The sequence below is a fragment of the Chrysemys picta genome, chromosome 3, assembly GCF_011386835.1.
Source record: "Chrysemys picta bellii isolate R12L10 chromosome 3, ASM1138683v2, whole genome shotgun sequence".
Lineage (NCBI taxonomy): Eukaryota > Metazoa > Chordata > Testudines > Emydidae > Chrysemys > Chrysemys picta.
In genome coordinates, this window is record NC_088793.1 from 32,687,062 (window position 1) to 32,975,419 (window position 288,358).

At 44.4% G+C, this 288,358-nt stretch overlaps 1 protein-coding gene and 1 long non-coding RNA gene across 8 annotated transcripts; one reads left to right on the plus strand and one right to left on the minus strand.

Moving 5' to 3' along the window:
* Positions 1-34,899: 34,899 nt before the first annotated feature.
* Positions 34,900-154,154, minus strand: HPCAL1 (hippocalcin like 1). Of its 4 annotated transcripts, none has more exons than XM_065587710.1 (5): positions 154,014-154,153; positions 126,731-126,776; positions 43,889-44,291; positions 42,629-42,734; positions 34,900-36,076 (listed from the first exon to the last, which is right to left on the minus strand). In XM_065587710.1, exons 3-5 carry the CDS (start codon positions 44,264-44,266, stop codon positions 35,979-35,981), a joined length of 582 nt encoding a protein of 193 aa, XP_065443782.1. In that variant the 5' UTR covers positions 44,267-44,291; positions 126,731-126,776; positions 154,014-154,153; the 3' UTR covers positions 34,900-35,978. The 4 variants fall into 4 exon arrangements, with proteins under 4 accessions (XP_065443782.1, XP_065443783.1, XP_065443785.1 ...); XM_065587711.1 differs by lacking the exon at positions 154,014-154,153 and adding an exon at positions 153,669-153,808; XM_065587713.1 differs by lacking the exon at positions 126,731-126,776 and having other exon boundaries at positions 154,014-154,154.
* A 362-nt stretch (positions 154,155-154,516) lies between these two features.
* Positions 154,517-167,901, plus strand: LOC135982195 (uncharacterized). Of its 4 annotated transcripts, none has more exons than XR_010599437.1 (5): positions 154,517-155,148; positions 156,593-156,962; positions 157,963-158,125; positions 163,100-164,848; positions 166,379-167,901. It is a non-coding gene; the product is annotated as an uncharacterized LOC135982195 (long non-coding RNA). The 4 variants fall into 4 exon arrangements; XR_010599438.1 differs by having other exon boundaries at positions 166,384-167,901; XR_010599436.1 differs by lacking the exon at positions 166,379-167,901 and having other exon boundaries at positions 156,593-156,969; positions 163,100-166,342.
* Positions 167,902-288,358: the final 120,457 nt, after the last annotated feature.

The following is a 288,358-nucleotide window of genomic DNA, read 5'->3' on the forward strand; positions in this document are numbered from 1 at the left end:
TTTTCCCCCTACAGCCAAGAGACATGAGGCAGTACTTTGTTCCCTAAGGGATATGAACACCTATATACCCACCCACCCTCCCGATTCCCTGGTTTTGGACGCAGCCAATCAGCACAAGTGCCAGGGCTACCAAGGACCCTCCCCTAAAAACTGGGAGGCTAAAAAACAAAACCTTTTCATGAGGAAGGTCTGTTCGACCGGGGAATTGCAACTCCGCATATGAAACCAATAGGCCGTTGTGTGCAGATATTCGTACACCACCACCTGTGGCATGATGGCCAAGTTTGCGGAGCTGCTGCCGAAGGACTCCTGCCTAGAATTCTCTGTGCTGGTGGAGGAAGCGAAACTGATTGCACAGGCCTTCCTACAGGTGGTGTTGGATGGGGCAGACGCAGCCTCAGGCCCATCCTGGACCCGCGGGATCTCAACAAGTTCATGAAGAAACTAAAGTTCCACATGGTCTCTTTGGCCTTCATTATCCCTTCCTTGGATCCAGGGGACTGGTATACCGCTCTCGACTTGAAGGACGCGTACTTTCACATAGCAATAATTCTGCCCCACAGAAAATACCTCAGGTTTGTGGTGAACAACAACCACTATCAGTTCACTGTCCTCCCATTCGGCCTGACGGTGGCAACTTGGGTGTTCACCAAGTGCATGGCAGTCGTGGCGGTGTTCCTGCGCAAGCGGCAGGTACAGGTGTTCCTGTGCTTCAATGACTGGCAGACCAAGGGCCGCTCCAGGTCTCAAGTGGAGGCACAGGTCGGCTTCATAAGAATGATGATTGACAAACTGGGTCTCCTTCTAAATGAAGGGAAATCAACGCTGTCCCCTGTCCAAAGGATAGAGTTTATAGGGGCAGAGCTGGACTCGACACAAGCCAGGACATACATCCCAGAAACCAGATTTCGGTCCCTGGGCGACATCATACAAGGTCTCAGGCAGTTCCCCACCACTACAGCAAGGAATTGCCTGAAGATCTTGGGACACATGGCAGCTCCTACCTACATAGTACAGCATGCCAGACTCAGGCTTCGACCACTTCAGTCGTGGTTAATGTCAGTGTATCGGCCAGTCCAAGACAGTTTGGACAGGATTATAACCCTGCCTCGTCCAGTACTCGACTCCCTCCTGTGGTGACTTGACCCACAGGTAGTAGGTGCAGGGGTCCCCTTCACCAGCCCTCAGCCATCCCTCTCGTTAGTGACAGATGCGTCAGACCTGGGCTGGGAGGCACGTTTGGGAGATCTCAGAACACAAGGCCTCTCGTCTCAGGCGGATCTCACTCTACACATCAATGTCAGAGAGCTGAGAGTGGTGTGCCTGGCATGCCAGACTTTCAAAGCCCACCTAGCAGGGAGATGTGTATCAGTCCTGGCAGACAACACCACGGCAATATTTTATATCAACAAACAGGGGGTACACGCTCCTCTCCCCTGTGCCAGGAAGCCCTCATGCTTTGGGAACGACAAAAATCTCTGCAGATTTCCCCATATTAGGGAAAAGGGGAAATTCCGTTATTTGCCAAAATTCCTTACCAGTTTCTATAGTGCCCAGGTTTGGGAGTCATCTGGCTGTGCCTCGTGCTTCTAATCCCCCAGCAGAATGATTATACCTGGTACAAGTGTAGCGCTCCCTCTCCACCCGGTTACCTTCTTTAATGCCAATCTGCTTACAGGTTTTGATGGACAGGTCTGGGTTCTTCTGGATCCCGCCAGTCACTCAGCAGGGTGTATCTTCTTTATTTTTTCCTATGAATTTATTTGGTGGTGCCTCCACCCCACTTGCTCCTTCCTGGCAGGGTTATCAGGGCAGCTTGGGAGGAAAACTCTAACCACAGGGTAATCCCCACTTACTTGCCAGATAGTTGGAAACTTCCAAGAAATAACACAAACACATACAATATATTCAACACAATAATTATATTAAACAGGAAACAAATATACATAACAGGGTAAAACACTATTTTTAGGGTCACCGGTGCCCACACTGCTAATACCTGGGACTTTCCCCAGTCACATGACTTGAGGTAGCAAATGTAAGATTAGTGTCCCGTTGGTACGCGTACTTTGTTGGGGCCCTTGATGACCTATGACCACAAAATTCTTCTCTGCAGTGGGTTCAGTACAGCCCAAAGGACTCACAAGTGGGAGGAGGGGGTAAGTCCCTACACAGGTTTAAAACACAGCAGGCTATAAAATCATCAAACCCTACTCCCCGGCATGAGGACACAGTTCAAGGAGTAGGGGGTCCACCAAAAAATTTCCCTGACTAACTAAAAGATGGGGCACTCACAAACTCCATGAATGATCCTCAGGTTCAGAGATGACTCTGGACTTCTCAGTCACTGCAGAGGGGCTGATCTCTGCTGGCAAGGATCCTCTTCAAGCAGGAATCAGGCTGCTTCTGGTGTCAGGATTTCTAAAATCCAAACTGTAGTCTCCTAGCCCAGCGTCCAGACATACTCACAGCAGGCAGCAGCTCTGAACTAGCAGACAGAGCAGAGCTGACCACGTGGTGACTGGGTTCACCTAGGGAGCTGGAGGGCTAACTCAGCCTGGCTGGGGAAGTTTCCTAGCAAAACTCTACAAACTGGGAATCATCAGTGGAGAGGGGAAAACCCAGCTGAGGGATCTTGCTTTCAGGACCCTAGAGGCCAGTTCTCAGGGGGAACCCTGCATGCAGGCCTGGGACTCACCAGCTCCCCACAGAGCCAGTGCTGCCCTTGCCTTGACTGGCTCCAGACTGACTGAAAAATGGCTTCTCCCCTTTCCTGAGCTCCCTAGGAGGGGCATCTCATGCCCTATTGGTTGCCAGGCAGACTCTGAGTTTGCCTTGGCTCCCCCTCCCTGAGCTGCCAGCAGACAGAGCCCCAGGAATCTAGGTAATCTCCTTGGGGGGTTACACAAGCAAAGCAGATGAGCAGTTGAAAGGAGAGCCTAGCCCTGTTCAGTAGTTGCAGACTAACTAGCCAGTGCAGAGGAATGAAAGAGAAGGGGATGCTTTGAAATTAAACCCACATTTTAACTGTAAGATTACAGTATAAGTAATATGTTATTAGCTAGTAAAAATATAAGTAAGGGAATACGAGAAAAAATATGCACACCATGCTGCTTAGAAGACCGCCTGGTGCAAAATATCTCTCCCATGCAGCCAAGAAGAGGAGAATTCTGAGGAAGACCCAAACAGGACTATTATTTAATACACAGAACAAGACTGTGCAGGCCAATATTTTTTGCAGTAAATGGGTGATTCCCATTCTCTACAGAGCTCTGGCAGTCTCAAGAAGCCGTGCTTCCTCTTTGCGGTCCAGTCTGAGACTCTGCTGAGGGGTTGGCAAACTAAGCCTGATTGTGCCCCTCTTTACATCCTTCATTGTCAGCTGTTTCCTTTGGGGGTAAATCCATGGTACTTATACAGCCCTCCTTACCATGGTGACTCAGCCCCTCACAGTCTTTATGTATTTAGTCTCACAGCATCTCTGCGAGGCAGGGAAGTCAAGTAACGCTACTTCCATTCTACAAGGAAACTGAGGCCCAGAGCCTCAAAGGTAGGCCCCTATCTGCCTCTTTAGGTACCTAACTCCAATGTATAGACACCCCTGACATTGTGAAACCCATAGTTCAGCTGCCACCTACCCCCACAGGTACCTCATTACCCCTGTGGCCATGCACAAATCCCCCATAGTTTTGATGCCACCCCACAGCTAACAAGCAGCTCAGAGGCCTAGCTCAGCAGCTCCAAAGTGGGATTCTCAAACTAGGCAGGGAAATGCCTACCTCACTCAGAGCACACCAAGAACCTTATGGCTGTCAGATCCCCACGGCAGGAGGGCCAGATGCAGGTCACCCATAGGTGCATAGGGAAACATAGGGCTTCATAAGCAGCTCACCTGCTTAGACACCCAGCTCTGGGCTAGGGCTTGCAGCAGAGGATGGTGAGTGGCGGGAGGCACATGCACCAGCTCAGCCCCTTAGGCCCCTCTCTTCTCCCTGACCTTTCACTCCTGGATAGCTTAGGCAGCTTCCCACTCCACTGGCTGGCTTCTGAGAATCCCTTTCGTTGGAACCTAACTTTCCCTGTGTATTGTATGTGGAGCCTGGCTCAGGGCTGAGGATCCCACGAGGTGGCACTCGGGGATAGACATTGCAATGATGAGCAGAGCAATGACTAAGTACCTTTGAGGATCTAAGCCTAAACAAGCTGCCCAAGATCACATAGGCAGTCTGTGGTAGAACAGAGACTTGAACCCAGGCTGCCCAAGCCCCAGGGTAGCCCCTAATCACAGGCCCACCCTTCCTTTCCCTTATCGAGTTTGTGAGAACACAGAAACCAGAGAGTGAGCAAACAAATCTGAGGATAGAACCAACCTGCAAAACTGACCTTTGAGAGATTAAGGCAGCGGGAGCTGTAGTTAACCAGGGGAGACGTAGTACTATATACAACAGGGAGGAATGGAACAACACAAATAAAAAGCAGCTGTATATGTTAGATTAAGGTGAGTTTAATTTCATCTTGTAGCCTTAATAACTGTCCTAATATTACATCTTCATGTACCCAGGTACTACAATTGCCCCAGGGAAGGCATGGACCTGGGAAAGGGATGTTGAAGCGAGCTGGTCCGTGACTGAATCTCCTAAGCTGTAAATCAGAATAGGAGACAGTATGAGCACCATTGAACTGAAAAATCTGAGGCATCCCTTGCAAGAAACATTAACACCATGCGTTGCTAGATGGCAGCAGCAGCTCACACTGAAGGCAGTCTTGTTTCATCAATTCTTGCCGATGCATATTTAATCCAGAAATAGTGAATTGACATTTGCTGCCATCTGCTTCTCACAGGAAATGAGACCTTGATCGCAAAGACCTTCCTAACAATGTGGTTAATTACAAGCAAACATGACCGATGTTAACTTGAGGAAAAAAGAATCTCTTTCTCCATCAAACAAATCTACCTGCTCTCAGGGAAACAGCAGTAAAATATTGCTCAAGGGGAAAAAGTAATTCATTAGATAATGGTTCATCAGCTGTCACTAAAAGCAAAGGACAATACACATGGTCAAAGGAACTTATCATGATCTATGTTTAATATTGCTATTGCCCTAGAGACAATGGGCTGGATTCATCTGGCTGGTACAGAGTGGTGCCAATAGTAACTCCTCCTGCAAGGGAGATTCACCCCGAAGAAGGTGCAGGCATTCCTACCAGTGGGAAGGGAAGCTCTCAATGGAGCTCTATCAGGTGTTCTTCTGATGGGCACTGGCAGTGGGGAATGAGCTGAATAAATGCACCCTTCAGCTACTCTGTTCATGTTCCTCCCTGGCCAATATTGCCCATTTTGCAAGTCTCCTCCCTCTGGAGAAAAAGTTGCCGCCACCATAACCTCCCCACAGTGAACTACCAGCTCCTGAGGACCTGTGTCCCAGTTTACACTGTCAGAATCTGGCATGAAGCTCTGGTCTAGCTATTTGTTTCCTGATTCTCTTAGATTATTGTTATATGCTGAACAATTTATCATAGAAATGTAGGTCTGGAAGAGGTTATTTAAGCTATCCCCCATGCAGGTTTTCTGCACTCAGAAACATCATACACTGACGGGTAATGCATCTTTAATAAAGGTGTAGGTCATTAAAGGTAGTAATAGACGTGGCACATGGGTATTTACATCATCCTTATTGTTCAATGCATGACAGTTGTTTAGTACTTGTTCTAGCTCAACCAGACATTATGGATGTGATGCAGGAATTACTGGGTAAGGTTCTATGGTCTGTTTTATACAGAAGGTCAGAGGAGATGATCATAGTCGCCTCTTCTGGCCTTAAAATCTATTAAATACTTGGCACCATAACATGAAAGTAACAGCAGGAAAATACCTAATTGTGGTATGTACTTTCTGAAAGATAAATAGCTTGAAAATTCAAATTGGCAAGTTAGGAGACAAAGACACAAAAACATTAGCAGAGCGATTGAGACTGGAGAGCCTGGAGGGCCGAGGCGGAAGCGCAAGAGACACACCCAGTGAGAATGTTGTGAGTTAAGCTAAGATACCCCCGAGTTATACATACTTTAAGGTAGTGGTCCCCAGACTGTGGGGCGTGCCCCCTAAGAGGTCAAGTATCAGGGGGTAGCCGTGTTAGTCTGTATCTACAAAAACAACAAGGAGTCTGGTGGCACCTTAAAGACTAACAGATTTATTTGGGCATAAGCTTTCGTGAGTAAAAACCTCACTTCTTCGGATGCATAAGAGGACCTCTAAGAGGGGTTCAAAGGAACATCCAGTAGGGGTGCGGCAGACCTGGGCCAGCCCCTTTGGGGGTGGGGAGGTAGCACTACACAGCCCTGCTATGCCCCGAGTTCTGCTCGAGCCCCAGCCGCAGCTGCAGCTGGAGAAGACTGGAGGAGCACTCCAGGACGGCTCCAGCGAGAGCAGTACCAGCAGCTTCCCTCCCCCCACATCTCCGGCCTGCTCTGAGTGCTGCTTCCCCTCCCACATCCTGCCCCAGTCACCCCACCACACCCCCGGAGCACGGCTCCCTCTCCCCAAAGCCCTGGCTCCCGAGGGGGCACAGACCGGAGCTATGCTGACCTACCCCTGTTGACCTAGCTCCCATCGCTCGGGAAGGTAGTGTTCCTACAGCCTGGGCAGCAGGTGAACCGGCTGTTGGGGGAGGCTAGCCCCTAGCCCCTCCCCTTCTGCCCCTCTCCCTTGCAGCAGCCCAGGGCGCACACACCCCACAGCTCCCCGACCCCAGCCCTGGGCCACCTTAGTGCACCTCCAGCCCTGGAGCTCCAGGAGGCGTGGCTGCAGTGCCCTCAGCCCCAGATTTCCAGGCAGGTCCCCAACCTCAGTACCAGGCGGCTGGACGGTGTGGTCCCAGCACCCCGAGTGCCAGGTGGGTGGCTCAGCCCAGCCCTGGCTCCAGCCCCAGCCACCCCAAGTCCCTGCGGCACGCCAGCATGTCCTAGCCCTACAGTGTTGGAATAATCCCTACTGTCGCTGTGGACTGCACCTGTGCTACACGGTTATGCCAGCAGAGCTATAGTGCTTTAGCTATGCCGCTATCGTCCCCGCAGTGTAGCGCAGAGGTGGGCAAATTATGGCCCGCGGGCCACATCTGGCCCGTGGGACCGTCCTGCCCGGCCCTTGAGCTCCTGGCCCCACCCCTACTGTCCCCTCTCCCCTGCAGCCTCAGCTCACCATGCCGCCAGCACTGTGAGCGGTGGGGCTGCGAGCTCCTGCCGGACAGCGCGGCAGCATGGCTGGCTCCAGCCGGGTGATGCAGCTGCCAGTCCTGCTGCTCTGAGTGGCATGGTAAGGGGGCGGGAAGCAGGAGGGGTGGATAAGGGGCAAGAGGTCCCGGGGTGGGGCAGTCAGGGGACAGGGAGCTGGTGGGGTCCTGAGGGGCGGTTGGGGCGGGGGGGGTCTCGGAAGGGAGTGGTCAAGGGACAAGGAGCAGGGGGGGGTTGGATGGGTCAGGGGCTTTGAGGGGGGCAGTTGGGGGGGCTGGAAGTGGGAGGGGGGCAGATAGGGGACAGGGGACAGGCTGTTTGAGGAGACACAGCCTTCCCTACCCGACCCTCCATACAATTTCAGAACTCCGATGTGGCCCTCAGGCCAAAAAGTTTGCCCGCCCCCCGGTGTAGACATTGCCTCAGTATCAGCACTATGCCATTATATTTTCCCATACTTATTAGAGGAAACAGCTTGAATACGGAGGTTAATTGCCAATAGGTATTTAGTTATCTAAAGCGACTAGCAAGTTTTGAGGCCAACAATTGTGACTCTAATGTCCCGAACACTTTATTTTGGTGCAATGGGTAAAATTACTGAAAGTGACTAGAGGGTAGATTTAGGCACCTAAAGACTTTTTAAAAGATCTGGCCCTTAGGAGCCTAAATTTCATTGCCTTTCAGTGAGACTTTGGCTGGGCCTGGGTGGCATGTATAAAAGGCCAGGGGAGGTTAAGCCTCCCTAAAAACAGCTGACTATGCATAGGATGAAATGCCACGGATATGGCACGGGTCACCCCTCCGGAGGCGCGCTGGCCTGCCGCCGCCTTTGGAGTGCTGGATGTGAGGTTCCATAGAAATGGAGGGGATCATCGGCACGCAGATTGTGGTCCCTTCCATGCGCCGCACCACCCCCACTCTACCTCATCCCCCGAGGCCCCACCCTCAGTCTGCCTCTTCTCCCCACCCCCACTCAGCCTCGTCTCCCAAGGCCTTCCCCGCCCTCTGCCTGCTCCTTTCCTAAAACAGGAAAAAGTGATGGGGCCATGGCCCAAGGCCCCCTGATGGTCCCCCCTGTTCCGGGAAGGGAATGGAGAGGAGCGAGCGGTCAGTGGGTGGGTCCTCGGGGGAGGGGGCAGAGAGGAGTGAGCGGCAGGTGGGGGTGGGCTTAGGGGAGGGGGCAGAGAGGCACAAGTGGCGGGCGGGGGAGAGCTCACACAACCAGGGCCGCCCAGAGTTTTCAGAGGTCCCCATGAGAGTTTTCGGCGGGTCTTTGGCGGCAGGTCCCGGAGTGAGTGAAGGACCCGCCGCCAAACTGCCACCGAAGACCCGGAGCGGAAGAAGCTCCGGGTCTTCGCTCCGGGTGTGTTCGGCGGCACTGAAGGACCTACCGCCGAAGACCCACCGAAAACTCTCATGGGGACCCCTGGGGGGCCTGGGCAAATTGCCCCACTTGTCCCCCCTCCTGGCGGCCCTGCACACAACTGGGTGATTGGACAACAAAATGGCAGATGCCAGTCAATGTTGATGTGTGCAGAGTAACGCGCATTGGAAAAAATAATCCCAATAATGCATACAAAATGATGGGTTCTAAATTAGCTGTCAAGGAAGAGCTCTTGGTGGCATTGTGGCTAGCTCGCCGAAAACATCTGCTCAGTTTGCAGTGGCAGCCAAAAAAACCTAATAGCATGTTAAGAACCATTAGGAAAGGCAAAGATAGTGAGACAGAAAATATCATAATCTCACTACATTCATGGTACGCTCACATCTTGAACACTATGTGCAGTTCTGGTCACCCCCTGTGAGTCGGATAGACCAGAAGGCAGCTCTTCTCAAGGCTGTAGGCATAGCTGAGCACTGACAAATTCATAGCTGGAGACTGGACCAACTCACCTGTATGTTAGTGTTGTTCAAAATAGGGATTAGACTTGTAAGGATGTGTTTCGGACATATAAAATACTTGCAAGTTGTTGCATGCATTAATCTTACGTGTAATGGCTGTATCCTATGCTATAAGATAATATTACTCCTGAGGGCATTCTGCGCCAAAAAATTAAAAATGATGCGCACAATATTTTAAAATTCTGCAAGTTTTATTTGTCAATAAATAAATACAGAGGCTCCAACATGGCAGCGGGGAGCACAGGCCACTGGCTGCACAAAGTTGGGAGATCACCCTGCAGCCCCCTCACCCCAAGGGGGACACAGTCAGCGGTGAGGCTGCACTCAACCCTGACATAGCACAAGGCCTGGGCCTGCCCCAGAAACACCCTGGGGCCCTGCCCCTCTCCGCCAGGTGCACCAGATGTGGGGCAGGCAGGCTCAACCAGGCAGGATCCAAGTGTGGAGGGATCCAGGCACGCAGTGAGAGGATTCTGTGGGACAATCTGGGTGCAGGCAGCTCAGTGCGGGGTCTAGCTCTGGATACACAGAGGCTCATGTTGAGGGGGAGGTCCAGGGGCATGGGCAATGAGACTCTGCAGGGGTTCCAGGTGAAGGTGGTTGGGGCTCAGTAGAGGGGTCTGAGTGTATGGGGGGTCTCAGCTGGGGGGGTCTCAGTGTTGGGGGAGTGGGGCTTGGTGGGTTGTGGGGTCTGGGTGCAGCTAGTTGGAGGTCAGTGGCATGGGGTCTGGATATGGGGGCTCAGGGTGGTTCAGGGCATGCGGCATCAGAATGGGGGGGTTGAGTGGGGGGATCTGGGTGCGGGGTGGGAGGTCCAGAGGCAGGGGGTCCGGGTGTAGGGGGGCTCCAGATGCAGGGGTTGAGGTTCAGTGGGGTGGGGTTTGGGAATGGAGGGCTAGGGGGGTGCTGGATGTACCAGGTGATGCTTGGCAGGGGTGTCTGGATATGGGAGGTCCGGATGCATGGGGGTTGGGTGGATGGGGGAGCAGCTTCCTGTATAGTGACCCCTCCTGCCACAGCTGAGGAGCAATGGGAGGAGGAAGCAGGGGAGGACGCTGAGCTTCCTGCAGCTGGGGGAGCATCTGACACTCTTTGCAGGGGAAGAGGAAGTCCTGTCCTTTGCTGCCTCCAGCCCAGCCAGGACTAACAGCCAATGGGAGCTCCGGGGGTGGGGCCTGCAGGCGGGGGCAGCATGCAGAGCCGCCTGCCACGCCTCTGCCTAGGAGCAGCCGAGACAGGTCGCTGCTTTCAGGGAGCTGCCCGAGGTGAGCGCCTCCCAGATCGAGCACCCCGCACCCCCCTCCCGCACCCCAACCCCCTGCCCTGAACCCCCTCCCGCACTCAAACTCCCTCCCAGAGCCCACGCTCCGCACCCCCTCCCCCAGCCCCACACCGCCTCCAACACACTTGCCCCCCTCATGGCTGTTCCTCTGCCTAGGAGCAGTAGGGACATATCGCCGCTTCTGGGAAGCCATGCAGAGACAGATAGGGAGCTTGCCGGCCCTGGGCTGTAAACCGGACTTTCCATGAAGATTAACAATGCTGGTTTATAAAGATTTCCAGTTGGTACAGGGCCAGATAACACAGCTTTTACTATATGTTGCCTGCTTTAATCTATAAATAACCCTCTCATTTCTTTCTCCTAGTTAATAAATCCTTAGAGAGTTTACTATCAGATTGGCTACAAACATTGTCTTTGGTGTAAAATCTGAGGTACAAATTGACCTGGGGTGAATGACTGAATTTTTTGTGTAAGGCAACCAGCTATCATTCAGTCCAGCTTGCCTGAGTGACAAGATAGACTGGAATGCTCAAGCGGAGTGATTCATTTGTTACTGGGTTGGTGAAATCTAATTATAGACCATACAATTAGTTAGGGGTGTCTGCCCTGCTATTTTGACAGTCTGCCCTGAGGTTGGTATTCACAGCTGTGAACCACTCCAGACAGCATGAAAGCCCCATCTCAAAAAAGATATATTAGAATGGGGAAAGGTATAGAGAAGGGCAACAAAAATGATTAGGGATATAAGACAGCTTCCATATGAAGAGAGATTAAAAAGACTGGGGCTGTTCAGCTTAGAAAAGAGATGACTAAGCGGGGATATGATACAGGTCTATAAAATCATGAAGGGTGTGGAAAAAGTGAATAAGGAAGTGTTAGTTACTGTTTCACATAACACAAGAACCAGGGCTCACCCAATGATATTAGTAGGCAGCGGGTTTTAAACAAACATAAGGTAGAATTTTTTTCACACAACACACAGTAAACCCGTTGAACTCTGTCAGGGGAACGTTGTAAAGGCCAAAAAAGAATTAGATAAGTTCATAGAGGATAGGTCCATCAATGGCTATTAGCCAAGATAGTCAGGGACACAAGCCAGACTCCAGCTGTCCCTAAACCTCTGATTGCCAGAAGCTGGAACTGGATGACAGGGGATGGATCATTTGATGATTGCCCCATTCTGTTCATTCCCTCTGAAGCATCTGGTATGGCCATTGTCGGAAGACAAGATACTGAGCTAGATGTAACATTGGTCTGACCCAGTATGGCCATTTTTATGTTCTTAGTAACTGAAGGGTGATTGAAATCAAATTACTGAGGAGGGAACTGAATGAATAATCTTAAAAGACAGAGCTGTACTGATCCCTGATTGAAATTGAAACTTAGAAACAGTGCACAAATCATGCTCCACGATTGATCCAGAAATTGTACATCAACCTGGAGAACAATGGAAACAGAAAGAGTTGATTATTTTATGCTCTTGGTTTCATTATTAGGAAAATGCTTCTAAGTCTACTCCTGGGGGGATTCTGCACCACTGGGCATGTGCAGAATTCATGTCCCCTGCAGATTTCTTTGCTTCCCCGCAGAAAAATGACTTTCTGAAAGTGAAGCAAAGGGAAGCCATAAGAGCAGTCATGCACCATTCCCCAGGGTCATGGGTGCATTGTTTTAGGCACCCGGAGCAGCCAATGGAGTGGTAAATCACTGGAAAGGGGGGTTGGGGACACCCAGGCCAGTGGTTCCTACCCTGTGCCAGGCTCAGCTACTAGTCCTGGCTGGGCTGGGGAGGACAGGACTTCCTCTTCCCTGCAAGGAGCGACCAGGGCTGGGTCAGACCCACCCCCAGAAACCTCTCCGGCTGCAGGAAGTGCCGCACACCCCCCCTGATTTCTGCTCCCATCACTCCTCAGCTGTGTGTGGGGGGGAAAGGGTCACTATACAAGGAGCTGCTCCCCAATCCGCCCAACTCCCATGCATCCAGACCCACCTCATACCCAGATTGCCCTGCCAAGCCTCACCCCCTGCACCCAGAACCCCCCCCCCACACCCAACCCCTGAACCAGAACCCACACCCCAACCAGCCTTACCCTCTGTATCCAGAGCCCCCCTGAACCCAGACCCCATTCTGAGCCCCACCTCCCAGCATCTGGACCCCACCCCTGCACCCAGACTGCCCCCCACATTCAAAACCCCACCCCAACAAGCCCCACCACACCTGCACCTGGAACACCCTGACTAGCCCCCCACACCCAGACTCCCACCCCAGTGAACCCCACCAAGCCAGCAACTGGACCCTGCCCCCACTGAGCCCTCTACAACCAGACCTGCTGAGCCCTGATCACCTTCACCTGGATCCCCCTGTAGAGTCCCAGTGTGTCTGCACACAGAACCCCCCTGTAATCTTCCCCTCTGGTGTTGCCTGGACCGGTGAGCTGCTAAGTCACTCCAATCCTTGACTCTGGGAGCCAGCCTTACTCTGCTCTGCTGTGAGAACCCCCGCTCCTGGGCTGTTCATGCACAGCCTCTGGCATGTAAGCTACTCCTTGGATTGTGCAACCAAATGACATTAGCCAATATCTCTGGTCCCAGACACATTCCTAGAAACTTCCGTCTTGCAGTGTCCAGTTATGCACACTGGACGCTGCAAGCTTATATGAGTTCGTCAATTTAACAAAGCAATTGATATGTACCAGGCTTGTCATCCCAAGGGGAGTTTCTGACACACTTTAAATCAAACACACTGCTTCAGGTAGAATAAACAAACAGATTTATTAACTATAAAGATAGATTTTAAGTTATTATACGTCAAAACATAAGTCAGTTTTGGTCAAATGAAATAAAACCAAAATGCTTCTAAGCTGATCTTAACACTTTCAATGCCCTTACAAACTTAGAAGCTACTCACCACAGGCTGGCTGGTTGCTCTTCAGCCAGGCTCTCCCCTTTGATCAGCACTTCAGTCGCTTGCTGTGGTGTCTGTAGATGTAGGTGGAAGAGAGAGAATATGGCAAATGTCTCTCCCTTTTATCGTGTCCTTTCTTCCCTCTTGGCTTTGCCTCCCACCCCCTTCAGAGTCAGGTGAGCATTACCTCATCGCAGTTCCAAACTTACCAAAGAAAGGGGGGGTGACTCCCTCGAGTGTCTAACAGATTCTTTTATTGCTGCCTAGGCCAGCGTCCTTTGTTCCTGTGAGGCTGGGCTGGGTTTGTCCCATACCTGCCCTGATGAGGTGTGAACTGCTTCTCTGTGCTTGGAGAGTTTTTGCCTGGGCTTATTTTAAGCCTCATAACTACATACATGAAATTATAACCTATAACATTACATAACAATTACTATAACATCACTGTAACAACCAGGCTCAGTGCATCATGAGCCTTCCGAAGACACACAACATGACAAACTTTGCATTGGATACCACACAATCATCTTATAAAGATTAACATGGGGTACAGAGCATCACACCCCCCCAGTAAGCCCCTGTTCATCCAGATCTTCCTTGCACCTGGACCCCGCACCAAGCCGCCTGCACACAGATTGTCCCACACAGAACCCGATCACCCCACACCTAGATCTCCCTACACTAAGCCCCTCCACACTTGGATCCTGCTGGGCTGGGCCTGCTTGCCTACATCTAGTGTGCTTGGCACGGAGGGGCAGGCCACGGGTTGTTTCTGGGACAGTCTTGGTCCTTGCACTGGGTCAGGGTCAGGTGCAACTTTACCGCCGAGTCCTTGTTGGGGGTGGAGGGGGAGGGGAGGGTCATCTCCTACCTCTGTGCAGTCAATGGCCTGTGCTCCCCACTACCATGCTGGAGCCTCCTCATTTATTTACTGACAAATAAAATTTGCAGAATTTTAAAATACTGTGTGCAGAATTTTAATTTTTTTGGCACAGAATATCCTCTGGAGTATAAGTCTCATTGTGCAGATAGGCAGCAAACATGTGAAAGGAAATGGTCTACTTATATATCTATGCACGTCCATGCGATGCTGTGTGCCTTATCTGATATGCAGACATTTCCAAATAAGTCACCTAGTTCAGTGGCTCTGTACCTTTTTTCCTATTGCGATGCTATGTAACAACAGAAAAAAGTTTCAGGACCACCACCAGCCCATCTAGCCATAAAGAAAGAGGGTGTTTTGTTACCTGCAAATAGCATGACTTTATTTATTTACTATGATGCATAGGTGCCAACTCTGTGGGTGCTCCAGACTGGATCAGCCACGGAAAAAAAATAGTGGGTGCTCAGCACCCACCGGCAGTCCTGCTGATCAGTGCCTCCTTCCCCCAAACACCTCCCAGCCACCGCGGATCAGCTGTCTAGTGGCATGCAGAAGGCGCTGGGAGGGAGGGGGAGGAGTGAGGGTGGGGTGCACTCATGGGATTGGGGTGGAATAGGGGCGGGAAGCAGGGGCTCCAGGCATCAGCGCAGCAAGCACGTGCCTGGGGCAGCAAGCTGTGGGGGGCGGCTTGCTGGTCGCTGTGAGGGTGGCAGACAGGCAGTCTTTGGCGGCATGCCTGCGGGAGGTCTGCCAGTCCCGCGGCTTCAGCGGTGGGTACGCTGAAGGCGTGGGACTGGCAGAGCACCCGCAGAAATGCCGCCGAAGCTGCGTGACCAGCAGACCGCCCGCAGGTGTGCCGCCAAAGGCCACCTGACTGCCATGCTTGGGGCGGCAAAAAACATAGAGTCGTCCCTGGTGGGAAGAGGCAGGGTGGGAGTGGGATTTGGGGCAAGGGGTGGAGTGGGGGGCAGAGCGGGGGGTCGAGCCCCCCCCCCAGTAACTCATAAAGACAGTGCCTATGCTATGATGCACAAAATGACTAGTTCCAGGTGCTTTCACAATAGGAAAACAGTTAACAGCGAGGGCCACAAAACAGGGCATTTCATCCATCCCCCAATGACAATTAATACACCTTGTCAATTTAACTGATCTCAATTTTTAAGTGAGCAGATTAAGAAGATGAAATATGTCCTAAAGGCTGAGAGGCTTGAACGTTGGTGGACTTTAACTGGGAGTGAATTCCAGACCTGGGAGATGGCCACTGAAATCATAGAAATCATTGAATTGTAGGACTGGAAGGACCTCAAGAGCCAGGTCATCTAGTCCAGTCCACTGCACTCATGGCAGGACTAAGTATTAGCTAGACCATCCCTGACAAGTGTTTGTCCAACATGCTTTTAAAAATCTCCAATGATGGAGATTTCACAACCTCCCGAGGCAATTTATTCCAATGCTTAACCACCCTGACAGGAAGATTTTCCTAATGGCCAACCTAAACTGCCCTTGCTGCAGTTTAAGTCCATTGCTCCTTGTCCTATCCTCAGAGGCTAGGAGAACAATTTTTCTCCCTCCTCCTTGTAACAGCCTTTTATGTACTTGAAAACTGTTATCATGTCCCCCACTCAATCTTCTCTTCTCCAGACTAAATAAATCAATTTTTTTCCATTTTTCCTCACAGGTCATGTTTTCTAGAACTTTAATCATTTTTGTTTCTCCTCTCTGGGACTTTCTCCAATTTATCCACATCTTTCCTGAAATGCGGTGCCCAGAACTGGACACAATACTCCAGTTGAGGCCTTATCAGTGCTGAGTACAGTAGAAGAATTACTTCTTGTGTCTTAAGAACATAAGAATGGCCATACTGGGTCAGACCAAAGGTCCATCTAGCCCAGTATCCTGTCTTCCGACAGTGGCCAAAGCCAGAGGGAATGAACAGCAGATAATCATCAAGTGATCCATTCCCTGTCGCCCATTCCCAGCTTCTGGCAAACACAGGCTTGGGACACCATCCCTGCCCATCCTGACTAATAGCCATTGATGGACCTAGCCTCCATGAATGTATCTAGTTCTTTTTTTGAACCCTGTTATAGTCTTGCTTACAACACTCCTGCTAATACATCCCAGAATGATGTTCGCTTTTTTTGCAACAGTGATACACTGTTCACGCATATTTAGCAGTGATCCACTAGGACCTCCAGATCCGTTTGTTTCTGGGACAGTCTTGGTTCTTGCGTATGTGTGCAACTGATTGTTCCTGAGTGGAGTACTTTGCTTTTGTCCTTATTGGATTTCTTCCTATTTACTTCAGACCATGTCTCCAGTTTGTCCAGATCATTTTGAATTTTAATCCTATCCTCCACAGTACTTGCAACCCCTCCCAGCTTGATATCGTCCACAAACTTTAAAAGTGTACTCTCTATACCATTATGTAAATCATCGATGAAGATTTTGAACAGAACCGGACCCAGAACCAATCCCTATGGGACCCCACTTGATCTGCCCTTCCAGCTTGACCGTGAACCACTGATAACTACTCTTTGGGAATGTTTTTCCACCCAGTTATGCAGCCACCTTATAGTAGCTCCATCTAGGTTGTATTTCCCAAGTTTGTTTATGAGAAGGCCATGTGAGACAGTATCAAAAGCCTTACTAAAGTCAAGATATACCACATCTACCACTTTCACCCATTCACAAGGCTTGTTATCCTGTCAAAGAAAGCTATCAGGTTGGTTTGACACGGTTTGATCTTGACAAATTGATGCTGACTGTTACTTATCACCTTATTATCTTCTAGGTGTCTGCAAATTGGTTGCTTAATTATTTGCTCCATTATCTTTCCACGTAAGAAGTTAAGTTGACTGGTCTGTAATTCCCCGAGTTGTCCTTATTCCCCTTTTTATAGATGGGCACTATATTTGCCCTTTTCCACTCTTCTGGAATCTCACCCATCTTCCATGACTTTTTAAAGATCATTTTTAATGGCTCAGATATCTACTCAGTCAGCTCCTTAAGTATTCTCGGATGTATTTGTCCAGGCCCTGGTGACTTGAAAACACCTACCTTGTCTAAGTAATTGTTAACTTGTTCTTTCCCTATTTTAGCCTCTGATCCTACCTCATTTTCACTGGCCTTCACTATGTTAAAAGTCCAATTGCTACTAAACTTTTGGTGAAAACTGAAGCAAAAAAGTAATTTAGCACTGTGATGGGTTGCCCCCCTTAGGATGTCACCTGATGTGCTGAGATACCACTGAGCCTGTCTGTTATGCTAGCCTGGGCACCCTTTTAACCTGTTTTGCTGAGTTAAGCTATTAAGCCTCCTCCAGCACACACATAGGCAGGGCCACAACCCAACTGCAGAACAAAACAGACACTGAGATCAGTTCTGGGAAGGCTCAGCTTAAGGGACTTTTCCCCAGTACTCAGATATCCATCTCCCTGGGAGTGCAGACTCAAAGGTATATTATGAAATCTGCCTTCTCCCTCAATGTGGAGAAAGGTATGCACCACCTCTTCTTCCCCCTCCCCCACAATTGTGAATTATACAAACAGGGTTATATTATTGTGACGGGTTGGATCACAGAAACCCCCTTGGGAACTGCTAACTGATGTGCCAAGACTACTTCTGCCCCTGCTTTCCCTGCCCGCCTGGGACTCCAGCACCCTGTCTTGTTGAGCCAGACACGCCAGTCTGCTCCAACACAGACCCAGGGTCTGAACCACATGCCCCAAAGCTGCAGACTTAGCTGAAAACAACTTGAGAAGTGTTCCTGTCTTTAACACTCAGATGCCCGACTCCCAGTGGGGTCCAAACCCCAAATAAATCCATTTTTACCCCGTATAAAGCTTATACAGGGTAAACTCATAAATTGTCCGTCCTCTATAACACTGATAGAGAGATATGCACAGCTGTTTGCCCCCCCCCCCCAGGTATTAATGCATACTCTGGGTTAATTAATAAGTAGAAAGTGATTTTATTAAATACAGAAAGTAGGATTTAAGTGGTTCCAAGGAATAACAGACAGAACAAAGTGAATTACCAAGTAAAATAAAATAAAACACACAAGTCTGAGTCTAATACAGTAAGAAAACTGAGTACAGATAAAAACCTCACCCTTAGAGGAATTCCAGTAAGCTTCCTTTTACAGACTAGTCTCCTTCTAGTCTGGGTCCAGCAATCACTCACACCCCCTGTAGTTACTGTCCTTTGTTCCAGTTTCTTTTAGGTATCCTGGGGGATGGAGAGGCTCTCTCTTTAGCCAGCTGAAGACAAAATGGAGGGGTCTCCCAGGGGTTTAAGTAGACTTTCTCTTGTGGGTGGAGACCCCCTCCTCTCTCCTATGCAAAGTCCAGCTCCAAGATGGAGTTTTGGAGTTACATGGGCAAGTCACATGTCCATGCATGACTCAGTTTTTTAGAGGCAGCAGCCATTATAATAATATATGGAGATATACCTATCTCATAGAACTGGAAGGGACCTTGAAAGGTCATTGGTTACCTGCTACCTTGAACGTCCTCATGTAGACTTCTTATGCGGATTGGAGCCTCCCAAGATCCATTGTCCTTTAAGTGCTTCTTGATTGGGCACTTTATTTGCACATTCCTTTCTCAAGAAACTGACCAAATGCGTTACAAAGGCTACATAAAAATCAAGCCAGTTCACAGCCAATATTCATAACTTTGAATACAAAAATGATGCATGCATACAAATAGGATGAATAGATTCAGTAGATCATAACCTTTACAGAGATATGTCACATGGCATATGTAGCATAAAACATATTCCAGTTATGTATAGTCATATCTATACATTCCTAAGCATATTTCCATAAAGCCTTATGGGGTGCACCATCACAATTATAAACAAGAAATAAGTTTATTAACTACAAAAAGTGAATTTTAAGTGAATATAAGAGATAACAGACAGAACAAATCAGATTATTGAGCAAATAAAACAAAATACGCAAGCTAAACTGGGGGAGGGATAGCTCAGTGGTTTGAGCATTGGCCTGCTAAACCCAGGGTTGTGAGTTCAATCCTTGAGGGGGCCGCTTAGGGATGGGGCAAAATCAGTACTTGGTCCTGCTAGTGAAAGCAGGGGGCTGGACTCGATGACCTTTCAAGGTCCCTTCCAGTTCTAGGAGATGGGATATCTCCATTAATTTCAATTTCAATACTTAAGAATCAGGTTACAAAATATAATTTCTTACCCTAAATGTTATTTTAGGCAGGTTGCAAAGTTTCTGTGGTTTACAGTCCCAGTTATATTTCTTTTCAGACTGGACTGTCTCAGTCTGGACTCCTCTCTTGCCTTCCCTTCAGGTGGCTTTAGCAGTCTTTCTTCTTGGGCAGACAGGCCAGGGAGAGGAGGAGCCTTGTTTGCCTTCCTCCCCACCCTTATATAAGATTTACATAAGGTGGGAATCCTGTTTCCCAAACTTGACCCCCCCCCTTCCCTTTCAGTGGAGAGTTACAAGAAGTCCCAGATAATATTTAGTATCAGGTGACAAGACCACCTGACCTAGTAGTGTCACAGTTACATCCCTGGATGCCTCTCAGGAGGGAGAGAGATTAACGTCTTCATGGTCTTGTTGTTCCTTCCTGATGGCCCATCAAATCTGATGGCCTATTGTCTGGTGGATGTCTTCCCAATACACACCCAGTTGTAACTGTTACATAGTCCATATTCCTAATTTTAGATACTAGGTTAGCCAGTCTGAATCCAAATATGCTCTTCCCCTTCCTCGATAGGTGGATCCCATCTCTGCTTAGTAGTCCTTCTTCCCAGAACAGCATGCCATGGTCAAGGAAGTTGAAGCCTTCCTGGTGACACCATCCTCTCAGCCAGACATTCACCTCCAGGATGCATCTCTCTCTGCCTGCCTGAGAATACCCTTTGCCCATTCCCAGGGTTTCAACCCTGGTGACAAACAGCAGGAGCATTCCAGCTGATTGCAACTGTCATGACAGGATATAAGGGGAGAGGTGAATGTCTCAGGTCACTTAGCTGATAACCAACACCTTGAACTGCACTCAGATATCAGTGCAGAGTACGGAGCATAGGCTTGTCTACTCATGCTATCCCAACCAATTCAAAATGCAGTCAGTTGCATTGCATTCTGCACTATCTGAAACCTCCACGTGGTCCCCAGAAATCTCCATGTGCAGATGAACAATGGAAGCCTCCTGGCGAGATCCGCAAGTTTACTATTCACTACCTCTTATTCATGGACAATTTAAGGTGTAAGTAATCATGCAGAAACTATGTTGCCTGGCAGGATTGTGGATCTCCTAGAGCCAGCCTGCATGAGGCTGGTGTGTTGAAATTGCTGCCAGATGGTGAGATATCAAGAGTGGGAAAGAGTTAAAAGCAATAGCAAACTAAAAGTGTCTAAATGATTCGGCACTATTGTAATAGTTTGCCAATTTGCCTGACATTGAAGAAATGAATGAGGAGGAATGAGTTAGTTAATCTAAAATTAAAACAAAACAAAATAAAAATCAGGACCATATTGGACTGTGTCTTGCATCATCCATGTGTTACAGGATCCAAAATGGGAGACTCTGAAATGTATGACCCCCCCTTAGTGATATGGGAGTGATTTTTGCAGCAACTTGATAGAGTGTAGCAAGGTGATGAAAGAGAAAACAAATCTGTATAAATGCCAACAAATTGAATACTCCACCCTTCCATAGTGCTTTGCATCTTCAGAACACTGCACAGATATTAGCGTAGAAGCTGGTTTCCTGCATATGTTTTGCTGCAGGGACATTGGTTTGTATTGTGCTCCTTAATTTTGCTATGGCAATGCTATTTTTTTATCTTATTGCCCTTGTAGTCTCTAAGCAAAGAACGGATTAGTTAAAAGGGAAATGAAAGTATATTATTGCAGCCTGGGAACCGAGAGGGGAAACTGAGAAAGTATCAAATATAGAGAGATTCCAATTGTTTGAGCTGCTTGAAGAGCACTAATTCGGGTGGGCTAATCGGGTATTTATTAAATTGGGAGCTGCCTTTTGAGTTTCTAAGCTCCATAGGAAAGAAACTCCCAAGATCTTCAGGAGCTTGAACTCCCCCCTAGCTCATTTAAAGCTTGTGTATTGGGTAGATAGGAGTATGTCAGACAGTAAGATTTCAGGATCCTTCAGTACTCCCTGGTCCTATAGGCTGTAAATCCAAAACCACCCCACCTCATCCCATCGCTTGGTGCATATTATAATTTATGTAGACTGTGTAGCACCGAGAGGCCCCAGGGCCCCACTGGATAAACACAAAGTACAAGATTAACTATATTAGTAATAGTTACTATTTATATAGCTAGACACTTTACCGGACAAATATAAAGACACAGGGCCAGATTATCAGCTGGTGCAATGAAGCTAGGCTGGTTTATACCAGCTGAGAACCTGGCTCCCAGTCTCTGCCCTGAAGAGCCTACAGTTGTATTTGCATGACAGAGTGAAATAATCCATACTCGGGGTGTGCGAGGAATGATAATGATCACAGCAATACGATCAGGCGGTTACTCAGTGTACATCTCCCGGTAGCTGAACACCACTCTGGCTGCTCCTTTATGTACAAAAATCTTGTGGGAGATGAGAGCAGCCATATTTTCCCTTTCGGTTCCCCTTGCTATAATATTACCCATTATGTGTTTTCTATCTGTCACAGAAACCTGCTTAAACCTCTGTGGCACCCCCCTGTGGGGAAGCCTCGCTTATTTGCTGGTCTTCATTACTATGGCTGACTGTGTGCAATACAGAGATTTCACCTTCAGCACATGTAAAAAACACTGGGATAGGCCAAGGCCAGAGGTCTGTTTGCAGACCACACTGCAGGAGTGTGCAGCTGTTAGCATCTGTACTGGCAGCCACCCAGAACCCCATGGAGTTCAGTGGAACTGTGCCCAGGAACTGCCTCCAGCAGATGCTGGTGCAGGATCAAGGCCATAGGCCCTTTGCTTGACTAACCTTCTCCTATAGTCTGTGCATTTCACACTAATAGTGCAAGTCCCTGTAGCTCCTCCAAGGCAAAGTATCCCAAAGCAGTTGACATACTATCACTTTGTCCTAGCTATTAGCCAGGATGGGCAGGGATGGTGTCCCTAGCCTCTGTTTGCCAGGAGCTGGAAATGGGCGACAGGGGATGGAGCACTTGACGATTACGTATTCTATTCATTCCCTATGAAGCACCTGGCATTGGCCACTGTCGGAAGACAGGATACTGGTCTAGATGGACCTTTGGTTTGACCCACTATGGCTGTTCTCTAGGGGAAATTCTCTTTGCCTTCCCCCACTCCTCTATCAAAAAAGCCACGTCTTCTGTACAAAGGAGTTTTTCTCCCTCTCATCTGCTCTTCGTCACAAGGGTAAATGCCACTAGCCCACTTGAACTCCTGTTCAAATTTCATCAAGCAGGATATTTTGAAGCCAAGTGGTCACATGGACCAATATGTGTCCCAAAATTTAATAGAAAAGCAAAACATTGGGGGCGCAAAATTATCTGAAATGGAATGGGGATATTTTTCAAGTAAGTTTTTATTGGGGGCGGGGAGATAGAAGAGGAGAATCCTTATTTTTGCACAGCTCCTGTAGAGAGACTTCCATAGCAGCATACCCCTCCCCCCTCTTCTCCTGTCTGTACAATAGCGCCTAGATGCTCCGGTGATAAGCGCATCAGGAGTGTGTAGTGTAGACAAGACCCACTACTACTACTGTCTCTTTTCATGAGCATCCACACACTGATCATGAGAAAACAGTTTGTCTTGATTTCAGCTCACTTTCCCTCAGCAGTATTAACAACGAGCCAGGGAATGGACTACCAATTGTATTAATTACTACACTACATGTTTCTTGGATATGCAAGAATGTATATTGAAGGAAGAATGCAGCTGCTTTAAAAATAGCAATCTTCACCATCTTTTGTTCTGGTGCAACAAACACCTTCTTAGGTTTTATCTTCAATGCCAAAAATGGTGTGTTTTTAGAGCAGTGTAACTAAGGTACTTTAGCTAATCTGCTGTAAAACCCTAGTGGAGATAAGGCCCTGTACTTTTACTTGGAGTGGCTAGGCCAGATCAGCACTGTACTCCCACCCATTGGTTGACTTTGCTTAGCTACCTTACAGTAAAACTACAGGGCCTTATCTCCACTAGGATTTTATAGCAAGCTAGCAACTCCCACCTGTGCATCCCCATCCCGTCCCCGTCCCCCCTCCCTTTTTAGTAGTGAAGCCAAAAGGCACAGACACAAGTAGAGAAAGTAGGAGCTGACTTTCTGGCCTGATTTTTTGTACCAGCCTTTGGCGAATCACACAAATTCAGGCTCTGATTTGGATACAATTAAGGAGCAACTCAACTGAAGCTAATGGAATTTAACTCTAGTGGGAGTGAGATGAGAATCCGGCCCTTGGTCTTTAGGATCCATGGTGCATTTAAATAGATTCCTAAAACATTTGCAAACGAATCCCACTGTTTGACAAGGGGCTGTCTCGGGACTGGCTTGCTCATCTGTAGAACTATGATTCTGTGGCAAAGAAAAATTCCATTTTTGCAGGAAACTGCCTAATGCGATAGCGCTACCAGTGTTCCATATACTGTACTATGCGGCTGTAAATGTGAAGCCTGTTTACTGTAGGCTTTTCAAATATTAAAAATTCAGAAGCTATGTATTCCTCACAGAAATAACCTTGGGGGACACACTATTTTAAAGCAGTCTACACGAATTGAGGATTAAATCAGTCAGAATCTTTTATTGTTTCTAACAAAGGAGAATGCATTTAATATTTGTACTGAATTCATGCTTATTAACAATTAATATTAAATACATCAATTATGTTGAGCTTTTCAGGATCTGAAGAAGAGCTCTGTGTAACTCAAAAGCTTGACCAACAGAAGTTGGTCCAATAAAAGATATGACCTCCTCCCCCTTGCCTCACTAATTTTTTTAGACAGTATGTTTTGTCTTCCTATTAGAAAATTTACTGTGATTTGCTAATGATCTTATATCATTATTTTCTTCTTGATTACAGACTTGCATTTAGCAATATGGAAGCCCTTTTTTTCCTCTCAGAGGAAGCTGAAAGCCCTTTATAAAATTATGCTCTGCACACAGCTCTTGTCATCCAGCACTGAAATGAAGCCACCTTTGCAGTGAAAGGCATTCGTTGTTTAATTGTGAGCAGCAACGCTACACAACAGTTTGGCACAGAATGAGAATACCTTTGGATATGTATTTCTCAGGCACCTGTAGCTAAACATTCTACTCCAGTCAGGGGTGAAAGTAAGTTAAAGGACTTACCAGTACACCGGAGTCCTGAGCAGAGGCGGGGCCCTTAAATCAAGATTTAAAGGTCCCAGGGCTCCAGCTGCGGCTGGGAGCCCTGGGACCTTTAAATCACCCCCAGAGCAACCAGCTGCAGAGGCGTCTGGGAGCCCCGGATCTCAGGGGCGATTTAAAGGGCACGGGGTTCTGGCCGCTGCTACTGCAGCGGAGCTCTGGGCCCTTTAAATGGCCGACGGAGCCCTGCCGCTTCTACCCCAGGGCTCCGGCAGCGGGGCTCAGGAGGCGATTTAAAAGGCCCGGGGCTCCGGCCACTGCAATCGCCAGCCTGGGAAAGCCGGTCCGGACTGGTACACTGTACCAGACCGTACTAGCTTACTTTCACCTCTGACTCCAGTTGAAATTTAGTTGGGCATAATGTGATTACCTAAACTAGAATCTGGTGATACCAGAATTAACACATATCCTCTTACAAAACGTACCTTTGAATCTTGTGACTGTAAATGGTCAGGCCTTCAATTTTATACCGTATTTGAAAAACAGCACCTGCAACAGTGTAATACCACAGCATAACTCTGAGGAAGTGTCACTTACTGAATTGCTAACACCACTTTCTGCAGAAGCCAGGTTCTCAACTGTTCTAGCTTCCCCTCAGTAGCCTCACCAAATTCACATACCAAACCACCAGTGTTAAAAATATATCCCTCTAAACCAGTGGTTCCCAAACTGGGGTTCACAAAATGTTACAGGGGGTTCGCGGGAAAATAATCCCTAATGGCAGACAAAGCTGTCCATAGGGACCCCGATAGGACCAGCAGCCCAAAGCCCCTGGACTTCCAAGAGCTAAGCAGATCAAAGCAAGCATATCTATCACACTGAGATTTAAACTTCAAGACTCCTTATAAGAAATGGAAAGGGAAGTGGCTATTTTTTGCTGTTTTTAAAATTAAATAGGCAGCTAGTGTTCTTCATAATAATTTTAAAAACAATAAGTTTAAGCTTTGTTGTAACATGCGTTGTTTGCCTGGACTGCTCAAGACCTGAATGCTTGTGGAGGAGGAACTCTTCAAGTTGTCTTCTTAAATACCTTCATGCTTGTGGAAGCAGAGAAAGAACTGACAGGAAGGGGATGCAATGCATGACAGTTCATTAGCAAGAGTTAGGCTAACTGTAACCCTAAAAACGCGAGATTTGTAGAAGCGAGGAATGTGTAAGGCAAGTGGGAAAGAACTGTATGAGAAGTTGCTGCGACCTTGTGTAGATAATATGGAATGTAGACTAAGAGTCTACATTAGTGAGCAAAACAAGATATCAGAATGACCTATGTATAAACAAAATGCAACTGTTGCTCATTATTGTCTGTAACAAAAGGTATAAATGCTTGCTGTAATTGTTTACCTGTTGAGAGACCTGCTTAGCTCTCTCCCTCTGCGCAATTGTGAGAGTTAATAAAGCATCTGACTTGCTATACCTAAACAAATAGTGAGAACTCTGTTTTTCTCCGACAATTTGGGGGCTCGTCCGGGATGGCAACGCCCGCAGAGTCACCGGCAGCTGCTACGGATCGTTCCCCTTTGAACCCCATGGCGCCACAATAGAGGTAGGAGACCTTTTGAAATCTCTATTGGGGTGTCGGAGGAGGACTGTCCGTGGGGCCGTCTGTCCCTGTTGGGCTCACGCCATCCGAACTTATTGACTGTGCAGCAAGGTCAGATGCTGAGCGGCTTAGGGGAATTGTTGCCGCCCCCTGTATGCATATGCGAGGTGCATAGGTATGCACCGGTGTTGAGGGGTTGTTACCGCCTCAGGAGGGGTTTTTACCGCCTCGAGTGATGCATCGAGGTACTTGGGAATAGTACCTGGAATAAGGCCTTGGTGTGTGTGTGTGTGTGTGTGTACACCAGTGTGAATTGAGTGTTACCAGAAGACGCCCAGAGTACTCTGCGAAGCCTTTTGGCTCGTGACCAGAACTACTCTAACGCAAGCCCGGTAACTAGAGGATCTTTTAGGAGATCCGACCCACGGTGGGCTAACTCGGCCTGGCATCGTCCGGCGAGGAGGCTACCTGGGTCTAGGAGTGTGTGAACCCATCTTCCCTCCCCTTTTCCTCTCCGTGTGAGCCACTGACAGTCTGATCATCTCACTGTATGCAACAGAGTAAGCGGCGCCGTCTCTCTGAGACTAGCCGATGCTCTTTGCTGAAGGGAGGTGTAGGAGGGTCGTGGCCATCCTCGTTAGTCTCTCCTGTGTGAATACCCTGTAGGGAGAGATCCTTAGTTTATGTGCCGCTAGCGCAGACAGGGCATCCTCCTCCCTGTGTGTGTGATTGGAAAATGGGTGGGGGACAGTCTAAGGATTCCCTCTCACCCACTAAGGGTACCCCAGCTTATTTCATGTACGTACATTATGGTACTAAAACCTGCAGGTATTTAGAGAATTGTAATCATTACACGCGTGAAAATGCATCTAAACAATGCCCACTAGAAGGTACCTTCAATCTAGATAAGGTCATACATCTCAGAGGAGCTTTTAATCACAAAAAAGCCTCTGACACACAATGGGAGCAATTTATCTATTGAGGAAAGGAACGGGTTAATTTGAAATTCAGCTTGGTCCAGAGATAAAGAGAAAGTTAATCTGCGTTCAAGGTCAAGAATCAACGCAGACCAGGCTAAGTACAAAGAAAAACTGCTTTCGGCCCCAGCTGACTGTGAAAAAATATAGACATAGTCAAACCAAAGGCAATACAAGTTACAGTGCTGAGATTACATTTGCAAAGCTTAACTGTCCAGTGAGATCCAACAGTCTGCCTTTGCGACCCTGGAGCCGGCGTGGTTTGGGGACGCTGAAGAAGCCACAGGCAGCCGGCCTGGACTGGAATCACTGAAAAGACGCCCAGGAGACCTCAGGGTGTAAAAGAACTGCCCTCCCAAGAGAGGAAGCAAGTTGGAGATTGCACAGCACCTTCTCTGAACGTTATACACAGACGTGGCCAGTCTGGACGTACGTGTGTGAGTATGAAAGTGTGCCTACTTTCAGCCGCAGTAAGTCTGAGAACCGGAGAGGGATTTAGCATTCCTCTTTCCACCCCGGCTGACCGGGAAGGGTGTCAGGTGGATCTACCCCAGTCGTAGCAGGACTGGGCAATAGAGAAGTTGGAGAAAAGGGAAGAGTTGTGTACTTGATAACTAGAATTGAGCAATTAAGAGCATAGATCATGAACCAGGCAGCAACTCAAACCTACGCCCAGGGCAAGTTGCAAGCCTTGAGACAGGACTTTCAGGCAGAAAAGGAAGCACTGGCTAAGCAAGTACCGGTCCTTCAGGGACTTGTCAGAATTTAACCATTTGTGTTTGCATATGCTGTAAGAGCAGTGTGTTTGCCACAAGAGAAAATTGAATAGTTAAATGCCAATGGGTCATGCGTTTTGCCCAAGTGGCAAGCCTCACGAGGGAGGACTCGGGTAGCCTTGTGAGTAAGAATGTTTAAGAGAAGAGACAAGGAAGGGTGGGGGCTAGTTGAGAAGCCCACCCTCCTATCTAAATTGGTAGTGAAAAAGCTGGTGCCCATGGAAGGGACGGTTCAGCGAGAAAAGCAGGATCGGGCCCAAGCGGGCAGGCAATAGATAGAGAGATTGGAGAACAGGTTGGAAACTTTGAGGGCATAGTGGAAGGAAAGGAGTAAGTAATTATAAGCATGGGGATTTCAAATCCCCAGGATAATAATTGAAATGGTAAAATGTGTGTAAGACAGAGTCTTTGTACCAAGGTGCAAGGCTCTCCTTTCTTCTGCTGAATAAAGCAACTCTTCCTTATCCCTGTCTGGCTGTTATTGGCTCTCAGCTAGGTGGACCCGATATTTTGGTGACAGTTACTGGCGACTCCGGTTAATGAATTTCTGTCTTATACATTTAGGTGTTAGGTGTGTGGATGGAACTGAGCCTCTCATTTGTAATTCCTCAGAGTGGAAGCCATTGCGTGCAATGAAGCTCTGAGGTTGAATTGGGATCCTTTTGTCCCGTCCCCTGTAGCGGTCAGTATTAGTAGAAATTCCTGTAATAGGATCCTATTAGGCCATAATTCCCTCTGTTCTCTGTGTAATTCTCTGTTAGAGTGTCAGCAGGCAGATGGGTGGGTCTCTGGTAAAACCCTCTAAGGATAGCCCTTTGAATTATATGTTAAGTAAATGGCTTTTACCCAGTGTTCAGGAAAGAATAAAGATTTGAATTTGTTTTTGGGTAACAAAATAGCAGATAAAAGATCTGGTAAAAAGAGAGAGAAGGACAGTGCCCCTGGCTCTGTGTGGTCGAGCTGTCACTTTACTAGGGGTGCAGGGAGATTTTGTAAGCACAAAAGAAACAGTTACACCTTGTGTAGAAATTGATGTGGCTAGTGTTGTGGAAATTGAATTGTGGATAGGATGTGCATTTTCCCCAGAACATGTGCAGTGTATATTGTAGCAGAGGTAAAAGAAATGCAAACCTACCAATATAGGTTGTGTTGTCTCTTTTCAGATCACTGGGTGTTTGAAAGCAGGAGTTAGAAGTAAAAGGCAATCAAAAAGTCTGGGAAAGTTAATTGTGTCCCTTTTTACATAAGAATTTTTAAGCTGTGGATAGCTTTGGATCTGGAAGCAAGCCAGAAAGCATCTGTATTAATGCAATTTTCTAACTAATAAGGTAGAAGCCACTGAAACCTGGGCTGCCTATGAAACAAATACAAGGAAATATGGGGTAATTCCGACAATTTGGGGGCTCGTCCGGGATTTCACATCTGATACTCCTTGATGAAACATAGGAGCCTTGTCTTATAACAGGCTTATTCAAAATGATACAAGCTACGAAAGGAAAGTGAGATCTTGGAAGAGTGTTGCTGTTTTCATAATGTAATAAAATACTGTAATGATGAATAATAATTAATAATAGTGTGTAATAAGCATGTCATAAAAACAAATTTTATATTTCCAAGATCACTACTTTTATAATTTATACTCAGGTAAAGGAGAAAATCCCTGGATATATTCATTTTTAAGGAAGAGGTTCGTGAGACTTGACATTTTAGTGAAAGGGGTTCACAGGTTGTTAAAGTTTGGGAACCACTGCTCTAAACAATGATAGGGTTGGGGGAGAAGGGGGAATGAGGAGGTAGAGATCTTCATGTATTAATACACAATTTAATACATTTGTGAGGCACTGATGCATGAACAGGTGTAGTGATCGATAGATCTGCATCTTATCTCACAGTGGCTTCATAGGAACAGTGAGCAGGTAGAACAACAACATGAGCATCATGACATAGGCCTTATAGCCCCACCTAATTTCTATTTTATTCATCAATGCGTCAGACACATTAACTCCACTTTCAGTTCTTTGCCTCTTTTGCTGCAGAATCTCTACCAGACTTGCTGGCTCCTGCCACCCATTAATGCTCCATTTACACTAATGGGACGTCAGACCACACCTGTTTCGTTCTGGGCAGATCTAGTACAGGCCATACCTAGAAATTCTTGGTAGCAAGTTACCAACACTGAATCTATTCAGTTCCAATCTCTCCTCTCTCCCAGCTCCACACCTTCTGGGAAATGATTTTAACATCAGGCACAAAAAAGGGGATTTGGTATTTTATATCACATTTCCCCCATGCGCAAGAAGAGATTCCTGAGCGACCCTTCCCTTTGTGAATAATTTGAGACATTTTGACATAGCACATACCCATATTCAAGGTGATCTCCAGCGCTGTTACCTCACAGTACATCCGGCAGCCCTTTTTCCAATTAAACTTCTTTTCCCCAGAGGAGAGAATGACACAGTTATCAGTAATCTCAGACTTCACCAAGGCTTGTAGTCCTCAAAATGTCAGTCTTGTATTGGAAGAAGGACTCTACAAACCTACATGAAGTTTATTCTGCCCATCGGGTCATTCAACTAGCTGACTATTCTTAACCTTTTAGATATGAATAAAGGGCACCTTGCATGATGGAATGAGGTCTAACAGACTATTACACTGTCATGGAAAAGCTGAGAGACAGCGTGTAATATATACATATAAGCGTTTCTTTCCCTCTTCAACTTTATAAGAAAAGTTGCCCCCACTCAGAGGCTAGTTCCATGCATACATTGCAAGAGGCATTATCTAAAAACAACCTTTGCTCAGGCAAGAGAGAAAAATGGATGGGTTCAAAAAATCTCCATCCTTATGGCTTCTGCTAGAGCAGGGATCAGCAACCTTTCAGAAGTGGTGGGCCGAGTCTTCATTTATTCACTCTAATTTAAGGTTTTGCGTGCCAGTAATACATTTGAACATTTTTAGAAGGTCTTTCTATAAGTCTAATATATAACTAAACTATTGTTGTATGTAAAGTAAATAAGGTTTTTAAAATGTTTAAGAAACTTCATTGAAAATTAAATTAAAATGCAGAGCCCTCCGGACCGGTGGCCAGGACCCGGGCAGTGTGAGTGCCACTGAAAATCAGCATAGGTTGCCTACCCCTGTGCTAGAGCCTTGAATAGGCTACTTTACTTGCAGACTGAACCACAGAGAAACTAACAATTTGAGATTTAATGGCTTAGCTTTATATTTGTGTAATAGGCATTGCATTGTATAGAAAAAAGTCTGATCTTCTATACTAATTAGCCACAGCTTTCAGAGTTACACTGATACCCTGGTGGTGGGACTTTACATCAGCTGTTGAGAGAACAGACAGGCTGTTAAGGTTAGGTGAGACTGGACCTGTCTGTTAACCTTTTCACTAAAATGCCAGCCTAACGAGCCTAAAATAATACAGCTAAAGGATAAAATTCCAAAAGCACTTAAGACTCAGATCCTCAAAGGTACATAAGACCCAGATTTTTAAAAGGTATTTAGGTGCTGCTGTGCTCAGTGATGCAGTGCTTAATTGATTTAGGGGTCTAAATCTAATTTCAAAAGGGATTTAGGCCCTTAGGAGTTTGAATCCCATTGACTGTTGATGAAATTTATATGCCTAAATCCCTTTTTAAAATAAAATGTATGTTTCTAAATCAGTTAGGCATTGCAATGCTGTGTGCAACACCTAAATACCTTTAAAAGGCTGGGTCCTAAATACTGTTGAGGCTCTGGACTTAAGTGATTTAGGAGCCTAAGTCCCACTGGCTTTCAATAGGACTTAGGTGCTTTTGGAAGTTTTACCCCAAATTCATAGATATCTGTGGTGAACTTCTGGCTCCTATGAGAGCTTTCCAGTGACCTCAGTAGGGCCAAGATTTCACCCCGGTTTAGAATGTCATCCAGCACAATGACAATGAAGCACATTTTTGGGGGCCAGTTTAGTATAGGCACTGCTTTCCCTCATTCCCCAGCGTGTGGCAGGAGAGCAGCTCATCCCTTTGAAAACCTCCTTAGCGACCATGGCCAAGATTTTCAAAAGTGACAAATGGCCAATTTTTTAGTGCCCAACTTGAGACCTGAAGGGGGCTTGATTTTCAGAGGGTTGGGGCTCAGCACTTTAAAACACTACCTGGAGACCCCTGAAAGGGGGCTGATGTTCTGAAAGAACTAATGTCTGTACTACCCCATCGCAAGATATTTTTCTCATTTGTTTTTTTTTACAGCGCAAAAATATGAAGAATCCTAGCAAGATCACGTAATGCCAATTTGCTCAGAAAATAGCATTGACCTAATTTGTCCTGAATGTAACAATAATGATAAAAAACATGCCAAACCCATTCCTTTCTTTAATCTAATGTTTCATCAACAACTGTCAGCACTGCAGAGTTAAGGCTGAATGAGAGAATGGTCTCATATTACATATTGTATCATTTGCCAAATAATTTAGTAGCTCTCAAGGTTTTCTACAGGTCACGGTATCCAACACCCTGGAATTTCTTATGCAACCATACCTAGGTGTCGTGCAGTAATACCGTATAATAGAGTCTGCATCTGAGCTGATGAATTGTCACACGAATTATTTATAATGGGATGAGTACACTAGGTAGCACAAGACTGGGAAGCTCTGGGATTTTGAAATCCTCATAATACATTGTACTATAGTAGCTGGTGCATATAAATCAGGAAACTAGTGACAGGGGACACAGAGGGCCTGCAGAGGAGATGGGTGGAGGGGGCTGAAAAAGCATCAGGATGATGCAAGAAGGGGAGAAAATGATGCTGGGGAAGGAGAGGGAAGGTACTTCAGGGAGAGCTAGAGGGGAATAGAGAGCATGCTCAGGCAGCCAGTAAAATCTGGGAATGGGACAAAATCCCTGTTTGAATGTAGCTGGGCAGAATCCCATCAAGCCATCTTGCAAAACTTGCAGAGCTGGTGGGAAAGTCTGACATTTTGGAATTAGTTCTGAATCAAGATGGAAAGTTGAAAGATTGAAAAATTCCACTGAATGAAAAATTCTGAAAAGTTTTGAAATGAAAAATGTTTTATTTCAAAAAGTCACCTCAAATTTTCATTTTTCCAACTGAAAAAACATTTTGGAGATGGACATTTTCCACGGGAAAGATTGTGAGGCAGAAATTTTTTGACTCACTCTAGGAAGGTCTCTCTCTTTGATGATCTCTAAGGTCTGATTGGCCTTACAGAGAAGGAGAAATCTGGGAACAGAAAGGGAAGGAAATGTGCAATGGCAGAACAAAGAAAAAGACAATAAGAGGAAAGAATGGATGGGACACACACCAGTCTGATATTTGTCAGATCCTAATAAAATAATTTTGGTTACCTGATCCTTACAAAATTATTTTGTGATATTTGACTAAACACATAACCAACATATTTTAAAACTCACACAAAACAGAGGGAATTCAAAAATAGTCCTCTTCACTAGCATAATTCTGCTTAGTTACACAGTATAAATTTTTAATGTGTGCAATTTGCCTGAGCTATGGCTGCTATGAGAACTGTAACTTTGTATCTCTCAATGTTCAGTTATAATTACATGCAAAAATGTCATTAATGCAACAGTGGTTTACAATTCAAATGCTGCAGCATTCTAGTGCATGAGAACTTGACCGTGAAACAGACTAGAAACAGACTATAAAACAAGTATGAAACTGTTTAGTTATTTGTTTTTTCACTTGACTTGGACAGTTATTGCAGAGTGAAAATTACTGATAATAAACCTAATCTAAGATATGATTTGTAACATCGGTGAGAATTCTTTTTGTTAAATGATTTTAAAAAGAGAAAAATTTTAATTAAAAAACCCAAGTTCTTTCCTCTCTTACAATCTTCACTTATTAAAACTGGAAGAATTGCAAACATCGTTTTGTTCACTTGTTACCGGTCATGTGGTTTACTTTTAGCATTTCTTCCAGCGTGAACAAGGAAAAGCAGACAGATCGGTTTTAGCTAGTTTTCCTTTCAGCGTGACAGGGGAATGTTTGTTTTTCTAAGAGGTTCAAATTGAATTCTCTTAAAAAAAAAATCATGGAAACATTTCTCAGTCTCAGGTTTGGTAAAAGGTCACGTTATGCCAAATTTCATCCAGCAATATCTCTGATTGGGTATTGAAAGCGGCTCTTTCCCAATTTATTTTTACAGTGAAAGTGCATACTAACACCTAATTGCTGCTATCTTGGATCCTGCTTCCGCAAACTTTGTCTATTCAACTAAACACTTATGGACATGTTTAACTTTAGGCACACATTAAAGTCCCCATTGACTTGAAGGGGACTTAAATAGATGCTTAAGCACTTTGCTGTACTTCAGCATGTGCTTTATAAACATGGGTCTAGGAAAGCTTTGCATATTATGTCATTGATGCCAGACATTGTTTCAGTGGCACATACCTCGCTGAAAGGTACTTCTGGCTGCACAAATCCTCTGTATACTGGTAAGGAACTTGACATAGTATTTTTGGTCCAATAAAAAAGGCTGCATTACTTAGCTGCAGGATTGTTGGGGGACTGGATGGCACAGCACACTGGTAATAGGACATAGAGCCTCACACCATTATGTTAATAAACAATACTAGTAACACTAAGCACAAATACAGTGCTTTTTAGGTACAGAGAGAAGCAGGAACTCACACAGCGAGTCAATGGCAGAAGCCAGAGATAGAACCCAACTTTCCTGACTTCTAGTACCTGATGCTTTATCTACCAGCCAACTCTAAGTCCAGCCTAGGCCAGCGATGACTTGGAGCTATCAGCTCTTCAGTGGACTGTGTGAAATCACCGTGTCATAGTCTCAGTCTAGTTTCCTTTGGGGAAGGGTTCCCAAGGACCATCAACGTAGTGGACACTAAAATACTCTTGTTTGCTGGCTAATCTCAGCCAAGGATAGAAGGACAGTGGGGACTAGGTCGCCTCCCCTCCCCTAAATGAGATGTAAGGAAAGGAAGGGCAGGAAAGCTTTCAGTATTCTTGTCCTGACTGTATTCATCACATGCACAACTATGGAACAGTAACTTGTACCACTGGTTAAAATAAGACAGTTATTGACAAGAAAAGTAGTCTTTTATTTCAATGAATATTTCTTGGCATTAGGCAGATATTAAATAACACTGAATTGCACAAGACTATTAACATATTGACAGCAAAAGAATGGCGAGCATAGCAAAGTTTAGAACAACAGCGTTAGTCACATCACCTCATGTCACTCAAAAGCCAGTTAATGCTGCAACCACCACCAAGTGGGACTCCATCGAGAAATACAAAATGAGGATTATTCCTTTTATTCTTTTGTTAATACAGTAAACGCTGGAACGGTCAACAGTAAAAATGAACAAATATTTGCATACAGTAATTAAACAGAGTGAAATAGCCACAAATTGCTAGTCATGCATTTTCTTTAACAGCAATTTGCTAATGCATAAATATCTCAAAAACAATCTTCAAGATTTGAATAAATCACGGACAACAAGAAGAAATTAAGCTTGAATTCTACTTTATGCATAAATACCTGACCTACATATTAAAATTTTACTTCACTATATATATATATATGTATATATATATATTAAAAGAAAGTAGACAATTAGATAAGTGCAAGCAATTTTCCTCAAAAGCACAGACAATTTGGAACCATGCCCAGAAAAGCTTTTTCTCTTCTTCTTTCTATTCCATTCAGTTCACATTTTGCTTCAAAAATGATGACCTACCATCTGCTATGTTGGATAAAAATTCTATCTAGTATCTTCTTAGGGCTACTAGAATATCATCGTTCTTACTGACTAAAAGATGGGATCTCTCACCAGAAATTTGAACTCTTTGTATCTGCATGTAAACATACCTTTCAATTACATTAATGGTGTAGAGTGAGTGGTAACATTGGAGGGGAGGAACAGGGAGAAAAACAGAACTGCAAAAGGAACATTGCACTCATGTTAGTGAGAGGAGTGAGGCAGTCCTCACTCTGATACACGCATGTGCGCGCGCACACACACACACACACACAATCTGGCAATGGAATCTTATCCACTAGCAAGTTGAGGAATGATTGAGAAGGCATCCATTTGCGAGCAAAGCTTGAACAACAAGCCAGCAGTTTCTTTGCAAACTGTCCAGAGTTTAATTAGAATTGACTTGCACTGCTTGGATCACATTGTAACAATCGCACAATAGAGGGATCACTCTTGGCACCTTTAATAAACTCTTCCAGGGACAGTTTACCTTGAAAGGAGAAAACAAAAACAAGTCACTTGCATTGCAAGATCAAACAGAGCTTAAAAATAAAACCTTCACAGAAAGCTTAAACACACACATCCTACTGCAAGTGGATTTAGGGTGAAACTGGCTGCAGTGCAGGGGAACCAGGCACTCCCTCCCTCCTCAAACCAGGATGCACTATTTTTTCAAGTAAACGAATCTAATATTTTACTTTACATTTGACATTAAACAGGGACATTATCAAGTTAAAACAATCGTACTAATAATGCCGCCTTAGATCAACAATTTAAGCAGAGAACTGGCTTAATACAAAACTGGAGTACAAACATTCATTAAAGATACACACAAACTAGTCTAGAAATAGTGCTTCAATCAAGGGTGAGATTTTAAACCACACAGAACCCAGGATATTTGCACCATATGCACTGATAGGCGATCATGTAACAGTGTCCCTAACACTGGGCAACGTGATGTTGTTTATTCTACATTTGTTAATTATTGCTATGGTCAGTTGTGCTGTGGTACAAGAAACAGGCCTTGAGTGATGCTGAAGCAACAGGACCGGCTCCAGGCACCAGCCCAGCAAGCAGGTGCTTGGGGCAGCTTGTCCGGCTCTTCTGCAGCGGGTCCCTCACTCCCTCTGGGAGCGAAGGACCTGCCGCCCAATTGCCGCTGAAGGCTGAAGCGGCGGGGGTAGAGCAGTTCGCGATCGCGGCTTCTCCCCCACCCCCTCAAACACACACACTTTTTTTCTTTTTGCTGCTTGGGGCGGCAAAAATCCTGGAGCCGGCCCTGTGAAGCGATGCCCTGTTTGCTGAGCTGGGCAAAACCTTTGCAATCAGACCCCTACAAATTAATTTTTCAGGCTTTGTTACAAACCTGAAACTTGGGCCAACTTCAACAATTTGGGCTGATTTATGGGGTTAGGGTTGAAAACCATGAAAAAAAAAATCTGTGGCTCTGACTGGCTTCTAGAACTTGAAACTCACAAAGGTGTGAATGCCCATTAATCAAAACGACCAGAGTTTGCACCGCTTGTAATTATTTGTTAGCCACCATTGCTGAAAAGTCTAGAACTGTTCTCTTATAACAGTTTCACTCTGGGACCACACCTACAAGCCCTGGGCTGGTGGAACTTCCACTGAGCTCAGTACAAGTGCTGCCTACAGAGGCTTTCAGGGTCGCCTTCATTAACTGTAATTTGAACAACAGTATTGAAATAGAATTATATTTTTCTGATCAATATTTTGCATCTGATGCATGTGCAATGGTATTCTCTTGTATAGTATGTTACACACCCACAGATGAAGAGAAATAAGCAACAAAACATTTATGAGAAATGAAATGGCTCTTTCTAGGATGATTTCACTGGGCCCGATGATTCCCCCCTTGAGTCAATGTAACCTCGGGTGACTGAAGCATGCTGAATTCCTGAAATGCCTTCTGGCTTTTATAATCTGGAGGTTTATTACAAGCTGGGAAAGTTTAGAACAGTCCTGAATTCAATGAACCTACTTACATGTCTAAAGTTGTAGGTCTGGGATAGTTATTAGTAGATGCTAATGACCTAAATACTCTGTAAAAGAAGTTTCTTATATGTGTAATTTGTTTAATCAGCAGGTTTTATACTTTTTAATAAAAATATTTGCTACTGGGATTGTCTATTACACAAAATATTTGGTCAGTCATGTCCATTTACATTACATCTGTATGAAGTATTTCATATAATTATATACCACAACATTCCATGGCAATTCTTACCCATTTAAATTGCCCCCATTATAGAAATAACCACCACATATTTTTATTTTGCCAAGAGAAAATAAACTCTTTGGAGAACAGCGTGGCACATTTTGCATAATCTTATGTGATCACTTATACCGAAGCCCCAATCATACTGCACATGTATTAGGAAGTAGATTTTAGCTTAGATCCTCAGCTGAGATTTTAAACCCACGTACAATGAACATACTCAAACATTCCATTGTGAGAACCACCTCATCACGTTTCAGTTCCACCCCTTAGGTTATATTCTCTAACATTTAGCACTGCTTTTAGCTCATATTGCTTTTTTTGGTTTTTAATTGCTCCTTTCATGCGTTTAGTTACATACTCCAGAGTACGGTATTATTTACAATTTTTCTTCCTACAACACTCATTCCCAGAGTATCAGAGCGTCTCAATGAATTACAGATGCATCTGTTCTCACTGTTCTTACACTCTATTTTTACTGTTTTTTATTTTTTTTTTTTAAAGACTAACATACATTTTATTGTTCCAAATGGAAGCTTCCTACCACAGATTCAGATTTTGCATTTGACTTTTGCTCGTTATCCCTTTTGCTACAAGTGTAAGGCCATGGGAGGGAGCAGATGTGTTACAACATTTGTTTTTATTAAAAATATTAGAGAAAAGGCATATAGAGATGGTCTCAGCCTATTGTGGGGACAAGGACCGGATTCAATGGTCATGCACCAGCATTAGCTCACCTGACCAAGGTATGTCATGTGCCAGGAGAGCAGAGACATGCAAGGGCCCAAAGCAAGACAAGGCACTTATATACTGGGCAAGCTGTTTTTTGTTAAAACACTGGCATTTCTGAGAAGAATTTTTGCTAGTCAAAATTTTCACAAAACTTCGCACAAGTTGATTTTGTTTGTGTGCAACACTCCAGAACAAAGTACAGTACAAAGCAAAATCTGGCAGCATTGCCCCACGGCACAGCAGACAATGAGAAGCCATTCAAGTCCCATCAATGAAGCACACACACACACACACACACACACACACACACACACGGTGCTATTCTCCGCTCTCTCGTCTGATAATGCAGGAGGGACAGCTAGAGGGGTTGAAATGTAAGCATTGCTCCATTACAGCTCTCAGTATGTACATTGCTTAGCAATACATTACTTACAGGAGTGACATTTTGCTAGTTATGGAATTGCTTTAATGAAACTATATATTCCAGGTTTTGCCACATTGCCCTATCACGTATCTCTGCATGCCACATGTCATAGAAAGACTACTTTACATGTTTTAGTTTTGTATCCCTCCACACGTAGAGCCAAAGAGTGAAATCCTGGCCCCATTGAAGTCAATGGCAAAACTCCTGTGGATCTCAGCAAAGCCAGGATTTTACCCCAGGGCTCTATCTACTGTCAGTTCAACAGAACATGACTCAGAGGGAGCCATAAAAATCTCTAAGGGTATGTCTACATTACCCGCTGGATTGGCAGGCAGTGATCGATCCAGTGGGGATCGATTTATCACGTCTTATCGTGTCTAAACTAATCAACCCCCGAGCCCTCTCCTGTCGACTCCTGTACTCCAGCGCCAGGAGAGGCGCAGGCAGAGTCAACAGGGGAGTGGCAGCAGTCGACTCACCGCGGTGAAGACACCACAGTAAGTCGATCTAAGTACACTGACTTCAGCTACGTGAATAACGTAGGTGAAGTTGCGCATCTTAGATCGATTCCCCCCTAGTGTAGATCAGGGCTAAGACAGAACAGCTTTAATAATAATAAAATAATAATTAATGGAGATATCCCATCTCCTAGAACTGGAAGGGACCTTGAAAGGTCATCGAGTCCAGCCCCCTGCCTTCACTAGCAGGACCAAGTACTGATTTTGCCCCAGATCCCCAAGTGGCCCCCTCAAGGATTGAACTCACAACCCTGGGTTTAGCAGGCCAGTGCTCAAACCACTGTGCTATCCCTCCCCCTTTCTACACCAAAGAGTCATAACTTTAAAAGTCGGATATCTCAGGCCTTTTCAGGGCTAGAACCAACTGCTGGGTCCCACTGAGAAACTGAACACCTCTCCTTTTCCAATAGGCAAAAGCTCCCGTGTCTACTCCGTTGCACCCTGAAATATCAGATTTTAAACTCTTGAAGGGCATGTCTGCACAGCAAAAGCCGCAAGTGAGTGAGCCTACACGAGCCAACGTGAGTCCAGCTAGCATGAGTAACAAAAGCAATGAAGACAGTGCAGCATGGGCTTCAGCATGGGTAGCACAAGCCTGGTGGCACAGACCCTGTACGTACTTTGCTTGCCAGCTTGCTCCAAAGCCAGCACTATGCTGTCTTCACTGCTATTGTTAGCCATCCTAGCTGGATTCAAGTTAGCTTGGGTAGGCTAGCCTGTGTACTACCTTTGCTATGCAGATATACCCTAAGAGCTGTCGCAGACCCAAGACTGAAGGCTGCCCATCTTGGGCCTCTAACCAAGGTAGTTTACAGGGAAAAATTCACAACTGATGGGACAAGGTGGAAACATTTCCTTGGCAGGGTGATGGGGGAAAACAATTGATTCTATTCCCCAGTTTCAGTCTGGGGAGATGAGTTAGTGGGCAAAGGGGGTGGCTAAAGGTGTCTGGTAAATTAATTTGTCACATGGTTACACAAACTGCAATATTGGTATTGCCTCCAAACATGGTATATATTGCAATGAAGCGATCTCTTGATGTAACAAAAACAAACCTGCAGCCTGAAGCAGCTTTTGGGGCGGGGCAGTGAGAATCAGCAGCGCCAGGACCACAGAGGCAAAGGTTGCAAGTTTGATAACTCTCTGCGTTAGACACATCATCCCAACAGCATCCCCCACAGCTCCCTACTCTCACTGCCCACTGTTGTATTCCTGGGCCATCAAAGCTTTTCTATGCAAACCATAGATCTAAGTTCTGGGTTTGGATAATGCGGCATTAGAAAGTGCAGTTTAGGGCCAGATTTTCAGAGGCACAATTTTGCAAGCACAAACCCCTGCCTTCCAAAAAAATCTGGACCTACATGATCACTTCTACAGCTGAATGGAGCTAGAAAAATCTAAAGATGCATAAAGCAGGAATATAAGACTGCAGGGCTGAGAAAAGAATGGAGGTACAAAGCTGAGGCCAAATCTGGCTCTCCTCATGCATGCGAGTAGCCTCACAGGAGGGAATTGTAAGGAGAGCCAGACTTTGTCCCTAGTTTGTACCTTCCCAGTTGAAGGCACTGAAGCACGAGCTGAAGGCACTGAAACTATAGAAGTTTCAGAGGAGCCTTTTCACACAAAAAGATAACGACGCGGTGGAACAGATTGCCAGAGACAGCAGCAGGAGATGAAACTGAACAGGAAAAAAAGAGAGTGGGGGGAAGAGAGAGGCAGTAAAGTGGCTAGCAGCTTTGCCTCCCCTCTAAGTAGGCAGATGCATCTATTCAAGCTGCCACTCTCCCAACAATTACAGTGGGCCATAGTCCGAGATGCCTGGGTCACTGAATACAATTTTAAGCATAGCTCTGACTTGGTTCTACTGGCAAGGACTACTTAGATGGATGACATAAGATCGCTCTATGCAACATGCAATTAGGATGTTTGCAGAAGCAGTTACTCAGGTACTGCCCTGTAAAACACTGCATGAGATTGATTTGGGCACGGCCCTCATAGGAGCAGGGTGATTTTTGCAAAGGGAAAAATGAGGGCACTCCGGTCACGGAGCTGGCACAGGGAACAAGCTGGACAGGCATAGGAGAGGTGAGCAGGCCGCATTTGGAGACGCAGCAAGGGAGAAGAGGGTCCTCAATCTTCTCTTCGCCTCTCCTCAGGCAAGAACCCCCTCCCCCACACTACCTGCCATCCTCTCCTCTTGCAGTATACAAGCTGGGGGGGAAAGCACACTACTGGCCCGCAGCAGCCCCTTATTCTTCTCTACCAGTCCCCTCCTCATTCACTGTATTTGCCACCCTGTATTTGTGTTCTCTCTCTGGCTTCATACTCCTCCTCCCGTTTCTATTCTTTGTTCTATTTCCCTCTGCTCATTTTCTCCCTTGCTCATTCTACAATCTAGCTCCTCCCTGCCTCTGTTACCATTTTGCCATCACTCTGCCCCACTCACAGTCTGCCTTTTCTTTTGCCCTCCAGAGCGAGGCTCCCATTTGCCTTTCCTGTGCCATACCACAATTTGTTACCCATTGACAGTGCAAAGGCAAGGTGGAGAAGAAGGGCTGCTCTCAGTGTTCTACAGACAGATGGCCATGCAGCTGAGCTGCCTGGAGTCCAACAGGGTAGGGTGCCTGATTCCACGGGTGGAGGGCAGATAAGGTTTGAGAAAAGATTTCACACACAGGTGTGTATGAAGGAAGAGATCAGAGGGCAAGGCAGTGTAGCAACATTCAGCAGACCAAGCCTGGGGACAGATCTTACTTCTGATGCACATGCACTTAGCTTGCTGCCAATTTCACTAGCTTGGTTTGTCAGCAGATAGACTGTCTGAACGGGTGAGTGTTGCAAATAAGGGGCCACACCTTTTTACAAAAAAGATCAGTACAAGTCTGGAAAATAGGGACCTTGTTGGTTTCTACAAACACAAAGGCTCATTCTCCTTTATTTTATTTGGTTACAGACAACAGACACTCAGATGTTCCTGTGACTGACACCACTATGAAATGACAGACAGAACTGAAGCCTCCCTGAAAGCAATTTTTTCTTTTAATTAAAAGTTAAGTGTTATCAGTATGGTATCAGACAATGCATGTTTATTTTTAAGACCTAATTAAGGACTTCTGGTGGAAATCATACCATCATTGTTTGTGTCCATCTGTCTGAAGATTTTGTCTGTTCGTTTCTCCGGAGTGGACTCATCTTCTGGCATTTTCATTACAGATGACACCATTTTGTAGATTGCCTAAATATATAAAAAATAATAATGAAAAAAAGCTATAAAGCATCAGGACTGAGGAAAGGAATTTAAGCCTTCAGCAGACCTTGGCAGACAAGGAATTACAAACTTGATCTGCTTTTTCCAGCATTTATTTCTGATTTAGAAAATCAACACAACTGCTATGTTAGTCAATCTAGTAGCCAAGTCAGTATTTAAGTTAACACACTAAAATACAAGAGCTAAAATATATAGGAAAAAAGTTCCCACATGTAATTTTCCTTCCTTCCATTTGAGTATGGGGAGTGGTCTCATTACTTCAGGATGGCTTTTAATGCACCTGCACAGGCACTTACTGCTCTTCAATAATTATTTGTGTACAGTGGGCTGGGAGGTAGCTACATTTCCATGCTATGGAAAGGCGATGGACTGACTAAATTGAATACCTATTATCCATTGAACTCATGAGGTACAGCATGGGCAAGACAAACTCCCCTGCCAATTTAATTTCTCCCCAGTGTGTTCTAGAGGAACCATTTCTTGGGGGAGAAAAGTTGTTCACGCTCCAGCTAAATTCTGTTCCTGGCAACACTTGCTGAAGCACTCAGAGAAGTTAACTATGATGGTGGTTTGGACACCTGTCCAGTAGGACCCGGCCTGAGAGCACCAAGAGGCCTTTCACTTTAAAAGCACGGGAGGGCTCAAACCACAGAATTTGAACTTCAGAGTATATTACATTCATATCTGGAATTATGGTTCAATCCATTATAATCCTTGGGGCTGTTTCCAAAATTTGAGTCCAGATCTGGTATCGATTTTGAACACCTCAAATGGAGGGGGTGGGAGGCAGGCAAGGTGACTGGGGTTTTGGTTCAGGCCCATTTCTCCTCAGAGCCTCTACACATTTGTAATTTGTGGGTAGAATTATTTTCTGCAGTGCCATTTGGAATGGCAGTGCCATTTGGAATGACAGTGCGAAGAACTGCATCAGGAACATGCTCCAGCACCGATGCACTGGCTGCAACTCCTTTAAAGTACCAGCAGCTAGCAGAACGGCTGTTAGGGTGTACCTCTACCTAGACCTGAAGTCTCTAGCTCAGCAGGCAAGTGGTTCCAGCAATATTAATTCAAACGGTAATTTTTTCAAAAGGTAAGTTTTACAAAACGAGACCATTCCTCACCTGCACAATTTCAAGCATTTCGCCACGACTGATATATCCATTGCCATCAAGATCATACATGCTAAATGCCCATTTCAGCTTCTGTTCGAGCTTTCCCCGAGAAGTGACGCTCAGCGCAATGATAAATTCCCTAAAGTCAATCGTCCCATCGCCGTTGGTATCAAAAGTGCGGAACACGTGCTCTGCAAACTTCGATGCATCACCATAGGGGAAAAAATTTGCATATATCTTTTTGAATTCCTCAACAGTCAAATGACCCGTGGGGCAATCTTTTAGGAAGCCTTTGTACCACTCCTGAAGCTCATGGTCTGTGAATTCTGTATTCTCCCGGAGATCCTGGAGTACCTCAGGTCGCAGCTTACTGTTCTGCTTCCCCATTCTGTTCTCGGTTAGGATCTAACAGCTGTAAAACAAAAGAGCAAGCACGTCACCTTCTGTGCCACGACTGAACTCCAATTGATATGTAACGCTCATGGACTGTAAACAAGTAATGCAGTGGAAAGATGGGTATTGATATGTGGACATCCAAGAAGTACAAACATATCAACTGATGAAGCCACCCCGCAGAGAGTACTTCTGCACTGCAGAGAGCACTGGGCTGTTAAATATAAGCATCTGCATACAGCTTTAAACAAGAAAGTGCTTATCTATTTCATTAACCTTCTCTGTCAAAGAAATATCTGATTTCACTCTCTCCTCCCCTTTTTCCAAGATCTCCCAGTTGCTGATGCTGCCCGTGGGGGGGCAAGGGAGGGTTGGGGGATGGAGAAGAGAAAAAATGGGTGGTTTTGGGTGACCCTGTGCATACCTCCTTGCTCAATCATGTTCCTCTCCCCACAGCTCTACCCCAGCTTACCCTGCTACACAGCTTGGGACCCTTGAGTCCAATGTGCTTTTCCAGCCTTTGACCACACAGCCCTGCCACAGGCTGACATGCTGCTATTACTGGGTTGGGCCAGGGTCCAGCACGGGAAGCAATGGGGAGAAAACTCTTGAAAAATGTCCATATTGAAAGACTGAAAATCTTCCCGTTAGAAATCAAAGACACAAAGGGCAGTTACAGTGAGCGTTCAGTGCCTAAGTCAATAGGAGTTGAAAGCGCCTGTCTCCTCCTAGTGCCTTTGAAAATCTCCTCCTAAAGCAGTACTTTCCCCCTTTACTGCTACCATCAATCAGTATCAAAGGCTCCTGCCCTGGCTCTGCAGCAGAGACATTCAGCAGAGCTGGAGGCAAGTCAAGGCCCTTCGGAAGGCTTTGCATTGCTTGAACCCGTGTTCAAACAGCGTAAGCAGGATGGAATAACAGAGGGGGATGGGAAGGGACAAAGGACAGAAGTGCTGCAGGGAGATCGGGACTGAAAGCAGGCCCCACATTTAATGGGATCAACCCAGAAGACCTTTTCCTCCCTTCTCCCAACACAGTTGCGGCAGCATGAGCAGCCGGGTCACCGAAGGAGAAGGAAAGGCATAAGTGATTCAGCTCTTTTAAACACATTTTAATTCACAATGTTCCTAGGAACCTATACAATGAGATTTTAAAAACAAAATACTTCCTGGGTTTGCAATCTGGCTGAAGCAATTGCAATGGCCTGGCATATGCATATGATGGGAGAATGACAAGGGTCTGGCTCCATGTTGAGTCAATCAGATTGCAGCTATTATACAAGCTTATTCAATGATAGTGCTCAGTACTTCAGAATGTAACATTCCCAACCTGAGCAAAAAGGCATCTCAATAATCTCATGGTTATATCAGGTGTTCAAGAAGGGTCTGAGTGCAACAGACATCCTCAGCCCGTTAGACAGGAGGGAGCCTTGGTGCTATGATGGCTTTGGTCACTTGTTTATTTCAGTACTTTGTAGACATTTGGAGCAAGCTGAAGGTGTTCACCCATACCAGATAAGAGACCCTTGATGACATTAATGATCTGGAGGATGGGATGGATTGCACCCTCAGAAAGTTCGCAGATGACACTAAGCTGGGGGGAGAGGTAGATACGCTGGAGGGCAGGGATAGGGTACAGAGTGACCTAGACCAGAGGTTCTCAAATTGTGGTCCGCAGATCTGCGAGCTCCATTCAGGTGGTCCGTGGATAGTTCCCTCTAAGGTGCGCATGTGGGCAGCCGCACACAAGAGAATGAAGGGCCACTCACCTAATTAGAGGAGCCGCGCAAGCGTGGCTCCACTAATTACGTGGATGGACCCTGGAGAAGATGCACATCTAAGGTGAGGTGGTGGCCTTGGGGAGAATCAGGGGTAGATGGGAGGGGGCAGTGGGGTGAGCAGAATTTGGGACGTGCAGGGCTGTGGTAGCCAGAGAAAGAGGCGATTTTCCCAAGCTCCAGGGCTGTGGCTGCCGGGGAGAGACCCCCCTCCTTCCCAGTCCCAGCTCAGGGGCTGCCACGGCGGGGGAGAGAGGGGACATCCATCACATTAGAAAGGTAAGACTACTGATATTAAAATATGAGTTGTGTGCTTTTATTTGTAGAATAAAAAAAGATTATTATTAAAAGTGCTATATAAAAAAACTTATCGGAAGTGCTTTACAGTAGTTAGCTAATAGTACAAACAACATTTGGAAAGATCATTAAGTGGTCCGCCGAGACCCTCAGTAATTTTCATGTGGTCCGTGAAAAAAAAAAAGTTTGAGAACCACTGACCGAGATAAATTGGAGGATTGGGCTAGAAGAAATCTGATGAGGTTCAACAAGGAAAGTGCAGAGTCCTGCACTTAGGAAGGGAGAATCCCATGCACTGTTACAGGCTGGGGACTGACTGGCTAAGCGACAGTTCCGCAGAAAAGGATCTGAGGATTACAGTGGATGAGAAGCTGGATATTAGTCGACAGTGTGCCCTTGTTGCCAAGAAGGCTAACGGCATATTGGACTGCATTAGTAGGAGCATTGCCAGCAGACCGAGGGAAGTAATTATTCCCCTCTATTCGGCACTGGTGAGGCCACATCTGGAGTATTGCGTGGTTTTGGCCCCCTCACTACAGGAAGGATGTGGACAAATTGGAGAGAGCCCAGCAGAGGGCAACGAAAATGATTAGGAGGTTGGGGCACATGACTTATGAGGAGAGGTTGAGGGAACTGGGCTTATTTAGTCTGCAGAAAAGAAGAGTGAGGGGGGATTTGATAGCAGCCTTCAACTACCTGAAGGGGGGTTCCAAAGAGGATGGAGCCAGGGGCGGCGAGTTGTATGGGCCCGTGCTCCAGCAAAATCAGGGCCTGGGGGGCCAGGCTCCACCAATGTTCGGAGTCGGGTCTTTCCCTCGGCCCCTCCTGCCGTCCCCGTGTGCCTCCCCCGGCCCTTCCTGCCGCCCCCAGAGTGTCCCTTGGCCCCGCCTCCCACCCCCGAGTGCCTCCCCCGGAGTGTCCCTGCCTGCCCTGGGCAGTGGGCGGCTGCTCCCTGCAGCTGGCTACAAGAGAGTGGCACTGGGGCAGGCTAAGGCGGGTGCTGTGCCTGCAGAGGGAGGAGGCGCATGCCAGTGTCCCCCCCCAGCAGGCGACTCCGAGGTGGGGGGCTTATCCTGGCTAGACCTCCTGAGCAGCAGCCTGGGGGGGGGGGGCAGGGAGGGCCCCACTCCCCTGGAGCTCACTGCTGCTGGTGGGGAGAGGGCTGGGGGAAGTCGTCCTTTCTGGCTCCCCACCCCAGCCCCGGGGCAGCCTGCCTGCTGCACCCCAAACTCTTCATTCCCAGCCCAACACCCCAACTCTCTGTCCCAGCCCAGAGCCCGCACCCAGCACCCAAACCCCCTCACACACCCAGCACCCCAAGCCCCCCCATACCCCAACCCCATGTCCCAGCCCAGAGCCTGCACCCAACCTCCCTCCCAGAACCTTCACCCCTTCCACACCCGAACTCTCTCCCAGAGCCTGCATTCCAAGCCCCCTCCTGCACCCAAACTCCCGCCCAGAACCTGCACCCCACACCTCCTCCTGCACCCCAACCCCCTGCCTGAGCCCAGAGCCTGCACCCAAACTCCGTCCCAGAGCCCGCACTCCTCCTGCACCCAAGCTTCTTCCCAGAGCCTGCACCCCACACCCCCTCTGCACCCAAACTCCATCCCAGAGCCTTGAGCGGGGAAGGGTGGGACTTGGATCGGTTCTGGGCACCAGCAAAAATTATACAAACCTGCCACCCCTGCATGGAGCTAGGCTGTTCTCAATGGTGGCAGATGACAAAACAAGGAGCAATGGTCTCAAGTTGCAGTGGGAGAGGTCTAGGTTGGATATTAGGAAAAACTATTTCACTAGGAGGGTGGTGAAGCACTGGAATGGGTTACCTCGGGAGGTGGTGGAATATCTATCCTTAGGTTTTTATGGCCTGGCTTGACAAAGCCCTGGCTGGGATGAATTAGTTGGGGTTGGTCCTGCTTTGAGCAGGGTATTGGAGTAGATGACCTCCTGAGGTCTCTTCCAACCCTAATCTTTTATGATCCTCTGTTTCTTTGAAAGGTGCTCAATACACTCTTATAAAAACAGTCAGTAACATACACGTTTTCCCCTCTTACCATCCTCAGCCTCTCGGTTACCCAGCAATATCAACCACTAACTGAGAAGACAGAGGAGCTCAAGGTTAGCAAACACACACTTAGCTACATACCACGGAGACTGACTTGATACCAGACACCTCTGTGTTCCTGGGGAACCAGGGTGCAGTATCCAGCCGGACTCATGAAAGACACCCCGCCCTCCCACCCAGCCTCTTCTTAAACCAAAACCCATCAGAAGAAGAAAACTTGCAGAGAGCAGTGAAGGGCATTCGGAGACACACCTAGACCCCTCCTGACAAGGGTGACAAGATTAAGACATCTCCATTAGTATACAGAATGGAGAGCAGAGACAACTCCCCTAGCCTCATCTGCATGAAAGATGGGACAGGAAGACATCTCAATTTACATAAAGAATGGAGAACAGAGAACCACACTGAATTCTGGGACCAGAAAAAGCAGGGAAGCACTGCATCATGGGAATCTCTGCTCCAGATGCTAATGAACCTATGTCTGCACACACCCAGCTCAGCAATTATCAGACCAATTCTAGTAATGAATCCTTAATTGATATCCAAATACTGAAGCAGCCTAGTTGCATTGTGAGCTCCCTGGAAGAAAACACCACCCATAGCCAAGAGTGATCAGCTCCTATTGTCTAGTCTAAAGAAAACCCTTGAGTCATCAGCTTACCTATAAACAAATCTAGTGTTCTCCCTTGAACCACTGTAATTTCTCTACAAAAATCCCTACTCACCCTCTAGTCAGGGTTCTGATGCTTAGATCCACACTATGCATCAGTTCCACTGGAACTCCATCTCCTGACTGATCGTGCTGGGGGCTCTGCCTGTCTCCAGCATTCAGAACCCTCAGCTACCACCATCATCTGGGAACCCTGACCAGTTCAAGCCTCAAGGAGTGAGTTCAAACTTCTCTCTCTGTTTTCCTTTCTACCTTAGGTATTAACCTTTAATCATGTATGTTATGTTGGTTTAGTCCTCCTTGTGTAGTTATTACTATTATTCAATAAATAACTTCTGTGGTTAAGTTGGTTGCTTCTCTCTCTCTTGCTGAACTTTACTCGTTTGTGTTTTTAGCTTCCCCCATTCACTCTACAGCAACGCTTCTTTTACCTAAGCTAAAGATCCCTGCAACGCCCAAAATACTGTGGGGTTTGCTCATCAAGTAGGTTACTGCCAGTATAATTGTGTTGGGGGAGTGGGGATAGGGACGTGCTGAATTTGGGACGCATAAGGGTAACAGCTTGAAAATGCTGCTTGACCCAGTCCATGGAGCCCAGGGGCATATAAGGAGAGACAGCTTGAAAGTGCTGCTTCCTCCAGCCCAGTGAGTCCAGAGACATATAAGGGGGTCAGCTTGACAGTGCTGATTGACCCGGTCCGCTCAGACTTGCTCTGTTAATGTACGTGTGGGTGTTCATCTGGTTCTGGGGTGGGAGTAACCCAGCCCTAGGGACCCTAGGACCTGCAAGATAGCTCCATTGGGAGGGGACTTGCAGAAGGGAGAAGTAGAGCTCCATATGTAAACACAAGTGACACAAGCAGTACATTGACAGGATTACAGAACCCCCTTCCCCAGAGGAGTAACCCGAATAAATGAGCATACCCCAAAGTAATGGGCAAATCTGGTAACACCGTCAACCTGCTGACTAAGGGCTAGTCTACACTAGAAGCGCTGTAGCGCATCTGGTGAAGATGCTCTATGCCGACGGTCTATACCAGCGGTTCTCAAACTTTTGTAGTGATGACCCCTTTCATACAGCAAGCCTCTGAGTGCGACCCCCCTTATAAATTAAAAACATTTTTTAAATATTTAACACTATTATAAATGCTGGAGGTGAAGCGGGGTTTGGGATGGAGGCTGACAGCTCGTGAACCCAGGTCATAACCTCGCGACCCTCTGAGAGGTCCCGACCCTCAGTTTGAGAACCTCTGGTCTATACTGTGAGACGTTGTAGCTATGTCGGCAGGAGACGCTCTCCTGCCAACATAGCGCAGTCCCCACCGGCACGGAGGTCGGTGTAACTTACATCGCTCAGGGGTGTGGCTTACTCAGCCCCCTGAGCGACATATGTTATACCGACATAATCTGTACTTTAGACAAACCTTAATACTGCCAGCTCTTTATTATGACAAAGGAGGTTCTTCGTTTGCAGCATCATCAGCTTTTGCAAATCGAAGTTCTGTGCAATGTTATGCCTCATTTGTATAGACATTGGTAAGAGTTCAAGAACATGCACTAACATACAAAAACCTACCAGAATCTCTCACATTGCTACATTAAAAAGGTTTGTACACTCATGAATCAATTTACTCTTAGCTTAAATTAAGGACCTAATTCTACGTTGCTTTGTATAGTCATTTACACCACTAAGTGAGTGCAAAGTGCATGTAGTGACTACGAGCAGACCAGGTCATGCATTGTGTGTGTGTGCAGTACTGTGCCCTACCTACATTGAGAAACAAGACAAGCGGAACACCAAGACGTGACACGACAAATGCAATGAGATAAGACATCTGATAACGAGTAAGCACTTTGCAGGCAGCAAAAGCTCAGTTCATGCACCAAAACCTAAAAAATGTGAAGGGTCACCAAAAATAACTGCAATACTTCAGAGGATTATCAATAACTGAATTCAACTGCATTTTATTTGTATTCCATTTACCTTCCACACAGCCGAAGCAATATAAAATCCACATCCTGCTCTGCGGCTTACTGCTTCGAAACAAAAACCAACCAGCTGCTCATTAATAAAACACACCAGGTTCAACGGAAAACTCTGCTGATATCATTAGCTGCTTCTGTTTTGTCGGAAACCACAAACATTCCAGCCCACTAGCATTATGTCTAGTCACTCAGTCACAAAGTTTGCTCTGTTCCTTTGACGCATCCCCAACTTGCTTCCAAAATGCTGAAACTAAACTGGCAGACACTAAAGCAGCAGCCATTTAGAGACACAGGGCACCTCTCTAGCTAACTGCAAGTTTGCAGCTACCAGTACTTCCTCTCCATCTGTATTTCAAACCCACTCTGCTCCACATATTCATACTCAAATGAGTCTGTATGCACAGGGCAGGGAACACAACCATACTTTCTACTCTGCTGCATTTTAAGGGGTGGTCAGGCCGCTGCAGAGAAGGGCGGATTAGAGTGAACAAAATCAGTCCAGTTTAGGAAGCCAATTATTTTAATGTAACGCTTCTGGCCCTGTATAAACCTTTCCCCCCTTCCCTTTTCCCTTCTAGAGGCCTCATCACCTGCTAAGAGTTACTATCTCCTGGTCAAAAGCTACTGAAGTCTGTGGGAGCCTTTCCATTGAGTTCAACAAGCTCTGAATCAGATCACAGGGCAACAGCAGCAGCATCTGAGAGAGCAGCAGAGGCTGTTTAAGGGCAGAAACCAGGAATAGCCTCAGATACATGGGGGAAATGCAGGCATGATCACCATTTCTTCACTCCCCACCCCAAAAACTGGTGGCTCAAGGAGGTGGTTGGGTAGGCAGATCTCAGCATTTTCCCCTTCCTCCTGCATCCCCATCAACTCTGAGAGTGACAGGCAGCTGGCCATGGGAGGGGAGGGAAAGAAAGGGAGATCTTGTAGCCTGGGAAGCCAGGGGACCATCCCCCCACTGAATCGAATGTTGGCTACAGGGCTGGGGAAGGGGAGACTGGAGAGCTGTGTGGGAGCTCAGATAGCAGGCCATTGCATAACAGGCAATGGGAACCTTCATTTCTCTAGAGCCCCCCCAAACTTCTTGACAACTGTTAAAACATGGCATTTCCACCATCCTCCAAAGGCTGTCCAATCTTACTCTCTTCCCAGGGTTTCTTTCATTATTAACTTAAACAGTGACTGAAAACCTCAGCCTGAGCTTGGTTATTTTCCTAATGTTTTTCTCCCTGTAGATTCTCTGTTGCCTGCCCCTCATTCTCATCCATGCTACAGAGATTCAAAACCTCTCTATACATCATGGTTGGAACGTACATGACACACCTGCTCTGGCTGCCAAGGTGAGTCAGCAACACAACTCTCCACCTTTATGCAGGTGTCAAACACCTGACACCCTGTGTTTCAACAACCCTGTGTTCAGAGGTAAGTGATGTTCACTGAATTAGTTCGGCCCTACAGCATGGCATCTACTGGGTAACATGGAAGGGACCGAAACTGTGATAAACCTGTGGAGAGTGGTATCGGCAGGAAGAGGAAAGGGCACTGGTAGCATTCTCCCACCATTGACACTGTAATTGTTTCTAACCCTTCTGTGGTGAACTCTGTGCAGTGTGGACAGGGATGTGTGGCTAGCTTTAGGAGAGAGTTGACTGGGATCAGCTACTGCTCTGTGAAGAATCCTCCACCTGAAACTGACTGATCTTTGGACACAAAATTTCTTCACACATTTCTGTGAATATGAACAAAATCACTCTGTGGTTTTTATACCCCAGGGGTAGGCAACCTGCGGCACACATGCTGAAGGCGACATGCAAGCTGATTTTCAGTGGCACTCACACTGCCCGGGTCCTGGCCATCGGCCTGGGGGGCTCTGCATTTTAATTTAATTTTAAATGAAGCTTCTTAAACATTTTAAAAACCTTATTTACTTTACATACAACAATAGTTTAGTTATATATTACAGACTTATAGAAAGTGACCTTCTAAAAACCATTAAAAATGTATTACTGGCACACGAAACCTTACATTAGAGTGAATAAATGAAAACTCGGCACACCACTTCTGAAAGGTTGCCGACCCCGTTATACCCCAATGAGCAGTGCGGCAAGGAGACTGTGGAATCAGGATCCAGGCATGCAAATAACCAGAGATTTATGACTGGTCTGTGGTAATCAGAAACTCCAAAGTTATCCTCACAAGGTGACCACAAACACACTATTAGGAGGGGGATCAATTTAAGAGCTCTTTGGGGCAGGGACTGTAATTTACTACGTTTGTGTTTTGCCTAGTGCAAGGGGTCTTGACCTGGTGGATGCCTCTAGTTGCTACTGCAATATAAATGCTAAACTAATAATAAAGGCTGTGTTGATTCCATTTACTGGAATATCACCACTTCCTTATGTGAGGAGAAGAGAGATTTATTGCAATTAGAACGAAATTCATTTGATATTAACTTCAAAAGCTCTATACTCCAATAGGCCTTTGCATTCAACAAATTATAGGTTACCTTAGGGGACTTCAAACCCATCTTGTAGTTCAGATTATTTTAGAAAAGTAACATGCAATGCATTAAAATGCAATTATTCTTCTGTGTCTGAGCTTTTCAAATGGATTCTTAATGTGCCAAACCCAAATATAAACCTGCAGTTGTGTAACCAATTTGTTAAGAGTAATTAAGTAAGTGACATTAATGTTAATTTATTAAAGCACATCCAAAGAAATAGCTCTTAGATAAGACTTGTGCTTCAGGTAGCTCCTGCAAAATGAAATGCCCAAATATCTCATTAATCATGACAAGAAACCCTGCTGCTGGCATCCAACTGACATTTCATTCAATTGCTCTAAAACTCTTTCATCAAATCAGATTCCCGAGGCTCACTAGCTGTTTTAGCCTTAGAAAGGCTTGGGAGGATAGTCAGTAATGGAAATCACAGGTAGTAGGCTCTCAAAGAGGAAAGTTTAAGTCAGTCTTATGATTAGTCTCTCTTTTGCCACATGATTTATACATTTCAAATAATATACTGGCTAATATCAGAGGGGTAGCTGTGTTAGTCTGGATCTGTAAAGAGTGACAAAGAGTCCTGCGGCACCTTATAGACTAACAGACGTATTGGAGCATAAGCTTTCATGGATGAATACTCACTTCGTCAGATGCATGAAGTGGAAATTTCCAGAGGCAGGTATAAATATGGAGGCAAGAATCAGTCTAAAGATAACGAGGTTAGTTCAATCAGGAAGGATGAGGCCCTCTTCTAGCAGTTGAGGAGTGAACACCAAGGGAGGAGAAACTGCTTTTGTAGTTGGCTAGCCATTCACAGTCTTTGTTTAATCCTGAGCTGATGGTGTCAAATTTGCAAATGAACTGAAGCTCAGCAGTTTCTCTTTGAAGTCTGGTCCTGAAGTTTTTTTGCTGCAGGATGGCTACCTTTAAATCTGCTATTGTGTGGCCAGGGAGATTGAAGTGTTCTCCTACAGGTTTTTGTATATTGCCATTCCTAATATCTGATATATACAAATTTCCACTACATGCATCTGACGAAGCGAATATTCACTCACGAAAGCTTATGCTCCAATATGTCTGTTAGTCTATAAGGTGCCACAGGACTCATACTGGAGAATATACACAAGCATTGGCTAAAACACGCTGCTGATGAAAATTCTTCCAGGTTTGAGAAAGGTAATGGTGGTATGAGGAAGAAGATTAAAGACTCCTGGAGCCCTTCACCCACCTATGAGCACTGATTTCATCTTGCTATGCTTCACAGGACACACTGGTCTACAATTTTTGAGAAGTCGTCTGCTTCAGAGATAAAATGTGCTATTTATTATGTATTTTGATGTGCTGAATTCAAATATTGCATCTGAAGAAGTGAGGTTCTTACCCACGAAAGCTTATGCTCCCAGTACTTCTGTTAGTCTCAAAGGTGCCACAGGACCCTCTGTTGCTTTTTACAGATTCAGACTAACACGGCTACCCCTCTGATACTTGAATTCAAATATGACAATTAAAACAACTGATTGGCTACTGTTTCTAAAATATTTAAGTTTTTACATTTTATGTCTATATATATTGTGTAGATAGTAGAGTTTTAATCATAAATTGTAAACCTAGGTCTTTTCATGTGTTTATGGTTGCTTTACATGATAATATTTCACCTGTCCTGTTTATGTAACACTTTAAAAATCAGCAAAAGGGTTAGATAAATAAAATTTATTATGAAACAAAAAGGCAAAAAACTATTCTGTACATAGTTTAGTCCTATTCAGTGTCTACTCGGCGCTTCTTGGCTTGTCTCTTGTATTCATTAAATGGAGCATCTCTTGTCACTGTCCAGCAATAGTCTGCAAGCATTGATGGGCTCCATTTGCCATGATAGCGTTTCTCCATTGTTGCAATGCCTGGTGAAATCACTCGCCGTGCTCGTCGCTCACTGCTCCGCAGTTCGGTGGAAAAAAATCTAGATGAGAGTGCAAAAAATGTATCTTTAGTGACATGTTGCAACCAAGGCTTTTGTATGCCTTGAGGAGGTTTTCCACCAACAACCTGTAGTTGTCTGCCTTGTTGTTTCCGAGAAAATTTATTGCCACTAACTGGAAGGCTTTCCATGCCGTCTTTTCCTTGCCACGCAGTGCATGGTCAAATGCATCATCTCAAAGAAGTTCACGAATCTGAGGACCAACAAAGACACCTTCCTTTATCTTAGCTTCACTTAACCGTGGAAATTTTCCACGGAGGTACTTGAAAGCTGCTTGTGTTTTGTCAATGGCCTTGACAAAGTTCTTCATCACACCCAGCTTGATGTGTAAGGGTGGTAACAAAATCTTCCTTGATTCAACAAGTGGTGGATGCTGAACACTTTTCCTCCCAGACTCCAATGACTGTCGGAGTGGCCAATCTTTCTTGAAGAGTGGGAATCTCTTGCACGACTGTCCCATTCGCAGAGAAAACAGCAGTACTTTGTGTATCCAGTCTGCAGACCAAGCAAGAGAGCAACAACCTTCAAATCGCCACAAAGCTGCCACTGATGTTGGTCATAGTTTATGCACCTCAAAAGTTGTTTCATGTTGTCATAGGTTTCCTTCATATGGAATGCATGACCAACTGGAATTGATGGCAAAACATTGCCATTATGCAGTAAAACAGTTTTAAGACTCGTCTTGGATGAATCAATGAACAGTCTCCACTCATCTGGATTGTGAACGATGTTGAGGGCTGCCATCACACCATCGATGTTGTTGCAGGCTACAAGATCACCTTCCATGAAGAAGAATGGGACAAGATCCTTTTGACGGTCACGGAACATGGAAACCCTAACATCACCTGCCAGGAGATTCCACTGCTGTAGTCTGGAGCCCAACAGCTCTGCTTTACTCTTGGGTAGTTCCAAATCCCTGACAAGGTCATTCAGTTCACCTTGTGTTATGAGGTGTGGTTCAGAGGAGGAGGATGGGAAAAAAATGTGGGTCCTGTGACATTGATGGTTCAGGACCAGAAGTTTCATCCTCTTCCTCGTCTGACTCAAGTGAGAATGATTCTGGTGCAACAGGAACTGGCAGTCCTTCTCCATGGGGTACCGGGCGTATAGCTGATGGAATGTTTGGATAATGCACAGTCCACTTTTTCTTCTTTGACACACCTTTCCCAACTGGAGGCACCATGCAGAAGAAACAATTGCTGGTATGATCTGTTGGCTCTCTCCAAATCATTGGCACTGCAAAAGGCATAGATTTCCTTTTCCTGTTCAACCACTGGCGAAGATTTCTTGCACAAGTGTTGCAGCATATGTGTGGGGCCCACCTCTTGTCCTGATCTCCAATTTTGCAGCCAAAATAAAGGTGATAGGCTTTCTTAACCATAGTGGTTATACTGCGCTTTTGTGATGCAAAAGTCACTTCACCACAAACATAGCAGAAATTATCTGCACTGTTCACACAAGTACGAGGCATCTCTGCTCACTTTGGCTAAACAGAAATGTGTCCCTTTGCAAAATCAAACACTGACAAATAAGAGAGCACGACACTGTATGATTTCTAGAGCTGATATAGGGCAATTTGTTCAGCAGAGTGATGTAAGCTTCGTTATGATTGCATCATCCATGACTTCTAGGAATAACATGATGCAATTCATATCATGTATGATGCAATACCAGCTTCAGATTGCATCATTCATTGTTTTGCCTAAAAAGCAAGCACTGTCCAAACCCAGTCATAGATTTATTCATAGATCCAGTCAAAGATGTATTTTAGTCATTTCTGGTTTAAATTGAGATCCCTTCCCTTTATAACTCACTTATCCTCCGCCATTCCCAAGTCAAGGGTCGTATATACTGACCCAATAGCATATCTTGAAAACTAGAGCCAATCAACAATTTTAAGTATCATTTTCGTTCTCAGTGACCCAGAATTAGTAAAGTTTGACTACATTTATTTCAGAAGCATTTTGGCTGTAGAGCAGTGACATTGTACTGCTGTTCTGGTTGACTCACCCACAATTTGGGGACCTTACTTAAAAGGCATTTAGCTCTTAGCATTTGCATGTACAATGTGTTAAAAGAGGTAGATTTAGACTGATGATAGATCCTTTGCTGGCAGATCAGTTAAGAAACCATCAGTCTGTCCCTCAAAATAGATTTCTTCATCACCTCCAAACTAACCACTGAGAAAGTGGCCAACCTTCCATCCTGGCAAGGTGTAGGAGAAAAGCTGTTGGTTTAGTAACAAATGTAGTATATTGAAAAGAGATAGCAAGACAAAGCCACCAAGAACAGCAATACTCGAAAGAAATTAAAGGAGGCTTTAAAAATTTCATCAAGGGATTTGTAATGTTGTAGAGCAAATGAAAAATAGGAAAGCTCAGCTTTTGATAGAGATTTAAATCAGAGGTACAGGAAAGTAAACAGGCAGCTCCATAACGGATGGAGGAGTGAATAGGCTTGGAGATTCAACGACCTTCCCCTAATTTCTCACTCTAGAAGTAGTCACTCCATATCAGGGATGAGACATAATATAAAGGTGCTGTAAGGGAAGACAGCATGCATCATAGCCAGTCCTATGCCTATTTTGCTTGATAAACAGAGATCTTAGTTTTCAGGGTGATCACCTGCAATTTTCATAAGCATGGAATTCCTGACAGTAACAAAAGAAGAGAAAAGTAAAAAGGAATGCATTATAGATGCATAGACAAGAACTTGAAGATGTAACAGACCCTTAGGCTTTGGAATGTGCAGTTTACCAGAAAGACAAAATGTTATAGCAGATGATTCACTGTGTAGGGCCCAGGAAGGGAAAAAACAATGAAAAAGGATTTTTGTTCAAGTCTCGTGCCTGGAGTTTTGGTAAATGTTAGCTGTATATTTAATCATACTCCCCCTACCCCCTAAAACAACACCCCTGCTGTAATGAGGTCTAGAAGTATAGCCAAGTTAGAAATTAAAATGCAGAGAATAAATGGATTAAATTGTTCTAAATTTCCTTCTCATATAGAATCACCAGAATGTAGTCAATGATCCTACAACAAAATCCTAAGGAAAAGTGAATCTGGATTTTTAACCACCAAAGATGAAGACTCACTAGAAAGTAAGTGCAGGATACAATAGCGAACAACCATATCCACACATTTCAAATGGCCTGAAGTATCTAGCCAGTAGCCAGAAATACCAGTTATTGCTAAATTAGAAGACAGGGTGTTGGCATCACTAGAAAAATTTCAGGTACTAATGACAAAGTTCCATTTACTTTAGATTTTCAACTCTAAATTGAGCATTGCTTATTGCAGGTAAAATCTCTCTCCGCATGCACAACTCAGAAGCCAGGAGACTGACTACTTTCATTTCAGCCCTTTGGAAGACAAACTCTTTGAACTGAATTCCTGGTAAGATGTGTTAGTGAATCAGTTAAAAAAGCCTGGGGAAGACAAACTCCTTAGAGGGATACACTTCCTTGTGATATTTCCTTGCCTCCTTGAGTGTTGATTTAGTGTTCATAAAAAGAGGAAAATGTATAAAATACCTCCGTGTATGTGTGTGTCTACAGTATTCTTCATCAGGGAAGGACTGCACACAGAGATATGTAATAAATAATCTTTGTATATGAGAGCATTAGTTTTGCAGGGGGGAAAAAAAATCTAGCATCATTCCAATCTCACTGAGCTACAAAGAGAGTAAAATCATGTATAAAAACCATTAAGGTCTTGAAATAGGTTGCATTGTGCCTTTGGGACCCCAGCAACACTCAGCAAATGGACAACATGAGCCAGGAATATTGTTATATGAGATTTTGGAAGGCAAGAGATGCTCCTATGTCAATAGATATCTTTTTAGAAACAGTTAAAATGTCAGTCCAAGCATCTGATGCACTTCTCTTGAAACTGCAATGGTACTTTAGGTGGGCACAGGCCCGCCGACAGCAATTCCAGGCCCCAGGGCAGAACAGTTAATGGCCTCCCCTAGAAAGGAATGGCTGAGATTTATGACACTATAACACATTAGAACCCATGTGTCAGTTGTGGCGTTGTTTGATCTAGTTAACATTTTTTTCCAGTTACAGCACACGTATTAAACAAATTGTGAGCCTATATATAAGATGTAGAATGTGTTATTTTGAATTATCTATTTAAATTAAATAAACACATTATGGAATGAAATTAATTAATATATAAAACATTTAAAGAATCACAAAGTAAGAAAACACCTAAAGTATTAAGTAGGCTAATTAAACACCTAATCATGATTCATGTGTAATATAAAGACAAGGAAAAAACTGATATACAAGATGTAACTGAATATGACCAAAGTTAAAATATACAATACTTGCACTGCTGGTGCTGTAGGACATCAACTCCCAGAGCAATGAGGAGACAGCAGGCCTGGTGTGCAACATCTACTGGGAGATCTCCGAGGTGGCGGTGGCTAGGGGCAAAGACTGAGGGAAAACCTGTGCCTCATTCCCTGGCTGAGCAGTGGTGGTGGCCCCTCAGCCTGCGCTCGTGATAGTGGCTTGCCAGCCAGTGCTAGCTGCAGCGAATGGAGGGGCTAGTCCCGGCTGCCTCTCAGCAAATTTAGGGCGGCTCAATTGGGTGGCTGAACTTGCTGGCTTGTGTCTGGTGAGGAGCTGCAGCCCTGAGGGAGGAAAGTGCAGAGGGAGCTTGTTCCTTTTTAAAGTCTCCCTGTCCTCAGCCCCACAGCCGGAGAGCCAGCACGGCAGGCACGGCGGCTTCCGAGCAGCCAGAGGAGGCAGCAAGCTCCGCGGTTCCCAGGCTGCTGTTGCTTATACTCTGCCAGACCAGCAGGGTCCAGCAGCGCTTCGGCAAACTGTTACTGTCACAATGAGCGACAGCACTCTGTACAGAGCGGCAGCAGCAGGAAACCGGATTTCTATCTTAATTTTTATTAAAAACATATGTATCTATCCCATCCGCCCAGGCCCTTTTAAATCACCGGGCCCCTGAGCAAGTGACCCCTTTGCCCCCCCCGTCGGCGGGCCTGGTCGGGGAAGAGATAAGAGGACTTGACCTGCTGTGGCCTTGTGGACAGCACAGAAAGGCTGTGTTTGGGAATAATCTCAGGATTGTTGATCCTAAGGCTGGCAGAAGATGGGAGCAGCAGCAAGTTTATGCTCTCTGCCTTCACAGCATGCTTTGTTGAACCCCAGGTGGGAGAGCTTTGCAATACCTCTGTGTATTTGAGAAGAGAATGAATATAGGTAATTAGAGAAAAAGACAGAATCTCGGGCAAAATTTTACCCTCTCCATGAGAGGCTGCCACTGCATTACAATCTAGGCATGAGCAGGGACCAGCACAACTCCTTCCTACCATGTTCCTGCTGGGAAGTCTTGCTATGAGAGCACAAGACATGTCGCCTCCAAGTGAAAAAAGCCTGGCTATTTATTTCAGGCCAACAAGAGGCACCAAATAAATGAAAAGTTTTATTTTCTGTAGTTTGTTCTTTTATTTAATCCCTTATGTAAGGATTGTCCTTGGGTGAGTAACTGCTAAGAAAAAAATGGCTTTCAGCTGCTAAGTATCTGCACCAGAGGTGAAACTAACTTAAAGGACTTACCGGTACTCCGGAGTCCTTAGGAGGGGGCATGGCCTCTACCAGAAGAGGCAGGGCCTTTAAATCCCCGGGCACTTTAAATCAGGATTTAAAGGGGTCGGGGCTGGAGCTGTGGTAGCAGCAGCTGGGAGCCCCAGGCCCTTTAAATCACCCCTGGAGCTACCAGCTGCAGAGGCACCTGGGAGCCCCGGGGGTGATTTAAAGGGCCCGGGGCTCCAGCTGCTGCTACCGCAGCGGAGCCCCGGACCCTTTAAATCGTCCCGGGAGCCCTGCTGCCGGAGCTCTGGGGAGGTGGCGGCAGGTCTCCGATGTCTATTTTAAGGGCTGGGGCGGTAGCGACTGCCGCAGCCCCAGACCCTTTAAATAGCTGCTGGAGCCCTGCCACCGCTACCCCAGGGCTCCGGCAACAGGGCTCTGGCGGCAATTTAAAGGGTCCAGGGCTCCAGCCGCTGCTGGGAGCCCCAGGCCCTTTAAATTGCCACCAGGGGAAGCCGATCTGCCCTGGTATGGTGCACCGACTTTTGCCGGTACACCGTACTGTGGCGTACCGGCTTACTTTCACCTCTGATCTGCACTGTCAGGTTTTTGTAAGACATCCAGAAAACACACATCTGTTTTGTACTTTTTATACCAGAATTAATAGAAAGTTTTTTCCCCCTAAACCAAACAAACAAACAAAGCTTTGTGCGATAAATCAGTGGCCTACTACACATATATCACAGCTGTCAGCAGGAACAGAGCCTTGGATCTTTAGCACCAACAATTACCACTTATGCTCAAGGACTAACTTATCTGTCAACAGATGACAGTCTCTGTATGAACCAGCAGGTAGAGAGAGACAGGATCACACTTTATCCAGCATATTCCATTTCTACGTCATTGAATTAACAAATATACTCTAGTCTAAGGAGACTAAGCCTTGTCCCATTCTAGGCTTTGTTAGCAGCTTGCCAGGACCCAAGAACTGCACTTCATTTGCTTGAAATGGAGCAGAATGCCCTCAATACAAAATGCAGCTCAGATTTTGGCCTCCTATGATTTAATCAGGGCAGCCTTCCACTCTTCAGAGAAGAAGCAATGCAGACTGGGACCTATTGTCTCCACAGGCTGCACCTGTGTAATGGTAAGGTTGACTGAAGGCAGCCTGGTAGAATTCAATAGGCTGCATTTTGATCTTTAGACCAACAGCATTGCTGCATGATTGTAACATGCCGAACAGCTTCAGTGAGCCAAAGCCATTAACGTCAAGCATGCAAACTGGGATTACAATGACAAGTATGTGAACCACACCCCACTTGCTTTGCCCAAAGAGAGTCAGTGAGTGGGCCTACTTGTGAGAGTAAGGCAAATGAAATGTGGAAGTATACGGGTATCTGACAATAACTCTCAGGTAAAGAGCCGTTTTTGTTGTCTGTTTACTGCCAGTATCCTAAGCAACAGCCTCAAATAGGTAGGCTACAGGACATATACAAACATGTTGCTATAGAAATCTGGTCCTTCTTGGTAAGACCATGTAAACCTTGCTGCAAAGGAGCTATTTAACAGGACACTGTCAATTTACCTTTGACCCCAAATTTAAATCTGGTAGTAACTACGTTTCATAAAATTTCAGCCCAGAGCCTCAGCCCTGTCGCCCATGGTCTGACAGCCCTGGGACCCAGCCCTGCCACCCGGGTCTGACAGCTGAAGGCTCCAGGCTGTACAGTACCTGTAGTTGGGATCCAGGGACCAGGTTCATTATTAGCCAAAGGTTCGTAATAATGAAGGGCGTTACAGCACGGATGTACTGTAGTAAACAATACAACAGAATTAATGACAAATCAATTGGATTGTTAATTTTTTCACTTTTAATAATCTGTACTGTTATTAATATAAAAGTGAAGAAATGCTGACCTATAACAATTTTTAAGTTGGCAGTGTCCTTTTGAAAAGGTTATTTTTTAAAAGTGAAAGTGAAGTTAGTGGGAACCCCCCCCCCCCCCGCCACCCTCTCACCACATACAATGTTTAGGGCAGAATTTTCAAAAGAGTTCAGTCCCCTTTTAGGCACCACAATAAGTAGCAACATTTTTTTTAAACAAACCTCAGCATGCTGGATGCACGTCAGGTGCTGAACTGTTCTGAAAAACCGGCCATAAGCATCACAATGGGTGCTGAGCGCTTATAAGGGCAAGATGAGCACTATGAATATATATCCCCAAGTTCTCTTGAAAATCTGCATTTATGGACAAAGGCCTGGACCCTGCATATGACTGCATGCGGAGAGCACCCTTGCGTCTGCACAGAGCCCCTTTGATTTGGTTGAGACAACTGCAGTTGGAACTTAAGAAATTCACCTATGAGCCTTCCCATTACTGGGGGGGGGAGAGGGGGGGGCATCCTGGTCCTATTGAAGGCAGTGGGAGCTTTGCCACTGATTTCAGTGGGGTCAGGAGTTCACTTCTGATTTACTGAGCAAATCTAGCAATGGATGGCACCCACCAGCACTGCATTCATCTGAAAACCACCTCACTTTCAAATAATCTTGCTACAGGACAGAGAGAAAGCATTGACAGAATATCATCATTACTATAATATTTTCATACACATTGTGGTGATACACTGTATAACCACCTCCTACTTCAGTGTGAAATCAAATTCCATCACCATCCTAGACAGAAGTTCATGACTGAGCGTACGGTGACAAATTAATCACTGTACCAAAAAACACTACTCCAAAAAACAAACACAAAATCCCACCCATTCTTGGCTTGCTGCTAAGTGAGTCTCTCGGTCTTCCCCATGTCCCCTCATCTCCTCTGTCATTTGGGTTACGGAACCAGAAGTTACACACACAAGTCTATATAATGCTGTGCAATTCAGAGAGAAGATACTATAAGTGCAAGAGGCAAAACACTCCCAATGCAATGACAAATAAGACCAATATTCCAAGGAAGGCAAGAAGATGTGTTCATTTGGGTGGGAGCAGATTAGGCAGGGAGTGTAAGATTTTATTAAACAAACAAAACGCCCCAAAACCTAAGGGTTTTTTTAAAATGGAGTTGAGAGAAAGACAGTTGACTTTTATTCTGTCCTTCTTTAGCAGATGTCGGAAACTAACAAGGCTTAAAAATCAAGTTAGTTTATATGGTATTTCATGACAAGGGAAACCTCTCAACATTATGTTTTTAAATGTAAGGTCATTTTACAAGGTGGTTGGGCTGAACAAGAAAAAATCATGTGGGATAAGGAGTTCTTTAAATGCCTTTCACATTATATAAATTTAAGATGTTAATATAATTTAAGCATTAAAATAAATTTTCATGGCAAGTGAGCATACAGGATGGCAAATGGTACCCAATATAGACTGGAAAATAAACAGGAGAGAGCATTTAATCCTCCCAATTTCATTCCCCTTTGGAAATTATCAAACAGCCAAAAATCAGAGCAGAACAGAAATAACCATACAATAAAAAAAATAAAAATAAAAAAAAAATGAATGTGTATTTTAACTTGACTTTTTAAAATATGTAATACGAGTTATTAAATTTAGAGCATAACCATCTTTATATCCTGTCCATGCCAGATGTCCTTTAGCTGTCAGCCCAAAGCCTCTTTAAGGCTTAGCATTTGTGTGTACAGGGTCAATGAAAGAACTCTGCTCACAGTGCAAACAGCATCTAGGAGATGCCAGCAAAACAACAATTACACTGTGCATCAATAAGAAATTGTCTATGCTGTATTACACACTGAGTACTCTAGAGAGAAAACAGTCTTTTTTCCCTTTTGGTTTATCAGCCTTATTATATGTTTATACCTTTCAATTGTGTGTTCTACTCTGACAAATGACTATGTAAGAATGATAATTTCTTATTTACCAGATCTACTCCCAATGCATTGTGGAGTCATATCTGCTGATTTCAGTGACAAATATAGTTTGGGGTTGTCTTTTTTTTTTTTTTGCCTTTTATACTTCTGTCAGCTCTACAGATGATCACAGTTAAAGGAGAAAAAAAGAGCTGCATTCAACTCCTTTATGTATATCTACAGAATAAGTTACTAAATCCTAGGAACAGGACCAATCAACTTCACCTGTGCAAACCAACTGATGGCAGTAAAATTGGCATAAGAGTAAGGGAGAGACAATGGGATTACACAGATAATGACCAGATTAGATCAGGCCCTAAAATTTGGTCTGCAGAACCTTTATTGCTGGTGATGCTGCACAAGAGGAAAGAAATGCAATCTGACTGTCAAATCCAGGCTGAGTTGGGTGGGCTGTGACATCTTTTTGTTACTAAAACGGATTGATATTTTTTAAATTCACAAAACGATGTGAAGTTACTTCTGTATCATATGGTTTGAAATAGACCCAAGCTTTTGTTAAAAAAAAAATCAAATTGTGATATTTGAATACAGAAACATATAGTAAAAAGATCAAAAACATTACAATTTTTGTTTACCAACACAGCCAAGTTTTCAAATTTCAATAACAATGTAGGTTTTTTATTAAAAAATGCAGTAAACATTGATAAGAAATGCTGAAAAAGCTTCAACAAAAAAAATTAAGTTTTTCTACTAAAGTTTTCATTCCCAAGGTTGTTTTTTTTTTTTTAAATAAATAAAAACAAACAAAAAAACCCCTTTTCATTTGAAAAATTCTCAGTTTTATTTTAAACTTTTTGACTGGGCACATCCAAGACAAAAACAGTAAACCGGAAGCCCCATAAATGCAGTGTTACTTTTCACATATCACCTCAGTTTCAATAGCACAAAACCACTAAGCATTTTACACTTCCACCCACCCCCCAAAATATCCTTTAAATTAGAGCCTTAAAATTTTCTGGCTAACCCTAAAATAACTAAACAAGTGGTTTCAAACCTTTCCCTCCTATTTGAGCAAACCCCCCAAAACAAAACAAAAACCACAACCTAACACAATTGCTCTAGTACTGAAATCTACATATAAGAGCTTGTGGCAAGCTCTAGACAGCACAAATAGTAGTGGCAGCAAACACAGCAGCTGACTAGAAAAAAGCCAGGGTGAAATCCTGGCCCCACTGAAGCCATTGGGAATTTTGCTATTCATTTCAATGTGGCCAAGATTTCACTCCTGGGCATTCCTAGCTGTGCCCATCTGAGCCATTGAGACTGAAGGTTAGTCAGCATCATTATAGAGGGAGACAGGCAGTAGGGAGACCAAAAGATAGCAAACATGAGGCCAGATCCTCTGCTAGTGTAAACTTAGATAACTCCACACCAGCTGAGGTTCTGGGCCGAAGGTCTTGATACAGATGAGTGTGCCAGCCACAAATGAATGTTTCAACCTGCATATAATTGATATAAGCTCCCTTTATCATGGAGATGATACCATCAAAAGTTTAGTGGTTATTATCGACCATCTGCTGGCACGGAAGATCTTTATCTAGCACAGGGCTCGAAAGATTTACCAGACGCCTCAGACACGTGTCAATGTAAGAAACCATAGTACCATGTTTCAGTCACAACATACTTACCATACAATGTGACAGGTTTCAAAGTGGTAGCCATGTTAGTCTGTATCAGCACAAATAATGAGGAGTCCTCGTGACACGTTAGAGACTAAAATTTATATGGGCATACGCTTTCGTGGGCTAGAACCCACTTCATTAGATGCACTGTATTTTCCACTCCATGCATCTGATGAAGTGGGTCCTAGCCCACGAAAGCTTATGCCCAAATAAATCTGTTAGTCTCTAAGGTGACACAAAGACTCCTCATTGTTTTTAGCATACAATGTAAGTGTAGAGCTCCCACTCAGATGGCATTAGAGCTACCATGAACCTCTCTGTCCTCAAAACAAAACATGTTTCAGGGTAGCAGCCGTGTTAGTCTGTATCCTCAAAAAGAACAGGAGTACTTGTGGTACCTTAGAGACTAACAAATTTATTAGAGCATAAGCTTTGGTGGGCTACAACCCACTTCTTCGGATGCTATATGCTATATGCTCTAGCATCCGAAGAAGTGGGTTGTAGCCCACCAAAGCTTATGCTCTAATAAATTTGTTAGTCTCTAAGGTGCCACAAGTATTCCTGTTCTTTTTGAAAAAAAAACATGAAACCCATCTGACTGATCCACAACAAAACAAAAAATGGTTGCGGGAGGTGGCGGGATGTAGGGATACATATACAAATGCTGTCCCTGGGCCCTGATCAGAGAGCTTCAGTTTTCATATCACCACCACCAGACTGCTAAAAGGGAGGCAGGCTATATTTGGTTTCTTTGTTTTTTTTAACAGTGCATTCTAACAGGCCATGCATAAGCTTGGTGATCTGAATAATAAGCCCATTTCATAGCAAAATCGATATTAAACAATGGAAAAATTCCTTCAGGAAGCAAACAAAACAGGGTTGTTTTAGAATTCAGTTCAGCAGAATGGGACAAATGAGGGCACTATGCCATACTGAACTGTCAGTACTTGCACTTGCTGAAATGCTTTGTATTCAATTCCTAAAGAAATCAGAGTAACACATAGGCCCTGATCCTGCAAAGACCTGTGCCCACACTTAGCTTTATATGCAACGAATAGGTCCCATTAGCTTCCTGGCACTGAGCCCTTGACCACAGTGCGTGAGAGCCACAGGACCCAAGAATCTGAATAGACCAACAACTTGATGTGCTCGTATGGTTTTACCACAAATATATGCAGAAGGACAATAGGACAGCATCTATATCTGTAGAGGAGAAAGGGGGCAATTCCTACTAGAGGTGATAACTACAGGATGTCTATTCCAAGGTCACAGTGACATTTTCCAGTGGTAGAACAGCTAAAAAAAACAACCCCTTTTCTTTGCTAGCGTTTGTATGAGATACTCTGAGCCCTTAATCTGAAAGGAAAGTCATCTCTGAAGGAATCACAAAACAGCAGTTAAGACAACACTAATTTCATTGACGTATACTGATGAACTCAGCTCCATGATCCAGGCTGTATAAACAGCAGTATAATACAGAATATATTTTCCCAAGCTCCGTGGTCTGGTATGTCTGGAATGAACTCTCTAGGTGTGGTGATGGGTGGGAAGGTTGAGTCAAGTTCAACTACATTCATTTTGCATTAAAAAATCTGAGTTATCAGTGAAGTTCAGGCTCTGGTGTATTTTCCTTTTTGAAGGAGGAAATAAAAAAAACACGTTTGATCTTTCTTTTAGAAAGAGCTTTGATTTGGAACAAGTACTCAGACTTGTGTCAAATGTAAAGTGCTAACTGTACCTGCTACCACACCAACAAAGAGAGCAAACACAGCATACTTTCTATATCCTGTGTCAGTCCTATTCTAAATGCAAAACAAATGCAGAGTTCAACTGGAAACATAAAATCTGATCTCTGAAGCTCCACCATTAACAAATTTTAAGCAAAAACTATGCTCCAGCCATTCGTGATGCCAAAATGCGGTGTCACTTGCAGTAGACTGTGTTAATCCCTATGGTTTTGTCTTCACTAGAAAAAACGGTGTACTTTTAAACATGTTAAAATCCTAGTATAGACAAGGCAAACTAGTTTTAACATGTGTTATCTGATCAATGTGTTAAAACTACAACTTGTCTACACTAGGATGTTAACATAGGCTAGCTAACACGTGCTAAAAATGCACCTTTTTCCCAGTAGGGAGATGCCTTTTAATGCAAGTCCTTTCCTGAATGTTTAGTTAATGAGTGCATTCCTGATCAGTGCTGACATTTAAATTATCACTATAAATCGGAATCAACAATCCAAGGTGGATAAAAAATAATTTTTTTGAAAAAATAAATAGATAAAATAAAAGATCAGATTTGATTTAAATCAGATTTTTTTGATATTTAAATTATACAGTTTTCTTTTTAAAAGTAACCTGTTTAAAATGAAATCTGAATTTAATACAAAATATGCTAAGGCCTAAACTAATAATCTCTTAAAACATATTATAATAATTATCCACGAGCCTCTATCCAAAAATTGAGTTAAAGACCGCTTTTCTATATAAAGAGAGAATTGTGTGTGTGTGTGTTTGTTTGCGGCGGGGGGGATGGGAGGAGGGAGGAGGGAATCTACCTTTTGAGGTCAAGCTTTATAAAAAATGGCACAATAGGTCATATATTGTGTTAAGAGCTTATTTTGTTTAATAATAATAATACATATTAAATGCTGTTTTGTGTGTTTAATTAAATTCCAGTTACATCCTAATGCAGTTTGACACAAGTAATAAGCAAAAGGTTAATTATCAATAAACAAGCAATAAGCTACAACACTGTAAACAATATATCATTCACCATTTTCTAACATACTAAAATGTAAATTAATTATTAAGAATCTGAAAATATTAACTATATATGTATATAGTTACGGTGTGCCCTTCTAGGTAGCAAAAAATTGTGCCAAATCTAGTGTAAAGGTCTATTTAGTTGTAAATCAACATATTTTAATGGTTACATCAACCAATGAGAATGCACCTTTCTTTAGAAAATAACTGAAGTCTAAATGGAAAAGTTGATTAAAACCAATTATTTAAATTGAGGCTTTCCACTTGGTAATTTAAATCATGATTTAAATTGCCTTGATTTAAAATCAATCCACTCTGCAACCCACTGAAATGGGTGGGGGCAGTTCACACTTCTCTCAGATCTATTGTTTCTGGTGGTGTTTACAGACATTACCACACTGCTTTATATTTAACAAATTCCCTTTACAACCATAAAGGCTATAGAAATTTTTTAAAAAATTGCTTAACTTCTGGAATAAGAGTACTTTTCTGTGGTGGCTGCCTTACATAATAAGTATGTCTACACCACTATAGAAGGTGTGATTGTAGCACGGGTAGGCATACCTGCATACTGTGTGGTGGCACGGTCTTCAGCATGGACTAGCTGTCCTAGTATAAGCCTGCAGAGGACCCTGGGTAGGTACTCAGCTTGCTAGCCTGTGCCAGGGACCTCCCACACAGAGTAATCATGTCTAGACTTTGAGCGAATACCCCTAAAGAAACCCAACCAGAAATGATTGAGAGTGAAACTATCAGCGTCCATTAAAGACGTGTAGCACCTCCACACACACACACACACACACACACACACACACATTACACTGTGGTGTCTACGGATTCTAGGCCTTGTCTCTATTGGGAATTTGCCTCAGTGCCAGCAACTGGTGGTAGGCCACCAATGTAGCTGCACCATTGAAAGCCACAAGTCTAGACAAGGAAAGCTACAATTTTCATCGGTGTAGCTTACTGCTGCTGGAAAGGAAGGTAAATTTCACAAATGCAAATTGCAGCTCTACTGATGCAGTTACATCTACTGGAATCGAGACCCAATTCTCAATGAAGGCAAGGGCTCGGCAAATTTACTAAGAGGACAGCTACTGATCCAGTGAATTTCTTGATGTTCTTGGCCCAGATCTGTAAAGGTGTTTAGGCATTGTGACACTGAGTGCACAAACTAATTTAAGAGCCTAAATCACATTTTCAAAAGAAGTTAGGCACAAACTCCTTTTGAAAATGAGATTTAGGCTCTTAAATCAGGTAGGTCTGTGATGCTGAGTCCAGCAATGCCTCAATACCTTTACAAATTTGTGTCCTTATGTTTATGAATTAGGAATTACAGTAATCTGCATCTAGACTGATATGATTTCTACCAGTTAGTGTCTGTTCAATTATCAGAAATGATACCTTTTGTCAGTATGTGCTTTTTGTTTTTTTATTGCATAACTTAGTAACACAGGAGGCTATTTTAGATTCTTTTTAGCCTAGCTACACTGTTAAAATATTATTGCTCTTAAGACATTTTTTTTTAAACTGGAAAAGAAGACGACGACATATTGTATTTAATAAGCATTTTCTGTTGGATTTACACTTTTATCTATCATCATCTGAAGTTATACTGTTCCCCTGGATTTTAAAAATAAAACCTTGAAAGACATTTCCATGGGTTTTGTAGACTGCCCTTGAAAATGTGTGACAGTAGGGTTTTATCCCCCAACCCAAGAGCACAACAGATCAGGGGGAGGGATAGCTCAGTGGTTTGAGCATTAGCCTGCTAAACCCAGGGTTATGAGCTCAATCCTCGAGGGAGCCATTTAGGGATCGGGGCAAAAATCTGTCCTGGGGATTGATCCTGCCTTGAGCAGGTTGGACTAGATGACCTCCTGAGGTCCCTTCCAGCCCTGATATTCTAGGATTCTCTCTCACCAGACTATCATTTAAACCATATTGTCATTTATTATCTGTATTATAGAAGCAGCTAGCGGCCCCGGTCAAGGCTCAGCGTCCCACTGTGCTAGGTGCCGTTCAATGTCAACAGATAGCTCCTGCCCCAAAGAGTTTGCATGCAGACCCTTGTGTCTAAATTATGGAAAGGCACAACAGGCAGATGAGCCAAAGGCAGTGGAGGTAGGGGCAGGTGGTATAGGGGGCCTTGTGCACCAAAAGCCTTGCTGCATTCTTAGGATACGTCAACACTGCAGTTGGCAGGGTGTTTCCCAATTCAAGTAGACACGTGCTAGCTCTGCTCAAACTAGTGCACTAAAAATAGCAGTGTAGGAGCAGCAGCTTGGGCTTGCCAACCAAGTACGTGCCCAAGGGATTGGGTGGAATTGTACTCTGGCAACTAGCTCCACCACCTGTGTAACTGCAGTTACACTGCTATTTTTAGCATGCTAGCTTAACAGAGCTAACAGGGATCTGTCCACCTGTGCTGGGAAGCAGGCCCCCTGCTACTGTGTAGACACACCCTTAAGGGGACAAATGGGGGCAGATTAGTTCCATATTTAGGTTGATGGGTCTGTAAAAACTGCCTACCTTGGACACATTCAATATGTCCCCCATGATTTCTACTTTAAAAATACAATGGAACAAAAGTAAATATTTAGTTCACATTTGATCAGTGTAATATACAAAAGTTACTAGTAAACTACTGTTCAAAAGTTTTCAAGATGTTTAGTCATTTCTTCACCCACCATGCAAGTCCTTGTGTTAGCAAAGGAGTTCAAACTCTGCTATTCGTTTTTTTTTTATGTTTTACTTTTTAAACCTGCTTTTAGTCTGAATGATGACAGACACAAAAGTATGAGTCAGTAAAGCTTCTGGAAGGAAAGGCTTTCTGATCAATAGCATCTTTTATATCTCTAACCAGTAAAACTCTGCAAACAGTTTGATCATAGGCTGAGAATTTACAGCAGCTCTGATTCCAAGTGCTGCTAGGTTAAGTTTTATCGGATGATGCTTGTATTGACTTCTAAAGTCTTTCTCAAATGGGAATCAAGTTACCCTCTGGTTTAGTGATATTTTATTTTCCTGGTCCCTGAGAGGATGTTTACATTGCAATCTAAGTCCACGGTTTGAAGTCAGACTCAAGCCTAACTCCCCATTCGGACCACACTAACCCATGGTCCTAAGACCCCATGGGAGTGGAGGGTCTGAGCTGGAGTCAAGCCAGGAACCAGTGTTCAAGCCCTATTGCTCTGCAGTGTAGATGCCGACTAGACTTGTGTTCTGCCAAAAGCATTCCACAATCCCATGAGCTGACTTCATTGTCCACTAAACTTGAGTGTCCAGAGGACAAAATCAGTTTCTCCACACTGCACTACAAACAAAGTGGCCACATTTTGTGAGGGTGCTAGGAAGTCTGGGATATGGGTGGTTGGACTTGGGCCCATATAATACAGTGTAGAAGCTGGAGCCCCAGGTTCAACAATTCCTAACATGGGGTTAGCCCTGCTAACTCGAATTCTACTCACCCTGGGTTTACACAGCAGTGTAGACATGCCCTGATTTATGCTCACTTCCCCATACGTTGACATTTTCAAAGGTCCTGTCTATGTTGGGAGAATGCATCGCATTAATGCTCTTTGTAACATGTTTCAATAAGCACAACCTTAAACATGATTTTTCCCTTAGTGCGGACTAGGACAGTAGTGCTTTGAAAATGCATTTGCATGTTGTGATTAACCCGTAGGGGCAAAGCCATGTTTAACACCATACCATTAACACGTTTTCTAAGGTGACGCATTCTCTCAGCACAGACAGGGCCAGTGGGGCAGTGTTTTTCTTTGGGCATGCAATAGGGTGGGTGTTTCTCTTACCTTGAGCCTTGTTTATTTCATTTTGTTTGTAGTAAATTAAGAATCAAAGGATAGGGAACATATTACCGCAACCTAGCAGGTTATAAGACCTGGAATAAGCATAAATATTTGGAACTTTACTGGCTTCAAGGTGGAGTGCTAAGACTGAGAGCTCCTACAGATTCGTGGAAAGGAACCTTCATGCCCTCAATTCCAAGGAGTTAGATGCAGCATAGATCTTGAGAAAAAGGGCTGGAACAGGCCAGAGAGGCTGCGCAGACCAGCAGCCAATCAGCAAAAACCTGTGGAGAGCCAATCAGGGCAAAGAAAGAGGCAGCCAATCAAGGCCGGGCTGGGTCCTATATAAAGGCTGCCTAGCAAAAGAGAGGGCAATCTTTTCCTGACTAGCAAGGGAGAAGGACTGGCTCCTAAGGTAAGGAAGTAGCACCTTGGATGGAGCAGTGCTGGGCAGGCTCAGGGGAGCAGAGGAGAGCTCTGGCCCAGTTACCTGCCAGGCTGCGGCCCTGCTAAAAAGGGTCAAGAAGGTGCATGGAGCCAAAGGGAAAGTGGCCCAGGCAGACAAGAGGGGAGAGAAGGAGGGCAGAGAGAGGCTGCCGCTAGAGGGTCCCTGGGTCGGGACCCAGAGTAGCGGGTGGGCCTGGGTCCTGCCCTCCCTCCCCCCCCCCCCCTTTGCACTGCACCTGGCCATGGAGGAGTGTGGCCAAGACAGACTGTAACTTGCCCCTGAGATGAGGGGCTAGACTTTGGGGTTGTGGTTGGCCACTGAGGCAGGAGCAAGCCGAAGGACTGCAGTTAAACCCCTCCCCTCCCCCCCGGAAGGGGGTGAGAATGGAGTAGTGGGTGCTGCTGGAGGGCAGTGTCCTGAAGCAGACACAGCTGAGCGGGGAGAAGGCGGTTCCCAAATCAGCAAAGCAGACAACGGGCGAGACACCATGCGCAGAGGGTGCTCCACAGCTGACAAGAGCTAATTCCCAGAGCAACCAGCAGGAGGCGCCCGCAGTGGTGAGTCTAGACCCTGTTACAGCTATCATTTCAGCACAAGGGTTTAATAAAATCACTCCTTGGCCTTACAGATGGATGCACAGTTTCTGAACTATTCCCTCCAGTGAAAATAGGTTACCATTAGCACAGACTATTTCACAATTAAAAGATTCAGAATTGAAACAAAGAATCAGAAAATGTGATTCATGTTCTCAATGGAAACTCAATTCCTGCATTTCCTTTCCTCACTGGCAAGACTCCAAAGGGAGAAGGGACAGAGAATCAGACACTTATTGAAATAGGTCATTCCAAGATCTTCCACGACATCTGACTTTTCATTTAGGAAACATTCTATTTTAAAAAGGAACGGATACATGCTTAAGGATGAACCATTTAAACAATACCATAGCAGACTCTAGATATGATTTTGGAGTAGCTCCAAATTGGGGTGGGGTTGCAGAGAAACAGACAAAAGCGCCACTGGAATTTGGACAAAGATCTATTGGGAGGAAGCACTTCCTACTTCCTCATCTCTTCTGTGGAACACAGAGCTTTAAATAAACCTCCTCGAGTGCTGGTGAAAACCAAGTTGTTTTGATTGAAAATGAGACTTTTTGCAGGGGTTCTCAAACTGGGGGTCAGGAGGTTATTACATGGGGGGTCGCGAGCTGTCAGCCTCCACCCCAAACCCCGCTTTGCCTCCAGCATTTATAAGGGTGTTAAATATATTAGTGTTTTTAATTTATAAGGGGAGGGTGTGTCTCACTCAGAGGCTTGCTATGTGAAAGGGGTCACCAGTATAAAAGTTTGAGAACCACTGCTTTTTTGCCATGCTTCGTCTGATTTCTCTGCTCTGTTAGAGACTTACCCAATAAATATATATATTTTTAAGTGTAATTACCTCACCAATAAAAACAGGAACGTTTCATACGATTCCAATACAGCTACTGTGTTTTACAGAACACAACTCACTAGATAGATGAAGAGTCACAGTCAGCTCTCTGGATTCCCCTTAAGGAGAGGTGCACTCCTGCATAATCATTCCCTATGCTTAACTAACAATCAAAGAGGATATATAAGTAAGATCTACGATGTATATTTACTTACCTGTATAAACCATGACCTAACAAAAGAACCAAAATTTTCACTTCATATGTAAGGCTTTTCCCACCACATCAACTTTGAAGCCCACTGTGCTTTGATGCAGCCATCCATGGGCTAAGTATTATTACAAATGAAGTTTTATATTAATGGGAAAACAATACAAGACCATCCAGTTCTACTTGCTACACAGAATCACTGCTATTTTTCTCGTCAACTTGCATTTGAAGAAGCTTCTCTTGTCCAACAATTTATTCTGCAATTGCATTATACATCTTTTACTGACCCTATTCTCAGAGCAGGCACATGGAAATGAAGGCTTTTGTAGTTTATTTGCCAATCCATTGTGTGTGTGTGGGGGGGGGGGGGGGGAGGGGGTACATACTGCCACATAACACAAGAAAATAATGCATGCTCAAGGTGTCTAAATTTGCATCCCTGAGAACTTCAGTAGGATGGAAGATGTAATAAGGGAAAATGATGGAGGGAAGGAAAGAAATCACAGGTTTGGAAAAATCATGCCAGACAGAGTAAGAAGTCATGTGAAAAAAGAGTAACAATAAAAAAAAAAAGACACTGGGGGGAAAAGCACTGAATGTACACACACATTTACCATGGTCACTGCCTTGAAATTCAAAACATACAAAGCTTTTTATTTTTTTTATTTATTTTTTTTAAAGGCAGCTTCCTGGAGGAAAAAAATTAGTTCATGAATGGCTCAGCACAAAGCAATTATCCACTGGTTTGGAGCAGACATCTGTTGTGTTGACCTATTGAGATAATCATACAACTGTGCAAGCTCCAAAAATGGAAAAGACAATTTGCACCCCCTTCCGCCAGTCTTACTGGTCCCAGAGTAATAAATCACCATCACAACCGCCTGCATGGTTCTAGCAACATTCAGTGAATGACTAAATGCTAAAAATAAAGGCAATACTGCTATTTTCATAAGATTTCCAAATGACTACTATTTATCATTTATATTACTGTAGTATTTAGAGGTTTTAACTGAGATCAAGGTTCCATTGCACTTGGTGGTATACTAAGACATAGTGAGAGACATTCCCTGCCATGAAGAGTTTATAACTTAAATAGACCTCAGAGGAAGGGAGAAACAGGCACTGAGAGATGGAGTGATTTTCCCAAGGTCACACAGGTGTACAGTGGCAGAGCAATGACTAGAATGCAGGTCTCCCGATTCCTAGTCCAGGGTCTCAGGCACTAGACCATGCAGGCTCCCAGTTAATGTTTGCACAGGCATTGAAAAGGTTACCCCATTTACTATGTGAGCTAGAATAGAACAGGACAGAACAAGGGAGTACCCCTAAAACATCACCGAGATTTTAATGGGTGGTGTCTCTCAGCACTACCGTACTTACCATGAGCCTTTTAAACAGCAATGAGTCTGAATGTCTAAAAGACAAAGTGTTGTAGCTGTGTTGGTCCAGGATATCAGAGACACAAGGTGGGTGAGATAATATCTTTTGTTAGAGAAAGACAAGCTTTTGAGCTTAGACAGAGCTCTAGACTTGAATAGCTCTGTGTAGTTTGAAAGCTTGTCTCTCACACCAACAGAAGTTGGTCCAACGAAAGATATTAATTACCTCACCCACCTTGTTTCTCTAACAGACTTAAAGCACGGCAACTCCTAGTTCTATGGCAACTACAGCTAGTATTGGGGGAAAAAACCCTAGCTCTCATCATACAATGGCTTTGAATGTCACGTGTGAGTAACCACACTCTCCTTGGTGTGCACCTGTCAGCCAACGTATGTGCATCCTGAGTGGCCTTCATGCCCTATCGGGTTAAAGCCCTGTCCTGGTCGTCTCAACTTTATTGGCAAAAGTGGGCATTTGTCCCATTTGCTCTTGGGAAACTGATCAGCTGGCAAGACCAAATCGGACATATCAAATGCCCACTTTTGTCAAAAAAGTGGGGTGCAGAAGAATGTGTGGGGGGACGAGCAGTGATGCCAGCCCCACATGGGGGGGAGGGGCGGGCACTGCTCAAGCGAGCAGTGACGCCAGCCCCAGCCTTGGTGGGGGGGGGGAGGAGGGGAGCTCGGGCCACCCCACGGGGTGGGTGGGTGGGTGTGAGAGAGAGAGAGAGAGAGAGAGAGAGATGGCGCTCGGGCTAACCCCACACGGTGTCCTGTTTTCCCTTTGGGAAATATGGTCACCCTAATGATACTGCAGTGGCTAAAAAGTGAGGCCCACACATTACCCTCGATCTACAGTGGCTCTCCACTGGATAACAACGAGGGACTTGCAGAAAAATGGTGGGCAAAATACAGTCCGTGGTTAGCAATTAAAATTATGATTAGTTCTGTTGCATTCAGCACCATTCTGAGTGAAGGGATTCAGGGAACTTTTAAGCACCACTGCTATTTCTGCCCTTTGTTCATTTGCACATGCAGTTCCCTGACTTGTACATACAGTTGCTGTATTCAAACTGCCCTGTTTCAGAATGTGGTCCTTACTAATGGGTAACATCTCTTCAGCTGTACAAACTACAATTGGCAAACAGAAACAAACAACAAAGGCTTTACTGATGTGAACTTTTTATACTGCCAACATTAGAAAAGTATGGCAGCCTCTGAAAGACTTAACTGCAAAAGGGTGAGGCACAGAGGTCAACATGCATGATATTTAAAAATAAAAAGTGACGCTAATAAACTAGTAAGTGGTGTCAATTCTGAGAAATTACAGATCAGATAACTATTTTAGGTCATTTTTGGCTCACACTTGCGGGCTCAGGATTGTTTCAATTTCCCATAAGACTTTGTCCAACTTAGTCATGTGTGATTACACTGACTTCAGGGATGAATTTGTCTCAATACATTTATATTCTCAAATATTAATATTGATTCAATCCAGACAAAAAAAGTTGCTTCGTCCCAGAATCATCACATTTAGAACTTTAAGGGGACAAACTTGGTGTCAAAATTTAGATTTTGAAAACACAAGCATTTATGAGATTTCAAACTAGTCAAGTGTTTCCATGATTGCCTATTAAATTCAAATAAAAAGAGGGTTTAAAGCACACAGGTATTCCCCTGCCCTGCTTGGAATCCAAACATTGCACATTCAGAACCTGAAAGTTAAACAGACTGTAACCAAGAATTAAACTGACTTCAGTGATTTTCATGATTCAAACTCAGACACATGCCAGAAGTACAGTCTAGGTGATAGGGCGCTGGACTGGGAGTCGAGAACCTGCGTTCTATTTCCAGCACTGTCCTCAGCCTGCTTGGCAAGTCATTTCACCTTTCTGAGCCTGTTTCCTCCCCATCTTGTCTATGCAGACTGTAAGCTCTTCAGAGTAGGGATTGTCTCACTATGTGTGTGTACGGTGCCCAGCACAATGGGGCCCTGATTCCAACTGGGACATCTAGGCACTGCTGAATATAATAAATAAAAAACAACAATGAAGAGCAGGGAAAACAACAGTGGATTTTAAAAATTCTTCTGGTTATAATAATCCAAGTTGTTATTTTTTGTAACATATAGACACATGCTTGCTTATAACATATGGTCTCTATATTTTGGAAGCAGTAACGTGAAAGCCACCAGACTCTCTAGGAATTTTAAGGTTGTCAGGAGCCCCTGCACAATACCCATCTTTGGGTCTGATGCAACCAGACCCATCTCCATTTTTGTGGTCAGAACCCTTCCCATAGCACATCCACTTTAGCATGCCTATAAATGCCTTCATCAGACTACACAGTCTTTGCAAAGTATGCCCGAGACCCTGCAATCTCTCTGGAGGTTCTAAACTTTAGAACACTTAATTTTTTTTAAAATTAATTACCTAGTCTTTCCAAAAATACTCAGAGGCATTAGTTCTTACTGGGAAAGGCAGAATCAACCAAGGCCCCAATCCTACCTTGAGAACTGGGTGAAGGTATGTGTCTGAGCAGTTCTCTATGCCAGTGGTTTTCAACCAGAGTTCTGGGGCCCCTAGGGGGTCTGCCAAGCAGGGCTGGCATTAGACTTGCTGGGGCCCAGGGCAGAAATCCAAAGCCCCATCTCATGGGGCTGAAGCCTGGGGCCCTGAGCCCTGCCACCCCAGGCTGAAGCTGAAGCCTGAGCAACTTAGCTTCATGGGGCCCCCTGTGGCATGGGTCCCCGGGCAGTTGTCCTGCTTGCTTTCCCCTAACGCTGGTCCTGGCTTTTATATACAGAAAAATATTGTTGTGGCACAAGTGGGCAGTGGAGTTTTTATAGCATGTTGGGGGGGAGGAGGGCTCAGAAAGAAAGGTTGAGAACCCCTGCTCTATGCGAGCGGAGGGCCTACATACAAAGCTTCTAAGCTGACCCATTGGAGATAACACCTTTCAAAAATGTGCTAGAACAATTATGCTAATGTAATCCACACACCTTCTGGGTGTGGTGTATTGTCCCATCTAGTAGCACCGAGACCACTTACAGAGAGAGATAAAATGAGTCTGCTTTACAGCCTTAGCTATCAGCCAGTTGGCTTTTAGCTCACGTTGTAGAGGCTCATGCACTAAGCTCCAGAGGTTCGATCCTGCCCGCCGATGACTGGCGTCTGTCGGTGTTACACTAACATGAAAAATCTTTTGTATTTCAAATTCCTATCTCACAAATGCATTTGCCCAATAATCCTCAAACTTCTTTTTCTCCAACCCAGACAGTTCTCTGACAGAGGAGCACATGTCTGACCCCTTTATTGTTGTTGGACAAGTTGGCGGTAATGTGGTTGAGTTATATAAACAAAACACTCAGGCCTAAAGTGGAAAGCTAACCACAACCTGACCTATGGAGAGACCATAGTCACGCTAATATACAAGTCCTACTGAAGGACCAGTTATAACATAGTTATAGCAAGTGGAGCTTCTTGTGTATGTACATTTATATTATATGTATTTAAAAGCCTCTGTTGTGCTGTTTTTCTAAAGAGGAGAAGATCAGAGACTTGGCTGTACTGAAGGAACAGCCGCAGCAAAAAGGAAGGGCCATCTGGAGTCAACTAAGAAAATGGTAACCTCCTAAGCAAGCAAGAAAAGGATTACTAAAAATATCATTGGGAAAAAAAAATGATAGTACATGGCTCCCTAAGAATGCAACAGTGCCACAGATCACCTCTTCTGGATGCAGAATTCAGCAACCAGCGCACACACATTGTACTTATTCGGAATGGGCGAGCTGGTGATGAGAAAAAGCACACACATAGTTGGGTTTTTCTTGTGGGGGAGGGGACGGGGCTTATTGACATTCCCCTCTCTGAGCATCAACCTGCCCTGTCCCCTATAGTGTAATTGCAACAGCTCTGCTGGACCTCACAACTGCATCTCTGGTGCACTCACCTGGCTGCTCTGTTCAAAACCTAGTGTGTTCTACAGCTTCTCTGGATCACAGGGGCCCTCACCACAATTGACTGAACTGCTCAGAAGAGAGACAAACCTGCCCGGACCTTATGATGGGTATATCAATATGAGCTAGAGCTATGGGGGTTGTGGAGGGAGAAGGAAGATAAAAGGTTCAGATGGAGAAAGTTGCAAAGCACTGGAAAGATTCAGACTTGGATCATTTAAATTCAGTCAGATTTCGCTGTAACAATTCTACATGGAATTACCACAACAGGGCTCAGCAAGATGCAGCTCCACCCAGAAAGAGCTAGAAGCAAACAATCCTGTTGATCTACACACACAGCTATCCAATTGGATTTTACAAAGATGAGCATTTAAAGAAGCAGTTACTGATCTATATTTTACAAAAGCTCCCAAACAGGTATTTGGCTCCAGTGTGTTTCCTGTAAGTTTTGTGTACATGTATGCACACAACTTTATTTATCTACTTTTCCCACAGAAAATTAATTTATTGCTTGATGGAAACAGTTCTCCTTAGCTACTGGAAAGAATTAAGATTGCAAATTTCCTACAGGCTTGTATTACTAAGCCACAGGGGCTTCCACAAGTAGCAGACTTTTTTCATTGTAGGCAAATATTACAGCCCTTAACAGAATTATGCAGCAGAAGTCATTATTTATTAAAAAAATACTATATGTCCAATTTCTTGATATTACCCTCTAGTAATTATTTACTGCATCTTGAGGCTTCTGCTTTTTGTCAGTTGAAAACAAATGAAACACACATACACCATCACCATATTTTAAATCAGTAACTTTCAACAAGCATGATTACACACAGCTGCATAATATACAGCCGGTATCATCCTCTCTCATTTCTTTGCTTAAGATGCCACATCTACCTGAAAATAAAAAACCTTACTAAGCTGTAATTTCCTTCCTAGAATCTGAATGGAAAACTGATCAGTGGGTTAGAATAGCGGTCTGGGAGCAGTGCTCCTGATTCAAGTGTGCGCCTTGGAACAACTCATTCAACCTTTCAGTTTCCCTGTCCGTATTATTGTTATTCGTATTACAGTTGTACAAAGAAGCCAAAACAGAGATCAGGGACACACTGTGCTAAGTGCTGTACAAACAGATAGTAAGAGAATCCCTGCCCTATGGAATTTATAATCTAAACAGAAAGGTATTATCCCCACTTTACAGATGGGAATCAACACACAGAGATTAGGGGACTTTCCCAAGGTCACATAGGAAGCCTATGGCAGATCCAGGAATTGAACACAGGTCTCCCGAGTCCTAATCCAGTGCTTTAAGCACAAAACCATTCTTCCTTTCTCTCTGTCAAATGGTTGTATCATCTATTTCACCGTGGTCACAAGGCTTAATTAATATTTGTAAATCACTAAGACCCACTGATGAAAAATTCTACATAAATATATATTACTATTCTAAAGTCCGTAACAGCACAGAATGCGACCTTCAACCCTGCAGGATGCTCAAGCAGATGATTCCTCTGCAGGTCAATGCTCTGTAAGTGAGTTGGCAGAGATGTGTCATGCGTGTATGTGAGAAGAAAGGAGAGGGTAGGTAAATGGTGTAACCTAGCAAACAAAGGAAACACAGGTTTCCTCTGAATTCTAATTTAGCTGAAAGGTTATATAAAAAAAGAAAATGTCAATAATTTATCCCCACAAGAAATTACTGATGCGTTGTGTTTTTAAGAGCCAAATCCTGCCATCACATATACAGACAGTTAATGGGAATTTTTCCTGCTTGTATCTAGTAGTGTTTAGCATTTACTTGGTGCTGAATGTTTTTTGAAGAGTTATGCAAACACAAATTGCCTTGTGAGGTAAACAAATGCAGGACCAGACCCTAACAGACACGACTGATTTAATTATCTACGTGCTGTAACAACATACTAGGGTTACCATATTTTGAGTGTCCAAAAAGAGGACACTCCACGGGGCCCCGCCCCCAGCCCCTCCCCAACTCCGCCCCCTCCCCTGCTTCCCGCAAACATTTGATTCACGGGAAGCCTGAAGCAGGCAGCAGGTAAGCTGTGGGGGGGGGGGGGGGGGAGGAGGAGGAGACGCGGCCCAGTCTGCCTCCCCCCCCCCAACCGAGCGGCTCCCTCCGTCGGCCAGCCCCGGCCCCAGCGTCTCCAGCCTGGCTCGGCTCTGGCCCTGCCGGCAACAGGTAAGCTGGAGGGGATGGGGGGGAGGGGAGGGGGGAAGACACGGCCTAGTCTGCCTCCCCCCAACCGAGCGGCTCCCTCCGGCGGCCGGCCCCGGCCCCAGCCCAAGCCCCAGCGTCTCCAGCCTGGCTCGGCTACAGCCCAGCACCGCCGGCCCCGGCCCAGCACCACCGGCCCCGGCCCAGCACCTCCCTATTTTCCCGGACATGTTCGGCTTTTGGGGATTTCCCCCCGGACGGGGATTTGAGGCCCAAAAATCCGGACATGTCCGGGAAAATCCGGACGTATGGTAACCCTACAACATACAAGAAAAAACTATATAGTGCTTGCTTTTATAGAAATCTCCCTGAAACAGTACTCAGTTGGAAGACCATACACACAGCTAAACCAGGCCCCAATATTTGAAACGGCATTTCCTCAAAAGCTCTTTTTAAAATCTAATACTAAATTTAAAGTTGACCCTATCAATTTAAGATCCATGTTATAAACAAATGTGTTACTAGCACCCTCTTAAAGCACTAAAAGCAAAAATTTTCAAACTCAGATTTTCACTAGTTATGCTCTGCTTACTCTTTGCATTTCTCTCAACTTTGTAAATAAATAAATATAAAAATTAAAAAAAAAAAAGTCTGTTTCACTTCCAGGTTGACCGAAGCAATATCTGGGATTTCAAATGCTACTATGGTATTTTTTTTTAATTTATTAGTGATGATTTTCAATGTAATTTAATAAGATGTGGAAACATTTTCATTGTGTTTATATTTTATAAAACTTTTACAAAAATATAAATGTTGGGCCAAATGTAAATTGACTGTATCCCTTAGAATCGCAAACACATGCACACAACATAAAGCTTTCCAACCGTAATTTGATGAAACAAAAAATGCCAAAGTCCCGTTAAGAAGAGCAAGGCCTCTGATGCAATGTTATGCTTAAGTCAGTTACGTAACTAAGAAACTGTAGGGTAAAAGGGCAGGAAAAGCTCTACAGTCAGTTTCTGAGCAGCAGCTAATGTGTGAGCTTTGGAAAGCTCATAAAGAGCTTTTGCTGGAATCAGTCATCTGCAAGAATAAGCTTGAAAGTGAAGCCCTATTCACAGGGTCCTGCTGCTGGTACCTTGTGTGTAATTATCATGCACAGTGATGAGATCAGGTTGTTGCTAAATGCCGAGTCACAACCTAGGGCCTTGGCTACACTTGCGGATTCACAGCGCTGCCGCGAGAGCTCTCTCGCAGCACTGTATGTACTCCACCTCTCCGAGGGGAATAGCTTGCAGCGCTGCGAGCGAGCGTGCAGCACTGCAGGCTCTGATTACACTGGCGCTTTACAGCGCTGCACTCGCTGCGCTCAGGGGCGGTGTTTTTTCACACTCCTGAGCGCAGCAAGTGCAGCGCTGTGAATTGCCAGTGTAGCCAAGGCCTAGGTCTCTGGAATTTTCTCCCCCTCACACAACAGAGCTCATCTGTACTATCTGTCAGGGCAAAGCTCAAAATGGTTTACTTTCAAATTTTATGGTGGGTGGGTGTGAGTGAGTGAGAGTTGGAAAATGGGTTTTTCTGGTTCTCTCTCTGATTTATTTTGCCCATTGATTTTTTAGGTTTGTTCTGAAAGTGCCCAGTGACTTTTGGACACGGATATCAAACATTACAACATATTAATAGTTCATATTTCAAATGTAAATTTGACATTTCTGCTAACTTGTTTCCTGCATACAAATTTCCTTCAATGTTCTTACTGTGATGATTGCTGAAATGCACACTGGCAATCTCATTCATGAAAGTAATACTGAAAAAGATTCATCATGCAGCAACTAAAATTAATTTTTAACAGAGCTGTTCAATAACTGTTTAACATACTTTAATTAGACCAATAGCCAACAGAACTAGGAGCTATTACTTTAGTGAATCTAAAAACACTTGCCAGAAAATTTAAAGGTAACTGCTAGATTAACTAAAATCTGAACAAGAACTTTAATAAATAAAACTGCTTCAATCAATTCTATAACTTGTACAAGAACAACATGGGTCTGTGGTCTTGGCTTCATACATTGTATTCCATGTGTGAAGCAATTACAGTCTTAAAGTGCAACATTTACATTAGGTTCATTGTTCTTCACTAACTATGCTAAGCTATTTTCAATATTCCTGCATCCAATGTTTTCATAAGAGAGAAACAAGGGGATTAATAACCTACTTTTTAAAAAAAGCAATGAAATCCTTTCATCCTTTATTATATGCAATACCATGAAAGGAAAATGGTCTGCATCCATATTGCCACCTTAGACTATGATCTTGTCATCACTGGATTCACAAATGAAGCAGGACTGCATCTGGCCAGCATGTGGATGGGAGATGTCCCCCACACTCAGGGAAAGCACATAGTGCTGAAGGAAGTGATGATGGGGTTTATTACATGGCAATAAATGTGAATCAGTACCAAACCAAATGCCCCAACACAGTGTTGGCAAGCACTGTGCTTGTGCTGTTGAAAGTGCTGGGTGACATACAGGTCCCAGTGAAGTTAATGGGGCCAGGATTTCACCCACTGTCTTTTGGATGAATCAGACCTCAGCCCACTTGTGGCCACTAAGGGCCTTCTGCTGGGAAGTGGATTTCAGGCACACATTGGCAGGACTTGCAAGCTCTTACAACACTAATTTCTTTAATGTGGCCACTTACCCAAAGATGCAAGTGTCACGCTGTCTGGAGTGGGTCATGACTATGAGTGCCAACCGCAAGGCAGATTGTCAAAAAGCAGGGCAGACACCCCAAACTGATTGTATGTTTTATAATTAGATTTCACCAACCCAGTAACAAATGTGAACTCCTGAAGCGCTATAAAAACTTTACCATGCAGTCACAGACAGTACCCTTGGGCATATCCAGGCCAGCTAGACTTAGTGATGGTAGTTATACACCAAAGATCACAAAAGATTCAGGTTGTATCCAGTCCTAAGAGACCAGTCACTTACCCCAGGTCACTTTGTACCTCTGATCTCACACCAAAGACAACGCTTATAGCCAATCCTATAGTAAACTAAGGATTTATTAACTAGGGAAAAAAATGAGAGGGTTACTTACAAGGTCAAAGCAAGCAAAAAACTTATATACACAAACGAGTCTCAGTTTATGGTTTTAAAAGATGACAGAGTTGTAGTAATCTGTCAGCTCTGAATGTCTTTTAGGCTAACCCAGGTTGACACTGGGGATCTCTGCTTCTGTTTTGTAGCTCTGGCCTTGTCAGAGTCCACACAGCAAAAGAGATGAAAAAATTTCTCATCCATTATCTTTATTTCCTTCTTCCAGAATTCAAGCTGATGGGGGGCACCCTTCTGCATGTAGTTCCTCACAGTCCTCTCTGGTCCTGACTAACCTAAATAATTTTGCACCATCCGAAAATCTGCTACCTCACTACTCACCCCCTTTTCCAGATCATTAATATATTAAACACCGGACCGAGTATGGAACCTGCACGGCCCCATTAGCTTTTTGCCATGATGAAAGTTAATAATTTAATCCTACTCTGCTTTCTGTATGTTCGCCAGTTTTTGATCCATGACAATATTTTGCCTCACATTCCAGAGCTACTTAACTTCTTTAGTAGCCTATAGTATAGGACCTTATTTAAGGCCTTTGGAAAGTCTGAATAAACCACAGAGACATGGTGTGTGAGGCAATATCTTTTATTGGACTTAATTCTATTGGTGAAAGATACAAGCTTTTGACCTTACACAGAGGTCTGGGAAAGGTACCTCTGTGTCGCAGCTAAATGCAAGGCAGAACAGATTGTTTAGCATAAGGAGTTAACATGTTGTAAGAGACCATTCAAGGTGAAGTGCCAGTTAACACCTCTGCAGTCATAGGACAAAGGAGGGTTAGTGGTTACAGATTGCTTTAATAAGACATAAATCCAGTGTCTTTATTAAGTCCATGATTTTTAGTGTCTAACAAAGTTATGAATTTAAGTTCCCAGGCTCATCTTTTGAAGGTGTTGTGCAGGTTTTCTACGAGGAGGAGGACCGAAAGGTCAGATATGGAGTGAGCATTCTGTGAAGAGTGGTTGCCCATGGGTGATACGGTGTTTTTGTCTCATCGTTTTGATGTGTGAGTTCATTTAAGAGCACGGTGATTGTCTGGTTTCCCCCACATAGTTATTGGAGGCATTTAGTGCACTGGTACATCACCAACATATGGTACACCACATGTTGTGATAGGAATGTGTAGAACCCAGGGATCTTGAAAGGTTTGTTGTGGGGAGTACTGATCATCATAGCAATGGAGATATGTCTGCAGGTTTTGCATCTGTTATGCCATGATTTGGTGTTGCTTTGAGTGGGTGTGTCCTGGTCTGTGGGAAGCTTGCTTCTGAGGAGCATGAAAGCTAGAAAAGGGGGTTCAGGAAAGATTTCTTTCAGGATATGGTTCCCATTGAGTATGGGTTGCACTTGTTTAATGATACCCCATACAGTTTCCAGTGTGGGGTGGGATGTGACAACAACAGGCTGTGGTGAAGCAGGTTGTCGGGGTATTTGGTGGCCCGTTGCAGGATGTGATCTACTTCTCAGGTGGAGTGTCCTTGTTTGTTAAAGGTGGTTTTAAACATGTTAAGGGTGTGTATCCTGGACTTTCTCCTTGGAGGATATTCTGTGGAATGAGTGCCTGGCTGTAGATTACAGATTTCTTGTTGTGTTTGGGGTAGTTATTATATCTGTTAAGGTAAATGTGGTGATCAGTAGGTTTCTTCTATATAGTTGTCTATAGGGTTCCCTGGCTGAAGCTGACCGTGGTTTCCAGGAAGCTGTTGCTAATGTGTGAGTGCTCTAGAGAGAGTCTGATGGACAGGTGGTGGTTTTGAAGGAAATTTATGAGGGAGATTAGGTCTCCTGTCCAGGGGATGAAAATATCAATGTCTCTCAGGTATATCATTAGTTTTGTGGTGCATTTGTCCAGAAATTCTTCCTCGAAGTGGCCCACAAAGAGGCTGGCATATTGGGGAGCCATCCTAGTACCCATGGCTGTTCCCATGGTTTGGGCTAAGTGTTGTTGAATGTAAAATTGGCATGGGTGAGGATTAAAAGGATGAGTTTGCCGATGTGTTTGGGGTGGATCGCTGAATGTTCTTATCTTGTAAATATTTGAGGCAGGCAGCGATGCCATCATTGTGAGGGGATGTTGGTGTAAAGGGAGTGACATTCATGGTGGCAAATATGGTGTTTTGAAGGAGATTGTTAATGTTGTGGAGTTTCTGGAGGAAGTCAGTTGTGTCCTGAAGGAAGCTGGCCCCTTGTGTGGGGAGTGAGTTTGAGGATGGTTTCAGTGAGTTCCCATGGTCCTTCAGTAAGAGTGCTGTCATCAGATATGGTGGGTCTGCCTGGGTTCCCTTGTTTAATTTGAATAAATTAGATCAACTGGTTTTACTTCATCAACCATTCTATTGACATGTTCAAAGAATTCCAAGAGATTAGCGAGACATGATTTGCTGCTTAGACTATCATATCATATTCTTCCAGATATTTTGTTATTTTATTTTAATTATAGTTTTAATCCATTTACAAGGTACATCTGAGAGACTTACTGGTCTGTAAGCACTTGGATCACCCTATGGCCTTTTTGCTATCTCCAATCCTTTGGAATAGTGGCTGTTTTTAATAATATGTTACTCTTTTTTTTAAGCTGCTGAACAGCTTCATATTTAATCTCCTTCAGAACTCTTGGTTATATATAATCCGGGCCTGGTGATGTATTACATTTTAAATCATCAATTTGCCCTAGCACCTCTTCTTTTTGCATTGGGGTAGCTGCTCCACTGCAAATCCCTAATGTAGATACAATGCATGTGTGTAAACCATGACTTGGGTGCAGAAAGGTTTGCACTGGTATGGTTAATCCAGTGTAGCTACACCAGTGCAAAACAAAAAAATGGAGAAATTGACATTCGTGAAGGGACTCTCAAACACAGGGATTACACAAGAAGAAATCAGAGTAACCCTTTTGTGTATTAACCAAAACCAAATATAACTCATCCCACTGATTGTATCCAAACGCTGACTAATCAGAGTAAAGCAAAACAGAAAGGAAATGTTATTTTAACAAGACATGTGGGACTGGGTGGGGGCGGGGGAAGTGAGGTATTTGGAGCAAGTTAACAAAACAGTTCAGAAAACAGAGACCATGAATGGCCAAATTAAGCCATTTACTTATCTGATTGGTACTTTCCTGTATCAGATTAGGCTTTTATATAATGAAACCAAACTAGTGGAAAACCAAATGTGGAGGCAACTGTAGCTACCAAAGAAGGAAAGAACACAGACACGAAGGACTGATGTGATATAATGATCCAAGGCAGGAACAGAGCTTAGTTAGGCTCAAATTAATTTTTAAAAAGTGGTTAACAAAACATGGGATACAAAAAAGACCATTACAACATATAGTGAGCACACCACTCACTGGTGGATCAGAGAAACATGAAATGCAACCTCTAATTAATGAGGATTAGGAAAAAATTCTGCTCGCCGGTTATCCCATAACGGCCTATTGCAGAGTTTATGGCACCTTCCTCTGAAGAATGTGCCACTGGCCACTATAGACATGTCAATGCTGCCATTAAAAAGCTGTGGCTGGCCTGTGCCAGCTGACTTGGGCTCTCTGGGCTTGAACTAAGGGGCTGTTTAACTGCAGTGTAGACATTTGGGCTTGGGCTGGAGCCAGGATCTAGGACCCTGAGAGGTGGAAGGGTCTCCAAGCTCAGGCTGCAGCCCAAGCCCGAACATCTACACTGCAACTAACAAGCCCCTTGGCCTGAGCCCGGTGAACCCGAGTCAAGTGGCACAGGCCAGCTGTGGGTGTCTAACTGCAGTGTAGACACAGCTTATCAGAGACAGGATACTGGACTCAGGTGGAGAAATTGCAGCCTGATGTACAAGAACATATTAAATCTATATATAGCGTTTCATTGCATTTGACAGCCTGTTTTTATAATTATTACAACCATTTTATTTGTACATATTCACAATTATGTATATCTGGGAGGATTTTTTTAGCTAGCTAGCTAGATCGATAGCTCTCTAAACATGTGCACACAGGTAAAAAACCCTTGCATTTCATCTGGGTTTAGTAGGGCACAACACACTCAGGAGAGTCCAGGATAAGACTATTAACAAGGGAAACACTTTCCTGTAAACAGAGTATACTTTAATGAAAATTATCTACTGGGTGCATTTCAGCTTTGATATAGACCTCATAGAATTTAAGGCCAGAAGGGACCATTGTGATCATCTAGTTAGTCTGACCTCCTACTCATTGCAGGCCACAGAACCTCACCTGCCCTCTCCTGTAATAGACCCCTAACCTCTGGCTGGGTTCCTGCAGTCCTCAAATCACAGTTTAAAGACTTCTAGTTACAGAGAATCCACCAATTAGTCTAGTTTAAACCAGCAAGTGACTCGTGCCTTATACTGCAGAGGAAGGCGACCCCCTGCCCCCCCAACTCAGGGTCTCTGCTAATCTGACCTGGGGAAAATGCCTTCCTAACCTCAAATTTGGCGATCAGTTGAACCCTGAGTACGTCAGCAAGACCCATCAGTCAAGCTCCTCAGAAAGATTTCGCTGTAGTAACTCAGAGCCCTCCCCATCTAGTGTCCCATCTCTGGCTGTTGTGAATATTTGTTACTAGCAGTCACAGATGGGCCACATACCATTTTAGGCAATCATATAAATTTTCAGTTTAAGCTGTTCTACGTTCAATGTTATAGCTAAGAAATGCCTTACTAAATAAGACTGTACCATTATTGTACAAAAGGAGAAAAAAGGTGCTCTTTTGGTGATACATTTTACAAGATATGGGGCATTAGTACTTGTGCCCCATCCGAACTGGGTAATTACTTTCTGCCAGACTTTAGTTTCCCCTGTAGTTTCAATCAGATACAGTATGCTTCACTTCCTGTCTGACACTGCTACAGTAAAACCTCAGAGTTAGGAACACCAGAGTTACAAACTGACCAGTCAATCACACACAGAAGTATGCAATCAGGCAGCAGGAGAGACAAAAAAAAAGCAAATGCAGTACAGAACTGTGTCAAATGTAAACTACCAAAAAAATAAAGGGAAAGATTTGACAAGGTAAGGAAACTTTCTGTGCTTGTTTCGTTTAAATTAAGATGGTTAAAAGTAGCATTTTTTTCTGCACAGTAAAGTTTCAAAGCTGTATTAAGTCAATGTTCAGTTATAAGCTTTTGAAAGAACAGCCATACCATTTTGTTCAGAGTTACGAACACTTCAGAGTTACAAACAACCTCCATTCCTGAGGTGGTCACAACTCTGAGGTTCTACTGTAGGTTGTATGTCTGAATATTGGTAGGGCCTGACTTGCAAACACACACAAGTAACTTTATTTACCTAAGTCCCATTGCCCATAAGATTAATGTTACTAATGTGAATAAATATTTGCAGGACTAGGCCATTTAACACTAGCTCTGTTTCTCTATAGGAGCAGATGAATTATAGTGCTGATGAAGTAATTATATACATGTATGTCAGTGACATCCATGTGATATACATCAGTTATGTAGCTTTGATTGCCTCACCTTTACTCTACCTACTAATCCATAATTTCTTATAACATTCCAACCCTCTGAATACCTTCCAGAGGACTGTGGCTTGCTTGGTTTTTAGGCTGTAAAACCATCAACCACACAAATGATTCCTCCTTTCCTCCACAAATTTACACATGCAAGTTCCAGGAGGAGCAATATTTTTTGCCTGGACTAATGATATAAAATTCACTCATGCGTGAATGATCAGGTCCAAAAAGCCCTGTGTACTGACTCATTCTAGTATATACACACTACGTGGGATATCGATACACATATGCATAACAGTATATATGCAATGCAAATATATATGATCAATGGTGCCACAGAATAAAGGCTTTATTGGCATGAGTGACACCACTGTGTGTGTTCTGTCTGTGGTTTGTAAAGCAGTTTCGGATCTTCAGGATGATAGGTGCTACATGAAGGCAAGTATTAAAGGTTGACACAATCTCTCAACCCTATAGTTAAAGTTTTGGTAGGGCTTGCAGGGTAAAAGCCCCAAAACTCCTGCACTCGTTATTTCTAGATCTTCTTTGTTAATCTACAGTCCCTGTCTTTACCTCCTGGTTAGAGGCAGCTGAAGTAACTGTGCTAGTGAGACTGGGAAGTAAAGTAGTGTCTTCGCTGAGACCTGTCACAGTGATGGAGCTATCCCCATTCGTCCAGCTTTGGGAGGCCAGATCACAGCTGCTGATTTGCTGTGAAGGCCGGGGTGGGGCGGGGGTGGTGTGTGTAGGGGGGGCGGGGGGAAGCTACTTCCCAATCCACTCCCAGGAAAAAGCAATATGCCCTCACCATTTCCCATCTGGCACCCCCACCCAAAAGTGAGGGGGAGGGGGAATGGCTAGATGAGTCTGCCTCTTCACTGGACACCCCCATTTCCAGCCTCACAGAGCAGTGGGAGGAGGGGCAGCCTACCTCCTCATCTCTCATGGTGGTGCTTACAAAGGAGCAAGCAGAACCAGGACATGTAGGCAGCACCATCACATTCTAGGGACCAGCCTGCTTTGGAGGGGAGAATGGTAGTGGTTTAGAGGCAGATACAACCAATCATTCCCCATATTCCTGCTGGGGTTCCCCAAGCCAGGTGGGCAGAGAGAAAAAGTCACTTCTCTCCCTGGGCATGGAGTTAGAGAGATGGTTACATTAGGGGAGCAGCTGGAAGCATGCTGCAGCCAGCTCCAGTCAAACCCTACCATCAGCTGGAGCTGGATGGGGGGCAGGAGGAAAGTTCCCCTAGTTACGACAGTCTCACCACGGCTCTAGCTGAGAGGCTGTCTGCTGTGTGTCTGCTCCAGGAAGTGGAGGCAAGGGCTGGAGAGTAGCAAAAAGAGTTTTGTTTTTACTTTTCAAAGATCTAAAAATAAACTACACACAAACCCACTCATTCACTCACCCCCCGCCCCCCAACTTATACTGGTTTTTATATTTAAAGCCCTTCCAACATCTTAAGAATTGGGAGGGGTGGGGGGGTGAAGACCTACACCAAGCACTGGTAAAAAGCTGCTCAAGATCCCTGCACTGCTGAAAAATGAGCCTATCAAGCAAAGGTATGAGATGCATAGATCATTACTTGACGTAGTGTTGTGAAAACATGTCACTTGGCTTCCCTCCAGAGAAAGTAGGCTACACTGAAAATAATAAAAAAAGCAGCTGCTGTTTCTTACAGCTGAGCCATTTGCATCGGCTGTAGCATGAACTGCACAAAACAGCTATCCTGAAAGAGAAGGCATGAAAAGGAAATGTACTAGTGTACATATTTAGCAAAAATAGTGGATGCTTTAAGGCCTCAGCTCAGGTTTCCCCCGTGTCCCCCACTGAAAAAAAGACTCACAACCTATGTTAAATATAATTAAGTTTTACATTCAGTTAGAGCACTGCAAGATTGTTTTATTACACAGCTTGAATGGTGGCACTGGGTTGGACTGACGATGTATCCTCTCCCCCAGGGAGGTTAGTGATATCACACTCAAACATACCGTAGGGGAACAAGAAGAGGGAGTCTTGTTTATATGGATGCAGAGCTTGGAGGCTCCAGTCAGGATCCGATTGTCTATTGTGCAAGGTGCTGTACATACAGAGTAACAGACTGTCCTGGGCCCAAACAGTTTACAGTCTAACTAGAGACAAGACAAAATAAAAGAAGAGAAGGGAAGAGATTAATAATAATTAGATTGTATGACTATCTACAGAACAACCTGAAGGTTCCTGAAGGTACTTTTTTGTTTGTGGTTTTTTAAACACAAAGATCAGCTGTCCCCACTGATGCATGACCAAACATCTGCAGAGTTGTTGCAGGTATCAGGTGTGGGTCTTGCGGAGGGATTTGGAAGAGAAAGGGTAGATATCTTAAGGGTTAATTCAAGGAGGATGTTCCATGTATAAGGGGCAGCATGAAAGAAAGCACAGATGACTGCTCTACTTTTTTGTGAGCTTGTTCCACAAACAGGCTGGCATCAATTGCAGGACAGACAGCAGGGAGCATGGAACATAGGAATTGCCATACTAGATCAGATCTCGGGTCCAACTAGTCTGACACTGGCCAGAACCAGATGCTTTGGAAGATGGCATGAGAACCCCATGGTAAGCAGGTGTGGGATAATCTGCCCTTCACATTATTAAGTCTCATTCTGATCTCTAACGGAGATGGTTGAAATTTTCAAAGGCATGTTAAACCTATCATTAATTATAACTCTGAATATTCTTGTTACCCGTACAAATGACCAATTTTTTTTTTTTAGCTTTGCTAAATTTTTGGTGGCAATGAATGCATGTGGCAGTGAGTTCCAGATTTATGTGGGTGTCAAGTAAGAGACAAGACAGGACAAGTAGGAAGGGGCAGAGCTGTCTGAGGCTCTGAAGGGGAGGGCAAGAAGCTTGAACTTGATATGATGGAACAATGAAGACTTCCAAAGAGAGGAGGCTGTGGGGTCAGAGCAACAGGAAAAAGTAAATGATCTTAGCAGCAACATTTTCAAGGGATCAGGACAAGGTGATGTGCATCACAGAGGAGGTGGCTGCAGTAGTCAAGATGAAAGTGGAGTGCTCAAGATACATTTTTAGATGTGTGGGCAGAAAGAAAAGGTCAGATTTTGGAAACTGTACCAATCTGTTGCTCCTAGACAGACTCAGGAATCAGCTGCACGACTTGCCCGATGCGAGTGTGTGTGTTGCCTTCCTGGGAACATCTGGTATGACTTTTAAAAGTTAAAACAAAGGGAAGTCCCAAGACAGCTCAGTGCTAAGTGCCCAAGACTTCCTAAAAGTTTGTTGGTTTAGAATTTTGGCTTTTCTTTACTCCTAATGCAGCAAGATTTTTGCACTAAAATATGAAATGTTCAAGTACCAAAGTAGTTTATCTGATATGCAAATTCTGTCAACAAATGGACACAATAACTACATGTTCAGGACATGTATGATACAGACTTAAATATTCCCTTTTCAGCCACTTGTTGCAGTGAGCCCAAGTAAAATAAATCCTTTCTGCAGTAATCCAAACTGTACTAAAATTCTTTTTAAACTGAAAACCAGTGTCAGAAGAGGCCATTTATGCAGACATTATTAGAACAGGCACGAACATTTCAGATAACCTAGAAACTGTAAGTCTAATTAATCAGGACACCATCTTTATGGCAGATTATTGCAAATGCTGTAAAGTTCTGGAACAGACAGCCTTATAATATCCTACCCCTCCTCCGCCTCCTTTAATGGCTACGCTCTTTCAAGTTAGTTAAAGGTATGCATGAATACCTAAAATAATAAATACTGTATACTACTTTGGCAGCGTGGGCAAGTTAGCATTGCTGTGAGAATCATAATAAAAACACCACACCAAGACAATCCTGACTTATTAAAATTTGCAACCCTAAAATGGCATCCACATTGATTTTTTGGCATCTAGCTACTGGTTTTTGCTTTTAAAAGAATAAATTTAGCTGTGTCATTATGGAATTGTGCAAGATAAGACTGCTGATGTACATCTCTTTAAGACACACAGAAACCCTGTCTCCAGCAGTATGGAGATGGACGTCAATATGAGAACCTGTAGAAATAGAGATAGCTAGAAGCTGAAGTAGCTGGTTATCCAGGATAAAAGTCCTACTCTAGGAAAACCCTCAGGGCCTGTCTACACTAGCATAAAAGGTGTATTTTTAAAACAGGTTAGCTAACACACTTTAAAATCCTAATGTAAATAGGGTAAGCTGTATTTTAAAAATATACTAGCTGGTTGCATTGTAGCCTAAGAAGGAGCCAAGGGCTCACCTTGACCAGCTATTACATGTTAAAATACAACTTGACCCATCTACACTATGGTTAAAAATACCTTTTATCCTAGTGTGGACAGGTGCTCATATCCCAATGTAGGCAGACAACACAGTTGTTTTTCCACATTTTCATTAGATTTTTCTTGTATCTATGGAGCTGTGTAGCTTATAAACTCTATTTGTGAAGCCAAGGGGTTTGGTCATAATACAAATGAATCCTAGTAACCATTTTTACTGAGTCTACTACAAAAATGAGTATTAGCTGCAATAAAACACTGGGTTGCACAGCATTAGGTCCTCTGCTATGCTGGAGACATTCCACAAAATAGTACTACAATACAGTTTCAATTCTGACCAGTAGCCTTGTCTGTATTTTATCAGCTACTCTCCAGTGCCCATTCAACATTAGAGATGAACATCACAGACACAACTGGCACTCAATGGTAATCTCAGCAGTGAAGCCAAATACTACATGCAGGTAGAAACTGACCTTTTCATCTTTGCAGGTTCCTACCTGGAACAAAACAAGAATCCTTTCACGGTGTTCCTTCTTGGACAGAAGACCTGAATTAAAGACCTGTCAATCCAATGGCCTTTATGCATATTACACTCACTTATTGTGGGATAAGTATAAAATTAAAGAATTAACATTCTCTTAAGTTTGGTTAAGGAAATATGTATGTGTTATAAAGAAAGACCCTGACTAGCAAGTAGAAAGAAGGCCCTGAAAATAAGAAGTTCTAAGGCAGAAGGAATGAAGTAGGGAGGATGTTTGCTTTAAAGAATAACTAACGAGATGGGGAAGGTTCTAAAAAGAAGGCCTGTGCCCGACAGGGGTGACTGCAGATAGTTTTAAATTAACTAAAGAGAATCGGTCTTAAAATGAGCCCACACAGCCCTTTCCCAACCCACACACCAATGTTGAAGCCTATGTGAACTCAGGTGTAATGTGAAAACTGTTGGACAGCAAGAAGGAGGGGGAGAAAGGCCTTGGGAAGACAGGAGGTTGTAAATCTTATCTGGATTAAGACTGGAAATAAGGGTGAACTGTGTCAGATTGGTTTTTAGCTGAAGTCAGTCACTGGCAAGGACATCACTTGTTAGAGGGTATAAAAAGTAAATTGTAAAAGGGTTCGTTGCTAATACCTGCCTGACCATACTGAAGCTGATCAATACGAGTCTAAGCACCCCTGGGTTTAGCCCGTTTGATCAAATACTAAAAAAAAAGTGTTTTGTTACTGTTTCGATGTAGTAAATTCATTATTAGTTAGGCCTTTTAGGCATGTTTAGAGCAATTGTATAAATATCATTTGGCTTTTAGGGAATTTATGGTTAACTTAGTGTTTGGTGGTTTCCCATATCAATATTAATAATTCCAGCACTTGCACATCAAACAAAGCTATTCACAAAGGCATACACAACTTCTTTTTAAGGAGTATGGGAAGTACTATCTCAATCATTTCTTTGGTCAGGAAACTATTTTCCTCTTGAGCATGGCAAGTGTCTGAATCCCTGTTGATACAACCTTCAGGTTTAATTTGCTCCTTTGCCTACTCCTGTAGTCTGGGAGATCTGCTGCCTGTAACAGAGTCATCTGCTTCTCTCCTTATGAAACAAGAATCTTCAGCAGTGATCCAGTTTCCAGCTCTGCTTGCTATTTGGTCTGAGCACGATTCCTCATCACCACCTGGAATTCGTATCTCCATTAGCTGGAAGGGACGCCAGCATACAATGCGCTACCCACTCAAACCAACTTGCTTCTCTCAGGGAAGGCTTCACAGGCACCTGCAGACCCAGTGAACTAGGGTGACCAGATGTCCTGATTTTATAGGGACAGTCCCGATTTTTGGGTCTTTTTCTTATATAGGCTCCTATTACCCCCCACCCCCTGTCCCGATTGTTCACACTTGCTGTCTGGTCACCCTACAGTGAACACAGAAGAGCTCTCAAAAGAAGCACATGTAATGACAATGGATCCCTCGTTCCAGTGCTTCCAGAAGGCTATGTAGGACTTGAAGCTAACAGAGTCTTTTAACAGAAGCATCTCTCCTTCCACTAACTTCGCCAACCTAAAGCATATTTTGCAGAAATATGAAGGCAATTTGTAACAGGCTGGGAGCTAAAAATGGAAGTGATTAGTTCCCACCCCGGTTTACGTCACGTGGGAGGGAGAGGTGGAAAACATCTTCCAGCTTCATTTATTTCAGAGGTCAAAATATAACAAAATGGTACTTCTGGCACCTTAGAGACTAACAAATTTATTTGAGCATAAGCATCCGAAGAAGTAGGATGTAGCCCACGAAAGCTTATGCTCAAATACATTTGTTAGTCTCTAAGGTGCCACAAGTACTCCTATTCTTTTTGTGGATACAGACTAACACGGCTACTACTCTGAAAAATGGTACTTGTCAGCTAATCAAGACTCTGTAAATTGACAGATGGTTCCTGATGAAAATCAGAAGGAACTAAATCATAAAAAAAATTCTTATAAATTAAGTAGCTGAATGTAATTCAGTAACAGTACAGAATATTAGTACGTTTTATTGACATAGTTGTTTCCAATTTGCAGCAGCATCCCACAAGGGACTGGCCCTGCTGCAAAGGCACCAGCTTGGATTCCCTCCTGGGGCGGAGGGGCTCTAGGCAAACTAGTTTAAGAATCTTTAAAATCTTGGCTTTCAATCATATTTTAGCAGTATCAAGAGAATGAGAATTTCTGCTCCAATACTGTTTTGCTGCTTTAAAACAAACATTGAAGCAACTCTTCGACATTCCATTAGTCCACTAACAAAATGCCACAGTATGATCTAAAAATAGGAGTATGAATTTGCACTCACAAGGAGATCTGTGTTCAAATGCCAGACTACTTGAGGCAAGCCGTAGAAATGCATCTAGCATATGCCCAAAATGGACTCCCCAGGAAGACTGCCAGCTTGCCTTCTGACTAAATAAGAGCCACTTCCTGTGGAACGCTCCTGTTAATCACACATGCATGGAGATGGTGCTTATGAGAAAGCATGGAACGCACTTAGAGATTTACTGCCCAGCTACAATAGACAGACACAGTTTGTGTTTACCTAAGCGATTTACTTCCTCAGACTAAGTCTTCATCAGCCAGGGTACACCACAAGGGATGCACAAGTACGCCCTTCTGGAGGGAAGATAAGTACATCACTTTTTCTTTGAAATCTTCTACTTCAGGCTCAACATAAGGTACCCTCCCTGCAAAATTCTACAATAAACCACAGCATGTTTGTCCCCACTAGCCCATGTTCCAACACACACACACACACACACACACACACACATCTCTATCTATATAAACATAAACAGGTCTCCATTTGTGAGCTATAAATGTAACTAATTTGCACCCAGGAAGACAAGGTAAAAAGTGATCACAGAACAAACTGCAAGAGTCAAAGAAATGCCAGACTGAAATGCACATCACTGAACATAATGTCTCTTCAAGCTCTTAAACCCTACGACCAACAAATACATTTTTCCACCAACTTCCAGAGCAGAAGACCAAAAGACAAGGCATGTGTCTTGGCTCTAACCAAAGCACCTACTGAAAGAGGAGTAAAACTGTGATTCTATTTAAAAGAAGGCAATTGGAGCATCTTATTCTACGTTTACTAAAAAATGATACTCGTACTCTTTCCCCATCTTCAGGGTGCAATAATCAGACCGAGATAATATCTAAGACTATGATTTAGTCCTGGTTATTTTTAGTAAAAGTCATGGACAGGTCACGGGCAATAAACAAAATTTCACAGCCTGTGACCTCTCCATGACGTACTATAAATACCCCTGACTAAATCGGGGAGAGGGGGTAGCACTGCTGTTGGAGGGGGTACCCTGTAGGGCTGTTACTGGGGGGCGAGGCCAGCAGCACCAGCGGCGGGGGCTGCCGAGCAGTGGCTGCCCCAGGTGTGCTTCTGGGGAAGGATGGGGGGGGGGGGGAGGTGAAGGCGGGAAAAGCGGGGCCAGCGGCCCCAGCTGCCTGGGGCTGCCGAGCAGTGACTGCTCCAGCCGTCCTGGGACTGCTGCCAGCAGCCACTAAGCAGTGGCTGCTCTGCTTGCCCCAGAACCGTTACAGAGGGGGAGGGAGAAAGAACCTTGGAGCTGCTGCTCGCGGGGGTGCCCCAGGGGGCCACTGCTCAGGGCCCACTGTTGAGGGGGAGCTGGGGCCAGTGGCTCCAGCTGCCAGGGGCCGACAAGCAGCAGCTGCTCCGGCTGCCCCCAGGACCCTAGAGTCAGCTGCTTGAGCGGCCCTGGCATCAGCCACACTAGCCGCTGCAGAAGTCACAGAAAGTCATGGAATCTGTGACTTCCGCAACTTTTGTGACAGACACAGAGCCCTAGTAATATCATGTGGAATGCTGCCCTTATACTTGTAACAATTTTACACATTCCGTTTTTCTAGATCCCCCGCCCTTGGCCTCATTCAAATCACTCCTAACCACTCAGTTTTTTTTTTATCATTGTTTACAAAGTAAGGATGATTACACTTGAAAGCAAACATTTGAAGCACCACATATAGGATGCATTTCCCAGCTTAATCATAATGAATGCACTCTGACACCCAAAGTTTAAGGTTCCATGAGGGAGGGCCAGGAAGAGGATGAAGACTAGTATTGCATCTACTCCCATTAAAGAAATATTTGGATGTTTTGAATTATGGTTACAAATCAATCTACCTACCTTAGGTACTAAGCCAGCCCTGTATTGACACAGTATCAGAGCGCTTCATGATCTTTAATATATTTCTCCTCACAATGTCCCGGTGAAGTAAGAAGTGTTATCTCTATTTTACAGATGAGGAATTGAGGCACAGAGAAACCAAGTGATTTGCCCAAGGCCAGAGGAAGCCTGTGGCTAGCAGGGAATTGAAATTAGGTCGCCAAGTTGTAGGCTAGCGCCCTAACCATTGTGACATCTTCCTTTCTTCTAGACCTACCACATACAGATCTCCCACTGAGGCTAGTGGAATTCCACCTTTGCAGAGGGCTTAAAGGATCAATCCCATAGTTCAGAACTGGAATACTGAATGTGTTTCCCCCACCGACAGCTTGCGCAGTCTCCACCTGATTGGCTAGTTCCGCCAGAGTCCTCTTGGGTTTTCTCTCCTTAATTACACCCCATACTTCATACTGCTGTCACACTGCAAGGAGGAGCCAACATTCACTGCTACTGCTGGGCAGGAAATGAAAAACATTGAGATGGTGGGGATTGGGCAAGAGCAGTTTCAGTTTTCCTGCCCAAATGAGGAACCTGGAAGAGCCCAGACAGACAGCAGTGACGTGCTCCATCTCTCTTCCTTTCTTACCTGAGTATTCTTAGCGGCTGAAGGGCATGCTGTGTACCCAGATATTTATTAATTATGTCTGACTATGGTAACCAGCAACCCAACCAAGGTTCAGAGACCCAGATACAAACAATCCAATCCATGTCCTAGAGAGAACTTATGAGAGAGGATAAGGTAACAATAAAACAGAGTCAAGCAGGAAGTCATCAGACTCAGCCCAACACTTGCCTAGAATTTTTCTATTTTTGGTTTTAAAAATGTGACTTGCCACGTTACAGGCTATCGAAGAGTCCTGGTATCTGAATTGCTGAACAGGTAAAGGGAGTGCAAATCTTCCAAGCTCTTTGATTGATTTTATATATATATATATATAAAATCAATATATATATATATATAAAATCAATCAATGTGTGTGTGTGTATGTTCGTGTGTACACAATACTCTTAATGCAGCTATAAAGAGAATCCTTTGAACTCAAGTTTTTTAGACTGTATTAAAAACATTTCTGACCCAATAGGATTTGCTGGTAGCCCAAACCAGCTACAGTAGTTAGCAGATGGACTTTTGTTTATGGAAATTGGGAATTGTTGCAACAACTGCACATCATTTTATGCATCTTTAATGTAATACTTCTGAATGGTTCAGTTTATAATATTTTTTTATTTTCTACAAGAGGAGGGATGACCAACAAGGGGGCAAAATTTGTAGAAGACAAAATTATTTGGTTAACCAAGACTAGCAAAGACTGTGAGGAACTCCAGAGGGAACTAACAGCTAAATTATTTACATTGCAGCAACTAGAATCACATATTTTCTAATTAAATGCCATTTTCCCCTTTTAAAATATATTTTTCTATATAGTAAAAAAGGGAAAACATTGTTTCTTCTTTAAAATGTGGGTTTACATGGCATTTATAACAGCTAAAAATAGATAATATCTTAGAAACATGGCATTTTTTCTCTTTCAACTTCATCTTCACATTTGGACCTTCTGAAAGAATACAAAATCAATTCTAAAGGGTGCTGTGGTAAGTTACCAAATAAATGAGTAAGGTAACAGTATAGAATTCAGATATATAAAAATCTCATCACTTAGATTGTAACTAAATAGTACATCCTTGATATTTAACCAAACGTTATATTATTAAGACCTGACACTGGTCTTTTCAGAAGCACTATTGACTTGAATACTGTTGCCAAAATAAATCTCCTGCCCATTGCTTCCTAGTATGTCCATTTGGTTTTTGCATCACTTTACTGGCCCCTCATTCTGTTGCATGTGAAATTCAAACTTCTAGTCCTAGCTTTCAAGACTCTACATCATACATCCCTCGCTTCTCTCTCTCTATTCTCCTATCCTCTTTATTCTCCTTCCCTTGGCCCTATCCACTGCACCAACACAACTAGCCTCAACACCTCATTGCTTTCCCTCATGAATGTCACCACGCCTTCTTTCATGCTGCACCTTATGCTTGGAACACCTTTCAAAAGCGAATTGCCCAGCCCTTGCCTGACAAAACACATTCCTAAAAACTCACTCACTGGTGACATCATCTGCAAAACATGTTTATACTTATGAAAAACGCTGACCAATGGGACCATCAAGACTTACACCTTTATAATCAAACTTCTATAACATCCTGATTTACCCCTTTCTGCCTGATGTAGATTATAACTCATCTATCACGTGAAACACGTAGGCCACAATCCCGTAAATGCTTATGGCTGCACAGAGCGTTACATGCCTGAGTAGTCATGGTAAAGTAGTAACGTGACAATTCACAATGAATGGGGACTGTTTAGAAACATGCACTTCACTGTATGTGCCCATATTTGTAGGATCAGGGCCTCAGACTGAAAGCTTGTCAGGGTAGAGATCTCTCTTATATCTATTTCCTGTGAAGTGCTTGGGATGCTGTGGGCACTGTAAAATAATAAAGATGATGACAAAATCGCGAAGCTGGCCTCATGAGCGTCTAGTCACTCTGACAGTATAGCAGCTATAGCATAACGTGTTATGGAAAACACTAGTGAAGGAAAGGATCCTGCTTTACTGCCTAACACGCTGATGTGTTGCCTCCACTGCTTTAGTGTTTACTACATCCCAAGAACAGTTAATACAGTATCCAGGAACACCAGGCAGCAGCTGATTACAAAGGGGTAAGTAGTTTAAAATGTCATTAAATAAATGATTAGAACACAATCCGTGAAGTCAGTCAATTCACTGGAGGCCAAAATGTTGCTAAGGAAAATTACGATGCTCCCCTTGTAAATACCCTTATCTACCTGCAGCAGAGATGAACCAATAGCTTAACATTTTTGTTCAGCACACATACTGAGCCAGATTAAAATGGTCATCATTAAATAGTTAAAAGTAAACAGCAAAATTTAATAAGCTTCAACAAACCAAGTGAGCTGGTGTCAGGTTGCTCTGCCAACAATTTCATGTGCTCAGCCCTTTCCTAGATGGACTACTTTAGATGGCATGAAAGAAGTCTGCCCTTTAAGAACTGTCCAATCAACATGAATAATAGGCGGATGGTTGCTTCTGTAAACACATCTCCATCTCCTCCCCCACGCTTGTTCTGCACAAGAGGATAATATAGGTCAGAAAAGATTAACTACAGGAGAAAAGGTAAAGTGAATGCTTGGGTGTTAGAGTGAGCAGCCACCAACCAGAAAGAGTCTAGAGGAAATTAAGCATTTCAGTGAATTTATAATAGGGAAGAGAATGACTTACATCTCAGAGGCCTGCAAATTAACTTGGATGCGGGCTGGGAAGACCGCGCTATTCTTCTTTCAGAAATGTAAATATCCAGCATACATTTACAATCCAGTCGCAGGCTAAAACTGTAAGAAAACTCAGTGGAAATATGATTTACCACCTACCCTCTTAATGGAAAATTAAATACCCAGCTGTAGAAGCAGCAAATCCAACTTCATCTCCCAGCCCTAGGAGATGCTGTAAGATGTTTTCATACCATGAAAGCCCCTTTATGGACATATTTTGTTGCAAGTCCACAGCTTACACTCCAGTGGGTGCTCACTTGGTATCCTTTCCCCACCTCACGCACTCCTTCCGCACCACACTTCCCTTCCTTTCTGTGAATCTGTCTCCTCTATTTTATTTCCAACTTATCTATCCATCTTAGGTACTTATCCCCATTTTACAGATGGAAAACTCAAGCAGAGAGAGACACTAAGACCCAGATTCTCAAAGATTTCAGTGGAAGTTAGGAACCTAAATACCTTTCAGGTTCTGGGCTTAAGTGACTTACTACAATCACACAGGACGCCTATGGCAGAACAAGGTATTAACCTGGGTCTCGAGTCTCAGGCTAATGCACTAGCCACGGGATCATTTTTCGGAGCCTCCTCCCCCTTCCTTCATACAGGGGGTACACGAACATCGATCAATCTTTACATGAATCCGCTTCTCAGACCTTGAATACTTTCTTCCATGCCTCTGTCGACTAATCCACAAGGCCAATACTCTGTTAGAATTCCTTCCAAAGACCCATCTCTGCGATAATGCTTGTGTCGAAACTAGCTGATGTACAGAGGAAAGCATGCAGAGTAATTAGCCATAATTAATATGTTCAGGGGACGGACGGGGACGACTCCAAAACCCATTGTGTCAACATAATATTACCAAAATGTAGCCAATGACCATCTCAACCACTTTATATGTAGGCTGCACCTCTTCCATGTTTCCTGCCTGTTTTAGACCATGAGCTCCTTGAGGGAGGGACTATGCCTCCTTTTGTTAGGAAAACACTTAGGATGGTTTAGTACAGAAAGGAACACCACTGCCAATATAGTGGCACTGTGACTTTTTTTAAACATTTTATTCTTCTCTTAATAGGAAATGCTTCAAGCCAAATTGAAACCTTAAGTGTCTTTTAAAGTTTTCCACCCATTGTTGTTTTGCTCCAAGTGAATGAAGCTTCTTTGTATAGGATTTTCTGTGATGCTCCTCACCATTGCATCAGAGCACCTCACATACATTCATGGATGTGTCCTCAACGCCTGCCCTTCTTTTCCTTGGAAGGTAAGGAAGAATTATCACCCCCATTTTACAGACAGAAAAAAACAGAAGCACCAATACATGAAGTGATTTGCCCCAGGTGACACGGCATCTTGCAGAGAGAGAAACTGAACCAAGATCTCCCAATTCACAGTCCAGTGCCTTAACCACAAGGCCATCCTTCCCCTGTTCTTTCATTAAATGTTATATGTTGTTAGATATCTATAATAAACATCTTAAAGATGAGAATAGCACAGTGCCCCCATCTGATCCAGAGGTGATAGGGCAGCATGGATAGCACGCTCAGTGTGCCAACAACTCCAATAAAGGGGAAAGTGCCAATACACTGTGCTGGTGGTGGTCTGTTCACTTTTAGCCTTAAAAAATAAAATAAAATAAGCTAACCCTCACCTCACCAATCTTGGCCAGAGCACGCACCCAAGGCAGATTTAAGATTCAAATCTTAATTGCAATTGCAAAAAAACTATTCCAGCAACATCCACAGCCAAAATTTCACAGTACAGTTAGCTGTATGTGACCAGTAAACAAAGCAAAGTAAATAAGACTGTATGCTTACATTCAGCTTTGTGAAACTTCAGTTAACTGGTAAGGATGCAAACCTAGTCAAATATAGTAAACTTACATATTACATTACAAGAAAGTAAATGTCACATCTATTATTTTATAGTTATCTATCATTTTTATATAGCACTTTACATGTGGTAGCATTTTATATTTGCAATCCAGGTGTTCTGGACACAGACAAAACTGCAGGATGGCATTTAGTTTAGAACTTATGCTGATTCCTATAAAAAGTCATCAGCTTTGATATTAGAGGAACAGTGATGACTGACAACCATCATGTCTTCAGAAAGACAAACTACAACAACAAGATAATGGAGGAGTTTCAGAGGGCCCCAAAGAAAACTTCCATCTGTAATATTTCAAGAGAGTTTTATTGTTCAACCTTCAGTAAGAAACTGGGACTAGCTGTAATTCCAAGCAGGACTGCACTGGTCCCATTCCTCCTTTAATACATTGATCCTCAACACCTAAACCCGTGACACAAAAACTGCCACTGGTTCAGCTAAAATAAATGTTAAGTAGGTGGAAGCTGCAGTGCAGATGAGGCTCTTGTAGCCTGACCTGCTCTTTACCATTTCAATTAAAAAAGCATTTCAGAAGGTGTTACTACAGTGGTTGTAAAAATGTGGCTAGCCACTAGTGCCTTGTCTGCATGACAACTTTTTGACTGAAAATGTATTGGGACCAGGAGAAAGTTTTACTGTAATGACCCCCTGTGTAGCGCAAACAGTGCTAGAGTTTACTTCTGAACCTAGGCCTCCTGCATGACAGCAGCTTGCAATATTTATTCAACCAACTCAATGCAATTTAAAATAAATCTTTTAACCAAGTTAGCAGCTGGGTTTAAGGTTTTTTCTTTGAACTTGAAATATAAACAAATACATAAATGATAGGAAAAGTCTGACCTTTAAGCCTTCTCTTCCTCCACAAGTTACTAAGAGCATGATGTTGCCTTAGGGGGGGAAACAAAATATCATAGGCAAGGTTTGAGTTAGACTTGTACCAATTTCTTTTTAATGAGCTCTACCAGTTGGGATAGCGTGGGCATGATCGGATTTGTGGATATGTCAAGCTTCTATTCAGCTATGTATGTAGTAATTGGCTCCATGTCTGCAGTTTATTGTTAGCTGAAGTCAGTGTCTGCATCACAGAAGAATTCCCAACACACAAGGCAGCAAAACAAAATGATCACTGTGCGACTTACAAGAAAAACAAAACAAAAAAAAGAAGTGAGATATTACTGGAATAACTGTAACCAAAAGTAAACTGATTTTTAAAGACACCTATTAAGACCCAACCCTGCAAATGTGAATAACCTTATACATGCGAGTAGTCCCATTGATGGGAATGGTCCTACCCATTTGCTAAGCCAGGGGTGGCCAACCTGAGCCTGAGAAGGAGCCAAAATTTACCAACGTACATTGTCAAAGAGCCACAGTAATCGGGTTCCCATATTTCAGCAAGCAAAAAAGAGGACGGGAGGAGCCCCGCCCCCGTCCTGCCCTAGCCCCGCCCCTGCCCCTCCCACTTCCCGCCCCCCTCAGAACCCCCAACCCTCCCCCCGCTCCTTGTCCCCTGACTGCCCCCTCCTGGGACCCCTGCTCCTATCTGCCCTCCAGAACCCCACCCCCTACCTAAGCCTCCCTGTTCCTTGTCCCCTAACTGCCCCCTCCTAAGACCCCCCAAACTGCCTCCCAGGACCCTACCCCCTACCTGTACCCTGACTGCCCAAAACCTTCTCCACCCCCCCCAAAAAGCCCCCCCCCGAACTCCCGACCCCCCCACCCCGTCTCTTGACTGCCCCCTCCAAAATCTCCCTGCCCCTTCTCCTGCCCCCTGGCCCCCTTACCCCGCCGCTCAGAACATGGTGTTGGGCTCTGTGCGGAGCCGGACACGTGGCTGTGCTCCCCAGCGCAACACACAACCCGGTCCCTGCCCCTGCACAGTGCTGCCGGAGCGGGGCGCTGGGCTGCAGGGGAGAAGGAGCTGCCGAGGCTGATGCAAATGGCCCGGCAGGCCGGCCGGCTCAGAATGCAGGGAGGGAGGGAGGGAGGGAGGGAGGAGCTCTACAGCTGCTCCGGACTCCAGCCCGGCAAGCTGCGGTGGAAGGGCTCTGGCTGCCAGAGCCCCATGCGAGCGGCTGAATTTCCTGCAGCCCTCCCAGCCACGCCTCGCTCTGCATGGGGGGGAAATCCCGGACATTTTTAGTGATTTACAAATTCCCCCCCGGACGCTATTTTTAAACACAAAAAGGAGGACATGTCCGGGTAAATCTGGACGAATGGTAACCCTACACAGTAATACGTCAGCAGCCCCGCCCCATTAGCTCCCCATCCCCGCTCCCAGTGCCTCCCACCCACCGGCAGCCCCACCAATCAGCGCCTCCCCCTCCCTCCCCATCAGCTGTTCTGTGGTGTGCAGGAGGCTCTAGGTGGGAGTGGGAGGAGCGAGGACATGGCAGGCTCAGGGGAGGGGGCGGGAAGGGATGGAGTGGAGTGGAGACCGGGCCTGTGGCAGAATCAGGGGTTGAGCAGTGAGCACTCCCCAGCACATTGGAAAGCTGCTGCCAGTAGCTCCAGCCCCAGAGTCGGTGCCTATACAAGGACCCGCATATGAACTTCTGAAAAGCTGAATATGGCTCCGGAGCCACAGGTCGGCCACCTCTGTGCTAAGCATTTACAGGTTCAGGACCATAGTCTAAGGTAGCATCGCTACTCATAGGCTTAACCTCTAACTTGCAAAGCAATATTTTGAAGACATCTATGCACAGAGACATAGGTAGACAACTACTAGGAACTATGATGCATCAGCCTATAAAAGTTTCCATTCCATCAACAACACAGACAAGAGTGTTTTTCTGAGTCAACCGCATAGATATCATTTTGTACATGATATTGCACCCATTTCTGCAAAATGCTGAATATACAAGCTTACAAAAAATAAAAATTAAGTTCAGGGCCTTCTAAAAAATTAGGACCTTCAATTCTGCCTCAAGTTTTGCACACACAAGTAGTTGCATTTTATAGTTTAGTCATCTACCTAGTTATGTCTGAATATCAGACAGCTGGTTGATGAAGTCTGGAAAATTCTCCTTCAAGAGCATGAATTCAAAACTGGAAGCTATTTCTGAAAAATCAGGGCCAAAATAGGTATATTCTTTTTATACGTTATTCCAAAGAGCAGAAGAATCATTGATCAATAATTCCCCAAGTTATGTATGGTCTCTTCTTCCATCCTACCATCACTTAGCAATGAGAGCTTGATGGCCCCAACTCAACAAAAGCATTTAAGCATCCCTATTCATCAGAGCATAAACAAAGTCAACAGGACTTAAACATGCAGCTAAAACTAAACAAAACCTTGAATGCTTTTCTGAATCAGGACAGACTGTAGAACAGAAGCCTAAGACTAATTCTAAAGCAGAGTTAAAAAAAATAAGCTGGTAATTTAAGGGAATGTACATGTAGGTAGGTAACCAGGCACCTCCACTTTCATTATAGGTCAATACTTTACTGTGCTACACAAAATCATAGCAGTGAAGAACAGAATTAGGTTGGCAGAAGAAGTGACTACAACAATTCCAAGTATCTTTTTTGTCAAATGTCTCATCTTTGAGCAGATGATGTAAGCAGTATTATAACGGGCAGTGGGCTCAAAGAACCATAACACTGGCATTGTTCATGTGGCTATATTTTTACTAGCTTTTTCAGAAGGTTAATCAAAACACAAATGCCCACCTACTGACAGAAATAATTGTTTTGGGATGAGTCATTATTGCAAAATTCTGCAAAGAGCATAGACAAAGTCAGTCAAACCAAACTTAACTCTTCCCGATTCAGTTACATTTAGTCTACTCCATCACACCTCCACTATAGAAAGAACTTCAATGAGAAAAATCTCACGTAGATTAAGGTTTATTGATCACCAAGGCAACAATTCTGAGACTGTAAATCAGAGATCTCTCTCCAAGCAAAAAGGAAGAGACAGTATTTACAGAAGCAGCCTCATCTTCTAATGAGAAAGCTTCAGGGCAAAAAAGGGAAAGCATGACAGTATAGGGCATCCACCTTATAGATTATACATAACTGTTCATCCTTTTTGTTGTAGCATTTTCTTATACAACTCTCTTACTGTTCCCCCCTCTCTTATTTGGATGAATCAGGAAACACTACTACACTCTAAAAATCAATGACCGCTGTTAAGTTCACTGATGCTGTTTTATATTGTAATGATATGTAAAACCATTTTAGCTTTGCCTCTGACCACTTCTCCTGGTAGCGCCTGTATTTTTACAAATAAACTGCAGTAACACAGATGTCGCTGAGGCACTTTTCTTTCCTCTACTTGGACATTAAAAGTGAGTGAACAGTTTCCCTGGAAGGTTCAAAATGAACGAGTGATTCACTGATCACGGGAAAGAAAAGTCCCAGTAAAGGGTAAACACAAAAGCCAGGTTCACTTCAGGTCAAACACTAAGCCTAACAGAAACCATTTTTACAGAAAAAAGTGTAAGTCCCCACAGCCTTCTTGATGGACCAATCTTGCTAGAAGTAATTTACTGAGAAGTTTCCACTGTTAGCTCAGCAGCTCAGACAATTTACAGAATAAACTTATAGAATCACAGAAATGTAGGGCTGGAAGGGAACTCAAGAAGTCATCAGCCCCCTGCCCTGAGGCAGAACCAAATAAACCTACACCATCCCTGACAGGTTTGTCCAACCTGTTCTTAAAAACGTCCAGTGAGGGGGATTCCACAACCTCCTGTGGAGCCCTATTCCAGATCTTAACTACCCTTATAGTTAGAATGTTTTCCTAATCTCTCTCTCACTTGTGGCAGATCGAGCCCATTACTTTTTGTCCTACCATAAATGGACATGGAGAACAAATACCATCTGCTTTGTAACAGCACTTTACATATTTAAAGACTTTTCAGGTCCCACTCAGTCTTTTTTTTTCAAGACTAATCATATCCAGTTTTTAAACTTTTCCTCATTGAACAGGTTTTCTAACTTCTTTTTTTTTTTATATATATATAATTTTTGTTGTTCTCTGGACTTTCTCCAAGTTGTTCACATCTTTCCTAAAGTGTGGCACTTGTACTTGTATATGACACTCCTCTTAATACACCGCAGAATACTAGCCTTTTTTGTAACCACATCACATTGTTGACTCATTCAATTTGCAATCCACTATAACCACCTTGCTATTTCCCCACGGTGTAGCTGAGGCTTTTATTTTTCCTTCCTAAGTACTCTGCACTTCGGAAGGAAAAATAAATTCAATTCTTTATTGAATTTAATCTTGTTGAATTAAGACCAATTCTCCATTTTGTCAAGGCCATTTTGATTTCTAATCATATCCTCCAAAGTGCTTGCAATCCTCCTAGCTTGGTGTCATCTGCAAATTTTATAAGTGTACTCTCCACTCCATTATCCAAGTCATTAATGAAAATATTGACGAGTACCAGACCGAAGACTGACCCCTGAAAATAATACTAGATATGACCTTCCAGTTTGAAAGCAAACCTTGATAACTATTCTGAGTATGGTCTTTCAACCAGGTGTGCCCATCTTATAAATTCATCTAGACTGCATTTCCCTTGTTTACCAATAAGAATGTCATGTGAGATTGTGTCAAAAGCCTTACTAAAATAAAGATGCATCATTTCTACTGTTTTCCTCCATTAAGGCCAGTAACCCCGTCAAAAAAGGAGATTAGGTTGCTGCAATATGATTTGCTCTTGACAAATCCATCCTGGCTATTCCTTATAACCCTATTATGCTCTAGGTGCTTACAAATTGATTGCTTAATAATTTATTCCAGTCTACTTCCAGGTATCGAGGTTAGTCTGACTGGTCTATAATTCTCCAGGTCCTCTTTGTTCCCCTGTTTAAAGATGGGTACTATGTTTTCCCTTCTCCATTACTCTGGGACCTCACCCATTCTCCTTGATAATTGCTAAAGGTTTTAAGATTCCTTCAGCTAATTCCTTAAATACCCTTGGATTAATTTCAACAGGCCCTACCAACTGAAATACATCTAACTTATATACATTTTCTTTAACCCTGTCTTTCCCTATTTTGGCTTGTGTTCCTTTCCCCTGGTTGTTAATATTAATTGTGTTGAGTATCTGGTCACCATTAACCTTTTTTTCAAGTGAAGACTGAAGAAAAATAGGCATCACACACCTTAGCCTTCTTGATGTCATCAGTTATTAGCGCGCTTTCCCTGCCAAGTAGAGGACCTATGCTTTCCTTTGTCTTTGTTTTGCTCCTAATGTATTTATAGAACCTCTTCTTATTCCCTTTTATGTCCCTTGCTAGGTATAACTCATTATGTATCTTAGCCGGTCTTATTTTATCCCTACAGGCTTGTGCTTTTGTATTCCTTCTTAGCATTTGGTCCATTTTCCAGTTTCTGCAGGATTCTCTTTTGATTTTTAGGTCATTAAAGAGCACCTGATAAGAGGCCAATATGGCTCTATTATTCTTCCTTCACATCGGGGTAGTTTGCAATTGTGCTTTTTAACACTATCTCCTTGAGAAAGTGCCAGCTCTGCTGAACTCTTTTTTCCCCACTTAGATTTTCTTCTCAGGGACCTTACCTACCATTTCTCAGAGTCTGTTAAAATCTGCTTTTTTTTAAGTCCATGGTCCTTATTCTTCGGTTCTCACTCCTTCCTGTTGCTGAAGGACTTGGGTCACTTTTCCTCACGGGAAGCTAACAGTCTGCTACAGAAACAAAGAAGCCCTGCAAAGCTAATCCTCATTTCACCCTCTTCAATCTGCCTCTAATATGCCAAGAATGTAGAAAACATGAACTCTTTGGATAAACAGGCAAACTTAAAGCTGGAGGTGCTTGAAACGCATCTTCAAGTACTAGATTGCCTTCTTCAAAGGGAAAAATATTGATGGTGTTAGCACTAATATTGACAAGTGCTACACCTGCCTACAGGGGTGGGAACAAGAGGCTTTTAAAATAGTATCTCAGGGGGCTGGCTGGTCTCCTTAGAGCAGTGGTTCTCAACCTATTTACCACTGTGGGCTGCATATGTAGCTCTCAATGTGTTATGTGGGCAACCTCCACACAATATATACGCTACGATGTTACATGGGCCAGAACTGCGTGATTGGGCAGCAAGCGGCCCCCAGGATTGAGAACCACTGCCCTAGAACATGTGAGTGAGACTCTTTACCTTCTACCAGGATCCCATGCATTTTCTTGCCTCCAGATTTTTACATTAGGTAATCTAAACCTTCTACCTGGCATTGCAACAATAGATCCTGTGGACCTATCAGAAGAATTGGCAGGTGGAAAGGTGGTGCTGGAGAAACTGAATGGAGAGGGAGGAGCGATAATTGGGACAAGGCAGAAAGGAGCAGTATTCTGAATGGTTCTCCAAACTGATCTTGCACTGGTACTGCTGTGTAAACAAATTAGTGTAGCATAGTGAGCAATAATGTTGAGGGAGGATCTTAACTGAATAAATTACCAAATATATTTGTATGAGAAGGGCAATGCTGTTTGAGTGAGGAGATAAGAACAGTTAAAAGAAATCACTAGCATTGAGAAGGGAGACCGATATTCTCAAAGCACCAAGTTTTTATTTACAGAAGATAAACAGAAAAAAATATAAGTCCTGGAGATGGCCTGTCTTGGTGTGGCTTTGATAAAAGCCTCTTCATTTTGACTGTGGGCCAGTTATATTTCATTTCTGCAGCTCCACAGACCAAAAGAGCATTACAAATAATTAACAAAAACTGATTTTAGGATTAAGCCTAGCCACTTGAAGGAATCAATAAAGGCTGAGTGTGTGCATTAGAAACAAATTCTCTTTTCCGTATGTGACCAAAAAAATCCCTCACCGCCTCCTCTTTACTCAGCTTTCAGCTATTTAGCACCTAGAAAAACAGACCCTCTGGAAACCAAAGGGGCTCCTTCAAGATCTCAAAAGACATTTTAGGCACAATGTGCAAAGCACCAGTGAAGCTAACTGAGGATTCCATGAAGTTCTGTGGTAAAATAGTAAGTTCTACAGCATATTTACTGTCAGATTGCGAAGTACAAGAAACCAAAAGTTTAAAACCTCCTGCAAAATTCTAAAATTAAACTAAACTATTCTCAGTGTAACAAAAGTCAACCATCTGTTCAAACATTCAGGTTATATTTAACTTGACCCTTCTTCCTATTCTCATCTCCAGGCCCAAATACCACTCCACAATAATGGGAAAATATTACTTAAGCCACATCATTGTTACATGACCACTCTCTGGAGGCTTTTTTTCAATAGAGGACTATCTGTAAGAGGCCTGTTCTTGGTAGAAACAGGGTAAGGAAGTGAATGGTGAGCCAAAGGTATCTGAAAGAACTGTAGTGTAATACATGACTACCCTCATAATCCAAAGATCTCAGGGAAAAACTAAAGCCTTCAGATAACCAGGGCTTCAGATGAATATGGGGCACTAATGCATCAGGCTTTGACATTTGCATGAGGGCTTCATGGTACAACCTTCATGTGCTTTCAGTGGTGATTATATAAATTTCCTAGGGATTTAAAAAAAAATAAAAAAATCTGGAGCTATCTGGCTAGAGAAATGATGGTCTGTGATTAAAGCATCGTACCAGGATATAGGAAATATGGATTCAATTTCCAGCTCTGTCAGACTTGCTGTGCGATCTTTGGCTAGTCACGCACTCTCTCTCCCCCATTCCCCATCAGTTGAATCGGGCTAAAAATACTCTCCTTCTCCTACCCATTGTCTCACTTGTCTATTTAGATTGTAAGCTCTCACTATGTGTACAGTCAGTGCAGGGCCGGCTCCAGGCACCAGCTTCTCAAGCAGGTGGTTGGGGCAGCCGCTCCTGAGAGGGGCGGCACGTCCAGGTATTCGGCGGCCGGTCCCTCACTCCCGCTGGGAGCAAAGGACCTCCCGCCGAATTGACGCCGCAGTGTGTGTGTATGTTTGTGTGTGTGCGCGCGCGCGCTGCTTGGGGCGGCCACAACCCTGGAGCCAGCCCTGAGTCACTGCCTAATACAACAAGCTTCCCCTATCCCCATCTCATGCTACAATAATAATGTATTAAGACACCACCAGAATACCATATTCCCACCTCAGGAAGTTCATATGAGAGCACCTTCTCCAGGGAAGCTTAGAAGTGGAATAACAAATGAGGCAATGCTTCGGAAGTTTTCGATAACCAGTTAAGATTAAGTAGGTACACATAGTACAGCCAGCCTTTGGAATGTTGCCAATACTTATACCAACTTCCCTGCATATGTGCAAAGTGTATGTTTATAAGGCTCACAACTAAGTCAAGCCAAAGGCAGGTTTTCCTGGAGCACTCACATGCCCTTCTCCTTGAAGAAAGATAGTCCAATGGTTAGGGTGCTAATTCAGGACTTGGGAAACTCAGATTCAATTCCCTAGTCTGTCACACACTTCCTATGTGACCTCTTGTAGGATATGTCTACAGAAGCTGAGAGGTGCAATTCTCAACTTAGGTAGATGTCCATGCACTAGCTGTGTTTGTGTTAGTGTGCTAACGATAGCAGTGTGGCTGCAGGGGCATGGGCAGCAGCTTAGGCTAGCTGCCCTAGTATAACCCCATCCAAGATCCTACAAACATATATAGGGATCTAACCTGAGCTGCCAGTACCGCACTGCTATTTTTAGAGCACTAGCTCAAGTGGAGCTAGCGTGTGAACATCTGCCCAAGCTGGGAGTTACATCTCCCAACTGCAGCAGGGATGTACCTTTAGCTTTTCAGTGTCTCAGGTTCCCATCTGTAAAATGGGGATAACTGCACTCCCTGTCTCATAGGAGTCTTGTGACAATAACTGTGAGGCGCTCAGATTCTCTAGTGATATATACATAAAAACCCAAGATAGACATGACTACTTCCATGCTGAATTTCAGCACTCTACATGCAAAGTATTTCAAACTGTAGAGCTCTAATATAATTTCCTCCCCCCTCAAAAAATAAGAGTATTTTGTTCCTTCCCCCATTCTCCTCGTAATCAAAAATGCCTAAAGCAAACACCATAAAAAGCAAGCACACCCCCAAAACACCCCTTTCAGCAAGAGCCTGAAAAAGTCAGCAAAAGAGGTGAAAGCTGTGACCAGCTGACAAAAAGATTGTTAGAATGAAAAGACTTCTGCAACCTTAAATACAATTGTCACTGCTATTCCCACTAGAGTACCTGACACAAGGCAACTCTCAGAGCATTGTCAATTCTGATGGGACACGTTACAAATCTTTTCAGAGCATCACTCAGCACAGTTGATGCCACCACTTGGTGGGATTGGCTGTGCCCCTGGGAAAGGTCTTTGGCACTAGAGAAGAAGAGACATACACATCTGACCACCCAGGAGGTCTGGGAGGATGGCTCCAGGTGGGATAAGAGGCAGGTCAGATGTTGCATTGTGGACTCTGTGTTCCCAGGCTGCAGGATGGAAGTGAAATTATGACATTCAAGGGGAAAAACATGAAGCAGTTTTTAACAAACTTCAGGATCATCTTCTGTGGGGCAGAGCGGTAAAAAACCCTTAGCCCACTGCACTGAAGCACTCTATTAATATATTGGATAGTAGGGATGGAAGAAGAAAAGAAGTTATTATGTTCCAGGTTAGAAATCCACTTTGGTACAGGCATGAATATTTGGTATTGGTATCATTTCAAGAAAGTGGGATTATAATCAGTGAACTAATTTGGAAACGTTGCTGCTCATTCTTGTCTCACTAAAAACACTGCCTTAAAACCTATAGAGAGATTGGTAGTTTGACCTTTAGAAGGAATATAAAAAGCACTGCAACAGAATCACAGAGTATTTTCCAATTTGTAAAAAGCTAAGAGGCCCCTGTATAATTTGAAAAATAATAGCCTATGGAAATTATTTTATTGTAAAACTGTTTAGGTAGCTGCCATTAGTTTAAAGGCCCATTTCTGTTTAATGACTGCAGTTTCTCATTCTCCCAATACCATGTATCATAACTGTCATCACTAAGCCTGATTTTATGGAAGCCTCCAGCAGCATCATTATACTCAAGGGCCTGCTAGCATTTTCGTCATTAACCCACTTCTCTCAGATTTCAGCTTGTCTTTAGGGTAAATCTTAGGCTTTATTCAGACATTTAATTGCTGCACCTGTCTATCTTCTGCATAAGCAAATCATGCATAATAATCCCTGTATTGCACCTGGTCATTCAAGAGCCTGTCCATATCAAGCCAGGCCATTAACAGGGGCTGGGAACATGTACACTACAGTTCATGTTTTAATCATGGTGGGGACAAGTGTTGTGTCTTGTTCCAACGAAGTAGGAACTCTGCATAGGGTCCTTATTCTAATCCTCTTGCCCTTATATAAATCTATGGAACACCCACATCTTGAATACTGTGTACGGATGTGGTTTCCTCATCTCAAAAAAGATACACTGGCATTAGAAAAGGTTCAGAGAAAGGCAGCTAAAATGATTAGGGGTTTGGAACGGGTCCCATATGAAGAGAGATTAAAGAGGCTGGGACTTTTCAGCTTGGAAAAGAAGAGGCTAAGGGGGGATATGATAGAGGTATATAAAATCATGAGTGGTATGGAGAAAGTGAATAAGGAAAAGTTATTTACTTGTTCCCATAATATAAACTAGGGGCCACCAAATGAAATTAATGGGCAGCAGGTTTAAAACAAATAAAAGGAAGTTCTTCCTCACACAGCGCACAGTCAACCTATGAAACTCCTTGCCTGAGGAGGTTGTGAAGGCTAGGACCATAACAGGGTTTAAAAGAGAACTAGATAAATTCATGGAGGTTAAGTCCATTAATGGCTATTAGCCAGGATGGGTAAGGAATGGTGTCCCTAGCCTCTGTTTGTCAGAGGGTGGCGATGGACAGCAGGAGAGAGATCACTTGATCATTATCTGTTAGGTTCACTCCCTCTGGAACACCTGGCATTGGTCACTGTCAGTAGACAGGATACTGGGCTGGATGGACCTTTGGTCTGACCCAGTATGGCCATTCTTAACTTTCCAGTGCTACTGCTTCATCCTAGGTAACGCAAGGCATAAGAAAGGGGACTGGGATATCCACAATTAGAGGATTTTGTTTTTCCTTTGTAAGGTTTCCCTGTTTTGCCCATAAGTAGGAGGGGGCAGACTGGTTTTAAATATTCCACAAAACAAAACAATTTTCAAGACCCAATTAAGGCCTTGTTTATATTAGAAAGTTGCACCACTTTAACAGAGATGAAGGTAAGCCGGTCCTCCAGTGATTCCTTCACCTAGCTAAACAATTTGTCGTTATTAGGGAGTGGGATTAAAATAGGGCTTTATAAAGGAAGCTGTTTGCAACACTACTATGGAAAGTAACATTACTGCATCTTCATAATCTATTGATTTTATTATCAAGAAACGCTGTATAATGGAACCATTCTATTTCACAGACTGACCTCTGGCTCTGGAGTGCTTCAACCCCTATGACTATAATAATTTAAACTGCCTAAAGTGGAATTTGTGCTATGAAATCAAACTAAATGCAAAGCTTATCCAGATGGATACTGTCATTTAGAGTTCCTGGTTATTAAAGAGAGAGAGTTGAAAAGATTCCATTCTGATGTTTCTACTCCCACTTTAGATTATTAAGAACAGAAGACAAGAAGTAGTAATAAAAGGTAGACATTTTGAATGGCATGAGGCTTTGTAAATTCTTGCATTTACAAACAACAAATTGTGGGCCAAATTTGACCGAATCATGTTCGCTTAAAGCCATTAAACCTAGTGAACAAAATTTTCCAACTTGTATATTGAAAGTTAGGTGCCTAAATATACATTTTAGGTGCCTAAATTCAGGCATGCAAGGTTAGAAATTTTGGCCAGCAGTTCTGATGAGAGTTGAGTGGAGAAAGGGAATTCTATTTCATGGAGGATTTTAATATTTCAAAATTTGATTTCATTCTTATTTCAAACACTTCAAATTTTGGAATTCTCCAAAATGGGAAAGCCCTGGGAGTCCAGGACTCCAGGGCAGTCCACCTGGCAGGCTGCCCTGAAGTCACAAACCCTGAAAGCCCTGGGGTCCTCAATTCAGGGGCCGCCCGCATGGCAGGCTGCATCCAGAGCTGCAGACCCTGCAAGCCGTAGGAAACCAAGCTACTGAAGAGCTGCAAGAGCTCAGAAGCCCTGCTCTACATCAAGCGAGCTTTAGAGGAACCTAGGAAACTGGGAGCCTGGGCTTCCAGGCTCTTGACTCCCCAGCATGCTACCAAATGACAAGCTGGCAGGAAACTGCAGAGCATTTCAATTTAGATGAATCTGTATTCACGGATGGAAAATTTTCCACCAGCTCTAATGTTAATGGCTTTCAAGGAAATTGTTCAGTTAAATCTTTCAAACAAATGTGGCCTGATTTTCCAAAGTGTGGTCCCTCTGATGCATCTGGCATTGGCTAATCTCGGAAGACGGGATATTGGACCAGACAGGCCACTGCTGGTACTGCTATTCTTATGTTAAAGTTATATTCCAGCAGCTCCTGTTGACTTTACTGAGCCCATTTTCAAAATAAGCAACTTTTTTTTTTTAAACACACAAATAAAGGGGGGGGATTTAATTTATTTATTTTTGGTAACTAGCTTTAAATTGCCTAAATCTAAAAAACTCAGCCACAGTTCATACATAACCTCTGTCCAGGTTTCTTTAGTTTCCTTTCCTTTGCATTAATGACAACAATTGTTTTCTTTTGAAATCTGAAAGTTCTATATTGTTTCATGTGACAGGTCAGCCACATCAAGAAATTATGGAAGTCAGCGGTCAGTTCTGCCCATAGGAATATTGTCAGGTCATCAAAGTCAATCTGATATACTATTTGTAGACAGCTCTTACTGTATTTCCCCAAGCAGGATTGACCTCAGCTACCAGGTGTGGGCATGCATTTCTTTTTCTCAGGATACAAGCTATTATATAGTGATAACAGTGATGAACATGATGGAGGTTATCATCAAGAAATTTAGAACCTGATCCAAACCCACTGTAGTCAAAGGAAAGACTCCAAGGACTTCACTGTGATTTGATCTGCTCCTTAAACATGCACCTCATTTTATATTTTGACTAATCAGAGTCAAGACTTGTTTGTCTGAATTAGTCAGGCAACTCCATAAACATACAGGTGCATAAAACCTCTACTAGATACAGTTCTAGGAGTTAAATATCAGGGAGTAGCCATGTTAGTCTGTATCCACAAAAACAACAAGGAGTCCGGTGGCCCCTGAAAGACTAACAGATTTATTTGGGCATAAGCTTTCGTGGGTGTGGTTGCCCAGATAACTGGATAATACGGCCATGTATTAATATAGTCTGAATGTGTCTCATTCCATTATAGTCCTTCCTTCTCTACACATCCACATGTTTAAAAGGAAAAAAACCCCAAACAGAAACTGTTGCAGTTGATCAGTTTTAGCTGATCATCTCTACAAGGGTAATACGATTCCAAGTATGGGACCTGATGCTACCACCTTACCTCATGTGAGCAATCTACTCACACAAGTAGCCCCATTAAAATCAATGAGGTTATCTGTGAGCATTTAGTGTTGCAAGATTCCGTCCTGTGTTTCCATGCACCATCATACATAGTGATGAGAAAATGCTGTACCACAAGCCAAGTATGACTATTTTGTTCCAAAACTGGCCAATACGGTTTAGGTTGTTATGGAAAACAAAAAAGTTTAGCTACTCACTACTGAAGGAAAAAGAGTGAGCTCATGACTAATCTTTTCAGTTCTTGGTACTGACAGGATTTATACAGCCATACTGATTTTTATAAAAATAGTAAATCGTATTACCTCTATGCTGCAAGACCAAAGATGCACAATGATACCTTAATACAGATTAAATAAAAATAGCACTACCTGAGTCAATCTGAGGATGATAATGCTTTGTAATCCCACACTATTAAAGGATGAACATTTGTATAGCAGTGAATCAACATGAGATACTTGCAGTAGGATACAATTCTTTTTTTGTTTCTTATACTATACCAACATTCATGCAAAATTTGGAAGAAGGAAGGTGTGTGTAGTAGGTTCAGTATGTGGAGAAGAAAAGCACTGCTGTTAGAGAATGCCAAGCTCAGTATCTCCTTTCACTTCTGAAATATTAGTCCATAATTAATTTTTCAGCAATACTATTGATATATTTACATTTCAAGCAAGGTTGTCTCTGAATTAGTGCTGTTATCTTTTAAACACTCACTGAATAAAACTGTACATTTTTAGAGCTTTTTCAGCATTGGAAAGATCAAGAAGTTTCCAGGAGTTGATACTGCAAGTCCCTTCATCAAAGTGAAAAATATGAAGCATACCTGAGGTGTTGCACATCCATCCTAATTAAAAAAATAATTCTTGAATTATTCAAGGAAACATGCAAAAATGTGATAAATATTAAGTACAATACGGAAGAACTTCAATAGTGAAAATATTAGCAAAACTGAATTATACAATGAACATGAAGAAATGAGAAAGACAAAAAAGAGCAAGAAGAATGAAGGGAAGGAAAGAAGCTGGGTACAGGAAGAAGAGCAGAAATATGAGTAAAAATACATTCTTCATTTAGTAATATAAGACAGGAATGGTCCCAAGATTAAATTGGCCTAATTACTTTGTAATATAGCAGATGGCCAGGTCTGTTATAGTTAAGGTTTATCTATACACATTACTCTCTTACGCAATATTCTTCATTTCAATGGTAGTGTGATCCACTTGTTTATGTTACGCTTTCAGTACTTAATTTATCCATGTTGGACATCCAGCTCTTGTAGTTACTACCAAAAGGCGGCGAGAGATAAATGCCAAAATTGAAAGTCAATGGAATTCTCTTTTACAAAAATTTGTGGTATATTCTTTATCTTTTTATCAGCTGAAAGGCAAAATGTAGCACAAGCTGCATTGCCACATGGAGGAGGAGGCGGTGCCTTAGGGCATGTCTACACGTACAGCACTGCAGTGACGCAGTTGCACCGCTCTCCCATAGGCATAATAAAACCATCTCTATGAGCGGCAGATGCAATGTCAGCGGGAGCAGCTCTCCCACTGACAGCACTGTCCACATGGTGCTTATGTCGGTGTAATTTATGTCGCTCGGGGGATGGTTTATTCTCACCCCTAAGCAACATAAATTCTGCAGACATAAACTGTAGTGTAGACATAGCCTTATACACCTAAGCCAGTCATCTGGCTGACTTGAACTGGGGCCTGAGCTAAGAGAAATCAAAGGGAAAGAGACACCACAAAGTGCAACTACTGAAGAATGGAGTTTGCCAACTGTGTATCACAATGGGAAGCCCAAAATAGGGGTCCACCACCTTTTAGGGCTTTGGGAGAAAGCAGGCACAAATTAATCTAGCTGTCAGTAAACAAGGGACCATGTTAACTACTGCAGACTCAGAGGGCATGGACTGAATGGGCAAGGAACTATATTACCTTCTCATCTCCAGAAGTTCCCCACAATCCCAAATCAAGGAAGAGGAAAATTAGGAAGAATCAGAAGTTGCACTGCATAGGGTGACCAGGATTTAATCCTCAAGCTAGGGAACAATGTTTGTAGGGAATAAGAGTTCAGAAACACTCAGGAGGGTTTGGGCTGCTAAACAGGCATATTAGGGTTCAGGGCACACTCAGGGCCATGCGACTACTTGGTAGGTTAAATGGCACTCCCCTTCCTACAGGTCCCACCTTTCCCCCCACTTTATGCTTTAGCACAGTCCAAATTATTTGCTTTTCTGCTGCCTCCTCCTTTCTGATTCCATCACACTAGGGGAATATATAGTTACAGTGTGGCTGGGAGTTGAGGTACAAAGACAGATGTGAGGGAGGAGAGTGAGCAGAGACAGAGAAATAATAGGGGCTGTGCGGAGAGGGGGAACAAGTTGTACTGCAGGCCAGGAGGAGATGGGTAAAAAGACAACTTAATATAAGAGGAGCTATCCAGCAGGAGTAGCTAGATTGGCAATGGCCAGTTTTTAATGAAACTGGGTGTTGGGGTGCAAAAAAAATCCCACACAACTTCCCAAAAAAACCAGACTCAGGAGCACTGACTGCAATTCGAGATAATTCCAATACAACCAGGGTACCTGGTCACTCTACCCTACCATTTCCTGGGCTGTAGATAAAGGGTTTTATTTCCATTATTATTACTGTCAGTCCTGTGATATTTCATGGGTAAGAAGTCAACCTAATACCTCATACACCCTTCCATTTGGTAGAGTTTTCAAGATATAGGGGCATCTTTAACATCCCTTTAAGATAAAGACAGTTCAGTTTTTGATTAAAGTGTTTAGGAAAGTCGGTTTATTGCCCGGATAAATCTCTCTTGCTCTGGATTCTGCAACCACTTTTAGACTTCTAGTTCTATCATTCTGAATCCAAGAACTTGCTAGTTCTGGCTGTAGGTTTCAGTGCTGAACCGGAGATCTTTCTCCATACACTGTGGAACTGGAAAAGACTGGTTAAACCAAGCAGCCCATTTACCTGCCAGAAAAAAATTGCTTTCTGTGATGTTTGCAGTGTTTTGTCCTTTAGACCTCACAGTATTAGATCTGCCCAATACCACCTCCACAACAGTGTATGCACACCACTGCCTCATGCCCCTGTCCTCTCAGCCACTCATTCATATAGATTATAGCAATTCCTTCCTCTACCACCTCTGAGCATCACTCTCACCAAGTCTCCAGTCTATTCAGAATAACGCTGCAAATATGCTCACCAACAAGAATACACACGACCGCTTTCCCCACACCTCATCCATAGAATTTGGGAGATTTCTGTCTCCTGGATTTCAAAACCCTTCGCGGCTATGCCCCTCAATCTATACTATATCTGATCTCTGATCTCATTCTCCCAATATCTTCACTTGCTGCCACTGATCTGCCTCCTCTCAGATCCCAACCCAATCTACTCTGTTCGAGGTTGATCTTCTGCACCAGCTAGGCAGCTCACCAATCCTTAACCACCCCCCGCCCCCCCCCCCCCCAAAAAAAAACCAAAAGAGCTTGATACTCACCTTATCGACACTATCAACAGCAGCTGTTGGTTTCCCACACTGGTGGTTATCAGTTCCCTAGGCATCTCCTAGTCTATTAACCCCCCCAACCCCATCATATCTAGCGACCATTGCAATGTCTGTGCATTGTGAGACATTCGCATGAATGACATGCAAACATTATTACACCAGAATAAGCCATCACACCTTACATACACAGGTTGTAAATATAGGCAGGGCACATGACAGTCTCATTGCATTCCTGTTTATACCTGATATCGTGCCTCTGTGAAACCTCAAGTCACATGGAAAAACAGATTCTAAAAACAATTCATAAATTAAACCAGAAGGGCCCAATTTTAAAACATTAAGTGTGTCATGTTTCGAGCATCACAAATCTATTTCTGGAGGTGTATCATGCTATCATTAAGCTTCTTGCACAACACAATTAAACCTTGTGAAAACCCTGTAAGAACACCTGCAGCATCATGTAATGACAGATTGTTCACCCCATAAATGCCAATTAAATTACAGTTCTAAAACTGTCAGTTTTATTCAGAAAGCTATTCGCCAACACAAAAATTGAAATTGAAAAGAGTTTAAAGTAGGGATTGAAAAACTTCTAGCTGCAAGATTACATATGCATCATTTGGAATGTATTTTATTAACTCAGTACTCATTAACTGGATATTTACTGGTATGTCAAACCAAATTATAAGGTTACAGTTAGCAGTATGCAGATGTATTTTATTTTATTCTGAAAAAAATACAAAGGTAGAACTTAGTTAGTCAAACTTTGAACAGAGAGCGCATCAGTAAAATTCTAATACAAAGCTGCACAAATGCATGACTATTAACACTGCACAATGGAAGTCTTTAAAGTCGAGAAATACAGAAGGAAAGGTTCCTATACCAATGTTAATTGAGCTGTTCTGCTCACATAGGCCCCAATTCAGCACACATTTTAACCACATGACTAACTTTAAGTGCATAAAGAGTCCCAGTGGGACTACTCATTTGCTTAAAGACAGGCATATGGTTAAGTAGATTGGGTGCTATGGCATAGGCCCTGATTGAACAATCTGGGAAGCACATAAGCACATGATTAAGTACTTCCCTGAATTGGGACCATAATTTTTTTCCTATTGAAACATTCATCTTAAGATATTACTGTTTAGGCTATACAACATATACATTGCACACTTCAATTTGGTGAGTTACTATTGCTTTAGAACACCACCAACTCAAAATTTGAACTTTTTTCCAAATTGAATAAAGTAATTTCAGGTACTACTTAGGTCTCTGAGACCCCCACAAACTTTCGGGGGCTTACAATATATTTCACCTGCCATGTTTTTCCTATATCCTGTAGCTTGTGAAAATCCTAAATAAAGAACAGGAAAAATTAACATTTTCAAAAGCACCTCAGTGACTTAGGAGCCCAAGGGCTGGTCTATATTGAAAGCTGTACCAGTGTAATTATGTCAGTGAGGGGTGTGACTTTTTGCTGATATAGTTAGTCCAGTAAAAGCCCTAGTATGGACACAGTAATACCAGTATAAAAAGTGCTTTATACTGGTACTACAGTTCCCAAACCAGAATAAGCTATATTGGTATAAGCACTTCTATATGGATATAACTGTGCCCACATAGAGGAGTTGGGAGAAGAGGGGTTTGCTGCTTCAACTACACACATATCCATAAAGGTTATGGTGTTAGCCATAGGAGATGTCTACTTAGACTTAAGCCACAAATTCAAATCCTAGCAGGCTTGACTCAGTCCTTTGTCCTATGTAAGAAATTAGGGTGTCATGCACCATGTATGTGGGGGGATGTCTTTGTAAAAGAATTTAATTGATGTCCTGTCTGTTCTGCAGGGACAAATTTAATGGCTCTTTATTAAGAGTAGTTTTCAGGGTAGCAGCCGTGTTAGTCTGTATCCTCAAAAAGAACAGGAGTACTTGTGGCACCTTAGAGACTAACAAATTTATTAGAGCATAAGCTTTCGTGGGCTACATCCCACTTCTTCGGATGCATATAGCATTAAGAGTAGGGGTTCTTGGCAGAAATTCACCCCCTCCAACATGGGCACACAAAATATTGTGCAGCATGCTGTGCAAAAGAGGTGGCTGCATTTCAGTTGTGCTGTGTGTGGACAGTCGTGAAATACACTGGGATCTTCTGTAATGAAAAAGATATTTATTTTACAGAAGGGGAGGTGGTCCAGAAAATTAACTGAGGTTGAATGCCCCAGGCCTTTTAATCTGAACACACGATCGCTTTAATAGCTTGTATCCTGTGCACTGGGGAAATGAAACTAAAGAAACTTCCTGAGCAATTAATGTGTAATGATATAATTGTGTTAATCTTATTGGGAAAAATTTAGCATTGAAAGGGGAATGCAGTAGCAATAACTACACATTTATCCAGGAACAGTAAGAGACTACTACTGACCAGATCTGCAACTGGTAGCTACACTGATTCACACCAGTTTAAGAGCTGGCTCTTGCATGTGCACAATGTGGTCACATTAATATTTCTGTAGGAACCTTACCTTTTCCCATTTGCTGAGTATTTTAATGTTTCGTTTACCTAATTTTAACTACATAAGAGACATATGGCATACATGAGTATGCTATGAAGACCCAAGTCACATTAATCAGAGGCAAAAGTGAGTTATTCCAAACTTTAAAATTCCATTCTATTCAATTTAAATAGGTTAGTTATGTTCTCAAGAAAGTCGTCCTTTGAAATGGAAAGGAGGACTTTGCCCTCATGGGGCAGCATAGACTATTAGCTCTCAATACAATCTAATTTGTACAAATTTCCCCACTGGAGATAAATTAGCTTAAAAAGATAAAAAACTTAATTACTGAATTCTCAGGAAATTCATTCTGGTGTGAAGATAAAAGTTTTTAACATTGATGTAAAGACCAGACTTGTCCTTCAGTTCAACAATTAAAGCATCCTGACCATAAGTGTGACCCCAAATTTGACTCAATGCAGAGGATTAACACTTGCCGCAAGCCAAGTTTTGAGGCTTACATTTTCTGTTCTTTCATATCATTGGGTGCCTTGAATGGGGCAGAATATGTGGGGGAGGAGGGGAGGGAGAAACAACAACCCTTACCTCTTATCTTGAATCTCCTCAGAGCAATTCAGATGCATTCACTTGCCTGAAAGAAAAAGCATAAGACATACATAATGTACCTAGAGTTTTCCCTTAAGTTACAGTCTTCGGGACAAATCTTGTTTGTGGCCATCCTGTGGACATCTCTTGGGTCAACAGGGCTGCACAAATGTAACAGAGATCAAAATCTGGCCCTTAGTGTGAAAATTATGAGTATTATTCAGTAGTCACTCCAAATTCATACAGCAGGGGTAGGGAACCTACAGCCCGTGGGCTGGATTTGGCCCGCAGCTTCATTTCAGCCGGCCTGCAACAAGTCTCGGCGCTGTGGGCCAGAAACCCCTCACCTCGGCCCCCCCGCCCCTCACCTCTTGGGACTGGAGCCACAAGTGCCGGCTCACCCTGCTGCGGGGGACAGATGGGGTTGCCAGACTGTTAAAAATTTGGTCGGCTCAGCGCAGTTCCCAGAAGGGGCTGGCATGTACCTATGGCCCCTAGGTAGAGGGGCCATCAGGGAAGTTTTGTGCACTGCCCCCCCACTGCCCAGTGCCTGACTCTGCAGCTCCCATTGGCCAGGAAACACGGCCAATGGGAACTGTGGGGGCGGTGCCAGCGTGCACCAAGCAGAGCCCCCTGGACCCACCGCCTGGCGGCGCGGAGTCTGCCTTAGTCCCACTGCGCCACCAACCAGGAGCTACCTGAGGTAAGCGTCCCCCTGGCTGGAACCTGCACCCCAAACCCCCTGACCTAGGTCCAAACCCCCTCCCACACCCCAACTCCCTCCCAGACCCCACAACCCTAATCGCACCCAACCCCCTGCCCCAGATCGGAACTCCCCCCTGCACCCAAACACCCTCCCAAAGCCTGCACCCCGCACTCCCACCTCCTACCCCAGCCCTGAGCCCCTCCCGGAGCCCAAACCCTGCATCCCAACCCATTGCCCTAGCCCTGAGCCCGCTCCCTCACTCCAAACCCCTTGGTCCTAGCCTGGAGTCCCGTCTCACCCTGTAGCCTAGGGGAAGCCCCGAGCCACCCCCACCCCCGGAGCTGTGTGGCCCGCGACTGATGTTTTCTGTGGGTCAGTGGTCCCTGATAGAAAAAAGGTTCCCCACCCAGGCATAGAGCTATGAGACTTTACAGCCTAAATGTACATTCTATTTGTCCTGAAATACAGAAAACTGCTAGGGAATTGATCAGTATGTAGATTTCTCTTATGTGCATGAAAAACAAACACTCAATTCTACTGGCCTTCGAAGTCCACTTACACCATTCTCCCTGCTTGATACTGTTATATGTTCTTCAGAAAGAACGAGTCAATTTTAGCTTAAGAAAAATCCCAATATGCAAGCATTGGTATTGAACCTCCAAATATTATAATTTATCCAGATCTAGGAGTAGGAGAAAGGCAACTGAACTACATGGACACCAGTTTAGTTTTCTGGAGCCATTAATAATGTTATAAAAGATTAGAAATGGCTTCTCTTACAGTCCGTTATCTTACTTCAACAGAACAGAGAATACTACTACTTTGGATCTCTGCAGGGCCTGCCAGTCAAGGATCCTAAAGCTCTTTACAAACATTAATACAGAATTTTTAACCCAGAAAAAGAAGTGTCAAAAGACTCCAGGAAGTCCACTAGGAACTTTGCTATTACTATTGATTTTACATGGAAGGTGCTCAGATACTACGAGGGGTGGCGGAATAAAACCCTTAGATAATTAATTTAGCTTCAACATCGCTCTGGGAGCAAGTATTCCCATTTTTCAGATAAGAAAATTTGAGGGTCAGGTGAGTTTATAAACCAAATCCAGCCCCCACTAAACTCAACGGAATGACTTCAAGTGAGAGTTAAATCAGGCCTTAAATTACTTTCCCAAAGACACAAAGTCAGTGGCAGAGGAGGAAACCAAAACAGCTCATCTGACTTAGTCATGTGCTTTTGCCATAGAACTATCCTTCCTCCCCCACTTACTGTAACAGTGTAAGTTACAGAATACTGTATTTGATAACTTAATTAATAACTTTGAATTAAAAGCTATTTCCTCCTCCTGGATTAGAATATACACATTCATTTTTAGATGTGGGTGGGTGGGTGTGTATTTCCCCATCCCCACCCCCATTTTAAAGGGTTTTCAGGAGAAGTACTGGACATTGTTACCTAAAATCATAAGTCCTGGCTCCAATCCTAAAGAGCCTAGTTTAGCTGGGCTGGAGAAGTTAGTCTGTATATTTAGCATGAACCATTAAATCTATTGTCAATGAAAAGGGAGGTATAACTGAATTAGCAGAGGCAGCTTATGGCAGAAATTTAATTACTAGGCAGAATTAAAGGAAGATAAATCAATTTTTGGAGGCTGGACAAGGAAGGGTTGTTAGATTACTAGTCCACCATTTGACTCAATACTAGTGTCAAGTTACCAGTCTGATGGTTCTACAGAATCATTTTTAGGGTTATCCCTAATAAGAGGCCGTACTGACAGACTGAAGGAAAGAAAAAAGTAACATGATGAATGACCCCTTGATGTAGTTCCTACCACACTTTGGCCTGGTCTACACTACGACTTTAATTCGGATTTATCAGCATTAATTCGAATTTACCCTGCACCCGTCCACACGACACCATTTAATTCGAAATAAAAGGCTCTTTAAATCGATTTCTGTACTCCACCCCGACGAGCGGAGTAGCGCCAAAATCGATTTTAACATTTCGAATTAGGGATAGTGTGGCCGCAATTCGATGGTATTGGCCTCCGGGAGCTATCCCACAGTGCATCATTGTGACCACTCTGGACAGCAATCTAAACTCGGATGTACTGGCCAGGTAGACTGGAAAAGCCCCCGCGAACATTTGAATTTCATTTCCTGTTTGCCCAGCGTGGAGAGCACAGGTGTCCACAGATAGCTCATCAGCACAGGTAACCCATGCAGGCCGATAATCGAAAAAGAGCACCAGCATGGACCGTACGGGAGGTACTGGATCTGATCGCTATATGGGGAGAGGATTCAGTGCTAGCAGAACTTCGTTCTAAAGACAAAATGCCAAAACTTTTGAAAAAATCTCCAAGGGCATGATGGAGAGAGGCACAATAGGGACTCAGATCAGTGCCGCGTGAAAGTCAAGGAGCTCAGACAAGCCTATCAAAAAACAAAGGAGGCAAACGGTCGCTCCGGGTCAGAGCCGCGGACATGCCGCTTCTACGCGGAGCTGCATGCAATTCTAGGGGGGGGCCGCCACCACTACCCCACCTGTGACCGTGGATTCCGGGTCGGGGATAGTCTCATCAGCTACACCTGAGGATTCTGCGGATGGGGAAGAGGAGGAGGAAGAGGAGGACGAGCTTGCAGAGAGCACACAGCACTCCGTTCTCCCCAACGGCCAGGATCTTTTTCTCACCCTGACTGAAGTACCCTCCCAACCCAGTATCCAAGACCATGACCCCATGGAAGGGACCTCAGGTGAGTTTACCTTTTAAAATATAAAACTTGTTTTAAAAGCAAGCATTTTTAATGATTACTTTGCCCTGAGGACTTGGGATGCATTCGCGGCCAGTTCAGCTACTGGAAAAGTCTGTTAACGTGTCTGGGGATGGAGCGGAAATCCTCCAGGGACATCTCCATGAAGCTCTCCTGGAGGTACCCCAAAAGCCTTGCCACAAGGTTTCTGGGCAGTGCAGCCTTATTCCATCCTCCATGGTAGGACACTTGACCACGCCATGCTTGCAGCAAGTAATCTGGTATCATTGCCTGACAAAGCCTGGCAGCGTATGGTCCCGGTGTTTGCTGGCATTCAAGCAACATCCGTTCTTTATCTTGCTGTGTAATCCTCAGAAGAGTGATATCACTCATGGTAACCTGGTTGAAATACGGAACTTAATTAAGGGGACAGAGGTGGCCGTTCCTACTGGGCTGTTTGCCTGTGGCTGAAAATAAATCCTTCCCTGCAGTTAGCCAAGCGCAGGGGGGAAATTGGCCCTGAGCTTTTCGCGTTTGGCTAGCAGGGATCTTCCCTGTTACCAGCCACGCGGTGGGGGGAGGGGACAGTGATCATCCCAGAGAATTCATGGCGGGAGGGAGGGGGTGGGGGGGTTAGTTTGGTTCCTGCAGGGATCTTCCCTGATACCAGACACGCGGTGGGGGGAGGGATAAAGCGATCATCCAGAGAATTGGATCGGGGGGGGGGGGGGTTAGTTTGTTTTCTGCTGCTGCTGAATGTTAACAGAAAAACTGCAGCACTCAACGGGCTTTGCTTGGTATGTGGGAAAGGAGGGCGCAGAAGCCGAAAGACAATGGCTTACCATGGCCGCATGCAAGCCGAATTCTGTTGCCCGGAACTGTGATCTCTAGCAGCAAAGCCACAGGCACTCAGTATTAAGAGGCAAAATGCGACCTTGCACAGAAATCACATGTGCTATGTAATGTGAATAGTGTTGGTCACCGTGAAAGAGTATAAGCATTGTTCTGCAAAATGTATCTTTTTAAACAATTCTCTCTTTTTTCCCCTCCCTACAGCAGCTGCAAATTCTTCAAGCCTCCCTCCTCCGTCCCGAAGGCTATCACAGATAAGGCATCGGAAAAAGAAGACGCGAGACGAGATGTTTGCAGAAATTATGGAATCCACCCGCAGTGACAGAGCTCATCTGAATGAGTGGAAGGACACTGTTTCAAAGTATAGGAAAGAAACCAGTGAACGTGAGGACAGGAGGGACCAACGTGAGGACAGGAGGGACGCTCGAGATGAGAGGTGGCGGCAGGAAGATCAGAGGAGGCAGGATGCAACGCTGGGGCTGCTGCGTGAGCAAACAGACATGCTCCAGCGTCTGGTGGAGCTTCAGGAACGGCTGCAGGAAAACAGAGTGCCGCTACAGCCCCTGTACCCCCCTCCCCATGTTCCATATCCTCCTCACCCAGACGTGTAAGAACGTGGGGGGGGGGGAGGCTCCGTACACCTTCCCATTCCACCCCAGTGGACAGCCCAAGCAAAAGGCTGTCATTTTTTTAACCTTTTTTTAGTGGCCTTTTCCTTCCCACCGATCCTCTGCCCAAACCCCACCCGGGTTCCCTCCCTCTTTTTATAATCTATTAATAAAGAATAAATGATTTTTAAATGATAGTGACTTTATTTGGTTTGAAAGCAAGCTGGGGGAAGGGGGAGGGTGGGTTCCTTACAGAAAATGAGTCAATAAAGGGGGCGGGTTTTCATGAAGGAGAAACAAACAGATATTTCACACTGTAGCCTGGCCAGTCATGAAACTGGTTTTCAAAGCTTCTCTGATGCACAGCGCTTCCTGGTGTGCTCTTCTAATCGCCCTGGTGTCTGGCTGCGCGTAATCAGCAGCCAGGCGATTTGCCTCAGCCTCCCACCCCGCCATAAAGGTCTCCCCCTTACTTTCACAGAGATTGTGGAGCACGCAGCAAGCAGAAATAACAATGGGGAGATTGGTTTGGCTGAGGTCTGAGCGAGTCAATAATGAATGCCAGCGACCTTTTAAACGGCCAAATGCACATTCTACCACCATTCTGCACTTGCTCAGCCTGTAGTTGAACAGCTCCTGATTCCTGTCCAGGCTGCCTGTGTATGGCTTCATGAGCCATGGCATTAAGGGGTAGGCTGGGTCCCCAAGAATAACTATTGGCATTTCAACATCCCCAACGGTTATTTTCTGGTCCGGAAAGTAAGTCCCTTGCTGCAGCCCTTTAAACAGAGTAGTGTTCCTGAAGACGCGAGCGTCATGAACCCTTCCCGGCCAGACCACGTTGATGTTGGTGAAACGTCCCTTGTGATCCACAAGTGCTTGCAGCACCATTGAAAAGTACCCCTTGCGGTTTATGTACTGGGTACCCTGGTGCTCCGGTGCCAAGATAGGGATATGGGTTCCATCTATCGCCCCACCACAGTTAGGGAATCCCATTGCAGCAAAGCCATCCACTATGGCCTGCACATTTCCCAGAGTCACTACCTTTCGTAGCAGCACCTGAGTGATTTCTTTGGCTACTTGCATCACAGCAGCCCTCACAGTAGATTTGCCCACTCCAAATTGATTCCCGACTGACCGGTAGCTGTCTGGCGTTGCAAGCTTCCACAGGGCTATCGCCACGTGCTTCTCAACTGTGAGGGCTGCTCTCATCTTGGTATTCTGGCGTTTCAGGGCAGGGGACAGCAAGTCACAAAGTTCCATGAAAGTGCCCTTACGCATTCGAAAGTTCCGCAGCAACTGGGAATCATCCCACACCTGCAACACTATGCGGTCCCACCAGTCTGTGCTTGTTTCCCTTGCCCAGAATCGGCGTTCCATGGATAGAACCTGCCCCATTAACAACATGATCTCCAAAGCACCGGGGCCCGTGGTTTCACAGAATTCTGTGTCCGTGTCCATGTCCATGTCCTCATCATGCTTGTCGCTGCGCTGCCGCCGCCGCTGCCTCCTCGCCTCATTTTTCTGGTCCTGGCTCAGCATAAACTCCACGAGAACGCGCGAGGTGTTTACAATGTTCATGACTGCTGTCTTGAGCTGAGCGGGCTCCATGCTTGCCATGGTATGGAGTCTGCAGTGTTCACCCAGGAAAAAAGGTGTGAAATGGTTGTCTGCACTCCGTTGCTTTCATGCAGGGAGGGAGGGAGGGGGTGAGGCTGTACCCAGAACCACCTGCAACAATGTTTTTTGTCCCATCAGGCACTGGGCTCTCAACCCAGAATTCCAATGGGCGCAGGAGACTGCGGGAACTACGGGATAGCTATGGGATAGCTACCCACAGTGCAACGCTCCAGAAATCGACGCTAGCCCCAGTACTTGGACGCACACCGCCGAATTAATGTGCTTAGTGTGGCCGCATACATTCGACTTTATACAATCTGTTTCCCAACTTCGAATTATATGAATTAGGATTAATCCCGTAGTGTAGACATACCCTTTGCTATATAGAGCTGGTGGAATGCAACCAATGCATCCCAAGTCACACACATTACTCAACCTGAACATAGCCAAATGATCCCTTTAAATTCTAAAACGCTTATTAACTAGTAATCCTATCTTACACACACACACACACACACACACACAAGCAAAGACAGAATCCAAGGTCTTCAACATTAAAAGTCCAAGTCGCTACCACTTGAGCTGAAAGAGTAACTCCTTTAACTATAAAGAAATAGCAAGCTCTTATCCTCAGTCAGAGCCAACTATCAGAAGAAAACCAGAACACAAGCCGCTAGCCTGCTGCTTGTAAGTTATACAGACAGCCCTGACCTTGGGAGAGCTGTGTCCTGAATATGGACCTGATTTGAACTTAGTTTCTATATGTACCATCCATAACCCTGAACACACCATAACAGCCATGTGGGGTTTTCAGCACAGCCAGGGTTAAGCACAATGTATATTTGTACTTAACTTCCTGTATAGAGACAACAGAATTAAAGCATCCCTTTGTAAGGTACTAGGATTTGCAAGAGATTGTGCTCACTCACTCCTGTTACCTGCAGCATTTTATTATGTACTCTGAAGCTGCTCCATCCATGTGGCCATTATTCTTATAGAACATTCCTCTCAAAATGATGAAGGAGCTGGAAATGAACTCAGCTCTTTTTTCCTCATTAACAGCTACTGCTTCACCCTGCACTGCTCCAATGTCCATTCATTTCCCCTTTGCTGATAATATTCTCAAAATCAATAGGAGTAGTAGGCAGTAAGAAGACACCTACTCAGGTCTTGAAAGTTCAGCTTTAACAGTCAAACAGCATTAGGGCAAATCGGTATTGTTATTAATGCTACCTTTGCGGTCAAGTTTCTCACTACCTCATCTTTCAGAAGTGCTGTGCATGCCAGCAAGCTTTCTTCATTATAGAGCGGAGGCTGTGTCTATGTTCTCATCTAGCAGAGCTTGCTCACTTACCACTCTTATTTTGATTGGGATCTGCTGGCATCCCACATGTAGCTCTTTTTGAATGCAAACAAGTACTCTAAGCCTTGAGAACTATGCACTCCCGTCTCTATTTTTGTGGTCATGTCAGGAACACCCCAGATATCCAAGGGCTGCAACTCTCCCACCATGCGACAACCTTTTCTTTTTTTAACAGGGCGCTTTGCTTGGCCAGTTCTACAGCTCCTTTAGCCTCTCTCTCTCTCTCTCTCTCTCTCACTACTCCACTCTTGTGCACACTGCTATCCAAGCATTTACACTACACTCACGCTCCTTCCCTAGGCCAGATGACACACTGCATCTGTCCAATACATGCTGGCCAGCCACCTACTCCTTTGGATCCCTCTGCTGGCCCAACTCTCCTCTTTAAAAGAGTGTCCTTAAAATTGCTACATCCACAATCTCTCATGGACCTTTTGGGCAATATGGCCATGTGAGCATGCAGGTGTAATTCACAAGGTCAGCATCAAGCAGTCAGGAAAGAGATTCATGCTCCCTGCAATAAATGGTGACATGCTAACCCTACATGTAAAACCTCAGAGGAGCTGAGAAGCCAAAGTCTCACTCAGGGTCGTCCCCCCACCAAGTTCTACCAATCTGGGGGGGAGGGCCTGGGGGGAGAAGAGGGAGAAGCGATAAGATGTGGCCAGTTTGCCCTATCCTGCTCAAGAGCTTTCACCCAAGTCCATTTCCATTCAGAAATGTGCCCAAACCCAATGATGATGTCATAAAGAGCAGTTAATACTCCACAGCTCTTCTCCAGCCCCTCCGCCACACACACACACACACACACACACACCAGCAGAGCCAGTACTACATGGAGGGGCTGAGCAGCTGGAGCTGTTAATCCTTCCTTCCTCTGCTTTGGACAGTAACATACCACATTTTCTATCTATTGAGGCCCTGATTACCATAGTATTGGAACATCTGAGGCTTCCTAGTGTATTTATCTGCTCAGCTCCCCTGAGCAGATACTATTAGCCCACTTTACAGATGTGGAACTGAGGCACAGAGACACCAAGTGACTTGCCAAAGATCACACAGGAAGTCTGTGGTGAAGCAAGCAACTGAATCTTGGTCTCGTGAGTCCCAGGCTAATGGCCTAACCACTGGGCCACGAAAGATCTATCCGGGAGGGTCTTCGGCAGCAATTCGGCAGAGGGTCCTTCAGTCGCTGACGGTCTTCGGCGACATTTCGGCGGCGGGTACTTCTGTCTTTGGCGACAAGGTTTATTACCTGCCGCCGAAATGCCACCGAAGACCGTCAGCGACTGAAGGACCCTCTGCTGAATTGCCACTGAAGGCGGTCCCGATATTTTTAAGTTACCATCTGGTCACCCTATTCCCTATAGATTTTGTTGGTTAATTTGGAAAACCACTTACATCCACTGAATAAAAGGACAGATTCCCAGGCTACTTTGTTTTCTCACGCTTTAGAATAGTCTGTTTTCAGTTAGAACACAGATGTGTCCATCAATGGCCAACTCCTCATCTTCAGTTTTTCTCCTTCTGTCATCTGCATACGAAGCATTCCATCATTAACCTTTGCAACATGAATTGTGCCTCAGGCACCCGCCACAAGTATTACAGGCACCCGCCACCTGCTTACTAAGCAAAACGGACAGTGTTTGAGAAGCTTAATCTGCAGCGGTGAAGCTGAACGCAGGCAGGCTCATCTCCCTGCAAGTGGAAAGCCAGAGAAAAAAAGTGTGATGCTAAATCACCAGCAAAAGCAAGTTAAAAAAACAAACAAACACGAACACAGTTTTGGCACTGTAAGGTCTCACTCCAGTAAGTGAAAAGTGAAACAAGCCAGAGGCAGCAAACTACAAATTAGCAGATCCTGAAAATACGCTACTATATGCACTGGGTGCTTACACAAGCTCTCAAAACACAGCTTCCCCTTTTAGAGTCTTCTCTACATAAAGTTAGAATCCTACTCCTCTGATTTTTTTTTTAAATTGACAATGCCTAATGATTTAATGTGCAGTTGCACTTATATATTACTGCACAGGCAGAAGCCTCTTCCTTCATCCATTCCATAGAAAGATACAGGATCATACTAGTCAGACAATATCTATTAGATCATCTAGTATATCCCCAGCTCTTAAACTGGAATTTTAAAGAAATAATCCAAGATACATTGACATGGTACATTGTACCCGTGTGTGTTTTATGTCGGTTTTGTTTAGGATACAGAAATATTTTTACAGCTTATGTACATCTGACAAGCTTGACTCTAAATTGTGGATGACAACACTCAAAATGAATAGTTACTGTTCATCTCCAAACAGCCAGATTCACAGCATCACCGAAAGTTAGTTTGTTTATTGGACATTTTTTTCTCGAGGGCTTAACAGACACTACAGAAACTGCCAGAAGTCTGCCTAGTGCAATGGAGCCTTGACTGACACTACCTTAATGCATTGCCGCAATACAAACAAAACCAAAAATCAATTATCCTTGCCAAATTCACAAGAAAAAAGAGTTAGAGAACAAAGTTGGTACAAAGAATAAAAATATTCAAGACTTCTACAGAAGGGCCTAATTTGGGCCAGATTCATTTTAGTGCATGCAGATGCAACTCTATTGACTTTAATGGAGTTTTGCCCTCCTACAGCAAGGCTGAAATTGCACTTTTATGTTACATTAGGTACTTGACTTGAGTACTTCTTACTAATGGATGCTTTTTATAAATTGGTCAATAATTTCCCATTGAGGGCAAACGCACTACAATGTCCCCTTTTGCAGAAGCTTGCTGTCTAGGCATCTTCGGTGACCAATTTAGTTCCTAATGTATATTTGAAACTTCCAGCCCATTTTACACAAGCAGGGACCTTGTAAACATCCAGCATGATCTTGGGTTCTATAGAAACAATAATAGATCACGTTAAGCAGCAGTACAAATTTAAGTAAGTTTAAACAAACTATGGGTAAGACCTCTTGGAAATAGTGACCATAATACAATAGCATTCAACATCGCTGTGGTGGGAAGAACATCTCAACAGCCCAACACTGTGGCATTTAATTTCAAAAGGGGGAACTATGCAAAAATGAGGGGGTTAGTTAAACAGAAGATAAAAGGTACAGTGACTAAAGTGAAATCCCTGCAAGCTGCATGGGCGCTTTTTAAAGACACCATAATAGAGGGCCAACTTCAATGTATACCCCAAATTAAGAAACGCAGTAAAAGAACTAAAAAAGAGCCATCGTGGCTTAACAACCATGTAAAAGAAGCAGTGAGAGATAAAAAGACTTCCTTTAAAAAGTGGATGTCAAATCCTAGTGAGGCAAATAGAAAGGAGCATAAATGCTGCCAAATTAAGTGCAAGAATGTAATAAGAAAAGCCAAAGAGGAGTTTGAAGAACGGCTAGCCAAAAACTCCAAAGGTGGTAATAAAATGTTTTTTAAGTACATCAGAAGCAGGAAGCCTGCTAAACAACCAGTGGGGCCCCTTGATGATCGAGATACAAAAGGAGCGCTTAAAGACGATAGTCATTGCGGAGAAACTAAATGAATTCTTTGCTTCAGTCTTCACGGCTGAGGATGTTAGGGAGCTTCCCAAACCTGAGCTGGCTTTTGTAGGTGACAAATCTGAGGAACTGTCACGGATTGAAGTGTCACGAGAGGAGGTTTTGGAATTAATTGATAAACTTAACATTAACAAGTCACCAGGACCAGATGGCATTCACCCAAGAGTTCTGAAAGAACTGTTAACTAAGGTTTGTAACCTGTCCTTTAAATCGGCTTCTGTACCCAATGACTGGAAGTTAGCTAATGTAACTCCAATATTTAAAAAGGGCTCTAGAGGTGATCCCGGCAATTACAGATCGGTAAGTCTAACGTCTGTACCAGGCAAATTAGTCGAAACAATAGTTAAGAATAAAATTGTCCGACACATAGAAAAACAAACTGTTGAGCAACAGTCAACATGGTTTCTGTAAAGGGAAATTGTGTCTTACTAATCTATTAGAATTCTTTGAAGGGCTCAACAAACATATGGACAAGGGGGAATCCAGTGGACATAGTGTACTTAGATTTCCAGAAAGCCTTTGACAAGGTCCCTCACCAAAGGCTCTTATGTAAATTAAGCTGCCATGGGATAAAAGGGAAGGTCCTTTCATGGATTGAGAACTGGTTAAAAGATAGGGAACAAAGGGTAGGAATTAATGGTAAATTTTCAGAATGGAGAGGGGTAACTAGTGGTGTTCCCCAAGGGTCAGTCCTCGGACCGATCCTATTCAATTTATTCATAAATGATCTGGAGAAAGGGATAAACAGTGAGGTGGCAAAGTTTGCAGATGATACTAAACTGCTCAAGATAGTTAAGTCCAAAGCAGACTGTGAAGAACTTCAAAAAGATCTCACAAAACTAAGTGATTGGGCAACAAAATGGCAAATGAAATGTAATGTGGATAAATGTAAAGTAATGCACATTGGAAAAAATAACCCCAACTATACATACAATATGATGGGGGCTAATTTAGCTACAAGTCAGGAAAAAGATCTTGGAGTCATCGTGGATAGTTCTCTGAAAATGTCCACGCAGTGTGCAGAGGCGGTCAAAAAAGCAAACAGGATGTTAGGAATCATGAAAAAGGGGATAGAGAATAAGACTGAGAATATATTATTGCCCTTATATAAATCCATGGTACGCCCTCATCTCGAATACTGCATACAGATGTGGTCTCCGCATCTCAAAAAAGATATACTGGCACTAGAAAAGGTTCAGAAAAGGGCAACTAAAATGATTAAGGGTTTGGAACAGGTCCAATATGAGAGATTAAAGAGGCTAGGACTCTTCAGCTTGGAAAAGAGGAGACTAAGGGGGATATGATAGAGGTATATAAAATCATGAGTGATGTGGAGAAAGTGGATAAGGAAAAGTTATTTACTTATTCCCATAATACAAGAACTAGGGGTCATCAAATAAAATTAATAGGCAGCAGGTTTAAAACAAATACAAGGAAGTTCTTCTTCATGCAGCGCACAGTCAACTTGTGGAACTCCTTACTTGAGGAGGTTGTGAAGGCTAGGACTATAACAGAGTTTAAAAGAGAACTGGATAAATTCATGGTGGTTAAGTCCATTAATGGCTATTACCCAGGACAGGTAAGGAATGGTGTCCCTAGCCTCTGTCTGTCAGAGAGTGGAGATGGATGGCAAGAGAGAGATCACTTGATCATTGCCTGTTAGGTCCACTCCCTCTGGGGCACCTGGCATTGGCCACTGTCGGTAGACAGGATACTGGGCTAGATGGACCTTTGGTCTGATCCGCTACGGCCTTTCTTATGTTCTTATGACTTCCTCAGTACCACATCAGCAAAGAAGTGCTAAGCCAATATTCATAGATAACGCCAGGAGGAACAATTGTGACCATCTAGTGAGTCTGACCTTCTGTATAACACAGGCCACAGGACTTTCCTTAATTCATTCCTGATTGAACGTGAGCATATCTTTTAGATAAACTTCCAATTGTGATTTAAAAATAATTGCTAGTAATGGAGAAGCCACACAACCCTCAGTAAATTGTTCCAATTGTGAATTACCCTTACTGTTAAAAATTTGCTAAGCTAACTTTACTTATCTACTCCAAAAAGAATGTTAATTTCAAGTTGTAATGTGATTGATCCCAACATTTAAGCAGTAAGATCACAAACTGTACTAGACCCACACAGACTGTTTACAAGAGAAAGAAAGAAGCATGGAAAGTCTAATTCTCCACTATGACTAAGCATATTAAATCTAATTTTGCAGGCCTTCAAGTGTCATCATGAAATTAATTTATTTCACATAGCTATTTTTTTCCTTCCTGAATTGAAGAGGGGATTGACAAATGCCACATACGGTTTTGGCCTGACTGGGCACAAACTATTGGCTTAGAGTAAAAAGAGATAAAGGCAGTATGGGATGGAACAGTGCCAGTTATATTTACCCCATTTCCTCTTTTAATGCTAAACTCTTTCCAATAAGATTAACACAATTATATCATTATACGTTCATTGTTCAGGAAGTTTATCCTTCCCTTCCTCTTTTTATCCTCTTTCTGTTGCGCTTCCCTGCTTCACAGGATGCCAGCTATTAAAGCTATACACTGTGTGTTTGGCTGCACTATAAAGGCTTTTTTTGAGGAGGTGGGGGGAACGCAAGGGGTGGCATTAACTGCAGTACAATTCATCAAGTACATCCACAGGAAAAAACAAGCCCTTTGTTAGACTAGAGTTAAGGTTGTAAATATGCATCAATAAACGTACTGGGGAAAAATGTAATAGAACAAACAATATTTTGAAGAGCTTGAACTTTTGAAAGACAGGACCTAAAAATTACCAAAAAAAAAAAAAAAAAAAAAAAAAAAAAAAAAAGGGTAAAATATGGGATTGTAGAGTTAAAGTACCTCGAAAACCCTTAACTCTGCCCTCATGCCCATGCTGCCCTATATATGGAGGGGCCATTAAGAAAGCCCAGTGGATTTCCCAGCCATGGAATTTGCAACATAATTTTTCACAACAGAATCTCATCTTAAAATACAATAATAATTATATAAAATAATATAAAAGTTAATATAATAATAATCAAGAATTATGTTTCTAATCTTTATGGTTGCAGAGAAGACCTTGAAAATGGGCAATGAGTACTGATGTACTGGTGTCTGCCTGCTCTTAAACTAGAATTTTAAAGAAAAGTCTGCAGAGAGCCTGAAACAATAGCTCCAAGAGGCAGACACTGCCCCATTCACCTCAATCACGACTCTGTTAACTCTGCAATTTCATAACCATGGAAAATGAAGTCCGTCCGTCCCTCCCCCCAAGATGCCATGAATTTCAGCTTCTTGACTGGGGAATTTTGCTAATTCACTGCAGCTCTCCCCTCTTGGGATCTGCCTGCAGCTGCCTCTTGCTTCCTGCTCACCCCACAAGAAGTAATTCATTGGAGTACCATGCACACTCTTTGCATTGTTCCATGGAATCAGGCAGCAGGGATTTGGGGAACCACAGCTGGAGTCCAGTTTGCAGCCAGGGAGCAGGGGCGAGCCAGATGTGCAAACTGGCGAGCTGAGCAGCCTGGAGAACAGCACTACTGGCCGGCCTGGGGAGCCAGGGAGATGAGACACTGAAGCTAGCTACAAGCTCCCCCTTCCTCAGCATACATGGGGGAGAGGTGGAGGAGAGAGGTTTGACTTGGGTGACTAGATAACATCACATGAGCTAAAGCAGATGTGGGCAAACTACGGCCCGCGGGACCGTTCTGCCCGGCTCCGGAGCTGCCGGCCGGGGAGGCTAGTCCCCCCTGGCCCCTCCCCCCTCTCCTACTGTCCCCTCTCCCCCGCAGCCTCAGCACGACGCAATGCCAGCGCGCTGGGCGGCGTAGCTGGCTCCGGCTTGGCGGCTGTGAGCTCCTGCCACTCTGAGCGGCATGGTAAGGGAGCGGGGGTTGGATAAGGGGCAAGGGGTTCGGGGGGCAGTAAGGAGACAGGGAGCAATTGTATGGGGGGCGGTCAGGGGACGGGGAGCAGGGGCGGTTGGATAGGCGTGGGATTCCGGGGGTGTCTGTCAGGGGATGGGGGTGTGGATAGGGGTAGGGGCAGTCAGGGGACAGGGAGTGGGGGCGTTGGATAGGGGGTGGGGTCCGAGGGGGGTCAGATGGGTCAGGAATTCTGAGGGGGGCAGTCAGGGGGTGGAGGCCAGGCTGTTTGGGGAGGCACAGCCTTCCCTACCCGACCCAGCATACAGTTTCGCAACCCCAATGTGGCCCTCAGGCCAAAAAGTTTGCCCACCCCTGAGCTAAGGCCTACCAAGCCAGGCTACCTAGGGAACAGCCACAAAATTGTTTATATATTTTGCGTGCATCGTAAAAATAAAATAATTGTTAAAAATAAAGATACATGAATTTTACATCATTGAGCATTTTCAGCGGGGAGCCATTCCTTTGTCTGCGAGGGAGCTTGGGAGGGATGGGAATGTGGGGTATTTTGTGAAGAACAAACAAACGTTGTGGAATTTAGGAGCGCGTGCCACAGAATGTTGTTCCATTGTGCTGCAGAGCACACAGAGTCCTGTTTACAAGCACATTTAAGATTAAAGCGACTTCCGTCTCAATCTCTGTCTCGGAGGTTGATAAAGGGCATCAGTGACTGATTTGGGGAGTCAAGACAGTCTGAACAGCTGTTGGAGGCAAGAGGGACCAACAGCCCAGGATGAGGAAAGAATGCGAGTCTGAGGGAAGAAAGAGGATGTCGGGATTAGGCTGCTGCTCGGCCACCAGCCCTCTGCCGAGCAGAAGTGTACTTGCTCCTCTCCTGGAAGCTGCAACTGCTGTCTCCCCATCACCCCACTCCTCCCTGTGCAAGCTTCCTTCTCTGACTTATGGTCTGTGGGCAAGGCAAGGAATTAAGGGAGAGGAAACAGCCGCTGAACCAGCTGGGGAAGGAGCAAGGATGCCTTCACCACTCTTATCTAATAGAGGGTCAAGGTGTGTGCAATAGACTGATCTGACCCCTCTACAGAATTCCCATCATCTTATTTAGGCCCCTTAGCCTGCTGCCTCTCATATAGGGTTGCCACCCATCCAGGCTTTACTCTGAGCGTCTGGTTTTTGGCTTCTGTGTCCAGGAGCCATTTAGGGTTGCCAGATGCCCAGTTTTCAACCAGAAAGTCCAGTCAAAAAGGGGACCTGGCGACCCTAAATGGCACCAAACCCAAAAGTCCAGTTACCTCAGGGCTGGGGCAGGCACCGGGTCATGAACCCACACAGTCCCTGCTCAGCAGGGGATGCCTCCTACCTGCAAGGTTCCTTGAGATGATCAAGCAAGTGACAGGGGTGGAGCCTTGGGGGAATCTGGTTACCAGCAATTAGAAAGGTGGCAACCCTACTCTCATACTGCAACACTACTTCCCCTGAAGCTCAAATACTGAGCCTGCTGTCCTGAACCTTAAGGGTACGTCGACACTAGAACCAGGTGTAAATTCCAGCTCAAGGAGACATCTGTGCTACTTCAACGTGAGTTAAAAACAGTAGCACAGCCATGGCAGCACCAGCAGGGCAAGTTGTCTTGAGTTCGATCCCATCGGAGACTCCAGGTACGTATGTTGGGCAGCTGCCCCTCTTACCACTCATGTGGTCACAGCTGTGCTTCTATTTTTAGCATGCTCGCTCGATCAGAGCAAGCACAGAGCTGTAATTTACACCGACTGCTTGGTGTAGGTTTACTCTTAGAAGGAGCAGCCATGGGCGCAGAGAGTGGAAGGTGATAGAATGAGGCTGCCTTAATCCTAGAGATTCTGTATCATGACATCCTAAATGCTGCTGGAAGCACTATTTTTCTTGTACCATGGTCAATGCAGCCTCTTACTGCCTTTAAACTGGAAGCACCGGTGCTGGCTGTCAAATATTTATTGTTTAATATATATTATAACACCAAGAGGCCCCAATCAATATGGGGTTGGGGGCACTTTGCAGGGTATAGTACAAGCACATAGGAAAACATGGATCTTATAATCTATGATGTCCTATCCTGCCAACACTTAAGCACATGCTTAATTTTAAGCACAGGAGTATTCCCACTATTTCAATTGGATTATTAAGTGTTTGCAAGATCAGGGTCTAAGTGGACAAACAGAATAGAGAAACCCATGAGTGAAATGCACAGCTATATGCCTTGTAATATTTAAAAAACACCACTGGCTCATGTTTTTGGGGCACTCACCTGGCTGGGTCCTAGAAGCTACCGCAATATTGATATTAAATAATCTGGGGTTTTCATACATGCACAGTAATATCTAAGAAGAAGAATTCTAAGTTTGCTCAGGAAATGCTATTCATTTTTATAGCCCTTATATGTATGGCAGGTAAGGGCTTCTGTGATGGGCCTCTCCCCATCACAAGGCAGGAAGCTAGAACTGCCACTAGCAACCCTTAGCAGACCCGACAACAGATCAGGCACCAAGCAACTAAATACAAGCAAAAACAAAAATGGGAACAAAGCTAAATCTCAGCCAAATCACCCAAACACAGAACAAAATAAATGGACCTCATAACAAGCTTTGAAACTCCCCAGACTCAGGCTCTGGCACGCTACTATGGGTGAGCAAATTCCCATGCTAGGAAATCCTCAACTGAAGGTGTCCTGCTGCTAGCCAGAACAGTCAATCCTATGAATGAAAGTGATCTATAACCAATCAGGATGAGAGAGGGTCTCTCTGAGGATCAGCACTCAGACCATTCAGACTTCTAAAGATAACCACTAGCACCATGAATTGTCCCCAGCTGTGCATTAGTGCAAAGATCTGAATAGTGGGCACTTGTGTGAGGAGCTGACAGCAGCCGGTCTCACTCAGAAAGTGGAAAGGTGCCTTCGGACCTGTTGACCTGGATGTTAAAAGTATAAACCTAAGCAACATGCCATACTGGCCCCGCCTGGAGGGAACAAAGGCACAGATGAAAGTCAACCAGTGAAGAACAGTTACAGCCACTGCTGCTGGAGGGCAGGAAGAGCATGGATGCAATAAAACTCCCAGAAGACAAAACCACGTTGACAAAAAGTGGATGTATACCCTCAGTGACTGGTGCAGGCACTCCTTCAGCCTGCTCTTTTCGAGCATTCCCTGCATCACTTCTACCTTACCAGGCCTCAGTCCCAGCCAATCTGCTTCCATGCAGATCCCCTCTCGTGGCTGCTCAGTGAGAAAGAGAAACTCGGGAATCTGTTTTCAGTGACAGAGGCAGAGCTCTGCAATGAAGTTCACCCTGTGAATAGCAATGAGTTGATTGTGCAATCTGATCTATGAAGGCAGACCCTTACTCCTATGAATAATCCCACTGAAGTCAACTGGGCTCTGCAGGAGCACAGGGGTTCTGCCTGTACAGATCAGACTACAGAATCAGGGCCTTATTTAAGAAGAAATTGCAGCATTGGGAAAGTAAAGTGTAGGTTATATCCTAATGGAAAGGAGTCTACATTATGTACTTTTCTTTAATATGGTAAGAACAGTCTGCTCTCATTCTGTGTATTGTCAGAGGAAAAATGTCCCTTAGAAATTATGACTGATCTCTATGAAAGGCTGAAATTTACAATACTGTAACATAAACCAACATTCTCCAGAATGAGCACTATTTTCTCTCACTCACAATGTATGTTTCAGAGATCAGATCTGAGTGCAGAAAACTAAGTTATGTGAATTAGAAATCTTCTTGCATCATAGTAACGTCAACAGGTAGCTCTAAAGACTTGCTCCTATTCTCTTTCAGGCCCATCAACTCCGAAGGAAACAGGATTAGACTCTAAAACAACAATGTTTTACACAGATTTGAAAAACACCAGCCTGGGACTTGCTTTATCTTGAAGCTTTTAGAGTAGCAGCCGTGTTAGTCTGTATCCGCAAAAAGAAGAACAGGAGTACTTGTGGCACCTTAGAGACTAACAAATTTATTAGAGCATAAGCTTTCGTGGACTACAGCCCACTTCTTCGGATGCATATAGCTGTTGCTTCTAAAAGGTATTTGACATTGTGGTTAATAGGATTCTTCATGCTTGTGTGTTTGGCAGGGGGAAGGGGGGGAGAAGAGGGAAAGAGAGGTGAAACTCTTGCAGTCTATTTAGTTTAACATCCTAGGGGGAAAAAAAAACCAAAAAAAAAAAACAAAAAACCTCCCTAATCTCCTGCAAAAACAACAACAAAAAATCCAGCTACCAAGTACTTCACCGGAAGTCAATTTCCTAAAGGCAATCCAGACATTTTAAATTAAAAAAAAAAAAAAAAAAAAAAAAAAAACGAACAAAAAAACCACACCTTACACATAATACTCCTCAACTGCACAAGTGTATCTTAGGCCTTGTCTACACTAAAGGGGAAAGTCAATTTAAGCTACACAATTTGAGTTACGTGAATAGCATAACTCAAATTGACGTAGCTTAGATCTACTTACCGCAGGGTCCACACTACTCTGTGTCAACGGGAGACGCTCTCCCGTCGACTCCCCTTCCTCTTCTCGATCTGGTGGAGTACCGGAGTTGAAGTCCAAGTGATCCGGGGTCGATTTAGCGGGTCTTCATGAGACCCACTAAATTGACCTCCTGTGGATCAATTGCTGCAGTGTCAATCCCAGCTGTAATGCAGACAAGCCGTTAATTGACTTCAGTGAAGTTACTCGCAATTTACACTTATGTAAGTCAAAGGAGAATTAGGTCTGGTCTACACTTAAAAGTTAAGTCAACATAGTTTCACTGCTCAGGGGAGTAAGTGCCAAAGCTATGCCGACCTAATCCTTGGTCTAGATGCAAATAGGTCAAATCGAAGAATAGCTATGCCACTATAATCCCTGCAGTATGGACCGAGACTTTTTGGTGTCTGCAGAGAGATTTTTAAGGTCCCATCAGTGAAAAGCTGAACCATTTACTCATACTTGCTGTGCTTTACTAGTCAGTGGCACCAGTAAAAACAACATCCCACAAGGATGGGAAGGAAACATCAGCATCCTTAGCATTGGCACATGTTACAATGTTCACTTAAAAGGTTCTGACTGTATTACAGAGATTAATCACAAGGCAGCAATTTAGAAAATATCTGCATTTGAAACACTCATTTTATGTTATGGTATTCCCCGGGAGTGGGGGTGGGGTGGGAGGGGAGAAAAACTGGGTTCAGTCCGAGTACTTTCTGTGCCACCTATTGCACAAGATCATTAGTTTCTAACAAAGCCCTTAGAATCCTCCTGAAGCAAAGGAACATACATAAGCTCTGAGTGCAATAAATCCCAACCCAAAAGGAAAAAACAACCAAGTGGTGTCTAATCACCACTTGCTTTCTACTATCTATTAAACCTAATTCCATGCTTATCTCGCTTCTCCTCCCCCTTCCTCTCCACCTTCTAGAATTCACACCAAAGTTCACTGCTGCTAAGGAATCCTCTCTTTCAGTGAAAAGACAACAAGGGCTTGCAATATAATCTAATATGCTTCACAGATATTGCTATTTTCCTTAATTAAAATATTAATAAATCACAATTAGACCATTTTTTAAATTCTACAACAGTTTAATAATTAAGTGTGTGAAAATCAAGTGCCAGTGGTTATAAACCCACACATAAAAACCTACCAAACACTCAAGTTTCATAACTCAAGCTCTACTTTTTTTTAAAACAAATAATTTTGCCACCACCAGATGACCTTTGTTCTAAGAAACGCAATGCAGTAAGTTTTGGGAAAGATTATTTACTGCTGAACACCCAATCAAAGTAAGAGAAAGCAAGTGACGCCCTCCAAATGAGGATCAGACTATCGGCAGGACAACTACAAGCTTTCCTCCCCCCAATGGGCACAGAGCCAAGAATAGAGGAATTCCATTCACAATACACTTTACAGAACCGAAAAAAAATCTTGAAACTACAGAGCAACTAAGGCGTCCATTCTGTACCAATGTGCTTGTCTGCTCAGTGTTGAGGCGAATTAAAAACATGGAAAGAAAGGCTCACAATACACCCACACAGACTTGGCTTTGGGCCCCTAGAAGGCATTCTTTTTTCCTCCCCACCACCCACGCCACTGCCAGTTCTATAATGACTTAGCACAAGACACTTGCCAACTTTCAGCCAACAATAAGATACATTTCCTTAACTGAAGCCTGACCTACACCATCAATCTCTGTCAAGAGTAATGTTTGTGTTTTCAATAAATTACAACAGCCTACAACTTAATCACTAGAACTAAACACACACCAAGACATTCACAATGAAGTATTCCTGGCTTTCTTTTCGGGTAATAGATTGCATACACCAACATGCTTGTGTCTGGGAAAGAAAAAAACAAACACCTTTACAAGATGATCAGTACACTAGTTAATTTGTTACAATAGAAACAGTGTCCAAAAAAAAAACAAAAATCACAATCTGACTTCTCAACCAGCTGCATGACCTTTAGCCCTTAAAGATGGCAAACTTGTCAGGTCATCTCACACTGTCAAACTCACTTCATACTTCTAATATTCAACCTCCCTCATTAAAGTCTCCATATGTCTATACTGCACCATCTAAATGTTTTCTAATAACATTATTGGATACTTAAAAGGGACGCCATCTATTTTAAAAAGTCTTCTTTCTGAAGATGTTCATATTACTATCACGGAAATATTAGAGGCACCTTAGAGACTAACAAATTTATTTGAGCATAAGCTTTCGTGGGCTACAGCCCACTTCATCGGATGCACAGAATGGAACATACAGAAAAAATATATTTATACATACAGAGAATATGAAAGGGTGGAAGTAGCCATACCAATTGTAAGAGGCCAATCAATTGAGATGAGCTATCACCACATCAGCCACACCATCAGGGGCTCATTCACTTGCACATCTACCAACATGATATATGCCATCATGTGCCAGCAATGCCCCTCTGCCATATACATTGGCCAAACCGGACAATCTCTATGCAAAAGAATAAATGGACACAAATCTGACATCAGGAATCATAACATTCAAAAACCAGTGGGAGAACACTTCAACCTCTCTAACCACTCAGTGATAGACTTGAAAGTGCCAATTTTGCAACAAAAAAGCTTCAAAAACAGACTCCAAAGAGAGACTGCTGAACTTGAATTAATATGCAAATGAGATACAATTAACTTAGGTTTAAACAGAGACTGGGAATGGTTGGGTCATTACACTAATTGAATCTATTTTCCCATGTTAAGTATCCTCACACCTTCTATGGGTCATCTCGATTATCACTTCAAAAGTTTTTTTTCCTCCTGCTGATGATAGCTCATCTCAGTTGATTGGCCTATACTTCCACCCTTTCATGTTCTCTGTATAAATATCTTCTTTCTGTGTGTTCCATTCTATGCATCCGATGAAGTGGACTGTAGCCCACGAAAGCTTATGCTCAAATAAATTTGTTATTTTAAACAAGTACTCCTGTTCTTTCTGCGGATACAGACTAACACCGCTGTTACTCTGAAATCTGACATAGAGACAATTATTTTTCCTGGTTTGTTTACTGCATGCCCATTCAGTTACGTGACTACACCAGGGCAGTCAATCTGCTTGGCTGTCTGTACAAGTATCCTACAACAGGGGCAAGAAAACCCTTTTTAAAAATGCTATTGTAAAACCTGCAGAGGGCCTCAAAGGCAAGTGTAGTAGCTGAGGCTACATTTACTTCATGCTTTTGAGTTGACTAGTTTTCAAGTAGACTCTCTCTCAGGTAGTTTGATCCAAAAAATACCGGGGTGGGTGGGAGTCTCAGTTTTCAACTGGAATGCTTCCTGCAGGAAATGTCTGATTCAGAGCAAAACATACTTTGGCTAATGTGAACTAGTAATAAGAATTCACTGAACTACTTCGTTCCTGCTTAATCATGAAAGGATCAGACACAAAAAGGACAAGGAAGAGCTGCGTATATTAGGAAGAGAGGGAGTCACAGAGTAGCATTTGTGCTTTCTTCCAAGTTGGTAATTCAGATGCCTAAAAAACACATAGGTCTTACTAGTCACCTTATGAGTTATAAATAATACTTTTTAATAGCAATTACATCTCTCAGCCAGTGCACTCCAGAGGAATTACAGCACATCTCAGATTGTTAAATCTATTCAGCCTCAAACTCGTACCTTATAGCACCACTGAAGTACTCAAGTACAAAGGAATGCACTTTTTATTGTATATTTGAACCAACAGATCTCCTGGTTAAAAAACAACAGAATGCTGAACTTCCAGAGATCCACAAGATTTCCAGAAGAATCATTTCAGCATTTATTCTTTCAGCTGTAAATTCGGGAGGCAGACAGATATTTGACTTCAATATTTTGTTTAAGAGTACTTAGATACTTTGCTATTATACTTTGAAGCAGAACATGACAACAGGCAGAAGACCTATTGGCTGGGAGACTCAATGTGTTGGTTTAGAGGATTATCATACCACCAACAAGCTTGTGAAAGCTTTTGTTCAGCAATAGACTGGCAAAGTGAAGATAAAATAAGCTTATAGATTTGTTCAACTTCAACATGCTGCCATTCTATTGTAGCATTTGGAATTTCAGACATTTAAAGAACATTTTACGCTCATTAAGGTTAAAACTAACAGCTCTGCAAACTGAAATCCTACAGTCACAGACAACCTATTGCACAGACACCTGATGCAGCATGTTACTTCATTAACACAGTCAACATGATCTGGAGATTAATTTCTGTGGGCAAGAGGTAATTTACTTAACATGAGTTAAGCTCTGTTTCTTCTCCGTGCAGCCCAACTTCAGTATACATTTTCTGATGTAGACTACGTCCAAGAGGAACTGATCCTAGATCAAAACATTTTGTTTAATACTAGAAACTGAGGGTTGAATACAGTTTTAAAAATTGATTTCTCTTGCAGTCAAGGGAAGACAGACTTTTAGTTGTTGAACTGACCTAAAGTCAGGTTTTAAGAACCGATCAACATACTCAGAAAAGCAACATCCCCAACATCAGCACATTCTACACTCGCACAGATGTACATAGGCTGTATATCCAACGCATCACTCATCACCATAACATTAAGAAAAATCTACAACCCAGAAAGTTAAGCTTGAATTACTAGCACTTCTGCCCCACTCAAGTCCAAACAACGGATACATTATCGTTTTTTTGGAATGTTACCATTTCTAGCCAGTGGCTCATGTGGCCCCCCTGGGGGAAAAAAAACAAAACAAAAAAAACAGTCAGACCCCAACTTTAATATCATTTGGACCACAAAGTAATCTGTATTATTAATTCAGAACAATAGTACCCTGCAGTCTACCACAAGGAAAGAGCTGTTAGGATGATCAGAGGTTTCCTCATGTCTCACTAGATTGGAGCAGGTTTCAGAGTAGCAGCCGTGTTAGTCTGTATCCGCAAAAAGAACAGGAGTACTTGTGGCACCTTAGAGACCTGTTCTTTTTGCGGATACAGACTAACACGGCTGCTACTCTGAAACCTGTCATTATGCAAGGCACTGCATTCAGCCGTATGGAGTGGAAATCCATTTAAATTTGTTAGTCTCTAAGGTGCCACAAGTACTCCTGTTCTTTTTGTAGATTAGAGCAGTTCTCAAACTTCATTGCACTACGACCCCTTTCTGACAAAAAAAAAGTTACTACATGACCTGAGGAGGGGCGGGGACCAAAGTTTGAGGCCACCCAAGCCCCACCAGCTCAGGGTGAGGGGGCGGGACCCAAGCCCCAGGGTGTGGGAGCCAAAGTCCAAGGGCTTCAGACCCAGGTGGGGGGGGGGGGGGGGGCGGCGCTATAACCTGAGCCCTGCCACTCAGGGCTGAAGCCCTCTAGCTTTGACTTCAGCCTCAGGAGTGGGGCTCAGGCTTTGGCCCCAGGTGGTGGGGTTTGGGCTTTGCCTTCAGCCCCGGGCCACAGCAAGTCTAATACCAGCTCTAGCAACCCCATTAAAAAGGGCTTGCAACCCACTTTGGGATCCCGACCCAAAGTTTGAAAACCCCTGGATTAGAAGATATCTAACATTCAGTTGTTCGCATGCACCAAGGAGCCAACTGTAAGAAAAAGAACATTCAGAAGTCACAGCAATATGCTTGTGGTTCTACTCAGCTTCAGATGGTCAAAGCTGTTCCCAAAGGAGAGTAGGCAGGGCACTTCAAAGTCATAGCAGATTAATTGTTCCCATGGCTTTACTTGCCAATGACAGCAGGAAGCACTGAAGCAGTGTTGGCATGAGTATGCAAGACAGCTTTATCATGATAACGGTTTACTGAAACTCTCCATGGTCTTGCTAGAGCTGCATTTTAGGCGATAGGAGGTTTTGAGGCAGAATTACAATGAATGGCTCAGAGCCACTGGAAAATACCCTAAATATTGAGAGGAGAAAGAGGAGAGAGAGTGCATTCTCGGTCTCCATCCCCCTCTCTCCCTATTACAAGAATTACAGTCACAGGTTTTTGTTTGCAGCTAGGTATATTATACTATGATCTCATGTCAAAGTTTATCTGTAAACATTCCTGGATGTGACAAAGTCCCAATTTAAAAAAAAACAAAAACAAAACAAACATCTAGTGGTGACTAAACACCACACTGAGCATATACAGTATTTGAAGACAAAAAGGTTCCATTTCAGACACTGCATTACTTTCACTCAGGAAAGGGTTATCTGTATGGAAATCCATTGGTAAAAACATAAGTGTGCCATTTTATATATAATTTCTTGTAAATTTCAAGATTTCATAATAACCTCAAATACTCACTCTCTTTTTCTACAGATCACTAAGCAAATGACAACTCTAATGCAAATGTAAATCAACAAAGATCAGCAAAGAACCCACTAAAGTGTAAAAAGGTAACTGTTCAGATCTAGGGTCTCTCTCACCAGCCAGCCTGGCTTTTGTTTTTCTGAGCCGCCTCTTGAAGAGGCCAGTAAAGGATCATAAAGACTTTCTGGAAGGACATTCTCTAGAGTATGGCAAGTAGGAAGTTCCGTTTTAAAATAGTTTGTTTAAACACAGTGTAATGTTTATGCATTTGTAAGCCTGACTGGTAAAAGATTAACCATCATTAACGTGAGCCCTGGGGTTTCTGCATAACTTTAATCATCATATTTTTCTGCTAAATTAGACAATTCACATGCACACCCACATACCCAAACACATACACACAAATATATATACACACACCTAGGTGCGTACCTGTAGTCAGGCAGAGAAAAAAGCAGCCCTTCTCATTTCACATACCCACAGTCAGAGTAGTGGTTTAACTCTGAAATCCAAAGGGCCTGGAGAAGGAATTAAATAGTAAATCTGCACTGTACAAACGCGCTGGAGAGAAGACGACTTTCGTAGATCATAAGGAAGGGTTTTGGCGAGAAAGAATGATTCATGGTGAGTTCAACAAAATGAATCATGATCTACTAGACTTAACAAAACACCACAACATTGTTAGGAAGCGACTGGAAAGACGGGTCCCCAGAACTGCTAAGGACACAGACCAAAGGAGATGGGGACACTAACTCTGCTGCCTGGAACCCTGGAGGAAAGGGGAAAGGAGAAAGGACCCCACCTTGTAGCGGCTTCCCCGGTGGGAGAACACGGCCAAAAGATGCACGCACGCACCCCACTGACAGCTGGCACCGACTGCATCGAGTTGGAGGTTTTAAACCCAAACTTATTGGAAAATCGCCGGCCGTATGAAAGGGGAGCTCAACTGTTGCAAAACCCTGCTTGCAGCCTGGTTACATTTCCCCTATTCCCAAGACTAGGAGATGAGCCGATTAACTCCCCCCCGAGAAGGGTAACGGGGATGGGGGGGGCTCACAGTGGGAGAAGAGAAAACAAGCATCAAGCCGAAGGCGGGTCCCCCCCAGCAGCACGCCAAGGGGGCACAGCCACCGCTCACCGCCCTTACCAGGTCCTGGGGCTGGGCTGGTCTCGCCGCGCTCCGGCTGCCGGGGTGGGACGCTCCCTCGCCTGACCCGCCCGAAGTGAAGCGCTCGCTGCTGCTGCTCGGCGGCGGCCGCGGTCCCCAGAGCCGCGGCTCCGCTTCGGGCTGCGAACAGAGAAAGGCGGCGAGGAGCGAAAGAGGAAACGAGCCGCCGGCTCCTGGCAGGGGGAGGGAGCGGCAGCCGCCCTGGGACCCGCGGGGAGACTGAACTTTGCAGCCGCGGGAGGAGGGACGCTGGCCTGGCGGAGGCGGGTTGGCCAGAGCGGCGCTCTCCGCGCGGTCACTGACACTGCCCCATGCTGCGCCCCGCGCTGCCGCGGCGCAAACTCCGCGCTGGTCGCTGCCCCCGAACCCACACTAGGCGCGACGGCCTATTGGCTCCGGGAGCGGACCAACTGCGGGCAGGGGGGCGGTGCCGTCGGGCCCGCCCCGCGCACCCGCCCCTCTTTGCAGGGGAGCCGCGGGGGGCGCTGGCGGCCCGGGGAGCAGGCGGTGCCTCCTACAGCAGGAACCCGTTGGTCTCTCCCTCCCCGCCCCGCCCCGCCCCACCACACCACACCACACCACACCACGCTGTCCCCGGCAGGGCAGGAAGTACAGAGAAGTCCTGGAAAGTAGCGTGCGGCGGGTTAGTGCACACACCGCTGCCCCCAGACGCCACGAGCCCGGCCCGAGCAGCGCTGAGTCCTCAGCACACGTACTAACACCCAACCCCCTTTTCAGAGTTCTGGCCTACCACCTGGGGAACCGAAACAAAGCCACGTGACCTATACATTCAATCAAAAAGAACCACAAGTCTTAAATTTCCGATCTTTCTGAGTAGTCACAAACAGCCCATGAGCAAGAATTATTCGCAGAAAATTACTTTGTCATTGTGACCAAGTTTGAATAAAGGGCAAACGAGAAAATTGTTAACTGCTCCCAGATCATTTGCAACAGAAAAGGACGCTACGTTTTTGGAATAAGACCTTGGTTGTTAGTTATTTCCTCAGCTCTATCCTCTGTCTTCTCTGTAACATATGAGAATGGGAGCTTTGTTTTCACTGTGCATATGTTACTAGGACACTTGAATCCTGCGTCTGAATGCTAAGATCAATAGGTAAGCATGGGCATTCCCATTGTATGCACATAAGTGCCAGTTTGAGCATCCTATTACAAGATCTTATTGTCCTATTAAAGAATCTGCATTTGGAAAATTGGACCCAGTGGGTGTATTTAGCCTACTTGAACATTTTTTAAATGACATACCTGCATTAACTGCATCCTTAATACTCTCATAGAATGGTGCGGTGCAATATACACAAACCACAGTGCTTTAACTGCTTTTGTATCTCACCTTTATTTTGATTTTTCTCTTCTGCTTCTTCTTCATTTTATTTCTATAGTGGGAAGAAAGAGAAGTCGAGACTAAATTAAACTCATCTGTCTCCTTCAAACTATATATTGAATTTGATTAAGCGTCAGACAACAGAAGCAGGTTCATACAGTGTTTAAACCAAATGATTCATGCAAATTAGAGAGAGAGAGAGAGAGAGAGATGCAATGCACGGTTATTTCTACTCCAGAAACATCTACTGTAATTACCTGTACTTCAGTAACAGTATTAAGACTCCTGTTAATGAATGTGATAGCACTACCTGCCCTCCTATCTTTAGAAATGACTAACTCAGGATATTAAAGGGATATTTGCCTTTTAAATGACTCACTTTACCTTAGAGCCATTTGCCTGCCACTGGTGAGCTTTCAGTAGCACCAGGCTTGGCTGTAATTTAGCAGTGTGTGTTCATACAAACTCTGGTTTTGATTAATGGTCTTAAGCATTAATGCTTAAACAATTGCTTTTAACAATACCAGAAAAGAAAGGATGAAACTGATGGTTAGGATTAAAGTGCTTAGACCATTTCCCCTGTTTGCCTAATAAGCCCCATCACAGCTCTTGCAACTAATAGGGGGTCAGTCAGCAAGAGCCTCTTTGCCTTACTGCCTTGGAGTTTTCAGTCCCAATGACTTCAGTGGAGGTACTTCTGAGAGCCAGGAAAGCAGGATTTGGTCCTTAGTTGGTGCATTAGAAAAAAGCCCTCTGAGTCTGATCTTGCTCCCGCTGTAGTCAATGAGAATGGAAGCAACCCTTTGAACTTTAGAAAGAAGACTAATCTAAGGTCTGATCTTGTAGTCCTTAGTCAAACGGCACAATTGAGCACTATCGCACCAATCCTGCAAATTATTCTGCATAGGGAGGATGCTAGTGGCAGAGAATCTGCAATCCTGAGAGCATCCCTATGTCAGAAGCTCCCTGGTATCTAGCAGAGAGTTTCTGTTGGCCTGACCAGCTCTGTGTACCCCAACTCCCAGTTGTTATATCTGTCTCTAAAAGGTGTCATGTAATATGTCATTGGAAGACTAATAACTCAGTGATCATTAATATTCTTGCGTGATGTATGTATGGTCAATCCACAAAGATTTATATGGATATACTGGAATTATGACTAACATGTTTAAACCAGACATGTCAGGGAGAGCTGATAAGCATTTTTTTTTTCCAGACAAGAGAATGTGGTTCCGTTGACCAAAGGCAATGAAAACCACATTTGCATGCCAGGCTAAAAAAGCCATCAGGAGAGCAAGTGGGAGAAAAGTGATCACTTAACCTCAACGGGGGATGGAGACTGCACCCTAGGAAGTCTTCCTGACTCCTGAAGCAGGGTCAATGAACATTGAGAGAGAGAGTTTTCAAAGATTTACTGGACTATAAAGAGAGGGGCAGAGAACCCCTAAGTGATCTTTCACCTAAGGAGACAAGGAAAACCAGTGCCTTGGCCTCTATGGGAATCCTAACTAAGAAGTAATCAGCCACAGTTGGAAAATGAAGATTGATGAGGAAACTACCTTGAACAAAGAATGTAACTTGCTGGAGTTAAGTGTTAGTTTTAGAAGTATAATTTTACCTTTGTGTGTAACCATGTCTGTCCTATCTTTTTGACCATATAAATTTGTTTGACTTTTTATCTAAACCAAGTCATGCTGTGACTGAACAGAAGTGATTGTTCACTCCAGTCAAGATAACAAGCTGCTAATTCTGTCTCTTTAAAGGAGCAGCACACTTAATTAGGAGAAAGCTGGACACTTCAGGGAGACAGTTTTGTGGAAATTTGGGACTGGGGGATGTTGGGACAAACAGAAACTGGGCGGTGGAAGCCAGTAGGTGACCTTCATGCATGTCTGTTGGATGGCGGTGTTCAGGCTGTGAGCCACAGCAGTGTAGCATTTAAGGCATCCAGACAAACCATCACTGGTCTAGGTTGAACCACAAAAACTTTTGGAGGGAGCCACCTGCATGGAATAGCTTGTAGGATCAGAGCCTAAGTTATTTCATGTGAGGTGTGTAGGGCAGTTAGAGAAAGTAGCACTTACATAAATCAATGTATCATCTTAAAATGAACAACGTGGCAATTGAAGAAACCTTGTAATTATTTTTTTCATCCTGCTTTAATCTTGCTTTTGCAAATCTCTTGCCAAAAGTCACTTGAGGGGATTTCAAATGAATTACAGTAATAAAGTCAGAAGCATTTGTCTTTGATGGCAATGTTTTGGGAAATCTAAGGCCAGTTTGTCTACACAGGACTGTTTCCTTCCAAAAGCTGGCTGCATGTCTGTAAGTTAGCAACAAATCTGTCCTTTTGGTATCAGATGCTGATGACTGAATCTTTGCCTGTGGCACTTCAGCACCTCGGTGCTCTCATGCTCTGCAATGCCAGCCAGGGCGTAGAAAGCAAACACACCTGAGAAATGCCAGCTGCACAAGTTGCTGTCAGCTACAGTACAGACAATTCATGTCACTTCAACAGAAAGAACTAATATCTTGTTTACATTGAAACAAATGCACCTTTCTTTTTTCCAATTGTCTGCATTACAGGTCTGCAAAGTCATCTTAGTCCTCCTGCCCAAGCAAGACTGCTCCCTGCAGTATTTTCTAGTGTGCTGTCCAGTCCAGCTTTAAATGACCTAGCAGAAAGGGGTTTCTGCTACTTCCCTTCAGAGTCTCTCTCTCTCTCTAGTTTTGAATACATAGAGATCAAGTAAGTAAAATGTGCATGTGACAGATAAAATGAACTGCACCTTTTTTTAAAATGCTGTTTAATGTGCTCTTCTTTTCCCACCACCCCCATTACTTGCTATGCTTGTGACTGTACCGATAACACAAGATTGATGTTTATTGCAAAACTATAACAAGCAGTGGCAATACCTTGTCACTGCATGATTGCTCTTTTTTCTGTCTGGGTGGTGCCTCTCTCCCCCGGCAAGGAAGAGCGAATTCTAAGAGCCGTCACAATATCGTGGTGATTGGAAACAAGCCTGAAAATACCAGATGTGAATCTGCACAGCTGGACAGAGAAAAAAAATGTGCACTTCAGTTTCTATGATGTTATTAAGGTTGCCCCAGGGGTACCACAGTATCTATGTGTGACTAAGCATATGAACAGTGAAAGTCATAATGCATATTTACATATAGAAACATGTATTTTGTATCTTTTTTAGATCAATGAAAGAAAGGACTAAAGCAGCATAAAGGAAACTTGGCTGCACAAAATGATTTTTCTTAGAGAACAGAGTGATCAAGTGCATAAATACAAAAAACTAGGTCTGAATAAAGCTGACAAAGGCAAGGAAATTCTAGATTAAAAACGCACTTTTTCACTTTTAATTCCTCTGCCTGCTTATTGCATGGATCTCCAAACTGATTTTATAGAGCACATGTGCTTCAATAAATACAGTAGGCACAAAAGTTAGTTAATATTTTCAGATAAGATTTGGTATGAAGCTTTCTAGGTTTGAATATAGGAAAATCCTGTAAAAACAGATTACACCCTATTTCCCTCTGAAATGTTGTTGTGCATAGGATTAGGTTTAGTAGTTTTACAAGCCACTTATGTCACTTTGTTTGCCAGAATTTGTCATAAAACCCCCCCCAAAAAATACTAGATAGCATTTTAGCTATGCCCATAAAAAGTCCTACTAACATGAACTGGATTTGTCATGCTATACAAGGTCTGCGTACACTACCCTTAGTTACATACATCTCATTGTCACAACTCCAGTCGAGTGCCACTCACCAGTCTGCTGTGAGGGGATCTAACCCTGGATCCGGTGAGCTTTAAGCCTCTGGCATCTAAACAGAATCCATGCCCTGCTCCTCACTGGGGATCCCTAGGCACACACTAGGGGAGCACCTCCTCCTGAGAGCTGAAACCTCCCAGACCAACTGCCTAGTCCCTGGGCTAGTACTGATCCCTTCAACTCCCCATAGCTTAAACACACACTCTCCCAGAACTCCAGCCACCTGGGTGTACTGGGTCCACAAGTTAGCTGTCAGGAGATCAGGTCACAGGCAATCAGACCTAGTGCTCAGAATGGGAGTCAGGCCTAGTGCTCAAAGGCCAAATGCCAAAGGTTGAGACAGGACCAGAACCAGGAAGTAGGGACGAAGGTCAGAATCCGAGACAAAGTCTGAGTGGCAGAGCCAAGGATCAAGACAGAGTTGGAGCCAGGAATCAGAGCAGAGGATCAGAACCGGATTACCAGGAGCCAGGGAAGGCAGGAGCAGGGTTGGTTCTGAGGCAGGAGCAAGGCTGGGAGAGATATGCTTAAAGTCTTGACAGTTACGATGGATAGACAGAAGCATTCCGTGGAACAGCAATTTTCATAAGAACAGCTTCATACTATCTTCTCAAATTCACAAGATTCCCCTGAAGGTCACACTCCTCTTGCAGTTGGATCGGTACAGGTGGACCCTTACGGCTGTGCAGATTGACATGAAGGGTCTGCCCGCATGGATCTAATTGCAGTGTGCAAGCCCTAATATGTACCATCTTGGAAATTCTGCCCTGCTGTTTCCAGACCAAGTAGCAGATTTTTCAAAATACACATGTAATGCATAGCCATTCATACCCGTGAATAACTCTTGGGCCTGCAGGATGGAATGGGGAGAAAGCTGAATATCAACATGCAATAGTTGCTTTTCATTTGTGCCACGATCCCTTCTTAAATACAGATGACTTGACAATTTCAATGTATGTTCAACATACCAAGACAGATTTTGTAGAGAAGGGTTCAAAAACCTCGTGATGACCACTGATCAGGAAACAGAATTTTCATCCAGTGGAAAACCAACATTTTGAAATTTCTTTCCGTTTCAAATCACGACAGAAAATTGAAATATTTCATGGGATGAAAAATTCCAAAAAGTTTCTAAATGACCAGCACTGTTTCAAATTGACATTAGGAAACAAAACTTTTCATTCTGATTCTTTCAATCCGAAAATTGAAAATTTCTCCCCTGCAGAATTTTGACAAAAGCCACATTTGCACCTAGAAACAATTTTAGTGCAAAATATTTCAGCCAGCTCTACTTGTGATATATGGTCCATGCAATGATCTCATGCAGAGTCACTGGGCAAAGGTTCGCTTTTTGGAGAGAAGAGATGTCCTTCAGGAATCACTTCCCCTTCCCCAAGGCCATATGTCACTGACTTTCTCTTTACCTAACAGGTACAACTTTGAGTGTTATCCACAGGAATAACTCAAAATACACCCTCTTCCCATGGAATGAGCCTCTGCAAGGCTCCCCGAGACGCAGCTAGCCCAGGGAACTAGGGAAACAGACTAGATCAGGAAGACAGTGTGATCTAGTGGATAGGGCACTGAACTAGGAGGCAGCAGACTCCCAGTTGAGATTGAACATAAGGCGTACGTTTGTAATTATGAGAGTAATTACCCATTGGAACAATTTACCAAGGGTCTTCGTGGCTCCTCCATCAATGACAACTCTTAAATCAAGATTGGCTGTTTTTCTAAAAGATAGGCTCTAGGAGTTACGTTGGGGAAGTTCGATGGCCTGTGTTATGCAGGCGGTCAGACTAGATGATCACAGTGGTCCCTTCTGGCCTTGGAATCTATCAGACCTGGGTTTTATTCCCAGCTCAGCCACTGATCTGGTGAGCAACCTTGGGCAAGTAATTCAGTTGCTCTCTCTGCACCTCTTTCTGCTCCCACCATTTTCTCCTCTCTTGTCTATTTTGACTGTAAGTGCTACTAAATCAAAATAATACATCCCCACATAGACTTTGCAAGCCTTCTTATTTTTAAAAAAACATTTTGAGCAATGCAAGGATTTCCAAACAGGCCAAAGTACTTCCAAAACAGTAGTGGCAAAAGATACAAACTTGACTCAAGGAAAAAAAAGTGATCCGGGTAACTACAGGCCTGTTAGTCTAACATCTGTAGTGTGCAAGGTGTTAGAGAAAATTCTGAAAGAGAAACTAGTTGAGGACCTGGAGGGTAGTGGTAATTGCGATAAATTACAACATGGTTTTACGAAGGGCAGATCGTGCCAAACGAATCTGATCTCCTTCTTTGAGAAAGTAACGGATTTATTAGATAAGGGAAATGCGGTGGACCTAATATACCTGGATTTCAGTAAAGCGTTTGATACTGTACCCCATGAGGAATTATTGGTTAAACTGAAAAACATGGGGATCGATATGAAAATCCAGAAGTGGATAAGGAATTGGTTACTGGGGAGAATGCAGCGGGTTGTATTAAAGGGTGAACTGTCGGGTTGGAGGGAGGTTACTAGTGGAGTGCCTCAAGGTTCGGTTTTGGGACCCATTTTATTTAATCTATTTATAACTGACCTCGGAACCGATTGCAGGAGTGGGCTGATAAAATTTGCAGATGATACGAAGGTGGGAGGCGTTGTAAATTCGGAGGAGGACAGGGATATCCTACAGGGAGACTTGAATGAGCTTGTGAATTGGAGTATCAGAAATAAGATGAAATTTAATAGTGAAAAGTGTAAGGTGATGCATTTGGGGATGACTAATAACCATTTTAGTTACAAGATGGGGACGCATTGGTTAGAAGTAACGGAAGAGGAGAAGGACCTAGGGGTTCTTGTAGACCGCAGGATGACTATGAGTCGACAATGTGACGTGGCGGTGAAAAAAGCCAATGCTGTCTTGGGATGCATTAGGCGAGGTATATCTAGTAGGGATAAGGAGGTCCTGCTTCCGTTGTACAAGGCGCTGGTGAGACCTCATTTGGAGTACTGTGTGCAGTTCTGGTCTCCCATGTTTAAAAAAGATGAACTCAAACTGGAACGGGTGCAGAGAAGGGCCACTAGGATGATCAGAGGAATGGAAAAGCTGTCGTACGAAAGGAGACTAGAGGAGCTTGGGTTGTTTAGTCTGACAAAGCGAAGGCTGAGAGGGGATATGATTGCTATCTTTAAATATATTAGAGGGATTAATACAAGGGAGGGAGAAGAATTATTCCAGCTTAGTACTAACGTGGATACCAGAACGAATGGATACAAACTGGCCGTGGGGAAGTTCAGGCTTGAAATTAGACGAAGGTTTCTGACCGTCAGAGGGGTCAAATATTGGAACGGCCTACCGAGGGAAACGGTGGGGGCGACGGACCTGTCTGGTTTTAAGATAAAGTTAGATAAGTTTATGGAGGGAATGGTTTAATGGTAAAACATAGTAGTCAAGGAAAGCCAAGCAATGGTGGGTAAATAGTATAATGGCTAACGGGGTCGGGCTGGAGACTCTTGCCTATATGCTCGGGGTCTTACTGATCGCCACATTTGGGGTCGGGAAGGAATTTTCCTCCAGGGCAGATTGGCTGAGCCTCTGGAGGTTTTTCGCCTTCCTCCGCAGCATGGGGCAGGGATCTCTAGCAGGAGGGTCTCTGCCGATTGCAGTCACTAAAAACAGGATTGGGGACTTCAACAGCAGAGTCCAGGGAAGGGGTAGGGACGGTTTTATGGCCTGCAGCATGCAGGGGGTCAGACCAGATGATCATAATGGTCCCTTCTGACCTTAAAGTCTATGAGTCTATGACTCCTATTGGGTTTGTTTGGTTTTTTTTTAAAAAGTATTACACTCAACCTGTATATCAGGTTTCTGCTCAGGAAAGACTGCCTACACCCATAAAAGAGGACTTGCTGCTCTTGCGAAATCTTACAGGGTTTTTGTTTTGTTTTTTTAAAGGTCAATGAATTTTACAAGAATAGTGACAGGGAATTTGGAACACTTTCCACATGACGATCTGGGCCCCAATCCTGCAAGTTGCCTTTGCAGGTGGGCTCCTGTGCCTGTATGAAGCCCCACTGGAGCTCTGTGTAGGTGAAGGAGTCTGCTCATATGGAGATTCTTGGAGGATCAGGGTCTACAGCTCAATTCTGCAACTCATCTGGATCATTACTGACTACAACTGGGCTCTGCATGGGGCCGGTTATTTATTGTAATGGATTGTGGGTCTTGAGCCTAAAGTATGGGCTGCTTTATTATACCTAAACCAACATATAATATTTTTAAGAAGTCAGATTAAATTCTGCCCAAACATGGCAGCTATGGAGAGCTCTTGTCTTGCTCCTGTTGGTAATTAAGGAAATGAAAATCACAGGGGAGGAAATTAAAAATACTAATTAAAAATATTTTAAAGACAAAAAAAGTTAGTAATTTTTAAAAGGAGGGTTATTGCAGAAAAGAGTATTTAAGTAAGATGTTAAAAATAACTCAGCACATTGTTGGCATTTAGCAAATACTACAAGCTAATCAGTAAATTAGGATTATGATTAAAATGTTTAAATATCATCTGACTTCATTGCAGTGGGAGCAGAGAGTTGGGAGCAGTCCCCTTGTCACAGCAGCAAGGCCTCAGTTCTGCAAACTGCCAAGCTCTCTGGCTCCAGTCCAGCAAAGCACAAAGAATGTGCTTACCTTCAAACACATGAATAGTCTCATTTAAGTCTTTACTAGGAAGAAAACTGCATTCTCACCTGGTGTTACCTAACACAAGATACCTATCATGAGGTACAATCCCAGTGAAGACAAGGCAGTTGTAGTTTTAACTTGAGTTCGCAGGTTAGTGTAAACGCTAGGCTCCCCCATAGTCTTTATTTTAATCCACTTGCACGTGTGAAAACTTTGTCTTTACTAGGATTGTACTACATATAAACTAGCACAAGGCAAAACCACACCTTTTTCCGCTTGCCCAATGAGATAAGTATTAGCTTAATTTTAAGCACATCACTAAAGTGCTTTACTGGATTTGGGCCAGTTTCTAGGACCAAGCCCTAAATCAGGCACAGAAGCTACTTTATAGGCTAAGGCCACCTGGTGCTGCCCAGGCTGTCTGTGTAGCTTGCCATTTTTCCTAGTGTGACCAGATTTTCAGAGAGAAAAACTGGGCCTAATAGTAGCAGGAGAGGAAGGCAGATCAGAGACTGTTTATTAGAGCTAGGCAGGGACCAGATTTTCTGATGTGTGAGAAATTCCAGGATTTCAAAACGGGACAAAAACAAAACAACATTTCAAGAGTTCCCACAAAATGGAAGTCTGAAAACAAATGAACAAACAAACCAAAATCTTGATCCAGGTTAATCAAAACGTTTCATTTCAGTAAAAAGCAAAACATTTTGTTCCAATTTCAAACTTAATGGTTTTAAAAATATAAATAAACTATATAAAAATCCAATAATTTAGTTTCAAAAGGTTGTTTTGAAACAAAACAAAATTAAAATGTTCTGAAAATCTTGAAACAAGATGCTCTGACGTTATCAAAATACTTCATTTCAGTTGTTTTCTAAATGAAAGTTAATCAAAACGTGACACTTTCTGAATGTTCTGATTTTCCATCTCAGAATCATTTTGATGAAGAATTTCTGACCTGCTCTACTGACCATGTTGGGGAGCCTGAGGAGGTGCATGCACTAGAGGCATTTGGCACCTGGGAAGGTGAGAAACAGAGAACTCAATGGTTGGCCTTGCGGGGAATGTGGAAGACAGGGATAATAACAAGTGGCAGGCTTCGCAGGTGTAGGTCTTTGGGGCGCACACGTGCTTTGCCAAGCTGTGATCAGCTTCACTGATTCAGCAGGCCAGCTGCAGCTTCTGTTCACCACACTGGCCTTGGTGGGTGGGCAGGAAGGTTAGTGATGCAGTGGAGCCAGAATGCCATTCTGGGACTATTAAGCAACAGCAGTGTTGTAACTGAGCCAAAAGGGGGCCTGGTCCCAGTATTCTGTCATCCTTGAGTGCTGGGGTGGATGCACTAACCCACGAGGAGCAGCACGTTGCGGGCTTGGCCTCACAACACTCCAGAGTGAAGAATAGCGCTCCCACTGCAGCCAGAAGAGGTACACGGTGACCTCGCACCAGTTCCCTTCCAAGCAGGACAGGGGGCTTGGTGGATCCTTCGCACTGATGTAGTGTCAAGGCAAGGTTGTAGGCAGCCACACCTAGTAGTCAGAGCCAGAGTCCACAGTCATGAGACAGGAGTCAATGGTCAGCTGGAACAGGATAGCTGGAGGATTTCAGAAGCATGAGACAAATTGGTGATCAGAACTATGAGTCAGGAACCAGAATCAGGCCAGGTCAGGATACCAAAAAGCCAATTTCTTTCTCTTGAGAGTTAGGAAGGAACTTTGCCTGGGGGCAGGTTATCCCATAACTAGCTATTGCAGGATTTCTTGGCCCTTTCTCAAGCATATGGTACTGGCTATGGTTACAAGACAGGATACTGGACTAAAGGGCACTGGAGGCTGATTTCTCAGGCCAATTCTTATGTTTATGAAAGCAGTATCAAACATTAACTGACAGAGACAGAGGCAAAGCCTTGCAAACAGGACCATTCCTAGTATTCAGGGGTGCAATGTCACCCTCTTTCTTATCAGATGTAGTTCAATTCAGGCAGAGAGAATAGGATTTAAAAAAAAATAACCCACAATAACATGATAAAAAGTCATCATACCAGAATCTCAGACAAAATGTGGCACTGCCTGCATTCCCATCAACGTCCCACCAGTGTTCTGGCAAGACACCTAGATCAAGCAGGCACCAGACAGTGGGTATAGTTTCCGCTGATATGCCCCACAGTGTTTGAGGCAAACATTACCAACCGCATATTTATTTTTGTCCCAACAGCACTTCAAATGCCCACAGTCTTAAATGCAAATCCTGCTAGATTCTTAACATTATCAGTGATACCAGGAGTCCTATTTTATATCAAATAACATCCAAACAAGTTAGAGAAGTCCCTTATCCAGTGATTTGTGTGTCTGTATTTTGTCATCTCTGTCTGATTTAGACTGTAAGCTCCTTTGGGCACCATCCATGGTTTCCCTTCTGTTTGTGCATGCTGGAAGAGAGTAATAAATAATAGTAAAGGGCACCAGATGAGTTTCTGGATATTTAAAAGTGCTTGTCTCCATTACTTTTGTTATATAAACTGTTGGACATCAATCTTTTTGTATCTTCTTAATTAAGTTTAGGCTTTAATATCTGCTGCAAGTCTCAAATACAAAGGAGAACTTCTTGTTATCCCTGCATAGAAGAGTTCACAAGAATACTATCGCTGAGCAAAAGAGCAAGAGCCCTAGAGCGGTTACATGTGTCAACCACAGAAGAGCTATGGGGTGTTACAGCGCCGACCGGACTGGAATGTATGGCTGCAAGACTTCTTCACCAGCGACAAAGGACAGGAATATGATGCACCTAAAATCTAAAAAGGCCCGCACATTTCCCAGAGTCACTACCCTTGATAACAGAACATCAATGATTGCATGGGCTACTTGGATCACAACAGCCCCCTCAGTAGACTTGCCCACAACAGCAGCGGTGACTGTGAGCTGAGCGGGCTCCATGCTTGCCGTGGTATGGCGTCTGCATGGGCAGCCCAGGAAAAAAGGCGCAAAACGATTGTCTGCCGTTGCTTTAATGGAGGGAGGGGCGACTGACGACATGTACCCAAAACCACCCGCGACAATGTTTTTGCCCAATCAGGCATTGGGAGCTTAACCCAGAATTCCAATGGGCGGCGGAGACTGCGGGAACTGTGGGATAGCTACCCACAGTGCACCGCTCCATAAGCCGATGCTAGCCACAGTAATGAGGATGCACTCCGCTGACTTAATGCGCTTAGTATGGACATAGGCAATTGACTGTATAAAATCGATTTCTAAAAATTGACTTCTATAAAATCCACCCAATTTCGTAGTGTAGACATACCCTTAGGCACTGAGATTTCAAATGGCTCACAAAGGATTTTGAAAGGACATCAGAGCAGAAAACGCTGGGCACGAAGTGTGTAATATTAAAGAAAAAATCATTTCCTTTTCACTCTGAAGTATTGGTGTGTGCAGACATTCCACTTTACATTAGTTATATACATTAGTGTCCATAAAAGCCAGTGGGAAAAGCTGCCGAGCGCATCCATGGCTCTGAATAATTAATTGCCAGCACTATAAAAAAACTGTAAAATGATGACACTTCAAAAAATCCAATTTTAGGATAATTATAGAACAAGTTGGGAGAACACTTGGACCCAAGACAGATCTATTAGTAGGACAGTTAGGCACAATGGGACAAGTTCATCCCTGGCATAACTCCATTGGTTTCAACAGAGCTGCTCCAGGGATGGGTTAAGCCCGATTAGAGAAAGCAGACCCTTCAGTTAGAGTGATGTAGTGAGTAGAAAGCTAAAATAGCATATCTTGTTATAGAAAATGTGAAAAAATTGAGTGAGGTTATTCCATGATGGCATTTATGCCCCAGGTGCAAATACTGAGTGATATTTTCTTTAACACCGTGTTCTAACAGCATTTTAATTCTCAACTCACCCTTTCTCATCTCGTGTCCTGTGTTACCAACTCCCAATTTCATTGCAAATCTCATAATATTTGGTGTTTTTCATAAAGCTCCAGCGGCTGGAACAAGGTTACTGCCTGAGAATCTCAGCCGTCATTAAACAATCAAATGGACGTTTCTAGCCCACACTGTTGCAGTCAAAAGCTTGAAAATATGAACTCTAAATGCTCCAACATCAGAAGGCAAACAGAAGAAATTCAAAATGATTTTAAAATAATCTCATGATCTTTAAGCCAATATCAGTATTGTTTTTGGGGGGGGGGGGAGTGGAGAGGCTGATATATTTGGCACTATACTGCATGCCTAATTTAAACCATAAGCTCAGCAAGGGAAGGACCTGTACTTTTATTTGAATACAAAGTGCCATGCACATCTGTGGTTCAGTACAGATCATAGATTAGTTGCATATGTAACATTCTCTGTGTACGTATGTACCCTATGATTCATAGATTACAACAGCAGAAGGGAACACTGTGATACTCTAGTCGGACCTGAATAACACAGGCCATAGAACTTCCCCAAAATAATTGCTAGAGCAGATCTTTTAAAAAAACACCCAATCTTGATTTCAAAATTGTCAGTGATGGAGAATCCACCATGACCCTGGGTAAATTGTTCCAAGGGTTAATTATCCTCACTGTTAAAAATGTATCCCTTATTTCCAGTTTGAATTTGTCTAACTTCAATTTCCAGCCATTCAGTCATGTTATACCTTTCTCAGCAAGACTGTAGAGCCCATTATCAAATATTTGTTCTCCATGTAGATACTTAAAGACTGTAATCAAGTCACCTCATAAGCTAAATAGACAGAGCTCTTTGGGTATGTCTACACTGCAGTTAGACACTCGCAGATGACCTGTGCGAGCTGACTCAGGCTCATGGGTCTTGAGCTAAGGGGCTATTTAACTGCAGTGTAAACATACGGGCTTGGGCTACAGCCCAAGCTCTGGGACTCTCGCACCTCGCAGGGCTCTAGAGCAGGCCTGCACAACATGCGGCCCGGGGGCCACATGCGGCCCGCGTGGGCTCATTGTGCGGCCCGCAGGGGTTGAGTAGATGGGCTCACTGTGTGGCCCGCGGGCAGAGGGGGGGTGAGTAGACAAGCGGCGGGTGAGGGAGGGGGGCTGAGTAGGTGAGCGAGCGGGCAGTGGCAGGGAATGAGTAGACGATCCGGGAGGGTGGAGGGCTGAGGAGGCGAGTGGGCGGGCAGTGGCGGGGGGTGAGTAGGCGAGCCGGGGCAAGGGAGCTGAGGAGGCGAGTGGTGAGTCGGTTGCTGACCTGTTCTACTGATCTGGTCTTGCTTCCATCCCCTCTCCCAGGGCCGGCTCCAGGCACCAGCAAAACAAGCAGGTGCTTGGGGCGGCACATTTCTAGGGGCGGCATTCTGGCGCCGGCCATCATAGATGCTGACTCCGGGGCATGGGAAAAAAGTGCCCTCGCTGCCCCAGCTCGCCTCTGCTCCGCCTCCACCTGCTCCCCTGAGCGCGCCACCACCGCTCCGCTTCTTCTTCCTCCCTACCAGGCTTGCTGCGTGCGAAACAGCTGTTTTGCGCAGCAAGGCTGGGAGGGAGGAGAAAGCAAGCGGCGGGGCACTCGGGGGAGGCGGCGGAGGTGAGCTGGAGCAGGGAGTGGTTCCTCTACCCCCCCGTTACTTCCTGCACCCCCCCACCTTAGCTCACCTCCGCTCCACCTACTCCCCTGAATGCGCCGCTGCTCCGCTTCTCCCCCCTCCCTCCCAGGCTTGCCATGTGCGAAACCGCTATTTCGCGCAGCAAGGCTGGGAGGGAGGAGAAGCCGAGCGGTGGGCGCTCGGGGGAGGCGGTGGTGGTGGAGCAGAGGTGAGCTGGAGTGGGGAGCGGTTCCTCTAACCCCCCCCCATTACTTCCTGCGCCCCCCCACCCTAGCTCACCTCTGCTCCGCCTGCTCCCCTGAACGCGCTGCTGCTCCGCTTCTCCGCTCTCCCTCACCTGAGAGGGACGGGGGAGAAGCAGAGCGGCGGCATGCCCGGGGGAGCAGGCAGAGTGGAGGTGAGCTAGGGCGGGACGTCACGGGGGGCCCGTAGGAAGCAATGGGGGCGAGAAATGCGGCATGCCAGGGGAGGAGGCGGTGCTGGGGATTTGGGGAAGGGGTTCGGAAGGGGTGGAGTTGGGTTGGGGCCGGGGGCACGAAAAAGAAAGGGAAGGCGGCCAAAAATTTTTTTGCTTGGGGCGGCAAAAATCCTAGAGCTGGCCCTGCCCTCTCCAAGCGTTGCAGCTGTCCAGAGGTGCCTGCCTTCCACGCCTTCCTCATTCACACCTCATTCATTCAACAGGGCAATCGATTACAAAGTGGGGGGGAAGATCTTATTCTACTTCTAGCAAAAAGACATTTTTCTTTTACCTTAATTATACTACCTTAGGGGCCGCTATAACATATTACCGAGGTTCAATACTGCTGTTTCGGTGGGGCGGCGCTGGGGAAGAGGGTTTAATTCCGTGGAGCAGATGGTGCGCGGGGGGGAGGGGAGGGTTCGGCGGCGCTGGGGAGGTTGTTTCCGTGGGGTGGGCGGTGCTGGGGGGGGGGGTTGTGTTTCGGGAGGGGGGGGCTGGGTGGTGCTGGGGGGGGGTCGGCGGCGCTTGGGGGGTTTCGGCCCTCAGTTGTTTTCTTTGGAGTAATATGGCCCTCGCCACTTTACGAGTTGTGCAGGCCTGCTCTAGAGCCTGGGCTCCAGCATGAGCCCAATCATCTACACTTCCATTAAACAGCCCCTTAGCCTGAGCCCTGCAAGCCTGAGTTAGCTGGCACAGGCTAACCCTGAGTTTTTAATTGCAGTGTAGATATACCCTTTGAGTCTAGCACTATAGGACATGATTTCTAGTCCTTTAATCATTTCTGTGGCTCTTCTCTGAACCCTCTCCGATTTATCAATATCCTCCTTGAATTGTGGACACTAGAACTGGACACACAATTCCAGTAGCAGTTCCACCAGTGCCAAATTCAGACGTAAAAATCTCTTTAATAATCTTGAGTTTCTCATTTATGCATCCAAGGATCACATTGGGAGCTCATATTCAGCCAATTATCTACTCTGACCCCCAAATCTTTGCACGATTACTGGAGGTTTGGGATGTTGGAAAGAGAAACGCACACTGTAATAAAATTGCCATAGAATCCAGAGGTGGGTAGATCCAATTGTGGAGAATGGCCCTAAAACTGTAAACCTGCTCTTATGGACTGGGATGTATGTAGTCTGGCCTACTAGTCAGAGCAGGAGTCAGGTCTAGAGGGCGGAGCAGGCATCCAGGTTGGGGAACAAAGCCCAGGGTCAGCACTAGTCAACTGCCAGTTACCAGAGCAAAGGGTCAAGCCAGACTCAAAACCAGGAATAAATGCTGAGGGTCAGAGTTCAGGTGAAACACCAAATTCCAGAGCCAAGGATCAACCCAGACTCGGGGTCAGAAGTTGGAGGCTAAGGTCTGAGCCAGGACTGGTAACTGATGACTGGAGAAGAGGCAAGGAGCAGGAGCAGGAGCATGGTGGGAACAGGAGTGAAGGCAGTGAATATCATGAAGCAGAAAATATCATGATGCCACTATATAAATTTATGGTACGCCTGGAATACTGCATGCAGTTCTGGTTGCCCCATCTAAAAGTATATAAATTAGATATGGAAAAGGTTCAGAGAAGGGCAACAAAAATTGTCAAGGGTATGGAATAGCTTCCATATGAGCAGACATTACAAAGACTGGGACTATTCATCCTGGATAAGAGTTGCTGCTTCCGTTGTACAAGGCACTGGTGAGACCTCATTTGGAGTACTGTGTGCAGTTCTGGTCTCCCATGTTTAAAAAAGATGAACTCAAACTGGAATGGGTACAGAGAAGGGCCACTAGGATGATCAGAGGAATGGAAAACCTGTCGTATGAAAGGAGACTCGAGGAGCTCGGGTTGTTTAGCCTGACCAAACGAAGGCTGAGGGGAGATATGATTGCTCTCTTTAAATATATCAGAGGGATAAATACCAGGGAGGGAGAGGAATTATTCCAGCTCAGTACTAATGTGGACATGAGAACGAATGGATATAAACTGGCCGTGGGGAAGTTTAGGCTAGAAATTAGACAAAGGTTTCTGACCGTCAGAGGGGTGAAATATTGGAACAGCCTTCCGAGGGAAATGGTGGGGGCGAAGGACCTGTCTGGTTTTAAGATTAAGCTAGATAAGTTTATGGAGGGGATGGTTTAATGGGAACATGATTTTAGTCAAAGGAACAGCATGCCATCGCTGGTAAATAGTATCAATGGCCAATGAGGGTCTGGCTGGAGAATCTTGCCTACATGCTCGGGGTTCTACTGATCGCCATATTTGGGGTCGGGAAGGAATTTTCCTCCAGGGTAGATTGGCAGAGGCCCTGGAGGTTTTTCGCCTTCCTCCGCAGCATGGGGCAGGGATCGCTAGCTGGAGGATTCTCTGCTAATTGAAGTCTCTAAACCACAGAATTTGGGGACTTCAACAGCAGAGTCAAGGGAAAGGGTAGGGACGGCTTTGTGGCCTGCGTCATGCGGGAGGTCAGACTAGATGATCATAACGGTCCCTTCTGACCTTAAAGTCTATGAGTTAACTAAGGGGGGATATGATAGAAGTCTATAAAATTATGAACCGTATGGAGAAAGTGAATAAGGAAGTGTAATTTACCCCTTCACGTAACACAAAAACCAGGGATCACTCAATGAAATTAATAGGCAGTAGGTTTAAAAGAAACAAAGAAAGTACTTCTTCACACAACACATAGTCAACCTGTGGAACTCGTTGCCAGGGGATGTTGTGAAGGCCAAAACTATAACTGGATTCAACAAAGAATTAGATACGTTCATGGAAGATAGGTGTATAAATGGCTATTTGCCAAGATGGTCAGCCTCTGACTGCATGATACTGGGACTAGACAAGAACGTATGGATCACTTGATCCTGTTCATAGGTGCCAACGGCCCTGGAGCACCCACGTAGAAAAATTGGTGGGTGCTCTGTACCCACCGGCAGCTCCCAGCCCTGCCCCCCCCCCAGCTCACCTCTGCTCTGCCTCCACCTCCTCCGTGCACCGTGTGCCCACCGTGCACCGCGTGCCCCCCTTCCCCCCCCCAGCGCTTGTGCCGCGAAACAAGGGAGGGAGGGGGAAAAAGGGGGAACGCAGCACGCTCAGGGAAGAGGCAGAGCCAGGGCAGGGATTTGGGGAAGGGTCCAATAGGGGCTGGGAGGTGGCAGAGTTGGGGCGGGGACTTTGGGGAAGGGGCTGGAATAGGGAAGGGGCAGGGAAAGGGTGGGGCATGAGCACCCTCCAGCACCGGGGAAAGTTGGCGCCTATGGTTCTGTTCATTCCTTTTGAAGCATCTGGCATTGGCCAGTGTTGGAAGATAGGACACTAGGTTAGATGGACCACTGGTCTGACTCAGTATGGCCATTCTTATGTTCATATGATCTTAGTGACAGTGGAAGTTAGTCACTAACTAAACTCTATCTAAATTTACTTGGTGCTTTTATGTGTTTGTGCAGTGCCTATCCTGGCCCTTTGGGCACTGCTGCAATACAAATAAATAGTAATATTTAGCTCTTACCAGCATAGAGCTTCTCAGCCATAGATCTCAAAGTGCTTCACAAAAGAAGGTAGCACTATCTCCATTCTAGTACCACTATTTACTGTTTCCTAGCCCAGCTTCTCTTTGCCTCACTTCTCCTTTGATTTATACAGATCTACCCTGTCCCACTCCATTTGCTCCTCCCACACTCAGCCCCACCTTTTCTCTATTCTGTATCCAGAAAGGTCCCTGCGCACAAGTCAGAACAGAACCCTGCATTTTATGAGTTATTGTAACTCCTTTGAGGTTGAAGTGTTTGAGTGCTGTATATAAAGCCCAGAGTAATCTGGGTTTTTTTGCTCCAGTTCTGCAGAGGACATTGGGGAGTGGGGTGGAGGAGGGCAGGTTGATAACAACCCGCCAGTCCAGGGGGTAGGCCATAAGCCTCTAACTTCTGGATCTGTGTACATTTGCAGATCCAAAGCTGCCCCACACCCAAGAAACAGTCCCTCCACACTTGCACATTCAGAGCAGTTTAGAACCTATTCCACAATATATGGGGGCAGTAGAGGTCCACCACGCAGGGCCACTTCACTTCCCTCTCCCTGTCCTTCCCCAACAGCAGCACACAGTCCTAGTGTACAACTTAAATATTGCCAAGGGCTATGCAGTGGGCTATGCAATTAATTTCACCCTTACAGATCTTACGTTCATAAAAGTTTTAGTGCTGCTCGGCACCACACAAACCTCTGATAAATACCTGCCTTCCAAATATACAAGGACCTTAGCCTAGACTAAAATACTGCTTTCCATATCCAGTGTACTTTTATACCCAATTATAAAACTAGCACATACAGTAATTGCAATAATTATCCCTCAGACCTAGATACCTTTTTATGTATGTGGAAGATCTAACACACATCCAGTAATATATCATCATTAGTCATTTACCACAGAGAATGGAATAGTCTTGCGAGACAATAGAACTACTCTCCTCAGAGCCATATATAGGAAGATATATTCTTTGAGACCTTCATGAATCTCTCTTCCTATTATGTAAAATTAATTTCCATATCAGACAGAGCTAAAGTATTATTGGTGACATTAGAGCGAGATGAAAGGTTGCTTTAAAAAGGTCCATGTTACCAATTTTATCCGATATCGTTTACAGTTTAAAAATAAAAATCAGTGTTCTCTAATAGCATCTATATTTTATCTGTTGAGAAATCTAATACTCCCAGAGCAGAAGCAATATCATACCATATGGTCATTCTTATTTGAAACAGAAAACACAATTTTGAGAAATTTAATCTTGGATAATAACAGAGGGAAAATTGTGAACCCCAGTTGCTATGCTGCATATGCACATCTGAAAGAGAGGAAATATAATTTAGTGTGATGAATAGAGATAACACTAAAAATGCAGACTCCAGTATGAAACAATTTTTTGACATTTCAAAGTACAGAAAGGAGAACTCTGAAATATCGCACTAATATTATGAATACATTGTCTGTGCTTAACGTTTAAATTATGATAATAACCACAGTTACAGAGTAGTGTGTGTATGTAGGGGTATTAGCTTCTGAAATGCAAGAGACATTTCATGGTAGATGTCTCATGATCATATTATTATGTCTTCCCCATCGTTTATGTAATGTGCTGTTATTTATACTATAGTAACACCTGGAGGTTAAATCTGAGATATGGCCCCTTTATCTAAGTGCTGTATTTACAGCCAGTACCTACTTCCAGTCTACACAGACAAGACAGATGAAAGGTAGGTGAAAGGAAGTATCATTGATGCAATAAGCTGAATCCTGAAGAACAACTAGGACATCTTTATTGACTGTACCATAACCTTTCGGCAGAAGCCTCTCTAGCTTAATTTAGTAGCAATGACAAACTCCCTCAGAAGAATAGCCTTACACTTTGTTATACAGTAATAGGACCCAATCTTGCAAGCCCTTATTCACTACAGTAATCCAAATGAAGCCAATGCACCTTCCAGCCAATGATTTCGAAAAGTGCATTAAAACACAAATTAATGAGAGCTCACAACAGCCCCATAAAGTGTGGTAAGTCTTATTGTCATCTCCATTTTAGGGCTGGAAGAACAAAAACACAAAGGCTCTTTGTGCTCTTGAAACAGACATATTGGATACTAGGTGTCAAGTATAGCAGCTACCTTACTCTTACTAAACTGTTGTTGGAAATAATTTTCTTGCTGGTGTGGACATGGACACCTGTATTCATTCTCCATTGTAACAAAGCACTTTCACCTCATGAACATGGGCCTGGTCTACACTAGGAAATTAGGTTGGTACAATTATCTCCCTCAGGGGTGTGAAAAATCCCCTGAGTGATGCAGTTAAACAGATCTAATTCCCAGTGTAGACGGTGCTAGTTGTTGGGAGAATTCTCCTGTCAACCTAGCTACCACCTCTTGGGGAGGTGGACTACCAGCAGTGCAAGTAGGCCGCTATTTATAGCTGGTACAGTGTAGCGGAAAGACACAGCAGCAGCCCCACCAGAGGAGAGGGCTGGGGGTTGGGGCTGGGCGTTCTGGGAGGAGCAGCGGGGAAAGGAGCAGAAGGAAGAATGGAGACGCAGCTCCGTGAAGGGCAGGGGGTGGGGCTGGGGGTTCTGCTCCTTTCCCCACCACGGCTCCTGGGAGAGCTGGCCCCTGAACTGCAGGGATCTCCGGAACTGCAGCAGGGAGAGGAGCAGAACGTGGGGCCACTGGACAGCCCCACGCCAGCTGCATCTCCTCCGTCTATGTACTACAGTAGCAGCTGCAGGAGGACAGGGCTGGGAGGGCGAGGCTGGGGGCAGTACAGCTGCTGGAGGAGCTGCCAGCATTCTGCTCCTTTCCCCGCGTGCTGCTGCCCCTCCCAGCAGGGAAAGGAGCAGAAATCCCAGCCCTGCCCCCTGCCCTTCGACGGAGCTGCGTCTCCATTCTTCCTTCTGCTCCTTTCCCCGCTGCGGTTCCTGAGAGCCCTGCCCTGAAGTCTCCGGCGCAGCAGGAGGAGGACAGAGCCCCACCCCAGGTAACATGGGATGGATCATGAGGAGGGGACAGGGAGAGCATGGGGGCCCCGGGCTGGGGGCACGGCGGTGAGGAGTCACATGGAGGGTCACGTCAGGAGGTCACGTGTCCCCCTTAGCTGGTGCCTCCCACCCCCATACTGGTAAGAAATGGATTTTACTTGCACCACTGTGGACTACCTAAGCCAATGGGAGAACCCCTCCCACCAGCGTAGGTATTGTCTTTATTGACGTGCTACAGCTGTGCTGCTGCAGCATTTTAAGTGTAGACAATCCCTCAGTGGTACAAAGGTTATAGAACTTAGCTGATCCTGGTCACACCTGGACAAAAACCCTTATCCAACATCAGTTTCAAGGGACAGGACAGCGGGCGTATTTGACACTCAGGATGGCATTTTCAAAGGACTATGCGCCGGCCTGACTGACCCCATTGAAGTCAATGGCAGATATCCGGTTGAGTTCTGTGGGAGCAGAGTTAAACCTGCCATGTGCATTTTCAAAAATCCCACCCCCAATGTTAAACATGTCCATTTTTCAAGTGCAGATGCAAACACAACCACAGGTTAAGGACAAATTACGCTAAGGTTTTTGTTTTTGCATATTTTTAAGAACACCCCTCATTAATGTTCTGGTTGCTACTATATCAGTGCCAAGCATGCTATCAGAGTTAACCATCTCCCAATAGTACTGATAACTCATCAGTCTCAAAAGCTGATAACTCCACTACAAATGTTTTTTTCTTCACAATGAAATTTGGTACATGAGGTTTCAGCAAATAAAGTGTTTCCTCTCTCTCTCTCACTCTCAACATACTGAGAAAAAATGTCTTTCTTCAATGTTTTGCTTCTGAAAGACTGAAAAACAGTGTTTGAAAAATGAGCTCCTTCTCCCTGTGCCAATCCACCCACACAAAGCACAGTCAGGAAATTTTTGCCATACCGCATGAGATCACTGACCTGGCTTGGCATGTTGCCTCAGCAAGTGGCCAATATCTTAGACAACACTCTCCTCCCAACCAATAATGCACCATCCTAGCCAGCTGAAAAATGCTGTCCTAGGGTGAAGATCCACAGGAAATCAGTCTACATCCTGAAACTTTGATCACTATCTATGTGACCTCCAGAAGAAGAAAGAGGAGAACCCATGTACCCCCAATGCAGATAGAGGTAAGAAACCATTTTCAGGCTCTCTGCACAGGTACTATGGCGGAGAATGGTTTGGAAGGGTCATCTGATGGAAGGGATCAGAAGGAGACCCCATCAACCGGAAAACATGGGATGCATTATCCTAGGGATGGGGGTTCCACAACCACCACTCCCAAGAGGAAGAGATGGGTGGTGATGGTCGGGGACTGTCTCCTAAGGAGGACGGAGTCATCCATCTGCCATCCAGACCGGGAAACTCGAGAAGTGTGCTGCTTGCCTGGAGCTAGAATTCAGGATGTGATGGAGTGTCTGCCAAGACTGATCAAGCCCTCGGACCACTACCCCTTCCTACTTCTCCATGTGGGCACCAATGATACTGCCAAGAATGACCCTGAGCAGGTCACTGCAGACTATGTGGCTCTGGGAAGAAGGATAAAGGAGTTTGAGGCACAAGTCGTGTTCTCGTCCATCCTTCCTGTTGAAGGAAAAGGCCCAGGTAGAGTCCATCGAATTGTGGAAGTAAATGCGTGGTTATACAGGTGATGTCAGAGAGAGGGCTTTGGATTCTTCGACCATGGGATGTTGTTCCAGGAAGAAGGATTGCTAGGAAGAGATGGGATCCACCTAATGAAGAGAGGGAAGAGCATCTTCGCAGGCAGGCTTGCTAACATAGTGAGGAGGGCTTTAAACTAGGTTCATCGGGGGATGGAGACCTAAGCCCTGAGGTAAGTGGGGCAGTGGGATACCGGGAGGTAACACAAGGAGGCAGGTGCAAAAGGGGAGGCCTCCTTATTCATATTGAGAAAGTCGGGCAATTGGCTAGTTATCTTAGGTGCCTGTACACGAACACAAGAAGCCTGGGAAACAAGCAGGAAGAATTGGAAGTCCTGGCACAGTCAAGGAACTATGATGTGATTGGAATAACAGAGACTTGGTGGGGTAACTCAGATGACTGGAGCACTGTCATGGATGGGAAGGACAGGCAGGGGAGAAAAGGTGGAGGAGTTGCACTGTATGTAAGAGAGCAGTATGATTGCTCAGAGCTCCAGTATGAAACTGGAGAAAAGCCTGTTGAAAGTCTTTGGGTTAAGTTTAGAGGCGAGAGCAACAAGGGTGATGTCATGGTGGGCATCTGCTATAGACCACCAGACCAGGAGGATGAGGTAGATGATGCTTTCTTCGGACAACTAACAGAAGTTTGCAGATCACAGGCCCTGGTTCTCATGGGAGACTTCAATCACCCTGACATCTGCTGGGAGAGCAATCCAGCAGTGCACAGACAATCCAGGAAGTTTTTGGAGAGTGTTGGGGACAACCTCCTGGTGCAAGTGCTAGAGGAACCAACTAGGGGCCATGCTCCTCTTGACCTGCTGCTCACAGACAGGGAAGAATTGGTAGGGCAAGTAGAAGTGGGTGGCAACCTGTGCAGCAGTGACCATCAGATGGTCAAGTTCAGGATCCTGACAAAAGGAAGAAAGGAGAACAGCAGAATACGGACCCTGGACTTCAGGAAAGCAGACTTTGACTCCCTCAGGGAACTGATGGGCAGGATCCCCTGGGAGGCTAATGTGAGGGGGGAAAGGAGTCCAGGCAGCGGCGGCTCCAGGCACCAGTGCACCAAGCGCGTGCCTGGGGCGGCAAGCCGCGGGGGATGCCCTGCCGGTCCCTGTGAGGGCGGCAGTCAGGCAGCCTTCGGTGGCTTGCCTGCGGGAGGTCCTCCAGTCCTGCGGATTCAGCGGCATGCCTGCGGGAGGTCCGCTGGTCCCGCGGATTCAGCGACAATTCGGTGGCGGGTACACCGAAGCCTCGGGACCAGCGGACCTCCCGCAGGCATGCCACCGAATTTGTGGGACTAGGGACCTTCTGCAGTCATGCTGCCAAAGGTAGCCTGCCTGCTGTGCTTGGGGCGGCAAAAAAGGAAAGTGATTATTCCCCTGTATTTGGCACTGGTGAAGCCACATCTGGACTACTGCGTCCAGTTTTGAGCCCCCCACTACAGAAGGGATGTGAACAAATTGGAGAGAGTCCAGCAGATGGCAATGAAAATGATCAGGGGATTGGGGCACATGACTTATGAGGAGAGGCTGAGGGAACTGTGCTTATTTAGTCTGCAGAAGAGAAGAGTGAGGGGAGATTTGATAGCAGCCTTCAAATACCTGAAAAGGGGTTCCAAAGAGGATGGAGCTAGGCTGTTCTCAGTGGTAGCAGATGACAGAACAAGGAGCAATGGTCTCAAGTTGCAGTGGGGGAGGTCTAGGTTGGATATTAGGAAAAACTATTTCACTAGGAGGGTGGTGAAGACCCTGGAATGGATTACCTAGGGAGGTGGTGGAATCTCCATCCTTAGAGATTTTTAGGTCCCAGCTCAACAAAGCCCTGGCTGGGATGATTTAGTTGGGGTTGGTCCTGCTTTAAGCACCGGGTTGGTCTAGATGTCCTCCTAAGGTCTCTTCCAACCCTAATCTTCTATGATTCTATGATATCTTAAGTTTACACATAGCACCTACCTCTGTGGTGTCTAAATGACTGTGGTACATTATTATCCTAGTTTAATAGCTAGTTACAAATGTTATTCACAATATTAAGCCCCTATCTTGTAAGACCTCCATGGGCAGGAAACCCATGGTACTAAATAAGTGTTCCAGGAGCTTGCAGGATTGAGCCCTACATTATCAAAATTGGATATATATCAGACCAAAGTTGCACACCTTGTTTTCTATTTCCTATATTTACATTTTTTGTGTGCCTTATTAATTCCTGGGTTTGTATCTACAATTGCAGTGATCTTTCTGAACACTTAGTTTAATGTACTCAGCAATTACAATAATTTCACTTACAATATTTTGTGAATTAAGTTCACAAAGAGACAGAGGTGTTAGCTATTTTTTTCCAAGTCAGGTATTTGCATGTTAATTGAATCCTTGTCTGGGAGGCCACCCTGTTTAGCTCATCAAAAGGAGAAGTGTGAAAGCTAATTTCATAACTGGGAGCATTGGGGTGTCAGTTACACACCTGTACAATTACTAATTTCCTTTATACTAGAATAAAGGCAGGGCCACATCCTCGGTGGCTGTTCATTAGCATAGCTCCTTTGGAGTCAATAGAGCCACACTAAATTACACCAGCTGAGAGTTTGGCCCAATGTTGAAATAGTCAAGTAAGATGCTTATTTAAATAATTAAAGGTCAATGAGGGCTTTGAAGTATTGTCTCCAGCATCCAAACTTAGAAAGACAAAAAGGGACAATCCTCTATATCAGTTAGGCTATGTCTACACTACAGACCTTACAGTGGCACAGCTGTACCGATGCAGCTGCACTGCTATAAGATCTCCTATGTAACCGCTTTATGCCAATGGGCGAGAGCTCTCCTGCCAGCATAATTAAACCAGCCTCAACAAGCAGCAGTAGCTATGTCAGCGGGAGAGCATCTCCCGGCAACATAGAGCTGTCCACACTGGCGCTCCTGTTGGTGTAATTTATGTCGCTCAGAGGGGTATTTTTTCCACATCCCTGAGTGAAATAAGTATACCAACAAAAGTGCTAGTGTAGACATAGCCTTAAATAGCCATTAGCAAGGCACCACCTGGATGAGCAGGAAGGAATTCCAAGCCAGGAATTCCAAGCTATCATGGCAAGAAAGACATGGGGATTTCTTATCCCTAAACCCGAGATAGGAAATGATAATACTTTACATTCCAATAGCAATGTGAATCTTAAGTTCACCAAGTGCCCTACAGCCACTGAAAAATTAAGCCTCTCTGGGTATGTCTACCCTGCCATAAAACACCCATGGGTAGCCCACATTGGGCTGGCAGGGTTCAGGCGGTGGGGCTATAAAATTGCAGTGTAGATGCTCAGGCTGGAGCCCAGGCTCTGGGACCTCATGAGTGGAGAGGGTCTCTGAGATCAGACTCCATCGCAAGCCCGAATGTCTACACTGCAATTATATAGCTCCGCAGCCTGAGCCCCACAAGCCTGAGTCAGCAAACATGGGCCACCCAAAGGTGTTTTACTGCAGGGCAGACATACCCTCACAGAGTGGCTTGAGTTTGATTGAGGATACACAGGAAGTATGGGACGCTGTTGAGAAAGGAACCCATAGCTAACATTTCCTTTTATGATAAAAGATCTCCTGATGGATGACAAGGTGGTATGTGGTGACTAAGTGTTTAACCTAATTTATTTCTACATATTCTCAGCTGCATATGCTCCCCTTATTGTTCAGTCTATTGTCAGAGAAACAACAGTTATGACTGCTTCATTATGATATCTGACTTACTGGTCTTGGGTCAGCAGGGGAGGACTGCCATCATCTACATTAGGACGAGCCAAGCAGAAATGAGAAACTGAGTGTATTGCAGCAGAGCTGCCATGCCAACACAACCCCCCCCAGGCTGGATGTGGAATTGCAGCACCTTTCCCCCCAGTTTCCCACACCTTCCTCTGGCCTATTCTGGCCACAGGAGTGACTGGCGCTCCAGCCAGATCATTGTACAAAGTCCAGTCCCTTCTGGGGCCACAGAGTCCTTTATCAAAGTCCAACAGATAATATGAACACAACTAAACCTCCAGCCCAGCCAGGCTCAGCAGGCCACCTCTTCCTCCCGGGCACACCTCGACTGCTATAACCTTTCCCCATGCCTCATCCTGTTACCCGCACAAAATTCTCTGTTACGCACATTCTAGGGCACCCACCTTTACCCTTCCGTTGGCTTAAGGCGTAACCCTGTTAATTTAGGCACCTCCACCCTTTCCCAGTTCCTAGGGCTCTGGGTATAAGGCACCCAACTTTACCCTAAATTTGTTGCCCGCACACTCTAGGACATCCCATCTCTACCTAGTTCCTAGAGCTCAAGGCATAACCCAGTTGATTAAGGCACCCCCACTCTTTCCCAGTTCCTAGGGCTCCAGGAAAAGGAACCTAACTTTACCCCTCCGTGGGCTCTGGGTAAACACCCATTCCCTGTGGACTCAGAGCAAACACCCATTCCCTGTGGAATCAGGGCTTAATCTTTGCAGGATTATGGGGTCTTTTACCAGTGAAAGAGCCTTACTCAGTAATATTCTACTTAACCTCTATTTATTAACAATCACCAAAACAGAATGCACACACTAAGCATACAATGCTCACCACTCTCAATAAGGCAGATGAACTTTTCCTAATGGCCAGTCAAGATCAGTTCATCTGGGAACCCCAGCTGCTGCATGGTTATGACTGGCAGAGTGTTGAGGTCTGGCAGCTCTGGTTTTGGAGCTGTGCCCTGGAGTTGGTTCCAAAGAACTTCCTTTTGGACTTCACTTTATATAGTGAAACTAGAGTCTTGCTTAGCTGTACTTTAACCAATCCTTTTAGTAAAATATTACTAAACAATTTTCTAACCAATCCTAACATATTGTAAAACAATTCTTTAACCAATCATACCCCACCCACCATAGTTGATTTACACCTAGCAAAATTAGTTATGCAACAGACAGAAACAATCAAAGAACCAGACAGAGACCATACAGATAAACAATAGAGAAGTGGGAACCATAAAGATAAATCAATAAAGAAGTAGGGATTTCACAACCACAACTTGCCAGACAGGATGCTATCAAACAAAGTTTTCTTTAACCATCTTAAGATCTGTTTATTTATCTGGTCATGGTGGGTGCTATTAGGACAGGATCACCTTCTTAATAGCCCAATGTTACATTGTTTTAATGTAATTTAGATGGAATGTGAGGATGTGACTTTTTTGCTTCTTGACACATGGCTGCTGCTCTCCTAAGATGGCTGCAGGAAAAAAGGCCTCAGATCTTACAATATGGCTGCAGGAAAAGACCTCCGCTTTACAATCCCAGACTCCTGTGTCTCCAACAACCTCGCTGTACACTCCTGCACTCGCTTAGGGGGTCAAGTAGGGTGACCAGATGTCCCGATTTTATAGGGACAGTCCCAATTTTTGGGCCTTTTTCTTATATAGGCTCCTTTTACCCCCCACTCCCTGTCCCGATTTTTCAGATTTGCTGTCTGGTCACCCTTGGCAGGCTGCTGCTCATCAGTGTTCCTGCCTCTAGTCAGGATACAGCTCACCCTGAGAGTAGCATGTCTGCTTTTCTCCCCTTCCCGCTTCTCAGCCTTCTTTCAGTCTGCTTCCCAGAGGGAGCAGGCACTTCCCACCTCCTTTCCTCTGGCTCTTTCCTTTCCAACTCAGCTCACCCAGCTCTTTATGAAAATCCCCAGGTATCCTCCAGCTGGATTGGATTGGATATCTAAGTTGAGCCACCAGATCTCTTAGAGGGCCAGTCAGCCTGTGACAGAGATGCCCTGGGCAGAGGACCATAAGGCAGTGGTCCTCAGCCTTATTACACAGGAGGGCCACAACCTTGTGTGGGCCAGACAAATTCTACATATTTTAATAGGATTTAAAGTCATCTGTATTGATTTATATTTTATATGCATTTAGATAGGTTGTATAAATTAAAATGATGTAAACATGACAACAAAATACTAATGAATTGGCCCTTAGTATATTGTGTTGAAGCAGGCTGTGGGCCTTATGAAATGCTCTGATGGGCTGTGTACGGCCTGCGGGCTGTAGGTTGGGCACCCCTGAGTCCTTTGCAATATATATTCTACTCTGTGGGCTGGCTCCTGAGAGATGCTGAGCACTTGAAGATTCCATTGACTTCAACAAACATTGCAGTCCACTCAGCACTCAGCTCCATTTTATTTTCATCTATACTATTTGTGCTCATACATTATATGAAAATCGTACTGACTTGTTTGAACTAGAAATGTGGTAAGTTCTGAAACAGAGACAGATCCTCTCTTGAGTACATCAGCATCCACTTTTTTAGTGGTGCAATGCTAACTTACACTAGCTGAGGCCGCATAGGCCCATAAACTTTACAGTCCAAATCCACCCACATGGAGACGAACAAATGCTGGATAGTACTAAAAGACAGTTAAGAAATACACATGCTCTACAATCACCATTTTTTCACAAAGACATGAGCCATTTCATGCCTCAGTGCATCTGCTTTACTCTCTGAGCTTATTAAATGGATTTTCAAAGATGATTTTTTGAGGGGAACAAAATAATTAAAAATGCCTCTTTTTTCCTAGCCATGAATTGGTTGAAAGAACGTGGATGATATACAGCTTGTCATTTAAGCATATCTGTGAGTCATTCAATTTTGCACTCCAAGGAGTGTGAAGGATGAATGGGATTTGTTGGGATTCAGTACAATTTCCAAATCCCCAAGAGATTCATATCAAAACTCTCCACTTTCTCCTATGATTTATTTGCAGTCTTTGTGAGTCACAGCATTTCCATAGAGGAATGCAGCACTATTCAGGCATGAGTGCATGTAGGGACAATTTCTTGTATTTAATCCTAACAGACACCTTTTGTCATATTAACTTGACAGGTACATTTCTTAATGGATATATTCTCCACGCAATCACCACACTGGTTTCTAAGGATGATAATCCAGCACAGAGCATCATTCTAGCAGCATCAAAGACATGAATAGGAGATACTGTTAATGTAGAAGTGGGATTTCCATTCATTCCTGTCTAACCCATTTATTTCCTGGATACTGACTAATAATAAAACTTGTTTAGATGTTTAGACATTCGGATTACTAGCATTTTGATATCAAGAACCAATCAAAAAATTCAACGATTCATTGACTTTAAGGCCAGAAGGGACCGTCATGATCATTTAGTCTGACCTCCTGTACATCTCAGGCCACAACCTCACCTACCTACTCCTATAATAGACCCATAACCTCTTGCTGAGTTACTAAAGTCCTCAAATCTTCATTTAAAACCTTCAAGTTACAGAGAATCCACTGTTTACTCTAGTTCAAACCAGCAAGTGCCCCATGCCCCATGTTGCAGAGGAAGGCGAGAAATCTCCAGGGTCTCTGCCAATCTGATCTGGGGGGGGGAAATTCCTTCCCGACCCCAAATATGGAAATTAGTTAGATGCTGAACATGTGGGTGAGACCCAGCAGCCAGACACTTGAGAAAGAATTCTCTATAGTAACTCAGACCCTTCCCAATCTAAGTGTTCCACTCCAGCCGCTGGAGATATCTGCTAATAACAGTTGCAGATGGGCCATAGGCAACCTCTATAGGCAACCTCATCATACCACCTCCTCCATAAACTTATCAAGCTTAGTCTTGAAACAAGTTAGTTTTTTTGCCCCCACAGCTTGGAAGGCTGTTCCAGAACTTTACTCTGATAGTTAGAAACCTCTGTCTAATTTCAAGCCTAAACTTGTCGATGGCCAGTTTATATCCATTTGTTCTTGTGCCAACGTTGGCCCTTAACTTAAATAACTCCTCTCCCTCCCTGGTGTGCTTATAAAGAGCAATCATATCTCCCCTCAGTTTTCATTTAATTAGGCTAAACAAGCCAAGGTCTTTAAGTCTCTCCTTGTGAAATAGATTCTCCATTCCTCTGATCATCCTAGTCGCCTTCCTCTGCACCTGTTCCAGTTTGAATTAATCTTTCTTAAACATGAGAGAACAGAACTGCACGCAGTATTCCAGATGAGGTCTCACCAGTGCCTTGTATAATGGTAATAACACTTCCCTATCTCTACTGGAAACACCTCACCTGATGCATCCTAGGATTGCATTAGCCTTTTTCACATTGGCGGCTCAGAGTCATCCTGTGATCAACCAATACACCCAAGTCTTTTTCCTCCTCTGTCACTTCCAATTGATAAATTCTCAGCTAATGGCAAAAATTCTTCTTCTTAGTCCCTAAATACATTGCACTTTGTACTATTAAATTTTATCCCATTTCTATTACTCAGTTTTTCAAAGTCATCCAGATCTTCCTGTATGATATTTTGGTCCTCCTCCATATTGGCAATACCTGTTTGTATCTACAAATTTTATTAGCACACTCCCACTTTTTGTGCCAAGGTTAAATAAGATTCGTCCCAAGCATGGGCACCGACTCTGTGGGTGCTCCGGGACTGAAGCACCCATGGAGAAAAAATAGTGGGTGCTCAGCACCCACCGGCAGCCCCGCTGATTAGTGCCTCCCCCTCCCTCCCAGTGCCTCCAGCCTGCTGTGATCAGCTGTTCAGTGGCATGCAGGAGGCGCTGGGGGGAAGGGGCAGGAGAGGGGGCAGGAAGAGGCAGGGGCAGGTGTAGTGGCTTAGGGAAGGGGTGCAATGGGGGTGGGGCCTGGGGTAGAGCAAAGGTTGAGCAGCCTTGGGAACAAGTTGGTGCCAATGGTCCCTGAGGAACTCCACTAAAATCTAAAACAGTTTTTGGTCATACAAAACTCAGGTAAATGATAACTGGCCAAATCAATCTTGTGAAGGATTTCATTGCATCTAAAATTAACGGAAAGGAATGTCAGCATGTGTATTTAGAATGGGAACTCTGAGATTTGGCTGCAAGTCTATATGCACAAGTTATTTAAATTTCCTATGTTGCTGAAATTTACAAGGTGTGTAACAGAGGTGACAGATTCTTATAAAAAGTGGGTGTCCACAAGGCTCTGTCCCCTCCATGGCCCCACCCTGTCCCTCCTCTTCCCCCACCCCCTGGCCAAACTGGAAGCTGCAGCCAGACCAGGGAACCTGGGCCCCACCACCTCGCTGGGGTGGAGGGCCTGAGAGCAGTCCCCAGCCCCGCACCCCGAGCCTTCTGCCAAGGGCAGGTGGAGGGTTCGTGGCTCCCCACAGCTCTTACCCCGACCTGGCTCCAGCTTTTGGTCTGGCCTGGGGGCCAAAGAGCCGCAGCCAGGCCATGGTAAGAGCTGTCCGGGCAGCTGTGGGGAGTGGCAGACCCTCCATTTGCCCTGGGCAGAGGGACTGGGGGGCGGGGAAACAGGTCGAGGGCTGCTCTTGGGCCCCCCTACCCCGGGCAGGTGGAAGGTCCATGCTCCCCACAGCTGCCCGGGCTCCCCAGGCCACTCTTACCCGGGCCAGGTTCCAGCTTCCAGCCTGGCTGGGGGGCGGGGCCTCAGGGGGAAGAGTAGGGGCAGGGGGCTGGGACTGTGGCAAAAAGTAGACAGGACAGGCCTATCTGCTTTCAAAAGTGGGAGGGCCATGGCCTATTGCCCCTCCCCTGGTTCTGGTGCCCTGGTGTGTAAAAGGCAGGAGACCAAATTCTTCCTTTTGACCTACCTAGCCATCTGCATTGACTTCTACTCAGAGTCACACACAGGTAAAGACCAGAACAGAATTCATCACAGGGGATCCAGTCCAGCAAGAATTATGATTAATTTGCATCTTTACAAACAGTGAATGCTATTTCTAAATATTAAAGCAGCAAAAGCTAGTACATAAGAATTCTTAGCTGTAGAGATGCAAGTGTTACTGGAAGTCTGATGAGATTCTTTTATTTTTTTCCCAAGTATTTCTACTGAACTCTCGGATCAGATACCAGACTGGCATCCCTGGACAGTGAAGCTTTTTGTCCACAGCATCTGTACCCCATGGCCAAGGGTAACAAAAAACACCCCACCAATGCACATCAATCGCTAAGTGCAAAAGCATGTGCAGTGTCGCTAGGTGTGAAAGAGTAGCAGCATGCATGCAAAGGGGACAGAGCAAAGAGAGGTGTGAAAGAGAAGGGCACAAGCTGAGGGGGGTGAGTAAGTGAGAGAAAATACATAGCGTTATGAGGAGTTGCAGAGAGGAAGAATATCTTCTTTCTACATTTATTGATTTTTCTGGGTTAAAAACTCTTCTTTAATATAATTGTAAGCCCTAGCTGTCACATAGTACTTTTCATCCATAAATATCAAACTGCATTACAAAGGAGGTTAGTATCATTACCCCCATTTTACAGATGGTAAAACCGAGGCACACAGAGGTTAAGTGACTTGCTCAAGGTCACTCAGCAAGTCAGTGGCAGAGCAGGAATAGACCCCCACCTCTCCTAAGTCCCACTTTTGTGCTGTAGCTACGAGGCCACACAGAATTACAAGTATATGCTCTCTAAAAAGTATTAGTTCTAGACAGCTCCTAGCACAGTGGCTCTATATGCTTTTGCACTTTTTTCCAGTTCATACAATCTTAGGGGCAAAACCATAGCAAAAATGAATGGCTTCATTCCAACCCAAAAGCATAAGTCATCAATAATGCAGTAAAAACAAACTACCCTTCAACTACCCCTTCCCAAAAGCCTCAGAAAACAGATGAGCTTTGCAATATGCCTTGAAGGATAATTCCAGTGAGTCTACACTGGTTAAAAGATACCCTGGATATCCAGAGGCAATAGGGGATCTAAAATGCCCCCCACATTTAAAACCTGCAAAATACTGCCTCAGATAGGAAGGCTGGTATAATCCCTACTATTTCTTCCCCACACACTAACTGTATCTTAGTCTGTTCTGGATTAAGTTTCAGCCAGCAACTGCCACAATTCAATAGAGACACCATGTCATTTGTTCCACCACGCCAGTTGGGTCACATGTCACCAGTACAGTATGTACACACTGAATGGGAGGATAACACCTTAGAACACTGTAGTACCCCACATCAGAGTCTGCTGGGAACAGATAAGCAATTGCCCAGTACTGGGACCTGCCATAAAGAAAAGAATGGAGCCCCTCACAAATGAAATCATCGGTTTTGCTGGGGACAGGAGGTGTGTCAACAGTATGTATGGTCATGACTAAGAGTACTGAAAGTAGGTTGACAGATTGAAAAGAATCAGACACCCAATCTGCATCCACTACTTGGAGGAAGTCACTGACCAACATGATTAGTTCAGTTTCTGACTCAGATCCCAAACCAGACGAACTGTAGTCCAGAAAAATCTGAGGACTGCACATACCCCCAGGATTGCCATGCCAAAACCTTCTCAATGAATACACTTTTCTCAAAACTGGAGATTTCATACTACTTGACAAAATTGTACAGATCAAATGTTGGCTTTTAGAGCAGCAGCCTCATCAGTGCCTCCTTGCAGTGACCTGACAGCTTGCCTTCCTTAAGAGAGATATTGAGAATATCAAGAGCAGACCCACTGTTTACCCACTGGCTTTCACAAACCCAAGCATCCTGGATATACCTCAGAAGTTATGATCCAAAGCTCCCCCAGTGCCTCCATGGAGCAACACTGGCTAAAGTCCAAGCAAAAAAGGTATAACATTTGTCCCCGTGAGACATTGTTTTGCTGCTATGGAGACAGATAGTGGAGTGTGAATCTGAGCAATCTGGTCTGCAGAACAGCATGAAAATTCTGTGAAGCAAGAAAATCTTCACCCAAACCGAGTGGAGGCAGCTCATATTACCCACGCTACCCACCACTTGGAACAGCCCAACTGTTAGTGATTTGGTGGGTGATGTGATGGAGGAGGAGATGTTTTTCTACACCTCCTGCATTGTCATGACCTAAGACTTCAAAAACCCATTATGTAGCAATCAAGCAGACTTAGCTGCTGGTCCTCTGCCTGTCTTTAGTCTTACTTTAAACACATCCACCATGCCTTTAAATCATTTCACTGGCTCCCCATTGTGCTGTACATCACATTCAAACTTGCGGTCATCTTTCACGTCTCTTCTTCATTTAGGTCCTGCCTATATCTTTGACCTGATCTCCTTTTGTCCCATCCACTTCAGTGACGTCAGTTTCAATATCGCTTTTAGAGTATTTCAGAAACATCTCCATGCCTCCTTCCATTCTGCCCTGATGTAAGGAGACTTTCCAAAATCTTTGTCAACCCTCCACCCTCACCTATTTCAGCTCACTCTTCTGCATCAACTACAAAAAAAAAGTGTTTACACTAACATACAAGACACTTTTGAGCCCTCAAAAGTACGCCTGAGTGATTGCATCATCATATCTATGTCATACTCATGTCCTCCTTCCCTTCTCCCCTTCCCGGTACATTTTATCATCATTTGCTGTCTAATCCATCATTAAGATTGTAAACTCTTCACAGAAAATACCTAAAACCCAGGTACCTGCCCTGACATGCTCAGCACACTTGTGAGTGCTATAAAATTGTTATTAGTCAAAACTGCTACCTCCGAAGAACTACCGCTCTGTGATTGTGAAGGCACCAACAGAAATTGAAGGTGACCAATAAGGCAGAAATGAGATACAAGTGAGCGTGTGGTTCACAGAACTCCGAGGACAAAGCAGCAGGAGGATGTATGTGGAGTGCTCAGATTTATAAATAAAATAGGAGCTATGGAACTAAGAGACCTTTTCCAAGCTGCAAGCGCTTGGAGCTTAGGTGAAGTGTTTCGAGCAATCCAATTCAGAGCAGGCAGCAGAAGAAGAGCAGGAGGACTCGTGAGCAAACAGCACCTAAGGCATAAGGGAGTGGAAGGAAAATGACAGGCAGCTTTGATGGGAGCCTTTGGGAGCAGCCAGATGCCCGTGATGCCGTTCTGAAGGCAACCAGGTCAGCAGTTCACACAAACAGCCTCATGATCACAAGCCTCTGCACAAAACTAAAACAATAAACTCGTTGAATTGCTGCAGACCAAACCCTGGAGTTAGGCAACCCAATTAGCTTTCATTTTAGAAAAATGATCTTAAAGGCAGGAAACTGACAAACTGAACAGGGATTTTCCCCTCTGAAAACTCTCCTGGATGTACTGCTGATGGCAGTGAATGCACTTTAAGTAGTTGCTAAGGAACTGACCACTGGTCTGAAGGAGTAAAAACAACCAACACCAAAGGTTCTAAGAAAAACAGTTTTGAAGCAGGATGCGGTTTGGATGAGAGGCCATTAAAGTTGCTACCAGCTGCTGGTACAGGAATAGAGTGTTGCCAGTGGGAATGTTCCCATCTTTGAAAGTTTTTCAAGTAGTCATGACAATCCCAGCTACCAGCTGTTGTTGCAAATGGACAGTCAGTACCCCATCTTCAGACTTGTCTCAGTAAACAGCATGGTCTAAGACAGGCTAGCAGACCTGACTGTTCTTTGTATTGCAGAATCAGTTTGAGGAGATTCCCGCTGACAGCGTATTTAATAGGTTGCCAACAAATGTGGAATCATCCCTATGAGCGATGCTCTCAAAGCCTGATTTGAATCCAAAAAATGTGCTTCATTCCAGTAACAACACTGACAAGAACAGTAATTATTTTAAGTCAGTAAAGTATTGAACACTTGCAGATAACATTCACATAGCATCTCTCCTCCTGGAGATCCCAGCGCTTTTTACACAACACAAAATAGGTGTGTGCTCTGAGCTAGATTGTGCCTCCATTACTCATGCTGAGGAATAGCCTATGTTTGTACAGTCCCACTTAAGTCAAATGAACAAATATGGAAGTTGATTCTCCATTCCCTAACCAGTCCTTAGCCTCTCTACAATTACAAATAATTACACCTCTACCCCAATATAACGCTGTCCTCGGGAGCCAAAAAATCTTACTGCATTATAGGTGAAACTGCGTTATATCTAACTTGCTTTGATCTGCCAGAACGCTGCTTTACCGCATTATATCCAAATTTGTGTTATATTGGGTCGCGTTATATCGGGGTAGAGGTGTATTAGTAGTGTTGTGGTAGCTCTTAGACATGCCAGCCAAGATTGGGGACCCACTGTACTAAGTGCTGCACATACACAGGGAAAGTCCTTGCCTCCAAAGAACTGACTAACTTGATAGACAAGACAAACAAATGGAGGCATTTTTATCCACCTTTCACAAACGGGGATCCGAAGCTCTGAGAGTTTAAGGGATTTGCAGGAAATCTGTGGATGACCTGAGAGTATAAATCCAGGTCTCTCAAATTCCAACCCAATGCCTTAACCATAAGGCCATCCTTCAGTGGAGTTACACCTTCATGAAACCAATTCAGCTGCAGTTTGATTGAAGAGCTCAAGATTTCAGCCTCTAATCAGTTCACTCACCACCAGAAGAGAACTCAGCAATTCTTTAGGACCTGAAGTTAAAAATTAATATCAAATCCAACAGAAAATGCATTGGACAGACCAGTCAGTTCTTTTACTCAAAAGGCGATATTAGGCATCAAATGACAACACCCTGACCTCTTAAATCTGCGTGATTGCACAATTTACCTGACAGGATTAGCTGCCTTCTGGACAGAACTGAGTTGTGTCCTTTTTTTTTTTTTTTTTTTTTTAAAAGAGACCTATACTTGGTGGATCAGATATACTGGTTAAATCACACAGCGTATGGTAGGTCCAAAGTGATAAAAAATATAAAACTAGATCATTTTACCAAGAGAGACTACCACCAGTCTCTGCTCCTAAAGTGTTTACATCTCCATCATGTACATTACTGGTACCTGCAGAATCTCTCATGTTACTTAGAATTAACAAGTGGATCCTTTAAGAAAGCTCAACTGTACAGAGCCCTGTGGATGGAAGTTCCTGCTTTCCTTGAAGCCACTCTTCAGAGCTTAGTTAATATTCAGGGAGACTCCATTGTTCCTCACAACAGCCACCAATTCAGCAACAAGAATCAAATCATCTACTTTCTAAACTGGATAAATGAAACCGCTTACAAGTAAATTGGAAAATGTAATCAATATGCTCTGAAACATGTGCTTAAATTAGCATACATGACTACCAATTGGATTGCAAATTAATCCATTAGAGCACTGCTCTGAAAGCCAAAGTGTTTGTTTGCATTATTAAACGATAAAAAAAGTAGTACAAATTCCTGTCCTCAAGACCCATGTAATCTTACAAAGAACTATCCACCCTCTGGTAGGATCCCCTTTGCCATTTTATTATCATTAGATTTCATATTGTGAATTCAGCACTTGTGAGAAGTGCGGTATTGACAGCACAGGAGACTCCATTATTTCTCCACAGAATGCGTACAACCTGGGAAGAAGCAGTGCAAGCTTCCTCAAGGATCTATTCATGAGTTTCAACTTTGCAAGGGAGAGGGAATAGTTAGCAGCATCCAGATACCAAGGTGCTTGGTGCTTTACAAATACCAGAGACATATCCCATTGAGGAGGAAAGCTTGGAATCAGAGGCAGAGTCATTGCCAGGTACGTTCTAGTGCACAATGGAGCTTCTGGAAAAGGTGGCAAGAGGGTTCTAGCAAGGAGGGGAGTCATGGAATGATGCTGTTAAGGGAGATGCAGTGGGGGGTGGGGAGATGATGAAGAGGGGCCATTCCAATAAGTTGTCAGGAGTTCCAGTGGGGAAGAGAGTGGAGGCAGAAGCCATCAAGAGAAGTTGCCAGAGGAGACACATGGGAAAGGAAGCCCAAGGCAAGGAGTAGGTCTACTGGGGAAAGATGTCGAGAGGCTCCAGAGAGAGGGAAGCTACCATCTAACACAGCAGTTCCAGAGTTTTCCAGACCATACTTCCAGCTCATGGGGACTGTATAAAAGTCATTGTCAATCACCGCAGCAGAGGGGGATCAAGTAATTCCTAGTCCATTAGCTAACCAGACAAGACCAAGACAAGAACAGTTTACATTCAGCTTTGGGGAGAAGACTGAAGTGTTTTACACCTGCTAGGCTAGAAACAGTCAATAACCATGTCATATCCTATTTAAGTAAGTAGCTTTGCTGAGTGGATGCAGTCCGGTATGAATAAAGGTGCCCAGCATTTAAGCATAGTTAGAAGAACTCTGGTAGAAACTAGGTCATTTCCATTAACTTAGGACCTCCCACCCATCATTAGAAAAGAGCATGTTTTCTATTAAGCCATTCATTCCAAATGAAAGCCATCTTATCAAAAAATAGCTGAGAATTCTCCATGGTTTGCTGGAGCCAGGATCATAAATAAAACCAGGATCATAAAATCAGCTAAGTGCTAAAATCAACAATTATGTTGACGTGGAAACCATAACCATCCCTGTCAGTCTTGGGATCTTTGATACAGCACGCCTACATTAAATATACTGTTATTATACTTTACCTTTCAACTTAATTAAAGTCTCTTTTATGAGACAGGCTGTATTTGTAGCTACTTTCCCTCTAAAATGAGCCATTTTGTCTGGTACAGTAATTATAACAACATCATTAAATCTGCTTTCACAACCTGTTTTTAAATAATTCCTATTGATGTTAGACAAAAATGCTAATAAGATACATCTTTAATAAGTACTGAGTCGTATATAACCATAAAGCATACACCGTGTGTTCCATATAGAGAAAACTATTTTAACTCAGCATTAAAAGGAACATCCACACTTTGCACTCATGGCACATGGACCCAGATCCTGAAAAGGAATTGTAAATGGGGAATCATAATTGAATGGGTCCAGAAGGGTCCCTCAAGGATCAGTTCTTGGCTCTAAGCTATTGAACATTTTTATCAATGACCTGGAAGAAAATATAAAATCATCACTGATAAAGTTTGCAGATGACACAAAAATCTGGAAAGTGGTAAATAATGAAGAGGACAGGTCACCGATTCAGAGTGATCTGGATTACTTAGTAAACTGGGTGCAAGCAAACAATATGCTTTTAATATGACTAAATGTAAATGTATACATCTACGAACAAAGAATGTAGGCCATACTTACCGGATGGGGGGCTGTATCCTGGAAAGCAGTAACTGAAAAAGATTTGGAGCTCCTTGTAGATAATCAGCTGAACATGAGCTCCAAGTGTGATGCTGTGGCCAAAAGAGCTAATGTAATCCTTGGATACTGAAACAGGGGAATCTTGAGTAGGAATAGAGAGGTTATTTTACCTCTATATTTGGCACTGGTGTGACCGCTGCTGGAATTGTGTGTCCAGTTCTGGTGCCCACAATTCAGGAAGGATGTTGATTCATTGATTCATAGATTCTAGGACTGGAAGGGACCTTGAGAGGTCATCCTGTCCAGTCCCCTGCCCTCATGGCAGGGCCAAATACTGTCTAGACCATCCCAGATAGACAGAGTTCACCTCCCACCCTGCAGAGAGTAGGGGTAAAGAGGCACCTTACTCGCTCCACTGCTCGAGCACTCGCTCTCCGCCCCCCTCTGTGGGGCTCTGCTGTGGCCCTCTGCCAGAGTGCTGGCCAGTCGTTACACCTCTCTGCCAGCTGCCCTGCTGGGTGCATCTCTCTGCCAGCTGCCCGCACGCCATGCCTCTCCGTCAGCCGCCCTGGTGGCCACGTGCTGCGCATCTCCGCCTCACCAATCACTCATTTGCCAGCTGACTGTCAGTCACCTTCTGCTGCCACCTGCCTCTCTGCTGTGATCTCTGCAGATCAGTCTTTTAGTAATTTTCAGCTCTTTGCAGGCTGGGCAGAAACACTGCCCCATCTCAAGTGATTTCAGCTCTCAGTGATTTTTTTGATTTCTAGCTCTTAGCAGGCAGGGCAGAAACACGGTCCTACCACAAGTGATTTCAGCTCTGATTGAGCATTTAAAATAACAAAGAGGCTCCTAATGAAGCCTATTTAGCTCTATTTTTTGAACAGTGGGGAAGAACAGGTTAAACCAGTCTAAGGAGGACCCTTGGGTAGGGTTTGCAGCCTTCTGGCAGGGACATCTGTCCCCACCTCTGTTATTTTCACAGGGCTCTGGCATTCAAGCCCCTGGCTTAATGAGGTTCTTTCAACTGTGTGACTCCCTCATTTGGGACATGTTAAGCACAGTCCTGCTTTCCTGTATTCCTACAATAATTACAACATTGGTTACCATATTTCACTACCCCTGCATTCAGTACTAAGGTGATTCGTAACCCAACACCAGCCAAAGTTGATCACTTTGACACCATGCTATCTGCTGAATATCTAAGCAGAGCAGGAGCAAACTGTATTTACATAAACAAAGTCTTTCCCCCTCCCAGCTGGTGGTCAAGGGAGCATTCATTCAGATCCTGCTTACACAAGCGAAGTCCTCTGCTTCAAATCACTCCTTAAAACTCACTTATTTCAGCCAGCTTCCCATCACGGACCTTCACTCCAGTACCATCAATTATGTGCATGACCATTAATCATGGCACTGACGTCTAATTTAGGCTTTTTTTCTATACTACAGTAGAGAACTGTTGCCTGACAAAAAAAATATATAATTGACTCAACCACTTCTTGCTTCAGTTCACTCCCAGTCATTTTTCTATGAAGCCTACAGTACCTTTTAAAATAAAGAAATGTTTGTTCACATTAAAAACAAAGTCCAATACTGCCCACTGCAATTGCATGAAATTATGCAGAATTCATTCACCTAATTCTAATAGATGACATGCTAAAAGCTCCAGAAGAAGGATAGTTAGTAAGGCTCAAGATCCTTGCCAATATGCTGTGAAGGGAGATTTATTCCTTAATCCATGTTTGGTGATCTATTTTACCCTCTGCATGTGAAGCAAGTGTCCCAACAGTTAAATATCCCATCCCCATTTATAGACCAAATGAGACCTGTCTTGCTTTAGTATATGATGATTTAAGTTATTCCAACATCTTTTTACCCTCTTTCCCCCTTTACACCTTAATTCTGTGTGAACTATACAATTTCTCTTCGTTTTACAGCTGCTCTCTTTATGTGAATTATTTACATGGAAAGATTCCAAGTACTGAGTCTTGTGGGATCATGTTTAGAAAAAAAGCAAAAACATCTTTTCTTTGATTTGGCATAGCTACATTGTTACCTGGAGTCCTCCAGCTCTTAATAGTCCCAGCCACTTGATATTCCCACTTTTATCTTGTATTCTAAAATAACCAGATAAAATGTTATGCTTTCCTTGTATGTTAAGCCTGCCACTGCTACAGTGTCAAGATGGGAAGATAATGACCTGACCTCTTGGGCACGTGTCTATTTTTGGAAGGATTTTCCTTTTTGAAAAAAAAAAATACATACATAAGAACATAAGAATGGCTCTACTGGGTCAGACCAAAGGTCCATCTAGCCCAGTATCCTGTCTTCCGACAATGGCCAGTGCCAAGTGCCCCAGGGGGAATGAACAGAACAGGTAATCATCAAGTGATCCACGCCTCTAGGTGATTTTCTGGATACACTGAAGCACAGAGAGCTTGACTGACTCACTCAATGTTACACAGGAAAACCGTGGCAGAGCTTGGAACTGAACAGTGCTTCAACCACAAGACCATCCTTCTTCCCTAATGTGGACCTGTACCTAAGTAAGCAAGCAGTATTTATCTCTAAAGGTGTCTTCAAAGCTTTTACCTCTGGAAGGAAACAAATATCCCTGGACCGCAGAAGTTTAATATGTTTGAATTTGGTATTAGAGTAATAAAACAAAAATGTTGGATGAGTTTGAGAAAGTAACGTATTTCTTTCTGCCATCTATTTTTCCTGAAGTTTTTATTGCTCTTCTCCTCAGTAGTTATTTATTGTGGCAGCAGTAAAGGAACATGTCTCTTCCTCTTATTCCAGAAACAGAAAACTACACAGTGACTATGACGTAAACAGACCCTGAGATGTACATAAAACTACCTACAGCCTAACAAATACACGGGTCAGTTAAATCAGATCAGGTTTTGTAAAATGTCATTGCTTCCCAAGATACTTTTTATTAGACATTTGATATTATATGAAACAAAAGGAATCCCTACAGCAAATTAAGATTTCCTCTAAACTTAATAACTAGAAGGAATATCAAGTTTCATACCTGACACATTATTTCAACTTTGTGAGTAATAATTTCAGTGATAACATTTAAAGCTTCTGCAAAGGTAACTTTAAAGTCTCCAAAGGCTATATAACAAAGAAATGATGCCTCTGCTCCATCTAAGCAGCCACACTGCAACAACTTGTGAAGGGAGCCTACTTTTCCCACAGAGCCTTAGTAGCTACAGAACTATTTAGAACTTCTTAGCAGTGGCCTGGCTTCTGAGGCTGTTATATTGAATTTATTTCTTTGACATAAATAGCAATAGAATCTTGATTTCCAGGCTCTGATTTCTTAAAGTCCAGTATTTTAAATCTAAAATCTGACACAGTGTGGTGAGGTACATCTTCCAGAGTCAATGTGTGATTTTCCTTCAAGATATCTGCATTTTGTGGCTGAGAACATTTTTATTTTAACTCCTTCTCTGTTTTTAATATGGGAGTTCACAATGTGGTGCCAAATTTTCATGATGTGGGTTGTGTGACTGCACAAGTAGTGCATCCAAGTTTTGCCATCATCACTTACAATTGACAGTTTATATATGCAAAAACCCATTTACACATGTAAGTTGAGCGCAAATAAGTTTTGTGTATGTAAGTTTGTATTTGTGGCTAGCGGTTATGCTTAAAATAAAAAAAGTGTGTGCAAGTATGTGTGTACACACAAAAGGAAGAAGGGTTGGGAAGGTGTGAGACACTCTATATCTCAAAATAGTAGCGTGGAAGCCCTATATTCACCACTGTCATATGACTATGAGGTGTTTTGTACAATGTATGCCTTGTGAGGTATCATTTAAAAAGTCTTGATCTGTTGAACATTGCTATCCTGTTGGATTGTATGTGCTATCATTGTATGCGAAGTTATGAAGTAGTGCTGTATATTTGGTACTGAAATATGTGGTGAGTGGGAGACGTCCACAGCCAGCCTTTCGGTGACATCAAAGGAGCAACTAACACTGGCCAGACATGTGTTAATGGCCCAGTGAGGGGAATCCACTCTTCCAAAGACCATCCCAGAGACTCTTCAGAGGGCACATACATGATGGAGGCAGCCTAACTCATGTGACAGACCAAAGCTCTTTCTAGCAGCAGAGGGAAAGTGATATTATCACTTGGCCTCTCTCCTCCCCCATCTCAACACCTCGAAGAGCATCTGGAAGACAAAGGTTTTGAACTGGAGAGATTGGTCCCAGGCTGAAAGGGAATACAACCTGTATATTAAGGACTGTGAGCTACATGTAACATATATTAGGATGAGAAAAGATGTTTGATTCAAATCTTGCTCAGGCTATGTCGACATTACCACTTTTGAAACCATCCCCCCGAGTGACATAAGTTACACCGACATAAGCGCTCATGTGCACAGCACAGGAGAGCTTCTCCCACCGACATGGCTTCTGCCACTTGCAGAGGTGGTTTTATTATGCCAATGGAAGAGTTCTCTCCCATTGGCATAGAGCGTCTTCACCACATGCACTGCAGCAGTGCAGCTGTATTGGTACAGCCGTGCCACTGCAGTGCTGTATGTGTAGACATGGCCTTAGTCTGTTAAATTTAGAATTTAGATTGTGTTTCTATTTTTAGTTGTAATGTAACCAAGTTTGATCTCTATGCCTGCTACTTATAATCATTTAAAATCTATCTTTCTGTAGTTAATAAATCTGTTTTATATTTTACCTAAAACAGTGTGTTTTTAGTTGAAGTGCTTGGGGAATCTCAGCTCAGGTTAACAAGGGCTGTTGCATGTCCACTACCCTTTGCTGGAGTGACTAACCAATTAATGAGCTTGCACTGTTCAAGGGATTCTTGAGCAGTGTAAGATGGTATATTTCTGGAGTGCAAGGCTGGGGTGTTTTGCTGGTGCCTCACTCTGAATGATTCATGAGTGGCTTAGAGAGCATTCATGCAATTTAGCTGGGTGAGAGTCTCCACATGCTGTATTATCACACCACCTGGAGGGGTTTGCTATTTGTCACTAGCATAGCATTTTAATAGACACCCCAGGCTGGACAGTTAAGGGGGCACAGCAGTCCCACAGTTCCAGGGTGTACCCCAGGGATCCTGTCACAGAGGGAAAGATGGTCTTATAGTTAGGACACTTAACTGTGTCTCTAAAAATCTTGGTTCAGTTCTGCCATACACCTCCTGTGTGACCTTGGCCATGTCATTCAGGGCAGTGTTTTCAAAGCACCTGTTAGATCCTGCAAGGCTGGAACCTGGGAGTTCTGGGCCATTGACACCTCCACATTGCCACAGGGGGCTTAGGCTAGGCTCCCCCCCAGGAGGACCATGTGAGGCAGGGCTCGGCAGGAAGTACCGCCCAGCAGGACCTGAGTGTTGGCCCCTTTAGCTCCCTGATTGTCTGATACCAATACTTAAACCAGGAAGCCATGAAGGGGAGATGTCTGAGCAATAACACAGACTGCTGAGAATGGTGATGTGTTTACCCTTTTAATTTGTATTACCCACCCCTGGTATTGTTGTGGTTTTGGGACCTGGGCTTAAAGCCTGTTGGTTTGGTTAACACCTGAGTGGTTTTACTTATCCGTTATTGATTTTGGGGGTCCTTGTTAATAAACTGTTATACACCTCTACCCCGATATAACGCTGTCCTCGGGAACCAAAAAATCTTACCGCATTATAGGTGAAACCGCGTTATATCGAACTGGCTTTGATCCGCCGGAGTGCGCAGCCCTGCCCCCCCGGAGCGCTGCTTTACCGCGTTATATCCGAATTCGTGTTATATCGGGTCACGTTATATCAGGTTAGAGGTGTATGTTTTCATTTATTCCTACCTCCTTGATTCTTTATCCAATAAATCATAACAAGCAGTGATAGATGTGGGAGGGAGTCAGACTTAATCATGCAGGGGTGTGGATGTAATTTGGGTTTCTAGCTCCCACTTCAAGTTAACACTTCAAGTATCCACACAGAGCAGTTAAAGCACAACATTTTGGTGCCCTCTGCAATTCACACCCCCATGGTCTACACTGTGGGGCAGTGTAGACAAGCTCTAAAGCACACTATGGTAAACCTACAGTGCTTATAGACATCAACACTACAGCATGGGCAAGTGCTCCATAGGACACATACATAGGAAGGAAGGGAAATTTTTGAGAACTGAAAAAGGACCAACTTGTCTCTTTCATCAATAGAAGTTGGTCCAATAAAAGATATTATCTCATGCACCTTATCTCTCTAATATCCTGGGACCTACATGGCGACAAGAACATTGCTAACAACACTTGTAAGGAATACGCAGTTTGGCCCAGATTTTGAGAAGGGTCTCGAATCAGCCTCCAGTTACTTGCAAACACAATGTATAATAACGTTAAGATTGTGTTTCCAGGTAGATAGCTATTCAAGTACTAAAGTGCACACACAAACCACTGCAGATTTTAAAATTCATGAACAAAATCTGAGTCTGCTTTTGAAAGCCAGAGCTTTCCATTCCATGCTTTTTAAAAAGGACAAAGAATGGATGCAAAAGAAGTAAAAAACTAAATGAAAAGTTCTAGGGAGAAGCCCTTTTGGCTATTCACTCCTGTTAGGCACATTTAAATCAGATTCCTTCAATAATGCTTCAGCTTTAGGCTGGTTGCAAAGAACTCATGATTTCCAGGAGACCGAAAGAAAAATAAATTACAACTTCAAGAAATAATTGGTCTCTTCTATTCTCATCCAATCCAAGTACATGCACAATTACCATGTTCAAGTGATGTGCAGAAAAATGAACAGCCAAAGCTTGGAGGAAGAGTTTCTTTTTAAAGAGTGACTATACATCATTTAGGTGCTCAGTGTATTTATTTTCCTTAGAGTTTCTTCTATGTCTGCAATTACGGAATAGAATCTTGCAGACCATACATCATCTGTAATTGGTTCACCTATAGTACCAGCACACTTACCCATTAGTTCACAGCCACATCTCTTCCTCTGTATATCAAACTTTTTTGCCTCTTCACCCGAGCAGTGAGGACCAGGAAACAGCTCTCTAAACCAGCTGTCTTGTATTCACTTTACTTTTATGAAGATGAGAAGGAAAAACAAGTCCAAGAGGAGGCAGTGGAGGAGTAAGAAAGGCAAGATGTAGCAGAGCTGGTGTGATGTTTATGCCAAGCTGTACTGTCATTGTGTTGAAACAGAGTGTCATGCTGGAAAGAAATTTCACATAAGTCCTTTTTTGAACTTTGCTAGTAGGACAGAATGACACAATTAAACCAACCTAACACCCTGTGTAGACAGTGCTAGTTGATGAGAGAATTCTCTCAGGCCTGGTCTACACTGCTGCTTAAGTCGATGCAAGTTACATCGCTCAGGGGTGTGACCCCCCTGAGCGACATAGCTTACATTGTCCTAACGCAGTGTCTACACTGCGCTGTGTCAGTGGGAGATGCTCTCCCATCAACTTATCTTTGCCTCTTGGGGAGGTGGAGTACTGAAGTTGCTGGGAGAGTGCTCTGCCATCGACTTATCACGTCTTCACCAGACTCACTAAATCAACACTGGTGCATCGATCGTAACAACACCGATTTAGTGTGCCAGTATAGACAAGCCCTCATTGACGTAGCCTACCGCCTCTTGGGGAGGTGGTAAACCTATGCACATGGGAGAACCCGTCCCGCCGGCATAAGTAGTGTCTTCACTGAAGAGCTACAGCGATACAGCACTGCAGCGTTTTAAGTGTAGACAAGTCCTAAGCATAAACCTAAATCTCAGCCCAATTCCTAAATCACTGCAACTTCCTATTATGAATCTGGATGCTCTCTTGCATCCCTTTTTGTTTTGTTCCAAGGCTCGGATTTCTTTGCTTCTCAAGGTCAATGACTGGTTTGGAAGCACTAACTAAAACAGCCAAGTAATTTTGTATCAGGCAATTGCCTCTTTCCTCAGCATAGTAAGATACAGGGGACTATAGAACCATTTTCTTTTAGAAGAGCTTCTTGGGCTTCTGTTTTAGACTTCGCTGATTAAGCCATTGTTGCTGTGAGTGAAGCAAGGAATCGTGAGAAACATATGCTATTCAAAATCCCAGTTCAAGCTTTTGAAACAGAAGTAACAGACAGTTCCCAGTTTTTGTCATGGGAAAATTAATATACTTTTTCCCCTCTTCTCTTCCTGGTAGGTAGACATATACATATCATATGGTTTCAGAATCTTTGTAGGACAGGAGAGCAGGATGACTATCACCACAATTACTATCAGCCAAGCATTTCTCCTCATAGAAGAAAAGCTTTTGTTCCAGGAATGAAATCCTGGCCCCACTGAAAGTAAATGAGAGTTTTGCCACCAGACGCTGACATCTCTGTCTGCAAACAAGAGCCAAAGTCCACCTTGACTGAGCTGTGTCTATCTACTTAGCCAAACAAAAGGGAATTAACACAGCTACTCAGGTGATAGTGGGACATGAATAAATCATTGGCAAAAATGAGTCAGTGTGAAGTGCAATACACAGAGCGGAAAAGTCTTGTTTAAAGGACACCAGGAGTACAATACCCAAGGCCCCGATAGAAGAATCCCAAATAGTGCAAGAAGCAACCAGAATAAAGAAGGAGCAATTAGGAGCTGTTGTCATAACAAGCAGTTTATATTCTGCTCTTGAGTTACTCACAAGGGAGGTATTTTACTGCCCATTTAAATTAAGGAGAGCTGCAGTTGGCCCATTTTTATTAGAGTAAGGTCTTGTCTTCACTGACTCCTGTTTACACTGTTAGGTAGTACTTTAAACTTGAGCTAGCTGACCTAAATGGAGGACTGAAAATGTATGTGGCTTTATGCATGTGAGGTGGAATCCTGGCCCTATTGAAGTCCATGACATCGCGATTCAAACACAAGGGGGACTAAAAATCAAAACCATATTCCCATAAAACTGTCTCTCATTCTCTGTGTATTTCCCCCTGTGAAAAGTTACCTCAGGTTTTTCCTTATAGCTTTGAAAATATAATCAGATTGCACAGTTAATGTCAAACACCTGCCAGGGCCGCTTAGCTTCCTCCAAATGCATTGAGATAAAAGATTCACTGAGAAGTTAGAGGAAGAAGCCCAAAATACAAAAAAGTACATAGCCCAAATTCATTTTTTCCTTGGAATTTACTCATTCCTATAATACTAACAGAGAAGAATGTTCTACAATAGTCCCACATCTGTTTCCCTTTCTAAAATAATTTAAATTGTCTCTTGTGTATCTGAACCTACTTTCTGAGATGGTAAACTGACTTTCCTTGGGGCATACTCACTCTTCCTTTATGAAAAGGTTATGCAGTTGCTTTCAATTGTTTAGGATTTAGCTAGCGCCCTAAATATGCTGCTCATTGAAATAACACAATCTGTATCTTGTTAATGTGTTACGAGAAGAGCAAGAGAGAAATAGTAGACAGGTACAGAGGCACAAGTGTATTATTAGAGAGTAAAACTGCTACCAATCTAATACAAACTCGGAATTCTCACCCAGCAATGTAATAATGCCTTTCAATTTATAGCTGTTTGGGATAACTTTTACTTCATTGTGAAAAAAGAAATATCAGAATATTTTGACATGATATTATGAAGAGCTTTTACATTATTTACCACCATGAGAATGTACAAACAACTGCGAACACAGCAGACTTCCATAGTATATCCTCCTTAGGGGTTCTGCTTAACTGCTTAGACCCGTCATCTCCTCCAGTCTTTCAGATCTCCTCCTATCCATAGCATTTATTCCATACACTGTATTGGAATGCAGGTCTCCTAGGTTTAGTTCATTATAATCTCATCTCTTTCTCTAATGCTCTTTCATGTGACTCTCTAGATGTTGGCATACACATTTGACATGGGAACAGGTGATTTGGCTCAGCAAAGCAATTTTTTATAAATATTAAAAAGGGTCAGGTAGAAATATTTCCCTTCCAAGTTCTTCTGCATGTAAATTACATCCCTTCTGAGATAGGTTGCAGAATGGATCATTAACTTTGTGGTGTACAAGATAAATAGAAATCTCCTTTGCTTATAGGGTTATGTTGAATAATGTTCACATTACTTAATTGATTAATCTAATTACACCAGTCCCACTATAGCATGCATAATGTGAGAGTGTTAAACAGCGGATTGCACCTGAAATAACTAAACCTTTTTAGCAACTGTATTTTAGGGACTAATAAATGATCATACTAGCAATAGCACTTACACAATCCTTTCTGCCTTAAAAACACAGTGCAAACATTAGCTAATTAATTATTAGTGAGTAGGTCCCAGATCTTAATAGGAGTTACATGCCTAAATACTTTTGAGGTTCTGGGCCCAAGTGACCCAAGTAATCTCAGGGGAAGAACAAAGCAGTGGAGTGGAGATGAACAATTGCCTATTCTGCAGGGGAAAACCAGCAGCACAGTGCCAACTTTAATGCCATTAGTATGCCAATACTCCAACCACAGACACTGCCTGCATGTTACAGGTGTGCTCCCTACATGAGAAGGTGAAGATATACGATTGTGAAGGGAATAGCAATAGTTCAATGGGATACTTGTGCAGCTGTTGTACACTAGGATATCTAAACTGAATGATATCTTTAAGAGGTATTTAAGGAAGTATGGGTTTGTAAGCTCTCTGGTGCAAGAATCATCTTATTGTTCTGCATTTGTACAGCACATGGCACAATGAGGTCCTGGTCTATACTACAACTCCAAGGTGCTACTGCAATACAAATAAATAGCAATACCTCTGAACGTTTATTATTGTTCGGCCACATGCTGTTACTCAGGCAAAAATATCAATGAATTCAAGGAGAGTTTTGCCTGAGTGAGAACCCAGTCAGATGTGAATAAAGACTCCAAGATTTGGCTTATGAATTATTAACTGAGTGTAGGTAGTGGGAATCTCATTAAAGTTAGGAAGTCCCTTTCTTACTTTGCCAATCTTAGTTCTGACTTTCAAGGTGATATGGCAGCGGTGGTGGTGGGGAATTCTGAATGGCAATCGGGGAAAACTTGATTTATTTTTATTTTTAAATTGCATTGACTTTGCCAGCTCCTCCAGATTTTGTGTGAATTAACTTCCCTGCTGTGGGATCAGACTCAGCTCTCAGTTTCACAATGAAGATGTGTGTTTTGGCACGTATGCTGAAAACCTGCACCTGCTGGCAATTCCTTACTGTAATGCACAATTTTAAATTCATCCCCAGGGTTACTCCAAAGCTTTGTCTGCAAAGATTAGGAAGCCAGCACTGAAGGAACATTGCTGCATTCAGTTTATGCGAGCTGTACAAGATGGGCAACAAACTAACCCCTGCTCATTTGTTGGAATTGGAATCCCCTCTTCCCTACTTACCATTGTTGTCTTTAGAGGATTGATGCTGGTCTGACCTCTCTCATACGTGGCTGGGTGGTCATCTGCCCAGGGTCTTCAAGGGCCATCATATGTCTGCCCTCTCAGTGGATTTCTTAAGCATTGTACTAAGCCTTAGTAGGTGCTATTCACCCTGGCCAGTTAACATAGCAGCAGCACTGACAGTAGAAGGGTCTCCCCTTTCCTCTTACTCTGTGAGGGGATGTCACTCCTCCTCCTACACCCTAAAGATCCCTGGAGGGCATTGATTCCTTAGAAATACCCGGGACAGAGAGCTAGATAGTGAAGTTGGGGGAAATCAGTAGCCTTCTCTGATGCCCCCTTCCCCTCAATAGATAAGACAGGGGAATGGCAATCCAGCTTGTCCGAAAGCCCCAGGGCGAGGACGCCTGATCACAAGATGGAGGGCAGCTGGGATCCCAAGTCAGCAACGATAAGCTGTGGATGAGTCGAATGGGCAGCAATGCTGCGCAAGCTGAGTCAGTCAGTCAGTGTGCAGGCATGTGGGCTCATGGCTTTGGATAGAACTCAGACCTGCCCTGGTTTGGGGTGGGGGCGCAGTCCTTCCTGGAACATTTCCATAGCCCTGTTACATACAATATCTTTTTTAGTTGTAAGGATATATACCGAATTTTTTTACTAAACACAGAGAGAGAAGCGTGGGAACTAATTCTTAATACAAGGAGCCGGCACGTGGGACCTACAGAGTTTACAGCTCCCCCCAAACTTCTGGCACTCCAGAAACAACAAGGCTAATCCCAAGCCCATTGCTGGCCCTTTTAATTGCAGAGATAGCCTCGATTACATAAGCCAGGCAGTAGAGCTGGGTTCCACTTCTCCTGAAGTAGAAGGCAGCTGTGATTGGTGGCCCACAGATTTCTCCTCCCCACCCCCACCTCTTTGTGGGATTATGTCAGGTTTACCCAATTTAATGTTTGGACTGGAGGCTATCATAACATTTAAGAAACTTAAAATCAGGTGGAGTTCATCAAAATAACCCACCCCATCATTATCATGAAGCGAGGAGTTAATCAAAAGAAGCTCTTGTGTTTTCCAGCCAAGGACCTCTTGAAGCACTCCCACTTCACTTGCTGGAGTTTAAGGAGCAAGCTAATTAATGTGTGGCCTGTGAAAAACCCAAAGGGCTTACTATAATGTTTAAAGACTTTAAAAATGATTTAAGACGCTTGTGAAAATACTAGATTGTCAGCCCTGGCAACCGAAGGCATGTCTTTATTCACAGTATAGCAGCAGTTTGTTTCCCTATACCAGTGGTTTTCAACCCCTTTTCATTTGCAGACCTCTAAACATTTTCGAATGGATGTGTGGACCCCTTGGGAAATCTTAGATATAGTCTGAGAGGACCCCCAGGGGTCTGCGGACCACAGGTTGAAAACCACTGTTCTGTGGTAACACCCACCTTTTGCAGACCCCTTAGATACTGTCTGCAGACCCAGCGGACCACTGTCCTACACCACTAAGGCAGCATGCGTCAGACCAATTAAACTGGGGCAAGAGGGCAAGTGTCCATCCCATTCAGGCCCTGAGTCATAAAAGCACTTAAGCATGTGCTTATCTCTAATTTTCATTGAGTTCAGTTGGTGTTAGTCTTTTTATGTGGAGTTAAGTGTGTTCTGTGCACTTACCAGACTGGGCCCCACAGGTGGGATAGGCAGGGAACGGTTATCCTCACCTGGTTTGAGGATGGCTCTGGGCCTTAAGGTGTCCACCTGAGTCACCCTAGAATGAAGCAGCAATGCACATGCCCAGAGGCAGAAACTCAGGCACCTAGGGAGATTTTACAGTGGAAGTTTAGGCGTTGCGTGAGTTTAGGCACCAGTTGAGCAGGAGTTTTGTGAATTACAGAAATGCTTAAATCCAGGGTTTAGGCACCTAAATCCCTTCATGGATCTGGGCCTTTGTTACTACTGATTCTAGCTAGTGACCCAAGTGTGAAAAGCTCCTGTACAATAACCAATCTATTAATCTGCCCAGTCCCTTTAATGATTACTCAAACTACATATTTAAAAAAAAAATTAAGTTACACACTATAGCAACATGAACCAGACCGTACAGCAGTCTGGGAATTATTTCTAAATGAAATTTTGATGAAAGGTATCAAAAAATTGCTGAATATTTTTCCCATTGAAATAATCTCATTTTTACAACCTGTTCTTTTATTGCACTTCAATTATATTTATTTAAAGGTTAATAGTTATAACTGTTTTGAGAGGATAACCGAAAATCATTTTACACATACTAAAGTGTTCTCACTAATAAATTAATTACTATAAGTAGCTTTAAGGGGGAGATTTTGAAAGGCACTGTGACAGAAACACTATCCTCTCAGTAACTGCTGCATGTGCCTCACTTTCCCCACTCTAGTTCACTCACTGTCTCCCCTGGTGGTCCTCCATCGCTAAGTTTTTCAATCTCTTGATTTTGGATGAGCTGATTCCAGTGCTTCTGAATCATTTAGTCCTCTGGCCAAGCCATAAGCCTCCCCCACTTCCAGAGAGGAAAACAAAAAGTCCAGTGAAACAAAAACTAGAAAGCCCAGCAACTTCGCACTGGGCCTTCAGCTCAACTCCAGGCTCCATCTCTGTCCCTCGTGTCAAGGGGTTTTCACCCCACCTTCCTTGCAGTGGAGCCCAAGCCCTCCTTCAACTCTGAGATCTGGTCCCAGGACCCTGTATCAAGCAGCAAAGGTTTAACTGTTCGGACTCCTTTGTGCATGTCCTTGGGCCACTTCCTACCTTGGTCTGTTTCTAAGCCTTTCCGGGGCTGTCTGTGTCTTGGTCTCTCTCTAGGCATCTTCCCTAGGTCTTCTGAAGAGATCCACTTAATGCTTTCTGCCATCTGTCTGGTTCTACTGTAGCCTTCCTACAGTTCTCTCTGAGCCTGAATCTCCTGCGGAGTTCCTGAATCTTCCTTCTCCCAGAAGGTCTCTCTTCCCTACTGAGCAGAGCAGGTCCCTTCTTTCTGCCTCAAAGCACATTGCCGAGGGAGGTAGCTAATGGGACTGACCCCAACTCCCATAAAGGGCAGCTCACCCTATGAAAGGCACAAATGAGAATCAAGTACTTACCTCCCACTGACATTTAGTGGGAAGCGGAAACCTAAGTGCACCTTGAAAAACCTCTTGTAAATGCTTGGTAAGCATTTAAGTACATATGATGTTCTTCTCTCCTGTATTGCATGGTGTTTTATTTCTCACTATTGCATATCATATGGAACACTGAGTACAGAGAGAAAAACCAGCAGAGCATATTAGTGGAGAAAGATCAAAAGCAGAACTTGTGTCTCTATACTACAATTGAGTGGCCTAAAAACATCAACTAAATATAAAGCTTTGGACTTATTCACCTGCACGAATAAATCTGAATTGCATTGAATTATTTATTTTATCTGCTTCATCTCACTCAGATATTCACTCAAAAGTGCAGCTCATGAACAATGAACTCAGCACTGTGTTAACATCGCATACACAAACCTTTAATATCCTAATCTCAAAGGTCAAGAAAGAGACAAAGAAATATGACTTCTCCTGAGTAAGCACAGCACTGTCAAGCTTGTGTTAAGAGGGAACTCACTGTATTATATTGTTTCATCAAATTCTGTAACTATTTACTCAAAGAACAATACTATAGAAGCTTGGAAAATTATATTTCCCTCCAGGAAAAATTTCTAGAGAAACAAAATTTTAGTTCTGATCAGCATTTTCTTTAAATTGAATACTCCCAAAATTTTAAAGAAACGTGAAAACTTCTGGCAAAAATATTTTTTGTGAACATTTCCATTTTGTCAAAACACTGTTTTCTTCCCAAAAAAACCCATTTTGACTGAAAGTTTTTGATCAGTTCTTATTGATATGCTAAATTAATATTAAAGATACAAGACTAGCACCTCAGTTTTTGAACTTAACATAGCCTTGCTGCAGTCATAGGTGTTCCCCACCCAGGAATTCCAAAAGCCAGCCAGCCAGTAACTGCATCAATGGAGCTGAACAAGGTGTGAGTCAGGACAGAATTTGCACTCTCTGCACTTTGCCAGCACTGCTCACCCTTACTCTCTCCAGCACAGCCAACTAATTTATAGCTGCCCACTGCATGGTTTCATTCAGGGGAAGGAACTCTTTGTGCCCACTTCTCCTCTAGTGCACTCAAGATGGAGCATGGCCCTCTCACTTTGTGTGTTATGCAGGAGGTGCTGCGGGGAGGGGAAGGTGCTGATAGGTGGGCTGCTGGTGGATGCTCTGCACCCACCATTTTCCCCCCCCCCCCATGGGTGCTCCAGCCCCGGAGCACCCGTGGAGTTGGCACCTATGGTTATTAATGAACATGATGTGTTATATGGAAAACAGGTGCTTTCGTAGTTAAGTTTGTATTCTAAAGGCTCCTTTGATGTTGCATCAGCTCTGTAGGATGCAGTAATGATCTTCATGTGCAGTGCCATCCCGGTAGTACAAACTATGGGCCTGATGATGCCAACCTTACTCAGATGAGAATGTGAGATTGCCTCTCTCCTTCGTTCTGAGAAAGAGTTTTTGTTAAAACTGGTGGGGATGGGGCATGGAAATGCATAGGCTTCCTCCTCTCTTTTCTTACATGCATCCCTAGTGCCCATCCTTTTTGGTTTGGAACCCTTCCTTTACAGCAGGCTGGCACCCCAGCCCTGCACTTCACACCCTGATGCATTTACCCCGCCATACCTGGTCTGTTTGAGGAGTCTGTCTCCCTTCCCACACATACACTGTTCTGAGGGCTAGGTCTCCCCCTCCATTTTGGGGCATTGCCTCTGACGATGCCTCTGTTGCACAATCTCTCACCTATTCCCTTGAGTCTGCATTGCATTATCTCCTGCCTTTTTGCCACCACCTCGGAGACACAGGGCCAGCAGCAAGTGATGGGGGAAGGATTGGGCAGAGGTGAGTGCGCGATGAATGAGCCCCCAAGGACGAGAATCCCTGGAAACTCCTTGGTAAAGTTTTTTCAGGAAATCATTGCAGTAAAAAGCAATTGGAATTTATTTTGGTCATTAAGCTGAGTGGATCTACATAACGAAGAGACAGGTAACCTTTAGAGCAGAACTGCACTCAAAGTCCATTACTTCAAGATCTCTCCTCATTGATTAATGACAATAATTGATCCTTGCCCTCTTTACAACATCCTGTTATGTTTCTGTAGAGTCATCATATCTCCTCTCAGCCCTTTTTGTTTTAAATCTCAATATCTGGACTGAGCATTTTAGTCCTCTTAACATTTCCTCACAGTTCTTATTTTCAAAACCTTTTATGGAGTTTATTGCTCTCTGAACTCCCTCCAATTTTTCTAGGCTTTTTGATAATTTAGTGCACAACACAGAGCACTGTGCTGAGCAGAGCAAAACAATTACCTTGCTTGTGTTACGGGTGACACTCCTAATACAAGCCATGGTAGCTTAGTAAATAATTAATACAAATGGTGTAACTAGCTCCACCCTAATGGGGTTGCTGGAGGACACCCAAACATATGGCTCAAATGAAAGGATTATTTTCAAGGGCTGGAAGAAAGGAATAGTGGGAATGATGTAGGTACAATGGCTTAGTGCAGTGGCTCTCAAGCTTTCCAGACTACTGTACCCCTTCCAGGAGTCTTGCATATCCCCAATTTTACGTCACTTAAAAACTACTTGGTTACAAAATCAGACATAAAAATACAGAAGTGTTACAGCACCCTATTACTGAAAAATTGCTTACTTTGTCATATCTACCATATAATTATGAAATAAATCCATTGGAATATAAATATTGTACTTACATCTCAGGGTATGGTATATAGAGCAGTATAAACAAGTCATTATTTGTATAAAATTTTAGTTTGTACTAATGTCTAGTGCATTTTATGTAGCCTGTTGAAAAACTAGGCAAATATCTAGATGAGTTGATGTACTGCCTGGAAGACCTTTGCGTCCCCTCAAGGGTACACATACCCCTGGTTGAGAACCACTGGTTTAGTACTACAAAGATAAACAAAACATTTTCTATCTTGGCCCCTAGGGGGCAGTCCAATAGAGGCAAACCTTGTCCCATGGGTCTCATCCAACCTAGCACCTGGGATGCGCTCATAGTCCATCCCATTATCAGAGGGCAATTCACTATTGGGGTGGAGGTCTCATGGACCAAGGTTCAGACCCATGATCTGTTGTCTTGCTGAGGTTCCCTCTGCATTGTCCTCTTGTCAGCTAGAGCAGTAGTTCTCAAACTAGGGCCGCCGCTTATTCAGGGAAAGCCCCTGGTGGGCCGGGCCGATTTCTTTACCTGCCCTGTCTGCAGGTTTGGCCGATCGTGGCTCACACTGGCCGCGGTTCACTGCTCCAGGCCAATGGGGGCTGCAGGAAGCGGCACAGGCCAAGGAACAAACTGGCCCGGCCCACCAGGGGCTTTCCCTGAACAAGCGGCAGCCCTAGTTTGAGAACCACTGAGCTAGAGGTATCAGTTGCCTCACATCACCAACTTGTATGCTGCTCTCCCTCTGAGCAACTACTAGGCCACAAACTCCACCCTACAGAGCACCCATTTATGCCCTGTGCTTGCCCCTTTACAAGCATGGCAGCTCCTTCCCTAAGTGCATGGTCAGGTCACACTTACCCTTTTCCTCAGGCAAGTCCCTTGTGTCTTTGCACCCTGGCTCCAACAGCTTATTTCATGTTATGATCCCTTTATGATACTTGGCAGGCTACTGCCCCTGTGCTCCTAAGAGTAGTCTCAGTCCCAATTCTGTTCGACTTTCTGGCTGCAGGGCCAGCCCTGAGTCTTTGGTGCTTCCCCACAGCCTCTGTTAACATCTGTCTCTCCTTGTCCTGCTGTTGGATTCCCAGAGAGAGCACTCCCATCCTAAAAGAGACCCTTTCAAAAGGCTGCTCCAACCTGGTCCTATTGGCCAACATGCTTGGGGGTTGAGGGTCTCCCCTCCAGCTTACTCCTCAAGGGAGAAAAGTAGCGAATCTCTTGCCAAACAGATTCATCTCATCAGCACACCACACATGACACACAGACAAGTCAAAAGTAACAGAGAGTCCTGTGACACCTTTAAGACTAACAGATGTATTGGAGCATAAGCTTTCGTGGGTGAATACGGGTAATGGGTATTCACCCACGAAAGCTTATGCTCCAATTCATCTGTTAGTCTTAAAGGTGTCACAGGACTCTCTGTTACTTTTTACAGATCCAGACTAACACGGCTACCCCTCTGATACTAGACAAGTCAAAGTCTGTTCTATTATACCCATCACTAAAGTATCCAAGTCCCTTATTTTCAAGGCCCTTTATGCAACTAATCTAGAGACTCTCAGAGACTAGTTACCTCAGAGACTCTCTGATATGATAAACTTCCTTGATAGACATGTACCTATGAAACCATCAACCTCAAGGGTAAAACATATTTCAAAAGTAGTTTTTCCCCTTCAACGAAGTGTTTTACCCCAAAAAACAAAAATGTTTGAAAATTTTCCTTGATTTTTCCATTTTTCACTAGAGGTTTTCATTTACCGGGTTTTATTTTTTTTTGTTGGGGTGGGGGTGTTTGTTTTTTTATTATCAGTTCTCATTTGTTGGCTAAACATCATATTTGGGATTTTCAAAGTCAAAATGTCTCTACTTTGAAATAAAAAAGGCATTTAGAAATGACTGATACCTAAATAGAGGGGGAAACATTGATAAATCTCCTTGAAAAATTGAAAATCAGTTCATTTCAAAAACTAGCACAATGAAACTATCTTTCACATTTCTCTAAAATTAGTTTTGACCTATTCCAGTAAAACTTGTAAAGAAGGTATTTCCTGTTGCTCTTTCAACAGGTCCAAAGGTTTGGAACTCAATATCAGAACAGGATAGAATGAGCATAAATCTCACTGCCTCCAAACCACTGTGTAAATCTCACTTCTCTTTACCTTTCCCGCATCCATAATAAAAACACCAGCAAAGGAAGGAAGATCTGTCACAATTGTCTTGGGGATAATAATCAGAGGAAGGAAAAATAAATCACTGGCCCATTACATATATGATCTCTTTGCAAAGATACTGTGGTGATGAGCAGGGTCCCAAAACCTAGATGAGGTAGACACTAATTGCCTTTTTTAATTGCCTTTTTTGTAAACTTATTTTCTGGCATTAGAGGATTTAGGTTGTTTCCCACTGAACTATAAATTTCTATTCTTCACAGACCTGAAGCATTATTGATCATTACAGATTCCTACCAGGGGAAGGGGGCTTTTAAAAGTGAAGTGGTTTTACAATATCTTGTTGAAGTTACACTAAGGGCAAGTTTACACTACAAAATTAAGTCAAGCTAAGCTATCTCAATTTACAGCCACCCCAGTAATTAAACTGCTGCCACATCTACACTACTATCTAGACGCGATAAATCGATCCCCGAATTGACACCCGTACTCCACCTTGGCAGGAGGAGTAAGCGGAGTCGACAGGGGAGCCACGGCAGTCGACTTGCCACCATGAGGACAGCCAGGTAAGTCGAACTAAGATACTTCAACTTCAGCTAAGTGAATAGCGTAGCTGAAGTTGCGTATCTTAGATCGATTCCCCCCCCCCAGTGTAGACCAGCGCTGTGCATGTATACACTATGCTCCTGGTGTTGGCAGTGCACATCCTCACCAGGAGCACTTGCCCCGATTTCACTGTCAGTGTCGGGCATTGTGGTATGGCTTCTGAAAGGCAGCAACAGTCGATGTAAGCAACACAGTGTCTACACTGACACTGCGTCGGCCTAACTACATTGACTTAAGCACTACACTTCTCAGAGAGTTCTTTGAAGGGGTCAAACATGTGGACAAGGGAGATCCAGTGGACATAGTGTACTTAGATTTCCAGAAAGCCTTTGACAAAGTCCCTCACCAAAGGCTCTTACGTAAATTAAGTTGTCATGGGATAAGAGGGAAGAGCCTTTCATGGATTGAGAACTGGTTAAAAGACAGGGAACAAAGGGTAGGAATTAATGGTAAATTTTCAGAATGGAGAGGGGTAACTAGTGGTGTGTTCCCCAAGGGTCAGTCCTCAGACCGATCCTATTCAACTTATTCATAAATGATCTGGAGAAAGGGGTAAAAAGTGAGATGGCAAAGTTTGCAGGTGATACTAAACTGCTCAAGATAGTTAAGACCAAAGCGGACTGTGAAGAACTTCATAAAGATCTCACAAAACTAAGTGATTGGGCAATAAAATGGCAAATTAACTTTAATGTGGAGAAATGTAAAGTAATGCACATTGGGGAAAATAACCCCAACTATAAATACAATATGATGGGGGCTAATTTAGCTACAACTAATCAGAAAAAAAGATCTGGGAGTCATGGTAGATAGTTCTCTGAAGAAGTGCACGCAGTGTGCAGCGGCAGTCCAAAAGGCAAACAGGATGTTAGGAATCATTAAAAAGGGGATAGAGAATAAGACGGAGAATATCTTATTGCCCTTATATAATCCACGCCCACATCTTGAATACTGTGTACAGATGTGGTCTCCTCATCTCAAAAAAGATATACTGGCATTAGAAAAGGTTCAGAGAAGGGCAACTAAAATGATTAGGGGTTCGGAACGGGTCCCATATGAGGATTGATTAAAGAGGCTAGGACTTTTCAGCTTGGAAAAGAGGAGATTAAGGGGGGATATGATAGAGGTATATAAAATCATGAGTGATGTGGAGAAAGTGAATAAGGAAAAGTTATATACTTGTTCCTATAATATAAGAACTAGGGGCCACCAAATGAAATTAATAGGCAGCAGGTTTAAAACAAATAAAAGGAAGTTCTTCTTCACACAGAGCACAGTCAACCTGTAGAACTCCTTGCTTGAGGAGGTTGTGAAGGCTAGGACTATAACAGGGTTTAAAAGGGAACTGGATAAATTCATGGAGGTTAAGTCCATTAATGGCTATTAGCCTGGATGGGTAAGGAATGGTGTCCCTAGCCTCTGTTTGTCAGAGGGTGGTGATGGATGGCAGGAGAGAGATCACTTGATCATTACCTGTTACAATCACTCCCTCCGGGGCACCTGGCATTGGCCACTGTTGATAGACAGGATACTGGGCTGGATGGACCTTTGGTCTGACCCAGTACGGCCATTCTTATGTTCTTATGAGTTAAGTCGGTGTAGTAGGCAAGTTACATTGGTGGGAGCTGCATTATAGTGCAGAATTAAGGCAGCTTACATTGACCTAACTCTGTAGTGTAGACCAACGCCAAGTGATTTAAGCCAGCAGAAGTAAGGAAAATCAGAACAAAGGGCACTCAGTTGCTAACTCCTGTTGTACTTAAGCACAGCAGTACTTATGAGGTCACATTCTGACACCATGTATTTTATAGGCACTAGCCGTATACCTTGTTCTAAGCGTGGAGTAAAATGGCCCATTTTAATACTGGCTCTCCACACAGCTTGTAGAGCAGTGGTGGGCAACCTGCGTCCCAGGGGCCACACGTGGCCTGCCAGAAAGTTTGTTTACATTTGCATGTCCGCTCGCTGCTCCCAGCAGTGCCACTTCCCGCAGCTCCCATTGGCTGGGAATGGCAAATCGTGGCTAGTGGGAGCTGCCGGTGGCCATGCAAATGTAAAACTGTCCGGGGGCCCGCCAGCGGATTACCCTGATGGACTGCATGCGGTCTGCAGGCCACAGGTTGCCCACCACTGGCCTAGGGCCTACAGGCTCCATTCAGTCCATACAAAATTCTGCCAATAAACTCATCGCCCTTGCCTGTCAGTTTGATCACATAACTCCCCTTTTGAAATGCCTTCCCTTGGCTTCCTAGATGATACCATATTCATGTTAACCTTGTCACCACTTTAAAACTCTACACGACTCTGTCCTTCTCCACTTCCTCTCTCTAGTCAGACTTTATGTTGCCCCCTGCCTCTTACACTCCACCAATACTTCCATCTTGTCCACCCATTTGTCAGATTTTCACAACCACCTACAAGCCTTTCTCCTTGCAGCCCTCTCTGCATGGTACGACCTCCTTGAGCTCATATGCAAGGCCCCTACCCCATTCACATTTAAGTCTCACTTAAAGCTCACTTCTGCCAAGTTGGTTTGTTATTTTGTATACAAGTTGTGTATAAATTGCCTATTATTCCCCTTCCCTTGACTTCTGATCTTGGACTGAGTCCCTTGGAGAAGGAACTGTTTTCTTTCCGTATTTGTAAGTTGCCTAGTGCCCACTATGTACTACGGCAAATAAATATTCATAATGATTACTACAGTGCTTGTGTTTATACAAATATGCCTATGGCCTAGCAGTGGTCCCTTGAAACCGCTGATAGCTGTGTCAACAGACACACACGTATGAAGCTTGTTGACAACCAAAATAGGAGCACGTGCTGGCACAGCTTTGGCAGCCAGGCACCTGTTCGGGGGCGGGGTGGGGGCAGAGCTCTTTTGCACGTTGACGCTTGAATTTTCCCCATAATAAGTAAAATCATCCAGTGTAACTCCTGCAACAAGGTCACAGCAAGGTCAGTTAACAAAATAGAGCAATTGTCTGAATGTTTTTCATTTGTCAGTTGAACTCAGACCCTGTGTACAAAGACACACTTGTAAGTATTGTTCTGAGGTCTCACCATTTGGATCAGAAAAAGCATTCAAGGGGATGTAATAAATAGCTGTTCTGTATGTAAACTGGAATGTATCAAGCTGTTGAACAAGGAACTTCAAGCCATGGCTATAATGCAACCTCTAGCTAATTGCAGGTAATCTTGATAGAGCTTTATGCTTCAGAGATGGAGAATTTTGCCTGACATTTTTGAAAAGGAAGAGATTTCCTACCGTTTTCATTGATCACTGCAGGATGCTTTGGCTCACTTAAATTTGCAGCCCCAGCAAGATCTTTCCAACCTCCCCCTCCCCCCGCCACACCCTCCTTCGGCAAGATCACATTTGCTAAAGCAATTACAAATCCCAGAATTTAAAAAGACACGTTTCACTTGAAGGGCTGTTTTCTTGGATATTCAAAAAGGAAACTCCCAGGAAGATGTAGAATTTCCCACCACGGTGTTGGCGATGATGACAATGCATTTGTATAGCACCCTCCATTGAAATGGATCCCATAGCACTTTACAAATGGATTATGCAAACTAGAGAGACAAGGTGGGTGAAGTAACAGAATATCTTTTATTGGACCAACTTCTGTTGATGAAAGGGACAAGCTTTTGAGCTTACACAGAGCAAGATTTGAAGCCATTCTCAGTTTTGTCTGGGTTAAGGAATACACTGGATCCTAAAGAGGCATCACTTTGCCCAATATTGAGAGAGTTTGTTCAGTCCCTGGACAGCTCCCAAAAGGATTTTATGGTGAGTGCCAATGGCACAAACCGGTCTAGCTGGAATCCCAATGGGATCCCCCTGCTTAGACTTTCTTAAAATACAGTCATTTGACACACTGTGGTAGTGCATTATACTGACCCTAACTATTTCTTTGGAGACAACCTTCAAAGGATATTTCTGAAAAAATAATTTGACTCTAACTTCTAAATTGTGCTTATTTTTTCTCTCGTGTATATTTGACATGAATACAGATAACGGAGGGCTTAAACAAATTGTGAATCATGACATTTATCTCCACAGTTCTTCCAAATCCCCTTTATTGAATGGATTTACCCAATTTATCATCACTCATGTATATACAGATATGAAAAAAAGACTGGGTATGCTCATGAGAAGCAGAGTTTGAAAATCTAGCTAAATGTTTTCAACAGAAAGGTATCTTTCATCATCAAAGGCAGCAGGGAAGGCTAGATAGACCAGTTGGACTCCTTCCAACTGGTACCATACTGGTGAACTATCCTACAGGGAAATGTTTCAGGATAATAATCTTTACATAATCCAGCAGATTGGGGATAGTCATCTCATGTTATTTAATGTAGTGGTGCAGATGGCAAACTCGGTGTGATAAGAGATGGGTTCATCATCACTGTATACTTTGTATCTGTTCCTAGTGGTGTGGTGCTGTATTAAAAAAAAAAGGTTAAACTGATTAATTAGTTGGCTAAGAATCACACTTGTGGAAAAAATAAAGGGTTATTCTTCTCTATCTTTTATTCCTAGAATGATTTCCCTAAATGTTGAAGAGGTGAATAAATGAAGGTTTTAAGAGAGGTTTGAATGGTATGTTCTCTGATTAGGTAAGTCAATATTTGGCTGATTGGAACATAAGAAATTGCTAATTACTACTAATTGAAATTAAGAAATTTGTGCCTGAAAAGAGGGGGGTAGGGAATCCTACAATCTAAACTTTTCAAGATTAAGAACCGTGTTTGTTCTGTTTGATGATCCTATGAGGTAGGAAGCAACCCCTTTACAATGAGTAGCCATATGGCTAACAGCAACAGAGGGTCCTGTGGCACCTTTGAGACTAACAGAAGTATTGGGAGCATAAGCTTTCGTGGGTAAGAACCTCACTTCTTCAGATGCAAGTAATGGAAATCTCCAGAGGCAGGTATAAATCAGTGTGGAGCTAACGAGGTTAGTTCAATCAGGGAGGGTGAGGTGCTCTGCTAGCAGTTGAGGTGTGAACACCAAGGGAGGAGAAACTGTTTCTGTAGTTGGATAGCCATTCACAGTCTTTGTTTAATCCTGATCTGATGGTGTCAAATTTGCAAATGAACTGGAGCTCAGCAGTTTCTCTTTGGAGTCTGGTCCTGAAGTTTTTTTGCTGTAAGATGGCTACCTTTACATCTGCTATTGTGTGGCCAGAGAGGTTGAAGTGTTCTCCTACAGGTTTTTGTATATTGCCATTCCTGATATCTGACCTGTGTCCATTTATCCTCTTGCGTAGTGACTGTCCAGTTTGGCCAATGTACATAGCAGAGGGGCATTGCTGGCATATGATGGCATATATAACATTGGTGGACGTGCAGGTGAATGAGCCGGTGATGTTGTAGCTGATCTGGTTAGGTCCTGTGATGGTGTTGCTGGTGTAGATATGTGGGCAGAGTTGGCATCGAGGTTTGTTGCATGGGTTGGTTCCTGAGTTAGAGGAGTTGTTATGGTGCGGTGCGTGGTTGCTGGTGAGAATATGCTTAAGGTTGGCAGGTTGTCTGTGGGCGAGGACTGGCCTGCCTCCCAAGGTCTGTGAAAGTGAGGGATCATTGTCCAGGATGGGTTGTAGATCACTGATGATGCGTTGGAGAGGTTTAAGCTGAGGACTGTAGGTGATGGCCAGTGGAGTTCTGTTGGTTTCTCTTCTGGGCCTGTCTTGTAGCAGGAGGCTTCTGGGTACACGTTTGGCTCTGTTGATTTGTTTCTTTATTTCCTTGTGTGGGTATCGTAGTTTTGAGAATGCTTGGTGAAGATCTTGTAGGTGTTGGTCTCTGTCTGAGGGGTTGGAGCAGATGCGATTGTACCTCAGTGCTTGGCTGTAGACGATGAATCGTGTGGTGTGACCGGGGTGGAAGCTGGAGGCATGAAGGTAGGCGTAGCGGTCAGTGGGTTTTCGGTATAGGGTGGTGTTAATGTGGCCATCGCTTATTTGTACGGTGGTGTCTAGGAAGTGGACCTCCCGTGTAGATTGGTCCAGGCTGAGGTTGATGGTGGGGTGGAAGCTGTTGAAAGCATGGTGGAATTCTTCCAGGGTCTCCTTCCCATGGGTCCAGATGATGAAGATGTCATCAATATAGCGTAGGTAGAGAAGGGGCATGAGTGGACGAGAGCTGAGGAAGCGTTGTTCCAGGTCAGCCATAAAAATGTTGGCATATTGTGGGGCCATGCGGGTGCCCATAGCGGTGCCACTAGTCTGGAGGTATATATTGTCACCAAATTTGAAATAATTGTGCGTGAGAATAAAGTCACAGAGCTCAGCAATAAGTTGTGCTGTGTCATCATCAGGGATACTGTTCCTGACAGCTTGTATTCCATCTGTATGTGGGATGTTTGTGTAGAGAGCCTCTACATCCATGGTGGCTAGGATGGTGTTTTCTGGGAGGTCACCAATGCATTGTAGTTTTCTCAGGAAATCTGTGGTGTCACGGAGATAGCTGGGAATGCTGGTGGCATAGGGTCTGAGTAGGGAGTCCACATATCCAGACAGTCCTTCAGTGAGAGTGCCAATGCCCGAGATGATGGGGCGTCCAGGATTTCCAGGTTTGTGGATCTTAGGTAGTAGATAGAATAACCCCGGTAGGGGCTCTAAGGGTATGTTGATTTGTTCCTGTGTTAGTGTAGGGAGTGTCCTGAGTAGATGGTGCAGTTTCTTAGTGTATTCCTCAGTGGGATGTGAGGAAAGTGGCCTGTAGAATTTGGTATTGGAGAGTTGTCTGGCAGCCTCCTTCTGGTAGTCAGACCTGTTCATGATGACAACAGCACCTCCTTTATCAGCCTCTTTGATGATAATGTCAGGGTGGTTTCTGAGGCTGTGGATGGCATTGCGTTCTGCACGACTTAGGTTATGAGGCAAGCGATGTTGTTTTTCCACAATTTCTGCCTGTGCACGTCGGCGGAAGCATTCTATGTATAGGTCCAGACTGTCATTTCGACCCTCAGGAGGAGTCCATGTGGAGTTCTTCTTCCTGTGTTGTTGGTGGGAGGGTATCTGTGTATCAGTGCGCTGTTCAGTGTTATCTTGAAAATATTCTTTGAGTCGGAGGCGGCGAAAGTAGGCTTCCAGATCACCACAGAACTGTATCATGTTCGTGGGGGTGCTGGGGCAAAAGGAGAGTCCCCGAGATAGGACAGACTCTTCTGCTGGGTTGAGTGTGTAGCTGGATAAATTGACGATATTGCTGGGTGAGTTAGGGGTGGCTAACATACGGCTAACAGGCGCCCATATTATGACCACAGCTGTGGCCAAATCAAAATACTCCCCCAACTTTGGAAAACTTCAGATTCAGATCAGAACTCCAGCTAACTTCCAACTGTGATGTCAGCTTCTTGGTATCACATCACAGAAGTGCTCCATGCTGTTTTAAGGTAGAATGGACTGTCCTTAAACTCTGTGCTTTCTCCATTTGCATGTGCATATTGTTATTTTACTCATGATGCCATGATTCCAGTAGCTTCATGTATTGGCAGTTTATGTTTTTATTCTGTTGTATATTTCAAAACGGAACGAAATATAGAGGAGAAAATAGAGGAGGTGATCATTATCAAACATCTTTCTCAATAGAGAATTACAGTTCCATCCAAATAAGGGTTCTATATTAGGCAGATTGAAAATGTCTTCCAGAAGTTTTGCTTGCTGTGCCAAGAATTACACTACTACACAATGTTATCTGACAGACTTTTCCCCGTATGCTTAGAATAGGACATAACTGCAGTATCTCAGATACCACTGTGTGACAACAGTTGATGAAGGCTGACTTTTTAAGTGTTTTCTAGAGCTGGTAATGAGATGGACCATTAATCACATAGTTAGCAATATCTCTTAGGCTACATCTACACTACAGGGGGGAGTCGATTTAAGATACGCAAATTCAGCTATGTGAATAGCGTAGCTGAATTCGACGTATCGCAGCCGACTTACCCCGCTGTGAGGACGGTGGCAAAATCGACCTCTGCGGCTTCCTGTCGACGGCGCTTATTCCCACCTCCGCTGGTGGAGTAAGAGCGTCAATTCGGGGATCGATTGTCGCGTCCCGATGGGACGCGATAAATCGATCCCCGAGAGGTCGATTTCTACCCGCCGATTCAGGCGGGTAGTGTAGACCTAGCCCTAGGAACAATGGATCTGGGGCACTGATAGCTCAGGCTGAGGTCTCAGTCCTTACCTTCAAGGTGCTTCATGGCCTGGGCCATGGTATCTAGAAGATTGTCTAAAGCTCTGGAATGAAGACCAGGGTTAACAACTTCACTCCTCTGGCACAATGGAAATCTCAATAAGGGTGAAGCTCCTCTGAGAGACAGATAGAGGTTTCTATGGGGCCAGGCCAAGCCTGTGGAATGAACTGTCACAGGAACAAAGGACCATCACAAACCTCGTCACCTTTAGCTCCAAGCGCTTTGACCTACCTTCTCGAACATAAATATATAGCAACAGGTATATTAAAAAAAACCTACTTCCTGGCACACGCTTCTCCCCCTGGGGAGAAGATGAGAGAATAAGCAACACATGACAGATGTTACTCACATTGCTTAATGCACGCATACAATGTGCTCAGACACTATGGTGCTGAGCTCAGTATAAAAGCATATGGAGCATAGACTCTGCAGTGATGGGTGCAGTATAAACCCATAGTTAGGAAGACTCCTTATTTTGCATGTGAGAGACACGGTGTCACTTATATCCCTGAAGTTATTGCTTTTGAAACTGGTTGGAAGTTTGACTTCAAAATTTGACCAAGTTTATTTTTCCTGATTTTTGACCAGCTAATAGAATGGTTGAAATTTTTCAGAAACGAAAAGTTGAATGAAAAATTCGCTCGTGAAAATTTTGCTCCATTTTTCAACCACCTCTACGTGCTTCTAGTAGCAGCTCTGGGATGGAAACAGCTTGGCCTTGTTAAGGAGAAGAAAAAGGTAATCTTTTCTTCCTCCTTTATGTTCTATTTCTTTGTTGGATATGCTGCCGTCCTTGAACATTACTGTAGTGCTAACTGAAAAATGCAAAGAAAAATGGGATCTGGAGTGAAAAAAAAGCAAACTAATGTCATGAGAAAGGGATAAATCCCATAATTGTGAGGACTTTAGTTATGAAGTGAGGGTGGTGCAGGAAAAAATAGTTATGGCCCAGATCCTGCTAGATTCTGAGGCAGAAGGAACTATTGTGACCATGCACTCTGACCTCCTGTACAACACATGCCATAGCACTTCCCCAAAATACTTCCAGTTTGAACTAGAGCTCATCTTTTAGAAAAGCAGCCAGTCTTGATTTTTAAAACTGGCAGTGACGGAGAATCCACCACAATCCTTTGTAAATTTAACATTGTGTGAGCACAGGAGTGTTCCTGGGCAGGGCCGGCACTTTCACTAGGCGACCCTAGGCGGTCGCCTAGGGCAGCAGGATTTGGGGAGCTGCATTTTGCCTCCCTTGGCGGAAATTCGGCGGTGAGGGGTCCTTCCGCTCCGGATCTTCAGCGGAAATTCAGCGGCGGGTCCTTCACTCGCTCCGGGACCTGCCGCCGAAGTGCCCCGAAGACGTGGAGTGGAAGGACCCCCACCGCCGAAGACCCCGGGCCCCCTGAATGCTCAGAGGAGGAGCGCTGCCGCCTAGGGCAGCAAAAACCCTGGCACCGCTCCTGTTCCTGTAGTTCTCAATATAGGAACTGGGCCTGTATAACGAAATAGGATACCAAGGATTTTGGTTTTTAAGTCACAGGATAGAAAGCGAATGAAAACGGCAGGGTGAGTGTTCGGCAAGTCGGAAAGGAAAAGTTAAATGAAAATACAGTCGCAGTGAGTGGCGGTGGGAAGTGTAGATCTGGAGAACTGCCAGCTAGATTTTGCCTCTGTTTTCCAAGCACTGAACCTAACTGCAATTAACAAATAAAGAGATGAATTGTGATGGAAACAAATGATGTACAGTAACTGCGCCCACACAGTTCCAACATGTATCCGTTCACATTGCAACTCGCTGATCTGTAAATAACTGCTAAAGTCAGTACTAAGTGAGCATTCAGAGGTGTGAGCCAAAGAGAATATTATTGCTTAATATATTTTGAGCTTTCCGTACAAACTTTAATTTCATCTGTGTTTATTGGAGAGCTGCACAGAGAATTATCCTCACAAAAACCAATCAAGGGCACAACCCTGTGAGGTACTGAGTGCATGTAACTCCCTATTAATTAAAATGTGAGCACTCAGCACACTAGCAGGATCAACCTTTTAGCGAGTTAGTAGCAATACCAGAGTCAGGGCCGGCTCCAGGCACCAGCCCACCAAGCTTGTGCTTGGGGCGTCATCTGGAGGGGGGCGGCGCGGTGTGGTGCTCTGGCTCCGGCTGCCGGGGAGAGCGGAGCCCCGGCTGGGCACTCCGTCCTCCTCCCGGCGCTCTGGCTGCCGGGGGGAGAGCGGAGCCCTGCCAGGCACTCCGCCCTCCTCCCAGGGCTCCGGCTGCCCTCCCCCGCGGCGCCCTCCCCCCGGCTGCCGGGGAGAGCGGAGCCCGGACCGGGACTCGCCGCCCTCCCCCCGGCGCTCTGGCCGCCGGGGAGAGCGGGGCCACGGCCAGGCTCGCCGCTCTCCCCCCAGTGCTCTGGCCGCCGGGGAGAGCGGAGCCCCGGCCAGGCACTCCGCCCTCCTCCCAGGGCTCTGGCTGCCCTCAGCCCCGGCCGCGGGGAGAGCAGAGCCCCGACCGGGACTCGCTGCCCTTCCCCCGGCGCTCTGGCCGCTGGGGAGAGCGGAGCCCCGGCTGGGGCTCGCCGCCCTCCCCCCCGGCGCTCTGGCCGCCAGGGAGAGCGGAGTCCCGGCCGGGCACTCCGCCCTCCTCCCAGGGCTCCGGCCGCCCTCCCCCCTGCGCCCTCCCCTGCCGTGCTGGGCGGGGGGGAGGGGGCGTGCGGGGGGAGGCTTTTTTGCCTCGGGCGGCAAAAAAGCCAGAGCCGGCCCTGACCAGAGTTACTGTTTTGGAGGGAGGGGCATACAACGGTCTGTTGCCTTATTTTCCCCATCTAAGCCAACAATCAGTATCTAGGTGTTTGGTTTCATATAATGGATTAATCTAATCCTACCCCCCAAAAAACCCAAACTACTGTGAGCTTTCTTTCAGTTTATAGATTAGCAAGCAATGTTACTGATTTTTGACATGCATTTCAGCATTCAAATCCCTAGTAAAAGAGTTCATAGCAATAGAAATAGCAACACAGTTGTAAGTACCTAGGCTTAGCTAGCATGGTAGCTTAGTATTCTTAATGCATCCCTTTTTAGTACATTGACCCTTAGCTTTTCAGGTCTGGAGAATTTGAGTCCGACATAGACATTCATACTCAGACAATGAGACTGGTAACTTGCTGTTGCTTAATTGCAATGACATGAGGGTAATCTTGCTTTGTGAGTGGGAGACTGTTTCCCTCCAGTGGAATGTGAGGTACAGTTTAAACTGTTCAGTCTACCATACACTTGCACTACTAATCAGCCATCAACAAGGCACAGGCATCACTGAAGAGAACCCGCACTCCCTTTCCTAGTGTGGTATATTTCTCTGCATGTCCCTGAAGGGAGGATGATTCAAACATAGAAAACATGGAGGTCAAAAGAAATACCCTATTTCACTAAGCAATTTTCATGGAAATATTTTGACAGCACAGGGTGGGAGCTTTGTAAGGAGTTTACTTGCTTATTTTCTTTCCCTTTTTCCATTTCCTGGGAAGGAACCTCTCAGGAAACTTTCTTGGCAAGGAATGGGAATTTTTTGCCATCCCCTTTTTGTTTGTTCAGGGACCCCTGAAGCAAAATCCTCCATTCCTTATCCTCTGCATATCCAAGGGCTATTCATCTTTATTCTACAGTTCCTTCATTACATGGGGGAACCCTCACTCATGTGAGGTGCTGTCTGTATGTGTGTGATACAGAGGGTATATGCATGATTTAACGATACTGTTCCCCCTCCCATCTTCTAAATAGTTTCAGAATTCCCCAGCTGCGAGAGGAAGCCATCTCTCTCTGTCTCCACTTCCTCAGTTCTTTCCATTGTCCATGAGAACTGCAGATGCTCAGAACCTCTCGGAAACAGACAGTGAAGAGGATAATTGAGAGGAACAGTGACACTGCAGCTTAGCAAAAGTTGGGAGGAAAGACTAGTTTTTCTCCGTGAAACTGGAAAGCTTTAGTTTAGTTTGGATTGTTTTCCCCTATTTTCAATCAAGCTGTTTACCTGATGAGAAAATAATAGTTTTTCCCCTCTTCCCAGCTTGACCCAGAGACAGTGGATCTGGCAGGCAATCAATCATTCCCTCAGAACAGTTGCCATTAGGCCCCAATCCAGCTCAACTCTGGCTAGTTGAAAGGGTCTCAGTAAGCAGACAACAGGAACAGAGGCAGTGTGGTTAATTCCTCAATTTAAGAGACCTGCAGTAGAAATCTAGCATTCTTTCCAGGTAAGAGCAACAGTGGAATAAAGTTGTTTACGGAAACAGCTCTTGTCAAGCCTCAGGAGCAGAAAAGATAGCATGTGGAGGTACATATTTATTTTCTATTAATAAGTGTTTTGTTCTGTGTCTCTCCTCTCCTATTCCTCTTTGCAAGCCTACCACAGTCAGTGGGCTGGAGACATGCAATGAAATATACATGGCTTGAGTCCCTGGCATAGCTGATTATCACCACTGCAATCCTCACTTCTGCACCAGCAGAATTTTTGGGAAAAGTTCATTTCTGCAGCTGAACTTTCAGGCTTAAAATCATTTGCTTATTTTTGTCTGTGCAGGAGACTCTAGATTCCATTCTTATCTGTTCTTTCCTACAGAGATGTAAAACATCTCCAGAGAAGTGCTTTTTAAAAAAAAAGCATATAGAACATCCAATCATCTAAACTTTGTGTACATTTTCTTTTGCTTATTCTCCTTATCCATTTCTTTATTCCCTTTTCCTCTGGTTTCATGTTTGATCCATTCTATCCATCTTTATACCATTTTCTTGTTTCTCTGCGGGTTTCTCCTCTGTACTATCATTATTTATTGTCTCTCTCTGAAAAGCAGCAGCTCTTTCCCCCCCTTGTTCTGTCATTCACACCCACTCTCTCATCCACCCCCTTGCTGTTTCCCATGTTAAGTGTCTCTTCCTCATCATTTTGTTAGCTCTGTTCTTTTTGCTACCCACAGGTTAATCTCTATCACCCTCAGTGGTTAAAGTCAATTGAAACAGAACGCTGCCTGCCCAAGCCAGGAAGAGAAGAGGAAGCTCCTCTTCTCCTTTTAGCGGCTTTGCTCTTACCATTTAACCTGGATTGTGCTTACTGCCTTTTGTTTTACATGATCTTTTCAAGGACAGCCTTCTCTCTAATATACTGCTCTACAAACATTAGTCCCATCATCCCTATGACACAGAGCAGGTAGGTATTATAGCCTCAATTTCCCCACCTGTATAATGGATTAATGTGTTGGCCAAGGCAGAAAGGAACCCAGTGTTGGAGTTAAGATTACAGTGCAGTGGATTTCCAAGCAGTATTCACACAAGAGTTCAAAAACTCCAAAAATCGATACTAAACTCTCCAATTCCCACCAAATCACCTCAGAATTCTCTCTCCCCTCCAACAATTTAATGTCAATGTAGACCCAACTGTGTATGTTATACCACATGGCTGGAACCCAGCACCCACATTGAGACCCATCAACACAGGGACTGCTGCACTGGGGTGAGGGGGGTAAAATGGGGCCCAGCCAAGTACACCCCCCTCCTCCCAGCACTATGCAGAGGAGACGCCCCACCCACTGTGGAGGCACTAGGACCCAGGTGCTGCCTCCCCTCTCCCTGACCTGTCATGTGGCCTTGGGGGAGAACTGCAAAGAGCAGCCAGCCATTGGCTCCAGCTGGTTGAACCAGAAGCAGCCAAAGCAAGGACTTCTGGACATTCCAGCCTAAACTATAAGTTGTTCTGACTTTCTCTGCCCTGTGTTCATAGCATGTTTGCTTCAAGTCCCCAGCTTCACTCCATACCTGCCCCTTCTACCTTTTCCTCCCTGTAACAGGATTCCACTCACCCTCCTCCTGGCTGCTCTGGGGATTAGCTCCTCCAGGTCTGCTGCTCATTGCACACTCTGCAGTCTCTCTCTGAGAGTCAGGGTACTCTCCCTTCATGGCTTGGCCCTCTGTCTAAGTCACTGGGTGTTGTCCCCTTCTAGGCGATCCAAGTCCCACTGGATGACTGTCCTAGGCAGTCTTCTGCTCCTTTGCCTGGTCTGTGCCACTTCCCCAGTGGCTGGTAGGGGAACCTGGGCCTACCCACTACTCCAGGTTCCAGCCCAGAGACCCTACAACCAGCACCCAAGGTCTGCACTGTCCCACATCTTTCTACTGTTTCCTTGGGAGGCTGCTCCTACTTCACCTCTATCAGACTCTATGCCTCTGTCGGGCTTTCTCCAGCCTCCTCTGGATACACCTTTCTCTTAGGGCCAGGACCCCAGGGCTTCAGTTCTTCCCCTGGTTTCCTCCTCTTCCACTCTACAGCTAGAGGGTGACTTCCACCCCCTTCTGTTGCCAACTTTGTGGCTTTATCATGGCTCTGCCTGTTCCTTCTCAGCTGGGCTCTATTCCCAGTCAGGGGTTGCTTACCCCTCAGGTGTGGTCTAGCATGTTAATTGCCCCCCACCCCCTCAGCCTCATTAATGCTTCCAAGGGTGGTATGGGGTGAACACCCTGTCACACTCTCCTGCCCTTCCCCCTCACTCTGTTCCCTTCCTCTTTAGCTGATCCCCTCCTAAGATTGTGGAACTAAAATGAGATTTGCCACCATCACATTGTTCACTCTGTTTGTATATTCTACCCGTTCTTCCATCTGTCTTGGCTGTTTAGACAATATTGTCCCATTGTTTCCTCGTACTCCCGCATCTGTCTATGTCCATCTGTTGTCTCTTACCCTAAGTATAAAACATGTCTACAATGGAGCTGTAAATTCCTACTCAGGTAGACACACCCATGCTAGCTCTGATCAAGCTAGTGGATAAAAATAGCAATGTAGCCATGGCAGCACAAGTATTGGGATGGGCTAACTGCCCAAGTATGTACTTAGGGTTTCAAATGGGATTGTACTCAGGGGGCTAACCTACCCCACCACTCACTACCACGTCAACACTTCTATTTTCAGCACGCTAGCTCAATCAAAGCTAGTGCAGGTATGTCTACCCGAGCTGGAAATTACACCTCCAACTCCACTGTAGACAGACCCTGAGATCATAAGCTCTTTGGGGCAGGGATCATCTCTTTGCTCTGTGTCTGTACAGCACCTAGCACAGTGGAGTCCTGGTCTATGACCAGCGCTCCTAGCTACTATGATAATACATATAAACAACAACAACACAACGCAGGATCAGGCCTTAGAAATAGTAATAAACATCCGGCCTTAAGAAACTATGTCTTATTTAAACAGAATTGTTCCTTGTGCTTGGATAAGTGAATGCCTCCACTGCACAGTCAGACATGAGACGACTCTAAGTTCATTCAGCGATCCATGAAATACCATTATTCCAGCAACACATACAATCATATTGAGTGTCTGATGTGGCTACGAATAGCTCCTCTATTCACTGCTTTCTTTAAAAAAAAGTTTACAAAAAAATTGTTACTCCTTTAACTAATTTCTTTTAATAATTATTTCTAATCCTCCATACCTAGTGGCATTTTCACAGCACTACTTCTCGCTACAGAAGCATCTCCAGAAATTGGATTTGGGAACCTTTTGCTCTATGGTGCTCTATGCCAGAGGTTCTCAAACTGTGCTCCACTGATCACCTTCCCTTGCTGCCTGGTCACACGAAGATGGCTGTCTCTCCTGATTTCCAGCTGCTAAATGTCATTAAAAAGCAGCTAACTGTATATTAAAAGCTTCCCTAATATTACTTTTTCATGTAAGCAATTATGGTAGTGCCAACCGGGGCGTGAAATGCTCTTACATGGGTTAAGTGGTGGCCTGTGCTATTTCTTATATGATTTTCAGTAGGAGGGCAGATGGCCCATGACACAGGTTTCTGTACTAGAATTACATTATGTAAAGAAGTTTGAGAAGTCCTGTTCTAAGTGAAGGAAGTGCTGTATGGAAAAAGCTCTCTATAAGGCTGCTTCTACTAGAATACAATGATTGTGGTTGTTTTGATCAGGGCAAATAAAAATCCATAAAATATGTCCTTTTGCAAAGAATTAAATTAATATTTCTGCCCTGGGGAGAAAAAAAAGGACTTGATTCTGTTCCCATTTACAATTTTACATCAGTGTAAGTGAGAGGAGAAATCAGGTGAAGTCAGAGACATAGGTAGATGGGATTATTTTTTTAAACTTAGAAGGAAGATGTCAGGTTTTGAAGCACTCAATAGTAGGAAGTTCTGCAGCACATAGACATAACAAACAATATATCATGGCGTGGAACAAAAGGAATTGAAATCAACTCAGATTAAAGAAGTTGCTTGGAATCTGATCATGCCAGTGTATAATAGAGTCTCCGTTAGACAATAGCAGCTAAGAAGAACAGGATATAAAAATAACAGTTATAACTTAAAACTAGTAGCAAAAATTAGGAGCCATGTAACTGGAATCAGCAAGTTAATAGAGGGAAATATTTCTACACTATCTTAATTGTAAAATGGAAATATTGATCCGTAGAGAGGGAATTTTATAAATATAGCTGCAGCCAGAATAAGAGTATTTCTTTAAGGTAAATTTTAGCTCTATCTGTGGCCCACACATGCTCTTGTAATGGCAGAAGAGGGATAATCACAATGTCTGTAAAACAGCAAGCTAGGATTAAAACCACACGGATACCTGGTTATTAAATTTTCTTACTATAGCTAAGTAGTTATAGTTAGTGCTGAAGGTCTTTCATCAGACATCTAGGAAGATAATTAAAATGAGAGTGAAGTTAGAATACATACCAAAAGAGTAATTCCTGAGGCCACAATTCAGCAAAGCATTTAAGCACATGTAAGTCCTCATGAGCAATGTTTTAAGCAGGTGCTTAACTTTAAGCATATGTTTAAGCCACATGTCTCTACAAAAGTTCCTTGCGTCAGGATTCATGGCTGCCATAACATGTGCAGAGATGAGCATGATGCCCATAATCAATAACAGTAATAATTCTGGGCACCAAACAGAGCACCTATTTTTTTTTTTAAGGCTGACGATTGATTCTGAAATTTAAAATGCTGTGGCTGGTAGGAAGATTCTGAACAGACTTGAAAGGGTTTCAGTGCTCTAATGCATGTTTGTTTAAACTTTGTTTCCTTTTCCCTTGTCCTTCTTTAAAACCTGTTATTCTTAAGAGGGGGGAAGAGTTGTACATTCAGACAGTCTTTCTGTGACCCCATACATAATGGTTCACAGAAGACATCTTTCCAGTTAGATTTTTACTGATAGTTCCCTTCTCCCACCCAAACAGATCCCAGAGGCTAGCCCAATTTTCTTCTTGGTAGGACACTTTTGAAGAAAACTTTAGGGGGAAATATCATATTTTTTGTCTAAGAAAAAAGAGAGAAAGGCAAGCTGAGCTGTTAAATCTTACAGAGAATCATAAGGGACTAGATAAGAAGCATGCTAATAATGCAAAATAGAAATTATTATAATAGTTCATAGAAATGGAGTATGAACAGAATCCACATCTGAATGCAGAGTTTGCATTTTAGAGATTCAATCAGGGGTTTTCATCTCTGCTCCTTTTTTTACACTCTGTTGCTAGGTACGGCAGGGTGGCAAAAGTTAACTTGCAAAACTATTCTGCTTTTTATCTTCCCAGCTTGCTTCTCTCCTTTTTCCATCCAATTCCTGAAAGTCACATGGCAAAAATGCAAACGTCTCACATTTCTCCCTAATCTCTCTTCTGCCACTATCCAGTCTCCATTATGGTGGACTCCACTATCCCCTCATCACTCAGCCTCATGTCTTTGGGGTTACCTGAATCCTCCCGTCTTTCCTTCTCTCCTCTGCCTGAAGAATTATGGGTGAAATCCTGGCCCCATAGAAGTCAATGGAATTTTTGCCATTGATTTCACTGGGGCCAGGATATCACCCCTTGTCACTTCTCCTTTGATAACATTTCTAAAATCTACCCCAGCCCCTCTCCCTCCAATGGAAAACCTCTGAATCGCGCCATGGTTGCCTCTCATTTGTCCTATTCAACTAGTTCCTCTCCAGCTCCCTGAATTCTTCCCTCTCCCCTCTTTAATACAACATTTAAAATCTAAAATAATATTCCTCTCCCTGCCATTCTGACCATGTCACCCCCATCCTCAAGTCATTTTGCTGTCTCCCTGTCTCTTTCCACAGAAAGTTTGAACTCCACGTCTGCCCACCTGTATGGTTGCCTTTTTCTCATTGCTCTCCACTTCTGCTTTAACTTCTCAATAATTCTCATTTCTCTTTCTTAGCGAATAAATCTTTAGTTAGTTTACCAGAGAATTGGCTACCAGCATTGTTTTGGTGTAAAATCCAGAGTACCAATTGATTTGGGATAAGTGACTGATCCTTTGGAATTGGGAGTAACCTAATGTGATGTGATTTTTGGTTTATATAATCTTTTATCACAAAGTCCAGTTTGTCTTGGTGGCAAGATAGGCTGGAGAGCCAAAGGGGACAGTCTGTGACTCCATGGTAATACTGTCTACTGGTCCATTTGTCACTGGCTTGGAGAAATCTAATTATGGAACATAGCACCAGTTTGGGGTGCCGCCCTGTTTTCTGACAGTTTGACCTGAGATTGGCGCACATAGTTGTGAGCCACTCCAGACAGTGTGACAAACTGCTTTTGGTTGAAACTTGTCATACAAGACACAAGGATCAGATTAAAATTATGGGCCTGATTCTCCGTTCCCTTGTGTAGTCACTTATCCTTGTGTAAAGTGGGTGTGAATTGCTCCCACACTGATTTTGTAGCATTTACACAGATGTGAGTGTCTACACAAGGTGTAAAGCACTGTAGAATCAGGCCCTATATTTTTCCCCTTTAAAAATAAAGTTGAAAATATCAGTGATGTTCTTTATTGGGTAGGTGGAGGAAAGGGCTTTAAGGTTCTTTCAAAGGTTCATCTATCTAAAAATGGGCTGTTTTAGCCATCTGGACTCTGACAACCAGAGTGTTTATTTTGTTTGGTTTTATTTTATTACAAAATATGTTCTAAATGGCCTGAAACCAGGTACAGCAGCAGTACATGGACAGGTCTACACTTAAAATTAGGTCAGTTTAGCTACATTGCTCAGAGGTGTGACAAATTCACACTCCTAAGCAATGCAGGTAAGATGTCTTAACTCCCAGGGCAGATACTGCTAGATTGACAGATGAATTCTTCTATCAAGCTAGGTACCACCTCTTGGAGAGATGGATTAACTACAGAGATGGAAAATTCCTACCATCACTGTAGGAAGCGGCTACGCTATGGTGCTACACTGGCCCAGCTGCAGCCCTGTAGCTGTGCCACCGTAACACCTATATTGTAAATGTAGTCTATATGTAGCTACACCTGAATCTCAGCTGGGGAAATCAGCCTACATCCATTAAAGTCAATAAAGCTGTATCTATGGACACCAGCTGAGAATCTGGCCCAAAATATTTTCATGTAGTTCTTTTCAAATTCAATGAAGACAGATTATATTTGGATGTAACCATTTCCTTGTATTTTCCTAAACCAAGACCACCTTGTGTGAGGTGAAGAAAACCTGAAGGAAAAGCTGACCAAAACCAAAACAAAACTGACAATTAGAAGAAGAAGCAAATCTGAGCTGGTCAATTTGATTTTGGGAAGAAATTGTAAAAAGAAAAAGTAAAAAAACCCAAAACAAATCCCTACAAAATATTTTTGGTTTTAACAAGAAAAACAAAAACCCTGAATGTATTTGGTTTTCAAAAAACAAAATTCAAAAAATTTTACCACAAATTTTGGTTTTCAGTTTCTGTTGTGGTTGGTGGGTTTTTGTTTTATTTGTTTTTGTTTTTAAACTAGAAAATTCAAACCAAAATGAAAAATTCTACAAAATGTTAGTTTTCTTCAAAAAGTCATATTTTGTCCAAAAACTTTCAACCAATTCTATTAAAAAACATTAATGGCATTTTTAATAGGTAAATCCATTCCAAAATGCTTGACAAAATTAATGTCGCCTTGCGGCTAGAGCAAGGACCTAGGAGCAAGGATTAATTGATTCTATTGTCAACTCAGCCACTGACCTGCTGTGTGATCCTGAACAGCTCACTCAACCTTGCTTCAAGGGCTCTGGAACTATTTTTATAGCGCGGGGTTCTGAAAGCCATTGAACCAAACAGTAGACCCTGACGGATGGAAGCCATGCATTCGGTGGCTAGTGTTACTTCAAGTACACTCTTAGCTCCAGGGCCCGTGTCTCTTTGTTTCAAGTTACCCATCCGCTAAAGTGAAGTAATCCTGCTTTCCTATTGTATCTCACAGAGGTATTGTGAAGCTTAATAATTGATGTTTGTTATGAGTTTTGAAGTCTTTAGATGAAAGGTGCATAGAGTGCAAAGAACTAACTTGAATAACATGCTATATGGCAAGTAAGCCGCACGAATGGTGATAAAAAAAATTGGATTTTAAAGGGCCAATTTACCTAATAGAGTACTGTCTTTGGGAAGAGAGGTACAGAAAAGATTTATTAAATAGCAGGTTGGCCCTGAGAGTGCCTTCAAATTACATTTTTCAGGCAAGGGAGTCTATCCTGGAATTTGATACATAGTGTTTGAGAGCCTAGGGTTTGATGAAAGTCTAGGGTCCTCAGCAGCAGGGCCGGCTCCAGGCACCAGCCCACCAAGCATGTGCTTGGGGCGGCGCCTGGAGGGGGGCGGCGCGGCAGGGCGCTCCGGCCCGAAAGCGGGGCCGCGACTGGGCTCGCCGCCCTCCCCCCGGCACTCTGGCCGCTGGGGAGAGTGGAGAGCCCCGGCCGGGCTCTCCGCCCTCCCCCCGGCGCTCTGGCCGCTGGGGAGAGCGGAGCCGTGGCGGGCTTGCCGCCCGCCTCCCGGCGCTCTGGCCGCCAGGGGCTCTCCGCCCTCCCCTCGGCGCTCTGGCCGCTGGGGAGAGCGGAGAGCCCCGGCTGGGCTCTCCACCCTGCTCCCGGCGCTCTGACCGCCGGGGAGAGCAGAGAGCCCCGGCCGGGCTCTCCGCCCTCCCCCCAGTGCTCTGGCCGCCGGGGAGAGCAGAGCCGCAGCAGGCTCGCTGCCCTCCCCCCGGTGCTCTGGCCGCCGGGGAGAGCGGAGCCGCAGTGGGCTCGCCGCCCTCCTCCCAGCGCTCTGGCCGCCGGGGAGAGTGGAGAGCCCCAGCCGGGCTCTCCGCCCTCCTCCCGGCACTCTGGCCGCTGGGGGCTCTCCGCCCTCGCTCTGGCCTCTGGGGAGAGTGGAGAGCCCCGGCTGGGCTCTCCGCCCTGCTCCCGGCGCTCCGGCTGGTCGGGGATTGCGGGCCCGCGGCAGGGCTCAGCGCCCTCCCCTGCCGCATTGGGGGGGGGCGGCAGATGGCTTTTTTGCCTAGGGCGGCAAAAAAGCCAGAGCCGGCCCTGCTCAGCAGCAATGGATCTTAACATGAGTGAAACAATATGATCATTATTATTTTATTATAGCATTTTAACAGCTCTTTCCACATGACTGGAACAGAATCTACAAGTGCCTGCCACCTCAGCGGTGCCCTTCCTCCAGTTTTGTTGTCTGGATCCTAGAATCTGAAACTTGTACAAGATTCAATTTATTTGTTTCATGGTTCCAGGCTTTTAAGTGCAACGACCTCTACCTTTCCTGCCCCAGAGCCAACGCAGACACAAACTCAATTTTTCCCATTCAAGTGTAAGTATATTGCTCTATTTGATTTCTAACATGGATGGAAAAGCTGTCCCCCAATCTTCCAGCCAGTATTTGTTTTAACTTTAGGTATGTCTGCACGAGCTGAAGTCACACCGTGTGATTGCACTGTAGACATACCCTAAGTCTCAAAATAATGCACAAACCTCCAAAGATTTGGCCCTTACACCACTCATCCAATGTCACATAAGGCTCCTATGACAAAGCCAGGAACAGAACCGCGACTTCCTTGCTTCCTTGTGCTGTAACCACAAGACCATCCTTCTTCTCTAAGTATCATTTATAGAGCACTTCAGAACACTTTACAGATATTAACGAGTTTAGCCTTACAACATTATTGTGAGGTAAATTAATTATTATTCCCATTTTACATATGGGGAAATTGAGGTAGAGATATTAAGTGATTTACCCTGGGCCACAAAGTGGCCGAGCCAGGTCAAGAACTGCCTCTTTTTTTCTGGGCATTTATAGTCTGCTTATTAGTTCCTTGCTTCCAGATTTGCATACAGATCTTTTTATTTTTTTCAAGTATCATCAAGTTGGTTTTTTGTCTGCATCAGGCGTCTTAGAACAGTTTAGGGAAGATTTAAGATCTTTAACGGGACCACTCAAGATGGAGCCCAATGTCAGGAAGCTGTAAAGCTATCATTTCCTTAATTAACTCTTTGTGATGAGTGCTGTCAATTATAGGTGTTGAAAAATGAGCCTAAAGATAGCCAGAGCCACGTGACTTTGCAACAGTTTGATAATACACTCCAGAATTCTAAAAATCCTCATCTCGAAAGCTACATCTGAAGTAAATGATTATTGCTGCAGGATTGTATCCCAGAGGGAATATTAAGACATACTTGCCCATGCAGAGGTTTATTTCAATTCCTTCATTTTGTCTAAAACTAACTGTTGATATAGGTTCTGGTTAAAAGTCAAATGCGCTTTAAAAGAAGCTTCCTACCCAAGAACTCAAACACAAGGTCAGTCAGCAGCCCCATTATTTTCACAGTAAGATGAGCTGGCTAAACAGTGAATAAACTTGCGTAGTTGATACATTACTCATTAGGATGTCCAAGCTCATTTTCCTTCAGGAAAGTAAACCTGATATGTTGGAAACAATATCTAAGGTTTTTGCACAATAATTATAGTGAACCTTGACCAAGGTTTTTTTTTATTTTTAAATGAAAGTGATGGGATGTATATTATGGGATGAATGGCAACAGAGATGGTTTAGGCCCTTTATACTGCTAATGACGTGAATAAATAGGAGCCTCATTATCTACACTTAAATGTGTGCCTTAGATTGCTCATTATCCAACCACGCTATGAATTGGTACTTCAGCATGTATGTGATCCTAATGGTATTATATAAAGAGCTTCAAGCTTTGTTTAGTAAATGGCATTTTAATCATTATAGTTTGCTTAGCAGTATAGTACCTGGCTGTGTTCCATTGGCATACGGTGCCTAATGGGCTGAAGCATCTGAAAAGACGACTTTACAAAAGCTGGATTTTGAAAATCACATCATTCAGATGAACTTTTTTAATCATGTGATAATTAGCATTTTCAAACTATTCACAGCACAGCATTAGGAAAATGAGAGGTTCCAAAACTCTGAATATCTTGCATCCATAATGTTTGTCTCTAACAAAGAGCAGGGGGCCACTTCTCTTGACCACTTATTGCTGTGGGAAAAGTATAATCATGTACAAGAAGATGACGCCTCAACCACCACGTCATTTAAGAATTCATCTTACCCAGAATTTAGCAGTTAAGTTTCTCACCAGGACTCACCTCTGTCCTGAAGACTTAGCGCTGGCTTTTGGTAGCAGCACATACTGATTTCATGTAACCTGCTTCCAGTTAAGACATACACAAGGAGAGTTAATGCATATACACCTCTACCTCGATATAACGCTGTCCTCGGGAGCCAAAAAATCTTACTGCGTTATAGGTGAAATTGCGTTATATTGAACTTGCTTTGATCCACCGGAGTGCACAGCCTCCCCTTTCCCCCCCCCCCCCCCCCCGGAGCATTGCTTTACCGCGTTATATCCGAATTCGTGTTATATTGGGTCGCGTTATATCGAGGTAGCGGTGTATTTTGGAGTGGCTTACCATATCTAATACACCATGCTCCTTATAGTGAGAAAGGAGAAACCAGTTCAGATAAAAGACTAATTGATCTGAACCTTCAACCAAACCAAATCTGAACAGAACTTTTTCAGTGTTTGAGCAGGTCTAGTTAAGAACGTTTCCCCTATAACTGCACACTTCTGACCTTCCAGGATCTGGCTCAGATCAGAACTTGAATGACTTTTTAAACGGAAGGCTGTTGCGGGTTGCAGACCCATCTGGAAACAGGAAGTAGCAGAAGCCCATTCTGGGCAAAACAGATGATTTCTAATTCGCACCTTGTTTACTAGAAGACACAAACCCACCCACTTAAAATAGACTGAAATTGGAGCTTTTTGGTTGAAATCCTAGCCCCATTAAAGTCAATGCACTTTTTGCCATTTACTTCAATGGAGACAGAATTTCTCCCTCTCTGTAGATTGGTCAGGAGCTACTAACATTCACACATTTTAAAAAAATCCACATGGCAAGCAAAATGTCTTAGAACACAGGAGAGACTAAGAGCAGAATCTGCTATGATGTCCTCTGTGATTAAAGCTGTTCCAGTCTAAACTAGTCGTTAGATACTGTGGTTGCTCTATTGATTAGATAGCCACTTTGCTCTGATATGCCTTCTCAGATATTCCATACTTCTCAGCTGTAGAAACAGTAGCTAATGATAGCTCAGACACCTGGGACCCAATCACTGAACTGTTCCTGGGGAGACTCTAAGTCAGGGGTCGGCAACCTTTCAGAAGCGGTGTGCCGAGTCTTCATTTATTCACTCTAATTTAAGGTTTCGTGTGCCAGTAATATGTGTTAACGTTTTTAGAAGGTCTCTTTCTATAAGTCTGTAATACATAACTAAACTATTGTTGTATGTAAAGTAAATAAGGTTTTAAAAATGTTTAAGAAGCTTCATTTAAAATTAAATTAAAATGCAGAGCCCCCCGGACTGGTGGCCAGGACCCGAGCAGTGTGAGTGCCACTGAAAATCAGCTCGCATGCCGCCTTTGGCACACGTGCCATAGGTTGCCTACCCCGCTCTAGGTCAATACCTTTTGGCTCAATGACAGATTTTGGAAATTTGACCCCAGACTAAAAAATGTCTCTGCAGGCTTCCCTGTTGCTGGTTGCATATGGGTGAAATGCTCTCATTTCTTAGCTCTGTTGCAAAGTGCTTTACTCCCTTAACAGCTTGTTTTTCTTCTACTTCTTATATAGATATTGAACTTTATGCTAAGGATTATTGTTTTTATTTTCTTTTTTAGTATTTCATTATTCCAACTGAATATTTTCTGACACCACTTTCATAATTTTCTTATGACAAAATACTGTATTGATCATCAATTTGATCTTGTTTCATCCTCTAGGATACTCTTGCTATTTGAAGGGGTTGCAAGTTGTGCATACTTTCTTAGCATGATTAAAACAGAAAGAGAAATGAAGGAAGAAAGACAGTTTATTCTCATGCACCTTCCAGCTCATTTTTCCAGATTCATGAGGTTTGGAAGCATCCGGACCCTTGGCGGTTGAACTGAACCAAAACTCTAAACCTGGAATTTTCAGAAATGCTCGGCATTGACCTAATTCTATTTCCACTGAAATCAACCAGAGTTTTACCACTGACTTCAATGGAAGCACAGTTAAGCTAATACTGAAGAGTGGGCCAGATTTTTAAAGATATTTAAATTCCTAAAGGTACTTTTGGAGCATCACCTATTACTACTGACAGTCCTCAAAGAAGAGGATTTCTGTTCCATTGTTTCATGAATCCTAAGGATCCTGTGTTTATAGAAGTGACCACCACTTGTATAAGAAACTGATTGCCTCTCACTCTTTGAAGTCCGAATTAATGGCTTATCTTTCCAATCAGCTGTTTGGTTAGTGTACATTTACTTTGTTGATTTATTCTTCTTGTATACAACCCAAGTTGATGTCTGTATATATTTTTATGGCATGACCTGTTATAAACTTCTATTGTATTCTATTATTGTACTATATTAATCTTTATAGATGACAGACTCTTGGCAACAGCAAACGAACTGGAAGGGAAAAGTTTATATCAGGTTCCCTAAAATCTAGATTTATAGACCCCGATGAAATCCTTGCAATATGTAATAAAAAGGGAACTTCATAATTCATAGATGCAAACCAACATCCAACTGATTTGTTATTGCTTTTCACCTATGAACATACAAGAATTCCACTGCAATTCTGTTTTAGGTCAGTGATAGTTAGTGCACCCTGTACAAAAAATATCCCATTGTGATGATTTATACGTCTTGGAAAATGAGTTAACATTTTATTTTGATTACAGTGTTACTAAATGCATCTTTTGATAAAAGTTTACTTACACTATATTAATAATAAATAATAATAATAATAATCAAACATTTATATTATGCTACCACCCAAAGGTTCCAGTGAGATTTGGGATGCCATGCTACTGAACATGTCGGCTTTAGGGACCACTGCAGCTTATAACGGATCTTTACTGATATTAGGGCTGGTTGAATATTTTCCACAGGAACTGTTTCTTGAGAGAAAATTGGGTTTCACCTAAATAAAATTTGTTGTGAAAATAGTGTTTCCTTTTCATGGAATGCTTGGAGTTTTCAATAAAAAAAACTGGAAACGTGAAAGCCAACATTTTTCACTTTTCAGCCAAAAACATGCTTTGCAGTGTTTAAATGAAAAGTTTAAACTTATTGCAGAAAAGCACACCATTTTCTGACTAGAATTAGGTATAACTAAGGCTACATTTTAGTTACGGGTATTTTTAGTAAAAATCATGGACAGGTCATGGTCAGTAAAAAAAATTCACAGCCTGTGACCTGTCCATAATTTTTACTATATACCCATGACTAAATCTGGGGGGGGGGGGGTGGCCTGGGAGTGCCGCAGCTGCTGCTGGGCAGGCGGTGACATATGGCATGGGAACCCTACTGGTGCTGGGGCAGGGAGGCTGGCAGGGCAGGCAGGTTCTGCATCTTCTCGAAAGCAGTGACATCCCCCTCCCTCTGCTCCTAGGCAGAGGCATGGCCAGGTAGCTCTACGTGCTGCCTCTGCCCTGAGCACCGGCTCTGCTGCTCCCATTGGCCGGGAACCGTAGCTAAGGGGAGCTGCAGAGGTGGTGTCTGCAGGCGGAGGCAGCGTCTGCAGGCGGAGGCAGCATGCAGAGCCCTCTGGCTCCTCCGCCTAGGAGCTGAGGGATGTCACAGTTTCCAGGGACCCCCCCACGAGGTAAGCGCTGCCCAGAGCCCTCACCCCGTCCTGTGGCCCAACCTCCTCCCACACCCAAACTCCTGCTGCTGCTGGGGGAGGGGGACAAGGTGGCCTGAGACTGCCCCAGCAGCGGCCGGCACGACTGGCCCAAGGTTCTGCTCAAGCGGCCCCAGGGCCAGGCATGCCGGCCACTGCAGAAGTCACGAAAGTCATGGAAAGTCATGAAATCTGTGACTTCCATGACCTCTGTGACAAACTCACAGCCTTAGTTATATCTGTTAACAAAAGGAGCTAACATTATACGAGTTAACATGATAGCAATGCTTAGTACTTATCTCCAGAGTATTTTACAAATATTAACTAATGACTCCTTAGGAGGCGGGTAGGCGAGTATTACAACCCCACGTTTTACAGATGGGAAAAAATGAGGCAAAAAGCTCTTATCCAGAGAAAGAAGTCACTTCCACCACCGGCTTTGCTGCCATTTGCACTCCATTGCCTAAGAGCAAGGTGACAGAAATGTCACTTGGCAGCATGCTAATGAGGAATGGATGGCAGCCACATGACAGATATTACATTCAGTCTTTACACATGTTAATTGCCACAATGGATCAGACTAATGAGTCATCTAGTCTAGTACTCTGTCTCCAACAGAGGCCAGATGCTACAGAGAAAGGTGCAAACACTGCAGGAGGTAGGCAATTATAACCAGAACACGGGGAGAGTTTCTTCCTTACATTCATTACTCAGAGGTTGGCTTATGCCCTGAGGCATATAGGATCTCTCTTCCTTCCAAAACTCTAGGGGAGTTTTTGGTTTAGTTTTCTAAGCCTTTTGTAATTCTGGATGTCCTCAATTTATGACCTCAATACATAAATGTCCAAATGTTTTGTTGAATCCTGCTAAGCTCTTAGCCTCATGACACCTTGTGGCAATGAGTTCCATGGGATAACTGGGCACTGTGTGAAAAAGTATTTCCTTTTATACATTTTCCACAGCCAGGGATTCCCATGATGCTTCACTCCCCTCAACAAGACGGGAGACCATGGTGCATCATGAGAAATGCAATGAGAAATCCTCACCTGGGAACCCAACCTGTAGAGGAGACTGGGAGCATGAGGCACCTGGACTACAGTTCCCATGAGGCACCGCAGTGGCATTCTGGAGGAAACATATTTTGTTTTTTCAGGTTGATTTTTCACCAAAAACTTGAAACGTTCCTACCAGCTCAAGTTATGCCCCATAGTTAGAACCACTGGCCAAGATGCTGTAGAGATGTCTTTCAGTAGAGACTGAACACCTGACAGCTTTAGGATTGCTTCATCATACACAATTCAATCCCTTTTTTACCCATTACAGCCCCTGCATCATCCCCGGGACCTAATTACCAAACAAACAAACAAAAAACAAAATGCAGCCATCATAGCCTAGAAGAGATTTATGTTGATAGGCAGAAGATTAATGATGGAGAAGGTAAATCCTGCCTTTCCCTGAAGCCACTGATGAAATAAACAGCTGCGTATTAAACATTCTGAGCCTGCATTTCTTCAGAAAGGTGCACACTGAGATATCAGACCATGTAGTGCAAGGGTTGCGATGGTACTTTTTATTGACCACTACAGTAAATAATGCCATTAAGTCCTATATAATTAGCTAGTGACTGACAGCTCTGAATTAGATGCAGGTCCTTTAGGTTTTAATTCTTTTAATTAAATACAGGCTAGTTGCACATATGAACTCAAATTTAATTTCTCCTCACTGCTTTATTGCTAATGATTTATGTTTCTTGTTTAAAGTCAGCATCTCCTCCGAGATGATGGCGGCATGGGGCCGAGAATGTCAAAGTGTAAAGTGAAACTGGGATTGGCCCAGATGTAACCAGCCAAAGGGCAAAGAGAGGGGAGACGAATTCAGATGAAGAGCAGATAACAAAGAAGATGCAAAACCAGTCACCGATTTATTGAATCATACAGAAAAGCCCGAGTTCTAAAGATGGCAACTATGAGCCTGTAGAGGATACCAAGGGATGGAGTTCCACAGAAGGAATCCTTGGTGTCATAATATTATCATATTTTTCACTTCTGTACATCATCCATTAGGGGCTCTAAAAGTGCTTTTCAGCCATTCATTAAGCCTCACATACTATTGGGGTAGGAAAGTGCTAGGCCTATTTTACAGATGGGAAAGCTCAGATTACAAGTGATTTGCACTAGGCTGCATAGCAAATCTGTGGGAGAGATAGGAACAGAATCCATATATTTAAATCCCTGTCATGTGCTTTAAACTCTAGATCACATTTCATTGCAGGCAGCATGGCTTCCTCCTCTGGAAAAGAGCTGGGAATAGTAGGTATGTGTGAAGTTCTGGGGTGCAATCCAGACCGGCAAAGAGTTAGGTCACCATTAAAACCTGTAACCTGGAGTGTCTTACAATGCCTTGCTTCTGTGGCTCTCTGCCTGGGATGCCCACAGGCAGCAACAAGTATGCACTTAATGTCTATGTATTAGACAGCCCTAGTTCCACACTTTGGATTCAGGAACCTGCCTGCAACACCACAGACTTCCGCTAGTCCCCACTAGCCTGTTAAAGTGACTCCACACTCTCCCAGCCCTCAGTTTCCCCAGAAATGTGTGTTCTGCACTATCCAGTCCTCTCCTGGCCAGTTCAGATATTAAAGGTTCATTGATCTTGTAAAGTGTCAATGTTCAATAGTTTGCTACTTTAAGTGGAGTTGTCAAACAGCTCAGTTGAAACAACACTGGATTAGTTTAGATTAAAAAATAAAACAAGTTTATTTAACTATAAAGAGATAGATTTTAAGCAAATAAAAGTATTAGGTATTAAAGTCAGAAATGGTTACAAGAGAAATAAAGATAAGATTTACCTGCTGGAAAGAATTTTAACAAACTAGACTTGGTTCAAAGTAAATTCCTCACTACATGTACCCTGCAATATGGCTAACTGAATTCTCAGGTCAGGATCACTCCCCAGAGTCAAGGGGCTGGTTTCTTTACCTTTTTAAGTGAAAGAGAGATGAATTGGGGTGTTTTTGCCCCTCATTTTTATAGTCCAGTCATTCTTTGAAATGCATTTTCCTGAGGGTTACCCCTAGATAAAGTTCATTCCACCTGTATGGAAGAAGACATGAAGTCTTGTGGTAAAAGAGGTTCTGTGTTGTTGTTTGCTAAAATGCGGATTGATCTGTTCCTGCACCCCATCCTTGCCAAAGAATGGCCACTTGACAAGTGATTGCCAATCAACTTTAATAACACCTGGCTAAGGGTGTTGGCTTGTCCTTTGTCTTTGAGAAACCAGCTTACCCACTCCCCAGACGTGTCTGGTAAACAAATTGCAGTCATGATTTCAATTTATGTTCATAACTCAGTATGCATTTTGTACATACATTACACAAGAATGTTAGAATCATAGGGTTAAAAGGGACTGCATAGGTCATCTAGTCTAACCCCCTGCCAGGATGCAGGATTTGTTGTGTCTAAACCATCCAAGACAGATCTTCCTTCTGAAAACCTCCAGTGAAAAAGCTTCCACAACCTCCTGGGGTGTCTGTTCCATTGTCCTACTGTTCTTACAGTTAAGAAGTTTTTTCTGATATTTAATCTAAATCTGCTATGCTGTAGTCTGAACCCATTGCCTCTTGTCCTGCCCTCTGTGGCAAGACAGAACAACTTTTTTCCATCTTTTTTATGACTGCATTTCAAGTATTTGAAGACCACTATCATATCCCCTCTTAATTTCCTCTTTTCCAAACTACACATACCCAGTTCCTTCAACCTTTGCTCAGGTGGTTTGCATTCCATCCCTGTGATCATCTGTGTCACTCACCTCACCAGTTTCTCTACATCCTTCCTATACATTGGTGCCCAAAATTGGACACAGTATTCCAGCTGAGGCCTAACCAGCTCTGAGTAGAGTGGTACTCTCATCTCCCGTAACTTGCATGTTGTGCCTCTGTTAATGCAACCTAAAATAGCATTTGCTTTGTTTGCAACAGCATCACATGGCTGACTCATGCTGAGGTTGTGATCCACCAGAACTCCCAGATCCTTCTCAGCAGTGTTGCTGCCAAGCCCATTTTCTCCCATTCTGTATTTGTGCATTTGGTTTTTCTTCCTGAAGTGTAGCACCTTACCTTTGTCTTGGTTGAATTTCATTTTGTTGTCTCTAGCCCAGTTCTCCAATTTATCAAGATCCGTCTGAATTTTAGCTCTATCCTCCCAAGTATTGGCAACCCTCCTCCCCCCAACTTTATGTCATCTGGAAACTTGATCAGTATGTTCTCTGTACCTACAGCCAGGTCATTAATAAAAATGTTAAACAACGCCGGACCCAGAACAGATCCCTGTGGAATCCTACTTTAAAGATCAGTGTGTTCGTTCACAAGGCCTATTTTGCACAAAGATTATTACAATTATGTGTAAGGTGTGAAAACAGGGGTGCTTTCGGTTGCAGAATGTAATGGCTATCAGCGTTAGGGAATTTTCAGAGATTCTGAATCTACTAAATTTCAATTTGACCGTGTTTCATGTAAGGCAACATGGATTGCAAACATTCAGACATCTCAGACCATTGCTAGGGATACATCCCCATCAATAAGAGTGATGTTTGTATGTATGTGGCCATTGTTCATTATAAAATGGAACCCCAGATGGAACGTGAACTCCTGTGGACATCAGAGGTTCAACAAGCTCATCTAGTATTGGGAATATGCAACAAACTGGCTTAGTGCTTGAGAACATGTCTCACCAGCCTGTTGCCTCCTCCCAGATATCAGAGTAAATCAACCATCTCAAGTGGCAGTGGTTTTTGGAGCAGCTGACTGTGCTGTGAATGTGGCTATGGTTCATTATGTTTGTTTGCTTTTCTGTAAGAATTCTTGCAACTGGGATTTTGTTGCTATGAAAGCTGGGGAGTGGCTGTTCTTCCTGCCTGTACCCACATTCGCATGTGTAGAGCCCCGTGCGGATATAAAATTTGTATCCTCATCCGACCCGTGATACACAGACATGATCCACAGATATAAAGTGGCTATCCACAGATTTTCAGAGCTCTACAGATGTGAACAAGGGGGTCATTCTGTCTGGAATGGCTCACAAACATGAGTACCAACCTTAGGGCAGACTTTTACAATCCAGGGCACAAACTCCAAACTGATTGTATGTTCTATATTTAGATTTGACCAACCAAAATCAATTGTGAACTCCTCAAGTTCTATAATAGCCTTAACATGGCATCAGACAGTTTCCTTGGGCACTCCAGTCTATCGTGCCATCTAAGCAAGTTTGCCTTTGTGATAGTTGGTCTCTGACACCAAAAATCCCCAACAATATTTCAGTTACTTCTAGTCCCAAAGGACCAGTCACTCACTCCAGGTCAAGTGCACCCTAGATCTCTCACCAAAGACAATGCTTGTAGCCAATTCTATAATAAACTAAAGATTTATTAACCAGGAAAAAGACATGAGAGTAATTTACAAGGTTCATAGAATCACAGAATCCTAAGACTGGAAGGGACTTTGGGAGGTCATCTAGTTCAGTCCCCTGTCCTCATGGACGGACTAAGTATTATCTGGACCATCCCTGACAGATGTTTGTCTAACTTGCTCCAAAGATGGAGATGCCACAACCTCCCTAGGCAATTAATTCCAGTGTTTAACTACCCTGACTGTTAGGAAGTTTTTCCTAATGTCCAACCTAAACCACCTGTGACGTTGTGCAGTCTATATGGTTTTATAAAAACATAATAAGAAGTGAATATAATGTAACTGGAATAGTTTTATAAAAATATAAGTGAATATAATGTAACTGGAATTTGCTTCATGCAAAAGGTCTCTTGTAAGGTATCATTACAAAGTTTATAATCTACTGAGTGTGATCATCCCATTTGTATAAATGTACCACTCTTGTAACTAAAACTAGAAATATGAAATATAACTCTGAGGACCTATTGTAATTATGTAAAGTGTGGGCCATTAATGATGGTTTGGAATCTTGATGACTACCATTAACAAGGACCATTGTCTGCAGATGGCTGTGTTTACCTGTTAGTCTTCCTGTATATGTGTGGGCTGGCAAGTGGGCAATGAAGTCTTGCAGTGACATGTGATCATGTCACCTGAACTGGATTCCATCTTTAACCTGGTGCTTTTCCAGTGAGGGGGGGTGGAAACCCAGAGGGACAAAGGGTTCCCGCCTTATGCAAAAGATATATAACGGGGTGGAAGAGAACAAAGGGAGAGAGGAGCCATCATGAAGAATCCCTTAGCTATCACCTGAGCTGGAACAAGAGCTGTACCAGGGGAAAGAATTGTGCCCAGGCCTGGAAGGTGTCCAGTCTGAGAAAAACTTACTGAAGCATCTCTGAGGGTGAGATTATCTGTATTTAGTTTGATTAGACATAGATTTGCACATTTTATTTTATTTTGCTTGGTGACTTACTTTGTTCTGTCTGTTACTACTTGGAACCACTTAAATCCTACTGTCTGTATTTAATAAAATCACTTTTTATTTAGTAATTTACTCAGAGTATGTATTAATACCTGGGGGAGCAAACAACTGTGCATATCTCTCTATCAGTGTTATAGAGGGTGAAGAATTTATGAGTTTGTCCTGCATAAGCTTTATGCAGGGTAAAACGGATTTATCTGGGTTTAGACCCCATTGGGAGTTGGGCATCTGAGTGCTAAAGACAAGCACACTTCTGTAAGCTGTTTTCAGGTAAACTTGCATCTTTGGGACAAGTGATTCAGACCCTAGGTCTGTGTTGCAGCAGACTGGAGTGTCTGGCTCAACAAGACAGGGTGCTGGAGTCCTGAACTAGCAGGAAAACAGGAGCAGGGGTAGCCTTTGCACATCGGGTGGCAGCTCCCAAGGGGGTTTCTGTGATCCACCCCGTCACACCGCCCTTGCTGCAATTTAAGCCCATTGCTTCTTGTCCTATGCTCAGCAGTTAACGAGAACAATTTACATCCTCCTTGTAACAATCTTTTATGTACTTGAAAACTATTATTATGTCCTCAGTCTTCTCTTCTCCAGACTAAACAAACCCAATTTTTTTTTCAATCTTCCCTCATAGGTCATGTTTTCTAGACCTTTAATGAAGCATCACAAAAAGATCTGTTGGTTTTTTTGTGTGATCTTAGTAAGCGGCCGACATACAGGAAAACACTCTTGAACAATTGTATGGACACCTTCACCGGACACTGACTCATGGGGACTGTTCGGACGTCAACAATAAAGACCTCTATGGCAATTTGGACAACATCCATCACATTTTGCAACATGAGAAGCACTCTCCACTCCAGTTCTGCATCGTGAATGAACTGGTGAACTTGAAGGACACTTTTCCTAATATTTGGATAGTTTTGAGTATTCTACTCACGCTGCAGGTCAAGTCGCGAGTGGTGAGAGCAATTCTTTTTGAAGATCAGGCAAATTTAAACATATGTTCAATCGATGATGGTTGACAAGAGACTGACATCATTTGCTATTGTATCGCTTGAAAATGCCATTGGCCAGTCTTTGGATCTCTCTGACACTGTGCAAAGGCAAAGGTGAGAAAAGTGACCATTTGAACTACAGGACGAGGGTTAACATTCTAAGGCTATCACCTACTGTAACTATATTTAAGACTGGTCCACCCAATGTTGGTGCACCATTCAATTTCTTGATGTTAGTACATTTCAGTTATTCTTAAAATTAAAAAGTTTCTATAAGCTTAGAGGAAATGAATTTTATATGCTTAAATAGGGCATGAATAAATACAGATTTATAGATCCTCGTATGCAAATTTATCGTCTTATATGACAGGATAAATAATGCATGCAAATCATGTATCAAAGTCGTGAAATGGGATACAAAAGCAATAAAAAATAAGGTATTCAAAAGTTTAACAAATGCATGGGGCGCCGAAGATGCTCCTCACCTAGGGCGCCACTTGGTCTAGGGCTGGCCCTGACAGGGCTCTAGTAGAAATAAGAATCAAGACAAGGGATATAGATAGATTTGAAGAAAGTTATTGCAGCATGGATTAATATATACTGTTTTCTTACTGACATACACAACTACTTGTAGTAAGTATACAAAAATAAACATCACTGTACTATACTGTCTTTAATGTTCAGCTCTGGTCATCTCAATGAAATCCAAAGGCTAAAAGGGTTTTATGCAACCTCAAAACCCTTATTCCAAACAGTGCAATAAACCGCTAAAACATTGAAAAAATTACGCTTTTCTCACCTACTGTGCATGACAGTATAAAACGATTACACCAGATGGATTCCATTGCTAAGCAGTGCACTTAAGCTCTGCTCTGCAGGACAGAACAGAATGCAAAACGAAACATCATGTTATTAATTTGATTGTTAATTTGAGAGTCAAAAGATGGAAGAGCTGGTCTATTATACAAGCAATTTTAACCAAACTCTTTGCCTGCCCTTTGAAATGCTAGCATGTTAGCATTTCACAGCCTGAAGTCCTACTGATACTATGCCACAACACTGGTATGGCCAGAGTCCTCCTATATCTTACTGAATTAAAAACTTTAACTCATTAGTAATTCTCATTTCTCATCTCAGCTCCTACAAGAGCCTGTCATTTCACTTTAATGAATTCACTGCATATTATATAATGATGTATTTATGAATATGAATTTAGCTTCTGATTACTGTAGCAGGTGAAGAGAGAGAGACTTTTAAAGGTGCCACAGTGCATTTTTATGCCTTTGCTGAGGTTCAGTTCTCACTCTTCACTCATTACTTTCAGTCATATGTTTATTCACATTCTGCTCTCTGTTAGCTTTAAATGTTCCCCTGATCAAATATTTCTAAAGCTACTGATATATTAATGCCTACATCGTGAGAGAGACACAAATGCACTGTGCAATGAATCATTTCCATGCCAGTGACTCAGGGAAGTAAAGAGTGAAGGTGGGAAAGAATGTACAGTATAGGTGTGCCGTGTAGGCAAGGGGATGGGTAAATGGGAAAATAAGGTAAGTTTCCTTGTAGCATTTGGTTCCCATGCACATTGATGAGAATCTCTCTCTCACACACACAAATTTATAGTGTGTGTGCATGATAGAGAATACCAGGAGAAACCTCTGCCTGTGTTCAGCAGTTGAGGCTGGCTACTGGATGTGTGATTCACATGCGTAAGGAAGGGAAGTCTCCTTGTGAACAAGAACCAAGAGCCAGCCGCAATCTGGCCCATGGTATTTAAAGGTGTCATTCATTCAAGCAGGGAGTGAAACAGAAATCTTCAGCTTCTGAATTTTTTTTTAAAAAAGTCTGTGCTATAAAATAAATTGATGGTACTTTCATAAATCCATAATCTTGCACAGGCCTCCTTATTCAGAATATCAAATGATAGTTCCTCCTTATATTTGCACTAGGCAGATGCTTACAGTATCTGAGCAATTATTTTACGTTGGCACAATAACAACATTGATAGAATGGAACTGGTTAAACACAAGTTTAATGCAAGTGATTACCTTGCTAAAAAAAAGCTAACCCTAAGAGGGCTCGCATTCTTCTTCTAATGACTCACTTTAGGAGAGGTAGATCTGCAGGAAGTGCGAGTCATCATGGGACACTTACAGTACACTGTCTTGGAGTATATTTGCTCACAGCTCTCTCCCACCTCACCCATCAGACCAGGGTAAGCAAGAATCTAAGGATTTTTTGTATCTGGAAGAGGAGGAAAAACTGATTACAAATCAATGCTGGCAGTGCAGTGCACTCATGTCGAATGATACGTAGCGATACCAACAGGTTTACATTGACCTTACACAGTTAACATCACATGTCGCATGGTCAGAAGTGTTGATAGACCTTATGGCCTCATCAGAACAGTTATGCACATGACTAATAAAATTACACAAGCACCGAGAAGACACACTGGTGAGTCAAATTTTCAGCTATATTCTCGGTCTTCATCTCCAAGCTTTCATCTTGGCAAAGTGAAGCTTCTATTTACAGTTCTATCCCCCAAAAGACTGAGAGGAAAACATCAAGGAAAACAAGAGCACCAGATAAAAGCAATGCAATTCAGTCATAGGCCAGATGTGACAAAAGGATAGGAAAATGAAATTGACACACTGAAGCGCTTTTTGAAACAAGGTCATGAATATAAACTAGATGACACAAGTTGGTTCCAAAGAAGCTGTGTTAGCGGGCTTGGCAATGCACTAATTCCTCATTCTGAAGAGCAAATTCTAATTCTGGCCTCTGTCACAAGTGATAATGAGTGTGAGAGTGTCAGATATTTGTGCAGATTACAGCCAATTGGGTTGCTCTAATTAGGGTCTAGAAAAGCAGGGATGTTGCAGGACAATGGGTTTGATACATGGGGAGACTTGCATAGTGCTTATGATACAGATTGTCAAAAGGTATTTAGGCTCCTAACTTCCACTGAAATCATTGAACCTTTGAGGATCTGGTCTAACATAAGTATTCTTGGCTTGAACCGGGATCAGCAGTTAACTGCTGAACAGGCCCTATCAGCTCTACACAACAATTTAGAACAGTGAGTGAATGATACTGTATTTACTTGAAACTGCAGGGAGGATTTAGACAGGCAGAATGTAATACCAAGCTAGATTTTGGCCAGGACGCTACATTTAAAACCCATATGCTTGTGAAGAGTGCCATGGAATCTTTAATGAACGCAGTAAGTCAGGACCTTGATTTTAGATATCCAAAAGACACAAAGTCTAGCAGAACAGAGCTGCCTCATACAAATATACATCTATAGAATCACTGTCACCACTTCCTACAGCACTTTTGGTTTACCGAGACTTTCCCCTCCAAGTACTGACCCCACCCAACCCTGTTTAGTCTGTGAAAATTGACCAGCTGGTAGTGGAACAGCACACAGAAGGCCTCCTCTATACATCCTCTGGGCTGAACAGTGCGTCATCAGTACAGGGTACAATATGCAGAAAAGCCAGAAGAAACTGCAATCATATACCAGCAGTGCTGGCAGGTTTACATGCACTCGGTTAAACACAGCAACACAACTTAGCAAATATTGATTCTCAGCTGTCTAAGGCAGCTTGGAGTCAACAACAGACTAAGAATGACTTGCCTGAAGAATGTGATCAGTATTCCATTGCTCCACCTGGAGAGGCTTATCTTAAAGATGAGATAATGATTCTAAGACTGGAATGGACTTGCTTCAACCTGAATGAAAGGAAATCATTTGGAATTCAAGTCCTAATTAGATAGGTAACTAACCAATCCTGAGCTTTTCAAAATGAGCTGGGGGGGGGGGAAAGGGGGAGGGACATTTTTCATAAAAATTCTCACAAGAGCCCCTGTAGTCTTTGCATTTGTGTTTAGACAAATAAGACGTTGAGCAGATTTCCCTCTTGTTGCTTCTGTGACTGTATTGTAATTGTCCATGTCCCACCCCCCACCAACATCTAGCACTTTGTTGTTTTTAATCAGAATAAGGGAGACCAATTTTTGGTGGCTCCATGGATACAATATTAATGGATCATTTTTCAAACTATTCTAATTGCACAGAAACTCTGCCTTTGCATGCTCATTGAAGGACACAACAAAGACATACATGCATGCATGCAACATGTTCAACAGTGGTTCAGAACAGCTGGGTAAGTGAGCAGGAGATAACTACCAGTTAGCAAGGAACACCATCACTGAGGTAGCAGCATTGAGCAGATAGGAATGGGTGCTTTCATTAGGAGCCTATATAACTGCATTGGGATCACATGGTTAGACCCTTGCTTGTGGATTGGCTGGACCCTTAGGACTCCCAGGTAATTATCTCAAATGACTCATCAGGCTCAGAGCACTCAGGCTCAGGGATGACTCATCAAGCTCTGAAAACACATCACAAATGGCTTTTGAACCATGACCAGCTCATTATGCAGCTTCAGTTACTTGTGGCAGGTTTTGGGCCCCTTGAAGGCATGTCAAAGTATGTATGTGTGGAAAGAGTATATTCAGCACAGTTGAATAGAATTGCTCCATTAGGCACTCAGACATTAGATTTGTCCATAGCAATGACTTATCTCAGTCAGAAAGGAATTCCGAGAGCTTAAAATACACAATTACTGAGTTAGAGGTGTGAAAAAGTCAGTCATTATTTCCATTTGCACTAAGCATTTCAGTCCCCTTTCTGAAAATAAATCTGGCTTTAGAAACTCATTTTGCATACCTAACTGCTTACGTGTGTGCTTAATATTCACGAGGCATACAATTGTTTAGAGTGCCTAAGTGACTTTAGAGCCTAAGTCTTATTGAAGTGGATTTAGGCTCTTAAATCATGCGGACATGTTTGAGAAATTTTACCATAAGCTTAATTGTCAAGAGCAAGAGTTCAGGCCATCGCCAAGATGTCTGAATGCCTGGAAGAAATCAGAAGAAGAATAAAGAGTATTTGGCTTAAGTTCAAATAAGTTATGACAGTAGCAGTGACAGTGGGAGAGGGGAAAACTCAGAACTTACTGCCCTCTAGCCTCACCAATGACTGAGGGAATCAGACCACGGGCCTGTCAAAGGTTCAAAGCATCGGTGTCAGGCAGGACTCCTTACTACTCTGGGACATGCAGATTGTGGCAGTAACAAGGAATGTTTTTTCCCCATCTCTGACTGACCAGGAAACTGTGCTGCCTACGCCCAGGCAAGGGCCTAGCTACTGTCTCTGGCCCATGTTTTAAGCTCCTCCTGGATAGGTTACCTATCTTAGCGTTGAGCACTACCACCTTAAGAATAAAGTAGATACAACACAGAGCAGCACACCTCATCACCAGCACAGGCCAACACAAACACATCCTATCTTTGCAAATGTTCCCAGGAGAGCTGGGTAAAATTTTTCAGCTGGCGAAAAATATAGATCCAGCAACCCTGAAATGTTTTGTGAATTTGTGTGAGATTCACCCAATTGATTTAGTTTAAAAAAAAAAAGAAGAAAAGAAAATCCAAATATTTGCATTTTGTTTAAACATTTTCTAAATAAAATGTGCACGTATTTTAGTTTGAAATAACTTTGTTTCAAAATTTCCTTCAACTTTATTTTTTTAAAATAGAAACATTTTAAAAATTATCAAAATTGAAGTTTCATTTCAAAAATGTCAAAATGAAACATTGTGATCAACTCAAAATAATTTTTTTTTACTTTTCAAGTGGCTGAAATTTTTAACATTGATTTCAGTTCACCCGCTACGGTATTTTTATTATGAATTGTTTAAATTGTCCGTGAACTGAAAAATCTATTATTTGCACAGTTCTAGTTCCCAGTCACTTCAGAATATGATTCAAAGTCCTGGTGTTGATCTATAATACCTTTAAGAGCTTGAGCCCTAGCTACCCAAGAAACCACCTCCTACTACTCCATGACCTTTCAAGATAGTTATGCTCCACAGGGACAAAGCAGATGGTGAGAGCAGCTTTAGACCACTTGGCATTGGAGGCAGAATCTTTCACCTGCAGTAGCCAAGTCACAGAGCTCCTTGCCAGAAGATATGACTGAGCGCAAGCATGACTATCTATGTGCATAGCTGCCTTGTAGGTTCTCACTCAGGCACCGAGTTGTGGGGCTGAATTACTTGGCAGGACGGATGGGAGGGTTGAACAACTCTGCCACACACTAGATAAAGCCTTTGTGGTTTGTCTTAACCTGTTGTGAAATGTTGCTGTTTGCCATTAAGCAGCTACTGTGCTTCATCTCCATCTCCAGGGTGGTTGTATTCCATTGGTCGGTGAATGTTAGCAATGGGTTACACTGGGGTTGCTCCAGAGATGCTATTGGATGTATTTGGCCCTCTAAACACATTTTCTCTCTGGCTGAGTTTGTAAAGATCTTTGGGATCCATCAGGATGAGAGATTTTACACAAATAAAAGATAACTAACTAATAGTGTGGCAGGAACAACTGTGTCATTATGTTAATCTCTGAAAGGTTAAGTTACCGGTAATTTGATACCAATTATACAAGGGTTGAACATAGAATTTGGTATTTGTGACATTTCTGAAAATCTCTTTTTAATAAGGTAGATTTTGTTCTGGGAGTGAGTCAGGCTGTTTTGTTTTTAATTTGAAATGTTAATTATTAATCCAATAAAAAAAAATACAAAAACCAATACACCATGTTTGGCTCCCTGTAATCAATGGAGGGAAACCAGAGATTTGCTCATTACTGTATCCTAAAACAAAACTAAAATCATTAAGTAAGTTAATTCCTTAAAGAGCACTCTGAAATAGCTGAAAAGCTGCAGAAAAAGAATGCATATGTGTGCTGAGGAATTGATTAACCGCAGGACTTAAGACTACTTATAAACCTTTCAGTGAATCAGAACAAAGAGGCTCTTAGGAAGCCACTCTTCAGGGCCAGAACCATGTTGTCTATGTTTGTGCTATATCTACAATAAAATAACAGGGCCCTAATTCTAATCAGGGCCTCTGGGCTCTGCTGTAATAAAAATATTAAATGACTCATGCGACATAGAGCACTTAGTGTTTTTCAGGTTAGGGTTGAGCTCATCTCTTGCTTGGAATCCCTCCAGAGAATCAAACTAAAGCCTATCTAAGGCAATCACCGAAGCGCCATCATAATGACTAAAGTGATATCCTCAGGTGAATTGATTCAAGCTATGAATACAATTCAACGCAGTATTTTCATATAGCGCCTTTTATATACAGGGTCTCAAACTGCTTCACAGTAAGTGAGAAATAATGACAATGCCTTACAGGGCTGAGTATGACAATTCTCACACAGATGGCAAGGCAGACTGATGGTCAGAAATGGACTGGGGTAAAAAGGGAAAAGAGACCTCCCTTAAACGATCAGCTCTTTGGGGAAGGGACTGTCCTTTTGTTATATTGGTACAGGGCCTAGCACAGTGGGGCCCTGACTTCTGACTGGAGCCTGTAGGCACTAAGCCAATGTGAATAATAAACAACAAAATGTAACATAAATGTAGGGATAATGGGCCAGGTCCTCAGCGGCATTTAAGTGACTGATTTCCACTGATTCCAAAGGGACTTAGGGGCCTCAATAACTTTGAGGCTCTGGGCCATTGAAAATAACCATCTGTGCCCCCATTTGGAGTTTGCCAGCTCCTAGAACTCTAGACTGAACCTCCTTTGGGTTACAATACTGGCTACCAGAGCCCTCTGACACAATTTCCCAGCATGCCTGGACTCAGGAGGGAGGACCGAATGGACTAGAAACTCCTGCTGAGCCCAATGGGGAGGCTTTTGCTTGAGGACGAGCAGATTGGTGGGCTAGGACTAATGATGAGCCTGGTCTGCTCAGCTCCTCAGTGGGAGGAGATGTATTTGTTTTAGTTTCAGTTTGGAGCTTGGGAGTTTGTCCGATTAACTCCCCGCCCCGCAAGGGTGTCTTTGATGCTGTGGGATCTAGTGCATGGGTCAGGCAGTTCCAGCACTGCAGAGACCTGTGTCGAGAGGCAGAGATATGACCCGGTGCCGGCTACTGACAGCCAGCCGAGACCTCCACAGGACTCCAGACAAGATAGCCTAGTAGGAGCCAGGAGAGGAAGACTTAGTAAGGGAACTGTTTTTGTTTAAGCTGGCCAATATTCACAGATCTGCAGAACTTGTCTCCAGTGTCATCCTCAGTGTACCTAGGGTTGCTAGGTGTCCGCTTTTTGACCAGAACACCCGGTCGAAAAGGGACCCTGGCGGCTCTAGTCAGCACCTCTGACAAGGCCGTTAAAAGTCCAGTCATCAGCGCAGCAGGGCTAAGGCAGGCTCTCTGCCTGCCCTGGCTCCACGCGGCTCCTGGAAGTAGCCAGCGTGTCCAGCTCCTAGGTGCAGGGGCAGCCACTCAGGCTCCACGAGCTGCCCCCACCCTGAGCGCCAACTCTGCAGTTCCCAATGGCCAGGAACTGTGGCCAATGGGAGCTGCAGGGGCGGTGCCTGTGGGCAGCACGCAGAGCCCCCTAGTCCCTCCACCTAGGAACCAGACATGCCGGACGCTTCCAGGAGCCATGCAGAGCCTGGGCAGGCAGGGAGCCTGCCTTAGCCCCGCTGCACCACTGCTTGGGAGCCGCCTGGCTGGAGCCCGCATCCCAAACCCATTCCTGCACCCCAACCCCCTGCCCCTGTCGGAACCCCCTCCAGTACCCAAACTCTGTCCCAGAGCCCAAACCGTCACACCCGAGTAACACCAACAGACCCTGGTCGTCAGACCTCTGGAGCTTAATGCATGAGCCTCTACTGCATGAGCTAAAAGCCAACTGGCTGTTAGTTAAGGCTGTAGAGCAAGCTCGTTAATCTCTCTCGTTAAGTGGTCTCGGTGCCACTAGATGGGACAGAACACCACACCCAGGAGGTGTGTGGGTTACACCTGCACCCCACACCCCAACCCCCTGCCACAGCCCTGAGCCCCCTCCTGCACCCCAAACCTCTCATTCCCAGCCCCACCCCAAATCCTACACCCCCATCCAGAGCCAACACCCCCTCCTGCACCCCAACCCTCTGCTGTAGCCTTGAGCCCCCTCCTGCACTCCAAACCCTTCATTCCCGGCCCCACCCCAGAGTCCACACCCCCAGTCGGAGCCCTCACCCCCTCCCACACCGGAACCCCTTGCCCCAGCCTGGTGAAAATGAGTGAGGATGGGGGAGAGTGAGCGACTGAGGGAGGGGGAGGGAGTGAAGTGGGGACTGGGCCTCAGAGAAGGAGCAGGGCAAGGGGCGGGGCAAGGGTATTTGGTTTTGTGCCATTAGAAAGTGGGCAACCCTAAGCCAACTCTGTCTGAGAAGGTGCCCAGGGAGGGAGCTGGGGGTTGGGAAGAGTTTGAGAGTGGTGGGAGGGAAGGAATTGGTTGATGTATTCATGTTTCATATTTATTAGTTAACCTTAACCCTTCCCTTACCCAGATCCTATTTTCCTGCTCCCAGTAAAGTCTTCCTTTGTCATATTGTTACTGCTGGGGGTGTTGCTTCATCGATGGGGTTTGTGCAGATGTACAGTATTGTTTTCTATGTAGCGGGTTTGTACTCCTTGCCAGCAGCGGGTAGCATCATTCATTTTCCCCAGGGACAGAACCCCTTGCGTCTCATGCACAGTGAGGAGCCACCTTGGCTGGAGGCATCAGGCCTCATAAAACACAACCCAGGCCAGGACCCAACTCATGCAAGGAGAGGGGAGGAGCCGCACCTAGTCACAACTCACAAGCACCAGGGAGGACAGCGGCTTGAACCACACCTTGGGGAGGGGCTACACATCCTTTATACACTGTGACAGTGAGGAGAGGGAGAGGGGGCAGGAAAGCGGGTGCGTAATGCTTGGCAGTAGAAGGGAGAGTAGTTAGGATAAAAATGACAGCAAACAAGGTTTTAAGGTGAGTTTTTAATGGAAGTCTTGTAAAAAAACAACAACATCTGTCTTCCCCAACCCATTGGAAAACCATAAGGGTGAAATCCTGGCCTCATTGATGTTCATGGCCAAACTCCCGTTGATTTCAAAAAGGCCAGGATTTCACACACAAAATCTCTTAATTCCTAGAATTTAAAAAGTATATCTTTACCAGACACTTTAACAAGATGCTTGATCCATTGACTTAAACTTAGGTTCATGCTTAAGTGCTTTGCCAAATCGAGGCCCAAAATTGTGAATGAAAACATCTGAGAAAGGAGGAAGATCAGAGGATGAGAGGGATAGCACTGAAGGTATATTTTACCGCATATGTGGAGTACTTCAAAGAATACAGGCATGTTCAAACTCTGCACAGCAACTGCAGTGGTGAATGGCAACCAAAGGGTTAAATTGCTAGCATGGGAAGCAGTGACTGAAAGAAAGCACAGCTGTGCAACCACTGAGTATTTAAAATGTCTGATCAAAGCTGTGATATTCTATAGGTCATTCTTATCTCTATCAGCATTTTATAATCTACTTTTTCTTACAGCCTTGGCCTCTGTAGGATTATTAAGACATCACCTGATATCTCTATTCTCCTTAGCTTGGTCTCTTTTACATCAGTTAATCAGTGAGGGACAAATTCTGCTATTAATATAATTTCAGATTAACTCTCTTGGTTCACATGCAGTTTTTCCCCATTTGTATCTGTATAATGCAGATCAGAATTATGTGGCCATAGCAAACAGAGCATTTAAAGAGAGTAAAAAGGGATTTTATAAATACATGGGGGGGGGGGGTGAGGGGGGAAGAGGTGCTAGAGAGAAATCTGTCCATTCATAAATGGGGTGGATGAGAAATTGCCAATGATTCAAGAAGCACTGAGATTATGAAACTTTTAAAAAAAAATCTCCAACAAGAAAAATTAAAAAGCGGTTAGAACAATTAGGAAACAAACAGGACCATAAAAATATCTATTCAAAAGGGGCTGGTAAGAAATTCTGGGACCACGTGAACGTCAGAGAGCATTCACTGTATTGCAGATAGCTTCTGTGCTACTCACAAATGTTGAGAATACAAAGAGCTCAAGAAAGGGTCTTAAACATGGGCAGAAAATAGCAAAACATAGGGAAATGCAACACAGGAGAATAATACAAAACAGATATTAAATGAGATGGAGATATCTGGAAATTAGAAATGCTGGAAGACGCAAACTTAGGGGTGAGAATGGAGAGTAAGTTAGGCGTGAGTTTGCAATGCAGTGTGGCAGGAAAGAAAAAGGCCAATGCAATTCTAAGCTGCTTATGCAGAATCATCATGCAATCGTGTGGCTATAGTACATCCACACATAAATACTGCATTTGCTGTTTAGCACCTTGTTACCAAGAAAATATTAAAGGGAGTTCAGAGAAGAACATCAGAAATGATCTGGAGAATGTGTGAAGAAAGGTGAAAAGTATAAGTAGGTATAAACTTGAGTAAGTAATACCTATAGAAAGACAAAGAAGATAGTCTACAAACCCGCATTGGTATGAGGGCTGCACTAGAGGATCTAATAGGTCTTTCCCCTTCTCTATTTTTTATTATTCTCTGTCATGCAGGTTTTACACTGTAAAATTTTGACCCAGCTCTAATCAAAACCCCAAAGGCAGCCGTGAAGTTAAAAGGAAGGGTAAGGTTGGCCGAGAGACCTGCAGCAGCAACATCTAATAACTAGGTTCCGTATGAAAGGCTGCAAGCCAAAAAGCCTGTCTCAGTAGCTTCCTTTCAAATACCTCATGATGCCTCTCTCTTGAATTATTTATTCCAGCATCCACAGCTACACTAAGCTCATCTTTAGTTCCTCCATAGCTTATTATCCTCAACCTTTGTCCCTGGAAAGTGAGTCCTTATTCTGTTAACTCATTGCTCAAGAGATACTGCAGCTATGCACAGAGTATCACTGGCGCCATGATGTGTAATTTTCCAAGAGCTGTCGGCTCATAGTTGCGCATTGAAGAATCACAAGCAAACGCTTGGATGCCATAAAGGCAGAAGAGAGATTCCAAAGAGCGAGTGATCAAATCAGTAGCCTCTCTCACTTCTAGGCAGTCCTCTCTGGGAGTCCTGAAGCCTTCACTCATAGGAAAGAGCCACTGAACTCTGACAGGAGTTTTGCCTCTGCAGGATCAGGCAGTCTGTATGCTTCTGAGCACATCTCTGACTCCAAACTAACAACATACAGTTCAAAACTTGAACATTAGTCCCAATGTGTATCACTTTTGAGCTGTGCATAGGAATTCTCACTAACAGGAACACAGTGGACTCAATTTAACCTATGTCCACACTCTAATATGCTATGCAGAGAATGTCTAGGCCCAAGATACCCCCTTATGAACACATTTTCTCACATTGGATACCACTGAAGGACTCCATTGTGGGAGCTGGACAAATGGCAATATAGTGCTCACCTGTTGCACAGATTCCTTGTTAGCTGCTGTGGAGGAGGATGAGTGTAGTGCACTGGTAACCCACTGGTCAGTTTGTGTTACATGTCCACCACCGCCCCCTCCCCCATGCCTAATCCATAGCGGATCTTGGTGTTACAGCTCTCACTCAGAGTTTGTTGCTTTAGCTCAAGCTGTAGCGACCTTTGCTTTCAGCTCTGAAGGTCCCAGGTTCAGCTTCTGGTGTGTGCCAAGGTGGTGGCTGTTGTACATCCATCTCCCCAGCCTCACTCCTTCTCAAGGACAGCAAGGGGGGATTTGTATGTGGAATCATGAATAATGATCTCCCATGTTAGAAAAGGGATTTGAAAACAAACATGTAATACGAGTTAGGGAGACCCATTCAAACAGGGCCTTAAGTCAGTGGTCCCCAACCTTTTCAGTGTGGCGGGCACCTGCCAAGTAGCCGACGAAGAGCGCGGCTGCCAGACAAGCAGCTGCCGAAATGCCGCCAAGAAGCGGCAACACGAAGAACCGTCACCGCCGAAATGCCGCCGAGAAGCAGCGTCATCAAGAGGTGTCGCCACCGAAAAGCAGCAGCATTTCGGCAGTGGCGCTTCTGGACATTGCTGCTTCTCGGTGGCATTTCAGTGGCGGGGTGCTCCCTTGTCAGAGGCGGGCGCACATAGATGCCCTGACAGGCACCATGGCACCGCGTTGGGGACCACTGCCTTAAGTAAATGGACTGCAGTCAATAAGTGGGAAATAGACATTCCAGAAACTTTCCCTGGACTTCCTTTTTCTTCTCCCAGGCTATGATTTCTAGGGCTCACATCTGGTATTCAATTTCTTTTTTAAACCTCTTACAAACATTGATGTTTTCTCCATCTCCAAGTCTTAATCATCCACCTTATATGACCAGCCCTTTTCTGCTCTACGGGTTTGCAGTGATTAATTCATAAAGGAAAAACCAGGAAAATTCCACCCACATGGTGTGCTCCCTTTCTCTAAATGTTTAATAGCTTTCCAGCCAGGGAATGCAATTTCCCCCTCCGCCTCTTCTCCATTTTTCATCCTTTGCAATATCATTTGCTAAATATATTATGACATACTTTAACTTCAATCCCCTGGCCTTTCAGTGGCTGCTCCCACCCCCGGGAATGGCACAAATAAATCACCGTGGTTGGTAAACTAAAAAAAACACCTCATACAAATGGTGTGTAGATTTATTAACAATTTTGTTTTTCAGCGTACTGTCACAGTGGTAGCATGGAGATTAGTTCCCTTTTTGCTGGGCTCTCCCGCAGCACAGTGCAACATGACAAGAAAATCCCTGTTCCATGCCAGAAAAAAACTGGATAAACTGCTATTGTACAATCACGAGATCCTGAAGAAAGAGGATTATTAAGGTGGAACACAATGTGTAGTATGTCACATGCTCGCTACAACCTAAAATGATGCTAAGATGTAAAGGATAAAAGCTATTGGATACATAAACTATCATATGGAAGTCAATGAATGAGTCTTGCCCAGGTATTGCAAAACTCTTGGATACTGGGTAGGGTATTTTTCCTACCGGTGGGTTTTTTGGGGTTGAGGAACATCACAACAACTCTGTCATTGGAAGGGTTTTCTCAAGTCAAATCAAAGCTGATATTGTTTATTAAACTGACAGCATTTTATTACCATTTAGATATAGTAAGAGTTGGGATAGGATAATTATTTGTAGCCAGTATCCTTAAAAAGAAAATGCACTCATAGCATGCAGCTGAACTGGTCTCTACAAGGGCTGTACAGAAGCTCAGATGCTTAGTTGTTTCTCTGGATTAAAAAGCCATTGAAGTTTGGATTGTTCTTTAAACTTTTAGTACAGTAAGAATGTCATTGGACTAGGCAGGGCCGGTGCAACCACTTAGGCAAACTAGGCGGCTGCCTAGGACGCCTAGTGGTTGAGGGCGCCTAAAAGCCTGCTCAGGTGAGGAGGTGGAGTGGAGGTAAGCTGGGGCGGCTGGGGGGGGGGGGGGGCCCCGCAGGAACAGGGGGGGCACACAGGGGAACTGCTCCCCGCCCCAGATCACCTCCACTCTGCCTCCTCTGCTGAGCACACAGCCCCCGCTCTAATTCTCCTCCAATCGGTGCCGCAAGCCTGGGAGGGGAGGAGAATTAGAGCAGCGCTGGCATGCTCAGCGGAGGAGAGCTGGGGCGGGCTCCCCGGGCGGTGTTAGCTGCCGCGGAGGGGGGCAGGGTTAGCTTCCGTGGGAGGGGCTCCCCGGGCGGTGTTAGCTGCCGTGGAGGGGGGCGGGGTTAGCTTCCGCGGGGGCGGGGGGGCTCCCCGGGCTGGGTTAGCTGCCTGGGAGGGGGGGGCTTGCAAGGAGGGGGGGCTGCTACGATGGGGGCAGGGCCGGCTCTAGCTTTTTTGCTGCCCCAAGCAGCAAAAAAAAGTGCCGCCCCCCCAGCCCACCCGCCGAGCGCCGGGCCGCGCCGCCCCCCCCCAGCCGAGCGCCGCCGAAACCACCCCCCGAGCGCCGCCCCCCCCGCCGAGCGCCGCACGCCGGAGCTCGCCCCCCCCCCCGAGCGCCGAGCCCCGCGACGCCCCCCAGCGCCAGAGCCCGCCCCCGCCCCCTGCCAAGCGCCGCCGGAACCCCTCTCCAGCGCCGCGCCCGCGCTGCACCCCCCCCCGAGTGCCGAGCCCCGCGCCGCCCCCTCGCCGAGCCCTGTGCAACCGGAGCCCGCCCCCCCCGCGCCAAGCGCCGCCGGAACCACCCCCCCCCCGAGCACCGAGCACCGCGACGCCCTCCACCGCCGCAGCCCGCCCCCGCCCCCTGCCAAGTGCCGCTGGAACCCCCCCTCCCCCGCCGCCCCCGAGCGCCGAGCCCCGCGCTGCAGGAGCCCGCCCCCGCCCCCCGCCGAGCACCGCCGGAACCCCCTTCCAGCGCCGCACCCACGCCGCCCCCTCGCCGAGCCCTGCGCAACCGGAGCCCGCCCCCCCAGCGCCGCGCCACGCCGCCGGAGCACACCCCCCCACAGAATGCCGGGCCGCGTTCCCCCCGCCGCCCCTTACCAGGTGCCGCCCCAAGCATGTGCTTGGGTGCCTGGTGCCTAGAGCCGGCCCTGGATGGGGGGCTCCCCAGGTGGGGTTAGCTGCCGCGGGGGGGGCTCCTCGGGTGGGAGGGCATGGTTAGCTGCCATGTGGGGGAGAGGGAGAGCGCAAGGTGGAAGTTTCGCCTAGGGCGCAAAACTTCCTTGCACCGGCCCTGGGACTAGGGGCCTGATTTCATGAGGTGCTAAGTGCCCGAGTTGCCCTCTGACTTCAGTGTTATTTAGAGGTGCTAAGTAACACACTGGACTGGGGCCTAGAGTGACATGAATCTCTCTTGTGGCTTTTTCAAATTAAGCAACCCATTGAAGTCAATGCAAGTTGAGTGGGAGTAAGAGCTGTAGGATTAGGTCCAAAAATATTTGTTCTTTTGTGAATGAAAAATGTCTATAAAATATTTAATAAACAGGAAAAAATCAAGTTACATGATACATCCCCTGTGAAAACATGTGTCTTCTAGGTGGTCTTTAAATCCTTGTCTTCTACATCCTCTCCAAGGCTCTTAATTAAGCATGTGTGTACTTGAACCATGATATTGAAATCAGTGGCACTGCTAATAAAGTTATGCATGTGCTCTTAAGCAAAGCTCTTAAACAAATTGGTGCTCCGCAAAACACTTAAACTGGTGCTTAAGTCCCATATAAATCAGTGGCCCTATCAGTCTTCAAGCCCAACACTTTGGCACAGTTCACTATTGCCACATAGGTGCTGGAACTAAGAGTGCTGGGGGTGCTGCCGCTATCCCTGGCTTGAAGTGGTTGCCATCATAGACAGGATTTACAGTTTGGTTCAGTGGCTCTCAGCACCCCCACTATAAAAATTGTTCCAGCATCCCAGGCCATGCACCACGTGCAGTCATCTGCATTGATGCCAGGCAAGTGCAAACTGGAGGCAAGATGGTATTACTCCGATCTGGTAGTGTTTTATGCCCACTTTGCACTGGTGAAAATGACTGTACAAGGTACACAGTAATGATGAATTAGTTCCCTTGGGTCAAAAATTCTGCTCTGAACAACACAGGCGTAGATCCAGAGTAAGTCCCCTGAGGTCAATGGAGTTACGCCCATGCACATCCCCAGTAACTGAGGACGGAATTTAACCCTGTTCCTGCCTTTGTACTTGTCCATAAAGTGCCTAGTGCCCATTCAGTGTTGTAATAAATAATAAATACAAACATTTTTCATTACCTGTGTCAAAAAACACCATCTAAATTGACATCCTTGTTGGCGGTAGTCTTATCGGAAAGGCCAAAGAATTATGAAATTTGGAGATTTAACTGCCCTCTGACCCCTCCCTCCCTCTTGAACAGAGTTCAGACACACTGGCAGGGTAACATGGGAATTCAGCACAGCCATTGTCCATACTGTACCTCTTGTGTGTCTATACAGAAGGCTTTAGCTGGGCACCTTACATGAGAAGTGGTGAACGGAAAAAAAAAAAAAAAGAGAGAGAGAAATCTTATTTCCGAGAGGATCACATGGTAATGAAAATAGCAGCCAGGGTACACTCCCTGGGCATACGTCTGTGTACAAAAATGGGTTATGAGCTGTGTATCCAAGCACTGCAACTCCACCTCAACAGTCACTGCTAACAGACAAAGCAGTAAGTTACAACACTGCCCAGTGACTACCAAGGTTAGTTTTTAAACATCACCACTGGCTATTGTGCAACGCTACCATGCCAGGAGATTAGCTCTTTCACCAGCTATAGTGTGAAAGAAGAGCGAACAATGCACATCCACTGTCTCTTTGTTTTTTAGAATATTAAATCCTTGTAGTTGCACCATGGGACTGCTCCAAAGCCCCCTGCAATCCATAGGAAACTGAATTTCCAGACTTCCATAGTTTTGTGAACACTATAACATTCTCTTAAATCATTCACAAACCTAAATGACCCTCAAAGTTTTAGCCTGGAAATTAACAATAACAACAATAACAATAACTTAGAATTTTGACCTTGAAAGGGCTTTAATCATCTCCTACGTAATTTAATCACAACTAGGGTTACCATATTTAGTGCCTCCGAAAGGAGGACACTCCACGGGCCCCCGGCCCCGCCCCCAGCCCCGCCCACGTCCCGACTCCGCCCCCTCCACAAAGTCTCCGCCCCCTCCCCTGCTTCCCGCGAACATTTGATTCGCGGGAAGCCTGAAGCAGGTAAGGGGGGGCGTGGGGGGAGGAGGCGCGGCCCAGGCTGGCCCCCCCGGCGTTTCCAGCCTGGGTCGGCTCGGGCCCTGGGGTGCCGGCCCCGGGCCCGGCCGAGCACCCCCGGCCCACCCAGCACTGCCGGTCCCTGGCCCGGCCCCCGGGCCCCCGGCCGAGCACCCCCGGCCCCCGGCACCGCACCGCCGGTCCCCAGCCCGGCCCTCGGCACCGCACCGCTGTCCCAGCACCGCCGGCCCGGCCCCCGAGCCCCCGGCCCGGCCCCGCTCCGCCGGCCCGGCCCCCGAGCCCCCGGCCCGGCACCGCACGGCCGGCCCGGCCCCCGAGCACCCGCACGGCTGGCCCCGCATGTCCCGATTTTCCCGGACATGTCCGGCTTTTTGGGATTTCCCCCCGGACGGGGATTTGGAGCCCAAAAAGCTGGACATGTCCGGGAAAATCCGGACGTATGGTAACCCTAATCACAACACTCTTGTGAGTTAGGTAAGTATGATCCCCATTTTAGACACAAGAAAATGGAGGCTGGGAAGTTTAAGGACAGATTTTTTAAAAGTGGCCTTTAAGTTTTAGTCCCTCTGTTTTTGACTGCAGGCCTGACAGGTGCAGAGTGCCTGGCTGCAGCTGCCACTGACTCCAGGTAAAATGATAAGTGAAAAGCAGGCCCTAATTGCCTGAAGTTGGCCACCCAGAAACTGTGGCCTTACAAAATTAGAGGCCTCTTCTGAAGAATCTGCACTTGGGTTATTTGCTCAAGGTCAGCTGGGGAAATCTGTGTCACCCCAAGGCTTAGAACTCAGGCATTCGTGGCTCCCAGTGTTATGCTCAGACTAACAGGCTAGGGCCCGCTGCAGTGCTAGCTGACTAGGCCTAGCATTGTAACTGCAGCTGGATGAAAGTTTTTTTGGTCAATAGTAAATTTGCTGGAAAATGCATTTTTCAAGGCATTGAAATTATGCAAGAATTCAGGCCCAATCTGGCATATTGTTTTGGATGAAAAAAGCCCGCAAAATAAAAATGTCAAGAATGTCAAAATGGTTTGTTTAGAAAATCTTTGTCCGAATCGACATTTGACACATTATATTTGACCCAAAAGACATTTTTGGGTGTGGGGAAAACACCCCAAAATAGGTCAAAACAAACCATTTTGGGGGGCGGAGGGGTTATTCCAGATTTGTTAGTTCAGCCACTGAACTGAAAAATCAATTATTCACTCAGCTCTAATTAAAATGGGTATTGTACTTACGTACAGAGACCTGAACCTGACTTGGCTCTTTTGCTTATCGGGTATTGCTGAACTGGGTAAGGGGAACTACCTTAGATGTTGTCTTTACTCGTAGGACTGATTCAGCCAGTGTAGATGTGGTACTCATTAAAACCATCATGCAACACAAACTGGCTGATGAGATTCCTTTTCCATGTAGGAGTTATGGAACCAAATTCAGCCCTGGTGTAAGTCCTACTTAAATCAATGACAGTTTCTCTCTCTTTCTCTCTCTCACACACACACACACACGCGCTGAATTTGGCCTGATGCGAGTACCAAGGTGCACTTCCCCCTTAAACCATTTAGCATGTCAGTGTGGAAGTTATTACGGGATGTCTATACATCACGGTCTCAGGTTTGGACAACCACCATACCGCTTCTCCCCACCTCCACATGCACACACAGAAACACAGAGAAAGCTATTGAACTCCTACATAATCTGATGTGTCAACAAAGCAACTTCCCTGCCAGCCCTCCTATGTCTCGGGACTTGAAATGGTTTCAGCTAGTCCCAGAATATTTCTGAGCAGAGTGCTTCAAAGATGTGAAAAATATTTCTTGATTTATAGCCAACACCATACTGATTTTTATCTTGCAAGTAAGAAAGTGATTTTAGTTTTTGTTCCGTTAATGCTTTTGAAGATCAAGTCTGACAGCGCTGTCTTGCTAGGCCTTGATATTCATTACTCTTTATAGCTATAAAGCTTCGTATGCATTTAGGTAAAGATGTAACATCCATCAGTTGGGCATCTGAGCATTGTGCATGTATTGTTTTAAATATCAAAACACAGATAAGAAGGTCTCACAGTCTGTCATTCTGGCACTTCTTGGGTGGACTGACCAGTTTCTGCAGAACTTTTGCCATTTACTTCAATAGGCCAGGATTTCATGTTCAAGAAATCAACTCTTAGCCACATGATTGCAAAGGAAACATTCAGCATGTGGAGGGTTCTCTTCCTGGTTCTGCAGACAGACTAAAAGAAGTGTTGTATCATCTTGTGTCTGCCAGTAAGAGCTTTGTCACACAATAGCATCCAGTATTCTGTATAAACCACAGGCGCTGACTTTTGTTTTTGCTGGTGGGTGCTCCTCTCTGTCTCCTTCCCCCATGCAAGTGGCAGGCAGGGCCTTGGGGGAAAGAGACCGAGCGGAGGCGTGGCCTTGGGGCAGAGCATGGGTGAGGCCTTAGGGAGGAAAAGGCCGACCAGGGGCGAGGCCTTGGGGTGGAGTGTGGGCGGGGCCTCGAGGAGCAGAGGCCAAGCGGTGGTGAGGCCACAGTCCGGGCGCTGGGGCCCACAAAAGATTAATCGGACACTTAAGGTGCTGAGCTCCCCCTATTTTTTTCTGTGGGTGCTTGAGCCCCAGAGCACCCATGGAGTCGGCACCGATAGTATAAGCCACATATTTTAGAGAAAAATTATTATAGAAATGTTTTAGGGAGGTTTGGTGAAAAGTTATTGAACCTGTTTTTCATGTCCTGCCAATTATGGAATAAGAATCCCAACTGTGCCAAGGGTAAGCTGTGCTAGCATCCCCAGGGCAGGATCAAGGCTTACAACAGGAGTACTGGAGAGCTAACAGTATGTGATCATGTACCAATAGGTTGTATTATACTGCAAACATGCAAGGGGACAGAGTTAAAGTACAGGCAATCACAACCTTGGCATTTCAGGACCTTTACGTGCTTAACAATGAAACTTAAAGCTTTGTTAATGCAACTTTAAAAAAGAGAATATAAAGCATACTCCAAACTGACACTATAACCAAGCACACACAGACCACAGATTCAGTAAAACACTCGCTTCAGGGGAACTATTCATGTGTTTAAGTACTTTGTTGAATTGGAGCTCTAGGCTGGAATTTTCAAAGGAGCCCAAGGGAGATAGGCAATCAACTCCCACTGAAATGCAATGGGATTTGGGTGCCTATCTCCTTGAAGCCCCTTTGAAAATCTAAGCCTTACTGAGCAAAGCGCCCTCCCATGCAGGTCTCTACTCCCAGCCTTAATCTTGAGGACATTTCAAACTGTCCACGCATTTTAGCACACAGCCCTGCTTCAGCCCCACTGGGTACCTGAATGGGGAGCACCATACTTCTGTGGAGGACTGGACAGCATTCTCCTGGTGCTCCTTCCTAATTGGCCATTGGTGCCTGTTGGGGTGGAATGACGTTCTCCCTTTCGCCATAGCTAGGACGCTCCACCTCCACAGCCCTTTTGGTCTTTGGCAGCTAAAGAGGTGAGAGGCGGATGGACTGTTTACAGACCAATTAGTCAGAGAGGCTTTCAGTGTACAAGTTGCTGCAAAAACTGTATTTGAACCTAATTTTACACTGGAGAAAGCCCTTGTGCCAACTTGGGTCAGCTATTAATGAAGCAAAACACTGTGCTGAAGGAGATACTCCATATGTGGAAATGATTCATATATTTCTAGGGTCTAAAAAGTGGAAATTCAATAGGATAAGCAAAGTTTCTGTGCTTGGCAACTACTGTTGCTAGCCAAATGTTAAGAAACCATTTCTGCAGCCCACTTAGCAAATGCTTCAGGGTGTCTTGCATTATAAGACAAAATGTAGCAATTATGGACAGCTGCTCTACTATATGCCACTGAACCGGGAGAAAAAAAAACCTACTGCCCATCAACATTGGTTCCAGAAAAGAAGGGTTACAGCTATTTTTTACAAAGGCAAAATGTAACGTACTGTGATTTTATCATTGCTGGTGCAGCAAATTATGGTGCAAGAATGTGATAATTTACTTTATGAAAATGAAGAAATACTAACAGTTTTGCTCTTCGCTTCCTCCCACCCTGGTTTGCAGTTAAACATATGAAAAATTTATTTCTCAGTGTCCATGTGCATAATTGCTCTTTGAGAAAAAAAAAAAGAACTTTACGTTTGAAATTGTTTTTTTGTTCAAGTGTAGAACCATTTTTTAATGAAAACAAGGCTGTTTTAAATTTTAAAACTGTCTTATTTCCAGGTGCAACTGTGCAAACTTTCATAGCTTCTGCAAAAAATTCAGACTATTTTCAAGAATTTGAAAGGAAACAAACTTCCCTGTAAATATTTCATACAGTTCTGCTATCCAGTACAGTGGCCTACATTGTCAACACTGACTGTGACTCTGGGGGCCTTTTTTGTTGGTACCCAACCTGAGGCAGCTTACCGGGGGGGAGGAGGAGGAGAGCTGATTTTAGAAACAATGAGCATTCTTCCTCTGAACATCAGGTTCCTGTAAGGTGTCTCAAGTTCTCAGCATCAAAAACTGAAGCTCTCAAAGTCACTAGTCAGTTTTGAAAAACGCAGGCTTCAGAATCTGTATGGCCAGTATCTTTACCAACAAAATATTTCAGAGTAGCAGCCGTGTTAGTCTGTATCCGCAGAAAGAACAGGAGTACTTGTGGCCCTTAGAGACTAACAAATTTATTTGAGCATAAGCTTTCGTGGGCTACAGCCCACTTCATCGGATGCATGTAGTGGAAACTACAATAGGAAGATATATATACACAGAGAACATGTATTTTCCACTACATGCATCCAATGAAGTGGGCTGTAGCCCACGAAAGCTTATGCTCAAATAAATTTGTTAGTCTCTAAGGTGCAACAAAATATTTGCTACTTTCCCTTGACTTTACCTCAGCTATGCCTGGTACGGTAAAGTCTAGTAGGAGGATTTAATACTTAGCACTTAATTTAATACTTAGCTCTACACCTTCAAAACACCTTACAGACATCAACAAATTAAGATTTCTGTTTGCTAGGAATATCCTGCTGTTCATACTATACAAAATGGAATATGTTCTCTAGCACAGCTCTCTTTTTAAATTGGTATGGTATGGATGTGGTACCAACTATTCAATTATAGGCTGCATATATCTGTGTATATGATGACTCAGTGATCCAGACTACAGAAGCACTCAGAGTAGCTCTCTCACCTGTTGGCATTAGCTATGTACTGTACATAAAATAAATAAGTCAGGAGAAAAGAATCCCAGTAGATCAGAAGTGATGCCACTTACCATTATCCATTAGAAGTGCTATTTGTTAAATCAGTGAGACGCGAGAAGGAAGGAGAATATAGGCACTGAAATTTGTAGCTGCATTGTACACTAGAACAGTGGTTCTGAATCGGGGTACGTGTACTCCTTGGGGCACACAGAGGTCTTCTGGGGGTATATCAACTCATCTAGATATTTGCCTAGTTTTACAACAGGCTACATAAAAAGCACTAGCGAAGTGAGTACAAACTAAAATTTCATACAGACAATGATGTTTTTATACTGCTCTATATACTATACACTGAAATGTAAGTACAATATTTATATTCCAATTGATGTATTTTATAATTATATGGTAAAAATGAGACAGTAAGCAATTTTTCAGTAACAGTGTGGCTGTGACACTATTGTATTGTTATGTCTGATTTTGTAGGCAACTAGTTTTTAAGTGAGGTGAAACTTGGGGGTAAGCAAGACAAATCAGACTCCTGAAAGGGGTACAGTAGTCTGGAAGGGTTGAGAGCCACTGCATTAGAAGAACTTGGAATACTTTGCACTTCATAGTGCACCTTAAACTGGTATCTTTCCTATGGAGAAGTGACAGCAGGGGAACTTGCTCATAGAGCCAAACCACAATAAACAAATGGTATACCCTGTGGGGCAACAGAACTTGGTGGAACTATGGCCTATGTCTGTACTCTCTGAAAAATCTTTCCCAGAATCCAATGCTAGAGAACTCATGGAAAGCAAACACAAAGGGGCCTGAACACAGCCAAAGCAAGTTGCCTTAAGAACTCAAATGACTATTTCTTGAATTAGTTTTTTGCACTGTTTGTTCCACTCTTGATGCCGGGGTGACCCTGCAATGGGACTGGGTTCAGTTGGTAATGGCTTCTTCTTCAGGGTAGGAAAAGGTATTTGTAGCAAAGAAAAAATGATATTGAGAATTAACGGCTCTAGATGTCATTATAATTTGGTTGTACAATGGTAGCACCTAGAGGTCTCAGTCAGGGGAACAGGGCCCGATTGCACTGGATACTTTTGACACACACAACAAAAAGGTGGTCACTGCCCTGTAGGGTTTATAATCTAAATAGGGATCACACCCTCCATGATGAGAATGCATATTATCTAAAATTCTGTCCTCAAGAAGCCAATGTTTGCATTAAAAGATTCTGGGTAAAATCCTAGCCCTACTGAAGTCAGTGGGAGTTTTGCCATTGACTTCAATGGGGCCTGGATTCCACTCGGGTTTTGGGCACCCTTGATTCCTTTGAGTTCTGGCTGCAGGAAGCATTTACTTTATATTTAAACATTGGCCACCGGAGACCTGGTTTTCATTTGCAGCAGCTGCTCAGTGAGCGTGTACTAGCCATTTCCTTGACTACACTGATGCACGATCACATTAAAAATGGAAGAAAACCCCACGGGTGGGTTGAGCAAATCTGCAGTTTTCAGCAGCAGTTCAGCTACAGCTGCAGTTTGGCTGATTAACTTTTTCTTGCTCAAAACATTGCAAAAAATCAGTTGTGAAAACACTGTGGCTCTGGGTGATGTACTGTTGAAAGCTGTGACTACACCGAATGTAGGGGGTTCTCAGCATGACAGCAGCTCTGCTGTTCATACTGAGATACACATCATTTGTTCAAGTGTTTCTTCATTCGTCAGTCATTGCGACAGGACCTATGATTTACACAGTGTAGATCAGATCAAGGAGAGGCATCTGGTATTTCCCCCCTCCACCCTTTTGCCAGGGATTTATGCCTGGATGGGACATGTTGAGATATTTAAAAAAATTGAATTTTGCAGCTGAGGCTCAGCTCTAAACAACAACTAGTTTAGTTGGTTCTGCAGAGCTGCCAACATGATGCCCTGCAAAAGCCACGTAGGAAACTTTCTTGCACTTTCTTAGTACACAGTTGCTGCTGAGACCCACGAGTAAAATAAACGGGGCAGGACAAACTGGCTCTTGCCACTCGCTCCAAATACCACATCAGTTCAGAGAAGACAGGCATATTTCACGGTAATTTCACTTACTTCATGGACAAAACAGACTCCTGCCCAGCCTTTTTAGAAAGATGATTTTGTGGGAGTCTCAGAAGATGATGGGGCTAATTCCAGACTCTGCCATCAACTTTCTCTGTGACTTGGGGCAAGTCACTGAACCTCCATGCCTCAGTTTCCCCCGTGTGCAAAGTGGGGACAATAACAACACTTTTATAACAAAGGGAAATGTCAGGGTAAATGCATCAGTGTTTGGGAGGTACCTAAATACTATGTTGATGAGGACCATAAAAGGAGATAAAATCTGGCATATGTGGCCTCTCTATCTGTGGTAGCTGCTGCTTAAGCTCTGACGATCTGCCTAAAAACAACATTTAAAGACTGGGCATTTTTTGTATTTTTCTGACATGAAGTAAGATTTGTGAATCCAAGACCACATTGTTCTGACCAAAGACACCAAGCTAGTTCTGAAGTATTTCACAGACCACTCCCAAAGCTACTGTATTTCCAGATCTTTTCCTTCTCACTTCAGTTCCTGCATCAGTGCCTTTGCAGTTGTTTCATTCTGCTTGTCACTTGTGATCACTGTCACTGACGTAGCAATGTAGAAAGAGACAGATTTTGTACCCACAGCTATTTTGCCACTTTCCTTTGAGACGGATAAATGGAGTGTGTTCATCACCATTCCTGGTGCAACTCTGTGGAGAGGGGAGCCTAGGCATTACTAGAAATATTTATTAGTTACAACAGAACAAAGAACCTAGAAAATGAGACTATGAGAGGAGCATGGGGGGAAACTTGCATGTAAACCGTAGACAACTAAGGCATTTGAGAAGTTTTACATACCCTAGAAAATACAGTACCACACTCCCTTGCGCACTTCTATCCCCAACTCCTGTGTGTCACAAATACCTTCTAATACCCACTGCAGATGGTGATGTAGCTCAAAGGATCTTTGCAGAACACACAGGAATAAGTCCATAGGGCCACAGTCTGCTTTCAGTTATGAAATGAGCATCATTGAAGTGAATGGGACTGCAACCAGTATTAGAGCCAGATCCCCAGCCGGTGTAAGTCAACCTAACTTCATTTAAGTCAATGGAGGTGCACGGATTTACAGCAGCGGAGGATCTGCCTCAATTCAACATGGAACCTCACATCCATTGACTGTAGCCTTGCCTGATGGATGCCTCCCTATCTGTACACTTTGGCCCCTTGGCTACCCCATTGTCCCCCCAGGTAATTTTAGCCCAGTCCTTGGCAAATGGGGAATGGAATCTATACACTCGGTCACTGGTTGGCTTGCTCAGGCAGCGAGGAACTTCACATCTATTTAATAATCTCTATCAGGATTCCTTGATTTAGCTTTGTCTCTTCCCTTAAAGGCAGCGGTGAAAGTAAGCCGGTATGGAGGACTGATAAGAAAAGGTGCAGTAGCATACCACCAAGCAAATGGAGCATTCTCTCCCTCTCTGACTCCTCCTCCTGGCTCCAGCAATACTGAGGGTTCGGGGGCCCAGCTACACGAATGTTCGGGGCCGGGTCTCCCCCCTGGCCCCACCTGCTGCCCCTCCCCCCCCGTGCCTCCCCTGAGTGTGCCCTGGCCCCCCTTTGCTGCCCCCATGCACCTCCCTGGGTCCGGCTCTGCGGCTGGAGCAGAGCTTCCATGTATCTCCCCTGAAGCTCCATGCTGCCTGCCTGTATTAACTGCCACCGCAGGGTCCTAGTGCCCCCACAGCACTACTGCCAGGGCAGGCTGCCCTTCCCCATCAGACCCTTTCATTTTCTGGTGGGACCCTCCACCAGTACAGCCACTCCCCCTGCCCACAGTCACTGCTCTTGCCCCACGCAGGGCAAGGGGCAGCCCCATCTCCCACCCCCAGTGAGGCTACAGTGAGGGGCAGCAGCAGGGGAGGAGGCGCACAAGTGGTGGCAGCCCCCCTGGCATGGCACCCACCACAGGGGAGGTGAGGGGGATTTCTGGACCTGAGAGGGGCCCTAGGAGCACATGCAGTGACAGTGGTGGGGGTGAGTGTGCTGCCGGGGGGGAAAAGGGGGTCCTTACCCCAGAGCTCGCTGCTGCCGGCAGGGAGAGGGCTGGGGGGAGTCCTCCTCTCTGGCTCCAGTCCCAGGGCAGCCTGCCTGCACCCCAAACTCATCCCCAGCCCTGCCCCGCCCTGGGGCTCCATCGGTAATTTAAAGGGCCCGGGACTCCGCTGCGGTAGCAGCAGCTAGAGCCCTGGGCCCTTTAAATCGCCGCTGAACCCCAGGGCTCCCAGCCACCTCTGCATCTGGGAGCTCAGGGGGTGATTTAAAGGGCCTGGGAATTTAAAGGCCTCTTCCCATGGAGGCCCCGCCTCTTCTGGTGGAGGCCACGCCCCTCCTCAGGACTCCGGAGCACCGGCAAGTCCTTTAAGTTACTTTCACCCCTGCTTAAAGGTTAAATGGACTAAAGGGAAGGGAGGCAACTAAAGAAGCAGCACCAGAGAAAGCTGATAAGAGGCAAATGCCAAGACATAGAATGGTAGGGTGCAGAGGGGAAAGATCCATGAAACTGAAAAGAAGCTAGTGGGTCTGTTGTAGAGCTGCTGTCCACAATGCAGCAAGGTGGTGAGTACCATTAGAAAGGAAATAAACTAAGGATCTGAGTCAAAGCCCATCAAAGGGTAAGTCTAGACTGCAGTGTAAGTCCAGGCTCAGACTCAGGCTCTGCCTCAGGCTTGGGTCACAGGACCACTTGGGGATAAAGGGTTTGAGCCCAGGTCCTGTGGGGACTCAGGCCCAAACTCCATTGTTTTGCAGTGTAGATGCAGCTTAGGCCTGATCCTCCAAGAGTCAGACCCTGAGAGTCTGCCGATGCTATCCCACAATCCCATGTGCCAGTGTTTGTCTTCTCTAGCCCAGGAGTAGCCAATCAGCTCCCAGGAAATGGAAGCAACCCTCCTTAGTCAAGTGCAGTAGCTTGGTCTTTAACCCTTCCTGAGCGGCAAAACACATTGAACCTTCTCCTGCATTTGCAATGGCCACCAACCAGAAGTCATCCTTGGCCAAGTGCACTGCTTCCTGATCAAGTGAGCACAGCCAGCTTTTGGTGAGTCTCTGGTGAGAGGCAAGCAAAAAGTTCAATTTTGATTGCCCCATGAATTTTGACTCAATCCCAGGTGCTGATAGCTGCTAACTTTCCCCAGCAGGAACTCCAGGAACTTCAGAGAACATGTTTTGAGTGGTCACCGCAGTATGTGATCAGCCTACTCCACCCATAGTTGTGCTATTCCGCCACCATAAGTTTGAAAACTTCTGCAGCATACACAGCTAGCTTGCCTTGCATCTTGAAATAAGATATCCCTTTGCCGTTCTGGAACCAAGAGAATTGTTGCATCCTCCAAAATGTGAAATGCCTGAAATGATAGAAAGGTGTGACAGCATGAGAGCAGCCTAAAGCTGAGTCACCACTCTGTGCACTTCGCAAGTATCCCCACATGAACCAAAGTAATTGATTAAGTACCAGGTGATTAGCCAATTAACGAGGAGATTCCGCTCATCAGCTGAGGATTAACAGGGGCCGTGGAAGAGACAGGAGGGAGGCTGGAAAGAAGAGCAAAGGAGCCCAAAATCTCAAAGAGATCTCTCTCTCTCCCTTCTGCCCTGTGCATTGGCATTAGATACAGGCTTGGGGAAAAGCCCTGTACAGGAGGGAACAAACACTTGGAAAGCACATTGTAACTAAAGCACATGGTGTTGAACCAATGAAGGTGTGGTGAGGACTATTTGCAGTAAGGAATCCACTGTGAAGGAACTCTGCCTTGGGGGGAAAGGGTTTATGTAGTAAGCCGTGGTCTATCCATTGCCCCAGAGGGAAAGGTGGCCTGCAATTTCTATACAAAACCAATTGTGACTTAACTCACCATTCTCTGTTCACTCTTTTCATTGCAATTAACCTGGTTGTGTCCATAGAGCTTCTGGGATCTGAAGTGTTTCTCTCACAACATATTGAATTTCAGTTTTACGAAGGATTATTTTTTGGCCTTGAGATTCCACGAGGATTTTTCCTGTGCTCAGGCACTGAACCATCTGTGAAATTACTGAGACAACAGCATACTGTTCTGCTTGCCTCTCCGCAGGTACGGAACAGCACAGGCCAGCTGCAGAGTTTGAAGACAGAATTGCAGCACAGGAGCATTGCAGCTTGCATTGGAGCTCCTGGAACAGGAACGTTGGCTGAAGGAGGAGGACAGCCTATCTGAAAGACCTGTCTGAGTGACTGCTTTAGCTAATGACCACTAGAATGCAGGTTCCTCCTGCACCCGCTCCACAGCATGAGGTCCCCTCCACAGTACCATGCCAGCAGACCAGGAACACTTTGGACAATTCCATGGTTGGGTCACCCACACAACTTGGACTTAGCAGCAGCAGCTGGGCAGGAAAAATCTACCCCCTGCAGTACTCCACCCTGGTCTAGGAACCCCACCCAATGCATATTTCCACCCCTGTGATGACCCTCTCCCCCCGGCAGGCCTCCACACCCAGACAGCAGCACCACGTGCATGCTAAATGCACAAGAAAGGGAAAGGAAAAGGTGCCAGAGGACATACAAAATTAAGAGGTTGTTTTGATGGCACTGGTTTCACTGTTTGTACTGTTCAGTGTTTGATTTATGCATTTTGTTTTATCGCTAGTGTTTGTGTTGGTTTACTATTGTTGTTTCAGTGTTCTAATGGCAGCTGGCCCGCCTGGCAGTGCTTTAATATTTTATTTATATATTTGTAACGCATCCATTATCACAAATAAAGGCATTTATTTAATTAAGAAAGTTTATTGCCATCACTACATCACATCCTACAATGTATTTTTTGAAGCATAAAAATAAACACATGGTAAGACACAATGAGGAAGCTGTATCCAAATGTAATTCTCAATACATCTATGTGCAACAATCCATGATGTAAATGCCCAGCCCCTCCACTTCATAAATTGTCATCTCATCCATAAGAAAAATTCCTAACAATCAACATCCCGCCATTTGCTCCATAATGTCAGAACCCCTCCTTGCTGTGCATAATGTGACTGTAACCATTGCTGTACAAAAACATTGATAAACCTACTATTGTCTCTCTTCCATTGGCCCATGCAAGTCCATAATGTAAGGATATAGAATATTAAACAGTTAAATGGTAAGTATTAATTACTGTTAACCCACCCTAACTGTTAACCCCCTGCGCAACGGCTGGAGCAGACCCAGCACTGGGCCGACCAGAGCAGCCATAGCCGCGCTGGCCGGCGGGCCAATCCCCAGCAGCCCGAACCCCGGCTTCAAGCGGCCCCCCAGCCCCAAACAGCCCTGGCCTCAGCCTTGAGCGGCCCCAGCCCCCCTCCCGCCCCCCAGTGGCCCCAGCCTCGGCCTCGAGCCCATTCCCTTTAATCGGTTAAATGATATAATTTAAATAATTTAAACTGTTATCTTTTTAAAAAGTATTTACATCTCTAAACATGAGAACACAGAGCATCCCTGATTTCCGTTGCCCAGGTGCATCCTGCTCCAGGTGTGATAGCTCACTTTCTGGCTGAGCGTACTAGTCTATTACTGTCAAGGGTCCATTCAAGAGCAAGTGGCTCAACTTTGGCTTCATGAAGATTGTGAAAAGCACAGCAAGCCACAATAATACGGACATTGATGACACTGGAATCCAAATGGGTCTATAGATAGCACCTGTGGGCTTTCCGTCTGCCAAATGCACATTCAACCACCATTCTACACCTGCTGAGAGTCTGATTAAACCTTTTTTGCCAGCCTTCTGAGATCAGGGTATGGCTTCATAAGCCAGCACAAAAGGGGGTACATGTAGAGTGCCCCAGAATAACAGTGGGGACAGTAACTCAATTTATGACAGTCATTTGGTGGAAATAATGTCCCACCCTGTCCATGGATGTAAACTCCTGATCAGCGGAAAACCCTGGCATCACCACTAGTGCAGCCCACATTGGTGTCCATAAATCAGCTTCTGTGGTCCACAAGGGCCTGCTCGAGAATGGAGTTGTACCCTTTGTGGTTTATGTACTAATGCTCCTCGACGAGATCAAACTGCTGTGAGAGATCACAGGCCTCAAACCTGGGTCCCGAGGCAGTGCTCAGACAATAGCCACCACCCAGCAGCTCATCCGAACAACTGGAGAAGGGAGCCAGTGAAGCACTAGCTTGCAAAGGATCCCATCCACAAAGCTCCTGATCAGGGGAAACATTGAGCACCACTGATTGACTAGGAAGCTCTATTTAAACCAGTAAGAGGCACAGGAAGTTCTCTGAGTATCCCAGAGTTATCCCTGACTGGCTGCTGCTACAGAACCTGCCTACTTATCTAACTCCTGAGGCCTGCCTTCCTCCCTGTTCCGTCCTCCTTATCCCAACCCCAGTCTTGTTCCAGTCCCTGCTCCTGCACCGTATCCTTGAAGCGGTCTCTGGCTCTGATCTTTGGCCTGGCACCTCACTCTAACCATTAGGCATGACTGCTCACGCACCGGTCCCTACAACTATGAGCATGACAGTTCCATCAATGGCCCTGGTGCAGTTTGGAAACCATATTCTCTCAAAACCGGCAATTACTTCAGAGATATAGTTTACCGCACCACCTTTTGGTAAATCACACACCTGATTGCCTCAGAAACCTCCATCACCACTTTACCCTCAGTTGACTTTCCAACACCAATTGGTTAGCAACAGACCTGTCACAGTCTGCAATAGCCAGCTTCCAGACGATAACAACTGCTTCTGGAGGGATACAGCTGTGACCAGGAGTATGTCGTGACATTGGAGGGTTGGGACAAGCTGCACACAAAGCTTCGGAAACTATGCTTTCTTAATGCAAAAACTCTGGACCCACTGCTTGGCATCCCAGGTCTGCACAACAATGTGATTCCACCAGTCTGTGCTTGTGGCCCTGCTTCAGAGGCACTGATCTACACCGGGGGCATCAGCAGTTATACCGAGCGTCATGAGCAGCATCAGCCATGTCTGTATCTTTCGCCTCCTCCTTCAGCTCCGTCAGGTGCCTTCAGTGGATCAGAAAATGCCGCTGAAATGTCCCCCAGGATCTCATGGAAGCTCTGCCTGACTCCTAAAACAGGAGTGACAGCACAAGCAAGAGATGCTCTTGAAATGATGACTTTTCCATGTTCCTGGTTCTGGTTGCCAGGAGCATGCAGAACAAAATGACGTCCCAGCAGAATGCACTGGTGGGCTGCAACAACTTCTTCTGACACACAGAATGGACAGTCAAGTTTTCTCACACTACCCCATGAAAAAAAGGCTAGAGCAGCCGCGTTTTGGGAGGGTGCTAGGAAGTCTGGGATATGGTTGGTTGGATTCAGGACATTGGAGCCTGGATGTGGGGCCCGGGCTCAAAAATTCTTAACCTAAGGGCACCTCACCAGTCAGTGTGGAAGTTCAATCCTTGGGCTTTTAAACCCAGGGCCACAGACTCAAGTCCAACTAACACTGGGCTTACACTGCCGTGTAGACATACCCAAAGTCAACTGAAAAACTCTCATTTACTTCAATGAGCTTTGGACCATGCCCTGAGTATATTAAACAGATGGCAAAACGGAGACTCAAGTTATCATTATTTACATCAATTCTCACTCTTGACTATGCAAATAATTCTGCTGTGGGAACAGGCAAACATCACCCACACTGGTCATAAGCACTGTAAACATGGGGCCCTTGCTGCTTCAAGCACTGAAAATTTAATAAGGGAAAACCTGCCCTGCTATTTTCTTCCCTGAGGCTGATCAATAGATTAACAAGTCAGCCTCATTCATCTCATGTCAGACAAGCACTCCAGAGTTAGGGTGAGCTGCTAATCCAGCGGTCAGTCCAAAGGCAGGAGGAATGTGCTATATTTCTTTAATAAACATTTCTTGAAGGGGATTCCTCCTACATGATTGGGAGAGAAAGAAAGAAAACGTCTTAATGTGATTTCTGAACTCACTGCACCTTTAAACCTTATGCATATTAAGATGTTTATTGTTTTTTTCTTTATTAATCGGATTTATGTAGTATAATCTTGAAAAGAATCATCATCAATGTATATTTTAGCTGGACACAGTACACAACTTTTAACCTCAAAACCTTGCATTTTCTATGAGTGAATGGTGTCCAAGTTGGCACTTATAAGCTGCTGTACAGTAGCACAACTCAGTAATCATTGCCTAAGGCTTGGAAACCTTTGATTTGGCCCCCTGTTTTTTTAAATGTACCCAAGAAGTTGAACAATGACTACTTAGACACCATCAGATTGCCCTAGGAAGACCAGGAATTTAGAGGTGATGAAGCAGTCATACAACATTGCTACTGATTTGCACTCTCTCTGCAGATATCTGCATGGCTGGATTAAATGCATAAAACCAGTCATTCACACAAGCATTTCCAGAGATAGGAAATGCTCACACCCACAAACTGTATTCAAAGCAAAAGCAGGATAAAGCCACTTAAGCTCATTTCAGCATTCCACCCAGCTGGGATTTATTACAGAATTTGGGTTATGTACGGGTATACCTACACTGCAGTTTTATAGCCCTGCAGCCTGAGCCTGCAAACCCGAGTCAGCTCACACAGGCCAGTCATAGGGTGACTAGACAGCAAATGTGAAAAATCGGGACGGGGTTGGGGGGTAAAAGGAGCCTATATAAGAAAAAGACCCAAAAATTGGGACTGTCCCTATAAAATCGGGACATCTGGTCACCCTAGCCAGTCATGAGTGTTTTACTGCATAGGACTCAGTGACCTCAAATGGGAATAGCAATCCTGAGCAAAGCTGTTTACTGCCCACTCATATTTTAACCTCCTCTAAGCAGTGTCACAGTACCAGTGTTCAAATGCAGTGCAATTCTGACTGAACCTACTCTGGGGAGTTTTCAGAAATAATGGCATCCATGGGCATATAAAACCCGGAGCAAGTTTTGATCCCACAGTTGAGGCTAAGAAAGGGGATTGGTTTTTCTTCTCTCCCTGAATTTTCACATTTCTGGCAGCCTCCGTGTAAAGAAGGTCAGAGTCACAGCCCTGGAGATGACAGCGCTTTATATATATATGAACATAAGAACGGCCATACTGGGTCAGACCAAAAGTCCATCTAGCTCAGTATCCTGTCTTCCGACAGTGGCCAATGCCAGGTGCCCCAGAGGGAATGAACAGAACAGGTCATCACCAAGTGATCCAGCCCCTGGACATCAACAGTACACATTTCCCTGCATCCTCCTTGTCCACCCAGTCCTTTGCATCTCCTAGGGATGCCACTTGTGGAAGGGAAGGGGGTTTGAGAGCCAATTCAAATTTCAGAGACTACATTTAGACTCTGATTAAGTTTGACAGTTTCAGGTTGAAATGAGTGTCATTAAATGACATTCAGATGAGAGAAAATGCAGCTCAGGGCCGGCTCTGGCTTTTTTGCTACCCCAGGCAAAAAAGCCTCCGGCTGCACCCCCGCCCCCACAGCGCGGCAGGGGAGGGCGGCCGGAGCCCCGGCTGGGGCTCCGCTCTCCCCGGCTGGGGCTCCGCTCTCCCCGGCGGCCAGAGTGCGGGGGGGAGGGCGGCGAGCCCCAGCCGGGGCTCCGCTCTCCCCGGTGGCCGGGGGGGGGGGGGGGGGGAGGGTGGCCGGAGCCCTGGGAGGAGGGCGGAGTGCCCGGCCAGGGCTCCGCTCTCCCTGGCGGCCAGAGCGCCGGCGGGAGGGCGGAGTGCCCGGCCGGGGCTCCGCTCTCCCCGGCAGCCAGAGCGGGAGCGCCGCACTGCGCCGCCCCCCTCCAGGTGCCGCCTCAAGCGCAAGCTTGGTGGGCTGGTGCCTGGAGCCAGCCCTGATGCAGCCTCAGTTTTCAGAAGTGTATGGATGCTCCTGAGTCTACCAGATTTGCACACCTAACACCCTGTACTCACATGCAAGTCAGGATTGCATGTACACCGTTATGTGTGTGGACACACTTGCACAAATGCATCTGGTGCTGTGCACAGGCAGGTCAGGCATGCTGTGAAAATATCATGCACTTTGATAATGGGAAGGGGCCCAAACTTTCCAGTTTCCTGAGCCATTCAGCATTCGCGCATTTGGAATAGTGGGGTGTAGCAATATCTGGGTACCATGCCCCACTATGACAGCTGCCTTTTAAACATGCCTGAGGCTGAACATTCAGAGAGTTTCAAAGTGACTAAGCAGCTAGAGCAATGGATCCTGGGTCACCTCACCTCCCACTGCTTTGAACAGCCCCTCCAATTTTCAGTGTCCAGAACAAGCACTCCCAGTCCCTGCTGCATGACCAATAGCATGACCTTTGAAAACTATGCTGCTCATATCTCTATTTCATACCTACCTTGATGAAAGCTGAAATTTACAAAGACTACAAAAGCTGTTTTTTTCCCCAATAAACTTGGGAAAAACATATAATTGCCATTGTCGGTTGAGGTTCTCATGCAAGGACAAATACATTCATGGCTTTCTAGCCCCATTTACTGACTCAGTACATAAATAATTCAAGACTTCTGTTAGAGGATTTGCATGGCTTTTTTCCCCTCTTCATTATTCTACAATAGACAGTGTATTCACTGGAGTTCAACCCAAACTCGACTCTTTCACATTTGGTACTTAACTAAAGAAATTGTTCAGTTTTAATCAAAGAGGTCCCTTAAAATTGAGCTGCTCAGCACAGATAGCAGAGCCAGTGATGTCAAAATGAATCTTTAAGAGTCTTTCTGAACAGTAAGGAGTATTTACTGCCACTGGTCCCTGGCAAAACTTGTATTCATGTAGCAAGGGTAATATATAGCCTGACATTTATACACACACACTCTTTAAAAAGAGTTCTTATTACAAGTCATTCCAGAGCTGAAAGCTAAGATCCAGGCCTGGAGTGCTAACGTGGACATATTTCTTTCTGATCAGTATCCTGATCAGTGTGAAACCCTGGCAACACTGAAGTCAATGCCAAAACTTCCATTGACTTCAGTGGGGCCATGGCTTCACCCCAAATGTTTAATGCCTTTGGAATCATCAGACACCCACCTCCAATCCTATACCAATCTCTCCATTATTGTGATGGGGAGTCTACCCCACACACCAGGCCTGATAATGAAGCCAATTAACGTTATAGGCTGCACCTGTAGGAGAGCCAGGGCCTGATAAGGCCTAACTGGTGATCAAGACCAGCTGGGCAGGGGTAGGCCAAGGGGTATAAAGCTGGCAAAGTGAAAGCAGGAAGAGGCTGCAATCACCTTCTGGGCCTAGTGAGGAAAGAAGGGGGAAACCCAGGTAGGGAAACAGAAGCCCTGGGATCCTGAGCCTGAGGGAAGGGGTTTACCCAGACAGGTGGTGGAGAAGGAAACCTGCAGAGGCTGAAGTAGGAAGAAGCCCATGGAAATGGCTGCAAGGGTTGAGATGGTGCAGGCTTTAGCTGCTGAGTGTAGGTTCTCTGGGTTGGAACCCAGAGTAGGGGACAGACCTGGGTTCACCTACCAGCCACTGGGAAAGTGGCAAAGTCTTGAATCAGAAGACTAACTGCAATGGCACCTGGAAGAGGAAAACTGTACAGTGAACTCGCCTGAGGGCCAACCCACAAAGAGGAAGCATTCTGACTCCTAGAGATCAAGAGCGGCCATGGTGTGAAGGAAGGAGGCATAGATTCTAGGACTGGAAGGGACCTCAAGAGGTCATCGAGTCCAGTCCCCTGCCCGCATGGCAGGACCAAATACTGTCTAGACCATCCCTGATAGACATTTATCTAACCTACTCTTAAATATCTCCAGAGATGGAGATTCCACAACCTCCCTAGGCAATTTATTCCAATGTTTAACCACCCTGACAGTTAGTAACTTTTTCCTAATGTCCAACCTAGACCTCCCTTGCTGCAGTTTAAACCCATTGCTTCTTGTTCTATCCTTAGAGGCTAAGGTGAACAAGTTTTCTCCCTCCTCCTTATGACACCCTTTTAAATACCTGAAAACTGCTATCATGTCCCCTCTCAGTCTTCTCTTTTCCAAACTAAACAAACCCAATTCTTTCAGCCTTCCTTCATAGGTCATATTCTCAAGACCTTTAATCATTCTTGTTGCTCTTCTCTGGACCCTTTCAGAATCAAAGCATCAAAGTGGGAGGAGATCAGGGAGCTAATCCCCAGACGCAGCCATGAGGAGAGGCTCCAACAGGGATGAGAAACCCTGTTACAACTATATATGTGCAGATATCTACAGAAATGTTTTTAGCTTTTTTTTTTTAAACTTTAACATTAGATTTTCCTAACATCTAAACCATTATGACAGTGGTTCCAATGGAAATCTCCTATCTTGGGGAATCCATTATTGTATTAAATTTAATGTAACTTGGGCTGCAAAGATTTTTTTTGTTTAAAATAGTATCGGAGGGGTAGCCGTGTTAGTCTGGATCTGTAAAAAGCGACAAAGAGTCCTGTGGCACCTTATAGACTAACAGAAGTATTGGAGCATAAGCTTTTGTGGGTGAATACCCACGCATGCGTCTGATGAAGTGGGTATTCACCCACGAAAGCTTATGCTCCAATACTTCTGTTAGTCTATAAGGTGCCACAGGACACTGTCACTTTTTTAAAAAATAGTTGCTAGTCCAAATGCTCATTTGTGGAGTTCCAGCTTTAATGCTGTTGCTGCATAGAATCATAGAATATCAGGGTAGGAAGAGACCTCAGGAGGTCATCTAGTCCAACCCCCTGCTCAAAGCAGGACCAATCCCCAACTAAATCATTCCTGCCAGGGCTTTGTCAAGCTGGGCCTTAAAAAACTCTAAGGATGGAAATTCCACCACCTCCCTAGGTAACCCAGTCCAATGCTTCACCACCTTCCTAATGAAAAAGTTTTTCCTAATATCCAATCTAAACCGCCCCCCCTGCAACTTGAGACCATTACTCCTTGTTCTGTCATCTGGTGCCACTGAGAACAGTCTAGATCCATCCTCTTTGGAACCCCCTTTCTGGTAGTTGAAAGCAGCTATCAAATCCCCCCTCATTCTTCTCTGCTGCAGACTAAACAATCCCAGTTCCCTCAGCCTCTCCGCATAAGTCATGTGCTCCAGCCCCCTAATCATTTTTGTTGCCCTGCGCTGGACTTTTTCCAATTTTTCCACATCCTTCGTGTAGTGTGGGGCCCAAAACTGGACACAGTACTCCAGATGAGGCCTCACCAATGTCAAATAGAGGGGAATGATCACATCCCTCGATCTGCTGGCAAGGCCCCTACTTATACAGCCCAAAATGCCGTTAGTCTTTGTGGCAACAAGGGCACACTGTCGACTCATATCCAGCTTCTTGTCCACTGTAACCGCTAGGTCCTTTTCTGCAGAACTGCTGCCTAGCCATTCGGTCCCTAGTCTGTAGCAGTGCATGGGATTCTTCCGTCCAAAGTGCAGGACTTTGCACTTGTTCTTGTTGAACCTCATCAGATTTCTTTTGGCCCAATCCTCTAATTTGTCTAGGTCCCTCTGAATCCTATCCCTACCCTCCAGAGTATCTACCACTCCTCCCAGTTTAGTGTCATCTGCAAACTTGCTGAGGGTCCATGCCATCCTGCAGATCATTAATGAAGATATTGAACAAAACCGGCCCCAGGACCGACCCTTGGGCACTCCCCTTGATACCGGCTGCCAACTAGACATGGAGCCATTGATCACTATCCGTTGAGCCTGACGATCTAGCCAGCTTTCTATCCACCTTATAGTTCATTCACCCAGCCCATACTTCTTTAACTTGCCGGCAAGAATACTGTGGGAGACTATCAAAAGCTTTGCTAAAGTCAAGGAACAACACATCCACTGCTTTCCCCTCATCCACAGAGCCAGTTATCTCATCATAGAAGATAATTAGGTTAGTCAGGCATGGCTTGCCCTTGGTGAATCCATGCTGACTGTTCCTGATCACTTTCCTCTCCTCTAAGTGCTTCAGAATTGTTTCCTTGAGGACCTGCTCCATGATTTTTCCAGGGACTGAGGTGAGGCTGACTGGCCTGTAGTTCCCCAGATCCTCC

Excerpts from the sequence above, each read along its gene's own strand:
- HPCAL1 (XM_065587713.1), bottom strand. The coding sequence starts at position 44,266 with ATGGGGAAGCAGAACAGTAAGCTGCGACCTGAGGTACTCCAGGATCTC. Across the intron at positions 42,735-43,888 it reads AAATGCTTGAAATTGTGCAG|GCAATCTACAAAATGGTGTC; the intron begins GTGAGGAATGGT and ends TTATATATTTAG. Across the intron at positions 36,077-42,628 it reads GATGGACACAAACAATGATG|GTAAACTGTCCCTGGAAGAG; the intron begins GTATGATTTCCA and ends TCTCCTTTCAAG.